Source organism: Nyctereutes procyonoides, unplaced genomic scaffold (genome assembly GCF_905146905.1).
Source record: "Nyctereutes procyonoides isolate TBG_1078 unplaced genomic scaffold, NYPRO_anot_genome, whole genome shotgun sequence".
In the NCBI taxonomy this organism is placed as follows: Eukaryota; Metazoa; Chordata; class Mammalia; order Carnivora; family Canidae; genus Nyctereutes; species Nyctereutes procyonoides.
The window spans coordinates 1,226,370-1,514,727 of record NW_026575035.1 but is presented as its reverse complement, the minus strand read 5'-3'; the positions used below and the strand labels follow the sequence as shown (position 1 = coordinate 1,514,727).

General features: G+C 41.2%; 1 protein-coding gene, 1 long non-coding RNA gene and 1 pseudogene across 3 annotated transcripts; 1 reads left to right on the top strand and 2 right to left on the bottom strand.

Annotated features, from left to right (window-relative positions):
- Nucleotides 1-47,388: 47,388 nt before the first annotated feature.
- Nucleotides 47,389-279,836, bottom strand: ZNF704 (zinc finger protein 704). Of its 2 annotated transcripts, none has more exons than XM_055318216.1 (9): nucleotides 279,253-279,836; nucleotides 230,407-230,648; nucleotides 98,109-98,212; nucleotides 91,514-91,797; nucleotides 76,050-76,150; nucleotides 71,152-71,419; nucleotides 68,781-68,885; nucleotides 60,910-61,007; nucleotides 47,389-59,993 (listed from the first exon to the last, which is right to left on the bottom strand). In XM_055318216.1, the coding sequence occupies exons 1-9, from the start codon at nucleotides 279,751-279,753 to the stop codon at nucleotides 59,882-59,884; spliced, it is 1,815 nt and encodes a 604-aa protein (XP_055174191.1). In that variant the 5' UTR covers nucleotides 279,754-279,836; the 3' UTR covers nucleotides 47,389-59,881. The 2 variants fall into 2 exon arrangements, with proteins under 2 accessions (XP_055174191.1, XP_055174192.1); XM_055318217.1 differs by lacking the exon at nucleotides 279,253-279,836 and adding an exon at nucleotides 278,946-279,047.
- Nucleotides 97,829-103,332, top strand: LOC129505266 (uncharacterized). Its single transcript, XR_008663501.1, has 3 exons — nucleotides 97,829-97,881; nucleotides 102,248-102,353; nucleotides 102,920-103,332. It is a non-coding gene; the product is annotated as an uncharacterized LOC129505266 (long non-coding RNA).
- Nucleotides 193,891-193,997, bottom strand: LOC129505449 (U2 spliceosomal RNA; annotated as a pseudogene).
- Nucleotides 279,837-288,358: the final 8,522 nt, after the last annotated feature.

The following is a 288,358-nucleotide window of genomic DNA, read 5'->3' as shown; positions in this document are numbered from 1 at the left end:
TGTTGGGACTCACAAAGTGGAGGCTGCCCCAGGGTCTGGCCCACCTCACAAATCTAAACCTAAGTCAGCTCCCACTCATGAGTAACACCTGTCAAGGAAACCTAAAATGCACCAATCACAATCCTAACCCTAGCCCTAACCTTATCCTAGAAAATGGGACCTGCTAGCCTTAGAAGGAAGTCCTCAGTCTCCTAGTCAATCTTGCCCTGTTTCTGATTTACTTCTTGTAATGTTTTATAAAACTTGCTTTTGGGGGTACCTGGTTGGCTCAGTTGGTTAAGCAGCTACCTTCACCTCAAGTCATGATCTCAGGGTCCTGGGATCAAACCCTGCTCAGGGGAGAATCTGCTTCTCCTTCTGCCCCTCTACTCAACTTGTCTTCTTGTTTGCGTTTTCTTTCACTCTCTCTGTCAAATAAATAAATAAAATCTTTAAAACTCATTTTGCCTGAATCTCTTAGAAGCAGCATGCCACTGCTTGGGAGGCACTGTATTCCCCCAATCCTTGGATTTTTTTCCTTTTTTTTTTTTAAAGATTTTATTTATTTATTCATGATAGACATAGAGATAGAGAGAGAGAGAGAGGAGGGAGACGCAGGCTCCATCCCGGGACTCCAGGATCACGCCCTGGGCCAAAGGCAGGCGCCGCTAAACCGCTGAGCCACCCAGGGATCCTGGATTGTTTTCCTTTGAATAAAGAACATCAAATTCGTTACTTAAAAATATATATATATAAGCAAAAATATAAAAAAATATGGTTTATTGTTGAATTCAGAATATGTATTTTTAAATATTGCCACAATCCTTAATACTTATGTGAAGCTACATTAACAATTTATACTTAGGGACGCCTGTGTGGCTCAGCAGTTGAGCGTCTGCCTTGGGCTCAGGGCCTGATCCCAGGATCCAAGGTCGAGTCCCATATCGGGCTCCCTGCATGGAGCCTGCTTCTCCCTTTGCCTATGTCTCTGCCTCTCTTTGTGTCTCTCTTGAATAAATAAATAAAATCTTAAAAAAACACCAAAACAATTTGTACTTAGTAGATTTAGCCCTGGACATTTGTTGCTTTCTATATTTCTGAGGTTTATAATAACATACACAAATTTAATAGAGGAACACTTTAAAAGTAAGAAAACAGGGGTGCCTGGCTGGCTCACTCAGTAGGGCACATGACCCTTGCTCTTGAGAGTTGTCAGTTCAAGCCCTAATTTGGGCGGGGAGCTTACTTAAAAAAAAAAAAAACAAACAAACAAACCAGAAAACAATGACTCATGAATTTATGTGATTCCCTAATGTCAGAAAAAGTGGATAAAATTGAAAAATTCAGTTGATCCATGAATATATTTGGTCCAAGGTTTTATTCAGTATAATTCTAAATAAGATGCAAGGAAAGCCCCATTCTTGTGGAGTGTGTAGTCAGGGGCAAATAAGCTGCTCAGTGATGACTAGTTTGGATCTTTGGCTCAATCCTGCGGATCTCTGCTGTGTGAATCTGGGCAGCTTTTATGACCTCTCTAAGGCTCAGTTTCTTTCTTTTTTCTTTTTCTTTTAAAAGATGTTATTTTTAGATAACCTGTCTACCCCCAACATGGGGCTGGAACTCACAATCCTGAGATCAAGCCGCATAAGTTCCATTGACTGAGTCAGCCAGGTGCCTCAGACCTCAGTTTTTTAATCTATAAAATGGTAGAGTATTAGTACTGCCTTCTTAGTTTAAGAAGATTAAATTAGATGCTAGTATCTAGAAATTGCTGAAAATAATACCTGGACTCCATTGAGCCCTCAAAAATGTTATATATCAACTGGATGGGAAGCAAAGACTAGAAGTCATTCATTGTATGTCAGAGTAAGTGAATATTTAGAGTTTTATAAATATAATTGGATGTTTGCCTACATTTTTCATCTCTTCTTTTTGGTCAAAGATAGAGTTGAACCCAGATGGGATATCACATAATCATAAACCTATAAATTTTTATGTTTCTTTTAGATTTGTACCTAATTTGGGATTATGTGGGTAGAAGAAAACAAAAAATATTCCTTGGAGTAATACCTGAAAACAGGAGTTACAGATGAAGGGTTTCAGAACAAACAACAAAACAAAAGCCCTGCCTATATATACCAAAACAGTGTTAAGGCTTGAGATGATTTTTTTTTTGAGCTTTGCTTTATGAAACATGGACAGTCTTAGATTTGATTGGAGAATTTTCTCCGAGTTTTTTTTTTTTAAACCATGTTCCTTGCCTGAAAGCTAAACCTATTTATGGTGAGCACTGTTTTTTCAATTAAGTTTATTTTCATTTTCCCATAGGCCATGTTAGCTGAGAACGTCCAAAAGTTTATTTTTCTTTCCTTTCCTTTTTATAAAGATTTTAAAATAAATTATACAGCACTTACAGCTATTGGTTTCTTTTGAAATACCGTGAATTTTGCTTTTCTCACACATTTAACGCCAGGTAATAAGAGCTATTCTAAAATGCTTTTCAGAGTAATAGTGATCCATTTTTTTGTGGTAAACTCTTGGAGAGCAAGGATCACAGCCATTTCGTCAACTTTGTGAGATGTTTCGTGCAAGCTGCGTGTTTGTTGACTTGGCTTTTCCCAAAAATTTTCAGTTGGGTATCAGAAAATACGATTCCAGTTCCCGAGCTCAATATTAGTAATAAGTTCCCTCCACGAGGTCCCTCCTGGTCGGGGGGAGCTGTGGAAGGGGGTGGACTCGAAACAAAACCTCCTATCACCTTTCTAGCAGTTTTGTAACAGAAAATATTCTCTGCTGGAAACCCCTGCAGAGGGCGAGTCTCAGCTAAGAACTCTCGGCGGCCGGAGCGCGTCCTCCCGGGAGCCTAGCTCGCAACCCCGGGGGAGGTGCGCACGTCCCGGGAGGACTGCGCGCTGCTCGGGGGCGGGGAGGGTCGGCGCAGCTGGAGCCAGGTCCTCCCGTCGAGGGGGAGGGGGAGGGAGGCTACGGCCGGCCCCCGGGGCGCCCCACCCGGGCCCGGGGGCGGGGAGCAGAGCGGCGCCCGGCCCGCCGGCTCCCCGCCGCCCCGCGCTCCCGCGGCTCCGCCCCGAGCGCGGTCTCCCACCCGCCAGCGCCGTCCCCGCCCGCGCTCGGCCGCCCTCCCCACCCCCCCCCCCCCCCCCCCCGAGCCGGGGCCGGAATTCGGCCGGAGAACCCCGGCCAAGGCACAGCGCCCGGGAGGGCTGGGCGGGGCGGCGGGGGGCCGCGCCCTCCTCCCCGGCTGCCGCCCTGCTCCCCTGCTCCCTCCCTTCCCCTCCCGGCCTCCCGAGCTGCCCGCCGCTCCTCGGGTTCTCCGCCTCCTGCACTCCTCCCTGCCCCCCGCCCCACTCCTGCTCGTTCCTCCGTTCCTCCGGGGCTCCACCCCTGCGCCCCTCCCTGCTCCCCGCTGCTCCGCTCTCCTGCACCCCTCATCCTCACCCCCGGTGCCCCTTCTCCTTGCTCTCCCTTGTCCCTACGCCCCCTTCCTCCCCCCCCCGACCTCCCCCCCGGCCCGCCCTTCCTCCTCTGCACCTCCTTTGCGCCCGTGCTCCCGGCTCCCACCACCTCTTTGGCTTTCCTCGCTCCTGCCGCCTCCGTTCCACCCCCGGACCCCTCCTCCTTCCTCTCCCCAGCCCCTCTCCGGCTCCCCTCCTGCCTTCCTCCCCTGCTCCTCTCCCGGGTCTGCGGAGCTCCCACGCGGTTGCTATGGAGGCGCCGGCGGCGGCTCGCGGCCGGGCGGGAGCTGCCCTGGGGCCCCGGGGACGGAGCGGTGACTCTGCCCGGGGCTCTGGCGCCTCGCCCCCGCCCGGGGCCCGGGAACAAAGAGCGCCCTCCCCCACCTCGGGAGTGCTCCGAGACCTCCAGGCGCCCCAGGCCCGGAGGCTTAAGACCACCGCGAGTCTGCTCTCCTCCAACCTCTGTAGGCCAGACCCCTGGGGTCGGAGTGACAGCTGTGCGCTACCGAGCTACCTTCCTGGTCCCCTGAAGATCCCGCCAGCTCTCCCCATCCCCACCCCCATGCTGGAGGTGTCAGTGGGGCTGGGGGACGGCCAGATGGCCCCATTTAACAGGACCGTCCCCTTTTGTTGGGGGCCGAAGCAGCGTCCAGGCCAATTTACATAGGAAAATGGGGTTTGTGTCCCCAATTCAGCGCAGTGCCCCGACAGCTGGTGGCTCTGTCATCATGTCAGGACCCCACAGCTTGATGTTTAAAGTGGCTTTATGTGTGCAGATGTGTGAGTGTGAATAGCGATTGATTGGGAACCGGTAGCTATTAGGTCTGGCTTGGAGAAACAGCGTTCACAGAAAAAATTTACCAGCCTGGTCGCTGCCTAAGATCATGGAACGGAAAAGTCTTGCGAAGACTTCTGATACTCTCTTATAGAGCGATGGCTTTTTTTTTTTTAATCTAGAAATCTAAAGAGCCAAATGGTTGGGATCCGGAGGGGCTTTTGAAATGGTTGTCATTTTTGCTGTCGTGCTTGTAAAAGTTTTAAGACTGAAAAGGCATACGAACAGCTAGGACTTCAAAAAAATTGATAAAAGATCTAATTCGTTTTATTAAACTACTTTAACTCTGTTAGCTTGTGTCCAGGGCTGTAACCTGTAGCAGGCTGAAAATTATCATTAAGTTGTAGTCAGTAGCTTAACCAGGTGTACTTTAGTGATAGAATGTTAGGGCAAGGAGGAACTTCAATTTTTATTTTACTAGTGAGGAATTAGAATCTACAGAGGTGTAGTGATTTTCCCAAGGTCATACAACTCTGGAATATGATGTCAATTGTTAGAACCCATAAAAGATGAAGGAAAGGGAAGATTTAAAACAGATTAGGGGCCCCTGAAAATACCTTAATCAAGAAGCTCTCAAACCGTTCCACCAGTCCGCTGGAGCCACCAACAGGTAACTCCCTAGAAGACAAGGGATTGAGAGGATTTTTTCCCCTAAGCCTTTATACATTCAGCTTGAGCTTCTCTTGGTACTAGAGCCAATTCTAGCCACTAGAATCTTCCAGAACTCTGAATTGGAACTCGTGACTTCATTTCCGTCAGTGCAACCATTTTATGACAAGATGAGAATTGCACGGTTAGCACTGGGATGAAGTAGGAAATCAAAGCTGGGCTGGAACCCTCTGGTCTTGGTCTCTTTTTCAAGTGGGTGGACAAAATGAATGCAATGGAACCTGCATTTACCTTGCTAAAAGGTAGGGTGGCTCCTTTGGAAAGGCTTTCATCCATACCAGCACTAGCTACTTTTATAACAATTGAAAAGAATCAAGAAAGAAAGAACCCCGAACCCTCTCCTTACTTCAGGACAGTGTTGGAAGAATTCTATTGGCAAAACTTAAACCAATAGCTTTCTATTCCCTACTTCTGCCTTTAACCCTAAGTGAATTTGGGATAAATGAGGAGAGTGCTTCTGGGCAAGATTTTAGTAGAGCCATAGTGAACCACAGGATGCCACGTTCAAAGACAATATGAAAACTGGAGTTCTTCCTAATACTATCTTCACCTCTAGAGGTTTCTGATCACCTGGAAGACAGACATCTGGACAGAGGAGCCATATTTCTGAACATTGTTGAAATTGGTGGCTCTGGATCTGAGTTTTAATCCCAGATCTGCCAGCTGATTCTTAGTTTGAGCTTTAGTTTCCTCCTCTGGGGACATGACAGTTCTGGCTATTTTTGTGAGGATTAGATGAGCCATTGCTTGTGAATGCTCAGAACAGCCCCTGGCACATAGTGAATGGGAGATAATGGTAGCTTCATGATATTTATTTATTTATTTATTTATTTATTTATTTATTTATTTATTTATTATAGTCACACAGAGAGAGAGAGGCAGAGACACAGGCAGAGGGAGAAACAGGCTCCATGCACCGGGAGCCCGATGTGGGATTCAATTCTGGGTCTCCAGGATTGCGCCCTGGGCCAAAGGCAGGCGTTAAACCGCTGCGCCACCCAGGGATCCCCATGATTATTATTTTTAATAACGATTTACTCTTAGTACCAATTCTAAGCATATTTTAAATATATTTTAAAGCATTTGTAGCTTGGGTTATCCAGGTCCCAGTGCCAAAAAAACAAAAACAAAACAAGAACTGAGTTTACACACTCCATTTGAAACTTGAGAAAGAGCAAGAATATATAGCTGGATTGGACCTGGAAATGGGGGTTAATTTCTGCTCTGGTTCTTATACCAGAGCAAGTTAGCACGTTTTTTTCTGTCTCCCATTTGCTTGGGCTCATGTAGTACTAGGATGAGAGTGCCAAATATATGATGAGGACGTTAGGTAATGAACAGAAGAACCTCTCAATTCTTGAAAAGACAATGTTTTTAGAATCACTAATAATGTGTTATATTAGAAAAATGACTGTATACAAGGAAATTATTTAAAATTGCCTCCCCCACCACTACCACACACATAATTCTTCTTTAATGCTTTATTTTGACTACTTTTTAGCACTTGCATTGATTAGCTATTGAGATATAACAAACAACCTCAAAACTCAAAACCAAAATAACAGTCATTTATTATTCTAGCTTATGCATCTCTGTGTCAGCAGGAGGTCACCTACTGGTCACAATAAGTAGCACTGCTGATGTTAGCTCAGTTTATACATATATCCAAGGGGCTCGAGGGGGCTCTACTTTAGACTGAATTTGGCTGGAGAAGCTTAGCTGGAACAGCTCTGCTTCACATCCTTTACCTTACCTTTTTCTGGTGACCAGCAGACTGGTTTGGGCATATTCTCATGGCAATGGCAGAGGAGCAAAATGAGCATTGGAATCATGAAGGCCTCTCCAGGTCTACGTTTTTCTGGATTCAGGAGCTGGCATGTTGTTGCTTCTACCTTATTATATTGGCCAAAGCAGGTCACAAGTTCAGGCTCAAAGTCAAGGAGAAGGGAAGAAGCCCAGCTCATCACAGAGCATATGACCAAAAATGGTCAATGTCCCCCCAAAATTGGGAATATTAATGCAATCAAATACAACATCTGTCAACCTGGCATATTTTACATTTTACTCCTATAGAATTTTGTTGCTCTTCCCACTAGAATGTATGGGCAGAGATTTTCGTCTGCCTTGTTTATTGCTACATTTTCAAGATCCAAAACAGTGGCACGTTATAGATGTTGATATATATGGGATGAATCAGTTAGGAGCATTGCATTAATTACTTTGGCTTTTGTATAAAACCCAAATTCCCTGAGATTGAATGTAATTTTGTTACTTTATTATTTGATTTAAAGATCATTGTTTATGTTTGCTGGCTATAGAAACTGCTTGCTGTTTAGAATAAACATTATTTCCTAAACTTAAAAAAACTTCTAAATTTCAAAATAGTAGAGCATTTCACTAGGACATGGAAACAGGTACTATGTGAAAGTAGATTATTGGGCAGAAAATTAGCAGTAGAGAGTGGGGGAATTTTATGTATATTTTGGCAGGGATTGTGTTGCTTCTTCCTGTATGGGAATCATGTAATGTAAATCTCCCACTTCCACAATTTGAATCTGAAAAATTCTCAATTCTCTTTGGATTTGCACTGTTGCCAAGAGGTGTGGGATACAGAATAGTACCCATGCTAATTACCTTTGTTGGGCTTTTAGGTTCACAGAAATTCAATCATTTCTCTCACCACCCTACTTTACCTAATCCAGAAGACATAGAGCAAAGGATTTTTTTTAAGGTTATGCTTTAAAGGGGAATTCCTGCGCAATATATTTTTTTTATTTCCCTGAAATTTGAATTTGTGCTGCCAGTTTTTGACTGTGACAGATGATGAGGTAGGAGATAAAGTAGGCGTTAATGCTTAGTTACATAAAAGGGAGCTTTGCATATGTCCATACTTAGCAGCAGGCTAATTTGGGACTCCCACAACAAACCCAGGTCTTGAACACTGGAGTGAGCATCTGAAGTTTCATAATACCGAGTGACTAGTTTCTCAAATGAGTGGCTTGTAGACCTGAAAACTTGATTCTAGGTGGATCTATCATTTGGGATAAGAGACGAACCTGCAAAGTTAGGAGCCTGGAAGCATCCTGAATTATAGTCATTTCTTTCTCTTTTCCTCTCTCTCTCCGCATGTCACTCTGTAGGGTTGCCGCACAATGACCATTACAAGTTACATATTTAAAATGTAGTAAACCTTTCTCAGAAAGGTTTCATTTATAAATTTATATGAATACGTTTGCTTTATCATTAGTGAGACCCTACAAGTGTTCAGCTGGTTTAGGTTAGGTCTTTTGGTTTGTGAGCTTTGAGGTTTAGAGGTTCATTCATTCAGCAAATGTTCATCTAGGGACAAAGCCCTTGGCCCCAGGGTGCTCACAGTCTTGGGGGAAGATCGAAGTGTCCATAGGCAATGTCAACACAGTGGGATGAAGGTTTTGACTGGGAAAGGGGTATGGTGGGATCTCTGAGGAGAGGTGCCCAGGGACTCAAGGGAAGACAAAGAAAGCAAACTAACATTGGTAATTGTGTAATGCTTCTGATTTGCGGTTCTTTTGCCTTCATTGTCTCTTCTCATTCTGGCAGTTTCCCTACCTGCAGGCTAGGGTAGGGTGTTATTCCAGTGATCTCCAGGGGAGCTGTTGGCTGAAGGGTGTGCAACCAATGGGTTATACACTTTGTAAGTGGTGGATCCTACATTCATACTTGGGTCTCCTAATGCTCTCTAGCAGGGCTGTTTCCTTGGTTCTACTACCACTCCCTCTCTTGGTTAGGCTAGGGTAATCCTGGTTTTCCTAGGCCACCCCTCACGTGTAAAATGACCACATTGTCCAGGATTATTTTAAGACCTTGTGCCTCTAAAAGGTCTATGATTCCAAGAACCCTTGCTTTCCTAGTCAATCTGAGAAACTCTGATGTGAAAGTAGTGTTAGTTTTTTATTTATGTTTTAAAGAACCGTTTGTGATTGGTTGATCTTAATTTAAAAAAAAAAAGTTTCAAGATGAAGACATTGAGGAACTAGGATCCTGCCACTTCTCCACGGTGCCAGAGGGTCCTGGCACGTTTAGCATTCATGCTTCTGGCTCCTGAGTTTCTGATCTCTTATTCCTCTGTGTGAAATGGCTTTCCTAGTACCCCTTAATTTTTATTTGACTTCCATTTCTAGTGGGTGATGCTCGAAACTGTGTTCTGTAATTAAATACCCCCTAAGCTATTTCTTGCTCTAGATGTTTTAAAGTATGTGTGTGCGCATGTGTGCATGCATGTGTTCCCTCATTCACTCATTGGAAGGAAGTTGCAGACTGAAAGGTGGAGGGCCAGATGTTTGTGAGCAGACATATTTTAAAACATTTAAAATTTATTTGGAACAGATAACACTTGAAAATGTGTGGCTGCTTCACTTCATGCTCTGTAAAGTAAAAAAACAAAAAAAAAAAAACAAAACAGAGTTTTTTTTTTTTTTTTTTTTTTTCTGGATAACATTCTACTTTTTGACAAGACATCTGTGGTCTTTGGGCATTGAAAATGAGTTTTTGAATATGACAGTGTTTTTCTTCCCAGTGACATGTGGGCCACCTGGTCCCAACAGTGGTTATGTAAGGCCTGCTAAAAGGATGCACCTACACAGCTCGGGTGCCGGCTTGCACTTCCAAAGTGACTTTACCATTTTCATAATCATAGCCAGTGTTCCAGCTAAGCCTCAACAGGGTTCAGAGTTTGGGGGTATGTGCCCCTGGCAGGGAGGTCAACATTTATCTGAATGGGTTTGTCTGATGTCATCAGGCTGTTAACAACTATCTTACTTCTCTCCCTTCCAAGGACGTGATAAAGTTGTGCTTTTCTGTGGCCCTCAGTTCAGGCATGCCCATGGGACTTTCTTTAGTTGAAGAAATGCATTGAGAGGCGATTTGTGTCACATTAAACAGCTGCCTGACCACAGGAGCCATAGGATCCTGTCAGGATACTCCATCAGCTTGGTTTCCTAGGTGACTCAGATGAGCAAAGCCCCCTTAACAACCTACAAAGAATATGCAGGAGACACGAAGAACAAAGTCGCTATATGCTACAGCACTGTTAGTTTCGTTTGTCACTGTTGCGTAACTTGGCCTATCCTGACTGATAAATACGGTATTTTAGAGGTTTGTTTTTGTTTTTGTTTTTTTCTTAGATTGGTATTTATTTATTCATGAGAGACACAGAGAGAGGCAGAAACATAGGCAGAGGGAGAAGCAGGCTTCTTGTGGGAAGCATCAGGCCAGACTCGATCCCAGGACCTGGGGATTAGGACCTGAGCCAAAGGCAGATGCTTACCAACTGAGCCACCCAGATGCCCCAAGTTTTTGTTTTGTTTTGTAATTGAAGGGGAGAGTTTTTGTTTGCTTCTCTTGCTTATCTTGTAGAACAAAGATGGGGAGATAGAAGGGGCAGTGACATTGGAAGGAGATGGTATGTATCTGATTTCTAGCTAGGCCCTTTGTCTGGTTGGAGGCCCCAGCAGAGAAAGAAGTTGAGCTGGAAGCTAAACAAACTCTTTTAATGGGTGATTCTCAGAGAGTCTTGCCATAAGTTTTCAGACCTAAGTGACAAAGTGGTGCCCTCCCACTTCCCCGCAGGACCTAGCAGTGCCATGACATCTTGGGGACTGGTGATCTGGGGAGGATCTTGACACAGCCTCTCCTTTTCAGACACCGTATTTCTACACTGGGGATGGGTGGACAGCAAAGGCAGGTATGGTGTCCTGAAGTGACAGTAGGAGAAGGTAAACATGGATAGATTTAGGAGTGGATATACCTGAGATACCATCCTGGAGATACCCAGAAACAACTGAGGGAGGTTTGGGAGGAGTGGCTCAGGGCCCGCTGTTGCCCTGTTGATGCTAAGAGCTGCTGTCATTTGGAATTAATGTCAGTGGAACCTCCTGTGTATATCCAGGCTCGGGAGGTGTGGAGATAGTAAGGCAGAGCATTAGTCAGCTGCTTTGGTACAGCAGGGCCTAAGGCATGGCTGTAAACTGGTGACAGTATGAACCTATTGATCTTTTTGACTGACTGTCAATTTTCACTTGTCCACTATCTGGCGGTATGGATCCATGTGTATTTTGTCCAGCAGTCAAAGTGAATATATGACCTATTCATTTCAGGAAGAAGAAAGCCAAAATGTTTACTATTATTTTATAAACCACCATAATTTCTAGATTTCATTCTAGAACCAATTTTCCTCTTTCTTTTTTCTTTCAACATGGAAAACAGCATTTATTCTCTTTATAATCACTGGCAATTTTTTTTGGCGGGGAAGAGGGCTTGGGAGGTGGCTAACCACACTACATTGACCTTGTCTGTGAAATGACTTTACAAAGCCACCATATACTCCCATATAGACAAAGTGCTATGGGAGCACAGGTATCTTTGTGAGTCCACATGATGAAAAAAAACAAAACAGAACTATTTTGTTATAATTACACTTAAATTGGGCTGAGGGAGTTCTATGTTAACACCCTTCACAAACTCACAACACAAATTCAGTCTTATCATTGCAGGGATGTTATTAACAGCTTACATTCATCTTAGGTTATCTGACCCAGAAGGCGACCTGAGAGGGCTGACTCCTCATCTCTCTTCTCTATTATATTATCTTTGTTTCTGTCTCCAGGCAGCAGTGTGGAATTTCCTGGTGGCACCTGCAGTTATGACCCTGGCTTTGAGAATCCATTAATTCCTCTCTATCTGCTTGGATCGATAGCATAGGCAACTCTGGGCACCATGGTTTTGTGCACAGCAGAGCCATCTTCTTATTGAAATGTACTATAAAAATCTGGGACAATGTCAACAAGGAAAGTACCACTTAATCTCTTTATAGTCAATGGAAAATTGTTGTATTTGTTAATAATGTCACATCTCCTTCAGATATCATAACATTTATAAAGATCTTTCCAATGGATGAACACAGTTTCTCACCCTAAAATTGTGAAGCCCTGATTCTTGCTCAAGGTGACCAATTAGTAGCAGAGAGATAGAATTCAAACTCAGGACTTCATGCTCCTTTACTATCCCCACCCCCCTTCACTTAAGGAGCATTGTAAAGTAATTAAAGAGTGACATTTTTCTACAATACTTTTAAGCTTCCACACTGTTATTTTGCTTCTACAGAAAGTATTACAGAAAAAAATCTTCTGCTTTGATGTAAGGTACGATGGTATGCTACTAATGCGTGAATGTTACGTTTCTCTAAAGAATTGCTCTCTTTCTTACATTGGCAAAGCAAGCCTGCATCTCTGTGGTCCACCCTACAAATTTGCCTCCAAATCTCGTTTCTGCAAAGATTCCATATACAAGCAGATATCTGGGATCTTACAACAAAGGATAAAAAATATTTTAAAAAATGTAAATAATTGCCTGGATATCACTTTATCCAAACCCTTCCTTATTAGTTCTAATGAGAATTATAATAATAGACTATTAGTAAAAACCACTTACTGAGTGACTGTCCTGTGGCTAAGCATGGCACTTAGCCTGGTATCTGTCTGCTGACATTTAATGCTCGCAATGACATCAGTACTAAGTTAGCCCCATTTTACTGATGAAGAACTGAGGCTTACAGAGCTTAGGTAATATAAGTTGTACAGTAAGCAAGTGGCTGAGTGGTATTCACAACCACACCATTGATTTTACTCATGTGTCTGAGGAACTCTCATTTCTGGGAAAAAAAATGATTTCCACAAATTAAAAAAAAATGAACCAACCCAGAAATGAATTGAAGAAGCCAGGAGACCTATGTAACAGATTTAAGCTTTGCTTTTTGGAAGCTGGCTTCAATGGAGACCTGTTAATCTTGTCAGTTTCCCTAGAAAATTAATTTGCTTTGCAGCAAAGCCTTAGGACTGCGTGTATTAAACATTTCAAACAAGCTAGACCCAGTCTGCCTTTAGGCAGGCACAAATTGTACACTTTAGAAGGGGAAAAAAAACAGTAAATTAAGACAAAGCAATGTGAAACATTTTTCATTTAGAGAGAAGCTAGCCACTTAATATATTTTCTAGCTACAGGGTCTTGACCCTTTGAGGATGTTGAAAGGGAAGGAATAACAGGATTGATTGAGGAAAGGGAAAAACATCAACTTTAGAAAGGTTGTGGTAGATTAGATGGCATTATGATGCCTGTCAGGACTTCCTCCTGCCAAAATGAGATTCATTAAAGAAAACTCTTCACTAAATTAAAACTCTCCTCACCAATCTCCTCCCCTCCAGATGTTAACAACCCACTGTTGTTTGACAACATGGCTATGGATAATCAGTAGAAATACTTCATCACATTCTAATAGGAGGGATTACATGAAGCACTGGGAAATATTTTATTTACTTTTAAGCCAGAATGATGGAAAATAGCTGATGGACTGATGACTTCTTCTATCAGGAACCCACAAGAAGATGATGCGATGCTCTCATTATGAGGGGGGCAATTGCTCACAAGTTCAGATGTGGTTGCTCTTGCTCCAACAAGATGTTGTTATTATTCCTTCCCTAACCAATGACAAGACGCCTCAGAGAGTGGCAGTGAGAAGGAGCACTTGGCTCAGATAGTGAAGGCCCTTTGGGGAACTGTAATCTTTCCTAGGTTGACCACCAGGATGGCTTGTGCTTTGGGACACAGCAATGACTCCTCCTGCGGGCATTTCAGTTTATGGGAAATGGTAGAAAACAGAACTCTCCATGTCAAACAAAAATAAACTTACAGTTCTGCTGGGTTGAGTGCTCTCTCAAAGGGCACATCTGCCTAGTGAGGTTACAAAATGACACAGCCCCTTCCCAGTGTGGCAGGCGGGGGCCTGTGGCTGGAAAAAGACAGTGTAGGTCACCAATCTTCTGTTCCATCTAATTCTGAGGGGGGGGCGATTGGAGTGCCCCCCCGTCCCCTAAATCTCAGAGAATAAGAATGTTGATATGAGTCAAAGTAGCATTTATTTGCTTGAATCTTTTTTAAGATTTTTTTTTCATGAGAGGAACAGAGAAAGGCAGAGACATAGGCAGAGGGAGAGAAGCAGGCTCCCTCCAGGGAGTCTGATGCAAGACTCAATCCCAGGACCCCAGGATCATGACCTGAGCCAAAGGCAGACACTCAACCACTGAGCCACCCAGGCGCCCCTATTTGCTTGAATCTTTCACTACATCATAAGGTTCTTAAAAACAGGGGCACAACTTGTTATTGTCCCAAATTCTAGTTTAGTTCTTGGCTCACAAAAGAACATAGTAAATATTTTGAATGAGTGAATGAATGAATGAATGAATGAGTTTGGGCCTGAATGGAAAATTGAGGAGCTTGCTTGCTTGCTTGCTTTCTGTCTCTCTTTCTTTTCTTCTTCCTTTCCGTACTTCAACACTGAGTTCTTTAGTGGAGCACAGTACAAGTTGACCTAAAGGTAAGGTTACCAAATGTCCCTCTTTCTGGGGGACAGTCTAGATTGTGCCTATAGGCCTGATATAATTAATAGCAGCTCCTTTCAGAGGTATGTGGGTGGCTCAGTCAGTTGAGCAGCCAACTCTTGATCTTAGTTGGGGTCTTGATCTCAGTGTCCTGAGTTTGAGCCCTGCATTGGGCTCCATGCTGAGTGTGGCACTTAATTAATTAATTAATTAATTATAATTTTATTTAAAGTCAATTAACATATAATGTATTATTAGTATCAGACGTAGAGATCAGTGATTCATCAGTCGTATATAACACTCAGTGCTCATTACATCATGTGACCTCCTTAATGTCCATCACCGAGTTACCCCACCCACCACCCCCCTCCAAGGAGGCCACTTTCTTCATTCTGTCTCTCTCTTTTTTTTTCTTCACTCTCTTTGAGAATGCTTTGGTCAGACAGGGTACAGGGGTGCCTCTTGCTAAGGTTGAGTCCTTACCCTTAGGAGTAGGTGTGTCCCATGTACAAGCGGGAAGGAGATGTGGTGTGGGCTGCTCTGCTCACTGTGCCCCAGGGCTTAGGGGAAAAGTAGTTTCAAGTTCACCTTGAAGCCCATCTGGGGCTGAAACTCCAATAGAGTTCTCAACCTTCACAGAATTAAGCTACTGGGACTATTTAAAACACCAGGATCCCACCCCCGACTAACTAAATCGGAACCTCGGCTGATGATACTAATGTGACTTTATAAGAATCTCTAGTGTGCAGCCAGAGTTGGGGACCACGGCTCCAGTTCAGTGGTTCTCAGCTTTGTGATGTGTTATAATCACTTGTGAATGTTCCAAGTGTGTAAATACTTGGAAACCTGTTTCCAAAGGTGGGAGTCAGGGGGTTTAGGTTGGGTTCACACTTCTGTATTGACACAGGGTTTTGAAAAACATCAAGGGAACTCTTTGGCTGGGGGTCCGCCTTTCAAAGAACAATCTGGGATGCTTGTTAAGAGCTCAGATTCCTGGGTCCTCCCTGTATTTACTGAACTAGACTCTTAACACAGGGGCATGGGAATTTGTAGTTTTGGAGTAGTGCTGCAGGTGATTCTCATGACTAGGAAAACATTATTCTAGATTGGTGTTTCTCAGAGTGTGGCCCTCAGACCGGTGGCATCAGTACACCCTGGGAACTTGTTAGAAATACAAATTCTGGGGCCCCAGTTTAGACCTACTGAATCAGAAACTCTGGGGGTGGGGCCTAGTATTGATTTTTTAAAAAGATTTTATTTATTTGTTCATGAGAGAAACAGAGAGAGGCACAGACATAGACAGAGGGAGACGCAGGCTCCTCACAGGGAACCCGACGCAGGACTTGATCCCAGGATTCTGGGATCACGACCTGAGCCAAAGGCAGATGCTCAACCACTGAGCCACCCAGATCCCCTCTGCAGATGATTCTGATGCCTACTGGAGCGCGAGAACTACTGCTCTAGTTCCCTACTTCTCAAAATGTGGAACCTAAACCAATGGCATTGGTGCTGCCTGGGAGTTTGCTGAAAATGCAGAATCTTGGGCCCAGATCTAATGAGGCAGAATTTATACTTTAAAGATTCCCTGGGTGATTCATATTGCACATTAAAGTTTGAGAGAGCTCTGCTTACTAACATAATGTATATCACTTTGCTGTGGAAATAGAAAAATGCAAACTTGTTTAAGGCAAAGCAGAATCCATAATGAGTATTATGTCTCCACTTAATTAAAGAGAAACTGAAACAGATCACTTGGAACTATACTAATATAATAAATAAATCCCAGTATTGTGTTATTAATTAGGCTTAAGTAAAGGATTCAAGTAAGATTAAATATGATCTTCTAACTCCTGTCCTGTATTACTTTTTCTTCCCACACAGTGTTACCTAATTCAATAGGGAGTCTATCAAATTATTTTACTGTATTATCTCATACATGTAAAGGTATTAGCTGGAGAGGGAGAGGGAAAGAAGGGGGAGGAGAAGGGTGAGGAGTGGGGAGAGAGGGAGAGATTGGATTGAGAGAGGTACTTTAAGGAGTCAGCTCACACGATGATCATTAGACTGGTGAGTCCAAAATCTGTAGGGCAACCTGGCAGCCTAAAAATTCTGGCAAGAGCGAATGTTGTGGTCTTGACTCCAAAGGCTGTCTGGAGCCGCAATTCCTTCCTTCTTGGAGGAGGTCAGTCATTTTCCTCTTAAGGCCTAAAACTGGATGAGACCCACCCGTATTAGGAAGGGTAATCTATTCAACAGTGTACTGATTTAAATCTGCATTAAATAAAAAGTTTCTGACAGTTGCAACTAAAAATACTCTTCATTTATCTTCCATTTTGCCCCATGGGGTTTCAGTAAACTCACCCTGAACCCCTGTTTCAAGGCCTGAGTGAGTCAGAAGTCCTTTTCATTCTCTTTTCAATTTGCCAGCCCTCCTTCATCATGGCTTCATCTGCCCCACTTCTGTCTCAGAGAGCCATTGAGTCGTGGCTCCTGTGATAGGGAAAGACAAAGTCAGATCAAGCAGAAGCAATGGAACAAGTGTCTTGAGGATTGATCCCTTTTAATTTTGAGGCGTTTCCCCTCAGGGCATTATTTTTAAAACAAGGTAAATAACCTCTGATGATAGTAGGGAGATAATTTTGCACAGACCAGATTCTGAAGATACAGTTTTGCATGGCTTAGAGAAGAGAGGGTTAATTTACGAGAGGATGTGTAAGTGTGGTCTTTGATGGCTCCCCAGATCTTGGCTTTGGCCTGTCTTAGTTGCTATACTTGTGTGTCACCTTCTACTACTGCCACTGGGGAGGAATGCAGAAAGTCATGCAAAAACACCTGTGGAAATGATAGTGATGCAGTTGGACCACCGATTGTTTGGGTGGGTGACACTTTTGGGTGGGCCTCTGTGCCAGAATCTTGAATACTACCATTAGGTTGACCCCCAATTGTTCCAGAATTGACTCCTTCAAGGGACTCTTGTGTCCTTTTGACATGGCTATGTCATTCATTCTTCAAGCATTTCCATGATTTCTGATCCAACAAGATGTTCTGGGTTCATCCTGTACTTTATCTGCTGCATTAGCCTTGCTATCAGCCATTTTTGCAAGGAATCCTAGGTTATTTCGAAGGAGAATGGTATTTAAAACAGGGTCTAGGTGCCAATATGCTCATCACTATTGGGCTGTGCTTATTGGGATATGCTTATTGCTCCCTGACCCTTTCAGCAGACAGAGCTAGGAAACGCGTATGAGCATACATACCATATATGTTTCTGTATCAAAGCATATCTATCTAACAGTCTATCAAAAACCACTGATATTCACAACATTTCAGAATTTGAGCTGGCTCCCATCATCCTTAATATAGTTATTTGTTTTTTTTTAAGTTCTATTTATTTATTTGAGAGAGAGCGAGCATAAGTGGGGGAGGGGCAGAGGGAGAAGCCGACTCCCCATTGAGCAGGGAGCCAGACGTGGGATTCAATTCCAAGACTCTGGGATCAGGACCTAAGCCGAAGGCAGATGCTTAACTGACTGAGCCACCCAGGTGCCCAGTACAGTAATATAAATAGTCACTTATTTGATCAATCCCCTCATGTATAACCCATCCCCCATCCCTTCTGCTGCCTCCTTCTCAGCATGAATACCTCCAGATCCATCCCATCATCCAACCCTCCGTGTCCCTGGTGGATACCTTCTTTACCTGCCTGAGCTCCAAAACCTCTTTGAAAGCTGCCCTTACCACCCTCATGCATGGGTGCCCTTTTCACCCTTTTCTTAGACCGTGACACTACTTGCCAAGAAATCCCTCTGCACGGATGGAAGGTTTCTTTTAAGGGAGACAATATCAGAAGTGGTTTTAGAAAGAATTGCTTCTTAGGCCTTTGTCTTAAGCAAAAATCATCATAAAGCACGGGCAATGCATAGCGGTCATTTGAAACTGTTGAAGTGGCATGCAGACGACTCTGCAGCTAGATTACTGTGCAACCACGAAAGGGCTAGAACTCCTCAGCGTTACATAATTTTCGATGTAAATGGGATTCTAGTGGGACAAAACAAGTGCCGAGCAGGCTGCTTATGCGTCATTTTTCCTTTGATCTTGTCCATAAAAGCCCAGACCTCTCTTCTGGAAAAGCGTTATTACTTCCTGCTGTGCCTGTCTTCTATTCCTAAAATTGTTTATATTGGTAAGTTGAGCCTTTCTCACCCTGGAATCCTAATGGAAACTGCTGATGAGAACCCCCTCTATCAATGCCTAGGTGCCTTGAGTAAACATAATCAGAGATGGCTGTTTGGCTGAGCATAGAAAGGCATCAAGAGGAAGCCCTGGACACACCTCCCCCCAGCAGATCCCAGGTAGCTTCTCTGACATTGCCAAGCTCACCCAAGTGTTGGAGGCATAGATAGAGCTAGCATTCTGGCTTCTGACCTCCAAGGCTGATATTCTTACATCAACATATCTGGTTGTGATGGTTAATTTTATGTGTCAGTCTAACTGGGTCATGCGGTGCCCAGATGACTCATTGACTATTATTCTGAGAGTATCTATCAGAGTGTGTCTAGAAGAAATCTTTGAATTGGTGGACTGGATAAAGCAGATGGCCTTCCCCAATGTGGGTAGGCATCCCCCAATCTGTTGAGAGCCTGAATAGGATGAAGAGGCAGAGGAAGGTTTAAGTCTCTCTGTCTGATTGCTTGTGCTGGGACACTGATATTCTCCTGCCTTCTGTGATCCTGGTTCTCAGGCCTTCAGACTCGGACAGGGGTCTACACCATTGGCTCCCAGGCTCCCAGACCTTCACACTACACCTTCAGCTTTCCAGGGTCTCTAGATGGCAGACAGTAGATTGTGGGACTCCTTAGCCTTCATAGTCACATGAGCCAGTATATTTTTTCCCCTAAAGATTTATTTATTTGAGAGAGAGAGAGAGAGAGAGAGAGAGAGAGAAAGAGAATGGGGGGAGGGGGCAGAGGGAGAGAGACAGAGTCCTAAGTAGGTTCCTCACTGAGTGCAGAGCCAGACATAGGGCTCGATCTCTTTACCCTGAGATTATGACCTGAACTGAAACCAAGAGTCAGATGCTCAGCTAACTGTGCCACCCAGGCACCCCCATGTGAACCAGTATCTTAGAGTAAATCTTAAAATAATAAAAAATATATGTGTATAATCTCATATTGGTTCTCTCTCTGGAAAACCCTAATACAACAGTCATTACAAGTTCAGGGTGAAGGTGGTATTCTATGAAGGAGTTTTTACTGAATTTGAGAATCCATGTGAGAAGTGAAAGAAAAATTAAATATTTTGAGGGAAAAAATCATACATGTCAAGAGAGCAAGAATGCAGCATAAATGTTTTAAGGGCTGTCTCTGAGGAGTATATGGCTGTGGGTGGAATTTATAGTCAAACAAGGATGGGGGCATCAGGTGAAATGTGGCAGGCCAAGAGATGAGGCTCTTTAGTCCTAAGGAAGATTTATGGTTCATAAGCCCAAGAGAGAATTCAGTGTCTAAAGAGAAAGCTCATTTTTTGGATATATAAAGTCAAAAAAAAAATCCATAAAACACTTTTTTTTTTTTTTTTTTTGCTGTTCAGAAACCAAAAGTAGTAAGTAAGTGCAGACCCTAATAGAAGTGAGGGCAGAGAATCAGGCAAAAGGGAGGCCTGGGGGCCTACACACTCTAGTAGCACTCAGTCATTTTGGAGGAGTCCAGAAGGAAACATAGCTGTGCTCTCTGCTGTGTAGAAAACAAACAGAACAAAGAAATTTAAATTAAATGATGGTAGCTTGTCAGTTTAAAGCCTACATAAAAGGCAATTAGAAGGAATGAGTATCAGGGGCCCCTGGCTGGCTCAGTTGATAGAACACCCAACTTTTAATCTCACGGTTGTGTGTTTGAGCCCCATGTTTTTAAGTAGAGATATCTTAAAAATCTTAAAAAGAAAAAAAAAAGGTATGACTATCAGACAGCCAGAAATTAGACTTTAACCTCTTCTTTAGTTTTACAATAGTTTTACTGCAAAAGCACATAGTAAACATTTTAATTACAGATCCCTATCACAATCCTTTAGTTGCAGTTCCCAAATCTTAAGTCTCTGAAAACTGAAAGAAGAAGAAATTTTTTTTTAAGCAAAACGGAAAATCTTCAAGCACATAGATTGTTTGGAATAGCTGACTAGCCTGCTAGGCTAATCGTGTGCTCAAAGACCACGAACTATGGAGACAGAGAATTTTAGATGTAGGTGGGTACTCTACATAGTACTTGGCAAACCTGGCCTGAACTAACATGAAGTTATTTTTGTTCTTGTTTTCCTATTTCATACAATTATTCTTTTCTGCTCTAGAAATAATGTGTTTGATGATGAGCTGCTTCTTGGCTCTCTTTTTCAGATATATTCTCTTGCCTATGAATGAAGAAACAGCCCTTTGAGATACTTCTTAACATTTTCTTTTCCTGAGCCTCAGTTTTGGCTTAAGCAGATATTTCCATTATCCCGGAACTGTGCCCCAGGATAGGATAGGAATGACCAAGTGCCTAGGTGGAAAGGAGCAAAGAAGCACAAGGAATAACTTGCCATTTTCTTGATCTTTTCCCACTTGCCTTCTTTTATGATTCTATTTCTTTAGTCTTCAGAGTTCACTTGAGAACTCCCAAGTGAGAAAAAGAATTCTTTCCCATCCAGAACTTTTTCCTATCCAGAAATAGTAAATCATTTTATGTATCTATTATTAATATAACTTCTGTGTCTCTTGCCACATGGGCTCCCTGCCCATGCTTTCTAGGACTCTTCCTTTCTGTACCTGGGAATTGTTACCTGCCTGAGCCTTGAAGTGTTCTTTCTTACATGATCTTCCTTGTGAGTTTTCTAGCACTGAATATGTTATGATATTAAAGTAATAGAATATATTACATAACATGAATATGAATGGATTTGTACATGATATATTGAATAAGATCGTGCAAATAACACGTGTAACAAATTTCTTGTTGTTCTATTAAGACTCTGTAACTATGTGTCATTATCATTATGATAACAATGATGGTGGTAGTTATTATTGTTTTAATATCCAGAATCCCTAGGCAGCCTTTTCTTTATTCCACGTTCATTTCCCTGGGCTCCCCTCATGCTTTCTGATGCTTGTTGCTTGAGCCAAAGCAAAAGGGGCTCCCTCATTCTCTTGGAACCTCATGAAGCAGGGTGATTTCCAACATCTCTAAGTCTTACTATAGATTGCATCCTCATCCAGGTAAGTGACACACCATCTCCCTAGAACTGACAGTTTTGTAGAGCACGCACTTAGAGGTAGAAAAGCCCCTCAGACTTATCCCAGAAAGAGGTCATGTTTCTTCTTCATAGATTAGCACTATTACTACCTCTTTTCCCTCTCTTCCAAGAAAACCCACATTTCCCATCCCACAAAAGAAAAATAAATCTTATCTCTGAGAACACCTCCACATGTTCCAAATTTGGCTGTCTTCTTGACTCTCCCAAAAGCAAATTTAAAAAATTATACCTTTATTCTCCCAGGAAAACTTATCTAACATGTATTATTTAGCCTTTAATCTCTATGAAGTCTTCATATATTTTATTTTATCATACTAATAACTAATGTTTATTGAAGGCAAATTAGAGAATATATGTGAATTAATGTAAATTAAAAAAGGAAGTAAAATTATGGATAGTTTTGACATCTAGGATTTGCTCTGTTAGCATATAAATGTGATTTCCATATTTTCTCATGTAATCCAGTTTTTGGAATGAGATTATTGTGCACATACCATTTTGAATCTGAATTTTATTTTATTTTATTTTTTGAAAAGAGTTTATGTATTTACTGGACAGAGAGAGAGAGAGACAGAGAGCACAAGCAGGGGGAGTGGCAGAGGGAGAGGGAGTAGCAGGCTCCATCCCAGGACCGGGAGATCATGACCTGAGCCGAAGGCAGACGCTTAACTGACTGAGCCATCCATGTGCCCCTGAATCTGAATTTTAAAATTATAATTTAACATGTTTTGGAAATCTTCGCTTGCTGATAATTAAAATCTGATGTAATCCCACATTGAGGTTCAGTCTGGAAGGGAGGGGAGATACCCTACTCTTGGATTTAGTAGCATCCATGTGGAATTCAGAAATAAACGTCACTATAGCAGAGAGGACATTACATCTCTTTTAGCTCCTTGGCCTTGTTGTTGTTGTTTTCAGAGATTTTGTTTATTTGAGAGAGAGAGAGAGAGAGAGAGAGAGAGAGAGAGAGAGAGAGAGAGAGAGAATACAAACAGGAGAGGAGGAAGCAGACTCCCTGCTGAGCAGGGTGCTCAATGCGGGACTCCATCCCGGGATCCAAGATCATGACCCTAGGCAAAGGCAGGCACTCAACTGATTGAGCCATCCAGGAACCCCCTGCCTTGTTTTTCTTCGTCATTCTTATCTCCACTTGACCATTTTTGTGTGTTGTCACTGGGTTGTCCATCCTTCCCACCAGAAAATAAGTTTTGTGAGAGCTGAGATTTTGTTTCATTATTGTTATAGCCCTGGCAGTAGAACTATATCTGGTACAAAACCAGCACTCAACCTAAATTTATTGAATTAATTAATGAAAAATTCACACTGCAATTTGAGATCGTCTACTTTATTCGTTTATTTGGTGTCTTATTCATTGTATAACATTCTCCACTAGGATGTAAGCACAACACCTGACATGTGGTAGGTCCTCAACAGATAGTTTTTGATGAATGAATGAGTGAATAAGTAAACTTGTATCTTCACTTGATGTGACAATAACCAAGTCAATTGTGTCAGAAATAGTGTTACAAAATGTCCATATTCTCTCCTACATTTCCCAGCATCCCTTGCAGAGAGGTTGTAGCCACATGACAAGTTCTGGCCAGTGGATTATGTGTAGAAATAACCCGTGTTATACTCTGGAGATGAGGCAATTAATGATCTAAGGTGCTTCTTACATCTCTTTCTTTCCCAAGCTCAGGATCTTAGAGGCCGGATGTTTTAACTGACATAGCTTAGGGTGGAAGAAAGACATCCAGGCCACATTAGATTTTAGGTAAGTGAGGAAAAACAAAGCTTTTCTTTTGGGTTTAGTCAAATATTTTGGAGTTTGCCTTTTTAGGGCTTACTGCAACATAGCCAAGACTGTCCTGACCAGTATGCATATAAAACCAGATATAATACAGATACAATGTAAAGTTAGAAATGTGCTTTTGGCCATGGAATTGAACAATTTTAATTGACATAAACTAGGATGTAGCCTATAATTTTGAACTCATGGTTTTATTTGCTTGCTTGTTTTTATGATGCCCATCCTAAGTGCTTGGCTGAAAGCAAAGGATAGGAAGCCGGAAAATGTTCTGAATATAAATTAGATTTCTTTAGATGTGTCAGGGGTTTGAAATAAAATATTTTAGTTTAGTATACTATCTAGATTGTTTCCATTGTAAATTCTAATTTCACCTAACCCATAGGTGATTTATAATTTCTGAATAGGAACAGTTCCCTTAGAGCTGTAGTAAGAAACAAATTCCTGTACTCCTGGGATATCATATTTTCAGGCTGACAGCTGCAAAGGTGGCAAATATGAGTTAGAGAGTGCTATTGGCTTGCAGGAGTCAGTCATTTACCTACTGCAGAGAGGTTCTCAAACTTTCTCAGCTCCTGGTTAGAGTCAACTCAGTAATTTATTCATGGGCCCTAGGCCAAAAAATATATAATAACATCTCAGCTTATTAAGTACTCAGGCCCAGATAAATGACTGGTAATAAAATTTGTGCCTGAGCGCATGTTGTCACGTTTCCCTCAAAAATTTAAAGCCTCCTGCAGGGCCCATCTGATTCACTGCAGTGACTTAGGGCAACTCAGCCCACATAGTTTGGGACTCTATTTCTTTGATTTAATATTTGTGAGGATTTGAGGAACCCTATCTTTTGATGAACTCATAGCTTTTTTTGAGCTTCTGTTTTTTGTTGGGAAATCTGAATATCTACTAACAACATATCAAAATGTAGTAACTTGAGCTTCAAGTGAAATTGGAGCATTTGTTGAATTTGTTGAAATTGTGGCATTGTTCTGTATATTTCACCTTTCACCGAAGGAAGTCACCAGAGTAGATGACAATAGGCCAGGTCGCTAGACAAGAGAATGAAGTGGGTGAGCTAGGCCTGGTGCTTCCAACCTCTGTTCTGTTGGCATCCAGGAGTCCATATTCTTGTGCATTTCCTGTGACGTCTCTGGATTAACCTTCACAGCTTCTTTGATCAGCTGATCCTTGCGTTGGAGCTTTTAATTGTTGACATTCTTCAAGTCCTGGTCTTAGATTTCAATGATAGTTTATGAGCAGATGGCTTGCCAAGCTTTTAATTTATTCCTTCATACTGTGTTTCCCTTTTAAAATCACTCTTTCAGGATCCCTGGATGGCTCAGCAGTTTAGCACCTGCCTTTGGCCCAGGGCGCTATCCTGGAGTCCCGGGATCGAGTCCTGTGTCTGGCTCCTGGCATAGAGCCTGCTTCTCCCTCTGCCTGTGTCTCTGCCTCTTTCTCTCTCTCTGTGTCTATCATGAACTTATAAATATATAATAAAATATAAATATAAATAAATAAACCTTTAAAAAAATAAAAAATAAAATCACTCTTTACTCTTTAGTAAAAGAAAGTCAACCTTGACAGCCATGTGTAGAGATCTTGGGGCGACAGAAAGGGAGGGTAGTCAAGGGGTGCCTTCTCAACCTTCCCTCCCTCAGGTTCTGTAGAGGGAAGCTAGATCCTGTGAAGGGAATGCCGGTGTTGTAGGTCCAGGTGGTGAGGAGCAGTGTCTCTGGGGAGACAACTCCAGAGGAACTCGAGAGGCAAAAGAAAGCTTCCACTTTTCACAGTATGCTAGATCAGGGGTTCTTCACTCTGGATGCACTCTGGGGAGATTGTTTTTTAAAATGCCAAAGTCCCACCCTGACCAATAAAGTCAGATTTAGGAAGAGAGGTTTAGGTATAATTTTAAAAGGCTCCTGAGGGAATTCCAGTGATGAGTCAGGGTTGAGAACTACTTTGCTAGAGGAAGCTAACCTTGAGAAACAAGTGGAGATGAAGGTGGGGAAGATTGATTTTGAACCTCTTCTGGGCTACCAGCAGGTTCAAGGGAGAAGGTTCTAGATCTTCAGGCAGACATCTTGTCACATGAAGCTTAGGAATAAACCCAACATGGAAGACTGTGGAACCGAGATACGGAAAAGTGTCAAATCTTGATAATGTCATTTGAGATATTCCTGAAGCTAGCAACATGTCTAAGAATTTCAATTGTATCCGTTCCTTCTCTCTTACTTTTGCAAGTATAGCTTGGATTTACTGCCTTTGTAAATGGAGACAGGAGAGGGCTGCTTGCATGGCTTTGACTCCCTATTTCCCCCTTCATTAAAGCCTTCAACTGGAGACATTCCTATTTTATGCCTTATTTAAAGGACTTTGTTTTTGCTTTGGTTCGCAGAGTCTACTCACTGTGTCCCAATATTTGTTCTTCCTTTCTTCCATGTAATAGCATTTCTAGTTGATCTGCCTAGAAAAATAAAGACAATTCTTAGTCTCCATTGCAGCTATGGCCAGAAGACTAAGTTTTGGCCAACAGGATCTAAGTGGACAGATAATGTGATAGCATCCAGATTCCTTAAAGACAGCAAGACATCGTTCCCTCATTTTGCTACCTGAAACATGGAGGTCACCATCTTTAACTTGAGGATGACACCATTCCTTAAGGAATGAGACAAATGGAGAGCTCAAATCCTGGCCATTCTAGGAAGCAGAGCCACCACATTGACTCTGGCCTGACACTTCCAGAGTTCATTTATATGAAAGAGAAATACCTTTCTCTCTTGTTAAGCCGATACTATTTTGGATTTTCTGTCACTCAAAGCTGAATCTAATCCCAGCTAATATGCCCTCTTAAGTTTCATCTTGATAGACGTGGACCATCACTTTGTGTCTTTGGGTACTGATGTCATCATTCAACATCTCTGCCCCCTCCAGCTCTCTGTCATCTGTTAATGAGATCAGTGTGCCATCTGTGCCGCCATCTGAGTCATTAATAAAAATAGGATCAGGAGAGGGCTAAGGACAGCAATCTCTAGCCTTCTGCAGAGAGCTCTCATTGGATGATCTATGCATCTGCATGTGGACACAGGTGTAGAGTGGTGCAGAGGGAAGCCAAGGAGTGTTGACCATAGATCCATGGATCTCAAGCTTTAGTGAGTCTCAGAACCCCCTAGAGGGCTTGTTAAAGCCCAGACTTCTGGGCAGCCAGGGTGGCTCATCGGTTTAGCGCCGCATTCAGCTCAGGGCGTGGTCCCGGGGAACCTGGATCAAGTCCCACGTCGGGCTCCCTGCATGGAGCTAGCTTCTCCCTCTGCCTATGTCTCTACCCCACCCCCCATCTGTCTCTTGTGAATAAATAAAATCTTTAAAAAAAAAAACACAAAAACCCAGACTTCTAGACCTCAGCCCTGGAGTTTCTGATTCAGTATGTCTAGGGCGAGGCTCAAGTAATTGGATTTCTAGTAAATGCCAGGTAATGCTGATACTGGTGGTTCAGCGACCACACTTTGAGACCCATGACTCCAGGGCTATGATTTTTAGTTGGAACGTGAACTAAAAAAGAGCAAGAATATTTAGAAGTGGTTTGGCTATGGAAGGGAAGTCTTTTGAGGAGTTGCAGAGTATCAGGGAAGGTTGGATGCTGATAGGACCGGGACACTGCATTGTGGCTTATAGGAAAGAGGCCAGCAAGGTTGGGCACAGATGAAGGTAGACTTGTCCCTGTACTTTGAGGAGGCTGTGGGAGTGAGCTCTTGTCCAATGGCTTCTCTTTTTCTCAGGGAAGATCTGCAAGAGCATTAACTGATATGAGGGACAGTAGTAGCTATATGAGGAGAAATGATGAAATAGTTTTAGTCCACACAATGTTCCAGGGGAGTGTAATACCCACTAGATGTAATCAATAGGTGTGATACATGCTAGGGAAAGATAGGAAGACTCAAGCAGTCCTTGAGTAACTCTTTAAGGAGTTGACTAATGTTCATATTTGTACATTACTATGAACATCTAGATATTCATCTTTCAGTACTTCCAGGGAGGGTATGTCACGATATCCATCAAGATGTCTGCAGGCCCAGCAAAGTGCTTGGTGAATGTTCAGTTCACAGTAGACGGGCATGTGAAGTTCAGTTTGTAGTTTAGATTGTCCCCCTGGAATAAATGGCAGTTTGTTAGCTTGTCCATGGGTATATTTTTTGTTATTGCGTGATTATCTTAGGAGAAATAATGCTTGATACATTGTTGGAGTATCACACCTTAAAAAAAAAAAACACTACAAGTGTACAACCACAAGATCCTGAAACACAGTGTGGAAACTTCATTCTTTCCAAAGTAGTCACAAGAAATCCCAACAGGTGCTGCCACATATATGCACATTTCAGTACATAGGAATATCCGGAGTCCTAGTTCGGCAGCCTTCTCTTTGGGCATATGAAAAAGAGGGGAATAAATCTGGGGGCATTTACAATGGCTTCCTGCCCCACCACAGAGGTAGGGATTGGCCTACGATCACTATTGGTTCTGAGAGGAAGAAATTAAAAACCCAGTAGAAGAGCAGAGGACAACTCTGTCACTAGCAGAACGGGTCCCCAGAGAATGAGGGAGTGTCCAGCTGTCCCCATGCGCTTGGGACTAAGGAGGTACCAGGGGTGTGGGACTTGTGGTGCTAAGCCTCTGATAGTCTAGGGCAAAGCAAGACAAGTTGATCACCCAAGCAGGGGCTGATCCTTGTGGGGGCAAAGCCCAAATAACAGCACAGCCAGAGTGCCCTTTTGATTGATGGGAGGAGAGAAGGCTGGCTTCAGGGGTGTGTGGCCTTAGTGTGGTGAAGTCACAGGCAGCCCTGCACTCTACTCTGAAGAGCCCTGTGCCGGGGCTAATGCTCTGCCCTCCTCACTTGAAATTCTTTTTTTTTTTTTTTTTTTTAGATTGTATTTATTCATGAGAGACACATAAAGAGAGAGAGACAGAGACATAGACTGAGGGAGAAGCAGGATCTCTGCAGGAAACCCAATCTCGTACTCAATCCCAGGACCCTAGGGTCATGACCTGAGCTGAAGGCAGAGGCTCAACCACTGAGCCACCCAGTTGCCCTCTCAGTTGGAAGTTTTAATCACTTTCACTTAAATCATTTTGAAGAAAGGGTCTTCATTTTCCTTTTGTACTAGGTCCCTCAAGATACATAGTCAGTCTGCAAGCTATGTAGGAAGGAAGCTGGGGTTTGCTTTTCTTTTATGTGGCCTGATGAAGAGATGAAGACAGATTCTCTCTCATCCTCTCCCTCTCTCCCCTCATCCCTCACCCCCTCTCTTCCTCTTCTTCTCTTCCTTTCCTCTCTCCCACTCCTTTCTCTCTCCCACTCTTTTCTGTCTCCTCTCTCTGGTTCAGTAAAACCTATGTGAGCTATTTCTTTATTTGTTAAGCTTTTAAAAGACCAACAGTGTCTTAGCACAAATGTTAGTGCCTAGAAAAATCGACTTAGCTCAAATGCAGCTTCCCTGCCCCCACCCGGATCCCTTTCTCCTGGCCAAGCAAAGAGAGCTGGAGAAGGAACAGATAAAGGATCTAGAAAAGTTGAAGAAAGTGTGGCAGAGGGGTGCTTGGGTGGCTCAGTGGTTGAGCGTCTGCCTTTGGCTCAGGTCCTGATCTCAGGACCCTGGGATCGAGTCCCATACAGGGATCCTCACAGGGAGCCTGCTTCTCCCTCTGCCTATGTCTCTGCTTCTTTCTCTGTGTGTGTCTTCCATGAATAGATAAATAAATAAACTCTTAAAAAAAAAAAAAGCTTTAAAGAAAGTGGCAGAAATGACAGCTCAGGGACCTCCAGAGGGGAAGCAGCCCCACGGAGCTCGCCGGGCATCAAATGGAAAACCCTCGGGCAGGACGCAAGGGGTGCTCGCTGTAAATTGAGTTTTATAACCGAGGTGATAAGAGCAGGCACTTAGCGGAAGGGAGGGAGAGTTACAGCTGCGGAGGGTGGGTGCGCGCGGCCGGAGGAGGGTCCCCCGAGGAATTTCTCCCATGCTAACTTCTATTCTTGCCCAGTTATTTCACTCCCCTTCTTGGATGTTCACATCCAGCGGTTCCAGCGACAGGGTGTTTTACTGTGGTGTTTCCGTGGGCTTTGGTCGTTTTTAGAGACGGGCCGCAGGGAGGGCAGGGAGGGCAGGGAGCGCTGGCTGGGCGGGCGGAGATCGGAGCGGAGATGGGAGTCTGAGCCTGTGCCGAGCTGCCTGGTGTTCGCGCCGCGGAGGTGACCTTCCAGAAGCGGCCGAGCTCCGCCGGGTTCTCCCCGGGCCGCGCCTCCCCGCGGGGCTGCGGGGCTGCGGGGACGCGGGGGTTGGGGATGCGGGGACGCGGCGTGGCAGGGATGCGGGGATGCGGGGTGGAGGGATGCGGGGTGGAGGGATGCGGGGACGCGGGGTGGCAGGGATGCGGGGATGCGGGGCGGCAGGGATGCGGGGTGGAGGGATGCGGGGACGCGGGGCTGCGGGGACGCGGGGGTTGGGGATGCGGGGTGGAGGGATGCGGGGTGGAGGGATGCGGGGGCGCGGGGCGGCGGAGATGCAGGGACGCGGGGCTACTCGCGGGGGTGGGGGCGCCTCCGGGTAGGTGCCGCCGGGCGGGCCGCGAACCACCGGGCTCTTTGAGGCTCTTTGAAATTTCCGCCGTCTCTGTCTTCCGGTCTTTTACCGAGAGCTGCCAAAGCCCTGAAGGACTAGGCCCCGGGACGGGAGTTGCTTGGGGGCCCCCCGCCCCCCCCCGCCAGGGCTGGGAGGATGCACAGGGCTCTGGCGCCTGCAGGTAATAGGGTTAAGAAAGGCCCGTGGAGGTCCAGGCTGAGCGCTCTGAACTTACTGGGGCTGCGGGGGGGGGGGGGGGGGGGGGCGGGGGCGGGGGGGGATACTGTAAATACAAAGCGTGATCTGGCTGGAAAAGAATAATTTTTAAAGCTTAGAGAATTTGGCAACCTGCGTGTGTTTGCGTCCCGAGTTATATTTAAGTGATGAATGACTTGCAGGCAATGAGGCAGAAAGGCAAGACAGGAGTTTCCCAGGGGCTGCCAATCCGTCCAAAGCAGGGACATCAAACTCAGGTGCCCTCCTGCTTTCTTGCTAAAACGTCCTCACATAGTAAAAGTTGCTCCCCCTTTGAGCTCTGCTTTAACAACACGAGCATTCAGAACAGGATCGCTGATACATGATTTTAAAATTATTGCGAATATCTAGACAGTTACAGAGGTCACTTTTATGAAGTACTAGGCATTTAAACATTTCGTTGGGGTGGTTGTGAAGTCAACTCAGGTCTGCTTTAGGAAACAGACCCTGTTTGTGTGGTAAGGCAAACGTTTCCCAAGCAAGGTAAATATTTAAAATAGTTAAGGAAACGATGACAATGTCAACATTTTATGAAGGGCAGAGTTAATTGAAATTATTGTTGGATGGTGAATATTTAATTTCGAAAGATGTGCATCTATCATTACTGTTCCCTTTTAGAACATCTTAAACCTTAATTAAAATCTATTTTTAGAAGGTTTTTACCGAATAGTCCACTAGAGGGCAGCATTTGATAAGGGTTTAATAGAAATATACATTGTAATTTACAGATATTGCAGAAGTTTAATTTGTTTTATTAACAATGATAACAGTAGAAAGTACCATCTTGCCTCCATCAGCACAAATGAAGTAAAGAAGCCACGCATGCTTGGTTAAATAGTTCTTAAAGCAGCAGATCCTAAGTTGGATAGGGTGTGTGTTTTACAGTTTTCAAGTTGAAAAAAGCAATCAAAGGAACTAAAAACAATTTAGGTAGTACTTTACAAGCCCTGGATTGATCCCATTGGCTTGCTAAAAAGGAGTTTGGTTGTTTTAACTCAATCTCCAACACACTATTTACCCTCCCTGGGAAACCATCCAAATTTGGCTGCATTCCATATGCTAGAAAAAGCTCAGAGTCAGAGCCAACTGTGGGTTTGACTGTGGTGGCGGAACAGCACCAGGAGAGGTTTCGGGCTGTTTTCCAGGGGCTAGAAACTTTGCAGCCACACCCGTTGGGCGGTAATGATTAGGAGGCGGCTGGGAGGTATGCCTGGCGCAGAGACGTTAGTCAATAAATGTTGGTTTTTCTTCTGCTCACTCCAATTGTTTCCTGACTTGTGATGTTGCTTAACTTCTGTTTGCTGTATTTATGATTTTTAAAAAATTAAACACATGCACATGGTAAACAAATAGTATAAGATGATACATGATTGAAAACATCTTCCTGACCCCACATGCCAGACCTCTCCAGAGGTAACCACCAGTCATGACTTTTTGTATATACCACTTAGAAAATTTCAATGCAAAAACTTGCCTATATAAGCATATGTATATACTGTACACATTTTTATACAAATAGGACCATATTCTATCAGTGTTAGTCTATATATCACTTTTTAAAATTCAGCAATGCATCTTAGAAGTCTCCTTATGCTATGGCTTAGCTTTTTCAATTTTATTTCTCAATGACTAGAATTCCCCCCTCCCCCCCGCCCTTTTGTCTCTCAGCATCAGAGAGCGTACTATCAACAGTTAAAGTGTTTACTAACCATTCTGGGATTGATTGGCTGAAATGTCAGTCTGCCCCTGATGAGGTAAGAAAGAAGAACTGTAGTCACATTGAGGAATTTGTTTTGTTCATTTCCAAAAATAAGTTAAAAAAAAAAAAAAACTCCTTCCCCCTAGAACTAGAAAAGGTACATTGGATAATCTTAGTATTTTTCTTAGCTTCTAACACTTGAAATTGACTGCAAAACCTTGCATTATTTTGGTCTGTGGGTTGTCCCAGCTCCTTTCTTTTCTTTTATTTGTCAGTTTGGCAGGTGTTCATAATCTCATTACTGTGACTGGGTGATGACAGGGTATGAAGGGGTCCTCAGGAGCCAAAGACAGCATTCATATGGGTTTAGTGGTTCCATGCAATGTTAACACTGATGATGGTCCTCCATTTTTTCCCCCCATGAGTCTCTATCATGCGCCTCTTGTCCCTCATTTTAAGGATCATGTATTGGGATAGATGAAATCACAAATAAAAATCTTAGTACTTTTTGGATGTATATCCTTTGTTTAGCTTTTAGCCTTGATTTGAGAACCCCCCCTTTTTTTTGTTTCTAAAAGATCTGTGTATTTTATCATTTAGAAATAATCATACCTAGAGACTTGATTGTGGCATAACCTCTTAATTTTTTAAAAATATTTTATTTATTTGACAGAGAGATAGAGAGAGCCAGAGAGCACAGTGGGGCAGGGATGGCAGAGGGAGAGGGAGAAGCAGACTCCCAGCTGACCGTGGAGCCTAATTAGGACTTGATCGCAGGATTCCAGGCACATGACCTGAGCTGAAGGCAGACACTTAACCAACTGAACCACCCAAGCGGCCCTTAATTTTTTTCAAGTCCTTGCATAGTTTTAACAGTGAGTCACAGCTATTTCCTACTGATTGTAGGCTAAGTCTCTAAGGCTGTAATAGGATCACAATGAATCTGAAATGTCCCTTTCCTTCCAAGGACCCATGTATCAGCAAAGTGGACTGTGTTTGCTCTCAACTCTTCTTGGTTCTGGTCCTTTTCTTCCTTGTTTGTTCTCAGAAGTTCTACTGGTTTCTTAAGGCACAGCTTCAATGTTACTGTTTGCATTCAAGCCAGTAGACTTTGAGGTACTCCATGTACAGAGATGTGTTCATGGCTCTGGAGAGACAACATGGATAAGGCTTGGTTTCTTCTTGCAGCAGCTCTGTAGGTGATGGAGACGACAGCCATGTGGGCAGTGCTGCAAGGGGGTCCTCCAGGGTGCTGCGGGAGAACACGGAGGGAATGGCAGGTTTGTACTGGGGATGCATTTGTGTCTTCTTAGGGGAGGGGGTTGGTTTTTCAAGAGTTAGAAGCTCTTGACTGACCAGTTGTTTGTCAGTAGAAGGCTAATCTAGGTTTGAACAAAGTCTATAGGTATTTTCTAATGATGGCAAATGGGAGAATGACAAATAGGCTTTGTCTACAGGGTGGGTGCTATGGAAGAGGTTGGACGCAGATGTATCTAGGTTCCAAAGAGCCCTAATTGTCATGCTCTAGACTTGGGAATGGAAAGCCAGGGAAGAATTCCATGCGGGGGGTGATTGGATGGTTGATGATTGTGTAAGTTAAACCAGGGAATGTGAAGTGTCCAGGCAAGGAGACAGGAGGAAATTGTGTGGGTTTTGTTCATACTGAGTTGAGGGTGCATCAGAGACCTCTCTCTCCCGGGTGATTTCTGATAAGATTTTGGGAGCTCAGAGGAGTCAAGAATAGAGATTTTGTGAGTGAAAGAGTAATAAAAATATTTTCCCCTTCTTTATAAAAAATAAAATAACCTTGGGTTAACTTTTTGGCTCTGTTTGCCTGGGAACCTGACAGAGGTGAATGCTGGCTACGTTATTTATTAGGCAACACTGCTTACGGTAAGAATGACCTTTGGTTGCCGAGCTGAGTATGGACCATAGAAGAATATCCGTGCCTGGTGAGAAGGCACAGCTTTGGGCTTCCTGAGCACGGTGGGTACTAGCTGGGCTCTCCCCTCACTGGGACCTGGAAGCTGTGGTTCTGGGACTGTTCCAATAGAAATAGTTCTTGAGGGATGGGAAACCAGTGCCTAGTTGACTGGGGACAACCCTACAGCTGCACTGCTTCCTCTGCATTACTGTGAAGCCAGTGCTAGGCAAGGTTCCTGGGTTCTGTAAGTCCTCTATGAGACGGAACTACAAAGAGTGGACATTGTGAGAAGTTGATACTGAATTTATTGGCAAAAGCCAATTTCTTCTCTTTCTGCTCATAAAAGAGAATGTTCTGGCTTTGTGTGATCAACTTCTTTCACCGAACCCTGATAGTGAGCAAAGTGTATGTCCTTAGCATCAAACACAGTCAGTGCTGCTCACACAGCAGATGCTCAAAAACTGTCGAGAAACTGATATCAAGAAATACTTATTGTGGTGCCTGGTGGCTCAGTCAGTTAGGCATCTGCCTTTGGCTCAGGTCATGATCCCACGGTCCTGGGATTAAGCCCTCCCTAGGGGTTTCTGCTTCTTCCTCTTCCACTGCTCCTTCCCCTGCTTGTGCTCCCTCCCTCTCTCAAATAAACAAATAAATAAAGTCTTTTAAAAAATAACTATTTATTGACTACCTTTCCTATTTCAAATACTCTTGTTGTCAAAATACAAATATGTGTCAAAATATCTCACGGACTTCATAGTTTATTAGAAAACACTTAGAAAAAATTTTGTCACAGTGTGTGGAAAGGAGAATGGTGGATAAATGACTTACAAGGCTGTTGTCATCTTAGAGCGGCAAAAGGGAACCCTCAGGACTCATTTAAAAAAAAATTTTTTTTTGAGAGGAGACGCAGAAGGAGAGAGAGAATCTCAACAGGCTCCACACTCAGTGTGGAGCCAGACATGGGTTTGATTTCAGGACCCTGAGATCATGACCTGAGCCCAGATCAAGAATCAGATGCTTAACTGACTGAGTCGCCCAGGTGCTCCAGGACTCATTTTAAAGTATTTCTTTGTAACTTGTTTTTAAGGTTATATTTAAATTCTCGAATTTTCCTATCTCTCTCTCTACCAATTTAATCACTAAATATCATCATCCTCTTCATTATCATTATTGTCACAATTAGCACTTAGTAAGCACATAGTATATTTGCCAGGAATTGGGCTAAATGCTTTATGTGGATTATCTAACTGAATCCTCATAACAGCTTCATTAGGTAATTACTAAAAGTATCTGCATTTTACAGATGAGAAAACTAAGTTGGTGGAACCAGGATTCAAACCTGAAGTCTGACTCTGGAATCCACCTTCTTAATGACTCCGCCATTCTGCTTCTTGCCGCTCAGTGATACTTAGGGGAAATATGCTCTAGGCATTTATCTACTTGGGTCATAAAAAGGACAAAAATACATCTGCGTAGGTCTAGAAGTAAAGGAGAGTGATTTATTCAAATGGATTACAGTGGATTTAGGACTGATGTAGTAAAAATGTCTAGTTCTTTTTTAAATTAAAAAAGGATTTTATTTATTTATTTGAGAAGGGGAGAGTGAGAAAGGGGGAGGGGCGGCGGTGGGGAGGAGTGGAGAGAAGCTGACTCTACTGGGCAGGGAGCCCAATGCTGGGCTTGATCCCAAGCCCTGGGCTCATGACATGAGCCGAAGGCAGACGCTTAACCAACTGAACCACTCAAGCACCCCAAAGATGTGTGTAGTTCTTATTTATAAATCTGCTAAGTGAGAAATCACTTAATCACTTAATGTTCTGTGTGAGACTTTAAAAGGACACATGAAGAAAAAAAAAAAAGGAATTTTAAAATTAGCAAGGACCTGGATAGACATTTTCCAAAGAAGATATATAAGTGACTAACAGGTAAATGTAAAGATGTTTAACATCACTAATTATTAGGGAAATGTAAATTAAACCACAGTGAGAAATCATCTCATACCTGTCAGGATGGCTATTATCAAAAAGATAAGAGATAACAAGGGATGGTAAGGACGTGTAGAAGGGGGAACCCTTGTTCACTGTTGGTAGGGGTGTAAATTGGTATAGCTACTATAGGAAACAATATGGAGTTCCTTAAAAAATTAAAAATAGGACTGCCATATGATTCAGTAATTTCACTTCTAAGTATTTATCCAAAGGAAATGAAATCACTATCTTGAAGAGATATTTGTATTCCCAGATTTATTGCAGCATTATTCACGGTAGCCAAGATATGGAAATAATCTAAGTTGTTTTTTAAAAAGGTCAAATTCATAGTAACAGAGTATATTGGTGGTTACCAGGGGCAGGTAGGTAGGGGAAATAGGGAGAAAACATTATATTATATACTTGAAATTTGCTAAGTGAGTAGATCTTCAGTATTCTGACCACACAAACACACACACACACACGGTAAAAACACACATGAACAAACAAAATGTTGGATCTCAAGTTACAAATTAATGCCAAATAGTATATTTTAGTTAAAGCTCAAGCTATAGGACTTTTGGGTTTTACTTTACCTTAGATGTGGTTGTTTGGTTGTACTGTATCCTTATAGAAAACTCAGATAATTTTATTTTAGACTTTAATTATGTCTTGAAAATTTGTGTTAATACAGGTTTAACTGCAATAGAGTGTTCTGCATGCTAATATTTGATTTTACCAAATACACAGAAGTGGAAAGAAATTTAATCTGTCCAGTATTTCTTAGTAATACTTGGGAATGTATCTGGGAATGCCAGAGAAACTGTATTTTTTTTCTCTCTCTCTCTCTCTCTCTTTTTTTTTTTTTTTTTTGTAATTGACTCTTCCCCTCCTCCCTCCCCCCACTTTCACCCTCCCCTCGTTTACATAGGAGAAGGATGGTTTGGTCTCTCTTCTGTCCTGCCAGCCCACTTGTGAGCTGGTCCGCCACATTGCTTGGCGCTTCTGCTGGCCCTGCGCCCCCTTCCCAAGCCCTTGCACAAGGCTTCTGGGGAGAGGTGATGGGGAAGTCTGAGCTTCTCTTCACATTTCTTTCCCCAAATCTCTACACTACCACCAATACAAGTTTATGTGTGTAAGTAGGGAGTTGACATGATCCATTGTCCAAGTGGGACACTTGAGAGTGAAGCAGGGACCGTTAGTAATTGCACCAGGGCATCAGACACTAAGTGGCAGTCCCAGGCAAGCTGAGATGCATGGTCACTTCAGCCTAGGAGATGTTTACTGAAGGTTTGTGGGCAACAGAAAGGAAACATAGAGCAAGCAGCAACTTAAAATTGACTATCACTCACTCACTCATCGCCTTCTTGAAAGTTCTTCAGAGTCCCTACCCTGGGGGATTCTTTCTGGAGCTTTCAGCCTTCTCCCTGCTCTTTTCGGCTCAGGTTTGGGGAGGGGGGGGTGATGTCAAGAGTCCTCTCTTCTGCAATATCCAGGAGGATAACCATTAGCCACATGTGGCAATTTAAATTTAAATTAAATAATTTTAAAAATTCAGATTTTCAGTCATAAGACCACATTTTAAATGCTCAATAGCCACATGTGGCAAGTGGCTACTGCGGTGGGGAGATGTAGAACATTTCCATCATCTTAGAAAGTTCTATTGGACAGCACTGTACTCTCCTCAAATCTCCCTGCTTCTTTGCCTAGTCCAAGGTCGTTTATCCTCTGTGCCCTCCACACATGCTGCCCAACTGTCCAAATTCCATTTGTGTATCATGCAGAAAAATTGGCCATTCAGGATTGCCCAAAGAGCCTGTTTGTTTGTTTTTTAAAGATTTTATTTATTCATGGGAGACACACAGAGAGAGGAAGAGACACAGGCAGAGGGAAGCAGGCTCCATGCAGGGAGACCGATGTGGGACTCCATCCTGGAACCGGGGGATCACACCCTGAGCCAAAGGCAGGTACTCAACCACTGAGCCACCCAGGCATCCCTAGCCTGTTTTCTTTCTACTAAAAGAACTGTCAAAGCTCTCTGAAGTGTTTCCCTCAAAAACCAAAGACCTGTCTACCTAGGGATGAATGATCCCTCAATCCCAGAAGGCAGAAGAATCTACACCCAATTCTGGTTTCTCTATCATCATGACACTGGTTTTCGAATGTGGCATTTGGAAGCAGTTTTGTTACGTTATCATCATATGGTGAATAAACATGTACAAGAAGTTCTAAGTCAAATCCGTTGTTTATGTGGCTATAAAAATCAAAGAGAAGAAAATGAAAAAAGAATTAGAGCTCAGCCGTAGGCACAATATCAACTTTTTTTTTCAACATTAACTTTTAAATAGAAAATATTTGACTTGTACTGAGGAAGAGTCTGCATTATGTTGAATCATCTTGCCAGATGGCCAACTAAACAAATGAACTGAAGCAAAACAGGCTAGATTTATGGTTTCATTGCAGTCAAAAATAACTTTTCTATTATTAAAAGTAAATAATTTAATGTTAAGGTGTTGTGGCTTACATAACAGTTTTGGACTGTGAGATTTGCTTGAAAATAGTGATACTGCAGAGGATGGCAAACACCGACTGGTCAGAGAAAAGAGAATGATTCATTTTGTCTAGACAAGACCAAGGGTGCATGCTTATAATCCTGTTTTTCCAGATTGTTGTCAGATTATAAAAGTTCTAGGACTTAAACCTCTGTTCAGAGGCGTTTATTGCTTGAGTTTTTTTTTTTTTTTTTTCAGAAAACCATCCTCTTTCCATTGCTACCACCTCACAAAAAACTTAGAGGGGGATGCTGCTCTTCATATTTTATTTTTCTGCTATATATATATATATTTTTTTTTTGGTAGAGGGTGTTGGAAGATCAGACTCTGTGTGACTGAAGTATCTTTGCAATTTTTTAAAAAAGTTTATTTATTTGAATAATCTCTACACCCAACATGGGGCTTGAACTCATAACCCTGAGACCGAGAGTCTCATGCTCTTTTGACTGAGCCAGTCAGGCACCCCAGCTTTGCAGTTTTTATTCTGTTTATTCATTTAATAAACTTTCAAGTACATTTTGATGTGTGTATCATTCCAGGCCTGATCACCCTCATTCCCTCCTAAGTCTATTTGGAATTTACTCTTTCATTTCTGCCTTCAGTAGAATAGGTAGACAGAGACTATGAAATTATGTACAAAGAAAGAAATATGTCCAATTTGCTACTGGAAATTTTGATCAACCACAAGCTAAGTGTCACAAGCTAAGGTGTGTGACTTGGGATAATAACATATAAGAAAGGATGATTGAGGGGATCCCTGGCTGGCTCAGCGGTTTGGTGCCTGCCTTCGACCCAGGGCGTGATGCTGGAGTCCTGGGATCGAGTCCCACGTTGGGGTCCCTGCATGGAGCTTGCTTCTCCCTCTGCCTGTGTCTCTGCCTCTCTCCATATATATGTCTATCATGAATAAATAAAATCTTTAAAAAAAAGAAAAGATGATTGATATTGAATAGAAACAAACACTTTGGGTACTTACGATTCAGTTCATGTTTCCTACCTGCATCTCCTGCATCCTTCCTTTATATTCATTCATTCAGTCAGTCATTTATGACCCATTTGTTTACGACACACCAGAGAAGTAGCAAGTAAGGTCAGCATAGTCCCTGCCCTCACAGAGCTCTTGGGCAGTGACTAAGAGAGATCTAACCTCTGGTGGAGTGGAAACCTTCCTCCAAAGAAGTGATGAGGAGTTAACCAGATGAAGGATGGGAGTGGAGGTGAATGCAGGGAAAGGGACAGTAAAACTTAGGGGGAGTTCCCAGGCAGAGGAAAGAACATGGGAGAAGGTGCTGGAATGGGAAAGAGGATGTGTGTGTAAGGGGCTATGGCCAGCAGATAGAGAGAGGGTTCCATTGGACATGGCCGAAGTGGTCAGGGACTCACATTTGCTGGCCTTGGCAGGAACTGGAGTTATATCCTGAGAGCAAAGGAAATTTGCCAAATTGGATAAAGTAAGAGTTGTGTAATCACATGTGTGTTTTTAAGAGCTCAGTGGCTTCTGCGAGAAGAGTGCAATATAAGGGTACAAAAGTACCTGAGGGAGACTGGCTAGGTGCCATTGAGGAAGGACAGGGAGTAAAGGATGGGGTCTTCTGCCTGGGGTGGGAGTGGAAACACAGATTGAGTATTTATTGAGATATTTAGTAGGTAAAATCCAATGGACTTGGTAATGGACTTGTCACAAGGAGTGAAGGAGAAGGTGTTGTCAAAGATGACACTGGGCTGGGAGGGGCATGTGATACCATAAGGTAGAGACTCATTGTGGGAGGGGAGGAGGGAAAAGAATTTGGAGAGGCAGAAAGGAGAGCAAAGCTCTGGTCTCACCAAAGATCCTGCGGGAGTGGGAAGTATGAACAATGCCAAATACATTTAGGGAGACTTCAAAGTTGAGTGGTTCTGTGCCCTGCTTTCCAGAGCTTGCTGCAGCAAGAGTCCATTGAGGCAGCAGAAAAGCCATGTAAGGGAGGTATTGTGGCATGTCAAGGTCTAGGATGGTTTGAAACAGCCTTTGAGTCTCCCAGGACCCCAGGAGAGAGGCAGAAGAGTCGAGACAAGGCCAGGGTGCTGGAAGGGTCCCAGAGGGAGTAACATGGGGTATTATCAGTAGATGTGCATGGACTATGCCAACTAGAAACCACGCAGGGTCACAGACATCAAGAGTGAATGATGGGATGATAGAAACAGAAGTCCAAAGACCAGATGGAAAGAACCTCTCAGCAGATGACAGCATATGACTTTCTGGAACCAGATTCTATCCACCTCACCATCCCTGTGACTGATCTTGTGCAAATGCCCAAAGAAAAGGAGACAGGAGATAACGTGAGTGGCCAACGTGAGTGGAGATAACGTGAGTGGCCAAGTGAACAAAAGAGCCTTGAGTAGATCCCAATATTATAACAATTCAGTAATAATGGTAGTGCAAATCTGGAAAATGGCTGGATTAATCATAAATGAGACTGAGACAATTGGCTATTTGGGATGAAAAAATACATTTTGATCTTTCTTTACCTATAACAAAATATTTTAGATAGAAAAAATCACCCCCCATAGTATAAAAAACCTGAAAGAAAATGTAACGCAATATTTTCTAATGCCTGAATATGCGGGGCCTATCTAAGCTATAAATAAGATGTGAAATTTTAAAGAAAAACATCAACAGATTTCATGACACAGTGATTTAAAAATTTGTATGAAGAAATGTCTCTATAAATTGAATATATATTAGAGCAAATAAGACAGAAGTTTACCTCCTAACAACATAAAGAACTCCTACTAATATATAAGGAAAAGTTAAGATCTCAAAGGATAAATAAGCTAAGGACATGAATTGATATTATATATATATATATATATATAATATCATATATATATATAGAGAGAGAGAGAGAGAGGGAGAGAGAGAGAGAGAGAGAGAGGCAGGGACACAGGAGGAGGGAGAAGTGGGCTCCATGCCGGGAGCCCGACATGGGACTCGATCTCGGGACTCCAGGATCGCGCCCTGGGCCAAAGGCAGGAGCTAAACCGCTGAGCCACCCAGGGATCCCGAATTGATATATTATAAATGAATACTTGAGATGGTTAACATGGAAAAAATGTATGTATGTATTTATTTATTTATTTATTTATTTTAAAGATTTTTAAAAATTTATTTATTCATCAGAGAGAGAGACAGAGACAGAGGGAGAAGCAGGCTCCATATAGGGAGCCTGACATGTGACTTGATCCTGGGTCTCCAGGATCACACCCTGGGCTGAAGGCAGCAGTAAACCGCTGAGCCACCTGGACTGCCCTGGAAAAATATTTAATATCATTAGCTGGTATTGAATAAGTATACATTAAAAGAAGAATGACATACCTTTTAAAACCTCTCAATTTAGGAAAGATTAAAAAAATTATAATGTTCATTTCAGTTGAGCATGCAGGAAGATACTCATTCACTTTGCTTTTGGGAGCATAAATTGAACCAAATAATTTGGATAGTAATTTGGTAATCTGTATTAAAGCTTAAAATCGTTTAAAATTGGAAGCAACAAGGGGCACCTGGTTGGCTCAGTGGGTAGACTATGCGACTCTCAATCTTGGGGTTATGAGTTCAAGCTCCACATTGGGTGTAGAGATTACTTAAAAATAAAATCTTAAAAAAATCGGAAGCAACCTATGTTTTCCATATAGGGGAATATATCAGGAAGTCAGTGCATAACTATATGTTGTACTATTACACAGCCATTGAAGTGGAGGTATTCGAAAATATTTAATGATATGGGAAAATGCGTATGTTATAATGTTAAGTGACTAAGAGCAACATGCTGAATTATATATACAGTATGATCACAACTATGCACATAAATATGCACCGAAATAGTTTGAAAAAATGCACCAATCTACAATCCTTTTTCTTTGAGTGTTGTAATTATCAGTGATTTTATTTTCTTTTTACTTTTTTGTTCTCCTGTAGTACGGAAGAATTCTAAGTTGGAAAAATTAGAAAATAATCTTTGTTGGGAATAAACATCTACCTGTAGCTTTACTGCAACTTAACATGGCTCCTGCTCTAATGGTTTGATGTGATTTTGTTGGCAAATGCATTTGCCTCAAGCTTTTTAAATGATGATGATGGTGTCGATGACTCACATAATACTTTTATAGCCTTCAATATGCATCAGGTACCATACTGCACACTTTACACATATTAACTCATTTACAATGCACAATACTCATAGGAGGTAGGTCATATTATTCTTTACATTTTATGGAGCAGGAAATTGAGGCACAGGGAGGTTAATTAACACCCCCCCACACACACACAAAGGTCCCACAGCCAGTATATGGTGGAGCTGGGATTTGAATTCAGCAAGTGTTGCTCCAGTAGTGTTGCTACTCTGTATGTGCTGCATGGTAATGTTGAAGAGAATAGATAACTTTGTTTTTCAGAAAACAAGCAAACAAGATCTTAGGAAAAACAAACATCAAACAACAGTAATAAATGCAAAATGACATTCTTGGGTCACGAATCTCATCTATGAAGTAGAAGAGTTAAGTTAGGTGATCTTTAATACACCCTTGGGTGTAAATTCTACAATTATACTGATTAGCTAGAAAAACTGAGTTTTAGATTCTATAGTAAGAATGCTAATTATTTCCTCCCTCCATCATTTCCTTCCCAACTTCACGCCTTTTTATTAGGGACCCTCCACCATGATTCCTAACACCACATCTGCCCCCATGCCCCGTTGATAGGAGCAGGGGATGATATTTCACCGAAGCTGGGCCAATGACTGACTCCTGAGCTTGGAGTTTGCACTCCAGGATGTTAGACTACTCTTGACAGGTGCTGGTGAGCCTCTGGTGGTCATTTTTCACCACTGCAGGGGATGGGACTGGAAAGGCAGGGGGGTATTGTTTTTGTGTTTCCCAATGGCTTTCTCAACGTTGCTTCTAGGCCTCCACAAGGCCTTGCCACATTATCCTTAGATCTTACAAGACACCCTGTGTCCTTTCAATATATTCCCCACTTGTGTTTGCTTAATCTAGTTTGAATGGGATTATTATTTTTTAAAGATTTTATTTATTTATTTATGAGAGAGAGAGAGGCAGAGACACAGGCAGAGGGAGAAGCAGGCAGGTAGCCGGACATGGGACTCTGATCCTGGGTCTGCAGGATCAAGCCTCGGGCTGAAGGTGGCGCTAAACCGCTGAGCCACCTGGGCTGCCCTTGAATGGGATTATTATGTGCTACCAACCATGTACTGGCTTGCAGCATGTGTGGTATAGCCTCAAGGCGAATAATGAAGAATTTGTGCATTGAGCCATTTTTCAAAATCTGACTTGAGATGTTTTCCTGTGATGATTCGGGCATTACAATGAAATCTGCTAATTAAGGAATGGTGAAAATGCTATTGAAAGAGATGGTGAGAGACCCACTAGCCAGCTGGTCGGCTGAAGGCTCTGGTCGGGAGTGGAGGTTAATTTACAGATATAACTTAGAGGTGAGGACACTTGACTGTTTTCAGGTCACCCAGGGGTTACTATACTTAGGGGAATTGATTGCAAACTCACGAGGGGCTCCTGGATCAACGTTTTGATGCCAGCAACATGCATGTGTTGCTCAGAACATTAGATCTCCACAGTGTACAGGAGCACCCTTGAAACGGAGGCACTCACCTGTGCCGGACGGACACATTGCCAGTCCTTGTGCGTCCCTCTGTAGCCTCCTGCTGGGCCATGTCTCTCTTGCTCTGGATACTGTGGATACCTCTGCCTGTGCTGGTCGTCCTGTTTGCCAGGCAATACTTGCATATAATTTAGAAAAAAATGGAGTCGAATATTAGAAGAAACAATTAAATGAGTTAGAAATAGCTGCTTGTAGGTGTATTATGAAGGGGCTCAAGGGGGCAGAGCAGCAGGGGTCTGCTTTCAATGTAAGCTTTTTACTGCTTCGATTTTTTATTTTTACTATCTACATATATTACTTAGATACAATCACTATGATACCCAGCTCCCCATTATGAATAAAATAGTGTCTGTTATGTCTTAGTCCCAGCCTAGATTCTCTCTCCTGTGTTATTGACTCAAATCCTAGTGGTCTCATTCCATTTACTCTGTGTGCTTTTAATAGTGCTGACTCATTTTGCAATTTATTTCATTTAGAAGCATTCTTCTTCTTTTTCTTCTTTACTTAGATACTTATTGAATTCTTGCTATGTGCAAGGATTTGTACATTAAAAACACTGGATGTTACTATACACTTTGTCCTGTGTTGGGTAATTATTAGGTAATCAATATGGTTATTGGGAATTGGCTGTTTATTTAGAAGGTACATATTTTATAATTTTTAGAATATATACATTCTAAAGAAACTAAAGAGTCTTCAAAATGCTCACTTACTTCCTCCCACTTTGCTTTGTTTGGGCAATGGTATATTGAAAGCAGAGAGCATATTCAAAGCCTGAAGAAATGCTCTGATCAGTTTGTTCATTTATTCATTAAAGAAATGTATTGCTCACCTAGTGTATACACCTGGTAGTATATTCTCGAAGGTGGATAAGAAAAATAAGACATAGTCTGCAACCTCAAGAAAGGTAAGGTCTTGGAGGATATTTTTTGAGGGAAAAGTAGCGTTCATTTTCCACATTAATTCATTACTTCATGCGCTTTTGCTATGCAGCATCCCTTTAGATAATAAGCATTTGATAAATACTTGTTTTGCAAACAGATGATTTACACATCACCTTGCAGGGGTATCTCTAGTCTAGATTCTCTCTCTCTCTCTCTTTTTTAAAGATTTTATTTATTTATTCATGAGAGACACAGAGAGAAAGAGAGGCAGAGACACAGGCAGAGGAGCTGGAGAAGCAGGCTCCATGCAGGGAGCCCGATGTGGGACTCGATCTCAGGTCAGGCCTCCAGGATCATGCACTGGGCTGAAGGCGGCGCTAAACTGCTGAGCCACCAGGGCTGCCCTCTAGTCCAGATTCTCAATATTTTCTCCTGCTTCCCACCCCTGAGGGCTACACAGCCTCTGAAAGTGGCTCTCAGAGGACAGCTTCCTGGAACCTTGCAGGGAGAGCCTGGGAGAAGCAAGAATGTGCATGCAGTTTGAGCACCATTCACGGAGATATGCTGTGTTCATCCTCTTTCATCGCAAGAAATGTAGGTGCTGGGAGTTAACTGTCTGGCAACCATTTCCGGGAGGCCGGAGGATATTAATGCAGTCGAAGGAGGGCTGGCATCCACGTGGTTGTGCCTGGCAGAGATGCCGTGGGCAGCACACGGAGAATCTAACTGTTGCATGGGAAGGCAGGGCCTGGCTGTCCCTGTGGTGCCTTCGGACCCTGGAGAGAGACCAGAGCCAGAAGAGAGGAGCGTAAACAGCAGCACAAAAGTGGATGACTGGGAGGAGATGGGAATCAGCAAGGGGGTGACTAGCAGCCCACACCGGCTTCCAGAGTAGAGGAAAGCCAATGGGCAGAGACAAGAGATGAGTTCAGCTTTAGAGAAGTCACAATGGACTCATGCTAAAAAGTCCCTAAAAACACAGATCATCCACTGGGCAGGGTCAGGGGTGGGGGAGGCCCGTGTCCACACCTGGGTTGTGTGGTCTTGGGCCAGTTACTTAACTTTTGGAAGGTGCTTCCTTCTGGATAAAACTAGAGTGACAGTTCCCACACATAGAGCTGTTGTGGGAATTAAGTGAGATGACCACACGAAAGCAAGCAGCATGCTGCCTGGCACACAGTAGGACTTCAGTAAGGCTACTTTTACTTCCTGTCCTACTGCATCTCCGGAAAGGGTGAAGGGCTCCGTGTGCTGTGTGCTGAATACAAGGAAATCACAGAATCAGTGACTGGGAGCTGAACTGGGAGTGGGGCTGGGGCTGGGGCTGGCACAGAAGAAAGCACTGGGCATCTGACTTCACAGCCCTTCAGTTCTGGAATAGGCTGAGCTACACAGCTCGGTCTCCGCTGCTCATTTTATTAATTGATGAAATAATGATGATTGGGGGTGACCAAGAAAACATTCGGGTGTGCCGTGTAAGCTATTTGCGAAGCCAAGATGTTTTTATTTTAGAAAGAATCTTTTTAAGAAACTGAAAAGGAAATTCCGGTATTTGAAAGTACTCATTCTGGATGTCTGAGGGTTCCAGGTTTTGATATTTTAGCTTCCATTTATGGGCCACTTTTCTGTGCCTGGTGACATGTTAATTCGGGTAATTCTAGTACTAGCCCCATAATGTGGGAACTTCTCTGAACCAGGCAGAAGGACAGAGGTCATAATCCTTCCCACCCCAGCTAAGGAGGATTGGACTAGGAGTAGGTAAGATATTGCCCAAGCCAGGCTAATTAGTTCTCTTTTTTATTATCATGTCCCATGACAATGGGACTTCTAAGGGTTAAATCACTTGTTCAGTTACTTATCTTGCAGGAAGCAAAACTTGGAATTGTACTCAAGTCTGTTGAACTCCAAAGCCTGCTTCCTCGCTGCATATACACATACACTTGGCTCTTGTAGGTGAATACATCAAGTTCTAGTGGACCCAGCCTTGGTCTGTGGGCAGGTCTCCAGGCTAGCTTGGCACAAGAATAGACATCACCTTTCCTCTCTTTGCCAGGTTGTGTCTACATGTGTGGTACAACAGGACTAGCAGCACAGGGTGAGCAGCTAACATACCTGGGCAGTCATGGCCTGGGGAGTGGGCTTGAGTTGTAGTTATTAGGGCTAAACTCTGGAAGAGAGATGTGTCTTCCACATTTCTAAAGATAGCTTTGATGATGAACATTGGTACGGGGAAGACATCCCTTTGGTTTTAAATTCTTTTTTACAACTGTAGGTAAAACCTCCAACCCTCTGTCCTTAATGAGCCTTTCTCGGGTATGAGTTAGTTATCCTTTACTTAAATAAACAGCCCTCCAATAGAAGCAGATACACAAAAACTTTTTATTAAGTGGAAGTTAGACTCCATGGTAATTAACCAGTTACAAGTGCATTTAAATTCATGTGTGTGGACACTGTAGAAGTCAGAATGGTCTTATTGAAAGTCCAGTGTTCCGGCTTGGCATGTGCCAGTGCAACCCAAGGTAGAACCATACACGCAATAAGTACAGGTCAACGATGATGTCAGACTACATTGGCAACACCATATTCATTGTTACAGCTAAGCATTACAGAACATGAAAGTCCAAAGACCAGAAGACTATTACTAAATTGATTCTTACTATAAGCCTTTACTTCTACTTAAATGCTTCCATAGGACCAATGTGGCAAATCCTCAACTCTGGGGGGACAGTGCCATCTTTATGTTCTACACTTAAATGGGCCACAGAAACTGTAAACATTCAGTGGTCCTACTGCTGCCCATTGCAGGTAGATACTAGCTGTCCCCTTGGGAAAGTGCAGTTTAGTTTAACTGGTGTGAACATTTTATATCGTAAGTCTTCAAATCTGAAATTTGTCTTCTATTTCAATTAGCACCAGTTTATTGTAAATCTTTTTCCTGGTGTTAAATATTTAGGAAACATTTATTTATTTATTTTAAACCAACACACAAAGTCCCAAACAATGGAAAGCAAAAAACATTCAAAAAGTTTTTAGAGAACAGCATTTAGAAAAACAACATCATTGAAACATTCAACAAATCTATGTACAATGTGCCAAAAGCTGGCAAGGAGCATGTCTGAGGAACAGTCACATAAAAGGTTTATTAACCTGAACCTCCACAGGCTGTATTTACAGTCAGATAGGTATTCAGAAATGTAGTATCAGAACATCTGAATTTGGCTAAAAATCATATAAAAAAGACACATCCCCACCCCCAGTAACTTCTAAATAGGTAGCAAACATATCCAGTATAACCGTAAGTACCAGGTTTAGAAGTGCGTTTTTCCTTATTTTTCATATTTCTACAAACAGTTGAGAAACTTTCTCAACGGACATAGACGAAAACTAGGATGGCAGAGAAATGAGTTCTTTATTTCAACATTGTCAGATGAAGGGAAAGAATATTTTTTCATGCTGAGTAACGTAGTAAAGCACTAATTAAGGAGCAAGGATAAATTATTCGGGGAAGGGTTTCATGGGAATAAAAAATCAGCAAGAGGGCTGAAGATATGTGTGTATATTCTATCTGGACGTTCCAGAAATGTAAGTCATTATCTCCATGTACTTTTGAAAAAAGCCGGATGATTTGCTTTGATGGACAGCATTTTTATATTTTGTTCTTTGAAATGGCTATAACCCAAACCCTTTGGAGAGTAGTTTTTGTTCTCAGATTGAAAATTCAACACAACAGACACAACCTCTGCTATTTTTTCTCCAATGCGACGCTCATTAACCTTATGCAGTTTCGTTTGCCTGTTAATCCAAGGTTACTAGAACATCCACCTTCAAAAAACTGTGCACGTTTTGTAACAACCAGCATTTCTCATTCCTGCTTAAGAAGTAAAATAGAAACCATTTCCTATTTATTTACCTTAATGGCTGGAGTTGTTTAGAGTTTGAAATTTCAATGTGCGATCTTTAAAAATATCAGCTGGAAGAGTATAGATGGGAGTCCCACATTCCCGTAATGTTATGTGTTCAAGTTTATTTTGAATAATTTGTGTTTGTGATAAGTCTATGAAAAAAATTTACTTGGATTTGATACAAAATACACGTTACTCTTTGAAAATGCATAGTTTGTAACTTTATACATTCATTCACTAATATTAAAAGACTTTTGTAAGCAAGTACTTACTTACCTCCAAATGGTGGTAAGATTGTATTCCAAAAGATCTCTAAAAATCGGATAGCATCGCCACATTGCTTTTGAATTCGTGCCCAATTACAAATTAACGCCTGTCATTTTACCACTGGCATCACACAGGAGGGACTGCTTCTTTCTCTTCAGTCTGGCTTTCCTCGATTAGCAGGCACTCAAAAAGCAATGCTTTCTACTGACAACATTTCCACTAAATACCCCATTTGAAATATTGTATAATTTCATGATCACATTTTAGATTTGGTGTAGAAAACAATTTAAAAGATGGCTTAATTTTGAGAAGTAGAGGTTTTTTCTTTGTTGTTATTTTTTTGTTTTGTTTTTGTTTTTAAAAAACCTTACCATGGACAAAGGGCAACGGAGGGTTTGTGATAACTTATTCTCTCGCTCCTCAGCCCCTTCATTTGAGAAAGATGACCGTAGGCCACTCGGTAGTTGCATTTGATGATGGTCATGAACCCTTTGGGACCTAGCGATTTTTTTCTTATCCTGAGTTCTTCTTCTAAGTATATAGATTTTGAGACATGAAACACTTTGGAAACTACACTAGTATCTGGTTATTCCAGAGAGCCTATGTTTAAATGGCTGACCATCGTCCAACCATTAATTACAAAAATAGGAATTCTAGGTCATGTTGTAGGAAAATATTGATTAATGGCATTTTTTTTAAAAACATATATAATCCACATTCCTGGGTTGTTTTACACCCAGAGCATTTTCAGTTATTGAAGTCATGGAACATTTTGGGGGTATTGAGTTCTTTCCTAAAAATCTAAGTCTATTCTAAAGCTTTCTACCAGTGATCACAGAGGTTCCTCAGACAGTTGGGATACTTTGGAAGAAGGGGCTTTGCTATCATCACAGGGCTTGGTCAAGTCACAGTCGTTGATTTCCAATTAGCAGAGAGTAGGATAAAAAGGCGTAAAAAGCAAAGCAAGGGTTTGTAATCTGCAAAGTGATGCATCCTTTTTTTTTTTTTGGAAGGGGGTTAGTTTATAATTACACTACACTGTAGATCCCTGAGGGGTAATTCCGACTCTGGTGCTGCTGGCCCCCAAAGCTCTACCTTTTTCTTTGCTCTCTTGGCCACGTGGGCCCAAAGCATGGGAAGAGGGCTCCACCAGGGTGAGGGACAAGTGCTTAACAGTGAGAGCAGATTGGAGTAGTCATCTCCTTGCATGAGCATCAAGTTAAAACAATTACACCTTGCAGGAGCCACTTTCTTTTCACACAATAAAGGCCAAGTCAATTTTCAAGCTGTATCATTATGGGCAGAGGTCAGGGCCCAGGGAAATTCAATATGAAGCTCTTTTCTTCTGTCCTTCCATGTTGGTTCTGATCACACAGTTGGCTTTCCCCATGGACAGGCCTGGTCGGAGGTGACTTGGGTGGAGAGCTTTGAGTCCAGGTGAAAGGATTAGATCTATGTCTTGTCTTTATCAGCGAGTCTGAATCTCTTGTGATGAGGACTGCAGGCTGCATGCTGACTGACCTGCTCTCTGAATGATCGCCCGGAACTGCTCAGACAGATGGAAATTTTTGTCAGAAGGAAGAGGGGAGCCTCACTGACTGAACCTCACATACAAGTTACAGTAATATTTCTCCCCTTGGACCTTAATTGGAGAGTGAGGAAGTCAGCAGCACAGAAGCAAAAGTGTTTAATTTGGAATTTTGGGAAAGGAATTTACATAATAACAGCATGGCCTCAGTAAGGTTATGCGAGTGGACAGGACGTGGTTGCCAAGCTGGGGTGGGTGGGGGTGGGTGTGTGAGACCAGTCACCAGAATGGGGACTGTTCTCTCTCTCTCTCTGTCTCTCTCTGCTCAATTTCTTCTCCAGAGTCCTGGTTTTCCTCTTGAGTCAGAGAGGTAGAAAGAATTCAGGAGAAAACAGACGAGCAACTTTTTTTTTTTTTTTTTTTAAGAAAATTTTCTTTCATGACAGCTCTCCTGCCTTTTTCAGGAGTTGCTGCTTTCTACTATGGTAAACTTTCTGAATTAAAAAAATCAGGCAATTGCCCTTAGTAAGGAAATGTAACACTTAGGCTCAAGAATTAACTTTCAACATTTTCATACTATAAATAAAAGGGATTTTTTTCCCTTTGGAAGCTGGCCATTAATAAGGACGTGAACAGCGCCCAATATGAAAGAACATTTTTAAAAAGCAAGGAATACAGTGTGAGGGTCAAATTCCCAATCTCCGCCTGCTTTCAGAATCTATAGTCATCTTCTACTGGAACCTCAGCTTCCTGCTCGTTTGCTAAGCCCTGCCGCTCCTGTGGCTTGGGTGTCACCATTGCAGAACTGGCTGCTTTGCCAGCACAGGAGGAAAGTGCCCGAGTGTTCCCTCCTCCAGCACTGTATCCTCAGACAGATGATAAACACATCATTTATCAGAGTGAAGCAGGTGGCAGGTCACCATGGTGTAGGCCCCTTCTAGCTCCACAGCCGCACTCCCTGTGAGTGGCTTCACCCTAAACTCGCCCTATGAAGCCTGGTAAACTAAAGGGAGAAAGGGCTCGTGTGACCTCTTTGTTGGTGGATGCAGCCTTTTAATAGTCACACGGACAGAAATCTCAGGTGCTGACAAGGTTGTTTAAACAGCATTCATGTTTTAAACGTGACTTAACCATCTCCCCAAGTGTTTCCAACTTTGAGTTGACAGTCCTTTCTGATTTGATCATTCAACATTGCCCATTTGAGTAGTTTTAAAATTTTCTGGCAGCGATTTACGTTTACAAGGACAACCAATGTTGAATGATAGCAGCAAAATAATTTTTTTTCCCCAAGAAGGCAAAGCTTTTACTCAGAACATCACGTTAGCTGAGAAACTCCTATAATTAACTGACCACTCAGCTGGCTGGAACTTTGGGAGTTGGGACACGGCAGCACCATAACGGGGGACAGCCAGGGATGATTCAGTTGGCATGTGACAACATGAATGAGCATGTGCTTCTTTTTTCTATGCTGAAGGGCCAGGGCTGAGAGGGCGGATTGAGAACCTGGTGGGGGCCTGGGTCTTTTCCGGTTTAGCTTCTGGAAGACTTAGGTCCAAGCCAAGTGCTTTTCCAAATTCTTCCCCTTCTCCCTTTGGGCAGCGATAAGGCTGACTCATAGACATAACACTACCCTGGGTTGGCCTTGGAGGTGATCCTAAATACTCCTACTCTACACTGGGTCCTTAGGAATGTCAAAGGAAATAATGTATTGGAAAGAGACATATCTTTTTGTATATGTGAAAGGGTTAGGGATTATCCCAATGCCATCAGGACTCTGGTGTAAGACACAGTCTAAAGTCAGTCCATCTGAGCAAAAGCAGCATCTTCTCATTTTTTTCCATGACACATTTATTCCCATTTTGTCTTTGCCCTCAGACAGAGACGCTAAGGTTTTCTATGTGGAAAAACTCTTTTTGGGGGGTTAGTGGACACTCTAAAATACCTACCAGTTCTGGAGCAAGGATGGTGCTATGTTGGAGATGCAACAATGGAAATTCTACGCTGGAATGAAAACTACTGGAAAACTACTGGAGCGGGAAGGGGTGTGGAGGGGCTGGCGGAGTGTGCGATCTCAAACTGCGGGGGCTCCTGGCTGCCTTCTCTGAAGGCACAAGGCTGCTCCTTGCCAGCCCCTCATCACAGTGGTCACGGTAGGTGAAAACTTAAGGTGGGGTGACGGTTCTTCAGTGCTTTGGGATGTGGCCTGGGCACGCCAGAGGGGGGCAGAGGGAGAGCTGGATAGTCCTTCAGCGTATTTGGATCCGAGGCAAGGCTGGTTTAAGGTTTTATATTCAAGTCTTCCATGAGAATGATTTCTTGGGAGAACTGACCTCCTTCCCTTCTTTGATTTTAGGTGCCCAGAGAGTACTAACAGGTGAGTTTGTGGGGGCTGAGGGAGGAATCTGACCCAGGGGACATGGGATGTGAGATGTGCTTTCCCCAACAGGTGAGACTGGTGGCCAGAGGCCGCCTCTGCCCGTAGACAGGTTCTCTTTGGTCTGCACAGTGTTGGCCAAGAATTTGAGTTAGTTGTCAACACTTAAATGTCAGGTAACATCATATTTCCAAGTCAGAAGATCTAGCAGCCCTGGGCCTGATTTCTGCATGGTTCTGATTGTCTAGAGCTGGTTGCTGCATGCAATGGGGTCATGGGCTCTCTAGTTCACAATGATCTCCACCATTCCGTAGTGTCCCTGTTTCGCCTGATCTGAATCGTTCATTTACAGATCCTGCCTGGCTTTTCTAAGGCTTCTGCTATTAACCCAGAGAAGCTTCCTAGCTGCCATTTTAAAAAGAAGCAAGACGGATTTGGTTCAAAACCATACAGCAATAAGCACTTCTTGGGGGATTTAATGCTAACAATGGAGACAGTCAAGGGAATGAAGTCAGAGATTTGCAGACTGCCTCATCTCAGAGACCAGGAGTCAAGGCTGTACACGGTTTTCCCCATCTCTATGCAATTCTAGTCCTCATGTGTGCAGATTCTAAAGCCTGTTGGAAAGCAAGGTCTGAGTGACCCTCTGACTACTTCATAGGAATTGCTCAATGGGTATACGGTCATTCTATCCCAGCTTTTCTTTTGATGTTTTCTGCATACTGCTAATTAGTCTAGCTTTTGAGTTACTGAAATCTTAGAAAGAAAAGATGCTTTCTTTCTTTCTTTCTTTCTTTCTTCTTTCTTTCTTTCTTTCTTTTCTTTCTTTTTCTCTCTCTTTCTTTCTTAAACAGCGAGTGGGCTAGAAAAAGCTGTACAGCATTATGAAATGGTTTTGGCAAAGCTCAAAATTATTTGTGCAGTTAATAAACTCTCCATGGCTCCCTCCCTAGTTTCCCGACCCTTGGGAACACAGTGACTTTGCGATGACAACCTCGCACGTCTGTTCAAATGTTCTCGTGAAAAGTCAAGCATTTGCTTTGATAAGGAAGTTAAGGTTATTTAGTTAGTGCTGAGGAAAAACTTATTTTAAACACCACCAATCACCTCAAAATTCTATCTTTGGGCTTCCATACCACGGTTTTAGAGATTACCACCCGATGATACTTGCTGGTTAGATGCAGGCGTGTGGTAAGCTTATCTTTGTGACAGAAACTCATTTTATACTAAGGAATTTCCAAAATTCCAAGAATTTTCTCCCATTGCCTACAAGCATATCTAGTAACATTTTTTTTTCTGACTTAAGATGCATAGGATGATTCCTAAAGTGTCTTTCTCTATCATACTTTGCAAACACACTGGCGATGATAAAAGGAGTAGCTGTTGCTCTCTTGACTCTCTTGTGATACTCTTTCCATTTGATCTGCATTTCTACCCTTGCTGCAGAGGGTTCATTGAAAAGATATGCATCAAAACACTTGCTTAAAAGAGGCATAGCCCTTTGTTTGGAGAGCAGGAATTGCTTATAATACTTACACTTCCTGTCTGGTAAATACTGTATTTTAAAAAATAGGCTACAATGTATAAAACCAAGGTCATTTCCCACAAAATGTTCATGTTCTTTGTGATTACAAAACACTGCATCTTGTAAAATAGTTCCAGTTCTGCTAACTTGAGAAGTTAAGTACTAATGCTTATTATAAAAGTGTCATGTCTCTCAGAATCGTAGAAGCCTAACGCGGTATAGTTCTTGTCTTATTTGGAAAATTAAGTTATAATCATTATCGCATTTAAGATTACATTTTGACACAGCACATTACCATTGTGACTCTCAGACCTACAAGAAAAGTTATAAAACATGAGATTGTCTTCAAAAAAAAAAAAAAAGCAACTATTTACAAAAACGGGACTGGAAGTACAATTCCCATTTTGATTTCCAGCCCTATGATAGGTACACCTTTTAAAGCATGGGTATCATTGGAGATGGGCCTTTTCAGTCAGTCCCCATAAACAAACCGGTTGGTCTTAAATACACTTTATACTTTCTTGCTCTACTGGTGTGCATTACTTACTGATACAATTGGTACCTAAAAGTGCTAATCTCGTTTTATTTACTGACTTCTGGTTTGACGAGTTACAATGCAAAAAGACACAACGCAACAGTTCCAGTACGGAGGAATCCCCACAGGTACGAGGAATAGGGAGAGTGTGCGTGCCGCTGGTAGGATTATTTTCTTAGAGAAATGAAATTTCCAGTTGACCCGTGGACCTAGTGCCTTCTCCAGAATGATCCACATCCTCATCCATATTCATGAATTCTGCTCTGTTTCCTCTCATTTGTATGCACAAATCCTTCCCTGTGTTCATACAGGTCAACGCTACAGTTGATGTGGTCGATGGAAATTCTATAGGGTCATGAGAAAAAGCAGCACCTTGTCCATACAAGTCCATGGAAGTTTGCTCCTTAACACGCTATTAAAGCAAAACACACGTCTTTAACAGCTTCCACCTATGGAATATCTGCGTGCAGTCGTCCAACCGGGTGATTATAAAGAGGAACACCAAGGCTTCGTATTCACAATTACATTCAGAAAAAGCCTTACACGAGCCTATGAATACCTGCCAGGGACTGTGCCTGTGGTTCAAGTGTCAGCCTCAGACTGCAGGTCAGCTACGAAGAAACACAGAACATTCCTCCACAACTCCAAAAGTTGACACTGTCCGGTTCATGTAAATTTGTCTTGAAATAATGATCATGTTCATTAGAAACAGAAACAGAACAAACCCCCCAAACACCAAGCTGTTCTGACTTGAAGAGACACTAGAGATAATAAAAGTCTTTCTACTCGTAGGATCTCCCAAATCTATCTTTCACATACCCTTTAATTTTCCCTGAGGAAATGAATATTATTTACAGTATTTTGCTACTATTCTCAAGGTATTCTCTCCTGTTTGTACAGTTCTTGCCACCTCTCTCTCCACATTCTCAAGTGGATGCTGCTCTTTCATTTGCCAGTGAAGTCTGATGAAGGAGGAAATGGGTTCAGCCACGCGGGCTAATTCAGAACCCAGGGCGGCTTTCAAAAGTGTGGTTTAGAGTGACACTGAAACTCAAGTGACCTTGAAATCTGATAGAGGGCATTTCAGCTCCAGAAATCTTTTGCAACACTCACGGAACTATTTCATGTAAAGATTTTGGAATGCCCGAGAACCATAACACCCATCCTGGTCTATTGAAAGTTTTCATCTGCAACACGGTTATGACTGGACAAGGATTCCTTGTCCAGTCACCTTGGGGCGTGGAGAAAGGGCACCTTGGGGCATGGAGCTGCTGACAGGCAACTCCACAGCTGAGCACCCACTTGGTCAGGAAACCCACTGCATTCTTGACACTGGCTTTTCCCAGCCAAGAGGGGAAACCTGCCAGCAGGTGAGGTGGGAAGTCCGCGCCCCCCCACAGATGTGCGCAGCGGCCCTATATCCCTGGTCAGAGCTGCCTCCCTTAAGGGAGATCTCTGCTTGCTCTGTCCCCTGGAGGGACAACATGATGGCTCCCTCGGAGGTGCCCAGGGACGACCAGCATTAAGAAGATGAGTGGGAGCCAGATGTCCATAGGCCTCTTACCTCCTCTCTGGTCCCCAATGCACCCCACTTGCTACCCTGGTGTTTTCTCCAACTTGTCACATTGCTTCCCATAAATGAGCACACATCCTCTGGGAAGGACTATAGCTTAAAACTATGGCCTGATGAATTCTCCTTGCCTTGTAGCTCCTATCTGAAGAATGCCTGTCCATTAGTATGAAATGCCTTCTTTAGACAGAGATGAGAGCTATTTTCTGAAGGAAGGTGTATCAAGGGAGAGAAAGGTCAAAAGGCTATAGCACGCCTTGTTTGAAAATACTTTGGGTCCAGAATCCTTTGTATTGCCATTCCTTTTGCACAGACAGGTGTCTGAGATCCCTGGGATGGACGGAACTCCAGTAAATCAGCCGGCATGTTGTGGGACTGACCACCCTTGCCACCTGTCCTCTGCCTCTCCTTCCCAAATGAAAACATTAAAAAAACGTGGTACAACAGAGATGGCATAAAATGAATGTCGGGCTCAATTTGGCACTTCATTTAATTCCAAAATATAACAAAATAGTCTATGACTTTTTTCTTTTTAATTTTAGCTTTTACAATCAGTGCTGTAGATTGCAGTTCATAGCTTTCTGGGTGGCTTGCAAGAAGTTAATCACTTTTTTTTTTTTCCCAAGGCCAGCCAGGTGAATTTTGATGGTTCTCTAGTTATTACATGTCTTGATACAAAGAAAGGATGTCTGTGTGTGCAGGAAGCTACTGAGGGTCTGTGCACACTTGGAAAGAAGGTACACAGGGATCAGGGCCAGTTGGCAGAAGGGAGTCCCTATGTGGGTAGGAGATGCAGAAGAGTACATGTAAAAAAGGCTTTAGAAAGAAGAAATCCCAGGGAAGCTGCATTCAGCTTTACACTTCTGCTTACCCCTTGTGTATTGGCTAAAAACCAAGGAAGGCCTGAGCTTGGTTCCTCCAGGCCAGCGCTCAGAACTCATCACGGGCTGCATCTCTGGGGGACAGCCACAAAACCTCACTCCAGGACTGACTGCTTCACAGAAAAGACCTCTTCCTCCTTGTGATCCAAAGTCCTGGGGGCTGGAGAGGATAGATTTAGCCCCCCATCACTTTGTTTTTGCTGGATGACTTAATCCAGAGATCTTGGGTCAGAGAGCTTCACCGAAGAGGAAAACCTCTGCTCTGGGATTGCATCTCAGCGAACCATCACTTCCGTACACAGTGAACCTGCTCAAATGATTCTTCAGCTCTGGGCTCGTTGTGGCCACTGGGCAGTCCACCTGCAGCTCAGGCCTCCTGGGCCAGGCCAGAGAGCATCATGCCACAGCAGAGGGTGTCTGTAGGCAGAGCAACAGGACTCCAGGAAGGAGAAAAGAAATGCTGGGGTTGAGGATGCAAATGCATTCCTGCACTTAAAGAAAAAAAGCCCTTTCCTGGCTGACCTTGTAAATACTAAAACATACATTATAGCTGGTGCTGTAGCTACTAGTGACTGGTAATCATGAAATTAAATGAAGCTCTTTTTCTGCTCTCTTGAAATCACTGTTCTTCAAATAAAAATAGAACGAAGGGGGGAGAACAGGATCCCTTCCAAGGAAGAATGTTTAAAAAGTCAAATGGAAGCCTAAAAAATAAATTGCCCAAATATATGAATGGACAGGTTGTGGATCTCACACTGCGGAACCTCCCCCTGTTTCCCTCGATCATAAGAGGAAAAGGATATTGGTTATTACTAGATGCCTTCTTTCAACTCTTTAAAACAAAAGTGTACGTACAGTCTCTAAACATATATTAAATTTTCCTCTGTGCAATTTCATCGAACATTCCTATGGCTGATCGTAGGCTCCCCGTCCTGACACAGTGCATCCTATAAGGTGCTTTTTAAAAAACTTCTTTGCATAGGTATAGGAGAAACAACTCGTTATGCAGGGCAGTCCAGAGTAGGATAGAGAGATGATGAACTTATAGAGAGAGCCTGACAACTGCTCCCCTCCCCCACACCACTACCCCTGAAACCAACCAACCAACCAACATAGGCGCCAGGGCGCCAGGTGCGGCCTGGTGCAAACCCTGGCCCTGCTAGACTGAGAGATTCCTATACCAACACGCATTTTCCTTTTGGTGTTCCCTCTGAGCAAATGCTTCGCGAACAGTTCCGACGTTTTTATAAGAAAAATAAAATTTGGGACCCTCCCACGTGCCCCTATCACGTTTATATGGTTCCTGAACCCATCCCCCAGACATGCTAAAGCATAAAACCTATGAAAGTGCACTGGGAACGGATGTTGGCTTGGTGAGCTCACACGTCTTTCTGGACGGATGGGGACGCGGGCCGCGCACCTGCGGGGACAGCCCGAGTTCTCTGTGGTTCCTGACCCGGGTCAGGGGTGGGGTTTTGAGGGCGGGCCCGATGCCCCGCAAGCCTGGCAGCGACGCCCCGGAACGCAGCATCGAGCTTACCCAGGTGGCCGGGCCGGCCTCACCGGTGGGCGGCGGGGTCAGCCGCCTGTCTGTGTCCGTACCCCGGGGCGCTCGGGCTCCGCTCCGCCTCCGCCGCTCCTCGACGCCAGAACAGACGAGCAGGACAGAGGAGCCAAACCTGCACCTGCCGCGGCCCAGCGTGGTGCGCGCTGCTGCGGGCGGGTGGGAAACAGGGAAGGTCCTATTCACAATGAAAGCGGGTATTGTTCTCTGTACAAATGCTACTGAATAACGTGTAGCCTTTTTTTTTAATGTCAAAAAAATCTCAGAGATGGCATGATTCAGAAAGCTTATCAAAATACGCCTCCTCTCTAGGCAAAATGGGCTTTGTTGGTTCAATTGCTACAGAAGTCCACAGTCGTTTGTTGTTGTTTTTTTTTTTTTCCAGACCTAGACGTACGGCAAAAACAAAACAAAACAAAAAAGCACAAAAAAACCCCAAAAAACAAAACAAAACAAAAAAAACCCCAAAAGCTGACTTTTCAAGGAAAAAAAAAAAAGAGCTGCCCCACGCTGGATTCTCAGCCAGAGCAGTGAGGGTGGTGACCTTATTTATTTATTTATTTTTTGCTGTCATTCCACCAAGTTTCCTGGAGGTGCTTTTTTTCCCGGGCTTCAAGTGTGTTTTGTTCAGAAGAAAAAGCGTTTTTTCCAGAACCTGCGGTGGAGGGCGAGGACAGTGGCCCCCAGGCTGCCGGCTGGGCGGACCTGTGTGTCAGTCGGTGAACCTCTGGCAGGCCTTCTTCCAGCGGCAAGCCGTGCACCACAGGTCCCGGTTCTCCATGCCGTACACCTTGCGGCACTTCTTGCCCTCTCCCCGGGGCTTTCTGCAAGACAGGGAAGGGACGTTTATGCCGTGGGCATTCTCTGGAGGGCTTGAAATCCCACGAAAGAGCATGAGACAAGATTAAGAAACCTAGTAGGGTTTTTTTCTTTATAGATTTATTATTATTATTATTATTTATTTGAGAGAGAGCATGAGAGAGAGAGAGAGAGCATGAGAGAGAGAGAGAGAGAGAGAGGTCACAAGCAGGGGGGAGAGCAGGGAGCCTATGTGGGGACTTGATCCCAGAACTCTGGGATCATGACCTGAGGACAGACACTTGACCCCCTGAGCCATCCAGGCGCCCCTAGTAGGGGTTCTTGCTAGGCCCAGGCTTTACCACCTGCTGGATGTTGTCATGGCCACTATGCTTAGCTATCATGCTTCATTGCTAGAACTCTGAAGACTCTATTGGTCCATTTGTGGGCATGTCCATCTTCATTGGATTGAATTAGACAAGTAAATACAAAAAATGCCAGGAGAGAGTTTTACTCTTCTCAGTTTTAAATATGTGCTTTCAAGTGCTATCTTGCTTCTCAAATTTCTAGCATTCTGGCTAAGGGAATCCTGAGGAGTTTCTCCTCGATCTGTATTAAAAACTATGCCTTAAAGTTCTTTTAATACAGAGGTTAATGCAGTATGACTTTGAAGAGACCCAGGGATCACCATTACCTATTCTGCAAGAAAACTCACTGCAAACTGTTACCATCCCCTGCCTCCTCCTCCCCAGCCCAACAACACATCTTCCTTGATAATTGATGGGTAGGCAACAATCATGGCAACAAAAAAAAAGGGTGTTTTGTCCATTCCAGGGAAATTTTATGGAAGATCGTATCTCTGGTTTCTCTTTTCCTTGCTATTCTTCGGTTTCTCAGTTAATTCCCACGAGATGAGGAGTGTGGGGTTTCAAGCACTCATACCTCAGGCTGACGGTCCCCCTGGGTGGGGAGGACAAGACCGTGTGAGTGTGCTGCCTCTGCTCTCCTGTGCCCACCGGATGGTTATGTGTTGGTGACACCTGGTAAGTACAGGGAACAAAAGTTGATGGGGCGGGTTCTCCTCATCATGCATTTAGTTAGCCTTTGCCACATGGGCAATGGTCAACATCAGACACGGAGAGGAAGTACCACCTTCACAAAGACGTAGGTTCACGCAGATAGGGTGATGCTCATGGCAGGATGTAAACACCCCTCGCCCCCACCCCTCCAAACAGAAAAGACTCAGCAACAATTAATACTTAAAAAATCTTCATGACTTCACGTGTGTATTCCAAGTTGTTTCCCACAGTGACATATTTTCACTCGAATAACATTCCAAACCTTAAAGTAGCATCTCACTTATTCTAAGCCTCATGATCTACCTTTTAAAAAAGACAAATACCTAGAGAGGTTAAGAGAGTCATCTAAAATTATATGGGCAGTCAATGCCAATGAAACAACATGGACCTTGGCCTTCTCTTTGCTCTACGAGATTATTGTCAGCCCCTGAATAAATGGCTTCTTGCATAAGACATCCACACAGCAGAGGGTCAGGTCCAAACAGAGATAAAGGCTACAAGCAAAGAGTCCAAGCAAATCAAGAACAGATGTCATCCACCCGCTATGTGCCAGGTTCACTGACAATAGCTTTAATTGTCACAACTCCCCCACGTGGTAAGTATCATTCTTGTTCCCACTTTTTTTTTTTTTTTACAGGTTTTATTCATTCATGAGAGGCACAGAGAGAGGGGCAGAGACATGGGGAGAGGGAGAAGCAGGCTCCCTGCAAGGAGCCCGATGTGCGACTCGATCCCAGACCCCAGGATCACGCCCTGAGCTGAAGGCAGATGCTCAACTGCTGAACCACCCAGGTGTCCCTTTTCCTCACTTTATAGATGAGGAAACCAAGGCATGGGGAGGTTAGATAACTTGGCCAAGGTCAGGGAACTTGTAACTGCAGAGCTAGCCCTGTAGTGAGCTCTTCTGGTGCCAGAGCATGTGCCTGACCACATTATACCTCTGTCTCTCAGTCATAATAACACGAGGGCACCTTGCTCTTGATTCCTCTTACATTTCTTACCAGTCCCTTCACATCACCTGCTCTCATAATACTAAATATCGTCCCAGCACCTGGAATTCTCAACAGCTAAAAAAACGAATTTTTATAAGAAGAAATTATATCTCAAGGAAATATATAGCATTGCCATATATAGAAGAACAGACATTTAATGAATTTAGCAACTTAATTATGTAGAAGCCAACATGGCCATGGAAGAACCATGACCAATTAAGAGTCATGGGAACATTCCTAAGGCATAGTTATAGAATTGAATTTCTCTAGGACAGGTGCTACCATTTTTTTCTTTTCTTTCAATTCAAAGAAATATATATCAGTGTTATCTTCCTAGATGTTAATTTAAAAACTTAGTAAAAACCTAGCATTTTAAACCACTGTTGCCATGATTCTGAATTATTCTGTACCATTGGTCTTTACTTTTTTGCTAAAGCTGGGTAGGCCTGAGGGCCAGGGGTGAGATAACATGTAACTTTTTTTAAAAATAAAAGCTTTGGAGTTCACTATATGCATTTGATGTGGATAGATATGTAGGTCTTTCTGGGAGCAGAATGTCCCCCTCCTCCCATCCCCCCACACCTACCCTGTGTCCCATCTCTGACCAGAGTGTGTAACAGCAAACCAGAGGGCGCAAATGCTCCAGGTGTTCACAGCCACTGTAGTTATCTAGAATGTGCTCATATGAATTGTTTTAAATGGTCAAGACAATTAAAAAAACACCTAAAAATTATTATAAAATTCCCAAATTCCCAAAAATACTGCCTTATTTAGTGAGAGAACCAGAAGTTTAGTTGACATGACAGTGACACTACTTCCATCAGCTGGGGATAATGTGGAAGGTTCTAAATTGTGCAAAATTGCCACACCTCTTTTATGTGGGGGGATATGAGATGATAGGGTGTTCTTCATTTGACAAATATTTACGAAGTTCTTACTATGCACCAGGTACTACTGTTCACACAGCTGTGAACAACACCAAGTCTCTGTTCTCATGGAGCAGACATTCGAGTGGGGAGACAGACAACAAATACAAACAAATAAGATCATTTTAGTGATAAGTGCCTGAAGAAAATAAAATAGGCCAATAGGCAAAGCCTCATTGAGGGAGAGGACACATTCATTTTGGCTGGTGAGAAGGCCCCCCTGCCCCGAGGGGTTGCCTTTTATCTTTAGGGTGCTCTGGAGAAGAGGGAAGCAATGACAGAGGCCTCTGAGGTACACAGTGCCAATGGGGCCAGAAGACGCTGTGGAGGTTGGGGTAGGAAGACAAGAGGTGATAGATTCAGATTATGCCTCCTGGTTGTGATGGGGAAATTGGACTTGACTGTTGTTCCAGGTGCCAGGGAAGCCATTGGAGAGTTTAAAGTGAGACATCTGATTAATGCTTTCAAAAGATCCCTTTGGGTCCTTAGAGAATGCACTGGAGACAGCCTGGAGAGGAGCCCTGCAGTCAGGTTAAGAGGCTCTTGCACTATTTTGGGGGGAAAAATGTGCCAGCCATCTAGACGGGGGTGTGGCGGCGGTGGTAGGAAGGGGCTGGGCCCATAGCAGAATCATGGAAGGGTCTGGGACACACGGAAGGATGGGAAAAAAACGAAGACACATCTTTAGAAGAATCAAGGATGGATCAAGGGGAGTCAAGGTTGAATCCTAGCTTCGGGCCTGAGCAGCTGGAGGGCTGGTGGTGCCATTTACTGAAATGGGAAAACTGGTAATGTGCTTGGTTCGAGGAAGGAGTGAGGATCAGGATTTTGAAGATTCCAAAAACACCGTTTGAGCCACAGGGGCTGACCACAAAAATAACCCCTGCCTCCAGGCTTTATTCCTGCTAATGGCCTTCTGAACTCAGGCGTTCAGGGGCTGCGTGCAGGGTCCTGTCCAATAGCAGCACCCCCCCTGCAACCCATCCCATTCCACTGCAGCCCCAGGTTTTGCTGGGTCCAACACAGCAGAAGCCAGGACCTACTTCCCACCTTGGCCTGGGGCTCAGTTCTGTGTGAGGACCAATCTGACCTAATTTGTGAGCTTTCCTGGAGACTTCTAATAGCAAGACAATCGCGGTTTAGCTTTTTATTTTAGTGGGGGCCGTGGGTGGGGGAGAGAAATGGGGAGCCAGGATAGGGAACGGACATTTATTTAGCACTTGCAAATGGGAAAGGCAGGCTGCCTGAGTTTATATATGATTTCATTTAATCCTCAAGAAACCCCTGCAAGTGAAGTGCTGTTATCTGCATTTTGTAGATAAGATAATTCAGACCTCGAGCCGGGAGGTGGCCTGTACAGCATCCCGGAGTTATAAGTAGCAGTAGTGGTAATTTACCGAGGGCTTGTTACACTAAGTGCCTTTGAGTGCTATCTACTTTCATCTTCACCACGACCCTAGGATAAGTAGTACTGCCATCACGTCCACTTTCTCGATAAGGGAGTGGAGAAGTTCGGTCAAGTTGCCACACAGTAAGTGGTGGGGCCAGTGCTTGAACACAGTCTGTCTCGTACCAGCTGACCTTGGAACTAGTTCGGAATGATGCAAGGCCCTGCTCTTTCCATTCTTCAATCGTGCCATGTAGCTGATGGAAATGCGGTGTGCCCTAAAATAAAGCCCTGTGCAGCATTATGTTGGCTATCTCTCCCGGTGGCCTCCACATTTCAATCTTTATCAGATTGGTTTTTTCTTTCCTTTTTTAAAATTTTTTATTAGTTTTATTTATTTATTAAGATTTTATTTATTCAAGAGAGTCACACAGAGAGAGGCAAAGACACAGGCAGAGGGAGAAGCAGGCTCCCTGCGGGGAGCCCGATGTGGCACTCGATCCCAGGACCCCGGGATCATGACCTGAACCGAAGGGAGATGCTCAACCACTGAGCCACCCAGGCATTCTGAGTTTAAAGAACTTTATTCTGCAAAGATCATGGCTGATTTCTCCCCCATGCTGAGTATATAGGTCATATACCAGTCAATCTTAAATAGAATACACTTTTTCTGAGCCCTGTATTACAGCAATGAGATGCATCACAGGCAGCAATAATGTTCTGTACTGTGAGCCAGTGCTAGGCACTGTGCTCAACAATACACCTCTCTGAGGTAGACTCAAGTGGAGGGCATTGCTTAAGAGAGGTCATGGGACTGGCTAGACGTCAAAGTTTGTTAAATGGCAGAGCCAGGATTTTGCATCTGAGCCTCATACCAAAGCAGTAAGAATGTTGTGTCCTTCTGTAAATATATCAGGGACATTTATTTTCTTTGTGATGTTCTATCTCTCAAGTGGAAAAAACAGATCCTTGTCTTGGTGGTAATCTCTTTTAATATACCATTCTGAATTTTCCTTTGAGGTTAAAAAAAAAAAAACATAAAAAGCAACCCAGCCAAACATTTCATCATTAAGGACTGCTATTTTAGGTTTGGAGACCCTCCCTCCAGCCTGGAGCCTCCTGGAATGGCCCTTGGATGGCAGGTCAGTTTGCTCTTGGTTGCATGGGCTCATTATAGACCACATGTTCGTGTTCTCCCCGATTCATACATTGACACGGTCATCCCTAATGTGGTTATACTTGGAAACAGGGTCTTTAAGGAAATAATTAAGGATAAATAATGTTAAAAGGCTGGGACTCTGATCCTATTGGATTAGTGTCCTTAAAAGAAGAGATACCAAAGGGCTCTCTCTCCATCCTCCCCCTACACCTCCCTCACCTCCACCAATAGAAAAGGCCATATAAAAACACAGTGAGAAGGTGGCTCTCTACCAGCCATGAAAAGAGCTCTCACCAGGACCTGAACTAGCCAGCACCCAGATCTGGGACTTCTAGCCTCCAGAACTGTGAGAAGATACATTTTGGTTGTTTAAAGCCATCCGGTCTATGGTATTATGCTATGGCAGTATGAGCAGACTCATACAAGGTGAAGAGCTCAGCTTTCTGTCAAGAAAAGACAGAGAAAAGAATGTAGATAATTAGAAGAAAAGATGGGGTCATCTGGGAAAAACAGCTCAAAGATTGCTGTAATTAATGAGGGTCTTCTCCCCACCCTTCTGTCCATGGCCTTCGGCTAGAAAAGACTGAGCGTCCAGTTACATTTGTAACTATGCAGAACAGCCTTCACCACTCTACACCTCTGGGAAGAGGTCTTACCCAGGGAACTTATTAAAGCCTGATGTTCAGGAAATCTTGTGCAGGCAAATGAATAAATAAAATCCTGCAAACCTTGGGATTTCTCAGAAGGAGATTATTTCCATTCTCTAGGAAGCATATAAAAGCATCCCCTCCTCAATACCAGGTCTCCAAGATGTGGGGGAAAAAAGCAAAACTTAAATGGGGTTGACAGCCTCAGGGTATTTGTTTTGGAATACAAAGAGAAACATGTTCTTTAAAGAGCATTTCATAAAATGGGAATTGCTTTGTTCTTCCGTTTGGATACAGTTGAGGCCATCACTAATACTAATTCATTATCATTGGAAATGTTTAGAGCTTCTGTCTGAAAGCCCTATTACACTGAGTTAGAAAGTAGGAATTCATATGCCTTTAGATTTGACCTGGCTCTCCGTCTCCTAGGGGCAGGGACTGCATTCCTGGAGAATTCAGGAACTGTTGCTGGCACCCAGTCAGTGGACGTGGGTCAGTCCTGTGCTTACGTGGTGTGGCGTTGTACCATCCCCCACCAGGAGGAGGCAAACAGTAAGCACCTACTTTTTTTTTTTTTTTTTTTAAAGCCTTGATAGTATAGCAACTTCAGAACATTTTTAATTGTGAGCCTTCTCTCTAGGGTGAAAACAAAGCCTGGGAAAATAGCATCCACTCCCCTTGTCTTTAGTTTGAAATAGGAATGGCTGCTAAAACAGTCTAAAGTGTTGGCGGAAACATTACACAACCAGATAGATTGAGGATTCTGTGGCGAACGACTACACTAGAAACTACATGAGGATTTTAGTGGGATACCTAATTAACCAGCCACTCTATACACGTGCTGTCAAAGCTCTTGTCTGGACTGTCCCTGGTAACTAATGAAATTAGGGACTTTGAAAAATCTGACGCACTGAGATGAGGGTAGAGATACAGTGTCCACAGCAGAGAAGAACATTAAAATCTTGCTGCTGGAAAACAAACAATAGAAGGTATCCTGGCTGGTCTCTTACTGTGTAAAACATTGAGAACTTTAGCTAGTCATAAACCACTCGGGGGTTTCTCTACACTTCAGAAGGAGGTGATTTAATTAATAAAGCAAAAGGGAAAGAAACTCCATTTTGGTTGGTCAGAGAGGTTACCTGAAAAGACGTCTAAAGTGGGCTGTTCCAGCCACTTGCTACACTTGTTTGTACCCCAGGTGAGCAATATGGTATATGCTCTTAAAAATTCTTCTCAAATCAAAGGAATTAACAGGATTCAGAATAGTGGGTCTTTATAATTCTGTAATTGTAGCTGTCTTTCTAGGTTAGAAGGGTTGTCTCAAATGTGATTATTGAAAGCCACTCTGGGTCTTTTTATGTCTACCCCTCAAAAAATAAAGAGAAGTCTCCCAAAGGACTGATTGTTAACCTCTGACACCTTCCTCAGTTGATCATTGTTCTTGCCAGAAGCAAAACTGATACCTGTGTGTTCTCTTCTAATATCTGCTAACAAGATCCCTCCCTGCATTCTTGCTCTTTCAGAGTAGCCAGCCATTATTACTATTTCGTGAAGTGGGTGACTTTCATAATTACTCCAGATCCTTGATAATTATTTAAAAAATCAAATTCCAAGAGTATTTTCTGGAAGCCACAAATTCCCCAAATTGCTGCCAGCAAGATACTTTTTATTGTTGGCTATTCTCCTAGGGAATTTAATAAATATTCATGGACAGGGCACAGCATAATTGATTGAGCCGCTTTCAGTTATATCAGTGTGGTAGGAGGGCTTAGTATTTTCTGGAAACCTCTAGAAGTTGCCAGTGGTTGACAATAAGAAGCTTTTGTGAGCTCCTTGGGGAGAGCGGTGGAGAGGAGAAAATAAGGTTAATGTCTGTTATCATAAGCCACTTTGTGAACCTTATCAGGAGTTATAAACCACTGTGGGCATCAATAGTGTTAGGTCTGTGGATATTCTGTGATAAGCTACAAAAGACCCCATATAATTTTAAATGAATGGTTAGGAATCAAGTTAATTCGTGGCGATTTATCAGACAGCAATCATTTACTATGTCAAATCAATTCTTATATACCACTTAAACCTGATTGCATAGTTCAGCACTCTTTATTTTCAGAGTACCCATCAGCATGGATTACTCAAGCTTTGGAAAAAAAACTTATTTCGTTTTTTTTTTTTTTTTGAACCTTTCAAAATGACATACCCACAAACAATAATTTCAAAGTCATAAATTTTATAAAGTTACTCATAACAATAAATATCGTGTGTACAGGATCTTTTTCTTTTACGTTCAGCGTCTGAATTCAGCCAGTAATTCTATAAAGCCTTTGGGAAGCATACAGATACACCACGGACACAAACACTCTTGACACATTTCTAACAAGTTGTTTATCAGCAGCTGCAACTCTCCTGGTTTTCTAAAATGCCAGTCGTAACACCTTTTACCACAGACAAGCTGGGAGGGGCTGGACCGTGAAATACATGCTGGGGAGTGTACAAGTATCACTTAAGGAATAGTACTTCTGGTATTCTGAGTTTTGCCTTTCTCTTGCATGTTTTTATAATTTGTTCTCTAAATTTATGTTTGGCTTTGACCAGATTTCTGGCTTTTTGTTTTTCTACTTACTGGAATGCCTGTGAAGGTAACTGGAGGAGACTGCCAAGAAATGCTGAAGCTGCTGCCGTTGGGGGTGAACTTGGCCGATCCTGGAATGGTCACGGGGGGTGTGGCCTGTCCCACAGAAAACAGAGAACATTGTTATGAAACAACATTTCTCCTCACAGTCCTAAGCTATCATTGCCAAAGTAGGGCCCCAAAATGGTTTCAGCTGTATTAATAACTTAGACTAATTCTCCAACAGGAGATTAAACATAGCTGAAGAGAATAGCTAGAAATAAGCTTTTTATAAATCTTAGTAATCTAATGAATAAGAGCAGGTTTTTTGCTGATTTCTGAAAAGAAATTTTATTATATGTACATGTACCTATTTTAGGACATAGGCCTATTTGGTGTGTAAAACACTATGCCTCACCATCAAATTGGGAAATAAACAACTTTACAGGGATGCTGGGTGTGTAAATTGGTACAACATTTGGGGAGGGTGATTTGGCAATATATATCAAAATTCTTAGTATTTTGTATATTAGCTATGCCACTTTTAGAATTCATTCTAAGGAAATGGATATAAAGATGTTCATTGCAGAACTATGTATTATGTAAAAAAAAAACCCTGGAAATGCAAGTGTCCAATTATAGGGATGTAGGTACGTAAGTCATGATATACCCACAGACTGATGCTGTTGAAGAATACTTGTTGGCATGGGAAAATGTTCATGATATATTAAGTGGCAAAAACAAAGCACAAGAAAAACAGTACTACAGTAAATTCCTTTTTAAAAAATGACTATATATACATCGAACAAAGTCTTGAAGGACATACAAAAAACATTAACCAAGGGGCTTTCTTGTTGTTGGGATTCGGGGATGAATTTTCTTCATTTGCTTGTGTTTTTAATACTTTTGATGCTGAACATTCATAATGTCTATAAATAGAATAATCCCAATATTATGAATACATGGTTTGGGAAGGACCTTTTAGATCACCTTGTGCATGTTCCAACTCTCATATAGATGAGCAAAATAGTTGAAATTGGTTCAGGCCCATGATTTCAAACCAATGTTCTGAATACAACACTGACAAACAAAAACAAAGAAATTAAGTATTCTTTTTGACCAACATAACAAGAGTCAGGAATGAAATTTATTGCATCAACTAATTTAATAATTAGCTCTATTCCATTGCTCTTGACTGTAAGCCTATTAATTCAGTGGCTGGGTACTTCTACAGGTTTAGTTTTTCTAATTATAGATGTAGCTGCTCGTGACAGTGGTTTTATAACTGGCACCACTGGAAAATATTTTGGCAATACATAGCAAGAGCCATAAGCTGTTCATGTTATATCCTGTGACTCAATAATTATTCTTCTGGGAATTCAAAGGGAAAAAAACAAAAGCTACTGGCATGGAGGTGTTCGTAGTAGAGTTATTAATGATAGTGGAAAAACTGGAAAGATTAAAGAGGAGAGAGCTAACGGTAAGAGAATGACTAAAACAACTTGGTGTTTCGATTTAACTGAAAACTAGTCAGTTATATGGAAAATGTTTATAAAACCAGGGTGGGAGAACACAATTACAAATGTGGACAGGAGTTTTTTTTTTTTTTTTTTCTTTTTAGGTTGTACAGAGTAGTTGAGAATTCTGGGAAAAAAGTTTTCTTAAAATTTGAATGTTTTGATATGTCATTAAAACAAATCAACATTTAAAAGAGTTAATAATTGCTGGGGGGACAGAAGAGCTTTAGCTGTGTCCTATTTGCAGGATTTGTCTGTAAGGTCTTTTGGGACTTTAGAGTGAAGCAGATCACCTGGAGGGTCTGTCACAGTGCAGACTGCTGGACCCCCACCCCTCCCTCCTGCCCAAAAGGTCTGGGGCTGCCCCAAGAGTTTACATTTCTGACAAGTTCCTAGGTGATGTTGACACTGCTAATTTGGGGAACACTGATCATCACTGCTCTGATCTGTGAGGGTTAGTTACCAATTCAGAAGACAGGGCATGAAGTCCCAGAGTTGGGAGACAGTGTGGTTATGTAATTGTGCCAAAGCTTTCGATGCTCACTTTTTCACTTATATTTTTTTATTTAACAGATACTTAGATCGTGGGCCAGGCACAATTGTGAGATCTTTACAATATTAAGGATTTTTAGTCCTATGACAACCTCTAAGGGGTTGGATCTTTAGTCAATATTGGGGAGTTCAAGAACCTCCAGAGCCCCATCTGTGTGAGGTCTGAACTTTAAAAGGAGAAAAAGAAAAGAAAGAACTCAGCTATTAGGCTACTCGTGTGATGCTGTTTTGCACCCTTTCCAGTGCAAAAGCAGAATACTATTGCTTTTGGTGGGGGGTCAGAGTGGTTACCCCCAAGGTCTTTTGCAAGTCACCTGGTAAGCATGGTCGGTGTGCACGAGGTAGAGGGTGGTGGGAGCTGAGCGGCTCAAGGGTGTCATCAATTTAGTCTCAGTTTTGGCACAAGGAGTTTCTGTTCGGCTTGAATCTGGGATGGGGAAAGTGGGAGGTGAAGCCAGGGACTGAGAAGGTGACACTGGTGCCAGGCTGCTCAGTCCATCTGCCACTGAGTCTGTGTTGAGCTTGATCTCAGTGTAGTAAAAGTCCTCTTCTCCATCACTGTAGTCGGAATCCCCAACACGCCTGGGGCAAAAGAGAGCAAAAAATGATGACACGAACCCAGTCTGCCTTCTTGCCCCGAAATCTTGCACTTTCTCTTCCCTCTGTCTGGAATGCTTTTCCCCTGTCTGGTCTGTCTGGCAAACTCTGACTTATCCTGCAACACTCAACTCCACTGTCCACTTGCAGGGAAGCCTTCCTTGACCTCTTAAAACAATTTATTTAACCAATCAGTTATTCAGCAACAAGTTACTGAGAGCCTATTACACCCAGGCACTTTTCTAGGGTCTCCTGATAGCATGATGAACAAAGCAGAGATTATAATGAATTTATATATTTATTTATACTTTACATTTTTACATACTTTATTTTTTTAAAAAAGATTTTATTTATTTATTCATGAGAGCACACACACACACACACACACACAGAGAGAGAGAGAGAGAGAGAGAGAGAGAGAGGCAGAGACACAGGCAGAGGGAGAAGCAGGCTCCATGCCGGGAACCCAACGTGAGACTTGATCCCAGGTTCTCCAGGATCACGTCCTGGACTGAAGGCGGGGCTAAACCGCTGAGCCACCCAGGCTGCCCTTATTTATATATTTAAATTGTGATGGAATTTACATCCTAGTGGGGGATGCAGACAGGAAACCCACAAAGAAATGCATATTTAATATGTCAAGTAGGGACATATCCCAGAAAGAAAAATTAAAACAGATTTAGCATCCTTTAGCAGGGTAACTGATGAAGGGTGGGCATTTATTTTAAAGAGAAATGTCCAGAGGAAGTCTCACTGAAGTGGTGACATTTGATCGGGGGCGTGAGTGACATGAAGGAAAAACCCGCACCAGCAGCACATAGCCCTAGGGAGGGCAGGTTTGGTGTTTTCCACGCAGGGCAGAGAGGCCGGTGGCTGGTGCTCAGGGCACCAGGCTGGTGAACAGAGGCAGATGCAAGATGGCACAGGGCCGTGTAGTCCACGGAATGGCTCTGCATGTCATTCTCAGTGTGATGGAAGCCAGGGGGCTTGTGAGGAATATAAGGTACTTTTTATTTTATTTAAAAAAAAAAAAAAGATTATTTATTTATTTATTTATTTGAGAGAGAGAGCACAGAGAGGAGGAGGAGGAAAGGCGGAGAAGCGGACTCCCCACCAAGCAAGGAGCCCAACATGGGACTCAATCCCAGGACCCCCGGAATCACGACCTGAGCCAAGGGCAGATGCTTGACCAACAGAACCACCCAGATGACCCTATAAGGTACTTTTTAGAAGGATCGCTCTGGCTAGTGTCTGGAGAAAAGGGGACAGAGGGCAAGAGCCAGAGGGGGAGGCTGGCAAGGAGGCCGTTGGCGCAGGTGAGCCGTAGCCACTGTCCGGGCGAGGGGGGCTGGTGATGGAAGTGCCCAGAAGTCAAATTTGGGATTGAAGGTTAGGAGTCAGGACTTGGCTCCTCACTGCTAGATCGTCTGAGCTCCCTTTGAAGAGTATTAATTCTTATTCACTTTATTTAATTATTTGGCACATTTCTGTAATTTTTTTTTAAAACCCTTGCCACCTCCCTAAGACTGTGCGCCTCTTGGGCTACATCTTGTTGGTTCTGTGTCACTCCACGCCCATCGATGTTTCTGGCACAAAGTGCCTGTTAAATGTTGAATGGATGAAGCTGACGTCCTTGAGCATTAATCCTGGAGTCAGATTTCCTTGGTTCAAATCCTGACACCTTCCAGCTGTGTGTGTGACTGTGGCAGCCGACAGGCCCAGTGCCTCGGGCTCTTCACTGATAAAATGGGGATAATCATAGTGCCTGCTTATTGTGAGGATTAAGCCAATAAATATAGAGGCTGTAGAGGCGTGCCTCATGCATAGTAAGCACCGAGTGCTTATCGAATTAAAATGAAGTTGGAGTTAGAAGGCCTCCATGTTTGCTACCGCTCAGAGCAATCTCTTCGTGGTGTTGAGTTCTCCATGAGACATGGGCAACTGTACTTTCCCACAGAAAGTTTTGAGTAAAATAAAATAACCATCCATCTCTTTAGAAAAGATGTGTTTGATTTAATTTCCAGAGACGTGGTGCACATCTAGCCACCTGCCTTTATAAGGTAGCCTCTGTACGTCTCCCTTCCGTGAGGTAGCCCCAGATTTCATGAACATATCCAGCAGTAGTAGATCACTCACTTGGAATAAACTTTTTTCCCCCCTACTCCCAAGCCCTATATAGAACCTAAAATAAAAAATCTCTCCGTCTCGTGGGCCTTTCTGTTTGGTCAAATCAGAGGCTTCTCCCAGCCTTGTCCCATGTCCCTGGAGCTCTCAGGCTGGGGTGTCTGGGGAGGTGTCTCTGCTCTCCCAGGTCTGGCAGGGCTTGGCTTTGTGACAAGCATACCATTAAAGACCCCAGAGAGTGGACCCAAGAATGTGCGCCTGTTCTATTCCTGTCCCCACTTCCTTTCCAGTAAAGGGCAGGCCGAGTGGCTACTGACTGCTGAGTGCTACTAATAGACACACAGGCCTAGGGGAAATTGTGTGTCCCACATGGGCATAAATTTGATTTTGTACAAGAGTAGAGTGAGATTTAAGAGAAAAACAGTCTTTTTTTCTTATACTCTTGGCGGGCACTGCAGCTATAGCAGATGTGATATACATATTTTTGGGGGCGGGGGCTCCCCTGCCTTCCCTGCCAGCCAACATGCATTGAAAATGTTCCATCATCCTACATCCCATAATCAAGCTCATGGATGAAAGCAAAGGTGATTTTCCTCTCCCAGTTCATGAGAGAGCTCAGGCCTCAGGCTTCATATGCACAGACTGGCCTTGGAGTTCTGCTAACCAAGGCCCATCCCTGTGCAGTGGCTGGCGAGGTTGTGAATTCTGATGCACCCAGACAATTTAAAAAGCACAGTGTAGGGGCACCTGGGTGGCTCAGTTGGTTAAGGGGCACCTTCAGCTCAGGTCGTGATCCCAGGGGCCTGAGATGGAGCCCTGTGTCTGGCTCCCTGCTCAGCGGAGAGCCTCCTTCTCCCCCTGCTTGTGCTCTCGCTCTTTCTCTCTCTCTGTGTCAAATAAATAAGTAAAATCTTTTTTTAAAAAAAATGCACAGTGTAAAAGGAATCCTAGGGAAGCAAACACTAATGGCTGCATTTTGAATTTTGCCCACCTTGAGAGCAGCCCGGAAGCTCAAAGAAAAATCGTGAGATGCCACTTATAGTCTATAAATACATATATGTGGCATGGACTTCTTCGAGGTACCGAATAGGATTCAGTTTTCTAGGCAGATGGACTTTAAAACAAATACCCTAGCTCCTGATTATAGCTTCAGGAAGTTTTTTCTAGACCTTTAAATAACTTGGAGCTATTTACATGATGAGTTGTCCTGACAATGAGGCTTGAGGGGAGACACTGGAGGATTTCCTTCCCTGGAGACTTCAGGAACAGGAGTGAGGGTGTTCTGCGGTGTTTCAGTGGGGTATTTCTTGGAGGGTAAAGGTAGACACGACCCCCCTGGTGAGGGGAGCAGAAGCCCAGACCTGCTGCACCACACCCACAGGGCTTGGTAACCTCCTGTGTGTTGTTCTCTGGAAGGGTCTGGCTGTGTCCCCAAACATCAGTAAGTGAGCTAGACTCCTGCTTCTCTCCACAGTCACTGAAGGAGCCCACCTGCACAGACCAGCAAAATCACTGTAGAGAGCCCACTATTATTTTCTTTTAATACCACTTTTTTTATGGATGATGCATTTCCTAAATTTGTCCCTTGCTTGGCCGAGTGACTGGAGTGTTTATTTCTCGACACTCATCTCATTGAAAGGACTCCTTTGTCCAAGTGTTTGGGGACTTGGTCATGCGTTTGGATTTGCCTTATACACACTGGCTATGGCTTACAGCCTCCCAAGCTCCTATGGAGTCCAATGTTCCTGGGCAGGAAAGACCCAGAGCCAACAGGACAAGACTGTGGAACCTTCACTGCCCCTGTAGTGTGACTCCTTATCACTGCTGCTGGAAACTGCGTGTTCGCTTTCCTTAAAACGGTTTTTAAATAACCCAAGGAAAAGCATAGATCGTACACATAAAGGGCTTATCTGAACAACAGAAAATGAAGGAGCCAAGTCATCAGGTGTCATAAGAGTAGAAACCACAGCGCCGATTGACACAGTGGTTCTTAAACCCTTTTCTGGCTATCTATGTGCTTTTAAGACTCAAAGTCATGAATATTCCCCATTGGGAAAAATGCACATCGAATTTGACAATTTCAGGGGGTCCAAGGAACCTACTCTACGCTAGTATTTTATATTTTACAAATCACGCTCACATCCATTTTATTTTTGACTCCTTACACATGACCTGGCTGGGCTGATATTACTATTAGCCTCATTTTCAGAGGGAACTGAGGCTCTGAGCAGTGACTTGCCTAAGGTTACTTGGTAAGTAAATTGAGGAGGCTTTGCAAGGTTACATCCATATTCTTTCCACTGTGCCATATTGGCCTATATTATCTGAGTGACCGTCTCCATAGGGGTTAGGAAGACCAAGCAAGCCCAGTCTCTATTCCTGTGTTCAGAACTTTTAAGGCATAGTGTGGTGTATAATATCTGAGTGCAGGTGACCCTAGATTGAACTCGTGGAGACTAAACATCAAGCCCTGAAGGGAGGGTTGCCTTACCCAAGATGAATGGTCCGTATGTGTTTCTGGATACCTGCTGCAGTGCTCAGCACCTTCCCGCAGTTTTTCCAGAGGCATTTGAACATCACCTTCATAGAATTCTGTAAACAGGAGAAAATTACATTGAAATGAAAATTAACCCATCAATATTTTCTGTCATCCCAACACATTTCTTCCCCTTTTGTTAGGAAAGTAACAAATTGGGCACCTGGGTGGCTCAGTCGGTTAAGCATCTGCCTTCAGCTCAGGTCATGATCCTGGGGTCCTGGGATGGAGCCCGCATCAGGCTTCCTGCTCATCGGGGAGCCTGCTTCTCCCTCCCCCTCTGTCCCCCTCTCCCACCCCGCTCATGCACGCTCTTTCTCCAATCAATCAATCAATCTTAAAAAAAAAAAGGGAAGGTAAGAAATTGGGGTGCCTGGGTAGCTCAGTCAGTTAAGCGTCTGACTGGATTTGGGCTCAGGTCATGATCTCGGGGTCATGGGATCAAGCCCCGTGTTGGACTCAGTGCTCAATAGGGACTCTGCTTCAGATTCTCTTCAGTTCCTTCTCCTTCTGCCACCCCCCGCCCTCTCTCTCCCTCCAAAATAAATAAGTCTTAAAAAAGAAGGGTGGCAACTTCCCATCATCTTGAGTATAATTCAGCATGCCATTCTAGGGAACAACCCCCTGCCCCCTCAGCTGGTGACGATCTTGCTGACCTCAGACATTTTCCTGCATCCTTCATGGATAGTAAGTCGCTCTGAATATTTAGTTCATTTTCATTAAGGTGGTCACAGTGCCATTAGTTAGGCATTAATGACGGTATCTAACATTAGTTGAGCACTTACCATATGCCAAGTGCTGTTAAAAAAGTTTATCTCATATATTCCAAGAGATAGATCCTATTATTGCCACCATTGTATAGATTCATAGAGTTTCAGTAAATGGTGTTCAGTGAATAAGCCAGCTTCTAGCAAAGCTGGGAATCCAGGCAGTTCGGCACCAGGAACTGCCCTTTCCTCTAGGACACAATGTCACCTTCTCTTACGAGGGTCTCAGTGTTTCCCCAAAACAGCACAGCGATTGAGAGCACTGATTTTGGACTTACTTTCTCAAGTACCTGTCTCATGGGGTTATTAATGGATTAAATGAGGTCATGAAAGTGAATCCTTCAGCACAACACCAACAGGAGTAATAATTATTCAACCAGTGGTAGTTGTCATGGTATTATTATGATTATACTTCCTGAAATGAATGTGCCAGGAGATTAGTTTTCTCCAGAGAGGGCCCTTGTCCTTGAGATGCCACCGCTTGGTTGATTCACCACAGGCCTGGTGATAGTCACTGCTGTGTGCTCACGAAGCCCCGTTTTCTCTTCCTCTGAGTACACAGCCAGACCCCATTTCCCAGCCTCCCTTGCAGTCAGGTGGGGTCAGGTGACTGAATTAGGATAATGGAATGGGGGCAGAAGCAATATATATTCCTTCTGAGACTTGTCCCTCAACTACCTGGCAACCAGTATGGCACTCAAGGACTTAAGGTACAGCAGAACCACTTAATGGGGGGGGGTGTTCTCAATCTTTTGCTTGCCCTGCACCCTTTTGGCAGTTTCACTAAACCTATGGAAAGGGATTTTTTTAACATTTAAAATAAAACACATAGAAATACAAAAAAGAGCAAGTGTACTGAAATACAGTTATCAAAGTATTACAAGTATTTTGTGATATGGTTCTCCATGCACTCTTTAATTAACATATTGAATAGCAAGATCTTGAAGTGAGTCTAATGACTAACCATAATTTCAAAGCATTGTTAAGCCTAAATGATATTTCATGATAGCTGCTAAAATTGTAATGTGATATGAAAATACCTATGCTTTCAATCGGTAGTAAAGTCACAGGTGGCACTAATATTATGGTTTGATGCTGTCAACCATTATTACAGGACACGTGGAATTATAGTTAAGAGCTTAATGATAATGAAAATATATACTTTTTCCCCGCTCCAAGTTCACAGACCCTCTGAATTCTGTATACCCTTTTGGGGACCTGTGGACTGCAGGTTAAGAACCCATGCAGTAGGAGGAAGGAGCCTGGGTCGCTGGAGGAGAGATACCCCCTTCACCATTCCCACTGACCTGATTGGATTGTGACATATGAAATAAATAAACCTTCACAGTGTTAAGCCACGTACATTTGGAAATAGGCTGGTCCAACAGTAAGCTTGCCCTTCCTTACCAATAAACACAGTAGCGGTGACACCTTCCCTGAACTGAGGGTATTGATGTCACTTTGTTTACAAGCCCAGTAGGATTTATTTCTGCCATCAAGCCCTTGTGGGGACCCAGCAGTATATGCCCTGTTCTGTGGAGCAATCATGTACACATTTAGAAAACGACTCACTCAGGTATTACCGATGGGATTAGTATTCTGATCCAGGCGGTCACCGCCCCCCCCCATCCCGAAGACTTTTTGTGCATTTCTCAATTGAAAAGACACCTGGGAACTTCAGGAACTGAGGATATCCTGTGTGTTGGGGAATGGACACTTTCAGCAAGGCGAGTGGAGGAAAAATCACAGCAGGGCACAGCTGCAGTCAGCAAGGTAAGTTGAGGCACAGCAGCAGGAGTCCGGTAGCCCGCTGTGTCCCTGAGGCCCTGCCTAGGTGGCTGGCACTCATGACCCAGCAACCTAGCCATCCCTGCCTCAGGCCTGGGCATCACGAGCCGCTGGGGACTGCTCGCCAGGGCAGTGGGCAGTACTGAGCTTCATAGAAGCTGCAGCTACGAGGAGCTGGGGCTGGAGCCCGAGAAGGGTGTGAAGGAAGCTGAGAAGCAAACACACGCTTAGGAGACTTTAAAGTACACGATCCTAATGAGTCTGTGTTTATTCTAAGGAGACCGTTCACAAATCTCAGGCTCCCTGATCTCCTTGGGCCATTGATGTAAACACACGGTCTGTAAGATGAACAAAAGGGGGAGAGTTTAAATCCTACCCCCTTGGCCCCAGAGGTTCACAGAAAGGAACTCTGTTTGGTATTTTTTATTCAAAGCACATAATGACTTAACAATATTAAGGAATAAACTCTCACACTAGGAGTGCTTTTTACCCATTTTTCAAACAATGAAACTATTAAAATATTTTCCACTTAAGGGAATTAATGACTCAAACCAAAATTACATGTATCTTGAGAGTCCAAATGTCTGTCTGGAAATAAAGTCATGAGAGATGAAAACACTTTTTTAAAAGATTTTATGTATTTGAGAGAGAGTGAGCGAGCACAAGTGTGGGGAGGGGGCGGCGGGTAAGACAATTGATGCAAGACTCGATTGCAGGACCCCAGGATCATGACCTGAGCTGAAGGCAGCTGCTTAACTAACCAAGCCACCCAGGTGCCCCTGAAAATAATTTTTGATTCATTCCAAACCTTTTTGCTGATGGTATTATTCGATTAAACTAAACAGCTACTTAGCAAGGAATATTATAGGTGCCAGGGAGAGAAAGAGAGAGAGAGAGAGAGAGAGAGAGAGAGAGAGAGAGAAACTGCTCTCCAAAAATTTACATGCTAGTGGGGGAGAGACAGAGGTGCTAATGAACAGTCACTGCTTCAGCTCTGGTAAGGTTGCTGGAGAGGGGAATGGAGCAGCTGTAGATCAGAGAAGACCTCTAGAAGGTAACTTTTGAGCTGGGACCTAAAGGTTGGAGCAGCAGGGAGTCATGCTAAGAGCTGGCGTTTTCCAGGGCAAAGAGGAAGAAGGCAGACTGGAGGGCCAGAGAGAGGAGTGAGTTTGGATGGTAATGAGGGAGGGGGGTGCCTGGATGGCCCAGTGGGTTAAGCGTCCATCTTCAGCTCAGGTCATGATCCCGGGGTCCTGGGATCTAGCCTGCTTCTCCTTCTCCCTCTGTATTCTCTCTCTCAAATAAATAAATACATTTAAAAAATAGAAGAAAATGAGGGAGTGGGTGGGGGGTGGTGGAGGGGAGAGAAAGAGAGAGAGAATGATCTGAGATAGATAGACAAGGAGGGCCAGATCTTGAGGGTCTTGTAGGTGAAAGTAAGGAATTTGGACTTTATTCTGAAATAAAAGAGAAGCTACTGAAGGGGTTTAAGCAGGGGGTTGATACTGTAGGATTTGGGTTTAAAAAAAACAGTTTTGGGGAGAGAGCAATAATTGCCCGTATTATGCTACGGGGGGTCAGAGAAAATGGTGGATGGAAGAAGACCGGCAGTGAGCATGGAGGAAAGCAGATACACTTAGGATGTATTCTGGAGGCAGATCCAACAGTACTTGCTCTGGGTTGAATACGACAAATGTTAACATGGATGGTGTTAAAGACGACTTACACCGCTAGGCAAGTTGTGGTTGTGTTTTGAATATGCTAATTTAGAGATACCTATTATAGGTCATGGAGAGGTGACATGTAGGACACTGGACATATGAGTCTGGAACTTAGGGAAGGTCAGGGTGAGAGGCAGAAATCTGGAGTCAGGACCTGAAGGATTACTGATAACTTCGTTCTGGATGAGCTCATGTGGGGAAAAATGCAACTAGAGATGAGTAGAAGGCCAAGGACTCTGCAGCATCCAGTATTTTCCATTGGAGAGGGAGCAGGAGCAGTCAGAGAGAGAGAGAGAGAGAGAGAGAGAGAGGAGATCAGGACAGTGTGGTATTACAGCACAGGTGGAAAAAGTGTTCAAGAAGGAAGATGTGGCCAACTGCGTGGAATGAGGACTGGGAAGAGTCCTACGGACCATACATGGAGGCCGTCGGTGGCCCATGTAGGGCAACCACAGGTTTCATGGGGTAGTGGGGTTGGAAGTCAGAGGTCCAGGGGTTGGTGGTGAGTAAGTGGGATTGAAAGGAGTGGAGTAAATGCCACCTTTTCCAGGAAAGGTGGCTGATATAAGTGAGTAGTAATGGGAGAGTTTGTAGAGATGAGTGATACTGAAGTGAGTTTTTAGGTTGATGGGAACAGTTGCAAAGGAAGAAGAGGGACAATGTAGTAGAGATATGGGGGAAGATGAGAGGGGGAGAGGCCTTGCAAAAGAAAGAGGCTTCGGCATTAGTGCCTCCAGCAGGGGGAGGAGGGGACGGCTACCCTGGATGGCAGTAGGGCAGTTCTCCCCTGGAAGAAAAGAAAACCAAGGGATGGATGCAGATTCAGGTAGTTTGCTGATTTAAAAAAAAAAAAAAAAAAAGGCATTCCTGTCTGAATGCTTCTAATTTTTCAGTGAGGTAGGAAGTGAGGTCAAAGCAAAGGGCAAAGTGGGGGTGCTGTGTGGGAGCTTTGAGGAGAGCACAGGAGGCTGAAATGGTTGCTTTAGAGACTGAGAAAGGGCCAGGCGAGGCATATGATACTATTTTCATATTCATGGGGGCAAGCGAGAACCCAAAAAGTTAGGAGGCTGATCCAGTGTCATTTGATGGTTCCTACCAATCAGTCAGTGAGATAGAGGCTTTCATAATTAATATAATAGTATTCCATAACACACAGAGCCAAATTCTTCCTACATCTTGGGAATTTTTTAAAAGTTCAAATTGCTGATTGTCTTAGGAAGTGACTATCAGATTGTCTCAGGAAGTGACTATCAGACTGGTATTTTTGTGCCACAACAAGTATTATTTATTAGATTGCTCTTCCTAGTCCTTGCAGGAATATGTCAACACTTTTTTTTTTAATTGATAAGCAGGAAAGCTCGGTACTGATTACACAAAAAGAAATATCATTGGTGTAACTCCTTTCCCTACTTAGGAGGAAATAGCTGATAAAGGACTCTCAAATCCAAAAGCTACAATGAAGCTGACCAAGATCCTCTTGAAATCCCTTGGAATTAGGGTAACTACCAATTGCCATTGTTTGAGTATCATCTCAATCACACCCTCACTTTTTTTGGCCCCTTGAAATCTGTTGCCCAAAGAAAACTAGGTAATGGATATAAAAAACCATAAACTTTGCTCCTTCCTTGCTTTTTTCTTTTGCTGGGTTTCCGAGAGACATGCCATGGTGGGGACAGACTAAATAGTTCTGATCATGGGAAGCTCTCTGAGAGGAGGACCTGTGACTTCTTGCCCAACATTCTGCTCTTGGGCCCGACATAACTTAGCAGTTAGTATTTGTTGTGTTGAATCTTGGGAAAGTTGTGTTTTGGGGCCCACAGCAATGAGCCATATTTGAGACATCTTAATTTACTCAAGCATTTTGGAATTTACTTAGTAAACAGTCGATGTTCAAAGAATGTTTGTCCAAAAGTTATTGTTCTGAGGAATTCAGGAAGATTTCCCAGTACGATTACCACTTGATTATCTTACCTGGCTATAAATTAACTTCTCAGTGTAGGCGTATGGCGGGCATGGTGAACATTGAATTATAGATGGGTTTCTTTTCCCTCCTTAAGTACTTACTTTTTCCAGCCTTCCACACCTTGCACTAGTAGGTATTTGAGGAAGGTCTAAGTTCACCAGAAGAAAATGACAAATGTGCAGCCAGAAAAATGATTGTCTAATTTATAATGATTTGGGTCATCAGCATAAGCAATTGGAAGGCCTTTTATGCAGTCCTACACTCCAGATGTAAAGAGAAAGTTCCTGCCGATTTGCAAGGTGGTTGCAAATGAGGACTCAGAAACATACTTCCGTATAATGGGGAGACCTTTAGCTGTGTTTGGGAAGGGGGCCCTCCCAAACCCCTTCAGAGAAGGAAAGCTCTGCTTTCTCTCCTTAACCACTTCTTGGCATTTCCTTTGACTAACATCTTTCATTTATTACCCCATTTTATCCCAAACTGCCAGAGCTTTGCCATAATTTATCCATGCACAGATATTTGCTATCTCTAAATCTAAGAGCGATACAGGTTAAGCTTTGGAAAACGCCTATCATTTTGACCCAGTTCAACTTGGGGGAATCTGTCCTAGGAAAATCATTTGAAATGTCTGCCAAGATGCTCATCACACTGTGTATAAAGATGCTTATTGTGAGTGAGAAATCAGAAATAATCTCACAGTTACTGTGGAGATTATAGAGGGGTTGGTTAAATTAATTCCATATAACTGGATATTAAGGAATCTTAAAAATGAAGTTGAAAGAAAAGCTTCTCTGACGTGAGAAAACAAATTCCCTGTGTTGTAAGGGAATTGTTGATACTTCCTCTTTGTCTATACAGGTTCTCACCACTCCCTTCTCCACCCTGCTCAGCGCCTGGAGGCCAAGCTTCATGCGTCAGTGGGTCTCCTTGCTCGCTGGCTTCTGGATGATTTGGCCAATGGGAGGCAGTGACAGCAGGTGGGGAGGCAGGAAGAGAGACTGGAAGGCAAGAGGGTATGGATTCCCTCAGCCTCCTGCCTGCCTGGCCACAGGTGGGCAGTGGCTAGATTTCTCCTCCAAAAACTAACATTTCTGGTGGTATTTTCAGAGTTTGGGTAACCTCCTTGGTTCTGGAAACCCCTCTGTTTCTTTGCCTCTAAAGCTTAGGTGTGGTAATGTTAGCTCATGGGGTAGATTCTTCTGATGTCCCCTATCCCTATCTACACCTTCGTCAAGAGCTTCTCCATTCTACTCTTCTCAGTTACTTCACTTGAGTACACCGCCTGCTTCCTGCTCAACCCTTGACTGATACAGGGGGAGAGTTGTAGGTTATAAAAATATGTGAACAGGTGTGCCTGGGTGGCTGTGTCGGTTAAGCATCTGCCTTTGGCTCAGGTCATGATCCTGGGGTCCTGGATGGAGCCCCGAGTCGGGCTCCCTGCTTGGCGGGGAGCTGGCTTCTCCCTCTCCCTCTCCTTCTGTTCTTCACCCTGCTTGTGCTCTCCTTCTCTTTCAAATAAATAATAAAATCTTAATAAGAAAAAAAAAGCATATGAGCATTATCTTTTTGTGACGGGAGGGTATGGAATGCAAAGCAAGATGTATTTTTGTGAGGTGGAAATATTGGAGAGGGATGTCTTATTTGTGCATTATCCTCAAATGTAAAAATTATCCTATTTTTAATTTTAAGAAATCATTTCCTTAAAAATGGAAGTCACCCTCTTAACACTTGGCTTGAATAATTTGGGAGAATAAAAGTACCCTGAAAGGATGATCTCAACTCAAATGAAACCAAGTGTCTTCTCTCTCCATATGTGAAGGATGTTCTTATGTCCAACCATGAGGCCCTTACCTGATGATTATGTACTCTGCAAACTCCCCTCACCACATCCAATGGAGACAAATCCTTTGTCTACAAACAGACTACTTGCTGTTACATTAAAAACAAAACAAGCCATGGGAGGAGGAGAACAGGAAAAAATAGCTGAATAAACACTGCCTGGGTTGCTACATGGGTCCTAGCTCACCCAAGGAGGCCAAAGCAAGCAGAGCTGCTGGCAGAGTCGCGGTGGCCAAGTCTGAACATGTCCACCTATGCTTCAGCCTTGGCTGTCCCTCATAGCTCTAAGAGAAGGAAGTTCACAGAGCTGGGATGTCCGAGGGAGACGAGGCCACCCTTGGTCGGGAACCACACTGTGCTAGGGTATTCCATACATTTGCTTCACTTAACCCTGACAACAACCCCAGGGAGTAGAGTTCCTGGCAGTTACAAGCAGACACCCATGCCTGGGATGAACTTCTCAGCAGCTTCCAGGCAAGCTCTTTAGTCACCTGCCTTGGGTGCGGTAGGCCCCGATGGCTGGAGACAGCCCCCTGGAGCTGCTGCACCTCTGCGGCAGTTTTCAGACGGTCTCGGACACCTGCCGCTTGGAGCTAGACGCTGAGATCTTTGGCCAGGGCTTCCCTCATCTTTTTCTCTGCTCGCCCTTTCCACAGCAAGGCTTAACCCTGGTTTTGAATCATTTCATACCTGGAATACATGGCGTAGCTTCTATCTTCCAGAAAGAACCCAGACTGGTCCGCAGGACTAACAAGATGACTGCAGGTCACCTTCAGTTCCAAGAGTGGAAACGTGGCTGAATTTTGAAGTATTCAATCACATGCCTAGGGATAAGTCCAATGAAAGCTACATTCCAGAAGGTACATGCACGTCACTTTACTGCCCAGCTTACCACACAGCGGCCTGGGGTCAATACCAAGTTGCTTTTTCGGAGGCAACTGTGAAGATCCTCAGGTATGTTTTATGTGGCGATTGAGGCGTACATGTATGTGTACCTGTGTGTACGTGTGTGTGTCTACTGGGGGTGGATGCTCATACACCCGAGCCTCCCCAGAGAGGACCAGGGCCCCTGAGGGAAGGGGAGCGTCCAATTATTCATCATAGAAGAGTTTGCTGCATTATACATGCTTCCTCAGGCTGCCTCACGTGGGAGGAACCCACACTACTTGGCAGAGGCTCCAATGTCTCTCTGAGGACCAAGAGGTCCCCTCAGGGCCTCAGCACGTTCCAAAAAGATTGAGAAGTGAACAGATGGTATTTAAAGATTCAGTAACTGCCTAGAAGCTGGTAGGGGTTCCAGTCCTTTCCTTTATTGGGAAATAGCCTTATACGTGTCATCTAAACTTTGGGGCCTTATTTCTTTACTTGAAAGACAGCAGAAGGGAACAAGCAGTCTCTGGGGTGTGTGAGGTTAGTGCAAAGTGATCGGTGAACTCAAATGTGTACCAAACATGGATTAAACATCTCCCATCTATATATACTGCTTGCAGCTGTTGTGATGATAAGTAAAATAAAAAAAAAACAAAAAGATTTCTACAAATGGAATAATACAGCATGTGTTCTTTTGTGTCTGGTGACTTTACCTCAGCATAATGTTTTTGAGATTCACCCACTGTTTCACTTCAGGATTTTTTTTTTTTTTAGGTTGAATTAATTTTATAAGGAATTTAGAAATCACCCACTGTTTCATGTGTGGGTAGTTTGTTTCCTTTTATTGCGGTGTGGTGTTCTGCTGAGTGAATATACTGCAATTTATTTATCTATTTACCTATTTATGGACATTTGGATTGTTTGCAGTTTGGAGTGATAATAAAACTGCTATGAACTACAAGCCTACAAGTCTTTTTGTGGACATATGTTTTCTTATCTCTTAGGTAAATATCTAGAAGTGGAATTGCTGGGTCATATGGTAAGCATATATTTAACTTTACAAGAAACTGCCAAACTGTTTTACAAAGTGGTTGTACCATTTTACATTCCCACCAGAAATGAATGAGAATTCCTGTTGCCAACACGTGGGATCCTGCACACCAAAAAGTACACACTGTAGGATCCCACTTACTTGAAATGCTACAATATGCAAAGTTGACCTACAGTGACGGAAGTCAGATAACTGGTTGTCAGTTTTTGTAGGGGCTGTGGGGGGGCATTTGGCTGCAGAAGGGCATGAGGAGTGCTGGCCTCGGTTAGGGTGGTGGTTGCTCAGGTGGAGAAATCAGTCAAACCCCACTGAACTGTATTCTGAAAATGGGCTCATTTTTTTGTGTGTGTGGAAATTATACCTAAATAAAGTTGATTTAAAATGATTTCTGTAACAAGGACAAAAGCATTCATGGATAATAAAAACCCCCTACTCATTATACATTTTCTCAATCAGTGGATTCTACAAGTGCAGCTCATCTTTGGGATAATCTGGACATTTCTGGACATGATCAAGTGGGTCCTGTAACTTGGAAAGGGGTGATTGCCGAAGTCCCCTGAGGTCCAAGACTCCAGATCTTATGTACTGCTTGGTCGAGAATTCTGAGGTCCTGTCACTCAAGAGCCTAGATCTCACTCTCCTGTATCCTGATCCTCCCTGAGGCCAATCCGCTCCCCTGATCTGGCTGGCGATGCTGTGTCATCACCATGAAATCCCTACAGTGTGACCCCGAGCTGCTTTTCTTAGCACCGCCCTCCCCAGCAGTTCTAACAGATGGATCTATTTCTGGAGCGGCAGTTCTTCTTGCAGAAGGCACTCTCTGCTCGGAATTAGTGGGTTAGGAATTAAGTCAGCGCAGAGACTGGCAACCACTTCTTCTTCTTCGGGAGGGCTTTACGGGTTTGTTTCTTTTTCATTCACAATTTAAAGTGACTCATTGCTTTTTTGGTTCTGAGAGATTGAAAATGCCGAGCGGAGCAAATGATGAATTCATTGTTTACTACTGCACAATCATCACTAAAGCACCTTATGTTAACTCAGCACTTTTCCCCTCTGACTTGACATTTTCCCCAGTCCACGGGTAAGAAGGGTTCATGGTCCAGAGGCCTGTAAAATAAATGAAAACGAAGGCCGGAATGTAGTGACCGGCTTTGAGTTGCTGCTGCTGTTCTGGAATGTCGAGTCCTGAGTCAGGTTCCCTTGTAGGCCGGCCCCTGATTTCTGCCCCTGTCACTGAGCCCTCACCCCTCACCTGGTGGGAGGCTGGCCTCTCCCCTTAACTCTCAATGGGCCCAAGCTGGCCGGAGTGGCCGAGGGATGCAAGTGTCTTGATACAGCCAAAGTGGGGACAGGATGCAGAAGCGAGGTGAGCACCCCCTTCTCTCTGCACTCATGCTTCTCAAATCTCTATTCAACAGGTTTCAAATGGGTAAAAAAAGGAAAGCAGAGTGTTAGCGGCCAGCATTCCCCAATGACGTGGTGCTATCATCATCCATATTTTGCAAACGAGGACCCCGGGACTCAGGGGAGTCAAGCCACTTGCTTACGGTCACCCAGGTGCTGGAGCCGGGGTGCGAATCCCAGAGTCTGAGCTGATTTATCCTGTTCCGGGAGGCCCGAACTCAGACTCTGACGGAATCAGGACTCTGCCACGGAAACGAAGAGTCCGTCATAGCGGTTAGCAGCATGTTTTCTGGAGGTCTCCCGGGGACAGGAGGCGAACCCCAGGCCTTCCCGGTAGGTTTCCTCCCGGGCTCCGGGGGGCGGCGGTGGTTAAGGCCGCCGCGCCACCTGGTGGTCGTGCCGGGAACTGCACGGCCCCAGCCCGCAGGGGCGTGGCCGTGGGTCGGTGCTGCTGGCGCCCGGCCTGCTCGCCCACGGGGCTGGCTGAGCTCCGCGCCCGGAGAAAGCAGCCTTTCATTTCCCGTTCTCGAATCGCCACTACCGGGGCTGCTTGGAAAGCCACGGGGGCTTCCCGCGGGCAGTGGGCCTGCTGCAGAGCGCCTGGAGTTCCCCGCTCTGCCCCCGGTGTCTCTCCGGGCCTCTGCACCCCGAGCCCACGCTGCCACGTGAGCTTGGCTGCCGCTGCCTCCGGTGACTTTCTCCCCGCGTTACTCCCCACTGCGGGCAGAGGGAGATGTGGATTCCTTGAGTTAATCCGCTTCAAGGGTTTCATCTTTGCTGTTTCGGCTGAGCTCTAACACATTATAAGCTACAGGACCTTGGGCGATTCCCGTGACCTTGGCGAGCGTCCTCTGCAGGAGGGGGCTATGAAGATGCCCAGGCTTTTTTGTGATGATGAAATGAAATGCTGCACTTAAAAGCATGTAAACTGTCACTAAATTTGCAAATGTAGTTGTTCTCAGCCAGTGTTCCCTCCTTACTGCTGGTAGTAGGAGATAGTGCCTGGCCTGGGCAATAGGGCTCAGACTATCCTCCTCTTTACATAAGAGGAGCATGGGTCACCCCACGAGGTGACAGTGAGGTGTCCATGTACAGGAGGGTGGTGAGAGGAGCGACGAGAGAGCTTCCATAAGGAGGAGGAGGGCCAGGGCCACTTCTTCATAATCCGATTTTGGGAATGCTGCTGTCACCTTTGCTTAGGGGTCTAAGAGGTCCGTTACAATATTGCTACATTCCCACACGTGGGGTTTTAGGGTCTGCACATCCCTTCTACTAATGGTCACATTTAACCTTCTCCATTATCTGAGAGAAGTTTGATAATACCTGTTTGCTGCGTTTAGAGATGAAGAAGCTGATAATCAAAGAGGTGAGATGGTTTTAAGTTCTCAGGGTAGCAAAGTTGAGGGTAGAATGTCCGTCTTTTGACTGTTCAGGGCTCCTTCATTTAACCACCCACCACGTTATCTCTTTCAAATATGGAACAGGGGCTTCCAAACTTCTTAAACCGTGAGCCACAGTACGAGATAATATTTTGTGCATTACACACGTTAAGTGTATAATCGAAACAAAAGCATCAGGAGACAGCACCGACCCTGGTTGAGTACAATGCATCCCGTTCTGTCCTATTCATTAAAGAAGCGCTATTCACAGCTCATTAAATTGACTCATAACCCGTTAGTGGAGTGAGACCTGCAGTTTGGAAAATACTGATCTGGAAGGTTCTCAGATAATCCCTATACAAGATGTAGCCACCACAATTGTTCATGGTCTCAAATATATAATGAATCAAGGGCATGAAGAGAAAAACAAGATGAACTCAAAGTGTCACTGACTAGGATGTATTGTTAGATGGATTAGGCAAATTAACTCTTAGAAATCTTTAGAAATAGGATTTTAAAAACTAAAATAACTGCACCACAGTTACTGGGTTTCTACCACATGGTCAGCACGGCATTTGTCAGTTCTGATCATTGCTGTCTCTTTACACATCTGAGTCTACCCACCCAACTTCCAACCTTAGAGGAAGTGGCTATCCTCAATCTCAGGGCATTGTGCCCTGTGTCTGATGGGCGCTCAATAAATATTGGCTCAATAAATAAAAAAAAATGAATAGCAACCAACCCACATTCCCATTACTCTCACTATTCAACAAAATTTTAAGTTAAAAAGGCAACAACCTGGTCTATATGAGGTCCATGATTTAAAAATTAGTGACTATGAGCACAGACAGTAGGGATATCACCCTGGGAAAATCCAGGGTCTGAATAGAGGGGGAAAAAGCATAAAGAAAGAAGGATGAACATGTTTCTAATTCATGCATTTATTCCTACTCTCTAGCATCCTGCAGAGTGGGTCTGTGCCCTTCAAATCAAGTCACTTTGTAAGGAAGCTTTTTTTCTCCCTTTTCCTTTGGTGACTGATTTAGTTGAAACCTATAGACTCTAAGTGCAAGTCTGACCAATGCAACTTAGTTGTGCAAGCGCTTGATTTTTGGCTCATGACTGCATTAGGAATGAAAGGCTGTGGCATGCTTTCAGGGGTGCACCTTACAAGCCATGGGGATGGAGGGGCTGAGAGTCCCTGCCACAGGGCCAGGACCTGCTTAACGAGAGCCGCACAACACACTCAGATGACCCCAGAAAGAAAGTCCGTGCAGCCCGACGCAAAAGGACAACGCTTCAGGTCCACACGGCTGTCTCGCCTGCAGGTTCCCACTGATACAAGTGCCAGCCTCTCTCCCTGAGTAGTCAAGCAAAGACACAGAATCCCTGGGGACCCAAAGGATGCTGGTACCACTCCAGCCCCCCTGCCCAATGGAGTGCTGTGTAAAACAGCAACTCTCCATGCTTACTTCCCCTGGCGAAAGAGCAGAGGCTATGTGAGTGCCCTGTTCTCTGAGTCGAGAGACTGCCTGTACCACCTCCACTGCTACCCACGCTGAATGATGCTAAGGGAGAGGCAGGGAGGGACAGCTGGATCGATGCCATCTCTTTGTTTTGCTCTTTGAAATGAATTGGGGGAGAAAGAAAGGTTGTCCGGCAACTGCAGTCCTCACGGTTTTGCTTTTGGACCTTGGTTGGTGGATAGTCATTAATAACGAAGCGACCAATAACAAGAGACCTATTATGTGAAAGAACAGTTTCATATTTATATGGAGATTTAAAAAATAATGTTAAGCTGTTCTCTGAGACATAGCAGCTTTGCTTTCTTCTATGAAATAGAAATACTTTTGGGGAATTGTGGGTGAACATAACGATTTAAGTGTATGTGAACAAAATGAAAAGAATATGAGCTAATTTAGGTCGAGCGGACCTGTGTTTGAGTGACAGCTCTGGCCCTTTCTCACCTGCATGATAGGGGTGAGGTGGGCGCAAGATCTCCTGGGTCTCAACCTCCTCCTGTCAGGATGGGAAAATAATACTCACCATGCAGGACTGCTGTGAGGGTCGCATAAAAATAGAACCAATTGATTTATTAAGTCGACGAATTCGATCTTTTTCACTTTTGATTGGGTAAATATGCACTTTTTAGTATCTGAGTGCACACCAATGGTTACATGTCAGCTCGCACGTATGTTCCAAGCCCGTGTTATAAAAATAAGACGCCGAACATGCTTCCCAACAACCCTTCAGGGCTTACTGAGGCAGAAAAGAGAAAAATTGAGTATGAGTTTTATTTTACAGGTGAAAAGACAAAGTCCCAACAAGAGGGTGAGTTCGCTGCCAGACCGAGCCTCCAGTACGCTCGCCTCGCGTAGCTTCCACCCACAGGTGAGCCGTACGCAGCTCCCCCGCCCGAGCCCTTCCCCCAGCGCCCGGGGCCGGGGCCGGGGCCGGGGCCGGGGCCGGGGCCGGGGCCGGGGCCGGGGCCGGGGGCGGGCACATGTGCGCGGAGCCTCGGACCGAGGAGGACTCGGCGGCTGCGGCACTGGGCCGGGGCCCTCACCGATCCGGGCACGACGAGCACCGGAGGCTCGCACCGGCCCGCACCCCAAGCGGTGTGGCCGACACACCAACCTTTCTCTTCCGGGGGATGGGCTCGTCAAAGAGCAGGTTGCTGGCCTCCGCCTCGTCGATGCCGTCGTCCGGGGGCGGGGGCGGGGGCGGCGGCGGCGGCGGCGGCGGCGGCGGGGGCGGCGCGGGGCTGCGGAGCGGCTTGAAGCTGTCGGCGGAGAGCGGCGGCGACGGCGTGGACGGGTTGGACTGGTCGCTGGGGGCGCTCCAGCTCCAGTAGCCGCTGCTGCTGCTGCTCGAGGGCACGCCGCCTCCCTCCTTCCAGGACCCGCTGAGGCCCTCGGGCCCTGCGCACAAACACAGCGTCAGCGCCCGCCGGGCTGCGCCCCGGGGTGGGGGGGTGGTGGGGGGGGCTGGGGGGGCACCGCGGGTGTGAGCGCGTGTGTGCTCGTGTGTGAGCGCGTGTGTGTGCTCGTGTGCGTGCTCGTGTGTGCGTGCGTTCACGTGTGCGTACGCGTGTATGTTCGTGTGTGCGCACGTATGCATATGTGCTCGTGTGCGTGCGTGTGCACATATGTGTGAGCGCGTGTGCGCTCATGTGTGCACGCCTGTGTGCTGCGTGTGTACTTGTGCGTGTGTGCACGTGTGCGTTGCGTATGTTCGTGTCTGCGCACGTGTGTGCACGTATGCGTGTGTGCTCGTGTGCGTGCGTGTGCACATGTGTGTGAGCGCGTGTGCGCGTGTGCGCTCATGTGTGCACGCCTGTGTGCTGCGTGTGTACTTGTGCGTGTGTGCACGTGTGCGTGCATGCGCACGTGTGTGAGCGCATGTGCATGGGAGCTGTGTGTGTGCACGTGCGTGCGTGCATGTGTGCACGTGTGTGAGCGCGTGTGCGCGTGTGCACTCGTGTGCACGCCTGTGTGCTGCGTGTGTACTTGTGCGTGTGCACGTGTGCGTATGTTCGTGTGTGCGCACATGTGTGCTCATGTGTGTGCACGTATGCGTGCGTGTGCGCATGTGTGTGAGCGCGTGTGCGCTGCGTATGTTCGTGTCTGCGCACGTGTGTGCACGTATGCGTGTGTGCTCGTGTGCGTGCGTGTGCACATGTGTGTGAGCGCGTGTGCGCTCATGTGTGCACGCCTGTGTGCTGCGTGTGTACTTGTGCGTGTGTGCACGTGTGCGTTGCGTATGTTCGTGTCTGCGCACGTGTGTGCACGTATGCGTGTGTGCTCGTGTGCGTGCGTGTGCACATGTGTGTGAGCGCGTGTGCGTGTGTGCGCTCATGTGTGCACGCCTGTGTGCTGCGTGTGTACTTGTGCGTGTGTGCACGTGTGCGTGCATGCGCACGTGTGTGAGCACATGTGCATGGGAGCTGTGTGTGTGCACGTGCGTGTGCACGTGTGCGTTGCGTATGTTCGTGTCTGCGCACGTGTGTGCACGTATGCATGTGTGCTCGTGTGCGTGCGTGTGCACGTGTGTGAGCGCGTGTGCACGTGTGCACTCGTGTGCACGCCTGTGTGCTGCGTGTGTACTTGTGCGTGTGCACGTGTGCGTATGTTCGTGTGTGCGCACATGTGTGCTCATGTGTGTGCACGTATGCGTGCGTGTGTGCGCGCATGTGTGCACATGTGTAAGCTCGTGTGTGCTCGTGAGTGTGTGTGTGAGCGCGTGTGTGAGCGCGTGTGTGCTCGTGTGTGAGCGCGTGTGTGTGCTCCTGTGCGTTCTCGTGTGCGTGCGTTCACGTGTGCGTACGCGTGTATGTTCGTGTGTGCGCACGCGTGTGCACGTATGCATGTGTGCTCGTGTGCGTGCATGTGCGCATGTGTGTGAGCGCGTGTGCGCTGCGTATGTTCGTGTCTGCGCACGTGTGTGCACGTATGCGTGTGCTCGTGTGCGTGCGTGTGCACATGTGTGTGAGCGCGTGTGCGCTCATGTGTGCACGCCTGTGTGCTGCGTGTGTACTTGTGCGTGTGTGCACGTGTGCGTGCATGCGCACGTGTGTGAGCGCATGTGCATGGGAGCTGTGTGTGTGCGCGTGCGTGTGCACGTGTGCGTTGCGTATGTTCGTGTCTGCGCACGTGTGTGCACGTATGCGTGTGTGCGCATGTGTGAGTGCGTGTGCACGCCTGTGTGCGTGCGCGTGTACTTGTGCGTGTGTGCACGTGTGCATATGTTCGTGTGTGCGCACATGTGTGCACGTATGCGTGCGTGTGTGCGCGCATGTGTGCACATGTGTAAGCTCGTGTGTGCTCGTGAGTGTGTGTGTGAGCGCGTGTGCGTGTGTGCACACGTGTGTGCTCGTGTGCGTGCATGTGTGAGCGTGTGCGTGTGTGTGCGCGCAGCGGGGGCGCGGGTCTCCGCTCAGGAAAGCGCTTGCCGCCCACCGGACAGTTTGCCACGGTTGGTAGGTAAGACTGACTCTGAACGTGGGGGGGATCGCGTTGCTCCATAGTTTGTAAACAGCTATTTCAATCACACAACAGGCTTTTCCTAACAGTTTTCTGATGCGTGCGGTTTTGTTCGACGCTAGTTTTGCAGGATGACAGTGGAGATTATGGGAAAATAAGAAAAAATAAGCTGTGCTTGCTTACGAAGTGTGGGAGCGCTTTGCCTTTCTAAGAAAAACATCTTGGGCAGTAGTCTCCCCCCTCTTCTGCCCTCATTCCCTATTTTAAAGAGAACTTTCTCAGAGGTCTGTGATCCTTGCATGACATTTATAGAAAAAGTCTCTGATGTAAGAGATTAATTTCCGGATAGTTACCTACAGATCTACCTTATTGTAACAGCTTACTCGAACGAGTAATAGTGCCCTACATTTGATGAGTGTCTTGCATCTCCCAGAGCTCACTCATACGATCTCACGCCATCTGTGTCTCCGAGGGAGGACCCTCATGCCTATTTTACAGATGGAAGTCCTGAGGCACCTGGAAGTTAAGTGACCCGCCACATGACTGGTATGTAAGTCAGACGGGTGCCGGGCCCAAAGCCTGGTCTACCGGTTGCTCTTCTCCTTCATGCATGTGGGCCTGTGTCGTGAGCAGCCTCCCTTGTCTTCAGCAAAGCTGAGATCAGAGGAGAATTTATTGGTAATTAGTACTGATGAGACTGGTGTGGGATTTTACCTTTCCTCTTGTGGGGAAACATTATGAAATGTTTGCTAATGTGGAGAGATCTTTGCCCAGCTAGAAGGTCTTGTCGCGGGAGAGGGGGCTCTTTTAATCACTAAGGATTTGCTTTCTTTCAAGATGCCCAATCTTAATGAGTGTTTGTATGAATTCTTTCTAAAGGATAATTTCTCCTTCATATTTATGTACATTCTGAATATATTAAAACTATATTCTAAGTACAAGGGGGGAAAAGTCTCAAAACGCCTCATTAAAAAAATGCTGCTAACATCTGTGTAATTAGTAATGAAGACAAATGGTAGACTTGGATTCAAGGGAAAAGTTCTTAACCGCCTTACGTAATTACGGATTGCTAGCGTATAGATTCAACTGTGTCAAACAAAAAGTTCACTGAGTGGACTGACGTTGAAACAGCAGGAGTAAGGCATCCATCTCATTCAAGCAAGGCTCTAACAGAATGCAGTGGTCATTTGTGAGGGCTCACACCCTGCCAGCCTCAACAAAACCCGACTTGGCCTCTCACCCCTGCGGTCTACACAGAGACTGAGGCACTGATGGGGCCCGAGTCACCTACTGTAAACAAGAAAGCTCCATTCACTACGACACGGTTTCAAGGGGAGCCTAATGTAGGGCCCTAGGTAATATTACCTGCAGTGACAATTACTTGGCATGGCCGGCTTAGGAGGCCTGTAAATCTACTGTGGCAAGCACCTGAAAAATAAAATAAGTTCACGGTGCTAGATGTGTAGTCATGCTAGGTATGAGTGACAGAATTTATTCTGAAAACCAACTACTATCACGGCGTGGCTACACTGCTTCATGTCAATGCCAAAAGTTACCTTGTTTACTTGTGAGCCACCTTTCCTTTAGAAACTATTTAAACAGAAGGACAATGTGATATAGAATTAAAGTTTTCAAAAAAGAAGTCAGAACCAGTTCAGAGTGTTTTTTTTTTTTTTTTTTTTAGAGAACAGCGTCTTCTTTCCTAAACAAATATTTGCCCCCAAATGCAGACACACACTGCTGGACTCTGTCTTTGCAGACCCACATCCGGACAAAATGATCCTTCTCAGGCCCAGAAAAGGAACACAACAGTTTTCAAAAACTCACCGACATACGGTAATTCTGGATATAATCTTGATTTCTAAAGAAATGAACAATTCCTTCATTTTCATAAACTGCTTTCTCTTTTAAAAAATTTGCTTCCTTCCAAAAAAAAATTTTTTTTGCTTTCTGTTGTAGACTAAACGGGAGATAATAGACAACTTGGGATTATTAATTGGGTAGTTATTTTTTTTAGATCATAACAAACACTGAATTACTTTCTTTATAACTGTGCTAACAAAAGTTTTCATTGAAGAAGTGAAAAGTTTCTTTTGATTCTAACTTTTTGATACAGAAGAACATTAAAGATGTTCTCAATTTAAAAAAGACTACAATGGTAAAAATGATGATTATAGCAAAAACATAATTTTTTTTTCCTCTGCAGTTCCTTTTTCCTCTGTTGGGTTTTGAAGATGCCTTCAGTTTGGGGTTTACTGTAATCTCTCTGTAGAGGCATTGCCTAGCTGAGAAAGGTAAGCCAGGATGCCTGTTTGCCAAGAAGCCCGGAGAAGGTCAGGTCATTCAACGGGGATGGTCAAGTTCATTTCCAGAGCACCTTACACCCCGGTTGGATTAGAGCAAGGGCTGGTGAAGACTCACTGGATGTTTAACATATATATTTTAACATCTCATGCTGAAAAGCAAATTATGTGGGAACCGTGGCTCAATCCCATAACCGACTAGGCTAGAGAAGGTTTTCCCTTGCTGGAAAGTTTCATCAAGTGCACTACATTCCAGTGAACTGCAGTCTGGCTTCCACCCATGGCTGGCCCACTGTGAAGGCTCTTGCCAAAGACACTGGTGACCTTCTACTTGGTACAGAATTCAGTCCTCATGATTGACCTTCGGTAGCACCAGAGGCTCTCCTTGAAACATGCTTTTCCCTTGACTTGCCTGGAACCACACTCTCCTGGTTCTCCTAGAGATCTCTGGGGAGCCTGCAGGCTCCCCTCAGGCTCTTTTCTCTCTGCTGGTCTCTTACATGATGATGGGTCTTACCATCGCCCTTAGCCACCTTCTCGTCACACTCTACCTCTACACAGCCCCCTTGAGGGGATCTCATCTCTTTCCCTGGCTTCACCATGATGCCTTCCAGTCCTGCATTATCAGCCCGGTCTCTCTCCTAGATTGTACCCAAATCCCCACCAGGCCCAGACCCTTGGAAGGTCCTCAAGGTCTTCCTACTGAACATGTTTCAGACTAGACCTTCATCTTGTTCAGCAGCCCCACTTCTTCCCCTAACAGTCGCCCAAAGATCTATGCCTCTGCTCTGCTCCCTATCTCAGGGAGGAGCCTCTTCCTGATGGCCTGGAAGTCACCCTTATGGCTGCCTCTCTTTCATCCTCTCCATCTCTCACCAAGTCTTGATACTGCCTGCTTCACTGTTCTCATTTATGTCCTATTCATCCCCACTGTGACCACCAAGGTCCAGGACACCTGTAGGGTTGTGTTTTTTGTTTTTGCCTGTAATCCCCCTCATAACTTTCCAGGGCCTACCACTTGATAGCTATCCTATTGCCTCAGATTAATGTCCAAACTCCTAGCCAGGAAAACATGGCTCCTCTTGATCTATTTGGGTCATGCTCTCCAACCTCATCTGCTGCCCTTCTGATTTAGCCTATGGAATTACGTGCGTCAATATTATATCCTAATTAAGATGGAAGATGTGGAATCAGAAAGATATCCACATATCTTTGGGGATTTTGGCTCTGATATTTACAAGGCAATTACCCCTCATTTGCCTCAGTGTAAAATAGCGATCGTAACATCTCATAGAGTCGTTGGGAGAATTATATGAGATGCAGTATGCTTAGTATTTGGCACACAACGAGTGCTTAATGAATGCTAGTCATCAATCTGATTGATAGGTTTTTTTCCCCCAAAGAAACTGTACAATATGAACGATTGAGTACGGACAGTTTTCAGTGATGTTTCCAAACCATCAAGTATGGTACCTAATCAATATATATTGAATGAGTGAATGCACTACATACTTATATTTGATTAATTTTATTATTCTGTTAGGATAATACTTTTTCAAAATGTTTAATATTCAGAGTTCTTTGATCCAACCGCCTGTCCAATGGACCAGAAATAATGCTGGTGAAAATAACTTCATTGGACCAATCTCCATTTACCTGGGAAAAAAGGAGCACAAGCATTGAAAGTTGTGTTCTGGAAAGGTGCTGGAGCTCAGTAAATGTGAGTTGAGTGGATGGAGGTATGAATGAGATGCTGTGAAGTCCCTGGGAAGATGAGGAGGAAGAGGATAGTTGTGATGTCTCCATTTCTCCCACATTTCCCCTTGCTTTCTGCTAATGGGTGACAGTTAACTGTTTATTGTGTTGGATAGAAATGAGGTCCCTCAAAGAGAGGCTCTGCTTTTGCTGTCAGGGGGCCCTTCCCTATGCCCCATATCCCAGGCTTACCATTCGGCCGCACAGGAGGGCTTCGAACCAACGGGCTGGTAGACAAACTGGTTAGTACCATTGCTGCTGTCACTTTGTCCATGTCCAGTTCCTCCGAAGATTTCCTGTAAAACAGGGAAGGGGGACACTGTTATCTGTGCTTGCTCTGTGCCTATTGTGGGCCATGTGCCCCAACATGTACCATGTACCACATGCTACTACACACATTTACACCTTTAACGTTATCCCCATAAAATCCAAACTTTTGTTAGTTTTATTGTACAGATCAGAAATTCTGCTGAGGTCCAGAGGTTAAGTGATCCAGTTGAAATCCTACAGTTTGAAAAAGAGAAGGGTTCATTCATTGGCTATTCATCTAATGAGTGTTTATTGAGAGTGCACTATGAGTTAGACCTTGTTCTAGGCATAGGTAATGCATGGTGAACTACAGACAAGGCTGGTGGGGAGAAACACAATTACCAGTAAACAAACAAAAAGGAATAGAATAATTTCTGATAGTGACAAGGGCTATGAAGTGTATAAGGAGGTTGACATGACGTTATTGAGGGTGGTTGCACTTAAGGTGGCCAGGGGTGGTTTCTCTGAGGAGGTGACATCTGAGGTGAAGTGTGAAGGGGGGGGCAATCAGTTTTAAGGAGGTAGGGAAGTGCCCTCCAAGCACAAGGGACAGCTGTGTAAAGGCTAGGTGGTGGGAATAAAAGGTGGGTAGTTGAAGAAGGATCTACTTTGGGGGAGAAGGGGAGAAGGGTGCAGAGCTGGTCATGTGGGGTCCTTTGGCCATGGGAGCTGTTTCAATTTTATTCTAAGTGGGATAGGAAGTCACTGGAAGGCTTTACACAAGCCTAGTGACATAATATGATTAAAAATAATGATCTGAGCTACTGTACGGAGAATGGATTTTAGGGAAAGCAGACTAGAAACAGGGAGGCCAGTTAGGAGACAATTGCTAGGAATCGGGATAAGAGGACATAGTGGCTTGAGCTAGGGTAGGGGCAGAGGCGCCTGATGGGGCAGGACCGGCTGGAGCACCGAGTGTGGGAGATGAGCAAAAGGGAGCACTCCAGGATGGCTCCCAGGTATTTGGCTTGAGCATTAACTAGCGCCATTTACTGAAATGGGAGGCAGTGGAGGAGAAATGCAATGAGAGGTATCTAAACTCCAGTGCTGTTTCACCACACTCTCCTACAGGAAGGACAGGTGATAGGAGTAGTTACCATGATATTCAAGTGAAGAGCCATCTTCACTGACATGAAGAGGTCACTCTGGTTCAGTACTTTTGGCCAGTTAACCCGAGTGAAGGTTCCTAAGATAATGATCATTGAGAACTGGAGCCAGCTTGCTGAAGCTGATTTCAATAAAGAAGTTAATATCGAGAGGCAAAAATTTATGTGGTACAGTGGCATCAGATAAATTGTACCACCTCCTGAGAGATGAACATTTTCAAATTAGGGAACAGTCAAAGACATACAACAGAGGATTAATAAACCATATTAACCAACGAATGCCACGTTTACCAACGTGGCTTACAGGGATGGTGTGCTGTATAATTTTTAAAGCAGTGAACTCTTAGAGATGGAAACTTTATAGCATCACTTCACAATACACAGGGAAAAGAGATTCCTAAATTGGAGAAAAATCAAATTGTTCCCCAATTTGGGAGGGCTGCTCGATTAACTTCATCATGAAATTTGATGTCATCAATCTGATTGATAGGTTTTTTCAAAAATTATTACAATAATTTTTAAAATTAAAATTATTACAATTTGGCTCTCCAATGTCCATGACGATGCTAATTACTGAACAAAGCTTACCCTTTTTAAAAAAAGATTTTATTTATTTATTCATGAGAGACAGAGAAGCAGAGACAGGCAGAGGGAGAAGCAGGCTCCTCACAGGGAGCCTGATGTGGGACTCGATCCTGGACCCTAGGATCACACCCTGAGCCAAAGGCAGATGCTCAACCACTGAGCCACCCAGGCATCCCCAAAGCTTACTCTTTCAATCCAAGGTACCAAAAGATGAGAATCTTTCAAATTTTTTCATATAGTTATTCTTAAAGCACCTTACCCTCTTTCTTGGCAAACTCTTCTATCAAAAGACACATTAATTTTTTTTTCAGAGAATGGTAATTAAATGCTTCTAGAAAGCAAGCTTGAGAGTACACAGTGAAATTCACTTTGCCAGAGTTTTCAAGACAATCTCATATACTTAGGGAAAAACCTGCTCATTCATTTGGCACACAATTAAAAGATTTTACAAAATCCATAATTGACTTGATCCTCATATTTGGGAGTAAAGGTGATGCCAGTTTCTTACAGAAACAAAGCCTCTTGAAACAGGAACTTAAAGTGCCTTAAGGTGATTTTGAGTATTTTGTTGTTTCATTCTCCCACGTAGTCATGGTCACGGGGGAAGGAGTAATGGGAGGCCTTGAGGGAGAAAGGTTTGCTCCACACTGAGCTCTGTAGACTGTGGGGCTCCTCTGACCGGCTGCCACCCACCCAGCCCAGCCGTAGGGATCACTCCACACCAGTGGGGGGCACACACGAACAGGCTGCTCTGACATCTCTTTCCACACTGAATTATGAGAGGCTAATTTCTGTTTCCAACTGTCAGTCTCTTCTTTTGCTTATTAACAAAAGGCTGGAGAATCAGGAGAAGCAGCCATGAGTTGGCACAGGGAAATGACACGCTTGTAGGGAGAAGGTGCCCCTGCCCTCTGCCCTGATTCTAAAGGGACTTGCTATGCAGGCATGCCTTTTTCCTCTCTTACAGCTCTGTTTCAGGAACATTCATTTTTCCTTCCTCAATCTGCTTTGTATCTTTTTGGATTTTTATTTTTTTATATCTAAGGCGAACATTCTGTTTTAGAGGTCTAAATGGCAGTTAACTCCAAAACTCATTTATGTGTTTTTTAAACATGAAGATCAACAGAGAAGGTATCATTAGAAAGTAACCACGAGAGACTCTTACCTATAGAAACAAACCAAGGACTGCTGGAGGGGTGTTGGGTGGGGGGGAACGGGGTAACTGGGTGATGGGCGTTAGGGAGGGCACGTGATGTGCTGAGCATTGGGTGTTATATATGCGACTGATGAATTACTGAACTCTGCATCTGAAACTAATGATGAGTATACTATATGTTGGCTAATTGAATTTAAATTAAAAAGAAGGAATTATAATTTTTTTTTGCATTGCCAAAATCTACAGTACATTTCAAAACAATTATTGAGTGTCATGAACTGGATTTCTGATGAAGAGTGAAAAGAGGAATAAACATTAATATAATCAGAACATTTTTTTTTTTTTTACTTGGATTACCCTTGACTTTCCCACTGGCCTTGGGAGATCATGAACAACAACAGTAACCAAAAATCAAAAGAATATATTGTTACTGATTCAATTAACCTATATGTCTCCTAGAGTATTTTTATTATGCTATGTGAAATGTTACCAGATGATATGGTCTTGTGCTGAGTTGTGTTTTTGTTTTTATCTTTGTTTAATTTCTTTTGGTACAGTACTATCTAATTACTGATTAATTGGTGCTGCAAATTCAAATCCTTATAATTAAACATGAAGAGATGATATACAAAGTAGAATTTGTTACACTTTGAGAAAACTGCTGCAAAGCCCTTCTGGTAGATTTAGATTTGTTGAGGGGGGAAAAAAAAACCCTCTAGAAGTGATGTTAAATAGTCTTTCCTAATTTGAAATTGAATCTGCTACTGAAAACCTTATCAATCATGTTTGCAAAAGGCCAGGAGCTTTCTCAATCTCTTTTTTTCCCCCAATTAATCTTTCCTCTCAGACTTAGTTGAGTATTATGGAACTTAATAATATTTAAATTAAAAAAATAATATTTAAATTCATTTAAAATAATAGTAATATTTGTTGTCATTCTATATATGATTTGTCCCTCAGATTGACCTGATTTGTATGGATGAATAGCATTTCAAGATGAGAGACACACATTTCAGGCAAGAAAAGAGTCCTATATGAAGGATGCAGTGGGTGATGAGAGAGGACAGAGCCTAGGTCAGTTCATGGGGTCCCATGTGCCATGCTAAGTGGTGTCACTAGCGAGGGACCCTTGCTTACAAGGCCAGCTATTGTTTATGTCGTATTCTTTTAAGCAGAGAGAAGCCACTGAACATTCCTGAACCTGAAAGAGAGAGAGATAATCAATCTGTATTTTAGAAATGGATCAAAATTGAAGATGTATGGAAGATGAAGAAACTAAAGGTGAGCTATTTAGCTATTTTCAGTGAAGTCTTAACCTAAACTCAAAGTATCAGATGAAGCAACAGCTATTCCTCTATGAAAAGAATATTTAGTCTAAGAGTACAGAACTCCCTTGATATCTGCTAAGGATGTGCCTGGACCTCTCTGGGAGAGGTGATGAAGGTAATGGTTAAGAGTGCAGGCTCTGGGGTTAGTTAGGTCATGGGGCTTCAACTCGACTCTCTGCCATTACTAGCTGTGTGACCTTGGATGAATCACGTGACATCTCTGAATCTCTGTTTCTTCATCTGAAAAAGGAGGATAAAAATAGATCTGTTGAGAAGATTAAGTGGGAAAACATACCCAAGCACCAGCACACAGCCTCATCCCTTGTCAGAGTTTCATAGACGTTAGCTATTATTAACCTTCAAATTCATGAATATGCCCATAGCATATATCCCCCGTGAAAGACGGCAGTATTACATTGCTTCACTTGCTCTTATTAGGCACCAGCACTAGCAGTTGTTGCCTTTTTTTTTTTTGGTGGTGGCGGTGTTATTTTTCATAAAGAACAAAACTGTTTTAAGTTCTTAGGAATTACTCTGTAAGAGGTGGCAACTGGCACATGGAGGAGCAGCTGCTGGGTCCCTTGCTAGAGCTTCACGTTGATGCCTTGGCAACGATCCAGCTCATGACGTCATGGCCCTTGAGGACTGTTCACAAATAGCCATAGCCTGGAAGGTGGTTTGGAGTTTATGTTTAAGAATTTCTGCCTCCCATTTCGACTCTTGGAGTGCTAGCTCTGCGCTAGGGGCTCTTCTAGAAACTGGAAGTACAGTCTGAAGGAAAAATCAGGCAGTTTCTGCCTTCCTGAGCTCTAGTCTATTGAAAAACCAGTTCTGGGACACCTGGGTGGCTCAGTGGTTGAGTGTCTGCCTTCGGCTCAGGGCGTGATCCTGGAGTCCCGGGATTGAGTCCCACATCGGGCTCCCTGCATGGAACCTGCTTCTCCTTCTGCCTGGGTATCTGCTTCTCTGTGTGTTTCATGAATAAATAAATAAAATCTTAAACAAAAAAAAGAAAAAGAAAAACCAGTCCTTAATCAAACATATGACAAATAAACATTAAACAGTAGATGGGACAAATGCCAGGAGAGTGGTGTGGATTTGATGAGGACCTACCTGAGACTGCCAGCTGAGGGGAGACCTCTTGGCTAGGGGGAGACCTTCCCACCGAGGGGGACTGGCAGTGAGCACTGGTGAGTTGTGAGTGAGCTGTGGGCTGGGTGGAACAAAAAGTATGGACAAGGCCACCTTTCAAAGGAATAGAAAGGCTGAGCATGGTGTGTTGTGCACTTGGAGAGGGGACGGCCCAGGTGGGGTCTCTGAAGTCCTGTTCAGGCTTTAATTCTTATCTTAAAGGCCCTGGGAATCACTCAAGTGTTTCAAGCAGAGTGGGGTTGGAGAGGTCAGGGAGGTTGGGGTGATGCTATCAGATTTATTTTCCAAAAGCTTGCTCTGGCTGCCGTGTGGAAAATGAGTTTCTTAGTTTGACAACCAGTCTTTTATCTGAGGACCTGACTGCCTGCTGACTATGGCAGCAGGTTGCAGAATGACATCATCTGCGACATGAAGAGGCAGTCAGGAGAGTGCGCAGCACCAGCGGCCTCAGCCCCAGGCCGTGGGTCTTATGCTGGCCTGGCCCTGGGCACTCGGCCGTGTCCTTGCTTACAAGGCCAGCTATTGTTTATGTCGCAAGAAGCCTTTTTTTCTTCTTTTGAGCCACTTCATGCCTGAATGCCATCTGTTTGGAGGGTGCATGCAAACATGGTCTCCCCTGGCTAACCCACCAGCTAACAGAGAAATGCTTTACATCCTGGAGACCCATAAAAGACATTTATCTGCAATTAAAGTACTGTAGTAACAAACGGAAATAAAAATGAATAATACATTCGTTAGATTAGCACTAATCCAGTTCCTTAGCAACTACCGAAATCTGCTGTCTAGACCAAGTTCAATTACTTTTAAAACTTGTGGTAATCCTAAAACGAGGAATAAAGTCTGAAAATAAAATCTCTTCAGGAAGGCCACAGTAACCATCGCCAATCTTAGAATTCTGGGAAAGCTTTTACTAAAAGTTTGGAAAACTGGGTTCAGTTAACTTTTAAATGTGATTAAAAAGCATGAGGCTTGGGACGCCGGGGTGGCTCAGTGGTGGAGCATCTATCTGCCTTTGGCTCAGGTCGTGATCCCAGGGTCCCGGGATCAAGTCCCACATCTGGCTCCCCATGGGAAGCCTGCTTCTCCCTCTGCCTGTCTCTGCCTCTCTCTCTCTCTCTCTGTGTCTCTCATGAATAAATAAATAAAATCTTAAAAAAAAAAAAAGCATGAAGCTTTGTTTCCTCTCTCAAGGTAGCCAGTAGCAAAAGTGGTCAATGTTAACTCCTCCAATTTATATTTAGCTGTTGTTTCTTTTAAGACTATAGGGAAGTACGGAAGCTGCCTATTGCAATGAAGTGTCCCATGGCCTTGATCAAACAAGATGGGAAAATTAGAGCAAACACATCATAATACATAGGCAATATAGACCAGTACTTCTAAAGCTGCCCGTGGTGAAGGATCGTTTTGATTTTTTTGATTTTTAAAAAAATTATTTAAATTCAATTAACATATAATGTATTATTGGTTTCAGAGGTAGAGATCAGTGATTCGTCAGTCTTATATAATATCCAGTGCTTGTTACAAGTGAAGGATTATTTTATTTTAATTTTTAAAGATTTTATTTATTTACTTGAGAGAGAGACCAGAGGCAGAGGCAGAGGGAGAGGGAGAAGCAGACTCGCCACTGAGCAGGGAGCCTGATGCAGGGTCACATCCCAGGACTCTGAGATCATGACCTGAACTGAAGGCAGAGGCTTAACTGACTGAGCCACCCAGGAGCCCTGTGAAGGGTCATTTTAAAGAAATCTCTAATCTGTCATGGATTGATACTTCTGTAAACTACAGAAAAGCCCTGGCCCATGGCAGTTGGGGTTCTATCATCCTGCTACACGAACCTGTAAACTATTGCTTCTCCTCAATTTCTGCACCTAGGTCATGGGGGACTGGTAGGAGAGTTTGTAGACTGTCACTGGCCCATGTTGAGTAGCATGGAACCAGGCAATTGCTTTGATATCCAATTCATTTTTTCCCGAAAAGACGATATTCAGTCCTGTTCCTTTCTTTCTCCCACCTGCTGCTCTCTCTTCTTGGATCCTCCCACTGTGACTTCTCTCCTGGCCCTTGTCACTCTGCCCACTGGGCTCCATATGCCATTATGAATAGCCACTCACTTACCCTCTCCCCTTTTACTGTACCTGGGCTTTCCACCAGGGTCACTCCTCCTTCTCATTGTAGTTACCCTGTCACCACCACTGTTGGCCTTTGACCTGCCTCCCCTAAACCATCCCTCCCCTTGAATGCAGAAACCCGGGTCCCCAGTGGCTCAGCTATGCAGCTGTTTTCTCTCTCTCCCTGTTTGAGCATTGACCAGATCGTCTATGAGCACCTCTTTCCCCTAAAAGTCACAAAATATTTTGGCACATAAATTATAGCCATTCTTGGGGTGCAGTTGGTTAAGCATCTGACTCTTGATCTTAGCTCAGATCTTGATCTCAGGGTCGTGAGTTTAAGCCCAGAGTTGGGCTCCTGGGTGGGTGTGGAGCCTACTTATTAAGAAATATTATAGGCATTATGTTTACATCATCTGGAATTATGATCCTGGGGATATAGTCAAAGCATCCCACATCCTAACTTTGTAGTTCCTGTTCCCTTCATACCAACAACATTCAGCAGAGTCCTGACCTTGATGGGAAGGATGCTACAGTCTGATGGACTAGGGTTTAATTCCCCAACAATTGCATTTACCAGCAGAGTGATGTCAGGCACATCATGTAGTTTTGTATAGCTTCATGTTCCTCATTTATGACATGTGAACGATAATAACAGCAACCTCATGAGGTTTTAGAAGAATTAAGTAGTATGTGTAAAATATCTGGCATATACTAAAGACTCAATTAATAGTCATTGTGTTCATTATCCCTTCCCCAAACTCTTATTTCAGTGAACTGTTCTCCAATTAAAAACCCAAATTTTATCTACTGAAGTATTTATAGGTGAAGTAGCATGAAAATTAGGATTTGTTCTAATACACTACAGCCTCCACTCTCCCGCCCCCAAAAATGTGAGTTGGAGGATGAGTAGATGAAATCGAATGGGTAAAATGCTGACAACTGTAGAAGCAAGGGGATGGGCACTGAGCGCTTCATTGGGTCATTCTCGCACTTCTGTGCTCACTTGAAGCTTCCATAGTCCAAATAAAAACGGAGAACACAAATCAGATTTTGGCCATCACCTGTTATTGCTCTACCCCAACCTCACGTTCCTCCTTTCCTTCTAGCTCACACTGTCTCACTATGTCTGCACTCCCATCTCCCAGGGACAGCCAGTCTCTGGCTTCCTCCATTTCCTTCCAGGTCACCACCTTGCCGCTGCCTACTTTCTTCTCTACCGTTTGGGGTTCACCAGTTGACCGCCTGGATGCATCTCTCACCAGCAACCTGCATCCCTGGCCTTTCCAGCCTTTTGCTTCACTGGTCCAGAACAATCAAACCCTGGCTGGGTTTCCCCTGGCTGTTCTTTCCTCTTCTGCCGTGGGGTGGCCAAGCGCTGATGGAGGACACCAAAGATTCTCAGTGGACCAGACCTCTGCACAGACCCTACCTGTGCTTCATCCCTCAGATCCTCCACCTGCCTTGGGTCAGCACCTATTCCCATTCACACTTGCAATTATTCTGTCTTCACCTCTCCAAGGTTCAACGCCTTACACACCCAAACAGCAGACACTCTTACCTCCTACCTTATTGGGAAAATTCAGGCCACTGATCCTGACTGAGCTTTTTACCTCCTTTCTTCAGTCTCAAAGGTAGGTGGAGGTGTTGCTTTTTCCTCTTTGCCTCCGCCTGTACTCTCCGCACCTGCCTCTGAGGCCTTGCTCCTCCCTCCCGTTCGCACTGGCTTTTCCCTGGGTCTATTTACGGCCCAGATGTCTTCCCAGCTGCACAAAGGGACATGAAGCAGGGATGCACAGAGCCGTAGAAAAGAAATGAGGGTGGTTAGAGCACAGAAGAGAGGAGAGACTCTCAAGGAGGGACAGGTTAGCAGCTTCAAATGTGGGAGACAGGCCAGCCCGGATCGGGATCCTCAGGGCTCCCCGGGACTAGCCGTGAAGAAGCAGGCAGCAACCTTAGCAGGAGCAGAAGGGGGATGGCTGTGGCTCGAGGGGTGGATGGGTACCAGGAGGTGAGAAACTGTGACTGTAGGTGACTACCTATCATCTATCTATCTATCTATCTATCTATCTATCTATCTATCTATCATCTATCTATCATCTATCCATAATCTATCTATCATCATCATCTATCTTTTATTTCTGTATGTATGTATGTAGGTGACTCTTTAAAGAAGCCTGGCCATGAAGGAAGAAGAGTGTGGTTCTTTGAGGGAGTTAAGACCCTTTGGGTTTTTTCTGCTTCAGAAGAATGGAACTCCAGCACATTCCAAGAAAGAGCCACAGCACTGGAGAAGTTGCAGATACAGGAGAGAAGGGCTTATAAAGGGACAAGGCTGCCTCGGAGTGGGGTCCCCGGCTTGGGTGGAGTTCTCTTTAGATGAAAGGAGGAGCAACTGGCCTTTGGAAGGGGAGCACGGAGAGCAGCCGTGGCCTGGGTGCGGGCACATTTGTAGGTGTGCGGCTCCGAAGCTGGTGATGTTCCTGGAGGCGGTGGCTCTGACCCCTCCTCGGAGGGCAGCACCGTCCCCTCAGGAGGCAGGGATGGGGGGGGGGCTCTGGTGTGCTAAGGGTTTCCGAGGAGACCCACACGCTCGCAAGCCTGTGGGGCCGCAGCGCCAGCTCCGCTGAGGATGCAGCCGTGGGGTCTGTCCCAGTGAAGTGACCGCGGCTCCAGGGGCTGAGCCCCGAGCCAGGGCGGGGTGCTGCAGGGGGCGGAGGGGGAGCAGCCCGAGATCCTACTGAGTCCCACATGGAGGTGTGCTGGAGGCTGGAGACAGAGGGGCTGCAAGCACGGGGAGGAGGGGGCGAGGGCGGCGGGCAGGGGTCCCCGGGGGGGCCCCCTGCAGGGGGTGACAGCCCCGAGCAGGAGGGGGAGCTATCCCCATGCAGGTGGTGGCAGACCTGAGCAGGAGGGGAAGCTGTGCCCATCCAGGGGGTGGCAGCCCCCAGCAGGAGGGGGAGCTGTCCCCGGGGAGCCTGCAGTAAGGAGCGAATGGGCAAGGCAGCGGCAGTGTCCCAGGGCACAAGGCGGAGGCCTCGCTGAGGCAGGAGGTTTGCACAAGTGAGGAGAGGAGAGGGCTGGTCCACGGCCGCGGACACGGAGAACCACATTCTTGGGAGGTTCCCCACAGCCTTCGGGGTGAGGTCCAGCGCTGGAGCAGGGATCGCTGGGCTCTCTCTAGCTGCGTCTCTGCAGCATCCCCCCGCCCCCCACAGGCGCCCTGCGGGGCAGCTCCACACTCCTGGCGGTTCTCCATAGCCTCCTCCTCTCCACACCTTTGCACAAGCTTCGCCCTCTGCTGGGAACAAGCGTTCTCGCCTTTGCACCTGGCCCACTCCACTTGCCTCCCGCACCAGGCTCAGTCCCACTCCCAGGAAGCCTGCTTGCACCTGCCAAGCGGTGCCAGGGGCCTCTGCTCCTGCGATATATCACCTGGCTTGCTGGTGCTCTCACCTCCTCCCACCTTCCAGACCAGGACTCAGTCTGGCATCTATTTCTAACATCTGGTACAAAACCTTGCCTAAGGTACATTCTTAATAAACTCCCCCCCCCCCCCCGACAAATTGGCACTAAGTAATGGTGGTTCAGAGTTGCTGAGGGATGGCAGGGAGGAGCACAGACACTTCTGTCGTTGTTCTGTGTTCATTCTCTCTTTCTCATCTTATTAGATCTGGTAATTTATTCATTTCCTCTGGTGGAAAACAATTCCTCAAAAATGCAGCTATTAAATTAATCATTTATATAAATTTTTTTACTGGGCCTAAAAGATGGTGGCCTATCTATGCAGAATTGATTTTGTTCCAGTGTCTGCGATAATTCTTCTATATTCACACAGGCTCACAGACCTATCAGTGAACTCTAGAACGGCAGCAATAACATTATTAAATAATAAGTTCTAAGTCCCCTGAAAACAATTCTGTGTGTAATCTGGACTTCTTGATGTGAGCAGGCTGCAAAGTGTAGTTCAGGGAAGCATTGTGAACATCCCCAGATGGCCTTTGCGCTTTGTAGGTTTGGCGCTTTTCATTGCAGCTGGCATGTTCTCTGGGAGTCACCAGGCCGGTCTCCATATCCATGAGGCTCTCTCTGAACACAAAGCCCTCTGTGCACTTGGGGTGCCCTTCTGGGGCTGCCATTTAGGCACCAGGGGACAGGAGACCAAAAGGAACATATCAGGTTCCCTTCCTGATAGTGTGTGTATGTCTCTCTCCACATCTCTATGTGGGGTGATGTCCTGTGTGGGTCTGTGTGCGAATGTTTCTGTGTGTCTGTATCTGTGTGCCTATCTGTGTGTCTGTGTCCTGTGTGTATCTGTGTGTTTGTGTGTGTGAATGTCTGGGTGTGTCTGTGTGTCTGTGTGTGCTTATCTGCGTGTCTAGGTCTGTGTGTGTATCTCTACGTGGACACCATGCTGTGTGCACAGGTGTGTTTTGTGTGTGGAGGTGGAGGTGATAGGAGAGGGAGGTGGCTGTGCCCTCAGGCCCTGTAACTCACCCATGGGTGGCCAGCTTCTTTCTCCCCAGCTCTTTGGGATGGGAAAATCTTTGCTGGCTTCTTTCTGCTGTACGAAACGTCTGCTGCTTCTCAGCAATGGCCAAAGCAAAGTTGTTAGACTCTTTGGAAGGAGCGTGTGGATGTCTGAGGAAGCACTTAGTCAGCTGAAGTCCTGGGGAGCACTTCATCATGAAGGGCTTCCATGTGAGCAGGGTCTACCATATGTACAGGGTCTTCATGTGAGCAGGGCCTCCAAGTGAGCAGGGCTTCCATGTGAGCAGGGTCTACCATATGTACAGGGTCTCCATGTGAGCAGGGCCTCCAAGTGAGCAGGGCCTCCATGTGAGCTGGGTCTACCATAGGTACAGGGCCTCCATGTGAACAGGGCCTCCATGTGAGCAGGGCCTCCATGTGAACGGGGCCTCCATGTGAGCAGGGCCTCCATGTGAGCTGGGTCTACCATAGGTACAGGGCCTCCATGTGAGCAGGGCCTCCATGTGACCTGGGTCTACCATAGGTACAGGGCCTCCATGTGAGCAGGGCCTCCATGTGTCCAGCGGTGGTGGGGCCCAGGCTAATGGGGAGAAAGTACACTGGGTCACTCAGGCCATCTGCGGGAACAATGCACCTGAGAAATGCCGTAGCCATCCTCAAGAAGACAACTATAATCAAAATTGCATCTCACTCTTACGTTCTTGTCTCAGCCGGGCCATTCCAGATACCGGTCGGGTTCATTATATTACTGCTTCGAGGCCTCAAATCTTTTTAGGCCTCAGTGATAGAAAGAACTCCCAGCTGTACTTTATGTTGACCATACTTCAGTTGGGAGAAAACAAATCCAGGGTTTTCTAGTTTGCCAATTAAAGAAAAATAAGGTAAGTTCTTCCCTCTAGACTTAAAAAAAAATAAGATTAAAAAAATACTGGATTTCTTATTTCTGCTGCTTCTCTTACCTGAAAATAGTAACATTATTACGTGGGCTAGAAGTGACGGTTGTAGCCATTTTATCTTAATTGTTTTTTCAAAGAGAGAGGACTCATATTATTTCCAACCAAGTCACCCACCAGGCTCCCTGGGAAAGCTCTCCTTCTGATATAGCAGGTGTGGAGTCATCTCTGCCCACATGTTGCAAAGGCACTGGGGTACGAGCTCTGAGGGAAAGCCCTTCCCATCCAGGAGCAGCCAGTCAAGCTGGGCGGGCACAGAACTGTCAGACATGGTCAAGCTCATACTCTAGGTTGAGGCTCATTTGCTCTCATACTCTAGGTTGAGGGTGAATTTGGACTTCTAAATATATTTTTGAATTTTGATTTATTTCATGTTTAACCTGTCTGGGACCTGCTTGTAGACTTTGTCCACCTCTGGCTACCCCATGGTAGGGCTGATGCCTCCACTGTCTGAGGCTATGCAGAGGGGAACAAACTGGTTAGGGAGGTAAGGGGAATTAATCCCTTGTAAACTGCTTAAGTTCCAGATTTGGCTTAAAAAGAGAAAAAAAATTATAATCTTTTTTTTTTCAAAACCCTCGTCTTCTTTCTAATAATAGCTAATATTTATTGAGCACTTCCAATGCTGGACACTTTATGTACACTATTTTAGATTGCCACCATGGGTTGCTATTATTTCCCCATTTTACAAATACAGAGACTGGTGTCTGCCTAAGGCCACTCGGCCAGTCAGCCAGGCCTGCCTTATTCCAGGGGCCAATGGAGTCTTCACGCCACACACTAATGCTGTTCTCACGATCATCTCCCTAATCTTGTTTTAAATTTGAGGCATACATGCCATCTTCTATAATTGAAACATATTTGTAAAGTAAATGCAATTCATTTTAGATTATGCAATTCTTTTCTCTATTACATTTAAAGTAATCTGGGGCGCCTGGCTGGCTTAGTTGGTTGAGCCTCAGAGTCTTGATCCCGGCTCAGGTCATGATCTCAGGGCCATGAGATTGAGCCTGGCGACAAGCTCCGACAAGCTCCGCACTCAGCAGGGAGTCTACCTGAGATTCTCTTTCTTCTCTCTCCTTCTGCCCCTCCCTTCAGGCATGTGTGTTCTCTCTCTCTAAAATAAGTAAATCTTTAAAAAATAAATACAATTCTCTTATAATAAAAAAGATTTCTTTTAGCCTGGGTGGCTCAGTGGTTGAGCGTCTGCCTTCAGCTCAGGGTGTGATCTCAGGTCTGGGGATCGAGTCCCACATGGGGCTTCCTGCAGGGGAGCCTGCTTCTCCCTCTGCCTATGTCTCTGCCTCTCTGTGTCTCTCATGAATAAATAAATAAAATCCTAAAAATATATATTTTTTATAGATGTGAATGATTCCAAATTGATGAAAACATTCCAAATTGATGAAAACTTTTAGCATGTAAAAGATCAAGTTGACAAAAAAAAGTAGATGAAATTATGGGTTTATCACTCATTAAAAAAGAGTGTTTTGCTTTGAAAAGGATTCTATATGGATTTCTTTAATGGGATTCTTATAATATGCTTAAAATGTTTTGAATGCTTAAACTTCAATTTAACTCACATAACCAAATCCTGACCCCTCCACCAATACCTCCTTCATACTGTTAGGTGGAACCGTGTGAAATTGCTGACATGCACTACTTTTTTTATCCACACAAGTAGCAGTTCCATCTGATATTTGCTCTTATTTAAACATTTATCTTTCATTTCACAGGCTAGAAGTGAGCCAATTTATCCTCATTTTAAATTGATTGTTTCAGATCAATGAGCCAGACAATAGTTCTCTTTCCTAAGGTGTCTACTGTAGGTGATTTTATTTCTAGAGCTGACTTTTATTGAAGGCAATCTATTCATATAGTTCGAGCAAGCCTCAATTCGATAATATCTACTGTGTGCAAGGTATTGCTTTAGGCAGATTCCTTTGCCCCATATTGGTCAATGTGCTACATAGGCACTCGGGATGTCCAGGTTTTGGGAACAAATGGAAGTATCTATGTTGCCCTTGGGAGAATTCCCATACACACAACAATACTAGCTCTATTTCCTGTGTTGTTTCATTTATTATTTACCCATGCTACCAATATATGTCCCAGTCAATCCATCCAACTCTTATTTGATGACAAATCAATTCACACTGTCTTGTCCCTAGAAAATGGTAATTCTATCATTCTTAAATTTGTTTGTAACAGTACAGTCCAAGGACTATGAAATCAAACCTATTTGTTGAAACACCCAAGGCCGAACAATCGCACATTTAGCTATGTCTACTCTATGCACAAGGAACATGACTTCCCCCAAAGGAATAAGCAGGAGAAACTGATATAGTGAGGAGCACAATGCAGAGGTTACTGCTGGGCATAACAGCAGATCAGTAACGTGGCTGCTTGGCTACTGGCCAGGGCATATCTAGTTTCCTGTAAGAAGAGGTGGATGCATACGGGTTAGTGATGCCAAAACGGGGCTTAGGCTAAAGCCGAGGGAGGTCCACAGTCTAGGGAAAGCATTGCAGCTACTGTTTCACATTTCTTCTGAAAACAATATAAATTGCTTATAAGCTTAGGATGCTGGAGTTAATATTTAATGTAAAAAGCATCACTAAAAACGCTTGTGTAGCTATCAGGTATAAATAATAATTTCCACCACTGCTGGTAATTTTTCACTCATTTAGGTTGTCATATTAGCGGAGCAGCAGTTTATAGGTGCACTTACTGTAACAGCATGTTGATTAAACCATGGTGGAATTACCAATTCAATATATCTTCAAATCTACGCTATTCTGAAGTTCTAAATATTTCAAATGCAAATAGGCCTCTATTAGTCAACAGCTCAGTGGTTACCTATCTGTCTTCTTTCCTTTTTTTTTTTTTTTTTTAAATCACTGGGAAGGCTTATAAATTTGCCTTTCTGCATTCTTGAACCCATGAGCTCATGATAAGGAATTAACAAGCATAGACTACAGAATCTGGATTCACATGAAATTTGATGAGAAAATGATCCAATTAAAAATGATTATAAAAATATGGAGGATAAAAGCCTTTTTTCAGTATTACATAGCATTAGCTTCATTAACTTTTTAAAAAAATATTATTTATTTATTTATTTGACAGAGAGAGAGAGAAGAGAGAACACAAGCAGGGGAAGCAGCAGGCAGAGGGAGAGGGAGAAGCAGGCTCCCTGTGGAGCAAGGAGCCCGACACGGGACTCCGGGATCATGACCTGAGCCAAAGGCAGATGCCCAACCGACTTAGCCACCTAGGTGTCCCTCCACTAACATTTCTTTTCTTACTTGATATGTTGTTTTTACAAAGGTTCATCCAGCATAGACAGAAATAAGCACCTGTTTTCATTTGTAGGCAGGTAAACTTCTAGAAGAAGTTCAGAGAGGGAGCAATTGTAAAGTCAGTTTGAGTCCGCTGTCCCCAAGACAGGATGAGTTCTGTAAGCAACTTCCTGGGGGAGAAGCATATGGTAGATCGGGTGGGTGGGGCCCGAGAAGGCCTCGGGCCCCCAGGCAGGGCTGACCCCTGTGAGAAAGAAGCCAGGAACAGGAAGATTGGGTAGCTACCAAGTACTTCAGAGCAGTTTTAAGGAAGTCTCAACTCGAGCTGATGAGGCATCTGAGCAAGGGTGGCCTGTGTCAGGATGGCCTGGCTCTAGCAGCCCGGCTGTGTGCTGGGTCGGCCTAGGGAAGCATGTTCTTGGTGGTTGCAGGGCATCCAAAAGAGCAGCAGCAGGAGGCTCCGCTTCTCTAGAAAGATCTGACTGGTACGCTTCCATGTCCCCCCAACAAGGGCTGTTTCTTTTTGATGATTATGCAATTTAATAAGGGGATGTTGTTTCTTTCAAAGCTCACCCTCGCCCCCACCACCCTGGTGAAGGTGTGAGAGACATTCCTTAAGGACCAGCTGCTGGCCACGTATTTTTCCTGACCTGGCAGGGGTGATGCTTGCTGTGATGGTACAGAGGAACAAGATGGTTGAGTTAAATAAAACATCAGGGAGGCCTTCTTGTCACCAGAACTTTTCAAAGTATTTGCCCAAGAGTTGCCTTTATGATAACTCCTCTGGATTATGGTCTTTCCTGGGTCAAACCCACGGTGTAATCTATCTCCTTAAATAAATCCTAACAGCTAACCTTTATGCAGCATCTGTGCTATATCAGCCGCTGCTCTGGCCTTTATTTTCGTGAACTCAGTGAATCCTCATTAACAAGTCTATGGGGCCAAGACTATTATTATCACCATTTTGGGGGGTGATGTTCCTGAGACACAGAGACGTAAGGCTGGTGGAGCTGTAGGCAGCTGAATGCATTTGCTATGGACTGAATGTTCGTGTCCTTTCAAAACTGCTATGTTGAGCTTCTAATCGCAGGGTGATGGCATTGAGAGGAACAGCTTTAGGGAAGTAATGGTTTAGATGAGGTCATGAGGGTGGAGCCCCGACGATGGGATCAGTGTCCCTATAAGAAGAGAAGGAGAAGAGGCAGCCTTTTAAGAAGAGTAAGAGTAAGAAGGGAGCCATCTGCAAGCCAGGAAGAGGGCCCTCACCAAGAACCGAATGGTTGGTTTCTTGATTTTGGATTTCCCAGCCTCCAGAACCCTGAGAAGTAAATGTGTGTTGTTTAAGTCACCCAGTCTATGGTATTTTGTTAAAGCAGTCTGAGCGGACCAAAACAGTGATTTTTGCCCAGAATGCCAGGGAAAGAGGTTGGCAAGGTTAGGGAAACAAATCGGGGGCCAGGCACATGAGTGCAGTTTGCCACGGGCCAGAGACCAGGGAGGCAGCCGCTGTCCAAGCGGGCCGGCTCGGCAGCAGAGGGGCAAGGGCTCACCTCGTGGGTGCACTGCAGCCCCGCCAGGCAGGCAGGCACCCAGGCCCAGGCCCACCCAGCTCTTCCTGATAGCTGGTGGCTCCTAGCGCACTTCTGGTGGCAATCAGAACTGCTCTGAGAGCTGCACGTGGTCTGGCCTGCAAGTGGCAGACATCAGAGACTATGACAAAGCTGTAGGTGGGAAGGTGGGAACTGACAGCGACCCTGATGACAGGTCACACAGAGGCGATGGGAGTGAATAGTCGTGAACAGTAGCAGCAACAGTCTCATGGACATTGGGACTAATGATGTTTGGATCACGTACCAGAGGATGGAGCGGCAGGTCAGGTGTAAAATCTGTGTCAGGAAAGAAAAAAATGTCCATACACATGCATACAAGATTTTGTATATTATTTCAGTAGGTTAATGGATTCCTTGAAATTGACCTATAACCTCCAGTAGGTTAAAAACTCACTGTATTAAAGAAACTTCAGGAAGGACCCGTGGAGCTTAAAATAAACTATCTAACTTTAAACGGTCTTGTATAATTGTTTATAAGAAGGGTTCCCAGGGGATAGTGGAAACCATCAACTATTGAGGCATGGACTTTTTTTTTTTGTTTTTGTTTTTGTTTTTTTTTACCTTTTATGCTGGTGAAATTAAAAAGGTGGGGCCACAGAACACTAAGCCCATGACATAACTTCTGCAAAAGCAAGTTATGCCTGAATCATCTACTACTATTCTTTGAGGAGATAAATATGCGTGTGGCTGAGGGGGAAGCAGTGCATGGAATGGCTCACTGGCCTCCATCTCTACTGATGTTTAGTTATAGCCCCTAGCAGGTTAGACCACGCATGCCTCCCAAACCAATTCAAATTGTGGCAAAAAGTACACCGAAGGCGATCCCTGTCCTCAAAAAACACCTGTAATAAGGTTCCTTTCTTATGTACTATTTGTTTACAATGAGGTTATCATGGAATCGAGGGAGATTTGTCATAATTAAAGAACCAGTTTAGAGATAGGAAAAAAAAAAAGGTAGAAACGAATGGGTACTGAGTTTCCATAAAACTGTCACTTAGGACCAGTTTACAGTGATCTGGACAAGGGTACAGAAAAACTTCTGGGCTGGCGGATGATCTTGATTTCTAGTGGATAAGGATGGATTTCAGAAGATATTTTAAGAGTGGATTAAATAGACAAAAACATTGGTGCATTTTAATGTGAGCAAGTGCAAAGTAAGAAATACATTAAGGGAAAAAAGTATCAGAGATTTTCAGGCACATGAGATCTGTGTGATCAGTTACAACCCAGAAGAGCTTCCTGGGATTAAGTGATGGAATCCGGTAATAGGAAAACTATCTCAGGGTCAGCTAGTCCAACCTGTCATCTGAAGCCACTGGTGGCTTTCATTGCCTCCTTAGCACATGGACACTGAGGCTTTGCTTCATGGCGAGGAACGCATCATTCCTAAAGGGAGCTCCTTCTTTTTCAGACAATATTCAATGTTTAGAAAGCTCTCCTCTGTGTGGAAGGACCTTTTTCTTAGGTACTTGAGTGTTCCAGGATGACAGAGGGCAATTCTCATCCCTCTTGCATACAAATGTCACTCAGATTTGAAGGACTAGAATGCTCCCTGTAAATCTTTTTCTTTTTAAAATCAGGTTAAACTTCCACATGTCTTCTATATGTCGTCCAGAACAATCTAAATGTCCTAATTATCCCAGCTGCTTTTCTACTGGAGCTAAGCTCGGATTTGCTTCTGTCCTATGCCTAGGACTGAATTTAGTACTTCATGTATGAGATGATCAGGGCTCTATGAGAGGGAACCTGGTTCTGGGGGACTCCTTTTTTTTAGTAACAGCCTTATTTAGGTATAATTTATACACCATAACATTTATGCTGTGAAAGGGTATGATTCAGTTTGTTTTAGTTTATCTACAGAGTTGTACAACCACTACCGCTTCTGGAACATTTGCATCATCCCCCAAAGAAATTCTGTAGCCATTAGCAGTCACTACCTTTTCCCGATCCTCTGGCAACCACTAATCTTTCCATCTCTATGAATTTGCCTATTCTGGACATTTCATATAAATGTGACCTTTTGTGACTGTTTTCTTTCACTTGGCATAATGTTTTCAAGGTTTGTTAAATGTTGTAGCATGTCTCAGAACTTCTTCTCTTTATTGATTGATGAATAATATCCCACAATATGGGTACATCACATTTTGTTTATCAGCTGATGGACATTTGGGTTGTTTCCACTTTTTTGGGCTACTGTGAATCATGTTTTCATGAATATTCATGAACAAGTTTTGTGTTGTCTTGTGTTTTAATTTCTCTTGGACAAATACTTGGGAGAGGAATTGCTGGGTCATATGGAAACTCCATGTTTTTAACCTTTCTGAGGAACTGAGAACTGTTTCCTGCCGAGTCTGCACCATTTTACAATTCTACCAGTTAGGTATAAAGGTTCCAATTCTTTCATGTCCACTCCAACACTTAGTGTTTTGATAACATCCATCTTTTTGACAATCATCATGATAGTGTGTGTGGAATCACTTTGATTTGCACTGTCCTACAGACTAATGATGTTGAGCATTTTATATGCTTGTTTTCCATTTGCAATCTTCTTTCAAAAAACGTCTATTCAAATCCGTTGTCCTTTTTAATTTTTTTTTTTCATTATTGTGTGTAAGCATTTTTAAAGATTCTGGATACTGGACCCTTATCAGATACCGGATTTGCAAATATTTCTCCCATTCTGTGAGCTGTCCTTACTTTCTTGATAGTGCTCTTTGCAGCACTAAAATTTTTTACTTTGATGAAGCCCAATTTATCTTTTTTCTTCTGTCAGTTGTGCTTTTGGTGTCATCTAAGAAATAGTTACCTAATCCAAGGTCATGAACTTTATGCTTATTTTTCCTTCTAAGAATTGTTTTTTATAGTTTTACCGCTGACATTTAGGTCCCTGATCCACTTTTTATATTGTTGACATAGTGGTCTAACTTCATTTTTGTGCATTTGAATATCCAATTGAGTACCATGTGTTGAAAAGACAATTCTTGAATTATCTTGGCCCCTTTGTTGAAAATCAATGGACTATAATGGGGACTCACTTCTAGTAATGATACTGGACATTTGCTCTTCAGACTGTTGACTCATACTGACTTTATGGTCAACCAAACCATCTAAGTGTTTCATACGTGTTGCCATGAAGCCAAATCTCCTCAGTCCTGCCCCTGTGTAGATGTTAATTGTGAACCAGATAATAGATTTCATCTTTATTGCTCTAATGCCACCATTTCAGTTCAGTTGGCCATTCCACTAAATTGAGAGCTTTAGGATGTAGAGTCTGATGTCCCTTCCAGGTTTGTATCATCTACATCAATTTTTCAGGTCATGGGATATTTAATAAACTTTATATAAGGCAACTGGTCTAGGTATTGGTGAATAAGATGAAGACCTGTCTTTTTGGAGCAGGCATAGATAAGACAGACATTACATAAGTAAGCTAATAAAATAATTTCAAATAGTGATGTTCTTCAATAGTCTTTTAGGAGAGTCCCTTTAATCTATAATTTCTTTTAATTGCAATTATGTCTTCACTGTCATCTTAGAAGCCAGTCGTGTTTCAATGTCATTGCTTAAGATTTATTTCAGTGAGTGCTGTACTTTGAGATGTGCCCTCTTTGTATCTGATGCTGACGTCGAAGAGAATACCCTCTTTGGTACCAAGGGAGCGTACACAGGGACAGCTGGGACTCATGCTTTACCCAATACAGTCTTACTTTGGGTTCTGGAAGAATGCACTGCAATCCTAAAACGACTCCTTCAACTTCTTATATTTGAAAGGGTCTGCTAACACTGCTGCCACTTTTTTTTCTAGATAAATACCAGCTGTCTGAGCAAAGTTTTGGTCCCAAATTCTTTCACCAGCAGCCACAGCATAATATGTACGTTCTTCCTCTTGATGAAAACTGCCATCTTGCAGGAAGTTTGAGAGTCAAAGAAAAACAATATTTCACTTAGGAGGAAGTTTTACTGAAGCTAATGAAAATTAAATGTACCACAGGGAAAACCTTTTCCTGAACCTCTATCACCTTTGAGGTGAAGTTCTATCAATATTGATGAAAAGCAGCCTTATCCCCAGTGCTAAAAACAATCCCTGACATGGCTTATACTTATTTGTTGAATGAATGAGTGAATCAAGGAAAAATTCTGCATGGTTCAAAACCTTGGCCTCTTCTGTAGGTTCTTCTGTCCATGAGACTTTTAAAATGTTCATCGGCATGTCTCAAACTTTCTGGGTTTTTGTTGTTATTGCTAAGTTTTGTTTTTTAATTCCTTTTTGGTCAATGAACCATTGACTGCTCCCAAGGAGGAGGAGGTATTAGTGACTGCCTGGAAGCTTCTGGTAGACAATCTCATCCCATAATATCACTGGACACAACTAACGATCTCCTCTGATCAATCTCCTCTGCATGCCTTTGATCTTTTCTTCCTGGCTTACATATTTACATCAGCAGTGTTCTTCGAGAAAAAAGAGCTCCAACCACTGGTTTCCATTTGATTGATAAGTCATCTCATAAGTGCAAATGTGAGTAACATACAGGTCCTGTTATAGGTCATATAAGGGGGGTGGTAGCAGGAAGCTGATAAGGCTGGACCGTGATATTTCAGTATAAATATTTTGTTTAACACAAAATCTCTCTATTGCCACTGATCTTTCTTGTCTGCCATTTTGCTTCCATGCACACAAGGAGAAGTCAGAGTTAATATTCATCATTTCAACTGATTCCATGGAAACAATAGTGATTTCTATGATGAAAAAGAATTATGGATGCATGCTGATCATATTTCTTGGCTGCCAAATCCCAAATTCTGACTCACCAAATGAAATTGCTCATTAAATTACAGGCCAAATACGTATACTCTGCATTCAGGTACTGATGTCTATCAGATGGAAAAGGAATGAGAAAATATTGCAAAAGAATAATTTACTCCCCTGTTCTAATGTGCAGAAATATAGGGTGTATTTCTAGGATCACTGTTAATTTATTAAGCCCGAACAAGATGTGAATTAAGTGGCTCTTGCCATTTATCTTCAGTAAGACCACTGAGGTGCATGTTTTTATGTTTAAAATGCTTAAAAAGTAAGCATTCCTTCTCTTGTAAAAGGGGCGCTGAGATCCAATTGGAGGGCCCTACAAACCTCAGAACAGGTTCCAGAGAGCACAGTACTTTGGGACAACATCCACTGGCAGCAACTCATTTATGACAGTGGTTTTGCCATGTGGACTAGAGTGGCAACTCCAAGACCCTCTGTTCTGTGGCTTCCAATTTCTGTTTTGGGGATCTGGGGTTATGGAGGAACAGGAGGCTCAAATGAGAGAGTGAGGCCAGAGATGCCTCCACTCTCACCTTCCAGAGACTTGGTAAGATTGGTCTAGCCCTGCATTCCTCAAACCTTCCTGCACACTGGGCTCCCTTGGAGAATTTTAAAAAGTAATATAGATGTCCAGCTCCACTCCAGACTAATTAAATAAGAATCTCTGGGGGTGGGCCTGGGGCAATGATATTTTTAAAACTTCCCAGGAGAGTCTAATAATAAATGGTCTGGGTTAAGAACTACTGAGGCTGTTTCAGAGGTTGACAGACGAGAAAGTCCTCATGACAAGAGACTGGGGCTTCTACTGATGCCTTTCAGAGGGTCTCTTTTGGTATCATCTACTTTCTTTTAAATTTCATTATAAACACTAGGAATAGGGGCATTAAACCAAGTCACATGACATATTGGAATTATGGGAGTTTAATTTCAAAGGCCATGGTGCAAACAGGTCAAGTAACTTTAGAATTCTCTCCAACACTTAAAAGACCTATATGCTTTTTTTTAAAAAAAGATTTTATTTATTTTAGAGAGAGAGAGAGCGAGCATGAGTAGGGGGAGAAGTAGTAGGGGAGGGAGAAAGAATCTGAGGCAGAGTCCATACTGAGTGCAGAGCCCAATGAGGGGCTTGATCTCATGACTCTGAGATCATGATATGAGCCGAAATCAAGAGTCAGATGCTTAACCAACTGAGCCACCCAGGTACCCCAAAAGATCCATATCCTTCTGCCCAGCCTATTTTCTAAAATATTTCTTTCCCTTTGTAGTGTGAAAGGAAATCAGATTGCCTAAAAAGAAATCAACAATTCACAGAAGGACTTAGTTCATATGAGACCCTCTATCCTTGAATCACCCAAAGACATCTTCCCTTAGTCTTCTAGCATCTGGAGCCCAAGCATTCAAGACGACATTTGCCATTCTTAAACAGTGTAACTGATACTGATTGCTCACAGGAAACTTATTATGTCAGGACCTCATCCACAGAAGGAGTTTTTGGACAGATGTCTAATTGCATGTCCAGAAAACTTCCACTAATTCATTTGAGTCATTTAAATTGTTTTTGTTCATAATAAAGCTATTTCAAGCAAAATAGTTACATTTTTGGCATGGGTCTCTGTTCTGTATCCTTGAGATTGCATGTCTGTTCCTAAAATCTGAACACAAGAACTCAAGAATCTATTCAAAGTGGGATTATAATATGCATCAGTTTTATCTACGAAAGGAGCTTTATATTAGATTCTACATGGAAGGCATGTGCCGTCAGGAACAATACCTAAGTGCCAGATCAGCAAGATTTGTTACTTGCTGTTACTCACTGTCAGCTTCCTCTGTGGGTTTGGTTTATCCGCCTCAGGGAAAATGAAGAAAGGCCAATTAAAGTACTGCTTAAACTTCATCACACTTCCATTTTTAAGTTGCAAAGGCATTCCATACTCTTTAAATAACTCCAGCAGTTAAAGCCTCTCTGCACACTTTTAGCTAATGTAAAAAAGCCTTCTCGACAGGGAAAGGTTTAAATAGAAAAATATGTGTGTGAAATGTCTTAAGTCCAACCATGGTTTTCCCATCATTCCATAAATCTTGGATTAACAGCAAGGCTATTACTCAGGGCTATTTTTTAAAAAGGTTTTATTTATTTACTTGACAGGGAGAGAGAATGAGAGAGCACAAACAGGGGCAGCAGCAGAGGGAGCGTGAGACGCAGGCTCCGCATTGAGCAGGGGAGCCTGATGATCAGGACCTCAGAGCCAAAGGCAGATACCCAACTGACTGAGCCACCCAGGTGCCCTACTCAGGGCTACTGTGAGAAGACGTTCAAGCATCCCATTGCTCTGTCACAGCACTGTTCATGAACACAGCACCACCACTTACTCATTGCATTATTTCTTGGGCAAATATTCATTGGTTCCTACTATGTGCAGCTCTGCAGGCACCGAGGACACAACAGAAAACCAGAGAGCTGAACTCATGAGACGTCGACGTTAGCGGGAGGATGATCGAAATAAAAAAGAGGCTTGGTGGCCTCTGTAACTGAACCTCATTCCTCTCTGTAACCGGGCCCTTGACCAAGTGAAGGAGGATGAAAGTCACGTGGAGCAAACCTGAACTTAAGCAGTTTGGAGCGCAGCCCTGCCAAAGCTAGCCAGCCAGGCTGCATGTGAATGAGTGAGAATATAAATGTTGTGTAAGCCCTTGACATTGGAATGGTTTGCTACTCAGCCTTGGTGTGCCAAGCAAACTAACCGTTTCTGTGTGGTTTTGTCTTTTAGTTTTCCATATACACAGGTCTGTTCCTTCCAGTGGCCAGCAGCCACACTGTCTCGGTCCTTGTGTCCTTTAGTGACTTAGTCCATTTCTTTTTGTTTTTGTTTTTTTTTAAAGGTTTTTAATTTATTTATTCATGAGAAAGAAAGAGAGAGAGAGAGAGAGAGGCAGAGGCACAGGCAGAGGGAGAAGCAGGCTCCTCACGGGGAGCCCTATGTGGGATTCGATCCTAGACCTTGGGATCATGCCCTGAGCCAAAGGCAGACGCTCAACCGCTGAGCCACCCAGGCGTCCAGGTCCATTTTTTGCACGGAGTAGGCACTCTGTATGTTTGTATTGGTTCCAACTGGGTAACAAACAATTTACCAAGGTTAACAATCAACAGAGGGAGCCCTTAGTTAGTGATGTCTTGATTATCATCAAAGACTACCTACTGTGCCCCCTGTGGCGGTACGGAAACAATCTGACCGGCTTCCAGGGCATGCTTCCAGGAAAGATCCGAGTAACAGTAACTACTGACTCGTCTACAAATAACTATTAGTTGCTAGGCCAGTAATGGCAGGGGGACTCTTTTCAAAATGTGACACAGGTCAATTATCACAGAGCTTTAAGGGACTAGGACAAAGGAGCTCCTACTTAGAAATGGCAGATTTGGGGATCTCTGACATACACTCAAAAGGTTTCTTGCTTCTGCAAATCTTCTTTGGAGGCATTTTTTTTTTTCCTTTTCACCGAGGATTTTGGCTAGTTCAAGGCTGTTTGACTTAACGGAGGCTTGTTTATCAGTCTATTCTTTAGGCAACGCGTTAGAAGCGGAGGACTGGGAGAAAGCAGGTCACGGTTGCAGCTCGCAGAAGTAGGTTACCGAGCACATGAGAAATGAGCAGGCTCCATATTGAGAAGCGGGTCCGCCATCCAGCCCAGACTGGCTTCCACTTAACCAATTGTGTGACCTCAGGAAATCAATTAGCCTACTTGACACGGAAGGAACTGATATTGATGGGATGTCGTCAGCCTATCCACATGGTCTCAGTTCATCCTAAGGCCAATACTCTGGGGAAAGTGAGGAGATTTAAAGGTGTTGATTTGTCCAAGGTCACACAGCTATTAAATGGCAAAGCCTGTGTTTGGATTCTTCTAAAATCCACGCTTCTCCTAGGACACCAGTGCCTCCTATTGATGACTCTGGCAGCTTTTCCCCATTACCCAGATGCCACTCCTTGAAGATCAGTTGTATCCCACGGTTGACCAGCCCCATGGACAAGGAGATTTATATTTCTGTGTCCCACGCCTCCATTTTAAGACAGCCTTTTAGCCCCATCTGCCAAGGCACTTCTGATTTTCATCCTCTTTCCTCCTTCTTGTTCTCCAAGTTTTACAGCCTAGGCCACGCAGGTTATAAGAGAACTTCCAAACTTTCTTTTTATAAATGTTTGCACATAGGAAATGCTAAAGACGAAGTGAATTTTCAAGACTGTTTTAGGGAGCAGTTCTGCATCGTAGCCACAAAAACTTCCAAAGTGAACTTCTTTCTGCACTAGCCCAGAATGTCCCATTTCTGGAACTCCGCATGGAGGAGGCTAAGTACCTGGGTAAGGAAGGGGGTGTATTCTCCTGCTGCCCATGGTCTTTCCTCCTTAATTGTGGCCGGGGCAGTAAGAGCTGCCCAAGCCAGAGGGAGGTGTGGGGGACCAAGAAAAAACTCCTTTCATTCCCCTCAGTGGTAAAGTAGAAATAGCAGGAAGAACAGTTTCCAGCGCCCCGCCTTCTCATCTACAAGGGAAAACTGAAAAGCTGGGACCAAAGCCCTGCCCTTAGCCACCGAAAAGGTTAACCAGCAACTGCCCTTTGGTTAGTCTCATCAATCTCAGTCATGCAGCCAGTCACCAAGGGAGTGGGTCATCAGTCAGCCAAACAGGCAGGTGGAGGTCAAGCACTGACAACACAAAGGCAGATTTCCAACGGCTCCTCTGCTGGGCCCTGCCTGGGCACCATTCACATAGTAGGCCCACCATCCCTCTTCTACACTGATCACGCTGTTACTGTGATTGCGGCTCAACTGCTCACACCTCTTCTAGACTGCAGGATCCGTGGGGGAGGAAGCACTTTCTCTTCTGCTCCTTGCTTCATATCCAGAGCCTAACACAGAGTCTGGCCTGAAGTAATGCTTAAACCGAGATTTGCAAATTAAGTGTCAAATCTTGAGAAAAGGAATTTTCATTTTGGAACGCTGTGCTAACTTTGAAGAAATGGAAGGAGGAAGAAGCTTGAGATTCCTTTGTAGCAAAAGGAAGGAAAATGAGGATGTCACAGTCTGAATATCTTAGACATGCGAAATGAAAGTAGGGAGTGGGGGAAGGCATGGAGGATTGGGTAGAAAGGGAGGGATAGAAGTGGTCACGGGTGCTTCATAACAGAAGTTGCACAGGGGTTTAATTGTCTGTTTAATTAAAATATATGGGTATTTACACTGTTAACCATATTCCATGATGTACCTAAAGGTATAATGACAATTTTTCTCCAAAGACCTACTAAAAGGAGAGACATAGTAGGTATGGGTTAAAAATTAGGAGAACTTGTTTAAAACTGCTTCTAACTTCTTAATATCCATTTTTACTATGTGCATAATGATTTTTTTTTTTTTGTTTTTTTGTAAGCAAACTGACTAAAAGCAGGTTTTGGACACTAGAGGATGCCCTGCATCATTCCTGACTTAGAGTTTCTAAAATTATCACTATTATTTAGCATTTACAGTCCAGTGGAAGACCCCTTAACATGCTTGCTTGATCAGTTAATCAGAAAGGCTTAACCAAGAGCAAAATCATAAGAAGGCTAAATATGGACCTTACTTGTTTTATTTTTATCTTATTTTTTTAAAGATTTATTTATTTATTTGAGAGAGAGCGAGTGTGAGGGGGGTAGGGAGAGAGCGAGAGAGAATCTCAAGCAAACTCTGCCCTGAGCCCAGAGCTCAATGTGGGGCTTCATCTTACGACCTTGAGATCACGACCTGAGCTGATATCAAGAGTCAGACGCTTCACTGACTGAGCCACCCAGTGCCCCTTTACATGTTTTGTTTTCAATCCAAAATCAAGATCTTAGGGGATCCCTGGGTGGCTCAGCGGTTTGGCGCCTGCCTTTGGTCCAGGGCGCGATCCTGGAGACCCGGGATCGAGTCCCACATCGGGCTCCCGGCATGGAGCCTGCTTCTCCCTCTGCCTGTGTCTCTGCCTCTCTCTCTCTCTCTCTCTCTCTCTCTGTGTCTATCATAAATACATAAATAAATCTTTAAAAAAACAAACAAAAAACAAAATCAAGATCTTAGAGTACAGGCTTACTTATTAGGAACATAGATTCTGGAGACAAACTGGCTGGTGTGTCACTTATTAGCTGTGTGATCTCAAGCATGTTACTTTCTCTCCAACTGAACTTCCTCATCTGTAAAATGGGAACGAAAAGTTATGTACTTTTCGGGGCTGTGGTTAGGGTTAGCTAGCAAATGAAAACAAATTAAAAACAAATTAGGACAGTCCTGACACATGGTGACTTTTTATTAAGCGTTCATTTTTGTTGCATAAGCCATGAACTGTATAAATTATTTAGTTGTGATTTAAAGTGAAACAAGAACTTAAAGACACTTACCAAGCAAGAGGAGTGCACAATTTAAAGATTTTTCCAGCTTTTTATAATGTTTTGTAGCACCTAGTGTGTCATCAATTGTTAAAGCAAATTGCCTTTTTCCAAGCAATTTTTTATGAAAATAATTCATTATGACTTTTCAACTTGTATGTACATTTTGTACAGTGTTCTCTCTTCTACAACTGATCTGGGAATATATTTGCTGTTGGAAGAGTGGATCCTTTTTGTCCACATCCCCAAACTACCCTCTCCCACTTTATGAGAAGGGCAACCTTTCATCCATGTTTCTATAAATTGCCCCAGTCTGGGAAAAGCTCCAGGATGGCAACTGAGGAGTGAATTAGAAAAATTAGTGTTTGTGTAACTAAAGAAAAAAAAAGTGAATGACCCTGAGTATTGGATTAAAAAAAATTTCTTTTGACATTCAAGTGATTTCTAATTCTTTGGTTTAAGAAAACTGAAGGAAGATTATATCATTAAAAATAGTTTTTTTTTTTTTTTTAAATTTTTATTTTATTTTTTTATGATAGTCACAGAGAGAGAGAGAGGCAGAGACACAGGCAGAGGGAGAAGCAGGCTCCATGCACTGGGAGCCCAATGTGGGATTCGATCCCGGGTCTCCAGGATTGCGCCCTGGGCCAAAGGCAGGCGCCAAACTGCTGCGCCACCCAGGGATCCCTAAAAATAGTTTTTGATGATATGGTACTATGTTATATTTGGAATTTCTCACTCTTGAAAATGGTTCAAATAACTGAGTGACGCTGATATTATACAGTTCTTTCCATTCCCATTTACCTGTCCGTATGTATAACTTATAACTTTTCAGTGCTCACATTAAAAATGAAAAATAGGAATAACATTAATAATGAATAGTGTCTTGTTCTAGTAATATGAATCTTCATCCACAGATAAATACATTTTAAAAAACCCTCCATCCTAACTGGGGGGGTATTATGCTAAGTGAGATAAGTCAATCAGAAAAAGACAATCATATGGTTTCACTCATATGTGGAATATAAGAAATAGTGAAAGGGACTATAAGGGAAAGGAGAGGAACTGAGTGGGAAAAATTAGAGAGGGAGGCAAACCATGAGAGACTCCTAACTCTGGGAAACAAACAAAGGGTTGCAGAAAAAGATATGGGTGGGGTGATGGAGTGACTGGGTGATGGGCACTGAGGAGGGTACTTGATTGGATGAGCACTGGCTGTTATACTGTATGTTGGCAACTGAAATTTAAATTAAAAAAAAATTAAAAAAGAAAAAATAAAATTGAGAATTAAAAAGAAAAAACAATAAACCCTCCGTGCCATTAAGAGATGTGTCTTTTTAAATGTAATTTATTATTTTTTTAATGTTCTAAGTTTTAATTTAAATTCTAGTTAATTAGCAGATAGTAGAATATTAGTCTCAGGAGAAGAATTTAGTAATTCATCACTTACATATAACATCAAGGGCTCAGCACAAGTGCCCTCTTTAATACTCATCACCCCTTTAATCCATCCCCTGCCCACCTCCCCTCCAGCAACCCTCAGTTTGTTCTCTATAGTTGAAGAGTCTCTTGTGATTTGCCTCCCTCTCTGGTTTTATCTTATTTTATTTTCCTTCCCTTCCCCTTATGATCTCTGCTTTGTTTCTTAATTCCACAAATGAGTGAAACCATATGGTATTGGTATTTGTCTTCCTCTAACGACCTACTTAGCTTGCCATTATACACCCTAGCTCCATCCACATCATTGCAAATGGCAATATTTCATTCTTTTTGATGGAAAAGTAATATTCCATAGTGTATGTATATATACACACCATATTTTCTTTATCCATTCATCAGTTGATGAATGGACACTTGGCTCTTTCCATAATTTAACTATTGTTGATAACGTTGCTACAAACATCAAGGGGCATGTGCTCCTTTGAATCAATATTTTTGTATCCTTTGGGTAACTATCGACTAGTGCAAATACTGGATTGTATGGTAGTTCTACTTTTAACGTTTTGAGGAACCTCCATACTATTTTTCAGAATGACCACACCAGTTTGTATTCCCGACAACAGTGGAAGATGGTTTTCCTTTCTCCACATCCTCACCAACATCCGTTGTTTCCTATGTTGTTAATTTTGGCTATTCTGACTGGTGTGAGATGATATCTCATTGTAATTTTGATTTGTATTTCCCTGATGATGAGTGATGTTGAGCATCTTTTCATGTGTCTGTTAGCCATCTGGAGGTCTTTTTTTTTTTTTAAGGTTTTATTTATTTATTCACGAGAGACACAGAGAGAGACAGAGACACAGGTAGAGGGAGAAGTAGGCTCCATGCAGGGAGCCTGACGCGGTACTTGATCCCAGGACTCCAGGATCACACCCTGGGCCAAAGGCAGCGCTAAACTGCTGAGCCACCCGGGCTGCCCCATCTGGATGTCTTCTTTGGGTAAATATCTATTCATGTATTCTGCCCATTTCTTAACTGGATTATTTGGTTTTTGAGTTTGGTTTGAGCTTGAGATTGGTTGACTTTGATGAGTTCTTTATAGATTTTGGATACTAACCCTTTATCAGACATGTCATTTGCAAATATCTCATTTGAAGGTTGCCTTTTAGTTTTGTTGATTGTTTCCTTCTCTGTGCAGAAGCTTTTTATTTTGATGAAATCCCAATAGTTCATTTTTGCTTCTGTTTCTCTTGCCTCTGGAGACTTGTTGAGTAGGATGCTGCTAAGGCTGATGTCAAAGAGTTTGCTACCCGTGTTCTGTAGGATTTTAATGGTCTCCTGTCTCACATTTAGGTCTTTCATCCCTTTTGAATATATTTTTTTGTGTATGGTGTAAGAAAGTGGTCCAGTTTCATCCTTCTGCATGTTGTTGTCCAGTTTTCTCAACACCGAGTTTTGAAGAGACTGTCTTTTTTCCCACTGGATGTTCTTCCTGCTTTGTTGAAGATTAGTTGACCATATAGTTGTGGGTCCAATTTTGGGTTTTCAATTTTGTTCTGTTGACCTATGTGTCTGTTTTTGTGCCAGTACCATACTCTCTTGATGACTCCAGTTTTGTAATATAGCTTGAAGTCTGGAATTGTGATGCCTCCAGGTTTGCTTTTCTTTTTCAAGATTGCTTTGGCTATTTGGGGTCTTTTGTGGTTCCATACAGATTTTAGGATTGTTTGTTTTACCTTTGTAAAAATGCTGGTGGTATTTGGATGGGGATTACATTACATGTATAGGTTGTTTTGGGTAGGATAGACATTTTAACAATATTTATTCTTCCAATTCATGAGCATGGACTGTCTATCCATTTCTTTGTGTCATCTTCAATTTCTTTCATAAGTGTCCTGTAGTTTTCAGAGTACTGATCTTTCACCTCTTCTGTTAGGTTTATTCCTAGGTAGCTTATGGTTTTTGGGGTACTCGTACATGGATCGATTCCTTGATTTCTCTTTTTGCTGCTTCATTATTGGTGTATAGAAATGTAACACACTTCTGTATGTGGATTTTGTATCCTGTGACTTTACTGAATTCACATAACAGTTCTAGCAATTTTGGAATGGAGTCTTTGGGCTTTCTACATAGAGTGTATTAATGAAAGAAAGGATAAGACTCATATGATCTTCTCAATATATGCAGAAAAAGCATTTGACAAAGTAGAGCATCCATTCATGATAAAAACCCTCAGTAAAGTAGGGATAGAGGAAACATAATTAAACATCATAAAGGCCATATACCTAAGACCCACAGCTAATATAATCCTCAATGGGGAAAAACTGAGAGCTTTTCCTCTCCAGTCAGGAACAAGACAGGGATGTCCACTCTTACCACTATTATTTAACATAATACTGGAAGTCCTAGCTTCAGCAATCAGACCACAAAAAGAAATAAAAGGCATCCAAATAGGCAAGAAAGAAGTTGCACTTTCACTATTTGCAGATGACATGGTACTCTATGTGGAAAATCTATGTGGAGTCCAAAAGACTCCACCAAAAAATTACTAGAACTGATACACAAATTAAGTAAAGTCACAAAATACAAAATCAATGTACAGAAATCTGTTGCATTTTTATACACCAATAAAGAGATGTGGCTTCAATACTTAAGATTTTTATATTCACTTGCATATCAAATTTTTAATGGAAACATGTATGTTAGTCCAATGCTGACTACTAGTAAGTATAACTTATACCTACTAGTAAAAAAGTACGGCCACAGGAAACAAAATATTTTAAATGAAATTTATAAGTGTATTTTTGTTGTAGGGAAATATGGTACGGTGATCAATAAAACCTTTAAAACCTAAATATAGAGATCCCTGGGTGGCGCAGCGGTTTGGCGCCTGCCTTTGACCCAGGGCGCGATCCTGGAGACCCGGGATCGAATCCCACATCGGGCTCCCGGTGCATGGAGCCTGCTTCTCCCTCTGCCTGTGTCTCTGCCTCTCTCTCTCTCTCTCTCTCTCTCTGTGACTATCATAAATAAATAAAAATTAAAAAAATTAAAAAAAAACATAAATATATTTCATTAGGATAAAGTTCTATGGAGAAAGTGGAGTGGAAACGGAGTTAAAAAGAAAAGGAACAATTAAATTTCTGCCAGTTAAAAAAAAATTCTATTTGTGTACTTAAAAAATGTATAAATATATGATGGTGACTATCAAATCTCTATGGTATTTAGATTCCACTGGTACTTTAAAAATGATGCTATGATTTTTATTAAAATATCAATATTATTATTTAAATTATCTAAATACAGTATTGCTATTTAAACCTATAATGTAAAATTGAAGATGCCAACCTTTACATGTATGAAAGGGTGCATAGGTTTCAAAATTCTTGTAGAGAATTCATGAATAAAAAGTTTTGAAGACACTTATCTAGAAAGTAGCCTGTCAGCTTTGAGCAGTCTCTGTTGAACACGAAGGATTTGATCCAACAACCCTGAGATCAGGACCTGAGCTAAAGTCAGATGCTTAACCAACAAGCCGCCCAGGCGCTCCAAGTGATATTTCTTTGGAGAGTCACGGATAGTGTCAATAATATATCAAATAAAATTGATGAGTTTTCTAATTTATAAAAATATTCTATATGTAGAATAGCAAAGCCATATTAATGATGCACTATTCGTTTTCCAAGCTGATGCTGGATTTGGGTTCATTCAACCACATGCATGTGTATATGTACACGACAAACACGTATCTGCAAAATGACAAATATAAACACGTATCTGCAAAATGGCATTTCCCAGGCCTCCCTCAAATTTAATTTTATACACTCTCCCTGAGTGGCTTCATCTGTCATCATGGCTCTATCTCTCAATATTACCAATGATTCCTCCAAATATCCCTCCTGTCCAGTCCTTCTACAACTGGCTTCCTGTGTGCCACACTGGAATCTTTGTCCAAATGTGAAAGCCAGAAAACTGGGAGTTGTCCAGGGCTTATTCCTCTTCTTGACCCCTTTACCCAACTGATTCAAAAGAGTATGGGTCTTACTTCAGAAATAACCTAAAATCCTTCTCCCATTCTGATTTTGTGCCACCACTGCCTAATGTAGACAGACACTTATTTCCTCTCTGCTGGGTTCACCCTCCTAAAACAATAGCCATTTACCCAATATCCCTGCCCTAATCTCCACTCTATTTAATCCATTCTCCACAACACCACTCAAGCAGTGTCTTCAGAAGTTAATTGAAATCATGTCATTCCAGGCTTGAAAACTTTTCAGTGGCTCTCCATTGTTTATAATTTAAATTCACATTTCTGGGACACCTGGGCGGCTCAGTCAGTTAAGCATCTGCCTTTGGCTCAGGTCATGATCCTGGAGTCCTGGGATTGAGCCAGGCTCCTCAGTCAGGGGGGAGTCTGCTTCTCCAGCTCTCTCAGTCCCTCTCCCTGTTCCTTCTTTCTCTTACTCATTCTCTCTCTCTCTCTCTCTCTAATAAATAAATAAATGAAATCTTTTTTAAAAAATATTTTATTTATTTATTCATGAGAATACACACAGAGAGAGAGGGACAGAGACAGAGACAGAGACACATGCAGAAGCAGGCTCCATGCAGGGAGCCCGACGTGGGACTCGATCCCGGGTCTCCAGGATCACGCCCTGAGCTGAAGGCGGCACTAAACCTCTGAGCCACCCGGGCTGCCCTAAATGAAATCTTTAAAAAAACAAATTCACATTTCTAAGTGTGGTTTATAAAACCCTTCCTGATTTTGCCCTCTGTCTACTTTTAGAGCAATGCCTCCTGCCCTTCTCCCTGGCCCTTCCAATCCTCTTGCCTTTCTCTGACTACATCATGCTTGCTTTCACTTACCCATTCAACTATTTACCAAGTGCTTCCTCTGTGCCAGACACTAGTTAATGCAGCAGCAGATGACCAAGTCTCTGCCCTTATAGAGGTTATATTCTGGGCTTTTTCATAGTCTGTTCCTTTGCATGGTCCAGTTTTCTTTCTGGAGGGCCAATTTCCCACCCCTCATCTGTCTAGCAAATCCTATTCTACTTCAGGACCTAACCTATTCATTAAGTATCTTGGAAGGTTACCTGGACTCTCACTCATATCTACCAGTCAGATATTCCTTCTTCGGGAAATGAACTCTAGGAGGGCATGGGCTTTCCTTGTGTACAGCCACACTGCCTAGGACAGGGCCTGACATATAGAGAGCTTTTAATGAGTATTTATTAAATAAATCATACCTACCAAAACCCCTGCCCAGTTACGTGTTTCTGTTCTGAGATCACAATCTGTGAGTTCCTAATGGACAGAAACTTATCTAATTCCCCTCTTTACCTCCACTGCTTATCATAGTGCCTGGTATACTGTTAAGCAACGAATAATAGTGGATATAGGCCATACAGATTTACATGAAAAAAAAACAAAAAAACAATTCACGGAAAGATTTTGTGATGGGTTAGTGTTATCTAATCCCTGGAGTAGAAAGGGGGAGTGGGTGAAAATGTTAAATCCAGAACTCTAGGAATAAGGAATGTTGTTTGTATTGAAAAGTGGTAGGGAGACACATATACATATGACTGCTTTAAAAATGTTAATGTACTTATGTATTTAATGAGAGGTTCCAGCAAAATGCTGTGGTAGCAGGATAGGAGGGTACTTGGGAAGGCTTCCTGGAAGAAAAGCCAGCCCTTGAAGTGTTTCCTTAGGTGAACATTGCCAGATAAAACACAGGCCTGCCAGTTAAATTTGAATTTCAGATAGAAAAACAAATATAAATTTTGTTTAAGTATGTCCTATGTGATATTTGGAATATACTTACACTGAAAACGTCTTCATTGCTAATCCAAAATTCAAATTTAACTGGGCCTCCTGGATTTTTATTTACTAAATTTGGCAACTCCCCCTCAGGTATATGGAATAGCTTGAGAACAAGAAGGGCAGGGACAGAAAAGCACAAAGAGAATGGCTAGTCGGCCAACACAGTTGCAGCCTCGTGTGTATGGAGGACAGATTAAAGAGGAAGTTATGAGAGATAGTGCCAGGGAAGTAATGGAGCCAGATTACAAAGCCTTTTGAATGACCTTGATTTGTCAAAGAAAAATATGATGTCATTCTGGGAACTTATGTTCAGCAATGAAACAGAAACTATCCTTTATGAAAAATAGAGTGTACACATAAATTTTTATGCACATAACTCATGCCTCCGTGGGGACTCACTGTTAACACTGATTATATGAATTCTAAACACATTGGGAGTCATACAGAGCTTGCCTTTGAATGGAAAGAGATATATTTTTGGGAAGTTAAATTAAATGTTTACATGTAACTGAGAACAGCTATTGGCAATACTGAACATTAAATGTTTTTCTAAACAAATTTCTAGTGTAGACAGTGATTTATATACATTAAATTAAGACGAAACAAGCAGGGAAAGGATCAATAAATTATGATCTTGTTCATACATTAAGTATTGGTTTAAGTAAGATTTTTAAATCATGTGTTTAGAAAATGAGCACATCAGAATATTGGCCCTGTAAATCACATAAAATTAATGATTAAAAAATTAACATATTTATTATTAGGTACCCTAATCAGTATAGAACCTCTTACTTCAAAACAAATCATTCAGATTAACAATTAATAAATTAGTAATTTGTCTTTTCTATGGTATAGATATCAATATTTGCATTTTTCAATGTTTGCAATTTAGCTCTGAAAAAGAATTCATATACCATATTTAGAAATCATTTAAAAAAATCTAAGCATTGAGAAATATTTTCTGCAATTTTTAAATAAAAGGTGTTAAAAGCCATTTTTGAGCAATTAGGGAAATTTAAATATGGACTGGACATTATTAGATGATAACAAGGAATGATTTTATTGTTGCGGTTAAGTTAAAAAAAATCCTTTTCTGTTAGAGGCACATACTCAAGTATTGTGGGTGCAATGACTCAATGTCAGAGATTTGCCCTTAAAATACCCCACCTTAAAAAAAAAAGCATGGGGAGCAGATGAAACAAAGCTCCTAAAATGCTTGATGATTGCTGAAGTGGGGTGATAGGTGCATGGGGGGCTCAGTATATGATTCTGTTTCTGTGTATGTTTGAAAATTTCCATAATAAAAGGTAAAACCCAAAACAGGTATTTTTTTTATGAGTGAATAATTTCCTTCAAAGTATATCCTTGAAAGTATATATACTTTTATAACCTTCCGATTCATATTTAAAAATATATTTATATATTATATATATTCTCTTGCTGTGGCTGTTTAATAAGGCAGTTGAGCATGTATATCTTATTAATGATCACTCACATTTACTGAGTATAATGGGCCAGGCATTGTGCTTAGTGATTACCACACAATATTCATTTAATGTTTGCAATAATCTTTTGATCTAGGCTTATTACCCCCATTTTATAGGTAGAGAAACCGAGGCTTGAGGTGGTGACACAATTGTCACCTGTGTCTGTGCTGGGATCTGGAGTCAGCCTGGCAGCTCTAAAAGTCTGTGTGTTTAACCATTACCTGTGCTGCCAGGTAGACTAGAAGGCGTATATACAGACCCTCGATACGTATTATAATGAGAAGAATGTGGGAAATCACCCACATGTTTCTTCCTTGAGCAGTCAGGTGGCCTGGGGCCAGCCGTTATCAGCTCCTTTCCTGCACAGGGTTTGGTCATAGATCAAGCTGCTGTTTGGAATAGAAAAAGGGAAAGATGCTGCTCTCAGACAAAGGAGGAGAAGCAAACAGAACCAACAGAAGTCTCCTCTCATTGACAACAGCAGTTCTGCAACTGTTTTGTTTTTTTTTTGTTTTTGTTTTTGTTTTTTGGCACACAAAACAACTAAAACGCACAATTTGCCCTTTTTTGTGCCTTCTGATGCCTGATTCTATTTTGCAGGACTTCATCTCGGTTTTCAATCATCCACCACGCAGTGCCTCCTGTTTGGCGCAGCAGCAGGGGGTGGGTTGAGGGGGTAGCAGGGAGAGGCTCACTAGGAGGACGCACATCCCACAAGTGAGGACCTGGCACAGCTGCAGCCCTGTGAGACCCCGCCCCATGAGCTCATCCCCTGGCAGCGCAAATGAGGATGACATAATGTTTCTGGAGAGCTCCATCCAGCCCACTGCAGAGGGAGCGCTCTTGCTTTTCCTGAGCTCGGGGAAAAATTAGCATCGGTATTTCTAGCTGTTCCTGAGGAAATGGCATTTTATTCAAAGGTGTCGTGGGAAACATAACACATCGCCTGCATTAGTATCAGCTCCTGCATCAAAGGAAAACAGAGCTTATCAGTAAATAAGTCATTAATTACTGCACTTCTCAGACTCCTGAAGGTAACCAGCATTCTTCAAAAACAGGGTCCAATTGCAATGTGAGAGATTGCAATTGGATCTTTAAGGTGTTTAGCCCAAGAGTATACAAAAAACTGCGGCAACAGTATTAAATAATAGTAATGATCATCACCATCATCACTTATTTAGCTCTTGTTGTATGCTGGGAACTATGCTAAATGTGTTACACGTACTATCTCATTTAATTCCAATTACAACCTTACTAAGTAGGCATAACCCTCTATCCCCCACCACCCCCACGCCCCCCACACACACGGAAACAGAGGCAGAGAAGTAGATAATTTACCAAGTTGCCAGCAGCAACTGGCAAAGCTAATTGAGGACTCCCGGTCCAAAACCCTGCACTGTGCTACATTGCTCTGTAGGTCACAACATGGCTCTGCTGGATGCATGGCGATGTTTAATAACAACTTAAAAACATATAGAAGAAAGTATTGTTTCTACCAAGAAATCATAGATGACTAAAGCTGGGATATCTTCCATGCCTGGCATTTCTCATTTCAGAAGACACATTAGATACCCAACTTGTAAAGGGAAAATGCAGGGAGAGTAATGTTTATTAAGAACATATTATGAAATAAAAAAAAAATTAGGTATTGGTCTTTGCCCCTGGTTCCTTGCACAGAGCTCATAAAATTGCAATCTCCTAAGCACTAGGAGCATCTTTTGTTCTCACTGGTCCTTGATCCTGGTTCATGACAAAGAGCTCCTAAACCCCCCTGGAATTTCCTGGATGATAGGATTGTTTTTTTGTTCTAGTGATGGGCTTCTGGATGGGGGCTGGTCACCAGAAAGACTAAGCAATGATAAGAAGCTTGAAATACTTAGTCCCACCCCCCAGTCTTCAGAGACGGGAGAGGGGTCAGAAATGGAGTTAACCAGTGATCATTCCTATGTGATTAAACCGCCATAAACATCCCCAAAGTATGGGGTTCAGAGAGTTTCCAGGTTCGTGAACACATGGCAATGCTGGGAGAATGGTGCATCCTGAAAGGTCATGGAATCTTTTGCCCCTGTCCATATACCTTGTTGCTACCCATCTCTTCCATCTGTGCCCTTTATAATAACATGCTAAACAGTAAGCAAACTGTTTTCTCAAGTTCTGTGAACTGTTTTAGCAAGTTAATCAAACCTGAGGAGAGGGCTGTGGGAACCTCCAATTTACAGCTAATCGGTCAGAAGGATAGGCAAGAACCTAGATTTATGATTCTTATTTGAAGTGGGGAGGGGGGGAGGTGTTGTGGGGCTTTGGATGCCGATGGAGAAGAGAAGGTGGGATGAAGACTACTAAAAGGAAAGGAAATGTAGCACAGTGGTTGTGGGAGGGAGGCTCTAGGGTCTTAAGGATTTAGATTTGGGTACAAACTCTACTATTGAGGCTAGGTGGCCTTGTACAATAGATATAAAGGCTTTGAGCCTCAGTTTCCCCGTCTATAAAATGAGGTGATAATAAACCTATCATAGTCATTGTCAGGCTCAAATAAGGTAGTGTACACTTCTGAACCCAGTTCCTGGCATGCAATAAGAGCTCAATGAAGGGTAGGGCGTGATAACTAAGGATAGGGACCTAGAATCCACCAATCCCCCCTCCCCCCCTGCCCATAATACCTGAAACCTGACATCCTCTTGGGTCCCCCTCACTGGATTAAGTAGGAGCCTATCACTTTTCTGTGAATTTGGTGGGGGAGGATTTTCTACCAAAACCCTTTTCATTTACAGTCCACCCCCTCGCAGGCATTTTTGTTCCAACACTGGTTGCAAACTGGGGAAGCACCATCTGGTTGGCAGGTAACTGAGCACTTCAGCTCAGCTGTAGCACTGATCTTTGATGGCAAATGCAATCATGGCTCTGGGGGATTCCCATTGAAGAGAGAATCTATCCTCTAAATATGAGATTTCTTTGAATCTAGGAAGATTAGGTATAATGAAATCTCATCCACGGAGAATTGATTTTGATTACTACTGGAGCGCCATCCCCCCACCAAGATCAAACTTCTGATCGATCTTACTGCAGAGAATCACCTGGATGGTGGCTTACCTGTGCCCAAGATAGCTATCCATAAAACTAAATGTCCAATTCTGACACCTATTAAACAAATTACGTAGTCTGATTTACCGGCACCAAAATCTGTGCCATAGGATGCCAGAAACAGAAGCTTCTGGGGAGATGTCATACTGGCACTAAGAAAGGAACTTGGCAAGGAAGTACCCTTAAAAATATAATTCCTATGAAAGCATTTCTTCTCTTACATTTCAAAGAGGAAATACATATGCTATCAGAAAATACTGTTTGTACACTTCATGACTATGTCTGAAACCATGCTGTATTAGTGTAGCAATCCTTTAACGACAGTTGTAGATTTAGCTAATTGTGGTTCCAGGTGATAGAGTATAGTAATTACCAACAGTAAAAAATATTTTTAATTTCTAAGAAAGAAATTAGATTTTTTTTTCTCTGTGGGAGCATCTAGTTTACCACCTTTTCAAACTGGATGTTTGCAAATAATATTACTTGAACTTTCCCCTGGCACAGTAAAGTGGGTGGTTTATACCAGGAAATTAATCTCTGTAATGAAATAGAAAACCACTTGAACAATACAAGTTGAATTTATTACAAATTGGTAAAAAGGTATCATATGAACGCCTCATAGGCCCAAGTTTTGATTTTTTATTATATGTACTGGTGAAGTGAGCTCAAATTTTGATTTTTTAATTGAGGTATACTTGACATATAACATTATATTAGTTTCAGGCATACAACATAATGATTTGATATTTGTATACACTGGGGAATGATCATCACAGTAAGTCTAGTTACCATAATTTCCATACAAAGTTACACAAACTTTTTTTTTCTTGTGATGAGAATTTTTAAGATTTATTTTCTTATCAACTTTCAACTATGCACTACAATATTATTGACTATAGTCACCATGCTACGCATTACATCCCATGACTTATTTACTTTATAACTCTAAGTTTGTAGCTCTAGATCCACCTATTTCATCTAGTCCTCTATCCCTCCTCCCCTCCGGCAAACCACCATTCTGTTCTCTGTATCTGAGTTTTGTTTTTTTTGTTCATTTGTTTTATTTTTTAGATTCTACATATGAGTGACATCGTATGGCATTTGTCTTTCTCTGTTTTATTTCACTTAGCATGATACCCTCTAGGTCTACCCATCTTGTCACAAATGTCTTTTTTTATGGTGAAGTAATATTCCATGGCATGTGGTGTGTGTGTGTGTGTGTGTGTGTGTGTGTGTGTGTGACATTTAAGCTGCTTCCATATTTTGGCTATCGTAAATAATGCTGCAATAAACACAGGGGTGCATATATCTTTCTGACTAGTGCTTTAGTTTTCTTCTGGTAAATACCCAGAAGTGGGATTACTGGATCGTATGGTTCTTCTATTTTTAATTTTTTAAGGAACTTCCATACTGTTTTCCATAGTGGCTATGCCAATTTCTATTCCCTCTGACAGGCATGAGGGTTCCCTTTTCTTCACATCTTCACTAACACTTGTTTCTTCTCTTTTTGGTAAGAGCCATTCTAACAGCGATGAGGTGGTATCTCATTGTGGTTTCAATTTGCATTTCCCTGATGATTAGTGATGCTGAACATCTTTTCATGTACCTGTTGGCCATCTGTGTCTTCTGTGGGAATAGGTCTTTGCAGATCCTCTCCCAATTTTTAATTCAGATTGGGTGTTTTTTGGTTTTGTTTTGTTTTGGTTTGCTCTTGAGTTGTGTTGTGTAAGTTCCTTAAATATTGTAGATATTAACTCTTTAGTGGATATATGCTTGCAAATATTTTCTTCCATTCAGAAAGTTGTCTTGTCATTTTGTTGATGGTTTCCTTCTCTGGGTAGAAAGAAACTTTTCAGTTTGAAGCAGCCCTGTTTGTTTATTTTTTGCTTTTGTTGCCTTGGCTTTCGGAGGCAGAGCCAAGAAATCATTACCAAGACCTATTAGAGGAGCTTACTGCCTGTGTTTTCTTCTAGGAGTTTTGTGATTTTGGGTCTTACATTCAAGTCCCTAGTCCATTTTGAGTTAATTTTTGTGTATGGTGGACACAGCAGTCTAGTTTCATTCTTTTGCATGTGAGTGTCCAGTTTTCCTAACACCATTTATTGAAGAGACAGTCCTTTCTTCATTGACTATTCTTGCCTCCTTTGAAATAAATTAATTGATCATATATACATGGGTTTATTTTTGGGGTATTTTATTCTATTGACTTATGTATCTGTTTTTATGTCAATATCATACTGTTTTTTTTTCTGTTTTGATTTCTTTTTTTAAAAAAAAAGATTTTATTTATTTATTCATGAGAGACAGACAAATTGAGAGAGAGAGAGAGAGAGAGAGAGAGAGAGGCAGAGACACAGGCAGAGGGAGAAGCAGGCTCCATGCAGGGAGCCTGACGTGGGACTCAATCCTAGGTCTCCAGGATCACGCCTGGGCTGAAGGCGGCACTAAACCACTGAGCCACCCGGGCTGCCCTCTGTTTTGATTTCTATAGCTTTATAATATAGTTTGAAATCAGGGAGTGTGATGCCTGCAGGTTTGTTCTTCTTTCTCAAGATTGGCTTGGCTATGTGGGGTCCTTTGTAGTTCTATACAAAATTTAGGATTGCTCTATTTCTGTGAAAAATGCCATTGGAATTTTGATAGGGATTACATTGAATATGTAACTCCTTTGGGTAGTATGGACACTTTAACAATGTTAATTCTTCTAATCCATGAGCATGGACTATTTTTCCATTTATTTATGTTTTCACCCATTTCTTTCACCAATGTCTCAATTTTTCAGTGTACAGGACTTTCACTTCTTTGAAGGTATTTCATTCTTTTTAATAAGGCTGTAAATGAAATTATTTTCTTAATTTCTTTTGCTGAGAGTTCATTATTATTGTATAAAAATGCAATAGATTTTTGTGTAATGATTTTTTTATCCTGCAGCTTTACAGAATTTGTTTATCAGTTCTAATAGCTTGTTGGTGGAGTCTTTAGGGCTTTCTTTTTTGTTAGGGTTTTCTATATATAAAATCATGTTGTCTGCAAATAGTAACAGTTTGACTTCTTCCTTTCCAAATTGGATGCCTTTTCTTTCTTTTTCTTGCCTAATTGCTCTGGCTAGGATTTTCAACACTTTTAAATAAAAGTCATAACTTCCTATAGTATTATTCCTTTCTCATTATCTTTTGTGTATCTCCTCTAGGTTTTTCTGCTATGAGGTTACCATGAGGCTCAAATATAACAACCTATGTGTATTATAGTCTATTGCATAGAGATAGCAAGTTAAGTTTGAATGCATTCTAAAACGCTACATTTTTACTACCTTCTCCTCTGTATTTTATGTTTCTGATATCATATTTTACCTATTTTTATTTAGTGAATCTTTTATTTATTTTTTAAAAAGATTTAATTTATTTATTCATGAGAGACACACACACAGACAGAGGCAGAGACACAGGCAGAGAGAGAAGCAGGCTCCATGCAGGGAGCGCGATGTGGTTCTCAATCCCAGGACTCTGGGATCATGCCCTGGGCCAAAGGCAGGCGCTCAACTGCTGAGCCACCCAGGCGTCCCTATTTAGTCAATCTTTAATTAATTATTATGGTAATAGTTAATTTACTACTTCTGTCTTTTAATCTCCATACTAACTTTATAAGTGCTAATCCACTACCTGTACTAGAGAGATTTATACTTTCATATGTGTTCTTGTAATTAGTGCCTTTTCTTTTCAGTTTAAAGAAGGCCTTTTGACATTTCTTGTAAGGCTGGTTTGCAAAACTTATCTATCTTTCAATTCTGAATGATAACCTTGTCAGGTAAGTATTCTTTGTGGAAGTTTTTTTCCTTCAAAACTTTTAATATATCATACCACTCCCTTCTGGCTTGCAATGTTTTAGCTGAGAAATTGGCTGATAGGTTGATGGAGGTTCTCTTGCTGCTTTAAAGATTCTCTCTTTATGTTTAACTTCTGACATCTAAATACAATGTGTCTTGGGTGGATATCATTGGCCTCATCTTATTTAGAATTCAATGGGTTCCTGGATAATGATGTCTGTTTCCAAGGGTGGGCAATTTTCAGTCATTATTTCTTCAAATAAGTTTTCTTCTCCTTTCTTTCTCTCTTCTACTTCTGGGACTCATATAATGTGAATGTTATTCCTTTTGATGTTGTCCCATAGGTCCCTCAAACTATATTCACTTGTTAAAAATTCTTTTTTCTTTTTGCTGCTCTATTTGAGAAGACTGCCCTGTCTTCTAGGTTATAGATCCTTTCTTCTACTTCATCTAGTCTGTTTTTGAACCCTTCTACTGTATTTTCAGTTCAGTTATTGTATTCTTCAGCTGTGACTTCTCTTTGATACTTTCTTATATTTTCTTTTGCTCTGTTGAAGTTATCACTGTATTCATCCATTACCCTCTTAAGTTCAGCGACATATTTATGAACCTTGCTTTAAATTCTTTATCACATAAAATACTTGTCTATCTCATTAAGGTTTTTTTTCCTGAGATTTTATCTCATTCTTTCACTTGGAATATATTCCTCTGTTTCCTAGTTTTGCTTGATTCTTACTGATAGTTACTTGATAGTACTTGATAGTCTTACTTGATAGTTACTTCTCTCAGTATTTTTTTAAAAAAGGTTTTATTTATTTATTCATTAGAGACACAGAGAGAGGGGGGCAAAGACAAGGCAGAGGGAGAAGAAGGCTCCATGCAGGGAGCCTGACATGGGACTCAATCCAGGGACTCCAGGATGAAGCCCCTGGGCTGAAGGCAGGCGCTAAACTGCTGAGCCACCCAGGGATCCCACTTCTCTCAGTATTAAAGGAGTGGTTTTGTGTAGGAAGTGGGACATATAATTTAATCTTGCCCTAGCTCTTGGTCATCTCTTAAACCTTTGTGATTGTCTGAACAGCCAGATTTATTCTCGATAGGTCTCAGTTATTGACAGTTTGTCAAAACCTGACAATGTTCCAAAAAAAGGAATCTCAGCCAGCACCTAGTTTTAGGCTGGTTGGAAGCCAGACCCTCAGGCAGCAGCTTTTAAAGTATGCCGTCACAAACCCTGGTCTGGAGACCAAGTGATCTGGAGGTGTCTTCTGGGTGACAGTTGCTCCAGATGAGTGGATACACTCCCTTCTGAAAGATACCAGAGAGTCATGTTGAGGCTGGGGAAGAACACAAAGATGATGTCCCATGGGTTACTTTCCCAGACAGCACCTCAGTAGCCTCTAAATGTGTAAAAAACATGAAGTCTGCCCTTTAGGCTAAAGCTACAGGAGAAGTAAATTCACTTTAAAAAAAATAGCAAAATGGGAGATGTGTTTCAGTCTACTGTCTGTGCAGTGCCTTGGGGTGGTAGCCTGCCAAGAACTGTCTCTCCAGTTGTTATAGTCACATGGGACCCAGGGATGCAAGAGCCCCTAGCCACCAGAGCCAGGTGTAAAGGAGTGTCCCCTATGTAGACTGTGCATGCCTGAGCCAAGGAATTAGAGGCCAGAGTACACCACCAGTTTCAGCAAGACAGTGGGAAAGTTCTGGGGCATGCTCACTGGCTTTAGGATGGCAGTGAGAGTGCAGGGGCTGTGCATGACTTCTAGGGCCAGCAAGTAAGGGAGAATGCAAAAATGATGCTTGCCAGTGCTCCATCCCTGGAGAGTCTCAATAGGGCCCAGCTCCTCTAGCAGATGCTTAAATCTAACAATTGAATCTCCTTCACATAAAGTCTAGGCACTGCTACTTTTGTGCTGGGTCCTCAGACAAGTGAGTTTGTGTGTGAGTCCTTTCAGAGCAGCATCTTGGTTTCCTACAGCCTTTGTTTTTCTTTTTCCTTTTTAAAGATATTTATTCATGAGACACACACAGAGAGAGGCAGAGACACAGGCAGAGGGAGAAGCAGGCTCCCTGTAGGGAGCCCAGTGTGGGACACGATCCCAGGGCCCCAGGATCACGACCTGAGCTAAAGGCAGATGCTCAACCACTGAGTCACCCAGGTGCGCCAGACCTTTGATTTTCAAAGAAAAACATTGTGAGGTCTTGTCTCCCTGATGCAAGCTCCAAGTGTTGGGGTACCTGAGGCAAAACTTCTTGCTCCTCAGGGCGAAGCTCTGGATTTGTGAGCTTCATCCTGATTGTGGGTTGTGATGCCAGAGGTAGAGTTTCTGGTGAGATCACATCTCTGCCTTTCCTACCTGTCTTGATATGGCCCTTTTATCATTTGCTGTGATAGCACTACTCAGCTAATTTTCAGGTCTTTTTTCAATTGTTCCACATGTAGATGTAGATTTAGTTTGTTCATGTGAGGAGGTAAGTTTAGGTTCTTCCTATGCTACCATCTTGGACTCCCTCAAGTTTGTGTTAAACTTTGAAGAAATGAATAGAATCAAATCATATAATTTGATAACTGGACCCTGCTTTTGAATGCTTACATTTGGAGAAAAACAATTTCATTTGAGTATTTTTTTTAAATGAAAGAAGCCAATCTGAGAGATAGTGGGTTAAACCCAATCTGCTTTAAGGTAGTTGTTTCCTTATGACAGCTAACAAATCTCTATTTGAAGCTGGAATGGCCATCTGTCCCCACCTGTTGTGAACAGATTCCATCTCTAGATGGACAGAATTCACTGTTTTACAATCCATACCAACATTTTGGGAGCTTAATGTCAATAAACATTTCTCTTGTTAAATGCTTGCCGTTATTTAAAATGCTTGCCATTTAAAAACAACTAGTAGAAGTAAAAATGGTGGTTTTTCTAAACAAGAGTCAGGTATTGTCAAATTAACTCCTGCTCATATAGCATGGTCAATAAATGGTGTGTGTGGTTATTCAGAGACTCAATTAACAATGCTTTATGCACAAGGTCAATTTTTAAAGAACTGGATTATATAATGACATACTTAACCCCCAAATACAGTAGATACTGAACATTGAAAGAAAGATTCTGATGGGATTTCAAACTTCAGAATCATTTCTACAAATTTGAACTATAATTGCTTTTTAGATGTATGTAAGTGTGAAGTATGTAAGAAAGTTAGGAATAGTTGAATGCTAGACAGTTGGATAACATCAAGTTTATAGGAGTTGTGTTTTCTCCCACAAAGCACATTTTCCCTTTGTATAGTGCTTCAGGCTTGCCCAAAAGCTAGTAACCAGGGACTAGAAACAATTAAGAATAAAACACAAACAGTAGCAAAATCTCCTGTCACATTAAGGCAGGAATTCTCCAAAATTACAAAAATGAATAACTTCATTCGAACAAGCAATTATGTCTTCAAACACAGGCTAAAAATATTAAGTAAAGATCAATTATATGTGCATACAACGTGGGAGAGTCTACAGTTTTGCACTTTTTATCCTGTTTGGAATTCATAGTGCTTATTGAATTTGTGCCCTTGTATCTTTCATTGGGTTTGGAAGACTCACAGTTGTTATCTCTTCAAATACTGCTTCTGCCTTAATTTCTCTCTTCTGGTCTCTGAAAATTTAATTACATATTATATCCACACCCCCTCTTCTGCATTTTCCATCCCTTTGTCTCGTTGTGTTCTATTGTGTTTGCCAATTCCCTTTTCCTATTAATTCTTCTGCTGTGCCTACTTGTGGTACCCAGCTATCAAGTAGCTCCCTACCTCCTTCACCAATAATTCTCACCTAATCACATCCTTAGGTAGTTTCCTCTTACGTTGGATCAGGGCTGATCCATATGATGAAAAGAGTATGATAGTAGGGGTGTGTGTGACTTTTGAGGCTAGGTCATCAAAAGCATTATAGCTTCTGCCTTGCTCTCTTGGATTTCTAGTTCTGAGGAAAACCAGCCATCATGTCATGAACACACTCAAGCAGCTCCCTGGAGAAGCCCATATTGAAAGGAATCAAATTCCCATCCATATGAATAAGTTCTGTTCAGATGGCATCAGTCCCAGTTAAATCTTTAGATTGCCCCTAGTCAGTATCTGATGGCAAACTCATGATAGACCTCAAGCAAGAACCAGCCAAATTAACTACTCCTGAATTCCTGACTCATAGGAACTATGAAAAAGTTTAAATAATTATTGTTGCTTTAAGTCATTAAGTCTTAGGATGATTTGTTACATAGCAATAAATTGCTAATTCACCCACCTGTAAAACTTTTAATTTCAGCTCTTGGATTTTTTCAGTTAGTTTATTTTTATAATTTCCAATTCTCTTCTAAAACTTCCAGCCTTGGGGTACCTAGGTGGTTCAGTCAGTTAAGTGTCTACCTTTGGTTCAGGTCATGTTCCCAAGGTCTTGGGATCAAGGCCTGCATTAGGCTCCCTAGTCTGCTTCTCTCTCTCTGCCCCTCCCTCATGCTCTGCTTTCTCTCTCAAATAAATAAATAAAATCCTTAAAAAATAAAATTTCCAGCCATTAAAAAAACTCACTGAACATATTCAAAATACTGTATATAGAAAACCTGAAATACTCCACCAAAAACTGCTAGAATTGATAAATAATTCAGTAAAGTTAAGGATACAAAATGAATGTAAAGAAATCTGTTGCGTTTCTTTTTTTTTAAGATTTTATTTATTTATTCATGAGAGACAGAGAGAGAGAGAGAGAGAGAGAGAGAGAGAGAGAGGCAGAGACACAGGCAGAGGGAGAAGCAGGTTTCATGCAGGGAGCCTGATGTGGGACTCAATCCTGGGACTCCAGGATCATGCCCTGGGCCGAAGGCAGGCGCTAAACTGCTGAGACACCCAGGGATCCCGAAATCTGTTGCATTTCTACACACTAATAATAAAGCAGCATAAAGAGAAATCAGGGAACCAATCCCATTTATAATTGCACCAAAAATAATAAGATAGCTAGGAATAAACTTAACCAAAGAGGTGAGAGACCTGTACTCTCTGATGAAGACACTGAAGATGACACAAAGAAATGAAAAGACACTCCATGCTCATGGACTGGAAGAACAAATATTGTTAAAATGTCTATACTACCCAAAGCAAACTATATATCTAATGCATTCCTATCAAAATATTAACAGGATTTTTCACAGAACTAGAATAATCCTAAAATTTGTATAGAACCACAAAGATCATGAATAGACAAAGCAAGTGCTTGAAAAAGCAAAGCAATGCTGGAGGCATCACAATTCTGGACTTCAAGTTATATTACAAAGTTATAGTGTTCAAAAGCGTATGGTACTGGCATAAACATAGACACATAGATCAATGGAACAGAATAGAAAACTCAAATGAACCCACAATTATATGGTCGATTAATCTTTGACAAAACAGGAAAGAATATCCAATGGGAAAAAGACTGTCTCTTCAACAAATGATGCTGGGAAAACTGGACCACTTTCTTATATCACACCCAAAAATAAACTCAAAATGGATTAAAGACCTAAATGTGACCTAAAACCATAAAAGTCCTTGAAGGAAATACAGACTGTTATTTTTCCTGACATTGGCTGTGGAAACTTTTTTCTAGATAGGTCTCCTGAGGCAAGGAAAAAAAAAAACCAAAAATACACTTTCAGGATTAGAGCAAAAATAAAAAGCTTCTGCACAGTGGTGGAAATTATCAACAAAACTAAAAGACAACCTATGGAATGGAAGAAGATATCTCAAATGACATATCCGATAAAGGATTAGTATCCAAAATATATAAAGAACTAATACAACTGCACAATTAAAAATGAATAATCTAATTAAAAATGGGCAGAAGGCATGAACAGACATTTTTCCAAAAAAAAAAAAACACATATAGATGGCCAACAGACATGAAAAGATGCTTGACATCACTCATCATCAGGGAAATGCAAAACAAAATCACAATGACATATCACCTCATGCCTATCAAAATGGCTAAAATCAACAATACAAGAAACAACAGGTGTTAGTGACGATGTGAAGAAAGGGGGACCTCCTGCACTGTTAGTAACAAATGCAAACTGTTGTAGCCACTGTGAAAAACAGTATGGAAGTTCTTCAAAAAGTTAAAAATAGAACTCCCCTATGGTTCAGCAATTGTACCCAGGGAATACAAAAATACTAATTCAAAGGGATACAGGCATCCCTATGTTTACTGTGGCATCATTTACAACAGCCACATTAAGGAAGCAGCCCAAGTGTTCATCAATTGGTGAAAGGATAAAGAAGATGTGGTATATATATTCAGTGGAATATTATTCAGCCATGGAAAAGAATGGCATCTTGCCATTTGCAATGACATGGATGGAGCTAGAGAGTATTATGCTAAATGAACTAAGTCAGTTGGAGAAAGACAAATACCCTGTGATTTCACTCACATGTGTAATTTAAGAAACAAAACAAATAAGCAAAGAGAAATGAGAGAGGCAAACAAGGAATCCAACTCTAAACTATAAAGAACAAACTGATGGCTACTAGAAGGGTGGTGTGTGTGGGGGGACTAGGTTAAATAGGAGATGGGGATTAAGGAGTACACTTGTGATGAGGACAAGGTGTTGTATGGAAATGTTGAATCACTATACTATACCCCTGAAACTCATTACACTGTATGTTAATTGATTGGGATTTAAATACAAACTTAAAAAGACATTTTTAAGTCCCCGTGTGTGCTAAATTTATTATGTAGAGTCCCATGTGTCCATCACCTGTTGTTTTTCTTGTTTTTTTTCTCATCCATACTGTTTTATCTCCTCTTGCATCTGATTATTATTAGTTGAGTAGTAGACACAGTATGTGAAAATCTGTAGAAATAATTTGAGACTTGATGACGTTCTCTTCCTTGAGAGATGCTTTCCTTTGCTCTTGGCAGGTTTAAAACCCAGCAATCTGGGATCATCTTGATTCAGTTTCAAGGATTAAAAATCACTTGAAGTTGAACTTCAGGCTGGAGAGGACAGTCTACTTACATTTCATTCGTATTCCTAGTAGGAGACATTCAGTGATTTAATTGAGAGCCTGAGGTATTTACAAGCCTCATTTCCAGCTTCTGTGGGTTCTAGATTCTGAGTTTTATTCTTCTGTTTACAGGGCTGTCAGAAGCCCTGTTCAATTTCTCAGCCTCTCAGTTATAGCTTCCAGGACCAACATATATCTGAGTGGAAAACTGGCCTCTCATGGTAGACTCATCTCTCTAGAATTTCCTCATTTCCCCATCTTTCCAATAATTGTGACTTGTTAGGTCTCTGGTGCCTCCAAGTGATTCCTTGTAGCATATTTTGTCCAGATTTTATTATTCTCAGTAGGTGATCTGGCCTAAATTTTGACCTTTACAGAAATGGAAGTCCTTGCATGATTTTATTATTGAATCTAGAATTACAGCTACCTCAGAAAACAAAAACTATACAATACATATAATCATATAAATATATATACATTATTTTAATTTATTTGGCTAAGGGTCTAACAGCGTCACTTCTTCAAACTACTCTCATACTATAGGAACCAGTATTCTTTAAATTAAGTTGTGAACAACTGCCAATCCACTCATTTGTGACAAGTCAGCTAGTCATAGCAGAATGTGAAGAAACCCTATTGATAGAAATAAATAGTTTTTAGGGAATGTCAAGCAAATTCTTCCAAGGCCAAATCACTAAACAAGCAGGCCATTTCTCTTCACATTTAGCCTTCAGAAAAGGGCGCAGGCTATAGTTCTATGGAGAACTAGTAGCCATGTTGTAAGGACACTTAATCAGCACTGTGGAGAGGCCTAAAGGCCACTGAGAATAATCCCCACTGTTTTCTGGATTGTTTGATATCATCATTATTTTAGAAAGCTTACCTTGAAGATAGGTACTGAACAAAAGACAGTAAGAAATGTTTCAAATACATAAGGAAATCTTATTTTTGAAGTGATATGATTATTAGTAACAGGAATTAGATATCTAGCACATGCTTGAACATGATATACTACAACTTAAAATGTTAGGTACTACTGATCAGAAATGGAGAAAACAAATTCCTAGATGTAAAAATTTCATTTTAAAAGAAACATGTTAAGTATATATTACAGACAAAACTTTATTTTCTACAGAAATGCTGTTTTAGTTTACCTAAAATAGAAAGATGAACATTTAAAAAAAATACCTTTGTAAGTTTTACCATGTGTTCAAATTTTACAGGAATTATAGAATCACACTCCTGATTTATAGATTTGGGGTTCAAATATTCAAAGTAGGTTATTTGTTGATTATATGGCTACTACCATCACTATCTATTGATGGCTATCTGCCACCTAAAGCTGGTCCTCAGCCCAAGACATATTTGCTAAAAGGAGACTATGAATCTAATAAATCAAGTTCAAGTTTTTCAATTCATCTCTACCATGTCTTGGATTTGTCTATCTCTCTTATTTCCTACTCTTTTCAAATCATCCTGAATTGCTGACTTCTTCCCTCTCTTTGGTACATAACCATCCATACAATTTCAGTGAGCTCAAGAATCTTCAATGATTTTTGGGTACTCAGTCTGACCTTCAAGGCTTCAACATCTTCTGCTCTTGGTCTGCCTATTCAAAATCACTTCCCATTACTTTTCAAATAAACCTCCACTTTATGTAAGTCAATTGTTTCACTATTCCCTACATGATGCGTATTTTTGCTTTTGTGATTCTCTTCCAGCTTAGGTGCTCTCCATTCTCCCTGTTTGTCCAAATGATATCCAAATATCAAGGACCTAGAACTCTTTTTATAAGGACCAAATACTACCTTTTCCTACACATCTTCTCTGTCAAAACTGATTTATGGTTGTCATTCTTTTTTTTTTTTAAAGATCTTTTGTATATTTATTTGAGAGAGAGAGCACAAGAGCAGAGCGTGCAGGCAGGGAGGTGGGGAGAGAAGAGCAGAGGGAGAGGAAGAAACAAACTCCCTGTTGAGAAGGGAGCCCAACATGTGTCTCTATCCCAGGACCTGGAGATCATGACCTGAGCCAAAGGCAGACACTTAACTGACTGAGCCACACAGGTGCTCCACTGTCATTCTTTTTGAAATTATATTTTATTCATGGTTTAAAGTACAAAAAGTTGGAGTACCTTCTATAATAGCTTTCATTTTATCAATGGTGTTACAAACTTACTGAGTCAGGGGTGGAATCTCTGTAATCTTCTGAAATGCCACTCAAAATCTATGCTAAACAAATGCCTTTAAAATATATTTAACCTAGTGTCCAAACCTAAGTAACAAAGTTTCATTGGACCATAATGGGTCTGCTTATCCCCAAAATTACCATTTTCTTCATTCCTTTACCAATGAGCTATCCAGATGACAAAATAGAAAGGTCAAAACTCATTTTGATAGAGACCTCATTCCTGGTAGATTATTTTCTTCCTTGGGTTATACAAGAGATGAAATGACAAACTCGTCTACATTAATTATATGTTCTCTGCTTCATGGCTTCATGTTTTCAGTATAAAATATGAAGACTTCATTCGGAGAAAGACAAGTACCATATGATTTAACTCATTTGTGGAATTTAAGAAACAAAAGAGCAAAGAAAAATAAAAGAGAGAGAAAGACAAACCAAGAAACAGTCTTAACTGTAGAGAACAAACTAATGATTATTAGAGGGGAAGTGGGCAGGGGGGTGGGTGAAATAGGTGATAGGGATTAAAGAGTACACCTAACATGATGAGCACTAAATAATGTATAGAATTATTGAATCACTATATTGTACCCCCGAAACTAATATAATACTGGATATTAACTATGTTGGAATTAAAATTAAAAGCTTAAAAAATAAATATGAAGCCTTTTTTTTAAAGGGGGATCAAATAAAGAATATTTAAACAAATTGGTAATTTATTTTTTCCTAAATGCCTTACACAGATAATTCTCTTAGACTCATACCCAGCAAATGTTGCTTTCGTAGTTATGCTTGACAGAAAGAAAATGTAAACAGGAAAGAAGAAATTCCAGTTCAGTACATTAACCAAGGAAAACATTAACTGTCCTTTGGAATACAGTTCACAAATAATCTGTTTTGCTGCTGTAAGGTCAACAGAATTATCCTGTGGTTTCTCTGCCTAGTTGATAAACTCCTTTAGTTAAAGATTGTTTCAGTCCTTTCAAGGGTAGCTATATAATCACATGCTATTTCAGTGGACAGTTTCTGATTCTTTTTTTTTTTTGGCAACACATTTTTCCCAATGCATAAAGCCTATTTTGATGTACTTACAAGAAATACAACTTTATGAGCCTAGCTTCAGAAGTCTTAGAAATCTGGTGGCTCCTATTTAAATGCTGCTGTTTCTATAGGCATGTCCTTTACCTGGGTTTGTATGAAAATTACTAAGGAAATTTTAAAACAATACTGATGGGGCGCATCCTAGAATTTTTTATTTAATTAATCTGGTCTATGGCTTTGGGCCCTAGTATTTTTATAAAAGCTCACTAGCTGATTTTGATGTGTAGTTACAGTTAAGAATCACTGTTTCAAGTGGACAGGAAATGGGAGGTCTAAAATAATACAGGAAAAAAAAATAATTGTTTCTGAACAACAATAATAGAAACTATAATTTATTGAATACTTATATATAATAGCCAGTATGCTAACCATGTTTCATACTGTATTTGTTATCTATTGCTGCATAACAAATTACCCTAAAGCTTAGTGGCTTAAAACAACAGTTTTTGTGGTCAGGAATTTGGGAGCCACTTCCTTCAGTATTCTGGTTCAAGGTTCCTCTTGACACTGTAGGCAAGATACCAGGCAGAGCTGCAGTCCTCTGAAGGCTTGATTGGGGCTTGATGATCCTTTTATAAAAAAGCTCAGTGGCAAGGCTGTTGGCAGAAAAACTTAGTTTCTTCTTGGCTGTTGGTAGAAGTCACCAGTTTCTTAGCACGTGAGGCCTCCACTTAGAGCTACTTGAGGAACTTCATGATATGGCTGTAAGCTTCCCCTAGAACAAATGATCCCATAGAAAACAAGGAGGAAGTCACTTGCCTTTTGTGACTTGGTCTTGAAATTACATGTCATTATTTATACCACATTTTATCATTAGAAGTGAATCACAAAATACAGTCCACTCAAGGGAAGGGCAATCAAGCTCCATCTTTTGAAGGTAGGAGTATCAAAGAATTTGATGCATTTCAGAATGAGCTTTTTGTTTGGAAGAATTTTTTTGAATAGGTTTATAGAAAAATTACAAAAATAATACAGTTATTTCCTATATACCCCACAATGAGTTTCACTGTCCTCTAATGTCATTATCTCATGATACTTTGGTACATTTGTCAAAGCTAAGGAAACTGATGTTAGTATGTTACTATTAATGAAATTCCAGGCTTCCTTTAGATAGCACTGCTTTCCTTTACTAATGTCCTTTTTTCTCTTCTAAGGTCCATCTAAGATACTAACTTGCATTTGGCTACCACGTCCACTCTGGTCTGTAACAATTTCTTAATTTTTCCATACTTTTCATGACCTTGACAGTTTTAAGGAGCATTGGTCATTTGTTTTTCAAAATGTCCCTCAATTTGGGTTTGTGTGATATATTTTCTCTGATTAGACTGCGGTTGTGAGTTTTTAGAAAGATTACCACAGAAGCGAAGTGCTCTTCTCCTGAGAACACTTCAGGAGATACATCACATTAACATGACTTCTCTCTCATCATGTTAACCTTGATCATTTGGTTAAAGGGGTACCCACCAGGTTTCTCCATATATTTAGTAATTTTTTCCTTTGGATGCTCTCTTCTTTGGAAGTGAGTCACAAGTCTAGCCCATACTCAAGGTGAAGGAGATAACTTTTACCTATTGGAGGAGTAGCTACTTAAATTATCTGGGCTTCTTTTGTATGATTTATTTGGACATGTTTTATTTCTTTTTAAAGATTTTATTTATTTATTTGAGAGAGAGAGAACACAAGTGGGGAGGAGGTGCAGAGGCAGAAGGAGAAGATCCCCCCACTGATCAGGGAGCCCGATGTGGGGGTCCATCCCAGGACCCAGGGATCATAACCTGAGCTGAAGGCAGATGCTTAACCGACTAAGCCACCCAGGCACCATATTTGGACATGTTTTAAAGCTGCACACATATATTCTCTCTTTTAGTTTTTAAAAAAGATTTTATTTATTTATTTATTCATGAGAGAGAGAGAGAGAGAGATCGAGAGAGAGAGAGAGAATGAATGAGGCAGAGATACAGGCAGAGGGAGAAGTAGGCTCCATGCAGGGAGCCAGATGCGGGACTTGATCCTGGGTCTTCAGGATCACGCCCTGGGGTGAAGGCAGACACTCAACTGCTGAGCCACCTGGGCTGCCCAGTTTTTATAACAATCCTCTAAGGACTATTGCTATTCCTTCATGTGACACAGCTAGTAAGGTCTTGCATTCGACACAAGGTTGGTTTGATTCCAGAGTCTATATTCTTGTCACTGAGCCCCCTAGACTTTGCAATAATAAGAACCTGTTTTTAGTCCCATTCAAATATATTCTTAATATTATACAAAATTCCTAAGAACATGTTAAAAAGGGCAATGCAAGGCTTGCTTGATTATGTCTTGTTGCATATTGTTTCCCAGATGCATACCTACTTCTCTAATCTGACTTTGAAAGCAGTGACATAATTTTATATACATTGTCTCCTCTGAGCACCTAGTATTCAGTGAATAATTACTGGCTGGAAAGAAAAAGATTCTTCTTCACAGTGTCCCACAACGTCCTGAATGTCTGCCATGGGATGCCAGAACTTGTAATGGTTGATCTCTTAATCCTCAGATTAAGAGTTGAGAAACAATAGGGCTCAGACCAGAATGACTGAAAAGAACCTGAGGATCAGGCTAGAACTGTAGGGTAAATAGGAGATGTTAGTTTACTTTTTCCTTGCTCCTACTTTGATGGACAATTATGACTAAAGACAGATGCCAATTCGGGTAACCTAGCAAATATTCAGCCCAGAAATCCACTCAAGCAAAATGAGTGTAATTTTTGGCTTTCTAAGGTAATGGGTTGTTTTCATCCCATCAAAAATTAAAAATCATATTTTTGGGTCATATTTAATAACTAATTTTCTCCAAATCTTTATTTGGAACTCTAGATTCCAGGAAAACAAACAATGTTTCAGCTGATCCTTTCCTCTAGATACCCAGATGGCTCAGGTAGATGGCCCACATGTTGGTTTAATTGAAATGCTGTCTCTCTGAGATACAAGGGCAAAGCTATGGAGAAAAAGGCAGCAAACCTCCAATCCTCTCTCCCCATCCTTCCTGACCTTGTCCTATTTGCTGTGTAGATGGACACATGGATGTGATCCAAAGGAAAGGCCAGCTTTGGTCAAATGGTCAAAATGCTAACAACTTAGGCTTGGCAAAGCCCTCCACAGCTCATCAGATCAACTACACTGCAAAACATTTTCCTTCTCTTCAGCCTTTTAGCTAGAAAATATCTTCAGAAGCCACATCTGCTTTCCTTCTTCTCCATTTGAAGCATTGTTTATTTGCTGGAGCAGCAGAGAAGGAAGGGTAGGTTGCTTCCTCACCTATATTCACAGTTAGGAGACAACCAGGTCCAGATTGAGATTCCAGGGAAAAAGAAAAAGCCTCTTCCTCATCAAATAATACAGGGTGTAAGGACTCAGCAGAATTTATAAATACACTTAAAGATATGTCTCTATGATGTTAGTAAGTAAATATCCTCATGTGTCCCGCTAAATAAATATGAGCTAAAGTGTGGTCTGAGAAGAGAGAAGCACCTGAGGATGTTCAGGAAAGCAGGTAGGTTTCAGAGCTGATCTAGCAGCTTTCTCAGCTGCCACTGCCATTCTGCACCATCTCCATTCTGGCTCATCTCTGAGGGCTCCTGGCAGCCCAGTCAACCGTGAGCTTCAGACCACTGTGGTCAGCACAGTTAGCTAGGGGGGAGGGTCTGCAAACTGGGATCCAAATCTTCACTCTGCCACCTACTACCCACGTGACTTTAAATAGGTGGATCAATCTCTCTGCTCAAGTGTAACACGAAGATATTGATGCCTAACTGCCTAGGGTCATGTGAGAATTAAATGAGAAAATATCTACAATATCTCATCAATAATAAAAAATAGTGATTACATGCTGAAATGCCATTTTGGACACACTGGGTGAAATAAAATACATTATTAAAGTTAGTTTCAACTGCTTCCTTTCACTTTTTAAAATGTGGCTACTAGAAAACATAAAACTACACGTGTCTTGCAATTTATCTTTTTGGACCGTGCTAAAACACGGAAGTAGCACTGAGAGAAGTACTCCACTGAATTGCATCCTAGGGCCATGAAAGAGTTAATACATCTCCCCAAGGCACTGCTTGAAAGTAACTCAATCACAAGGGAAAAATGAAGCCAAATATGTCACAAACTGCTAATCACATCATTAAATATTGTCTCCTCCGTTGTAGAATGTAATCACTTATGAGAGCAAAGAGCTCAGGGACTTTCAAATCATGGAAAATTTCAAATATCCATTCAAGAAATCTTCTTGTCATCCCTGCTACATTTGCCATGATCTAATCTGGCTGCAATTTAGTGCATGACAGTTTTATCACAATCCACAAATGCACTCAACTGGCACAAATATACTTATTTATGCACAGAGCCAAGGAAAGGGTGGTCTTTGTTTAAACTAATGTGCTTAACTAATGGAATGCCCCCTTTACTGTTGGAAAGGCCAGAGGAAATGGAAAAAACAGACACAAACTTAGGAATATTAAATATTCAATTAGATAATTACATGGTTTATTTAAACTAGAGGATAAACAGATGTATTTTCATTTTTGATTGTTCCTCAAAGCTCACTGGCTCCTAAACTTTTAACTTATTCCCTTGTAGTAGTAAATAGCTATAAAAGGAAATCAAAACAATACAAAACAAACAAAACTTGGATTGATGGATTCTACTTTTAAAAAAATCTATGGCCAGTTATTTAGAAAAAAATATTTACAATTCAGACAATCAACTTCTTTAATGTATAAGTTTAGAATGAAAAAAAAAATTTTTTAATGAGAAGACCCATATCATTGTGTAGCATTCCATTTCTGTTTTTTCCTAAAATTTTCTATAGTTTAAGTATAGGTATCATCAGCTCAATATACTTGATATAAAAATTTTGAAATTCCCAAGCTCATAATTATGAAACTAAGTAATTTTACTTCTTTTTCAGTCCCCTTGCAATTTTGCTTTAGAGTTGTATTATATTTTTGATGGCAGCCCCTACTTCTGTCATGTTATTATCCACTGTTAAGTTTAAAAGATAGTCAAAAGAAAAAGAGAAATTTCAATTCAAGGAATTCCCCAAGCACAGAGGGAAATTCCTTAGCTTTGGTTGCTCCGGCTGTGGCAATTATGCAGCTAAATTCTAGCACTAGAAAAATGCTCTCAAGGGTAATTTTACCATAAGCAGGAATGATTTCTCCCAGGAGAAATAAAACCTTATGTTGATAATGTTCAGCATCCTAACAGACTGGCCACCTACCTCAACCAGATCCCTTATCATTTTAATAAATAGAATACTCTAGAAAATTTGCAACATTGCCATAAAACATATATATCACAACAGGAGGTATCCCTATGCATGAGTGTGTTTATTAAAAAAAACAAAAAAGCTTTGCAACTCTTCTTTCTGTAATTTTGGAAGTGTTTTCACATCGCAGAACACCAGTAAATGTACAGAAGCAAGGCCACATTCCACGTATCAGATTACAGTTGAAAAATCAGAGCATTTTGAAATGATGTGGAACATGAGCTCAGAACCAGCGATTCTAAAGACAATACAGAAACAAGTGGCCCTTTGGAAAGATAAGAAAAACATCAGCATTGTCTCAAGTACTCTTAGCTGATTAAATATATTTCTGTCAAGGGAGGGTAGATTTAATTTCCCAGTATAACACACTTTCTCAGGACAGCAAAAATGATGGAATCACTTTGGAGAACTGTTTGACGGGTTCTTACAAAGTGAAACAAGCATCTCTTCTGTTCTTCTGGGTATTCATTCAAGAGAAATGTAACCTCACACCAATGTAACCCCAGGCCTGTCATGAAGATTAAAGGAGATCATGTATGTCACAGCACAGAGCTGTGTGCGTGGTAGGAGCTTCTATTATTTAATAATAATATTTTTGATCTCCTTTCATGTTTTTGGAGATGTTAGGAAGAGTATAGGGTTTCAATAGTGTAGACTTGTGTTTATGTCCTTGCTCAACTAGTCACCTATTACCTTCATTCATTCAACATTTTTGAGTGCCCACCAAGCACTCTTTCTAGATGTTAGGGATATTGTATTGAATGTGATGGTCCAAGTCTTTACTCTTATGGCCTTCACATTCTAGGGCCTCGGGAGAGATGTTTAAGTTTTCCGAGTTTTAGTTTCCACCTGTGTAATTCAATTCAGTGCATTCAGCATGCTGGGTGTTGTACTAGGTTATGGAGCACAAAAATCAACTAGATAGAACTACATAGACAGGACCATGCTCTCCAGTACTTTATAGGTCTAATGTGGGGCAGCAGATGGTGGAGGTAAATTCAGTGGAGAGTAGGGAGGTGCTGAGGGGGGTAAGGACTCAGTGCTGTGGAGTATGTGGAACCCAGCCCTTGGTGATACGGATATTGGTTGCGGGAATAGGCCACAGAAGGCTTCCTGGAGGAATTTGCAGAGTAAACCAGCTACCATGTACACACACATTCATCATATTATTAGGAAGATGAAATGAAAACATAGTTGTGAAGGCACTAATCATTCCCTAAGTCCTTTATCATATAAAGCAGTACTATTTCCATTTAAAGGGCAATAAGTGTTAAAATAGAAAATCCGTTGGGTGGTCCTGAATCCGGTTTATTGTCTCTTTGACAATATGTTGTTTTCCTAATGCACGTGGTTAATCTGGGCTTTCCACATCTGTTTCCTAGATCCCAGCACTTCTAGCTTTCTGCCTGAAGGAATCAAGTAATTGAATAAATTGCTTTTAATCATACGGGGCCAATTGCGACTTCCAGTTAAGTTTCTGGGTTTGTCAAATTTGCAGTCTGTGGTGTGGTTCGGTGGTAGGCTGTACTGGCCTCTAAGCATGAAATAGGCTTTCGAAACAAATAAGGTTTTTGCTCTTCTGGAACCCATTGAGCACTTAATAATTTTTTTCAATTTAATTGAAAGGTTCTGTTTATGGGACTTGAATACAGTTTATTTTTTTTAAAGATTTTATTTATTTATTCCTGGGAGATACAGAGAGAGAGAGAGAGAGAGAGAGAGAGAGAGGCAGAAACACAGGCAGAGGGAGAAGCAGGCTCCCCGAGGGGACTCTGATGCAGGGCTCATCCCAGGACCCCAGAACCATGACCTGAGTTGAAGGCAGATGTTCAACCATTGAGCCACCCAGGTGCCCCTTAAATACAGTTTACACCATAAATAAGCAGAACTATAAAGGTGTACAGAAAACACTAACTCTGCTGCAAAACTTCTGATCTTCACTTGCTGCTTTGTTGCATGTGCTACATAAGCCTCTGAATAAAAACCTGAGTAGGAAGTGGGACTGGGGAAGGGGCTCAGAAAATGATTCTTTCCAAAAACTGTGGCATCAAAATGAACTTGGATAAAGAATGTCATTAGATGGGGATCCCTGGGTGGCTCAGCGGTTTGGCGCCTGCCTTCGGCCCAGGGCATGATCCTGGAGTCCCGGGATCGAGTCCCACATTGGGCTCCCTGCATGGAGCCTGCTTCTCCCTCTGCCTGTGTCTCTGCCTCTCTCTCTCTCTCTCTGTGTGTGTGTGTCTCTCATGAATGAGTAAATAAAAATCTTAAAAAAAAAAGATATTAAGAATGTCATTAGAGAAACACAGACTATATTCAGCCATCCTCATTCCATGGCGTGAACTTAGGCAGACTGAAGGCCTTTACTATTGCATCAGTAATTATGAGTCACTCCGGCCCCATGAATCTTAGCCTATTTACATAGATTTTGAAAAAAAAAAATGTTTAAAGTACGACATTTTCCTCTGGGAGTCTACAAAAGCTGTTACACAGAGCAATGCTCCTATTAATGGCAAGGGTGTACGTGAACGTTATACTCCATCTTCAGAAACAGATTTACCCAGACACAAAATCACTGGTATGTCTAACAAAAGGCAGCCCCATGCAAAGTGTAATGGAGCCCTCTCCCCACCCTGGGTACACTCAAGAGTCCTCCCCTGTGAACAGGGAAAGTGTGTATGATGAAATAAGAACCAGAGGTGTCTTTATGTCTTTGGAAAGGACAAGCTTACCAACAATAGATTGTGCCTACATATCTGGGTTAAGGCCATCATTGAGCCTCCCAGCCCTGGCATCAATGCCTTATATTTGTAGGCAATCAGACTTCTGAGCTTAGACGCCTATCTCTACCCTGGGAAGATCTCACGGGATCCTCTCATTGCCTTTGGGCTCAAATCACAGTATAAAATCCACATCTTAGATTTGGCAATGACCATGGGAAACAGCAAGAGAAAAAGCAACTTGTTTTTGGGTGGGAAGAAGAGAGGGGTAGGAAAAAGTTCTGGAAAGAGAAAGACTGATTGAGGCCAGAACAACTTGGCCTAGAATCAGGAAAGACATTAAATCTTAGAAGAAAGTTTAGGAAGGAAAGGAAAAGAAAAAAAAAAAAAAAGAGAGAGGGAGGGAAGAAGAGAGGCATCTAGTTTAATGATGTCTTCCCCACTTCTAGGGCTTCAAGAACCATATTGGGCCTATTTTTTGGAGAGAATCGGAGTGTGCAGGAATTTCATCCAAACCCTGGTTCATTTAACAAATATTTATTCAGCACTTAGCAGTTCCAATCATTGTTTTTGGTGCTGGAGATTCAGCAGTCAACAAACAGAGAGAAAAATCCTTGCTCTCATGGAACTCAGATTCTGTGGGAAGGTCTAAAGCAGCCAGATATCTAGGGCCATTGCCCAACAGTGAGGTGTGCATTCAGCCCCTTTGCCCAGGGACAGAAGAATGTCCCTCGCTACTTCTAAGGAGTGTACCTTACAATCTTCAAATGACAAATGGCCTTTACCTGCCGAGTACATTATAATCCCTTTGAGGTCAAAGACTGTATCGTATTTTTTTATTTCAGCATTTAATGCCCAGAAAGAAACCTAGTTTCTAGCCTGTAGTTAGCATTTAATAAATGTGTACAGTTGACTTTTGAACAACGTGGCAATTAGGGGACTGATGCCCCTTACACGGTTGAAAATCTGGTGTCTAGCTTTGCCGCCCTCACAACTTACCTACTAATAGTCTACTGTTGACAGGAAGCCTTACTGAGAACATAAACAGTCGATTGACACATATTTTATATGTTATACATTGTGTATACTGTATTTTTTCCAATAAAGTAAGCTAGAGAAAAGAAAATATTATTAAGGAACTCATGAGGAAATGAAAATACATTTACAGTACTATACTGTATTTACTGAAAAAAAAATCCGCATATAAGTGGACCCATGCCGTTCAGTGCAGTGTTGTTTAAGGGCCTACTGTGGCCAACATTCAGTAACTACTGCTGGGGAACACTGTCCTTGTGAAGCATAGCAACGAATGGGCACCTGTGACCCCACCCCTGTGGCATCTGTGGCTGGGCAGGGGATGGGCCCTCCCTTCCCCACTCCACACTTTCTTCCCTCTTTACCAAAGGTGGTCAACCAGGTATTCAGACTTTCCCTTCCCAGCCCCATGTCAACTCCTTCAACTTCTAACACAAGCAAGCACCTTAACTTTGGCTTAAACTTAGTCTGGTGCCTTAGAAGCTTCTGCTCCACTGTCCTGTAACTGAATCAAGAATTCCTCCTGGGTGGACCAACAAAGTTCAGACCATGAGTTCTGGGCACTGCTTTCCACTCAGCCAGGGGATGGCCTCTGTTCCTTCTCAGTACATATCCCTCAGGCAGCTGCAACACGAGTTAGGGTTGGCCTCAAGGCCACTCAGATCAATCTAATCTACTCCTAGAAGGGGCAGTGAGTACCAACTGGTACCAACTGGTACCAACTGGTGTGGAGTTCAGGGCCTGTATTATTTCTCATTCACTGACTCAAAGGAATGGGATCTTCTCATAGTCTCAGGAGAAGCTCTGCTTAACAGAATTACAGTGCAAACCCCATGCATCAATTTGAATTTTCTAGTGGCCACATAAAAAAAAGAGAGTAGAAATTAATTTTAACAATGTATTTTATTTAGTACGACATATACAAATATTATCGTTTAAAAATATCATCAATATGAAAAATTATTAAGGAGCTATTTTACATCCTTTTCCCCATACAAGGTCTTTAAAATCCACTGTATATTTCAAACTTAGAACACACCTCACTTCTGACTGGCCACATCTCAATGGTTGAGCAGCCACAGGGAGACTATACTGGACAGCACAGATCTAAGGAGTTTAGTGAAATCTATGAGGACATCTTGGGGTGGTTGTTCCAAGACATATCTTTTTGCATAGAGATCAGTTAAGGAAAAATTAAAAATGTCTATAAGATAGTAGATCTAATAAGTTCTGTGTGGTAAAATGTTTATTCTTGCAGCGTAGACTACTAACTTTGCTTTTTTATACATATATTTTATTTGAATTCAATTTGCCAATATATAGTATAACACCCAGTACTCATCTCACCTACGAACTTTGTTTTAACAGAAGAATGTTAATAAGAAAAGTTTTGCTTCTTTTTAGCAATCTTAATATCTGGACACACTGAGAAGTGGCAAAGCTGAGGAAGTCTTTCAACTTGCAGCTGGCTGTGGTGTCTGGGTGGCTCAGTTGCTTAAGCGCCTGCCTTTGGCTGGGATCATGATGCCAGGGTCCTGGGATCGAGTCCTGCATTGGGCTCCCTGCTCCACGGGGAGCCTGTTTTTCCCTCTACTCCTCCCTCCTGCTTGTGCACTCTCTTGTTCTCTCAAATAAACAAATAAAAATCTTTAAACTTCCAGTGGGTAATCACATTAATGATCACAGTGTGACATGAAGTGGGCAGTAAGGTGCTTTTCACCACTGGGGCGCTCTGCTGTGACCCATGAATGACACCTTGGTCACCCCGCTGCTTCTTTCCTGGTCTTCGTTAACAGGGGCAAGACAAGAGTCCTATAAAGAGGCACAGAAACAGATTGCATTTTGGTTTCCAAACAACGGGTCTTAAAGTTTTTGTTGGTTGGCATGGACATGAACAATCCACCAAATAATGTTTAATTCTCCGTTGAAACTATTTACGGCTGCTGATTATGGGGCAAACACTGTTTCAGGGGCTTCAAATTGTCTACCATACAGTTGTACTATTTTCCAAATGTCCATAGGAGATACTATAATGAATAAAATACAAATTCATAGCAAAACCTTATCTCTGCCTTGCATTTTCCCAATCAGTGGAATCTGTCTTCCGTGAGTGGTAGGGCACTCTGTCAGTCAGGATCCCCCTGAGAGGAGATCCTCCTCCTGCTTCTTTGTTTATTGAGTTAATGGTCTCTGGTGAAGAAACACTGGGTTTTAGAACCAACCGAGTGCTCAGTTTAATTGCTCCATGTTAATACATTCGACATAGATGATTTCATTACATAACATGCACTGGCTACTTTCCAGTATTTCCTTAGGCATAACAAGCTTTTACCATAAAACCCAAATCAATGTTAATCTGCAAAGCTGTCATTTTATGGCCACTGCCAAGAAAAAAGAAAAAAAAAAAAAGAAAGTGAGATAAAGTAAACCCTTATCAAGAAACTGGACTCAAATAATCATCAAACCGGCTCTCTGCAACCCCTCAGAGCAATCTGATTTGTAAGCTGCAGTTTCCAAGTATATTTTATTTAATTGCTGAGGGCAAGAGAATAGTAGGCATTTTTGGGCTAAGCTCCTTTCGGGTGGCGGCCTGCTTTGCTTTTGGGAAAATGAAAAAACAATGTTTAAGTTAGTGCTTCCAAGCAGGTCTAGTAATCCTACTAGCTCTATTTCCTTTCAATTGCAGCAAGAGTAAACAGATAGGAAGGAGCAAAAAACCGCCCTGGTGAACAAGCAAAAAGTGGTCAACTTTCAAAGCTGGCTGGTAGACAGTAGCCAGCAACATCCTCCTGGTTTCCAAGCAAACAGGGGCAAAGCAAAGGTTTTTTTTTTTTTTTTTTTTCTACCTCTTATAAACAATCTGTGTTTAAACAAGACATACACAATGCCTTCTTCCCAGTCTCTAAAAGCTGACCATTGTTATGTGTTTAATTGCACTTTTAAATCCGAAAGAGTAAAACCAGCCAGCTAGGTAGTGATTGTTTGATCTACATACCTTGGCTGGAGATGTGAGTGCAAAGCAAACCTGTCCAGGCTCATGTTTCTATAGTGTTCCCGTCAGAAGGAGAGCCTGCGGTTTGAGGGTTAGCAGAGCCAAACTCGCCCCTTCCCGTGGAGGACGGCGAGAAGTACTCAGCACACACCAGTTGCATTCATGAGGAAACAATCTTCCTGCCCACCCAGCACTATATTTAGAGCCATCTCTTGGCATGCAAACTTATATTTCTGGGCTTTCTGCCACTCAGACCAAAAAAAAAAAAAAAAAAAAAAAGGGACAAGAAAAACTGGTTTGGTTCCAGTGCTGAACCCAAACAACAAACATTAAATGTGGCCTTTCTCATTGATGCATTTCTGTGTCAAATATCACTCCTTCTTCAAAAGCAGTAAGGACTGGCTGTAGCTCTGAGGAATGCTTTTTTCTCCTAATTCTAATGAGTAAAATGTGTCCTCCTCTCTGAGGGGATATATTCTGTAAAGCAGAAAGCAGTGGAGCAAATTTCTATGAAGAGGACAGCATGTTTTGAAATTTTTAAAGTAATATCATCCACACTGGAGCTGTGGACTTTCCCCAACATGTGGCAGCCCTTGAGGAAAGTTAAATCCCAAAGCAAGCTGCAGAGGCGATGGAGGAAGAATATGTGGTGTGAAGTTGCCAAGCCTCTCTGACCCACTGAAAAACACTTCCTAGCTTTTTTGCTGTTTTGTCCCAAGAACACCTGGCATTGGGAATATCAGATGGAGATGAAGTGGCATGGGCAGAGACCTTGACACAGACACCCAGAGCAAGTGGCTGCAGGTCTTACTCACATGAGTTCCAAACCACGGAATGTCATGCCATATTAGAACTGAGCAAAACAAAACTCTCTCCTGTCTGCTCCTAAGCCTAAAGAGCACTTCCCTACTCTTTGCTTCCAGTGTATTTTTTCTTACAATCATATTTTCTGAATTAATTTCAACATTTCTTTTGGCTCAATATTCTATCATGGCACTGACTGCTTGGACACGTAGTGGCCAAGACAGCAAGACCTCTCATCAATGGGCCACCAAGCTGGACAGCCATTTAGTGGTTTGGATGAATATTTCTTCCAAGCTCGCACATGTAGCCACGTCTAACTAGTATAACAAATACATAAAACAAAACAATAAAAAATATCTGCGGCCAAGCAGCTATTTTCCCATGCTGTCATTAATACAACAAAAATTAAAACAAGTATTAAATTTAAAAAAGCTCCACAAGATTTCTTAAAAATACCAAAATGATATGGGCCATAAAGTAATTTCACTGGATGTGAGATACAAACACTTCCGAAAGTTGTAGAATTGTTTGGGATTTCATAAATGGATAAGTGCAAAGGAAACTGACTTGCTACTAAACAACAACAAAATTTTTAGTGTTTGGGTTTTTGGGACTATTCCTTGTTCTCCTCCTTCCAGGTCTATGGTGGAACTGTGGGCTCTGCTCCCTTGAAGGTTGGTAGAATGTGAGAGGAAGTGACACGCATCACCTTCCTGATGCTTGGGGCCCAGGCCTCTGCTCTCTTCCTCATCATATGTCCCTGAATCCTAGATGAAGCACAAGTCAGAAACAAACTTTTGCTGTTGCAATGTTTAAATCCAGTGAGATTTGGGAATTGCTTGTTACTAAAGCAAACTGAGCCTAATGTGACTCATAAGAAAATTAGTCAACAATTAATAATAATCATCAGAAGATCATTGTGTGAAAGTCCCTCACAAGTCTTGGTAACCACAAGGCACTCAGATTGATCCTTACTTAGTGATCTGATCCCACCACAGCTTAAGATTCATATCTTGTCAACTCCTGTGACATCTTCTGGTAGCTCTATTGAAACCAAAAGTAAAAAAAAAATTACTTAAGAAAAAGAAAAAGAAAAACAGAATGGATCCAGCTAAGGAAAGCAGATATGACTGCTGAGAAACAAAGTGACTTCCAGAATCTCTATATGTGTGGTTCTTAATATGGAGTGGTCATCTGAGCCCAGCCCCAAATATTCAGATTTACTTGGTTCCAGGTGGATCCAGGGATCTGAACTGCTTCCCAGTCCTCCCTAAGCACCCCCTCCCTTCCCTCCACCACCCTCATGATTTTAGTGTGCACCGAGGCTTGAGAACCATGATTTCGCATTACTGGACGCTTCTATTTTCCAAAACTCAATCCTGGGACATTAAATATTATGGGAAAAAGTGAAATCTACAAATAATACGGAAGCCATAGCTCTACTACCCATACTTTAGTACTTGTCAGCCCAATAGTCAGAGAGTCAGCTGTCCTATAGGACTCTGCACATGAAGTCAGTATGAATTCAGGCTCAGGGCAGTAAGTCAACTGGACTTACAGAACACTATAGACATATGGAGTCTGTTAGCAGAGAAAATGTAGTTGAAGAGCTATGGTATCATTGGGGTCCCTCAAAGAACATGTTTTGCTGCATCAGAAACCCAAGGTTTTTGGATGCCAGCAGGGAAATATTCAAGAACACTCCTATAAGCTCATTTCCCCTAAGAGCTCCATAGTCTCTTTGCACCCAGATATAATGAACACAAGGGTTTCCACCATGATGACCAAATGTTGTTTACCATTCCTTCACTACTTACAATGCATCAGGAATAGTATTAGGTATTTTAATGATACAGTTTCCTCTTATCCTCATATCAACCCCATGAGGAGGTATAATCATTTCCATGTTATAGGCTAGGCAATTGAGTCTACAAGTACAAGTGACATGCCCACTGTCACATGGCTTTGAACATGACCGAAGAATAAGGGCGTTCCATACTGCCCTATAATTTGGAGTAAAACTGAGAGAGGGGTGGTTTATAGCAGTTTCTCTATTACTCTTCTAGCTGTCATATTACCTATTTCTTGGGAACTTGGTTCAATCGAAAGAACATGTCTTATTAATGGGAGACCATAAAGCATAATTCTGACAAATACATACTGAATAATCATTCCTACTCAAATTCAAATGTATTTATTTTATTTAAATTTTGCTAAAGTTTGGCATCATTATACATAAACCACTTCTGTGCCTAAGATTACACAGTATCCACAAAATTGTCCAGTGAAGATTTTAGAACCTTCTGAGTGCTAGTTACTGCAGATATAATGGGAAGCAGGATAGACACACTCACCATCCCCTCAGAGCTTATAGTTCAGCCTGGCACACAGGCAATTAAATAGCAAGAGTAGTGTGCTAAGGGTGATGATGAGACAAGTATTAAGAAGTCTTTCAAGGTGTCCAAGGAGACAAACAGTGGTCAGCTTTTCTTCCATATACTTGAAATGCGTTGGATTTTCCTTCTTAGACGTGTAGCCAATTTAACAGATACCCTTTCTGTCTAGACTCTGTCCTTCTCTGGTGCTGTCTTCTAGCTGTTCCTTTAGAGCAACTGCTATCAATATCATGTTGCTTCAAATAGACCTTCATTGTCATTTTGAAGTACTGCTGGCTTCACGCATAAAGGCCTTCCTTCAGTTCACTGTGGAGCAATTGCTCAGCTAGTCACCAAATTATCATCTATCACAGGAACAGGCAAGCAGAGCAGAGCTGCTTTAAAAACTGGCTTTCGACCTGTTGAATTACTAAGTATAATTTGGGCCTTTATTCTACCTTCGTTTAAGAGATGAAATGTGGCAAGTGCTCTCTCCACCAAAAGGCTTTCGTGAAGTGCCACACTTACTAAGCTTTTTGGACAGAATGACAGGTCGGAGACAGTCATTTTGCTAATACCTCACTCCTTCTGTGCAGAAGTCAACACTGGCTGTGTAGTTCTGTTCTGCAACCCGATTTCAGGTATTAAAAAAAAAGCAAAATATAATGATTTGTTTTAGGGTCTGTAAGATGACCAAATAGCTCATGATGATTAAATAGCTGATACTAAGCTCTTACAATATGAAAACTACTGTTTGCTAAGTGTCTTATGCATGCTGTCTCATTGAAACCTTATTTAAAAAGGAGGTAGGCCCTGGCATGATACAACAATTTTAAAGTTACACACTTTTTTCCCACATTCCAGTATGTTTGAAATCAGAGTACACCTTATAACCAATCAAATCATATCATGGTTTAATTGGCAGCCATTTTTCTTTATGAATTACACATAAATTAATGATGCATCCTAAAACCCATGGTGCCTCAGATGCTATTCAATATGGCCTTATTATCCCCATTTCACACATGAAGAAAACTGAGGCTTGGAGAATTTCAGTAACTTGCCCAAGGTCACATGGCAATTTACTTCTACTTAGCAGAGAAAAGGATGTAATCCCAGGGTTTTTTTTGGCTTCAAAGTCCATGTTCTGAACTGGTACACTACATGGCTTCCTACCATATGGAAATGGTAGGTTTTAAAAAAAAACATTCATCATTCAGCACTTAGCATCTATTATGAGTTAGCTACCAAGCTGGGAATTCTGGTGGTAAAATATGAATAAAAGAGTTTTTCATACAACTAATTAGAGACTATGGGTATCTGAGCAGTTAACTAGAATGTTCTTAGCTTTTTATATACTTTTTTTGGACTCTAGAGTAACACCAGATCTAAGGCTGGGCTTTCTTTACAGGACTTTTCTTTATTTTTTTTTTCTAAAAGCTGCTTTTTCACTAGCTAAATATCTCACTCCTACACATCAGCCTTACACTGGGTGAATACTATTTAAATCAATATTTTGGTGTGATAGACAGGCCCTAAGATACTATTCACACTCTTGTGTAATGCCCTTCCCACGAGTGGGTGGCAACAGTGACTTGCTTGTAACCAATAAAATATGGCAAAGTTGATGGGATGTCACCTTCATGATTAGGCTACGTAGGATTATGACTTCCATCTTGTAGCAGACTCCCCATCTCACTTCCTTTGATGAAGCAAGTCATCATTTTGGGAAGGTCCACATAGCAAGAAATTGAGGGCTGCTTTGGGCCAACAGCCAGCTAGGAATTGAGGCCCTCAGTCTAACAACCCAAAAGGAGGTGTGACTCCTGCCAACAACTTCAAAAGTGAGCTGGAGAGAGGATCCCTACCCAATTAAGCTTCCGGATGAGACCTCATCCCTGGCTGACACCTTACATAGAGCCTCAGGAGAGAGAACCTGGGTAGTCAACCTAGGTTGACTAGCTATGCTGTGCCCAGATTTCTGACCCATAGAAACTATGAGATAATAAATCTGTGTTGTCTTATACTGCCGATTTGTAGTAATTTGTTATGTGGTGATACATAACTACTACATTTGGTTAAAAGGTAAGTTTCTTTGTGTTGTGGATCTTTATGCTACTTTCAAAGAGTTGATATCACAATGTCTAATTGTGATTTTAATCTCTTGGTTAGGTCATAAAAATAATAGGTATCGGGGATCCCTGGGTGGCGCAGCGGTTTGGCGCCTGCCTTTGGCTCAGGGCACGATCCTGGAGACCCGGGATCGAATCCCATATCGGGTTCCCAGTGCATGGAGCCTGCTTCTCCCTCTGACTATGTCTCTGCCTCTCTCTCTCTCTCTCTCTCTCTCTCTCTTTCTCTCTCTGTGACTATCATAAATAAATAAATTAAAAAAAATAATAGGTATCTATTTAGCACCCGCTGGAGCCAGGTAAATTCTAGTATAGTATCATTGAAACTGTGGGCACATTTACTAAGCAATAATAGTTCACTAGTGTAGTTACAACATATACAAGAAGTATTAAATATTCATTTCATTTAACAATTTTTGAAAAAAGGTAGTGGACTTTACCATCTTATTGTCCAGTTTCTACCTCTTCCCTTCTATTGGTAAATGTAACCTTCCATTCTAGAAAATGCTACCTCTCCTAATCTCAGTCGTATTATTCTAGTCTCTTTTCTAGTTGTTCTTTATATTATACGACTCACTTCCCTGCTCACCGCAGCTTATCTAAGGTTGGGCACCTCGTCTCAATTGGGCCAACGAGTACTTTTCTCCAGAATTTTGTTTTAATGTGGGGCAGGAGAGACTAGTGAAGAGTCCCTGAGTTATATATTTGTCAGAATCAAACATGGATGCTCCATAGCCATGCTCCCTGCTGTATGCAGGAAGACATTCTGTAGGAGGAGAGAATGGCATGGACACTCTGGAAGAAGCAGAGACAGACAGGGAGAGCCTGGTTCCTTCCAGTCCTTGCTGCTGTAGTTCCCAAAGTCCAATTGCACCCCTGTTCTTTCTTTGGGTCACAGAGGCCTAGCCAGAAACTTACTTTGAGATCCCAGCAAATTTAAGTTGAGATTCACTCATCCCCATCGAAAGAGACTTAGCTGATACATGGATCAAGATTTTTCACTATTCTGAATTGCCCTTCCCCAATTTATGTTATTGATGTCTTGAAATATCCAGGTCCCTTGTATTTGCTTATAAATGATTGTTCTGTTACTAAATTACAACACATCCAGCTGATTGTTGTGCCATAGAATAGAAAAGTGAGAGAGAGAGACATTAGGAGGTATCCAATCTGACTCTCATTTATAAGTGAGAAAACTGCACCATAGGGAGGTGAATCTACTTTCCAATATAAAAATTAGTCCATGCCAGAATTTCCTGAAACGTGACGTTCTACACCCATTTCAGTGAGTGCTATTTATCCTCTGGCATTACTCCAAGGAATTTATAGAGGCTTAATTTAAAGAGTTTGAGCTTTGTTATAGAGATCTCTCACAAATCTGTCATCTTTCAAAGACTTGAAATTAGCTTGGTTAATTAATAAAAAACTTACAAAAATTAAAAACAGTTTATTTAATTTCACCCATAGAAGTGTTCATTTCTGATTCTAACCACATGGAGAAACACATGGTCACCAGTGTTCAAATTATTTTAATAAAAGGAACTCTGTTTACTAATCTAACTCTGGCTCAGTTTAACTATTTCACTTCTAGACTGTATAATATTTGATACACATATAATAATTAGCAATAATATTGATATTGCTTCATTTTCTAATAACGTATGATTTTAATAATAAAATAATGCATATTAAAGAAAATATGGAAATATAGAAAAGCAGAAAGAAAACACTCATGTCTTATGTCTGAAATTGGTCTAAGCAATGACCTTGAATCACATAATTCTTAGGTTAGTTTGTATAAACCTTAATACTGAACAGCTAACATTCAATGTCCCAAAGAAATAGACCTTAATATGTTAATCAATACCCTAGGTGTTCTCTTATAACCATGTTTACAAAGAAATTCTCCCACTTCTTGCTATTCAGCCTTTTTGCTTTCAAAATTACTTCCTCAAGCCAGGGGCGTGAAACCATCTTCCCTGGGGGTTCCTTTGCTTACAGCACAAATTTTGAAAATATTTGGGTCTTACTAATTACTGTGAGCTTCAGAGGATACTAAACTGGCTTCTCTGAGGTTTTCTCGGACAGTTTAGCTCACTTGAAATCTCTATAGCAACCCAAATGCACTGATATCTTTGGAACAAATAAACCATGCCAAAGCAAGCAGAGATTATGGCCCAAGGGCATGTGTGTTGCAACACAAACTTTGAGTGTAGATTATGTAGCAGCTGCAGGATAGAGTGAGGAGAAAATATTGTCTTTGAGACAGTTTTCAGAAATATTCAACAAGACTGAAAACAAGCTGAGGGTATGTGTGATTACTCAGATGTTAGAAACAAGGCTCTAATCCCAAAAACAAGCCCATTTCACAAAGCCAAGTGGAGATTTCTCCTTTCAGACCCCTTAAAAAAATAAAGCTTTATTTTGTATGTCCTTTTAAGTACATCTCCTATAAGTAATTACCCTCAGGAAGAAATAAAAAGGCTAATCAGGAAAAATTAGCCTGCTTCTATCACGAGCTGGACCCCGAATCACTGTAATTCACACCTTTCCTAGCTCCCTACAAGAGTGTCGTATTCATCACAAAAAATGTTTGTATTCACTAACAATAAGCCAAGTTCCTTTTTATTTTTCATTTCTAGGGGGAGATCATGAATTTGCTTTGAAATAATTACTTGCTGATTTTCGATGGATCTCTTAAACCAATATATGACATCTTAACAGTACATGTGAAAGAGGCCTGGTTTCCTTTATAATTTTAATTGGAGTATGTAAGGCTGGCATCAGAAAATAAGGGCACTCAGCATCACACACTAACACTACCCAACTCGCTTCCAGCCAGTGGTGTGCTGGTATCAGCTCATGCTGGCTCATGAAGGGCGACTGCTAATATCTCTTCCTGAGCATTTAGAGCATCACTGTGGTTGAAATTGGCTAAATAGGAGTATTTATACCAGAGAAATCCAGAAATGATACAAATCAGAGCTTCTATTTTTTTTTTTTTTTTCTGGAGAGCTAAGTGTTAAACATTCACCAGGGAAACACTGTTTTCATCCATTCATCCAACCATCTAACAAATGTTTATTGAAATCTAATGTGTGCTAGCTAGACCTTGGAAATATTGAGGGTACAAAGACAAGCCTATAGTCTGTGCCATTAAGCAGCTGACAGTTTAGTGTAATAAAATGTATGAACCAGTTAAAGTCCTAATATATGACCATCCTTCCCAGTTGAATCAGATGGTCCATGATGGTGCGAGCATTTTGAGAGATACTAAAAATTCTATTAGACAATGAATGACATGGAACCTTAAGAAAACTGCACTCCCCCCCTTTTTTGAGAGAATAAAGACTTATTGTTGAAATACTTGATTTGGTGATTCTGAAGGGACCCATTTACGCAGCTATATTTAATTAAACTTTTTATTTTGAGATAGTTACTTATTCACATGAAGTTGTAAGAAATGATAGAGACCACTTCCCTTTACCACTTCATAGTCTTGGCGAAACTACAGCACAATATCACAACGAGGATATTGCCATGAGTATAGTCAAGATAGAGAACATTTCCATCACCTCAAGGATCCCTCATGTTATCCCATTACAGCCACACTCACTCACCTCCTACGCTGACAGTCTCCTTGACCTCCAGTAACCATTCATCTGTTTACTACTTCTATAGTTTTGTCCTCTCAAAAATGTTAAATAAATGGAATCATACAGTATATGATACTAGAGGATTGGCCTTTTTTTCACTCAGCATAATTCACTGGTAATTCCTATTGACTGCTTAGAGTTCCATTATATGGATGGGTGCACCACCATTTGTTTAATCATTCGTTCACTGACGTCATTTGGCTTGCTTCCAGCTTAGGGTCTATTACGAATAAAACTGCTATAAATCATTCATGTACAGGTTTTTGTGTGAACATAAGTCTTCATTTCTGTGCAATAAATGCCCTGGTATGCAATTTGTTGTGTAATATGGTAGTTACGCAGATTTTCAAGAAAATTTTTCCACAGTGGCTGCAGCATTTTACATTTCCACTGGCAATACATGAGTGATCCAGTTTCTCTGTATCCTTGCCAGTGTTCAGTGTTGTCACAACTTTAAAATTTTTAGCTGTTTTGATAGATGTATAGTAATATCTCATTATAGTTTTAATTTGCATTTCCCTGATGGCTAATGATGTTGAACATCTTTCCATGTGCTGATTTGCTACCTGTATATCCTCCTCAATGAAATGTCTGTTCAAGTCCTTTGCCCATGTTCTACTTGGATCATTTGTTGTTTTTTTGTTGAGTTTTGAGAAATTTTATATATCCTAGGTCTTTTGTTGGATATATGGTTTGCAAATATTTTCTCCCACTCTGTAGCTTACTTCTATATCCTCTTCACAGGGTCTTTTGCAAAATAAAAGTTTTTAATTTTGATAAAGTCCAATTTATCCAATTGAATAAGTCCAATTACAGTTTATGAACTATAATTTTGGTGTCAATCCTGAGATTTCTTTGCTTAGCCCCACATTCCAAAGATTTTTTTCCTATTTTTTCTAAGAGTTTTATAATTGTACATTTTACATTTAAATTCACGAGACATTTTGAGTTGATTTTTGTATAAGGTATGAGACTTAGCTCAAGGTTCTTTTTTTTTTCTTTGCCTTTGGATGTCCAATTCTTGTTTTTCTTGGAGTTTTACCATGATGAATATTGAATTTTGTCAAATTCTTTTTCTGCATTGATATGATCATATAATTTTTCTTCTTTAGCCTGTCAGTGTTGTGGATGACATGGACTGATTTTCAAATATTGAATCATCCTTATATCCCTAAAATAAACCCCACTTAGCCATAATATACAACTTGTTGTATATGCTGCTAAATTTTATTTGATAATATTTTGTTAAGGATTTTTGACTTTATATTCATGAGAGATATTGCTCTATAGTTTCTTTTACTGTATTTGGTTATGGTATCAGGGTAATATTAACTGCAAGAGGAGAAGAAAAGCCTATTGTATTTATACATATTTTTGCTTACCATGTTCATTCTTCTTTCCTGATGTTTCAAGGTTTTTCTTCTACCCAAGAATATACCTTGATTCCCAATTCATTACTGAAGCATATTTTTGCCAAGTATGGATGCTGAGTTGATAGTCCTTTTAGTACATGAAAAATCTGCTGTTTTTATCGCCCCTATAGGTGTCATTTTTCTCTGGGTGCTTCCAAGATTTTTGTCTCAGGCAAAAAAATAAAATAAAAACCTTCAGAAGTTTAATTCTTGGTATGATGATTAATTGTATCCGTAAAGTTGCCTAGGGCATGTTACCCAGATATTTGGTTAAATATGATTCTAGATATTTCTGAAGTTTTATTCAGATGAGATTAAAATCAGTAGTTTTTGAGGAAACTAGGTTAGCCTCTATAATGTGGATGCACCTTATCCAATAAGTTGAAGGCCTTAAGAGAAAAGAAAATGGACTTCACCTGAGGAAGAGGAAACTCTGCCAGTAGCCTCCTTTCAGACTTGGAACTACAACAACACTTCTCCAGGTCTACAGCCTACTGGACTCCCTTGCCAGTTTTGGACTTGCCAGCCTCCACGAACATGAGAGCTAATTCCTGAAGATAAATCTTTCTCTTTCAGAGAGACAGAACCAACAGGATGTGTGTGTATGTGTGTGTGTGTGTGTATTCTATGCACATATATACATGTGTATGTGTTTATTTTATATACACACATATAGGAACGTGTATTTATATATGTGCATGTGTATTACATATACAATACACATATACGTTTGTGTGTGCATATATGTATACATAACACACACGTATATATGTTAGATATGTGTTATATGTATGTTTTATATATTTACGCACACAAACACACACATATAACACATATATCCTATTAGTTCTGTCTTTCTGAGGGAGAGAGAGAGATTTATTTTAAAAAGTTGGCCTACAATTTTGTAGAAACTGGCAAGTCCAAAATCTGCAAGGTAACAAAATCAATAGATGTGTGTGTGTGTGTGTGTGTGTGTGTGTGTGCGCGCGCGCATATCTGAAGAACCCTGACTAATACATTTGGCATGAATTTCTTTACATTCATTCTGTTTAGGTTCAATGAGTTTCCTGAATTTATAGGTCTAAGCCTCTTGCCAAATTTGTGACATTTTCAGCCATTATTTCTTCAAGTACTTTATTTAGCCTCTCTCTCTCCTCTCCTTCCAGGGATCTCGTGACATGAATGCTAGATCTTTTGTTATATTCCCAAGGGTGCCTATTTCCTCCCTGTGTTCAGACTCAGTAATATCTGTTGTTCTCTCTTCCAGTTCACTAATTCTTTCCTCTGTCCCCTCCATTCTGCAATTTTGTTCATACACTGAACTATTTATTTAGGTTATTGTATTTTCAGTTCTGAAATTTCCATTCAGTTCTTTTTTTATATCTTCTATTTTCTGGTGGAGATTTTCTATTTTTTCTTTTGTTTCAGGCATGTTCATAATTTTTCACTGAAGCATTTTTATCACAACTGATTTAAAGTAATTGTCAGATGATCCTAACATCTCTGTCAGCTTGGTGTTGGCCTCTAATGACTGCCTTTTTAATTCCAGTTTGAGATCTTCCTAGTTTTTGTGTATGAGAAGTGATTTCCAACTGGAACCTGGACATTGTGTAGTATGTGATGAAACCTTAGATGCCATTTAAACCTGTTCTAACCGTTTTTCTTAGATATGCTTCTGGCAAGGGAAATGGGGAGGTCCGGTCTTGTTCCTGCAAAGCGGGGGTAGAAGTCGAGTTTTCCCACTTGGGTCTGTTGGTATCTGAGGTTACGGGGATCCTGTTGGGGGGGGTGGGAGTTCTGATTCACCGCATGCTCTCCACTGAAGGGGTCATTACTGCCCAGTGGGGATGAGAGTCTAGGCTTCCTACTTTGTCTTCTCTGAAGCCACCCCAGCAGGAGTGTTGGGGCCTTCCTGATAGCTTGACAAGGGTGGAAGTCTAGGTTCCTCACTGTACCTTTGCTGGTATGGGTGGGGTTGGATCCATATTTGTTTCTGAGATGTTTGGCTGAAAGAGAGGGGTTACTGTCTAAAAGTTTTCTGTCTTGCTAGGCTGCCCCTTGCCTATCTTTGGTTAGGAGGGAACAGGCATTTTTGTTGTTGGAGCTTTTTCTGTGTAATTGGCATTTCTGGTTTGCCTGCTTCTTTTCTTTTTTTTTTGAAGATTTTATTTATTTATTTGAGAGAGAGACAGAGCTAGCGACAAAGATAGTAAGAGAGCACAAGCAAGGAGGAGAGGGAGAAGCAGGCTCTCTGCTGAGCAGGGAGCCTGACTCCGGGCTTCACCCCAGGACACCGGGATCATGACCTGAGCTGAAGGTGGATGCTTAAATGACTGACTCACCCAGGTGCTCCATGGTTTGCCAACTTCTTCAACAAGTTCTGGATATATGAAACAAGAAAACCCAAGGAATTCACCACCCTGTTGTTCCTCTGGTCCTGAGGTCTCTAATTAGTCTGCCTACTTCTCTTCACTGTTCATCTTTATGTTTGTTTAATATAAAATGTCTAGAGTTTTTAGTTCTTATGGGAAAGAATAGATAAAAGTATGTTTACTCAATCTTCTGGAAAGTTGCAGTCTCCCACTCAGCTATTTTTTAAGAGACTTTTATTTTTTTTATGTGTTTGAGGGAGAGAGAGAGAGAGAGAAAGAGACGGGGTGGGGAAGAGGAACAAGCAGACTGCTCGGAGTACAGAGCCCAACACGGAGTTGGATCCCACAACCTTAAGGTCATGACCTGAGCTGAAATCAAGAGTCAGAAGTTAACCTACTGAGTCACCCAGGTGCCCCCCGGCTATTTTTTTTAAAACTACTTTGTTACCTTAGGGATAAAAAAAAAAAAAACCCAAAACAAAACACCATTAGATTCTCAACAAATTAGTTGATATTCTTGCCATGATTATGAAGCATCAAATATCTCGCTTATAAAACCACAATTGTGGGGATCCCTGGGTGGCTCAGCGGTTGGTGCCTGGCTTCGGCCTAGGGTGTGATCCTGGGGTTCTGGGATTGAGTCCCGCATCGGGCTCCCTGCATGGAGCCTGCTTCTCCCTCTGCCTATGTCTATGGCTCTCTCTCTCTCTCATGAATAAATAAAATCTTTAAAAACAAAAACAAAAAAACCCCACAATTGTGCTTCGATAACCTGCAAAGAATTTACTGATAATGTTTGCAGAAGATAATGGGTTTGTGATCTTTGTTTCATTTTCTATTTACATAACATGGGATAATTTTTAAGTTAGAATATCAACTTTTCTACTTACATTTGAATAAAAGCATGGATGCTATTGATTGATTGTCCTATAGGTCTGCCTTTTTGGTATTTTTAATAGTGGCACCTGAGAAGACATACAAAATGCTTAAAGGTAAAATACATTACAAAGTTGTTTCCAACAAATTATTTTTCAGTGTTTATTGAGTAGATTGGTACAAACTGTACTCAGCTGTGTGGGTAGACCTGCGTGGTCTGTACATAGATGGGGCAAATCTATCGCAGATAAATATTTTAGAATAGTAACCATTATTTAAATACAGATTTCCCCTGCTATCAGAAAGCAGAGTGTTTTTATACTTTAATAAGAAGTATTCCTATTAAATCTTTTTTGAGCTGAAATGGTGTAAAACAAAGAAACAATTACCATTAATTTATATAGGAACTTAAATTTTTTTTTTTTATTTATCTATTTGACAGAGCACAAGTAGGGGGAGCAGCAGGCAGAGGGAGAGGGAGAAGCAGGTTCCCCCCTGAGCAGAGTCTGATGAGGGGCTCAATCCCAGGACCCTGGGATTATGACCCAAACTGAAGGCAGATGCTTAACCACTTAACCCACTGAGCCAACCAGGTGCCTCCCAAACTCCCCAAATAACCTCTTCTAGACTTTTCTGATACCTTAGCACCCATCTTGCTAATGAAGTACAGAATAAATCGTGATAAAGCACAGAAGCTCAAAGTTATGGCAGGGAAAGAGCTTGGCGGGGCCACCCTTGCTGGTTGGGGTTTGTACTGCTTCTATAACAGTTTGCTGCAAAAACAAACATGGGATGCTGTTTTCACTTTTGTCTTTTTTTGTAAAAGCAAAAATCCACTTTGAATTTCTTTTGGTTAGAAAAACCAGGCACTAACATAGGTCTTTTGTAAAAGCAAAGTGGTGTACTTTCAGAAAGCCAGGGGTACCCATATCTCAAATACATCATTCTCTGAGAATATTTTCCCTCAATCTGCTTTCTTGATTTACTCAGTGTGGTAAAAATGAGAGGGTGGGCAAAACAGAAAAAATATACAGCAAGAACAACAATAAAATATAGTTGTTTGAATACCTATCTTTCTGGAAAATTCCAGAAAATTGTCTTTAATACCCAGATAAGTTGCTGCCTTGCACAGGAGACTTCACTGAATTATTTTCCCTCCTTGATTGGGAAAAAAGATATACTATAAAGGCTTAAAAACTTTGGGACGCCTGGGTGGCTGGCTTAGGGGTTAAGCGTCTGTCTTTGGCTCAGGGTGTGATGCTGGAGTCCCGGGATCGAGCCCCATATCGGGCTTCCTGCAGGGAGCCTGCTTCTCCCTCTGCCTGTGTTTCTGCCTCTCTCTGTGTCTCTCATGAATAAATAAAATCCTTAAGAAAAAAAAAAGGATAAAAACTTCAGTAAGATGAATAAGTGTTTATCATAATGATAAAGAGTAGCTCATAAAGTTGGCATTTGTATTATGCATGTAAGTTTTCAACATTTCTAAACTTCACATTTCAAAGTAATTTTTTCACGCAATCTCCATAATCATTATTTTAATAGCTGCACAATATTCCTTTGGGTACTATATCATAATTCACTAAATAGTCCATTATTGTTAAACATTTAATGCACTTGCAACTTTTCATTTGAATAAATAATAATATGAGTGACAAGTTTTTGTGTATAGTTTTCACTGTACCCACTATTTTAGTTTGCTTAAGCTAGAGCTTGTGAAATAGAATTATCGAATCAATGGTATAATGATTTTTATGCCTCATAATAAGAGTTGATAAATTATTTCCCAACAGAATTGTATGGCTTTATAATGCCACCAACGACGTATGAAAGTAGGAGCTTATCTCCACCCTCTTCTGCAAGTCACTGTTATTTAACAAAAAAGTGATTTTTAGAGCTGAAATATTGTTTAATTTGCAATGATTTAGTTAGCTGTGGTTTACTAGTTTCATTTCTTTTATGAAGTATCTGTGGGTGACCTTTGCCATTTATTTTCTTGGTTTGGGGGATTTAAAAAAATCAATTTGAATGAATTCTTTACAATAATAAAAAATGTCAACCTGGGGATCCCTGGGTGGCTCAGCAGTTTAGCGCCTGCCTTTGGCCCAGGGCGTGATCCTGGAGTCCCGGGATTGAGTCCCACGTAGGGCTCCTGGCATGGAGCCTGCTTCTCCCTCTGCCTGTGTTTCTGCCTCTCTCTCTATGTCTATCATGAATAAATAAATAAAATATTTTAAAAAATGTCAACCTGCACATTGTTTTCCAAATCAGTTTTTTTAACTTTTTTTTTAAAATGTGACAAGGTTTTTTTTTTGTTTTTTTTTTTGTTTTGTTTTGGTTTTTTTTAGGAGATAGAAGTCTATTGGATACATTAAACATTAAAGGAGTGGCAGGCAGGACAGCAGAGGAGAGGCTGTCAAGCCAAGGTTTTAACTTTTATGTAGTTAAAATTTCTGACTCGTCTTTGTGACTTGTTCTGTTTACGCATGTAATGTTATTCACTTCATTCTTTCTATTTCTTTTGATGTTTATTTATTTATAAGTTTGACTTTCTATCCAACATAATTTAGCTCAGTGTCTGTTTTGAAAGGAAGGGCAAAGTTGATTTTTTAAAAAATTGCTAAGAATTTGCCTCATTATGATTTCATGCATAATCTTGCCCTTCCTCAATGATTTACCATGTGAGAAATGCTCAGTGATGCCAGGTCCTTTGGCTGTCTGGTCAGTTCACTGATTCCTGGTTAACTTTGTGCCATTACTGTAGCAACACAGACCATAATACACAGTTTAAAAACTGCTTGTTTAATGAATACAGAATCTGGCAGGGCTAGCAGCTCTTGTTACTAATTTTTTAGAATTTTCCTTAATACTCCCTCTCGTTTGCTATACCCCGCCTCCCCTTCCACTGCCAACATCTTAATTGGAACAATTTCACATCTACAGAGAAGCTGAAGGAAAGAGCGAACTCCTATAGAGCCTTCACCTTGATTCACCAATTACTATAATTTTGTCACAGTTTATTTTTCTGCATTTGTATACATGCAACACATACACACGTACTTTCTTTACTGAACTATTTGAGAGTAACCCAGAGACATCATGACATCTCATCTCTAAATATTTCAGTATATATCTTTTCAGAACAAGAGCATTCTCCTTTATAAAAATAGCATTATTGCATTTGAACTATTATCCAATACACAATCAATATTTAAAATTTCTCAATGCTTCCAAAATTTATAGCTTAAAAAAAGAGAGATCTGATCAAGAAACACCCATTACATTTAGTTGTTGTCCTGTCTCTTTAGTGTGTTTTATTTTTTTTTAAGATTTTATTTATTTATTCATGACAGACAAAGAGAGAGGGGCAGAAACACAGGCAGAGGGAGAAGCAGGCCCCATGCAGGGAGCCCGACGTGGGGACTCAATCCCGGGTCCCCAAGATCACACCCTGGGCTGAAGGCGGTGCTAAACGGCTGGGCCACAGGGGCTGCCCTCTTTAATGTGTTTTAATCTAGACCCTTTGACCTGTCTTTCTTCTCTGTCTTGATCACTCCCTTCCTCCCTCCCTCTCTCCCTTTCCTTCCTTCCTTCCTTCCTTCCTTCCTTCCTTCCTTCCTTCCTTCCTTCCTTCCTTCCCTCTGTATCCTCCACCTCCTTCTCTCTCTCTCCATCTCTCTCTCCCTTTTTTGTCTTTCATGACATGACATTTAAAAAAAAAAAAGTCCAGGCCAGCTGCTTTATAGCATGCTTTTTTTCTTGAAGATTATTTATTTATTTATTTATTTATTTATTTATTTATTTGAGAGAGTGAGTGTGCTCAAGCGGGGGTGGGGGGTGCAGAGGGAGCCCGACAAGGGGTTCCATGCCGGGACTATGGGATCATGACCTGAGCCAAAGGCAGACACTTAACCAACTGAGCTGCCCAGGCACCCCTATAGCATTCTTTTAATTTAGATTTCTCTGACCATTTCCTCACTTGTGTGTGATTCTTAACAGATATTAGAATCCTTTTAAGTCCCAGTCTTACCTTTTCCTCTCCTCACTTGTAGTTCTAAACCCAAAATCCTATTGGAATTTTGATCAGTACTATAATTATATAAATAAAAATTTGTAACATTTACAAAAAAAACCTACAGTTAACCTTAAAATCAATTTATGAAGAACAGACTTTTTTTTAAAAGATCTCATCTGAGAGAGAGCACATGTGCATGCCAGTGTGGGGAGGGGCAGAGGGAGAGAGAATCTTAAGCAGATTGCCTTACTTGGGGCTGTATCCCACAACCTTGAGATCATGACCTGACCTGAAATCAAGAGTCAGTTGTTTAACTGACTGAGCCACTCAGGCTCCCCCATCTTTTTATTATATAAAAGAGTATATATTTCTTTAAGTCACCTTTTGTATAGCAAAATTAAAAAAAAAAACTTTGTATAGATCATACACTTTTCATGAAGAGTATTCTTACAGGGGATCCCTGGGTGGCTCAGGGGTTTAGCCCCTGCCTGAAGCCCAGGGAGTGATCCTGGGGACCCAGGATCGAATGCCACGTCGGGCTTCCTACACGGGAGCCTGTTTCTCCCTCTGCCTGTGTCTCTGCCCCTCTCTGTGTGTCTCTCATGAATAAATAAAACAAAATTTAAAAAGAGTATTCTTACATTACTCTGCTGTTGAGAATTTTTTAAAGTTATGTTTTCTTACTGGTTATAAACTGGAATCACCCTCTAACTAGAGGCAACTGCTTTCTTTTTTTATTGGTTTTACTTGCAGTCACTTCACTGAACTCAAGAATTACTTTTCAAAATGTCTCATTATTTTAATTTTTCTAGGTAGGTGATCAATACTTATAGACAATGCACTTGTAGAGGAAATGTGATTAGTGTACTTCTAGACAAGGCCCAGGGTATAGTCACTTAAAAAATGATATGCTAACAACGACCCTGCACATTGCCCTTTTTTACCCCATCCCCACTCCACCCCCACCTGCTTCTCTGGTCAGCAATCCCCTCCCATCATCGCACAGAAACCACCTCACCTCTCTCCCTACATGAGCATTTTCCCTCCATACAAAGAGCATGCACAAGCTGTGTTTTTCTTTTCACCAATCACAACTCATCAGTCATCACAGGTAACTGCTGTTCACGGCACAGGTGCCTTCACACGGGTTCTCTTTCCACAGTCGGACACTCTTTTTTAGATATCTCAGGAAAATCATTCCTCACTTCACTACATCTGCAAATTGAAAGGCAAGACAGGTGCCGATAAGACTGTACTATAAGAAGCGAAGTGAAATGAGACTTAACATAGATTCAGGTCCTTGAATCTTTAACGTTACTGAAAAACCTTAAGTTTCCTGTAGACTGTCACAAATCTCCATCTACATTCTTACCATTCCTATTCCTCTGATTAGACTCATTTTTCTTTTCCTGTCAGCATTAAGAGTACGATCATTGTGTTGGTTTTTCGTTTTGCTTTGCTTTAGTGAGTGGTATCATATTGGTTTCAGCTTTAGCTATCCAGAAAGTTAGTGGACACCACTACCTGTATGGGGTCGGCCAGGATGAGGGGAAAATGCAAGTAGAAAAGGGACAAATGGGGAAAGCTGGCCTGAAGAAACATCAACATTCACCAATGGAGTCTAAACACAGGCCAGGGTCACACAAAGGCCAAAGGCAGATCTGGATAGTGCAGTGGTGGGCAGTGGGGCATTCCCTGGGTAGGTGATGTGTGACCTCATTTCCTTGAGGTCATAACAGACTGTTATATACATCTTAGATGCTAGAAAAATGCATCTAAGATTGCACAGGGAGGAATTGGTGGTGGTCGTACAGTATCCACAGCTTGGACGCTGAGGATAGACTGCCTGATTTGGCATCTTGGGTCTTGTTTCCTTAGCCGTTTGATCTTAGCATCTTCTTCAACCTGTGTCATGCTTTGGTTTCCTTTGTGTGGAAAATGGTGAGAACCAATCTCAGAAGGTTTTTGTAAAGATTAAATGAATTAACGTATATAAAGCATTTGGAACCATGCATGGTATATGGTAAGTGTGCATTAGTTGTTATTTCTAAAATCACTATAATTATTATTCTTTAGGCACCAGAGGTCCCACATGGGTTGAATGAAAAATCCCATATGCCAAGCCTGGACACAAACTTGGCCTCTTCCAAAGGAACTCCCATCTGATACTGTCCCTCGAATCCAGAGAGCTTCAGTTTTAATCTCCATACAAGGAGAGACTTGGAGGGAAAGATAAAAAGTCGTTACCCAGCTCTGGTTTTTTGAGGGGTAGGATGCCTACCAGGTATGGATAGCTGGGAAGGGGCAAAGACTGTCAAAAGGTACATTCTTAAGAATATATATTATTGCCCATATACTACATTTTGGCTACATAAGGGGTTAAATTTGCTTTGCTTTTTAAATTTTTCCTTTGAAGTAAACCTAGTAACTGTGTTTCTATGGAAAAAAATATACATTTAATTCCAGAGTATATACCCCTAAATAAGTAAAATCCATTTTAGGGGGGGGAATTTATGTCTGGAAGAAGTTTAATAATATCTAAAAGCTACTTCTGCATGGGATTGCTTAGTACATTCCCAGGGAAGTCTCAAAGAGCAAAATTCTTTAAGAGAGACCGGAAAGTCCAACCCCAGAATACAAGATCAGATTAATCAGGTCCCTACTTTATAAAACTGCAGGCTTTCTATTGGGGAAGATTAATCTGGCATTGCAACCCAACTGTGTTGCCAAGTTCTATAATTACAGCAACTCCTCTGAAGTTTATTCAAAATCTGGTTCCAAGCCAGAGCTCTGCCCACATTCCTTTACTACTTCCTACCATGATACCCAGACCTCACGTTTTGAAAAACACATTTTAAATCCTCTTTAGAACCATGTCCACCACCTGGACTAAGAGGCTGAGAGACTGGCTACCTGTAAGCCAGTCCAGTCTCAAGGCCTGCCAGTGCTGGGCACCTCTGCAGCCACCCAGAGTGTTCTCTGCCTGGAGCCCCCATGCCCACAGCAGTGTGTCAGATCACGAATCACGAAGCAAATGCAGTCTTCAAGGGCCATTTTTAATGATACTTGCCACGGGGGTGCTATTCCTTATGAGCATCACCATAGTCTGAGGAGAAATCTATAAATGTACCAGTTACTGACAGGCATCACAGGCCCACGGCTGCTTTCCTTTTCCCAGGCGCTTGCTCCTTTCCATGGACTTCATAACAACAGAAGTGTCTACGCTTTGGTTACTTCAGGCTAGTTAGTGTCTGGCTACAAACTAGGTTGTATGATAGAAACCACTAAAAAAAAATTAAAACCATAGTTAAACACCCAACTATTTGTTTGATGGAAAGAAACAGTATTGAAAAGAACACCATCACAGAATTTCTTTTCTTTTTTTTTTTTTTATTTATGATAGTCATACACACAGAGAGAGAGAGGCAGAGACACAGGCAGAGGGAGAAGCAGGCTCCAGGCACCGGGAGCCCGACGTGGGATTCGATCCCGGGTCTCCAGGATCGCGCCCTGGGCCAAAGGCAGGCGCCAAACCGCTGCGCCACCCAGGGATCCCCATCACAGAATTTCTAACGATACTCACATCCAGCAAAAGATAGAAAGTTGGTTTATTTATGTTGGTTCTTGCAAATGACACGTCATATCTAGAGTTGATAAACATGGGGTCTGAACAGAGAAGCTCAGGTCACCTGTTTCTGGTTTCGGGTTCGAATCTCATGATTTAAACACTAGAGGTATTTATTTCGTACCTACTTCTAGAAGTCCTTGTCTTAGCCACCAGGAGACAGGAGACAGACAATAACAAAAAGCTAATGTTGCACGTTTATAATATTCTAGGCACTTTACGTGCATCACTGCATGTGATCCTCACAACAGCTCCAGGAAGGAGTTATTATTCTCCCATTTACAATGAAGACTATAATGGGGAGATTTTAAATAACCTGCCTAAGGATCCATGGCTGGTAAGTGACTGGAGCTGACCAGGCAGTCTGATGCAGAGCCCCAGCTCTTAACCACTCAGTATACAGTCTCACCATCCCTGGCCTGAAGAAGTTTACGTGTAGAGTAATGGCAATGCCAATATAGACATTATAACATGAGGTAGAATAAGGTCAATGCCATACCAGGTGTCAAAGTCTCAGAGATTCACATCCAGGGGGAAGAAACAGCAAAGCTCTCTTGAGGAGGTAGGACAAGTGAGCTCTGAACGATGTTTGGGTCATAGATAATACAAGGGCAGGATTAGTGGTGGATGGAGGAAAATCCAGTCTTTCAGAAGGAAGGAACAGCGTGAATGAATTCAGAGAGAAGATACAAGCAGGAACAGTAATAGCAAATAGTACAGTGTGGCTGGAAGGTAAAGGACACAAGCCAGGAAGGAGAGGGAGAAGGAAACAATATACCACTGGCAATATTACTCTAGAAAGCCCCTATTTCCAGGCTCAGAAACATGTTCTAAATTTTTCAAAGAACAGGACCCCACCATATGTTCCTAAGTAAGAGATTCTTGTGGACAGAATGGAATAAAAATGGTACCAGTAGGATTGGAGAGGGAGGGAGGGATCCTCAAGACTTGTAAGCCGAATGGTCACTGGAGCAAGAGGAGAACGGTGGCATCTCTGCCGGGTGGATACATGTATGCCCTACTCCCTGGAGCCTGGAAATGTGACTTTGTTTGGAAAAAAGTTCTTTGTAGATGCAATTAAGTTAAGACTCTTGAGATGTGATCATCTTGGATTATTTGTGCGGGTGCTGGATTCGATGACAAGTGTCCTTATAAGAGAAAGGCAGAGGAAGATCTGAGACAGAAAAGAAGACTTGGGGAAGAAGAGGCAATGTGGCCATGAAGGCAGAGGCTGGAGTGATGAGACCATGAATCAAGGAATGCTGTCACCAGACACTACAAGAGGCAGAGAATGGACTCTTGTTCAGGTCTCCCAGGAGGAATAATGCCCTGCTGGATGTTAGACTTCTGGCATCCAGAACTGTGAGAGACAAAATTTCTGTTAAGTCAACCAATTCATGGGAATTTGTTATGGCAGCTCTAGAAAACTAATATAGCATTCTTTTTCTTTTTTAAAAAAATATTTTATTATTTATTCATGAGAGACACAGAAAGAGGCAGAGACACAGGCAGAGGGAGAAGCAGGCTCCACGCAGGGAGCCCGACGTGGGACTCGATCCCGGGTCTCCAGGATCACGCCCTGGGCCGAAGGCAGGCACTAAACCGCTGAGCCACCCAGGCTTCCCCCTAATATAGCATTCTTACTACAGAATAGAAAAGTTTGTCAGAGAGCTGATTTGGAGAAGTGTTTAGAAATTGACCAATATAATTTATACAGTTTGTAGAAAAATTACATCACATGGGATAAAAAGACAGTAGGTTGGGCCGAGAAAGCAGGGTAGACTCTTTTCCTTTCCCACACACTCAGCTCATTATCATTAGTTTTGTCTTAGCATTTGTCAAGATGTGAACCACATGAGCTAGCTGAAAATGCACATTCTTGGGGCCTATCTTCAAATTCTGATGCCTTTCTTTTTTTAAAAAAAGAATTATTTATTTATTCATGAGAGACACAGAGACACAGGCAGAGGGAGAAGCATGCTCCCTGTGGGGAGCCTGATGCGGGGCTTGGTCCCAGGACCCTGGGATCACGACCTGAGACAAAGGCAGATATTCAACCACTGAGCCACCCCGGTGCCCCTTCTGATGCCTTTCATATGGGGTAGAGCTCAGGAATCTAGTTTCGAAAGCATCCCTGGTGAGTTTGATGCAAGTGATCCTTTAACACAGAATGGACAAGTTTTTCTGTCAAGGGGCAAGTGATATATTTCTATTTAGGCTTTGTGACCATTAAATCTCTGTCCCAAGACCTGAATCTGCTAAAGTAGCACAAAAGCAACTGTTGACAATATATAAACAAACGAGAGTGTCTGTACTCCAGTACAACTTTATCAAATTTTATTATGCACCTTATTACATGAGACTGAATTTCATATAATTTTCTTGTGTAAGGAAATATTCTTTTTTAAAAAAACTTTTTTGCCCCTCATCCATTTAACAATGTACAATAACAGGTGGTGAGCCAGATTTGGTCCACAGGCCATAGTTTGCCAACCCCAGCTTTAACATGCTGCAGTTTGCAAATCACTGCTTTAAATGTTAGAGCTGAGATTTTTTTCAAGTCAGGGGCATGCCATGAAGCAGCAGGAGAGAGAGGAGTAGGGGAAACATCTGATGCACTAGAATAACCCCCAGCATGCAGGCAGCCTCTGCTAAAGCAGCAGCGCATAACGCGCAACCACACTTGTGAAAGGGTGTCACTCGTGGGAACATGATCCTTCAGGCATGCTATAGACTTAAAAATAGACCGAGGGCCGTTGTCCTGAGTAGTGCTGGGCAGACCTAATGTATAGACTGCAGCCTACAGGAAAAAGCCAGGTTTTCACTAGTTCAGTTCTGCCCCCTATTCCCCCGTTGAAGAATGTCTCAGAGAATGCAGAGCCGTGGAGGGGAGGATACAGCCTCAAATTCCTTCTAATTTGTCAGTCCTTCATAAACTCCAGTATGCTAAATGCAATGAGTAACACAAGACTTTCAATGTATTTTATGATGTTGGATTGTGACCTGCCACCAAAGCCTCAGGGAACTGCTACTTGGTGAGAAAAGGCAACTTGCCTTCTCCATTCCTGGGCAATCACCGCTGCTGTCTCCTCTCCATACCTCCAGCTTTGAGTTAGCCCAGCTAGGCTAGAACCGTCTGCAAGCTTCTTCTACCTGGGTCACAGACAAAAACAAGTACACATAACAGAGATCCACGACAGAACCAAGATGCTATAAGATTTCAATAAGCGGGAACTCTGGGCTCAAAATAAGATGAAATTTAACTAGGACAAATGTAATTGTCTGCATTTACATTTAAAGAGATTCAATTATAAAAGCACAAGTTGGAGGAGAGACTTTATGAGCAGCTGCGTGATGCACCAGTTCACAGGATGAAGGCCTCAGGGATGTTTTTAACTACAGTCTCAACAAAGCTAGTGAGATGGGGCTGCTAAAGTACTTAATACAATTTTTGGCTACATTAATGTAATTACAATGTCCAGATGAATACAAGAGTTCACTGGACTCTGAGATAATCAGATGACACGTAAGAGCCCTTCAGCAGTTCTGGGCATTCGGTTTTAAAATGAATGTTAAAATAAAATAGTAGGAAAGTCATTCAGTAATGGGACTGTAATCAGAGGAGGGCAGGGGAAGAGACAGCCTGAAAATGTATTTTATTGAGAATATTTGAAGGAGCTGGAATTGTCAGCAGTGCTTTTGAGGGAGTACTTGGAAATATTTGGAAATGAAGTAAGTGTCACATTTTTCAAAGTTAAGCTACACAATCAAGGAAAAATGGGTCAAAGCCATAAAAGTGTAAAGTCTACATATTTGGATTTCCGGAAAGCAGACCTGAAGGAATGCAGAGAAAATGTGATGTGTGCTTCGGCAGAGGGGTGTATATGTACCAGGAAGCAGGATCCAAAGTGGGAATCACAGAAGCAAACATTCATCTTGCCCATCCTGCACTGCACACGGAGAGAAGGCCTATCCGTCTGAGAAGGATGAGAGCATTCTATTATCAGAGTTTGGAGCCATCCAACATTTATATTATAGAATTTAAGTCTCTCCTTGTTCTGATGCCACATTCTAGCAACTTGCTGAATTCTAGCAACTCTATATAAATAGATAAACTTTAGAAATCTGACTTCCATTCAGCTTGACTACTAGGAAAGGATGTAATAGATTTCTTAAGGGCATTTAAAAAATTAATAAACAATAGTTTAGAATAGTTTTAGGTTTGCAGCAATGGTGAATGGCAAGTACAGAGAGTATGCATATACTCTCTGCCCACCACCCCCCGCTCCCTGCCCTATGGACAAATTATCCCATCATTGACATTCTGCACCACAGTGGTACATTTGTTACAATGGATGAACCTATATTATTAACACATTATCACCCAAAGTTCACATATTATATTAGGACTCACTTTTGGTGGTGTATCATAGAGTTTTACTGTCCTAAAAACACTCTGTGCATTGCCTATTCATTTCTCCTTATCTTGAGCCCTTGGCAACCACTGATATTTTTGCTGTTCCCATAATTTTGCCTTTTCTAGAATGTCATATAATTGGAATTCTTCAGTGTGGAGCCTTTTCAGATTGGCTTCTTTCACTTAGTAATATGCATTTAAGTTTCTTTCATATCTTTTCATGGCTTGATAGCTCACTTCATTTTAGGGAATAATATTCCATTGTCTGGATGTACTGTAATTTATCCATTCACCTACTAAAGGACATCTTGGTTGCTTCTAAGTTTTGGCAATTATGAATAAAGCTGCTATAAACATCTGTGTGCAGGCTTTTGTGTGAACATAAGTTTTTAACTTCTCAAACCATGGAGCGTGATTGCTGGATCATATGGTAAGAACATATTTACTTTTGCAAGAAACTGCCAAACTGTCTTCCAGAGTAGCTGGAGCAAATACCATGGAGCATGGGTAAATACCAAGGGTAAATACCATGGAGTGTGATCACTGGATCTTATGGTAAAATTATGTTTACTTTTGTAAGAAACTGCCAAATTGTCCTCCGGGGTAGCTGTACCATCTTGCATTCCCACCAGCAGTGAATGAGAGTTCCTGTTGCTATTCCTCCAGCATTTGGTATTGACAATGTTCCAGATTTTGGCCATTCTAATAGGTGGGTAGCAGTATCCCTTTGTTGTTTTCATTTGCAATTCCCTCATGACATGTAATGTTGAACATCTTTACACATGCCTATCTGACATCTGTATATCTTCTTTAGTGAGACGTCTATTAAGATCTTCTGCCCATTTTTAAACTGGGTTGTTTGTTTTCTTATTATTGAGTTTTAAGAGTTCTTTGTATATTTCGGATACAAGTCTTTTGTCAGATGTGTCTTTTGCAAATATTTTCTCCCAGTCTGTGGCTTGTCTTCTCATTCTCTTGACACGGTCTTTCATAGAGCAGATGTTTTTAACTTTAAGAGGTCCAGCTTATCTATTGGTTCTTTCATTGGTTTTGCCTTTGGTGTTGTATCTAAATAGGTATCACCATACACAAGGTCTTCCAGGTTTTCTCCTAGGCATCTTTTTTTTTAACTTTTTAATTTTTATTTAATTTTATTTTTTAAAGATTCATTTATTTACTCATGAGACACACACACACACACACACAGAGAGAGAGAGAGAGAGAGAGAGAGAGGCAGAGACATAGGCAGAGAGAGAAGCAGGCTCCCCACAGGGCCTGACGTGGGACTTGATCCCAGGACTTGATCATGACCTGAGCCAAAGGCAGATGCTCAACCACTGAGCCACCCAAGTGTCCCTCCTAGACATCTGTAAAAATTTTTTTTTAAAAATAAACATTATCTTTTAGAAGTTTAGATATACAGATAAATTGAAAAGATAGTACAGAGCTCCCCTAAACCTCCTCATCCAGTTTCTCCAATTATTAGCAACTTATATTAATATGGTACATTTGTCACAATTTAAAAAACTAGTATTCATATATTGTTATTTACTAAAGTCCTTAATTTATTCAGATTTCCTTAATTTTTCTAATGTCCTTTCATTGTTCTGGTATCCTATCCAGAATACCTATACTACATTTAATTGTAATGTCTCCTTAGGCTCCACTTGGCTGTGATAGTTTCGCAGACTTCCCTTGTTTTTGGTGACTTTGCAGTTTTGAGGAGTGCAGTCAAGTATTTTATAGAACATCCCTCAACTGGGATTTGAATCAATCTTTTGTGTGATTAGAATGGAGTTACTAGTTTGGAAGAAGATCACACAAGTAAAATGTCACTTTCATCACATTGTATCAAGGGTATATAATAGTAACATGACTTATCACTGCAGATAACCTGGCTGAAGTAATATTTGTTAGGTTTCTCTACTGTAAAGTTACTTTTCTTCCTTAATACTGTACTCATTGGAAGGAGTCACTAAGAGCAACCAACACTGAAGGAGTGGATTTATGCCCTATGCTCTTGAAGTGGAAATATTTATGTAAATTATTTGGAATTCTTTTGCACAAGAGATTTTCTCCTCTATAATTTATTTCTCAGATTGTTCATTTATATCTATATGAGCTCATGGATACTTATTCTATGCTTTGAGTTATAATCCAATACTATTTTATTTTGTTGTTTAGAACAGTCTCAGCTTTGGACATTAGAAGCTCTTTCCGTTGGATCCTGTGGTCTCTGACATGCACCCAGCAATGTGCTTTTTTAAATTCTTTACTTCCTGGCCTGACAAGATTCTTTAGGCTCATCTTGTATATTTCTTTCCTTGGTTCTAGAATCAGTCATTTTTTCAACGTTGACCCGGTTCCTTTCACTGGAGGATGGTATTGAAAACCACCATCTGGGTGTGAGGTATGCTTGTTGCTACCAGAGTGTTGTTACTTCTAGGTTATCTCAGCTGAGGGAGGAACTATTATACAGTCCTTGTTTATACACACACATCTATAAATGTGGTGTTGCATTTAAACCCCCTTCTTATGTGAGCTGCCTAGGTGCTGAGTTGCATTCACCTATCTGGTCAACTCTTAAGACATACAACTTCTGTATCTGTCAGGGGCCCACTGGCCTTTACTTGAAAAATGCCCTGCCACACCTCCATACACTACTGTTCCCCTGCTTTGAACTTTTATGGAGATTTTTGGTCTGGAGAAGAAAATATTTAGAAAGCATATAATAGTTACATTCAAATATTAGAGTAACTTACATAGAAGAGGGGTAATTTGGGGTCGCTCCATAGAGCAGAACCAGAACCAACCATTGAAGTTACATGGAAGACAATTTGAAGTTAACATGAAGAAAAATCTATAAAAATCGGAACTTTGTCTTAAAAAGGAATGAGCTGGTCTTGAAAAGTCATAAACTCTGAATAAATAGATAAGCTCAGAGACTGAGTGACCATTAGCTTGCCCTGAATGTTATGATGGAGATTCTTATACTGGGTCACAGACTGGACTCACTGAGAGCCATGTCTCCCAAGTTGATAAGAACAGATGCTACACTTGATCTTAGCCAAAAGGCTGAGCAGCGATGCCATGTCTCCTAAGGCAAAAAATCTTAACCCTATAATAAGAGCTGCTTTTACAAAAATGGTCTTATAATATAAACGCATACACTTATGGCGCAAAAGATTAAGATTTTTTAATCAATAAATGAATAGGTAAGACTCCGGATTATTATTATACAAAAAGAACACATTTTTAATAAGTTCCCTTTAGTTCTTAAATACAGAAGTAAAATATACTAAAGAACAGAAGAGACTTGTTTTTATTGAATAAATGTGACTGAAGTAGAGGTGGATAGTATACACTTTAATTGCAAAGATTACAGCAAATATTTGAACCACTGCAATAACCTCACGTAGAGAAAAGATTTTGAGCTCTATTTTATATCTGTTGTGTGCTGTGTGCTAGTTCATCTGATGAGAAGCTTCTGGGATAGCATCCAAGGAAATCAGGCAATTCTGAACACCTTTTTCAGATATGTTGCCAGATTCTTTTGCTCTTTACCTCCCCTTTTCCTTAAAAATTATGCACATGGGAGCATGTGTGTACATGCACATTTGCACACGTGCACGCACACTCAGATACCTTCACTCTCTGTAAATAATGCTAAAGGTCTAATCATGTCACCAACATGTCATCAGCACCCCAGATGTTCCTACTCAGAGAAAGAATAACACACACCCCACAACCGTCAGAAGATGAAAGAGCTTCCTAAGCTAAACTTTCAATAAACACAGCCGTGGCATCACGTGGAGGGTAACTGCATTTTACACATGCACCTATATTCTTATAAACTGTGCAGAATGAGATCAGCAGAAATTAAATGAATAAAAATGTATTTCTGCTGACTCAATGAGAATGGCTGATTCATCTAATTTTAGTTTTTTTTTCCTTTTCTTTTCCTTCCTTCCTTCCTTCCTTCCTTCCTTCCTTCCTTCCTTCCCTCCCTCCCTCCCTCCCTCCCTCTTTTCCCCTTCCCTTCTCTTCCCTTCCCTTCTATTTTCTTTCTTTTAAATGTTAAGACAAATTTTTACTGCCTTGTGTTCACTCCTTCCCAGTATATTTTCTGCTGACAACAATCACAGCTCAGTTTCGCCTTCCCTCCCTCCAATTTCTGAGGTCTGTGCTTCACAATGGAGTTTGTGACAGAGAATGACCAACGAGTACCACCAGGATGTTGTGAAGAAAGAAGAAAAAAACTTATAAAGGAATTAATATCTTTTATAAAATTATCTTAATTATAATAAACTTTTCATCTAAAAATGCCCACTCTGATGGGAGTGTGGGGGGAGGGGGATACACAGTTTCTCTGCCATATTGAAGCTATAATGATTCAGCAGGTTCCTATTTTCCCATATTAGCAGGATTTCAAGTATATTTGCAAATTTCAAAATCAAAACACCAGGCAGCATGAATTTATGACACATTTTATTTTTATTAATAAAATTCCGTGCATGACAATAATCAGTATTTCGTACAGATGCAGTGACAAGATATTTAAAAAGTGTTGGAACAATTAAAATAGCTGACTACTACTATAAACATAAAAAAGGAAAACCAATAGAGTAAAACTGCTCAGTTGAACCCAACTTGTTTATAATTTATAAAAATCTCACATATGCTGGTCTTGAGTTAATAGCCCTTCTTGTCTTTTAAGACCATTAAATTCATAACTTTTAACAACAAATTATGAAAAAGAATTAAAATAATCATTGAAATAGAATGGCAGACACTGCCAATTCTATAACCAGTTTCTCCTTCTTTCTTACTATCAGAATGTTTGGCATATTTGGGATGGTGATGTTCCCAGTTCAGAAAGTACAGTTCCCAGGCTGTAGGAGTGGCTGAGTGACAATTCTGTCCTATGAGATATGATTGGAAGGCACAAGGTGGCCTTCAGTGAAGGCCTTTAAAAAAGCAAACTCAGAGCACCTAGATGGCTCAGTCAGTTAATCAACTGCCTTCGGCTCCGGTTATGATCCAGGGGTCCTGGGATCAAGTCCAGAGCTGGGCTCCCTGCTCAGTGGCGTGTCTGCATCTGCCTTTGCTCCTCCCTCCTTGCTCATACGCTCTCTCTCTCTTAAAAAAATAAATAGAATCTTTGAAAAAAATCAAAAAATAAAAATAAAAAAGCAAATAACTCTTTCCTTTCTGCTCGGCCTTTTCTCTAGCCTCTGTCAGGAAACAAGCGCAATGTCAGAAACTACAGAAAGAATGTTAGGTCTAGGAGGATGACAGCCACCTATGGGGGAAGGTGGAGGGTAAAATCACAAGGAGCACGGGCCTATTCTGACATCCTGAGTTACTCTATAAGCTATGAAGTGGTTTCTTTAAGACTTCTTATTACACAGAGGAGAAAAAAATGAATTTGCTTAAGCCACTGTTACTGAAGTTTCTACTACTTGTTGCTAAAACAATTTTAACTGATAAAAATAATGTCAAGCACCCTTAAGTAATTTAAAAATACCCACTTAAAAACAACTAAGATACTCACCGCTGCCCATTTTTATTCTTAAAGCAGATCTCCTAAGGACCCCTACTCTGAAATACTGCTGGCTGACTTTGAATAAATATGAATTTCTGAAAGTAAGTTTTCATTAAGAATTGTTTAAAATTAAAATTGCCGTTGTTTGGAGGATGATGTACTTCAAAGCATTACAAAGTGTTAAAGTAAAATAATATTCTGTGCCCCCCTGGCTTCAGTTACTGAGCTTTCCCATATAATGACACCATGCTAAACCCAAGGGAAACCATAAGTAAACACACTCCAAAAACACTCATTAGGATGAAACCCGAGTGATTCTGTGAAAGAGTAAAAAGGCATTTTGTTGATAATTGTAAAGTGAAGAGATGATTAAAAACTGGCCTACTGTGAGGAGCTACACAGCATGGACACCAAGGCATACTTCTGAGAGGGTCTCAGAGTCCCTGGGTCAGGCTCTGGTGGCAGAGCAACTGGCTCTTGATCATCATGTCTAATTTTAGCTACCATATTTAGATAGGTAGAGTATATTGTAAATTTAGACAAAATATTGTCATTGGCTAAATAAAAATGGATTGTTAAAGATGGTAAATACCAAGAATACTGCAAAGATCAGAAATAATAACCTCCCCACCCCCAAACCCATGTGGTTTGGCTTCAACGATTAAACACTGGGTGAATATAACAAAGTAAGTGTCTCCAAAGCTTCTGCCATTATCCCAAGGCTGGCTTCTGTCTCTGGTGAGGATATAGATTATCAGACTCAACAAAGGCTGCCAAGAAGAAACAGACGAAGGATAAATTTTTATGAATGTGCTATTTGTATGTTAAAATCATGTGACTTGTCAGTCAACAGATATTCACCGATGAGCACACGTATCAGCTTCTGGTCAGAGAATAAAAGCAAACGAGGTGGGAAAGAGGATGAAACTGTATGGGGCTGGTTCTAAGAGCCACAGCGTTGCCCATGGATTGTATTCAGCTAGCAGTTGCCATTCTCATTGGTTCGTGTACATTAGTATCACATGGGGGGAATACATAAAAAAGAAAGCTGCTTGAGTCTCACCCAAGAGTTCAGTCTTCAATTGTTTCAGGATCAGGCCCAGGTTAAGTATTATTTGAGAAATACTGCAGGTGACTCTATCATGTGGTTAGGGTGAAGGATCCCTGGGCTGGAGTGAGAGCAGATGGGCCTTGAGCTGAACTTCGGGGATGGGTGGGACATTAGATCAATTAGGGGGAAGGAAGATTTGAAAGGGATGAGGGAAGGAAGAACCAGGGGCAAAAGGCAGTGATGAACAGTGATGACAGTGTGTCAGAAAGTTACAGGAAATAAAAATCACATACATGCATACATACATAAGATGGGGTCCATTTATAGACTTAAAAAAAAACAATGGTGGGAAATGGGAAACTATGGGTGAGGAACTAACCAGGTGACAAGGACCCTAAAGAAATATCGGTGTGGCAGGAGCCTCCTGGATGAATGCCAGCACGGAGAAGCAGGAAGAACAGCTAATGGCAGGTGCCAAAATCCCAGGTGAGAGGATGAGGTGCAGGCTTCAGTGAGGAGCACATTGGGCATACTGGGCAAGTTCTGAGGGCGTGGAAGTTAAGACTACTGGAGGATGCTGTGGGATCCTCAAAGGAAAGGGGAAGGACTAAGATAGGAGGAAACACAGAAGGTGCTGCAGACAACGAAGGAAGGATGAACTAAAAATCCAGGTTGAGAGACCCTTGTGAAGAGGGAAAAAGAAGATGTACATCACAAGGCCCATGTGTCAAGGTGGAGGGAAATGAATGAAGAGAAGAGCTCACATAGTATTTTAAGATGCAGCATGAGGTTGGGGGTGAGGCGGGAAAAGTGGGCGCCAGAGCAGAGCATTGCAAGTTGAAGTGGAGCTGGTTTAGTACATGCATGAGATCTTTCAGCCCATTGGGAGATAAAGGTATTGCTCTGTCCAATATATTCAGGTGAAATAGAATTAAAATGGGATGCCTGGGTGGCTCAGTGGTTGAGCGTCGGCTTTCGCTCAGGGCATGCTCCTGGGGTCCAGGATCGAGTCCTGCATCGGGCTTCCTGTGAGGGGCCTGCTTCTCCTCCCTCTGCCTGTGTCTCTGCCTCTCTCTGTGTGTCTCTCTTGAATAAACAAAATCTTAAAGAAAAGAAACAATTAAAATGAGAGTGAGGAATATAAGAGTATTTTCCATGTGTAAGCCTCCTTGCACTTTTGGGTAAAAGAGAATAGCAAAGAAAGACCTTGGCTCCCACTCCACCTTTGTGACAGAAGAATATATGTAGAGGTGAAGTGGAATAATAGTGTGTCTGTAGCTAGAGCAGTCCCTGTCCCTGGAGATCCCTAAGCAAAAACAAACAGCAAAATCTTCCCAAGAGGAGGAAAGAGATTTCCATCACCAATCAGAGCAGGGGAGAAATGCAGGGCCCAGAATTATATATTATCAAAGGAGCAGACTATCCCAGGCACAGGAAATGTCTAGAACCTTCATGGCTCAGTGTTAGTAGAGAGATGACTACTGAATCTAGGTTGTGGGAACCATAGTCCTATTAGCAGACTGATTCATTGGAGAATGTGGATCACTGAACTCCCCTACTCCCAAAGTGACTACTGCCTATACCTCCAAAACTCTTCCTTACTCTGTGCTGGCTCCCAGGGATGAGTTTTTTGTGTATAGTCAGTCATCTGGACTGAAAGAATGGTGGCAGTACTGTCAGGAAGGCAGCAAGGAACAGCTAGGAAGGGAAGCACATGTGGGGAGTAAAGAGCCAAGGCAAAGATGTGATCAGGTGGACAGGTTAAGTCAGAGGTATGTCTGGCACATCCACGTAGGTACATCTGCAGGTGGTTGGAACGTGGGAACAAAATCCAGGGGAAGGGCCAAGTTGGACTTTTGCTTGACAATCAGCTCACAGTAGGGGTGCCTGACCTTGGAGTAGGTGACCTCACCGAAGGTATGGGGCATTGTCAGCCCTTGAACATTTGCTGAATGACTGAGAAAAGAAAAACTAGGCTGATGAGCAGACCCCTTGGGCACCATCTTATATGGGGTTAGAAAGAAGAGTAGAGAAAAGAGACAGAAAAGGCCAGTGAGCAGGAATGCTGGAAAGTTCAACATCATGAAAGTCAAAGGAAAGGGATTCAAAGTGGTACCTCTTTCACCTATTAGACTGTTTAAGATTTTAAACAGAACTGCTCAGATTTTCTGGAAGCGCAGGTGCTGTTGGGAATGCAAACTCGAACAACTTCTGCAAAGCAATTTGGCAACAGACATCACCGCCCACGCCCCGGCCCCCCGCATATCAGGAATATTTTTTTCTCAGGTTTATCAGCTAGAAATATGTAAGAGTGTGCACAAGGCTTAGCTACAGGACAGTTAACCCTGGTGGTGTACTCTAAAATTACTCCCAGTGATCCCTACCTCCTGGTATTCATGCCCTTGTATAACCTCCTCCCCTTGAAGTGGGCTGGCCTAGTGATTTGCTTCGGAAAAACAGAACACAGCAAAGTTGATGGTGCATCGCTTCTTTGATTAGGCTACCTAAGGTCCTGACTTTTGTCTTGCTGGCAGACCCTCTCTCTGGCAAAGTAAGTGCATGATATTCTTTTAACACATCAGGAGTGAAGAAGGAGTCTTCTTGGCTTTGCTGAAGCAAGTTGGCACGCTGGGAAGACCCACATGGTAAGGCCCTGAGAGTCACTTCCAGCTAACAGTCAGCTAGGAACAGAGGCCTTCAGTCCAATGGCCTTTGAGGAAGTGAATTCTGCAACAGTCACATGAGCTTAAAGTACAAGTAACCCTGGTCAAGCATTTAGATGAGATCCCACCTTGGCCAATACCTTAACTGAAGATTTGTGAAAGCTCCTGAAGCAGAGGACTCAGCCAAGCCATACCCAGATTCCTGACCTACAGAAACTGATTTGTATTGTTTTAAACCAGTAGGAATTTGGGATAACTTGTTATACTGCAGTCAATAACCAGTTCAGTAAATTATAATTCTGTTTGTGATAATACATAAATGGAAACATCCAAAATGGCCACTAGGGTATTGGGTAAATAAAAATAGTATATACATATGATATAATTAAAATTAAATTTATGTCCTAGATGAATGCAGATATTCATAAAATTTGTCTGCAATGTATTAATTACAATACGTATCTTAAAAGTTCAAAAATTACAAGTCATATAAAACTATTACTTGGAGTAAGTATGCTTTGTATACGTAAGTCTAAAGGAATGAACAGAAAAATGCACATCAAGGTGTTAATAGTAGTTACCATCTAATGACTGGTTTATGGGCACATTTTGTTTTGTTTCTTCTGCTTATCTATACAAATTGTTTAAAATGACTGTATTCTGCATTATAATAAAAAGAACAATTAAATGCATAAAATAAAAGAAAAGAACAATAAGCAAAAAAGGATGATGAGCAATATAGGCCACCACAGTAAATTAAGGAGGTCTCGTTCATTCTTTTTATTGATTGCTTTCTATGTGCCAGGATGAAAACTGAGAAGAGTTACTTGTTTCGATTTGGCAGGGAAAAGGGAACTGGTTATCTGAGACAACGCAGTGTCATCTCTTAATCAGTGAAAGAAGGGTGATTTGTTCCTACGTGCTAAGTGCATTGGATAATATCCAATATAAACAAGAAAGTGGAAGAATTTCAAATAATGTGGCAAAGCCATCATAATGAGTGTCGCAACTGGGTAGGAATCATTACATAGACAGCATCTGAAAGCTATACTGGAAGCAAATAGTAAGAAAATTGACATCACTTGGACAAAACTGAGCAGTAACACACTTACAAAACTGAGGGGGTTTAAGCAGTGCAAACACAAATAGACAAGATGTATGCACACCGCAGAGGAAGACAAACGTATTACTGCTAAGGAATTCTTAATACTGTTTTGGTGTGTTTGGACTTTTGTGCTTGGATGACCTGTTTCTTTCCAATACAAGTACTTTTAGGGCAGGAGCTTGAGTTTCTTCAATTCTCTTAGCCTTCTGAAGAAATATACCCGTATAGTAATAATTCAGAGTTTGATTCTGATGTAATTAAGCAAGAAAACCATCAGAGCAAGTTGATTGTCAAAGAAAACTGCTGTTCATAGTATAGTTACGTGTTTCAAAAATCTTTCTTGGAAACAGCCCAGAAAGAGCCAACCACCCAATATAAATATATTCTTCAGAAGAAAAAAACTCTTTAGGGCAGCAAGATATCACACTGAAAGAACAGAAAAGTTATTTTAATTTCCTAACATGCTCACCTTCTCCCGGAGAGAAAGCTATACAACATAAAACCAAAGCGCCTAGATAAAGGCGGTCAAACAGCAAAACTGCCAAGGTCCTTGCAAACAAGTACAGTTAATTATGGATTCTGCTTCTGTTTGGACACACACAAAGCTGTGCCTGGGTACAAACCGACAAGTGGATGTGTAATTACCATTCTGAATAAGTGAAGCAGTGATGGTAGATATGTAAAATGATGCAAGTGCGGCATGACTCAAGGCTTAGGATTGGAGGAAGAACTAGCACTGTTTTCCCTCTCTGGTCCCTATGGTCCAATAAGTGGAATTCCAAGGAACTTTTGCATGTAAGTTTATGAAAACAAAAGCGAAGAGCCACAGAATACATGCACGGAGCATGAAGCCTTGCATGGCGATGGAAGTATACAGGGTGAACACAGGGTGAGTGAGTCTGTGTTCAAAACCAGGAGATGAGGTGCCGTATCTTATTTCCAGGTTGCAGAGAGAATCCAGACTTGGGGGAACCGCTCCTCTTCCCCGGCCCACCCCCCATCTCAACACACAGAACTTCTATGAATAGCATGAGAGACTCTCAGCAGGGACAGACGGGAAAGCACCAGCACCTAAAAATGTGGAGACAATGCAAATGAATAACCCTTGGGTTTCTGAATGGAACTTGCCTTTTCCTTTTTAAAAAATGCTGTTCGCTCTGTTTAAATGGCACAGTATAAAAATGGGACTGTAACTTGTAATTTTGAGATATAAAATGTGAAACATAAAACAAGGGGTTATAAATCAGCCAGAGACCAATTAAAATACTTAGACTGTCATTCAAAAACATTCCACTGAACGTAATAAAATGAGTGGGTGGTTGGTTCTATTTTAATAACTGAAGGCTGCAGGAAGATTTTATTTCTTCAAACTATCAGCCAAATATACCCAGGACTGACTGGAACATGGAAAATACGCTTTCGCATTATGTTAAGCTATAAAATGAAATAAAATCCCTCAAAAGACTGCATCGGAACAGTGTTCTGACTCACAGTAAGGCTCGTTTGAGGTTAAAAAATATTTTATCTTCAGTATTTTACAATGATATTGGTGTACAGTATTTGTGTAGTTAATGTAATAATCGTGTTATGTCCAATATTATTCCACCATTGTATCATAAATCTGAAACCAGCCAGCGTCTCTCATTGGCATTTGGGCAGGAGAGTTATTCACTCTGCTGAACTATTTTGCACAACCAAAACTGCCTCCTAGATATTTCCAAATACCTCTTGTGGGAAGAAAGGCACTTGGGTTTTGGTGATGATACTAATAATCCATTGAAGGAAATTGATTTTGACTGCTCCAAAATCTGTGTTAAGTGGCATAACCATTTGCTTCTTTGAAAAAAAAATTGATTCTTATTTAAAAAAAAAATAAAATAAAACCTGGAAGTTACTATTAACATTCCAAGTTGTAGGATGTTGTTCAATAATACATATTAAAAGTCACAAGTAAATACTTATAATAATGTGTTACACGTGCTTAACACATTAACCTAAATTGCTTTAGGTTTAATTGGATTTATCTTTCCATTGTAGACCTGAACTCTAAGATAAATGCTGATTTCTCCTGAGACAAGGCAATATTTGATAATGAATCCCAATGTTTCTTGATTATCCATTCTGGAAGAGAGTTTAAGAGCTCAATTGGTCCAAGTGTCTAAAATATTTATGAAAACAGATGTCAAAATGGAGATTTTTGTTTACCAACAGTATGCAGTCAATAGAGTATACGAATCCAAGTCTCTTGACTTTTAGGGAACAGTTCTTTCCTCTAGTTTACAGACTTTGGAATTTCAAGACCTCAAAATCTTTAAAAAAAATTGGGACCTAACATGAAATTGTTAATGTGTTAAGTTGCCCACAATCTAAATATTAAGAACAACCTTCTATCTATCACCATGATTCCATAAAAGGAAAGCCATTTTAACACCAAAGATATAGGTACTACACAAAACAAAAGGCTGTCCATTAGGGTAAAAACTTCATCATGGACCAATGTATATAGGCTGTAATATACCCCTTGATTTTTTGTGTTTTTGTAACTTTTGCTTTGTTTTGTTTTGTTTTACTAATTCTTTTAATTTAATTTAATTTAATTTTTACATATTTTTTAATTGGTGTTCCATTTGCCAACATATAGCCTAACACCCAGTGCTCATCCCATCAAGTGTCCCCCTCAGTGCCTGTCACCCAGTCACCCCCACCCCCCGCCCACCTCCCTTTCCACCACCCCTTGTTCGTCTCCCAGAGTTAGGGGTCTCTCATGTTCTGTCTCCCTTTCTGACATTTTCCACTCATTTTTTCTCCTTTCCCCTTTATTCCCTTTCACTATTTTTACATTCCCCAAAAGAATGAGACCATATAATGTGAAATAAGTCAATCGGAGAAGGACAAACTTTTTTTACTAATTCTTATTTCTGATCACCATTGCAGGCATCCAGCTAGTGACCACTAAGGTTTATGATTTTTCCTGTTAAAATGCTACAGGGATGTAACTGTAAGTAACATGATCAAGCTGTAAAAATCAAAGGCTTCCCATTGGGGAAGGCAAAGGCTAGGTGTATAAGACCCCACCCTTCAACAATAGACCAGTTGCCTGCTGTGGGAGTTTCAAGCTTGAGGATCCACCTTGTCATTTAACGGAATTATCAATGCCTTTAAAGCTGACATCCATGCTGTTCCCCAGCACTACTGGCTTGTGATGCTACAGCTCTGGGGAGCACAGTAAACAAAGAGGAACAAGAAACTCAGACAAGACACAACATTGCATTCTCAAGTCCACAACCTCCAACCAACACCAGCTCAACTGCAGAGTCTTTAGTGCAATCATGGGGGACCCAGCCTTGATCTTATATGTACCCTTAGATAACACAGAACATTGCTTGGGAGTAATTTCAGTCAACTAAGAGAAATAAAGCTCTCAAGGGTCAAGGAAAGAATATTATAATTAGATACCATCGTTCTCATTGTAGGATTGCTATTTTTTTTCTTTCTCACTAAATTTGCTTAAAATATGTTCATTTGTTTTTCGTGTCCAAAGGTACAGGAATAAGAAAACAAAGATGAGTTGTTCCATCCATTGAATTAAGCGTCCTTGATCTTAATTCTGACTATAGTAACAATGGCCTCCCCTCCTTCACCTAGAATGGCCAGATTTATATGAAACTATGACTGCCTTGGATTTTTAATTTTTTCCCTAACTCTAGGGTTTTCACTGGGTTCCTATGCTTCTGCACACAGCCATGCACCACACTAGTTGCACTGATCATCCCTTAAGCTGCCACCTGCTATCACTTTCCACCTTTGATCTTTTGCTATCATCAGTGTAGTCTTTAAACACCACTGCCACATTCTAACTGCAAAAACAAGTGCACTCCTTGGTGGAAAAATACCACATTCCAGCTTGGTGAAGCAGGTGGTGTGTTTCATAGGATGGAGCAGAAAGTAGCATCTCTTCCTCTTGAACAAGAAGGAAGACTATTAGCACATCAGCAAATAAAGTAGGGCTCGATGAATTTTAAGTGCTGCCTTACAAATGAAAATGTGGCAAAATTTGAAAAATCAGCTTTTAAAAAGTGTTTAAGTCCATTATTCAAACTCAGACTCTCAGCTTTAAAGAAAACCTTATTTCCCCAACTTTTAAAGAATGTGGATGACCAGATGATTTTTAAGATGCTCATAATTCTTTCTGCTCTGTGAGATATAAAACATGGCTTTCGTATAACACAATGACAATCATACTCAGCACTACCACAGCTGGACAAAATATCCTGTTTTACTTCTAGCCCAGGTAAGCTGAAGAAAAGACCTGCGTTTTTCCTTTACGTGGATAATGAGAATCAATATAATTAAATTACTCAGGGTCTGGGAAATAAAGAAGCAACAAATATATTTGGACTTCAAGTTTCAGCCATAGGCTCAGAAAAACTCATTGTTTTAAAATTTCTAGTCTGGGAGGTTTCCCCCTGCCCCTCATTAAGATTGGTTCTTCTGAAACCAAATAGGACATCTGGAGATTTGATAACATGGAGACAAGACCTAATGAAGAGTAAAAGCCATCCTCAAGCCACCAACTGATTTTTGCAAATGGAGGGACTTCTGTCTGATTTTGACCAGGGTCAATAAAGAATAAGACCGACAACCAAACAGAGCAACATCCTTTATGGCAGATATGTTTGTCACTGGGTCACTTCTAGATGTGACATCTGCTATTCAGGGCCAGGTTGTCCTCAGGTTGATACCATGTATACACAAAGAAATCGTTTCTCGTTTGTATAGTTTCACCACACGCTGGAGGAATGACTGAAGCAGAAGCTCTCCGTCTTGGGTGTGGATACTGGAGCACACTTGCAAACTGGTGTGGTTTCACTTTTGAGATCAAAGGAAGCCAACAGCAGACTCGGTGAGCTCAGCTGGGCATAATTCCAAAGGAAATGCAAGTAGCATAATTCCAACATAATAATGTCTCCCTGTATTTACAAGGGTGGCAACAGAAGGAGTGACTCAATATAGAAAATTCTGAGCCCAGAAACATCACACATATCAATGAAAAGCTGTGAAAACCTGTTTCTTAGTAGGTGTGTTGACCTGGCCACTTGCTTGTCCAGAGGCGAGGTGATAACCTTGCCTCTGGGTACCACATTCAGGCGAGTCCAAGGGCTGCAGCTCTTCATCACTGCTAAATGGAGTTTGCCATGATCTGATGAGTGAGGCAGGAAGGCCCCACAGTCACTAGTAATAGCTAAGAACTCATTTCATCAGATTCCTATTCTCCATCAGAGCACCTATCCAGTGAAGAAAAGTGTGTTTCTTAAATAATGAAAAAGAAAGCTTACTGAATGCTATATAGGATAGGTCTTGGGACAGCATATCACAACTGTCACTTCTAAGTGGACATCCAATAGACTTCTAAGTGGTTATCCAATAACTGACCCCCCTCCCCAGAAAAAGTTAGCCAATAGACAATGAACCAACATTCTTAGAGTAGCAAATGTGGGCAATACATATGCCAGCCTAGCTTATTTATGACTGTATCAGCTCTGCTTCATGTATTTTTTCATTTGTTTGCATAGAGAATAGTTGAAATATGAAAATATAAATGTAAAAATATAGTACATCATCATCTGATCCCTTGGTGAGAGGAATGACCTAATGTTTTCACATCCATTACTGTGGTTAGAAAAATATTGAAATTTAATATAGTAACAATAAGCATTTTGTAAACATGAGTTGAATATTTCAAAAGCAAAAAATGGGCTTTTATTTCCTTTTAACCTCACAGATTATTGGGCCTTCCTAGTTGGGAAGAAGGCAATACAGTTCTACATCTTCTTGGTTTTCTCCATCCAACCTGGTCATATGAAAGGGAAGTCCAGGTTACTGAATTCTCTTTGGACATATTGCGAGAAGGGAAACTCTCCACCAGGGGGAGAGAGATAGGATATGGCCAGAAAGCCAGGCTCCCACCGCCACACCTGGCCCTGGACATATGGGAGGAGGTCAAAGAACCTCCTGTGATCAGCGAGCAGCACAACACCCAAGCTCCTCCCTCCTAACTACCAGTTCTGTTTTCCAAGCTATTTTATCTTCAATATAGGAACACACTCTTTAAGAACTCCTATTGATTGAAATCACATGCTTCCCAAAGTGATCTGCAACAGACAGCAGACTTTTTTTTTTTAAGTTGAGAATTTTATTTTGTTTAGATTGCCTACAGAGCAAGGGTCAATTAGAAATTGAGTGAGAGGGGATCCCTGGGTGGTGCAGCGGTTTGGCGCCTGCCTTTGGCCCAGGGCGCGATCCTGGAGACCTGGGATCGAATCCCACGTCGGGCTCCCGGGGAATGGAGCCTGCTTCTCCCTCTGCCTGTGTCTCTGCCTCTCTCTCTCTCTCTCTGTGACTATCATAAATAAATAAAAAAAATTAAAAAAAAAAAAAAGAAATTGAGTGAGAATACAGACTGCAGGAGACAAAGTGCGACTCCTTCAGATTTGTAGCCATGTTTCCCTACAACTGCAAATGTTAATTTTCAAGTTGTTTCATTTTCTGTGGATGTGAGGGACATATGACTGCACCGTTTATGGTTAGGAATGGGTCAAAAGGGACACTTGAAAGAAAAATATGCAGGAGAACCCAATTCTTGAAAAATATTTAGCTTTTGGTGCGGGGGTGGGGGGGGTAATGCCTTCTGGAAAGGTTGAGAGGCTCAATAGGAGCCGAATGCCCCTCCTTGTCAACGGGCAGCTGTCTGGCACTTTGAACGGTCATAGTTCTGTATGATCCTCAATGCTACCTGCTTAATATTCGTGACATTACATCACATGTGCAAAAAACTGAGGTGATATTTTGAAAACCATATGAGTAATGCATTTACCGCCCGTGCTTCGAGAGCACAGTCTCTCCCAAAACAGGTCCTGCTTTCCAGTATTTAAGATTCAGAGCTGTGTTTTACTGAGTGGACTTTAAAGGACTTGATGAAGTCTGGTCACATCCAAGCAACATTAAAGATTAGAGCTATCCTGGTGTAATCAATCTCAAGGAATAAAAATGTATGTTTCTACTGTGATTTGATGAAATCTCACACTCCGTAGATGAAAGCCCCACTTTATGCCCTTTTTAGTACATGGTGGCAAATGGGTGGTAGACAATAGCAGATGACCTTATGAGATGTTATTCTTGGAAAGGGGTAGCAAAATTAGGCAAATCTATTACATGGCTGTGTACTATCTTTGGGGCTGATTTCTGAGTTTATGCAGTCCATTGAAGAAGTGAATGTTTGCCACATCCAGTCAAAACAAATCCTGAGTGAGGAAGAGCAATCAGAATCTTTTCATCATTTAGGGATTAAGCTGTGCAAGTAAAGCTTGCCTTAAGAAAAGCCGATATGAAATGAAAATCAAGATGTAGAGAAGCGATATTTACTTTACAACAAAATATCTTAAAATAGAAAGCACTTGTGGTACATTTATTTACATTATGATCATGATTTGACTCTAAGTTGATCTATAAACCATCCTTCATGAATACATGCATTGTGCCCTGGAGGTGTTCAAAGTCTGCAGGCCTTTGCTACTGTTTAATTGTAAAGGCAACTTAGAGTCAACATGTCTACAACCCAAACCCCTTATTTCCCTCCACCGACACCTGTTTTCTTTTGCATTACTTCTGAATTTTTTTTTCTTTTTTGTTATAGCATCACCAACCACTTTCTCCCTGAAGATGCCCAAGCCAGAATTTCCTAGTACCTTTTCATTTTTATTCAGCTCCCCATCTGCTTTACTCTCACCTCAAATTCTGTGGCATCTACACCTCATAACCCCTTGAACATAGCAGCTCTCTTACCAGATGCTCTGTCCTGCGTAAAAGTTTGATGATGATCTCTCTCAGATTCTACACCTGCCTCCTAATTATTCTTTCCTTTCTTTTTTTTTTTTTAAAGATTTTATTTATTTATTCATGAGAGACACACACAGAGAGGCAGAGACAAGGGCAGAGGGAGAAGCAGGACCCCTGCTGGGAGCCCAATGCAGGACTTGATCCCAGGACCCTGGGATCACGACCTGAGCCAAAGGCAGACACTTAACCACTGAGCCACCCAGGCGCTCCCTAATTATTCTTTCTGCCCCCCACCCCCCGTGTGTCAAAACATGTATGTAATTCCTCCCTGCCGCCTCATCCCCACAGCATACCAGGTGGCTGCTCTGAAATGTCAGTCTAGCACTTGATGGAATGAGCACTGGGTGTTATGTTATATGTTGGCAAATTGAACTCCAATAAAAAAATAAAATAAAATAGTATTAAAAAGAAAAAAAAGAAAAGAAATGAAAAAAAATGAAATGCCAGTCTAAGGCATCACTGGAATAGACCTCCATCACCTACCTGATAAAAATCAAATTTCAAAAGCATTTCAAGTTAAGCCTAACTCTCCAGGCTTATCCCTTAACACTTCTCCACCCAGAGCTCTGTTTGTAGGAGGAAAAAAACAAGTTAATATTTAAAAAGAGAATCAGTTATAGTTTAAGCCAAAGTAAACGGTTTGTACTTAGGAGTTTTTAAGAATTTTTGATATATTTTTTGCATTTCCTAGTTTACAGGTGGCATGTATTAACTACTTTATTACTATATCAAAAAGTATAAGCAAATGCACTGAGGGCAGTAGCCCAGGTCCAAGCCTCAAGTACCTTGACCTGACATGTCTGTACTGTCCTAACGGTTGCTGCCTTAGGGAGTGTCAGGGTCCATCTGGTAACAACTGAAGAGGAGCTCTTAAACTTTGGAAATGCAGCAGCCTTTATGTTTTTAAAGAGCCAGGACTGTGAAAATACCAATTTAACCTTTCTTTGACTTAGCTAGAACTTAAACATCTTCATCTTCATAATAGTAATTGTAAAAACATCAGTGATTCACAACTGGGAGACATTCTCCCTTTAGAAGACATTCTGGAATCATGATGAAGATTTTTCACAACTATATGTTCCCTGACCCCAAAGACGCTGACTGTCCCCTCCTTACTGGGATGCTCCTTCCTCCTCCATGACCCTTAAGAAATACTGCCATAGGAGGCCACCGTTCCACTTTACTGGTGTGAGTGAGGAATTCTCTTCATGTGTGTTTGGGTAAAAAAAAAAAAAAAAAGAGAAAGCACTGTCTCAGAGAAAAACGATCAGCAGTTTTTTATTGAAATGTATAATTTTTTAAAATGTATAATTAACAGATGCTTTAATCTAAGCTGTACTGTCTGATGCAGGTGTCATTAGCCATATGAGGCTATTGGTCACTCAAAATGTGCCCAGTCCAAACTGAGAGTAGCTGTAAGAGTAAAATATACACTGGACTTGGAAGTCTTAGTATGTGAAAAAAGAATGTGAAATATCTCACTATTAACTTTTTATATTCATTACATGAAATAATGGTATTTAGGATATGCTGAGTTAAATAATATAGTATTAAAATTATTTTCTTTTTGTTTTTAATGTAGCTCTATATAATTATATATATAATATATATATATATATATATATACATATATATAAAATTCAGCTCATGAGAAATTTCTATTGGACAGTGCTGCTCAAACCTAATTCTTTTTATTTTATTTTTAATCATTTTGTTATTAGGTTTTAATTTTAATTCCAGCACAGCTAACATATGATGTTATATTGGTTTTAGGTAGATAATATATTGATTCAACAATTTATACATCACCCAATTTTTTTTGTTTTATTTATTTATTTTTTAATAAATTAATTTTTATTGGTGTTCAATTTACCAACATACAGAATAACACCCAGTGCTCCTCCTGTCAAGTGTCCCCCTCAGTGCCCATCACCCAGTCACCCCCACCCCCCGCCCTCCTCCCCTTCCACCACCCCTAGTTCACTTCCCAGAGTTAGAAGTCTTTATGTTCTGTCTCCCTCTCTGATATTTCCCACACACCTCTTCTCCCTTCCCTTATATTCCCTTTCACTAATATTCGTATTCACCAAATGAATGAGAACATACACTGTCCTTCTCCAATTGACTTACTTCACTCAGCATAATACCCTCCAGTTCCATCCACGTTGAAGCAAATGGTTCACCCAATGTTTTATCACGACAACTGAACTCCTTAATCCCCATCACCTATTTTACCCATTCCCCACCTACTGCCCCTCTGGTAACTATCAGTTTGTTCTTTATAGTTAAGAGTCTGTTTCTTGGTTTGCCCATCTCTCTTTTTACCTTTGGTCCTTTGTTTTGTTTCTTAAATTCTACATATGAGTGAAATCATATGGTATTTGTCTTTCTTTGACTGAATTATTCTGCTTGGCACTATACTCTCTAGCTTCATCATTGTCATTGCAAATGGCAAGATTGCATTCTTTTTTATGGCTGAGTAATATTCCATTATATCTATATCTATCTATCTATCTATCTCACCTCTTCTTATCCATTCATCTGTTGATAGACACTTGGGTTGTTTCCATAATTTGGCTATTGTAAATAATGTTGCAATAAACATAAAGATTTATGTATCCCTTTGGATTAGTGTTTTTGTATTCTTTTGGTAAATACCCAGTGGTGCAACTACTAGATTGTAGGGTGGTTCTATTTTTAACTTTTTAAGGAAACTGGTTGCATCAGTTTGCATTCCCACCAACAGTGCAAGAGGGTTCCTTTTTCTCCACATCCTGGCCAACATTTGTTGTTTCTTGCATTTTTTTTTATTTTAGCCATTCTGACAGGTGTGGGGTGATAGCTCACTGTAGTTTTGATGTGTATTTCCCTAATGATAAGTGATGTTGAGCATCTTTACACATGTCTATTGGCCATCTGCATGTCTTCTTTGGAGAAATGTGTCTTCATGTCTTCTGCCCATTTTTAAATTGGATTACTTATTTTTTGGGTGTTTTCTTGGTTGAGTTACATTAGTTGTTTATATATTTTGGGTACTAATAGCCTTTTATAAAATAAGTCATTTGCAAAAATCTTCTCCCATTCAGTAGGTTGCTTTTTAGTTTTATTTACTGTTTCCTTCACTGTGCAGAAGATTTTGATGTAGTCTCAATAGTTTATTTTTGCTTTTATTTCCCCTGCCTCAGGAGACCCTATCTAGAAAAATGTTGCTATGGCCGATGTCACAGACATTTCTGCTTCTGCTCTCTTCTAGGATTTGTATGGTTTCAGGTCTTACATTTAGGCCTTTAATCCATTTTGAGTTTATTTTTGTGTATGGTGTAAAAAAAAGTGATCCAGTTTCATCCTTTTGCAGGTAGCTGTCCAGTTTTCCCAACACCATTTGTTGAAGAGACCCTCTTTTTCCCATTGGATATTCTTTCCTGTTTTGTCAAAGACTAGTTGACCATATAATTATGGTTTATCTGGGTTTTTTATGATGTTCCATTGATCTATGGCTCTATTTTTGTGCCAATACTACACTGTTTTTTATATATGTTTTTAAAAGTCTTAAATTCCAGTTAGTTAATGTACAGTGTAAGATCAGTTTCAGATGTACAATATAGTGATTCAGCACTTCCGTACATCACCGTATACTCATCACAAGTGCCTTCCTTGTTTTTAAATCTCTCATCACTTATTTAACCCATCCCCCCCGCCATCTCCCCTGTAGTAACCATCAGTTTGTTCTCTATATATTTAAGAATCTGTTTCTTGGTTTGCCTCTCTCACTCTCTCTTTTTTGCCTTTGCTTGTTTTGTTTCTTAGATTCCACATATGAGTCAAATCACACACTAACAAGCTGTTTTGATTACTACTGCTTTCTAATATAACTTGAAGTCCAGAATTGTGATGCCTCCAGCTTTGCTTTTCTTTTTCAAAATTGCTTTGGCTATTTGGGGGCTTTTGTGGTTCCATATAAATTTTACGATTGTTCTAGTTCTATGAAAAATAACTATTGGTATTTTGATAGGGATTACATTAAATCTGTACATTGCTTTGGGTAGCATGGACATTTTAGCATTTCTTCTTCGAATCCATGAGCATGGAATGTCTTTCCATTTCTTTGTGTCATCTTCAATTTATTATTTTTTTATTGAAGTTTGATTTGCCAACATATAGTATAACACCCAGTGCTCATTCCATCAAGTGCCTTCCCTCAGTTTCTTTCATCAAAGTTTTCTAGTTTTTCAGAGTACAAGTCTTCCACCTCTTAGGTTAGGTTTATTCCTAGGTATCCTCTTTTTTTTTTTTTTTTGGTGCAATTGTAAATGGGATTGTTTTCTTAATGTCTCTTTCTGCTGCTTCATTATTAGTGTATAGAAATGCGACCGATTTCTGCACATTAATTTTGTACCCTGATACTTCACTGAACTCATTTATCAGTTCTGTAGTTTTTTAGTGGGGTATTTTGGGTTTTCTATATATAGTATTATGTCATCTGCAAATAGTGTAAGTTTTACTTCCTCCTTACCAGTTTGGATGCCTTTTATTTTTTGTGGTCTGATTGCTGTGGCTAGGACTTGCATGCAGTATTATGTTGAATAAAAGTGGTGAGAGTGGACATCCTTGTTTTCTTGTTCCTGACCTTAGGGGAAAAGCTCTCAGTTTTCCCATATTTAGTATGATATATGCTACAGGTTTTTCATATCAGCCTTTATTATGTTGAGGTATGTTCCCTCTAAACCTACTTTGCTGAGGATGTTGTACATGGATGGATGTTGTACTTTCTTAAGTGCTTTTTCTGCATCTACTGAAATGATCATATAATTTTTATCCTTTCTCTTACTGATCTGATGTATCGCGTTGATTGATTTAAGCATATTGAACCACCCTTGCCTCCAGGGAATAAGTCCTACTTGATCATGGTGAATGACTTTTTTTCTGTTGGATTCAGTTTGCCAGTATTTTCAAACGTGTTTATTTTTAAATAATGATCAACATCCTGTTCCATTATTGTTTGTCTTTCTGTGAAAGAAAGCAGAATACAGAATCTATATTGGCAGGAGGAGGTAGAGAGCAGGAGCCAATAGGAATCCAATGATTTCTACTACATGTATAAGTTTTGAACAGGGATAGGTATATGAAAGCAGAATAATGGCACACCTGAGCATTTTGGAACATTTCCATATACCCAGCCTGTGCAACAAAGCCAGTAGTCCTAGAACAATAGGTGCTCCTGGTCCTCTGATATCTCAGTTGTCAAATCTTATCCATTTTGTTGCCAGAAATGGTATACATTTATTAATTGCCCAAGAACTCTTTGGAAGTAATGTCTGCAAATGCCTGAACATCATACTTGTAGTATTTTACATAATACCTACATAATGAATCTAGAGAATATATCCTTCATTAATAGCAAGGTGACATGAATTGTTAATTTTTAAAATTAATAACACACAATTGATATGACACAATTTGACACTAACATGTGCTTATAATGAAGGGATATAACATACAATTAACAATTCAAAAATTGATTAATTTTAAATGTCATATTTAAAGTTAGCACAAATATGGGTATAAAGTTTTCTTTCATACACACACACACACACAACCTGAGCCAAATTTATATCACAACACAGAAGTTTTCCTAAGTTATAACTAAGAAAATAAAGATAACAGCAATCAGTGTCATCAGTGTTAATACAAGAAAGAGGACTGCTAGTTTAGAAAGGTTTTCAGTATTACCTCTCTAATTTCCTTCAGATTTTAGTAGGATATCTGGAGAGTGGAGTTGCAACATATGTGCATTTAAATTACAGAAATTCAACTTCAACTATAGGCACTTGGCAGGAAGAGAGAGTTACTTTAAAAATTAACAACAGAAATTCCTCTGATTCCATTCAATGAAATTTTGTCCCAGAATACGAAGAGTGAGAATTGTCTCTTTTTCATTTTGTTTTAAACCCCAAGTCTTTCGTGGTGGGTCCTGGTCTCACAGGTGTTTGAAGACATTGTAAGGAATAATTTTTTCTCTATTTAATCTTGACTTATTTGTTGACTTTAGAATCTAAATACCTGGCAAGATTGTGTACTGATGGCATAATGTGTTTCACTAAATCATAATATCGATTATATTGGCTCCTGGCATTTTTTGATCTCCATTCCTCTACCTGCATGATTATATTTATGTTTTAGAAAGATCATTTTGGCTGCTGTATGACAAACAGACTGTGTCAAGAAAACTGGAATAACAGTGACTTGCTCACCCAAATTACAAAGATGAGCAGGGACAGAAATGGATAAATATTTCCTGTAAAAGATAATCATTATAGTTATGGGGATTGCTTCTGTTCTTAACAAGAGCCCACAAATTATATATTATTAGTATTTCTCTATCATAGGTAGGTATCTATACGGTCCCCTGCCAATATATTTTTTAAGTATTTAAGTTCCAGTTAGTTAACATATAGGAATATTAGTTTCAGGTGTACAATATAGTGATTCAGCACTTCCATACAACACCCGGTGCTCATCACAAGAGCCCTCCTTAATCCCTATCACCTATTTCATCTATCCTCCCACCCAACTCTTCTGTCAACACATTTTTTTTGAAAAAATGTTCAAGAAGCTTAAACTGAACTTTTAATCCTTTCTCTTTTTTCAGTTGTTTCATATTAGCTGCTGAGTTTGTGACCTGAAGTTTTTAATGCATTTAATTAAACATTTGCTCCAGGAATTGCTATGTTTCTAGAGATTCAGAAATAATGTTTGCAATCTTGCCTTATGTCTCACTTAGTTCCAAATCTGACACACAAGAATTTTCTATAAATGGTATACAGTACATAAAACACAAAGCAGAAGCTATAGACACCACCACTGAAAATATTAGTCAAATTAATTCACAATTTTCCATTGTACAGGTAGGATATTGCTTTTAGCTCAGGTCATTTCCCAGTTGTGAACTCAAAGGTTAATGCATTTCTGAACTTCCTTCTAGACTAGACAATTCCCAGAATGGCATCTTACAAGGAGAAGATGATTTTATCTTATCCAGCATGTGACAAATACGACATCATTGTATTTTAAAAACCTTGCAAAACAAACAGTACCTTATAGTTCATTTTTTTCCAACAGCAAACTAACAATCTGGAGTATTCTGATAAACTACTATTAGTTCTAGGAATATTTTTGGCCAAATTTCTCTTTTTTTCTTTGTTACAATTGGTTTGCTAATAGATTTCTTTAGCTTTAGAGTTATAATTAGAAGACAGTTACTACTTTGCATAATCAAATTGTAATTGCTGTTTGGGTGAAATCCAACCAATTTAAGCATCAGCACTTCTAAAAAAAACAATGTCTGGCAAAAAGAGAATAACAAATGCCATGCTCTAATAATCTAGGTTATCTAATAATGTTTCCTAACTGTTGAGTTTTTTTTAAGAGGCTAGATAACAAGTGATATTAGAATAATCAATGTATTTTAAGGCATCACATTTGCAAGTGACAGTAAATGAATATTCACTGATAAACACTAATAGTGGTAATAGGGAAAAAAAGTTCACCAGTGGTTGGAAACCAAGCTTAGTCTTAGGTCTGTCATTTGTTAAATGTGCATCTTAGGTAATCACTTAACATTTCCGAGTCTATCTACTCATTTGTAAAATGGAATTTATGATACTTTACTATGATAGACATCTGTCAATTTTTGTGGGTGTCCAGTGCCTTCCTGTGTCTAAGGAATTTCCAAGCACAAAGAGCTCTCACTTTATTTTTTAAAAAATTTTTAAAGATTTTTAATTTATTCATTCATGACAGACACAGAGAGAGAGGCAGAGACACAGGCAGAGGGAGAAGCAGGCGCCATGCAGGGAGCCAGATGTGGGACTCCCTCCCCCGTCTCCAGGATCGCACCCCGGGCTGAAGGTGGCGCTAAACCGCTGGGCCACTGGGGCTGCCCGAGCTCTCACTTTAGAAGTCAAAGAGCCCAGTTTGCAATCCTGCTTCTATAGAAGGAATGAACATAACCGTGCTTCTGGCTGTCTACCTTCTTATCCACTTTGTAACCTGGTTCTCCAGCCTTCCCAGAAACTCTGTTAGCCTTTCAAAAAAATTGATCCTTTATTAAATCAGCCATTCATTTTCTGTTGGTTACAACCATGAAACCTCACTTTGACCTCAAAAATATACCTCATATCTGTCCACTTCTCTTCATCTGAACTGTCAGCACACTGGTCCAAATTTCCATGATATCTTTTCTGCACTAATGCAGTAGCTTCCTGACTGGCTTCCCTGCATCCATTATTGCTACCTTCCCAAGCTGATCTATGTGTAACAGTTAGAGTGATCATTCCTAAAGACAACAGGAATCATATCATTCTTCTCCACAAACTCCTTCTCATGATCTAAATATATAATTTAAAGATCTGTAGCACAACTCAATATAGCTCAACATCGTTCTGCTTCCTCAGATTCTGTCTATCTCTCCAACCTCATCTCTTGCCACTCTCCCCCATGCTTTGCTCCAGCCACATCAGCCTTCTTTCTCATCTTGGGGACTTTCCTGCATGCTCTCCTCTACCTGGAATATTTTCCTCCAAACTCAGCCTGGCTCTTTCTTATCCTTCAGGTGTTAGCTAAAGTGATCCCAAAGAGACCTTTCTTTATGCCTCAGCCTACAATAAGTGTTTCTATTTATGGCTCTCATAATATCCTGTGCATTCCATTTATTATTATGTATTTATATGTGTATTATTTATTTAGAATCTCTCCTCAATTTTATGAGGGTGGGAAATATGTCTAACTTATTTTACCCTGTATTCTGGTATCTGGTACATAAAATCCATTTAGTTAAGAAATATGTTGAATAAATTAAAGAATGAAATGGACTTCTCACCAGACTTAGCACTAACAGACATTTTACCAGGTCACTCATATTCATATCATCTTCTTGGTTTTATTGGAGTTGAATAACATGGCAGTATTTCTTCTCACCAGAAGTATACATATACTTTTACATTCTTGTTAATAAATCCACAAACTATTAGCAAGGTATACAACTAGCTTGTTGTTGGTTATAAGCCAATTAATAGAGTCAGAAAAACGTGGTTAAACTTTTAGTGCGTCTATAATGAGAACTCTTTATCTGTGAGTATTCTAACAATAGTAAGCACAAAAATTTTTTTCCAAATAGTCACGGTGAGCTCCTTAGGGACAGGAAGGAGAAAAAGAAAACAGGCTACCATTCATCCTATTTTTTTTTTATTCTATCCTAAATGAATCCACAATTGTTAATGGTGGGCTAACAACCTTGGAAACCTACAAGCGACTAATAAAAATTATTTTTAAAGCAGTGGGGTGGCAGCAATGTTTTTGACTGTTCCAACAATTTCCTCCCTTTCTTCATGAGAACAGGGATAGGCACATGGCCCAGGCTGGTCCCAGACTCTATTGCCTGGCCATAGTGATGGCTTTGGGAATGGCACTGACACAAGCTGGGATAATCAGGGTCCTTACTAGAGAAAAAAAAAAATTGTGAACCTAAAGGGTAAGATACTCTCTTGCTTCTGGACCACAGTGAACCTTTTGCCTCTGGGCAAGTGCTGGAAGGAAAAAACCTTTTTTTTTTTTCTATTCATCTTCTGTACCAGGTGGTGAAAACCATTGGTAATGCAGAGAAAATAGGAGGCAGGCAAAGTGAGAGATTCAACTATATCAGTATGTAGACAAACATAATTTTTGTTTAAAGAGTTTTTAAAGGATAATCGATTATGCTACCAAACGTTAAAGAATTAATATCAGTGATTTATAAGTTCTTCAAAAAATATAAGAGAAGGGAACACTTCGCCATTCATTCTCCAAGGCCAATATTATTCTGATAACAAAATCCGATAAGGACATCACAAGAAAGAAAACTACAGATCAATATTGCCTATGAATATAGATGTACAATGCTCAACAAAATACTAGCAAAGCAAGTCAGGCAATATACAGGAAGGATTACACCCCATAATGACACTTAACTTAAGAATGCAAGATTGGTTTAATGTCTGAAAATCATTACTATAACATGAAGAATATATTAAAGGACAAAAATCGTGTGATCATTTCAATAGATACAGAAAAAGCATTTGACAAAATCCAATACATTTGTTAGAAAATATTCAACAAACTGGGACTGGTAGGGAGCTTTTTCAACCTGATAAAAGGCATCCACCAAAAACTCACAGCTAAAATCATTCTTGATACAAAAGACTGAATGCTTCTCTCTAAGATCAAGAACAAGATGAGATGTCCACTTTTATTCAACACTATAGTGGAGGTTCTACTGAGGACAATTAGGCAAGAAAAAGAAAAAAAAGGCATCCAGATTTAAAAGGAAGTAAAACTATCTATATTTACAGATGACATGATCTTCTATATATAAAATCCTAAGGAATCCACAAGAACTGTTCCAACTAATAAATGAATTTAGCAAGGTTGTAGGATACAAGATTAATATGCAAAAACAAGTTTTATTTCTATTTACTAGCCATAAACAATTTCAAAATAAAATTAAGAAAATCATTTCATTTATAAGTGCAACAAAAAATAAAATACTTAAGAATAAGTTTTTAAAATAAGTATAAAACTTGCACACTGAATCAGACTATAAATCACTGTTGAGAGAAATTAAAGACTTTTAATAAGTAGAAACAAATTCTGTGCTCATGAATTAGATAACTTAATCTTACTAAAATGGGAATACTTTCCAAATTGATCTATAGATTTAATGCAATTTATATCAAAATTCCAGCTGATTTTACACGGAAATTGACAAGCCGATTCTAAAATTTACATGGAAATGCACAGGACTCAGAAATAATATTGAAAAATAACATTTCCTGACTTCAAACCTTACCACAAAGTTACGGTGATCAATAAATACACGGTGGTACTGGCATAAAGACAGACATATGGCTCAATGAAACAGAACTGAGAGTTGAGAAATAATATTCTATTATGGTCAACTGATTTTCAACAAAGATGTCAATATAATTCAGTGAGGAGTGAGTAGTCTTTTCAACAAATGGTCTTAAACAACTAGATGTCCATATGCAAAAGAATAAATTTAGACTTCTTTCTAATACCATAAGCCAAATGGATTATAGACCTAAATATAGCAGTTAAAACTGTAAAACAATTTAGAAGAAAATATAGATAATATAGATCTTGGCCTTGGACTAGACAATGGATTTTTAGATATGTCACCAAAAGCATAAGCAACTAAACAAACAAAGAAACCAGATATACCGGATCTCATCAAAATTAAAAGCCTTTGTTATCAAAGGATGCTACTGAGAAAGAAAAAGACAATCCATAATTGGAAGAAAATACTTGAAAATCATGTGTCTGATAAGGTACTTGTGTTCAGAATATATAAAGAAATCTTACAACTTGTGGTGCCTGGGTGGCTCAGTCTGTTAAGTGTCTGCCTTCGGCTCAGGTCAAGCTCTACATAGGGCTCCCTGCTCAGTGAGGAATCTGCTTCTCCTCTCTCTGCCCCTCCCTTTGCTCCTGCTCTCTCTCTCTCGAATAAATATTTTTTTTTAAAAAAAAGAAATCTTACAACTCAATAATCAAGTAAAAATAAATGATAAAGTAAAAAACATAGGCAGTAGATCTGAATAGATATTTTTCCAAAAATAACATCGAAATGGCTAATAAGAAAATAAGTCCAACATCATTAGCTATTAATGCAAATCGAAATTACAATAAGGTATCATTTCACACCCACTAAAATGACTATAGTAAAAAAAAGGTTGATAATAACAAGTGCTGGTAAGAGTATGAAAAAATTAGAACACTCATACATTGCTAGAGGGAATGTAAAATAGTGGAATTGCTTTGAAAAACACTTTGGCAGTTTCTCAAATAGTTAAATACAGAGTTACCATATGATCCAGCTATTTTACTCCTAGATATACACCTATGAAAACTAAAAACGTTTGTCCACACAAAAACTTGAAATGTTCACACAGCATTATTTATTATAGCCAAAAATTGGAAATAACCCAAATATCTATCAACTGATGAATGGATCAATAAAATGTGATAAATCCATAACATGCAATACTATTTGGCAATAAAAATGAAGGAAGTATTGATAATGCTAAAACATGAACGTTACTGACTGAATGTATCTCCCTCTAACGTGGCTTATATGTTGAAACTCTACTCCCCCATAGGAGGTGGGGCCTTTGTGAATTAATTAAGATCAGCTGAGGTCATAAGACTAGAACCTGCATGAATGGGATTAGTGCCCTATCCAGAGTTTTGAGAGCTTGCTTCCACTGCTCTGGTCTCCCCTATTTGAGGATACAACATGAAGTCAGCAATCTGCAACTCAGAAGAGGGGCCTCACCAGAACCTGACTATGATCTTCCACTCTTCAGAACCATTAAAAATAAATTTCTGTTGATAAGCCACCCAGTCAATGTATTACTTTGTAATAGCAGTCTAAACAGCAAAGACAATTATTAAAACTTGAGAACATGCTAAGTGAAAGGAGTCAGACACAAAAGACCACATATTATATGATTCCATTTATATGAAATGTCTATAATAGCCAAATGTATAGAGACAGCAAGTAGGTTAGTGGTTGTCTAGGGTTCAGAGGTTGGAGAATAATGGAGAGTGACTTCTAATGGGCAAGGGTTTTGGGGGGGAGGGGGTGATGAAAATGTCCTCAAATTAATTATGGTGATGGTTGCACAGGTCTATACTAAAACCACTTTAAATAGGTGAATTGTACTGTACATGAATTATATCTCAGTAAAACTATTTTTAAAAGAGATAACTAAAGACAAATCAATAAATGTAATTTGAGGATTGTAACATTTAGTGAAATAAAATGTATAACTAAAATAATACAAAGAACAAAAGGGGAAATGGAAAAATACTGTTGTAAGTTTTTTTTTTTTTTAAGATTTTACTTATTTATGAGAGAGAGAGGCAGAGACAGGCAGAGGGAGAAGGAGGCTCCATGCAGGGAGCCCGACGTGGGACCCAATCCTGGGTCTCCAGGATCACGCCCTGGGCTGAAGGTGGTGCTAAACCACTGAGTCACCCGGGCTGCCCTGTTGTAGGGTTCTTGTATCAGATGTGAACTGGTATAATATTAAGATAGTTAATGTAGCTATATTAATAACAGACAAAGTAGATTTCAGAATGAAGTATCTTATCAAGGATAAATAGAAACATCTTGTAATAAGAAGGTCAATTCATCAAGAATACATATTGATTTTAAAACTCATGAAACAAATTCTGATAAATTGAAAAGAGAAAGAAGTAGACAAAATCAGTAAAGAAGTAGACAAAAAAAATCAATAACATACAGAACCAGTAGATACAAGTAGATAAAAAAAAAGTCAGTAACTATGCAGAATTCTTGAATAACACTATGAAAGAGAATAGTAAAGCATGGTTTTAAAAGAAATGATGGCAAAAAATTGTAAACATGTCAGTTTAATTATAATGAATGCAATGAGTTAAATATCTCATTTCAAGAATATCCTATATATTTCTAGATTGTCTTCTCAATTATTAATAAGAAAAATGTATTGTACCCCTTAGTTTTTACAATAAAAGCTAATTCTACTCATCTAATTTTAAGAAGAAACAAAATTTGAGAGGGACACATAAAGAAGTGCTTCAAAGAAGTTATTATTGCTAAAAGTAGACGAGTATTAAATGCTAACAATAGAAAAGAAGAAAGATCTATAGTTAATGATAAAATTCTACTTTAAGAAGCTAGCAAAACAGGGAACTTAAAGTCAAAATAATCAGAGAGAAGGAAATAACAAAGACGAACAAAGAAATCAATGAAATAGAAAATGGTTAGAAAAATAGAAAATAGAAAAAGTTAGACAACACACTGACAGTATCAGAAATGAGAGAGGGAACATTACTACACAATCCTCAGATATTAGAAAAAATAAGGCAATATTATGAATAACTATATTTGACATCTAAATTAACATAATGGGTAAATATATATTGAAAGACACAGATTACAAAACCGAATAAAAAGAAACACAGATGCTAAACAGCATTATCAATTTTAAAAACTGAATCTTTAATTAAAAGCATGTCCATAAAGAAAACTCCAGGTCAAGATGGCCTCATTGGTGGATCTATCCTTTAAGACAAAGTAATACCAGGCCTAAAACAAACCGAAAAATAGGGGAGGAGGGAACACTTCCTAACTCATTTTATGAGGCTATCATTAAACTTATATTAAAATCAGACAAAGAGATCCAAGTAAATAAAGTGACAGGTCAATGGATGGAAATGAATGAATCTTAACAGAATTTTAGCAAAAATGGTTCCTTCGGTATGTACAGGGCTGCAAAGTTCACTCAAAGGTCAAAGACCAATCAATGTAATTCAACATAAGGATTTTAAAAAGTATTCTCATGTAAATAGATGTAAAATTTTTTGTTACTATATTCAACATTTATTGGAGGAAAAAACTCTCAGGAAATTAGGAAGAGTCTTACTTTCATAAAAAAATTAAGTATACTGACAATACTATGTGTTGAATACATAAAGCCACTGCAACTCTCATACATTACCGGTGGGAACATAAAATGGTACAACTACTTTGAAAAACTCGGGCAGTTTCTTAAGTTTAATATGCAATGATCCACTAATTCAATTCTTGGGTATTTAAAAGTGAAAACATACTCCTTCATAGCAGCTTTATTCCTACTAACCCTAAACTGGATACAACCCAAATGTCCATCAGAAGTGAACAGATAATCAGATTATCATATAATCACACAATGGAATACTCTTTAGCAATAAAAAGTGATACATTACCGATAAACACAAAAGAAAAATATAGTAAATCTTTTTAAAAAATCATGATGAGTGAATGAAGATTCCTGAAAATACAGTGTGTATGATTCCATTTATATGAATTCTAGAAAAGACAAAACTAATCCATAGAATATTGGCTGCCTAGTACTGAAGGTGAGAGGACAGGCTGACTGGGAAGGGGTACAATGAAACTTTTTTGGGGGGATGAACATTTTCTGTGTCTTGATCATGGCATTAATTACATGGGTACATATATCTGTTACAACTCATTAAAATATATATTTAAAGTGGGTGCATTTTCCTACATGAATTATACCTCAATAAACCTGATTTAAAGACAAACTGAACAAATATCCACAAATTGAATAGTTATAGGAAAAGCAAAATTCTACCTAATGATGTATTAGAGGAGGTAAGTTACAATAAGTTACTGTCCTAATGCAAATGCTATTATGAAAAGATCGAATAAGAGTTTCTTTCATTTCTGTCTCTCATGAATGAATGGATAAAATTTTTTTTAAAAGTTTCTTTTATAACAAGAAATAATAGAAAATGCGATGACAGTGTCTCTCCCTGAGAGGCATAGATAACTAATAATGTTATTAAGTCTTAATTAATGAATATGAATGATTACTCTATTCAAAGTAAATTTATAAGGCAATCTAGAGACGCATTTCATCAGTACTAGCAACCTAAATTAACTAACCTAGAGCGGCTGTAACAAATTACCACAAACTCTGTTGGCTTAAAACATTAGAATGTTATTGTCTCATAACTTTGGAGGCTAGAGGATGAAATCAAGATGTCAGGGAGTCATATTTTTTTTAGTCTTTTAGTGCTGCTATAACAAAACGCCATAGACCAGGTAGCTTACAAACAACAGAAATTTATTTGTCACTGTTCTGGAGGCTGGGAGTCTGAGATCAGGGTGCCATATGGTTGGCTGAGGGCCATCTTCTTGTCTTCTGGGTTGCATACTTCCTGTATCCTCACTTGGTAGATGGGGTAAGGGAGCTCTCTGAGTCTTTGTATAAGGGCACTAATCCCATCCATGATCGCTCCACCCTCATGACCTGTTCTACCTCCTAATACCTTCACCTTGGGGATTAGGTTTCACAAATGAACCTGGAAGAGGACACATTCACACCACAGCACTTTCTCTGAAGGCTCTTGGGGGGAGAATCTATTCCATGCCTTTCTCTTAGCTTCTGGTGTTGCTGCTGATCCTCTGTGTTCTCTGATTTGTGAACAAATCAATCCAATCTCTGCTTCCATTGGCATTCTTCCTGTGTATCTTTTGTCTCCCCCTTCTTTTCTTATATGGATACCAGTCATATTGTTTTATAGCCCACCCTAAAGACCTCATCTTAATTGGATTACATCTGCAAAGACCTTATTTCCAAATAAGATCTCATTCACAGGTACTGGGGAATAAGGACTTTGTCATATTTTGGGGGCACCCAATTCAATCCAAGCTTGCTCCAGGTATCTGGCACACAGAGAACAAAAACCTTCATTTTTATTACTATCGTTTATACTCTCTCATAGTTTACAACTCTTTTACAATTTCTTAATTCTGGCATGATGTTATCGAACTTGTTGTCCAGCAGTTGTTTCTCTTTTGGTGAGTACCTACACTGTTTACTAAAAATCAGATTTTATAAAATTTTATACTTTAAAAGCAGCAGATTTCAATTAACATATGCCAAAAAATCCTACATACAATCTTTAAAACATATAGAAATACTAGAGCTGTCTTCATGAACCATATAAGGGAGTCAGCCCAAGTGCATCCCCAGCGACTCTCCAGAACAGGCAGAGTTAACATGAGTGGAAGTTTCTCCTCTAAAATGGACTCTCCTGAGTCCTTCATGTTCTCTTTTCTGATACTCAAAGATTTTACCACCATGCCCAGTTACCCTTTCAGTTCAAACACTCCAACACTTTTTGGACTGTGAAAGAATTTGGTGTGAGCAACTCTGTTCAAGCAAGCCAATCCACAAGGAGTCTCATGTTACTCCAACAGCTTGGCACACACTCCAAGAACTGAAAAATGCCTTCCAACTACTTTTATGCCTCATATTCCTGGCTAATCTGTAAATTCCCTATGCTGGATTTAAAATCTTTCTTTCTCCCCAGATTTCCACCACTAATCTGGGCATGATTCATTTATTCTCTGGGCCCTGGTTCATTTTTTTCAAATCAGGCTAAAATCACTGTCTTCTCTAATGAATCCCTGAACTCTGCCCACAGGAAACCTCTGACTGGCATTTGTCTTACTTACTGACCTTTGGCCTCTTATTCATTCCTTGAGCCAAACTACAGTATTGGAATTGCATTCTAGATGGACTCTTCAAGAATTCACACCCTTGTCTCTTTTACACTCTTATAGTTCATTTTTCTCAACTCTCCATAGAGATCAAGACAGCTAGTATTTTCTCCTAGAGATTAAAAAATACTTAAGATGACATAACTATAATTAGTAATTCTTCATTCCCCAATCACAATCTCATTTGGAGGGGGCTGTTGTCTTTTATAACCAGACATTAACAAGTGAATAAGTGATGAAAACTTCAAAAAGAGATGTATCACTTGGAGACTCTTGTCTCCACTATTAGTTCTGACACTCCCAGTAACCCTCAACCCCAAACTATTGCTCTCCAACAGTCTTTCAAGTTGCAAAGAATTTTTTTTTCTGTTAATAACAGATCTTTAATTCCAGAGAAACACTGTTTTGTTCACATGCTCTCTCATACACTCTGCTCTCTCTGCCTAGTTTTCTCCACTGAAGAACTTGGAATACTCTGAGCACCTCAACTCTATAATGCACTCACTCCAACCCCTATGCCCCCACAAAGACTGTTTCTTCCTAAAATTGATCAAGCAATATCCCACAGATAAGTGGGCTCTACTGTGTTTATGTAATGCAGGACTCCTGACGGCCTTACAAGGCAGTCTAGGACACTTCTATCCAAAATTCCCTGGCTCTCTCCCTCACTGGGCTCAGACCTACAACTGAGGTAGGTCTCACATGCATCTCCCTCCTTCCCTGCCCCTGGCCCCACCTATTTTCTCCCACAGGTATCTGTCCCAATAAAACTCTTGCATTTAATCCTGCCTTGGCATTTGCTTCTTGGAAGACCCAGCCTAACACATCAAGATTAATGACTCATAAAAATTCATATTTCCCCAAAACAAGCAACTTTCAAATGGGGCCTCAGAAAGTAGATAAACAAACAGGGGTTTTGTAAAGTAGATCTCAGATACAGAGTTCCTCCTTCTCTGCTCCATTGATTCCCCACCTTGAAAAAGATACTAACAAAAAAAAATTGGCTTTTAAATAGTTGTATCAAATTAATATCTTTCCTAATAGTAAAAGGTTCTTCTTTATGTACAAATTCATCCAGTTCTAATAAGAAGGGATCAACATAGGAACTGTTACTTGAAATTAGCTACTTTGGCACTTAGATGTCTATTTCTTGATTTAACTGTGAGTTTCTAGAGGGTTGGCATTCCATTCCATTTCTTTTCTTTTCTTTCTTTCTTTTCTTTTCTTTTTTTTTTACTGAGTTCTGGGTTTGTAGTAGATACTCAGTAAATAATCCACTGAATAGAAGCAGGAAATGCTCAATCACGGTGAAGTATAAAGATGGGGGAGGGGGGTAGTACCTAGCCCCTTCTAGGGATTTGAAAAAAAAAAAACATAAAACATATCTATGATCTTCATTATATAAACCATAGAAAATAAACTTCAAGTTCTATTTCACAAAATATAGAAAGCAAACATCAACAAAAATCTTTTTAGCTATAGTAGGAATAAGCAAAAGATAAAGCAAGGAAGATGATAAAGAATTGATTTTAAACTGTTGAGAAACTGTAACAGTGATACTGTATTGGTCAAAAATGGTTATCCTGTCTTTCTAAGAACTATCCAATATATAACTTCTGGATTTAAGATAATAAGTTTCAATAATCATGTGGCTAGAGCTATATATATATAATATATATAATATATGTATGTAATGCATTGCTATATATAATGCATTTGTATACTATATATTGTATAAGATATAGATTTCCTTCCACCAATAAACTTCACCATCCTGTAGACTTACTCAAACTTCATTATTTATACATTGCCAATAGACAGAATTATATTCTCCTTTTAAACAAAAAGAAAAGTCCTGTATCTTCCTACCATGTCAGGTAAAGGACTTTCTTTGAAACAAAATATTGGTCCACTTAGATGGTAGTGGAAAGTTGACATTACAAAATAATTCCATGACAGTCAATGGAAATAGGACCAAAAGAATTGAGAGTTAGATAACTAGATCTCATGATTTCTGATTCCTTCATTGTCATTAAGAAGAAGAACAATTTATTTAACCAACGGTTGGCATATTTATGATGATTAAATTCTTACTATAGCAATGAAAACAAGTGTATAAGTGGAAATCTCAAACAATGAAGCTTTTAACTAGTATTTCCCATAATAGATGAATACCTCTAAATTATACCTTGTCATTGGGGAATTTTTGCTGTATATTAATGGATTTAAAATCTAATTAACTTTCCTATACTGTTTAACAACACTACAGTAACACTGTCTTAACTCATAACTTTTAAGTACACTTAGTGAACTGGAGAAAGCAGAAAAAATATTCCACATATCAGAGTCAAAAAACGAAGAAAACATTTTTCTTCCTTTCCTTTTCATTATTTTCCCCAGAACCTACTGCAAGTGGGATGAAATTAAAGAAGAAAGATATATCTAAAACAATCTATGGTAATTTAAAATGATTAATCCCAGGTCTTTTAACATATAAAATGCTCTAGTGGAAATTTTAGGTAGAGTAAATCTTGTAGAACTGCAGGTTGTCACTAAAGGATCTGACACCAGGAAGTCTAATTTTTGCACTACAAGCTCAGGAAGAAAGTAAAACCATAGCTCTTCACATTTCAAATTAACATGTCACTTCTCCTATGAGTCAACCAAATAACAGATACGAATTGAAGTACCTACCAGATTTTGGGCATGATAAAACATTTTATAATGAGCCCCCAGTTAACGGAACTAATCCTGAAGAATTTAATATGTGTTTGATATGAAAAAATTAGAAAAACAAATAATTCCAAGTAGTTAAATGGAAGTAATGAATATAAAAACATTTTCAACAGAAGGTTAAGGAAAACAAAAAGACCTATAATTTCAGAAAGTATGACAAATTTGGTAGCAGAATGGAAAAATACATATTTTCTAGAGGAGATATTTTTGACTTAATATAGAAAGCAATGAAATTCTAATTATAATAAGTGAATAGGTAGAAAAGAAACATTTATTCCTTTTCCAAGGATACTATTTTCCTAGTTAGCTGTCTGAAACCTTTCAAACAAATAGAGGACATCTCAAAAAATTGCTTACAAAGCTTCATTATAAACAGTTTATGGTAACAAAATATGGCGTACATATATTAAGCTTTCATGCTACAGCATTTTCTTTCTTTTCTTCATCCAACAAAGATTTTTGGAGCCCCTAGCACATAATTAAGCATCATTCTAGTGCTATAGATACAGCATGAACAAGATGGACTAAAATCCTGGCCAATATGGAACTTATTTTCTACGTGAAATAAATAACAAGTGCAAAAATAAGTAAAAGATCTAGTATGTTCCATCCTACTACTGTTCCATTGTCATTCTGCCATAATATTGTCCTTTGATTTAATGCTACTGGATGTAGCATAAGTAAAATTATAATGTGATAAAAGCCTTTTGATATTTCCATAAACCTTGTTGGCCCAGTTCTAAGGTTGATCTGTCATAAAAGGATTACCATGATATAAACCAGGGATCACCAAACTTTTTCTGTAATGAGTCACACATAAATATTTTAGGCTTTGCAGGCCACCTATGATCTGTGTCACATTTTCTTCATTTTTTTGAACCCTTAAAAATTGTAAAACCACTCTTACCTCATAGGCTATACAAAAACATGCCTGGGACTGAATCTGGACTGCGGTCATCACTCTCCAACCTTTGCCCCAAATCTGAGTATCTGAGTATCCCTGCTTTTTAGGTGGCTATGCTTAGTACTACATTTCATGGCTTTTTATTTTTTTTACATTTAATCTTTTACTCTTTATTATTCATTTTCCAAAATCGAATAAAACATTCTTTTCTAAACCTACAATATTACCAACCAGTGCAGCCTCAAAGTCGGTTGTGAAGAGCAGGGCTACAAACTCTATTTGACACAAGCAACATGAAAACATTCTTGGCAGAAAACCCTTCCAAAGTCTAAATGCTTTAGAGAGATAGTGTGGTGGAGATTGTATACACACTCTCCATTGGCTTTCTGGGGCAGACACATAGAAAGACTAATGTTCCCTTACCTTGCTGGAGGAACATCAATATTAGAAGAAACAACTTTTCGTTTTTGCTCAAGGAGACAGATGGAGCGAGTGTTCTCTTTTTCATGGTCAAGGGCTCGGTTGGCTTTTTTGGTGTCTGCTGTTTTCACATCTTCCTCCATGGCCAAGGAAAACAAGTGTTGATGAGACATTTTTTTACTAGAGTCACGTTTTAAGTCCTCTGGTTGAAATGTGAAGGTCATTTCCCGTTTAATGCTCCCCACCTGTGAAATGAAACACAAAAATCCTTACTCACCCAGAACATCAAGCTTTGCATGACCATGTACAGATGACCCTAAAAAAGACCATAGACCAGAGACCTCCTTGCTGAAGATTTTATAGTTTAAAAGAGAAAAATGTAACAGAGAAATAAAATAACTGACATTATAAAATATGATTGATGCATCATCTGTCATAATGCAAACAAGCAGCATCACGAACATAAGAGGAACCTTTCAGTCATACAAAAACTTTGAAGACTTGAAAGTATAATACTTCTAAAACAAATCTAAAAATTTAATACATCACTGTTTTCTACAACTGAGAAACTCAAATAAATCCTTAAATATTTCACACTCATTATGTTGAACAGAAGAGTGCTATAAACATAAAATGAGCTTTATCTTGGACTATGAATAATGATCTTAACCATACTCTTTAGTTCAGGAAGAACTGGTTTTATCTTTTATCTACAACAGTTAAGATCTTAATGAAATCCCTCATTAATATGATGATTAAAAAGTCATTAATTTTATCATTTTTTACTAAATCCAACAATGCTTAAGGCTTAAGACATACAAAAAGTTAAGCCTCAGGGCATTGACTCTGGTTATTTCAGAATTTGTGATAACTAAAAACAAAGCCTGAAATTAAAGAAATATTTTTGTAAAGGTGGTTGGCTGGTATTGTGAGTGAGGTTTGGAGTGAACTTGTTAAAGTCACGAGTGTACAAAGAAGAGGCAGAGGGGGGACCTGGGTGGCTCAGCCAGTTAAGTGTCCACCTTTGTCTAAGGTCATGATCTCGGGCTCCTGGGATTGAGCACCACGTCGGGCTCCCTGCTCAGCAGGGACTCTGTTTCTCCCTCTCCCTCAGCTCCTACCCTGCTCATGCTTTCTCTTACTATCTCTCTTTCTCTGAATAAATAAAATCTTTTTTTTTAAAAGTGAAAAAAAAAACCAGAAAAGGAATCATTACTCTATTGATAAGTGGAGTGTGTTTCAAAATTATGCACACCTGTAAGACATATCACTGGCCCATATGACAGCTCATCCCTTGTGTGGACTTCGTCTATAAAATCAATAAATCTTCACTTACCAACTTAAATGGAGGATATGCTTTTCTTTCTTTTTAACTTTAGATAGGAGGAAAAGCACACAAAATTTGATCAAATAGATTTAGAATTACAGAAGCTAAAGCCACAAACAAGGCATTTTCAGAATAAAATGAGAACATATGTGTTCGATAATAGCAGACTGGCAAAGTATGATATTAAAGACCAGAAATTCCCAGACTAAAGGGAAACTCTGAGGTATGCACGTTAGAGTCACAGGACTTGCTCACATATGAGAATTTCCAGAACCCAGAGATGACTTATGCCTTGGAATCCACTTGGCTGGAATGTATTTTTCCTATGAACACAGAGCTTTAAACTGAGCTCTCTTCTCTCCTTGGCCTGTACTTGTCAAGGCAAAATGATCTTCTTCCTGTGGTGTTCCTGTCAGATCTAGCTGCAGGAAAATGGTCAGCCACTTTTGGTCTTCTTGCAACTCATTAAAAAGTTACCATATTTCTTGAAACGAGTGCTTTTAAGAGCTGTTTTAATGACATCAATATACAATAGAAAAAGATAAAATATTTCAAAATTCAAAAAATGCAGAATGTCCAATAAAAATGTAGCTTGGAAAACTGACAAATGTAATTATGAGTATTTCACATATCCACCACAAGTCACTTTCTATGTAATTTTTTCTGCCTGGAGGTAGGAAAGGGAAGTGTTTTTTCATTTCCATAGCACCTCATTCCAAACCTGTGTTACAACACGGATACGCTAAACACCAGGTATAGCACATGAAAACAAAGGCCTGGTTTTGATGATTATAAATAGTTTCCCTCTAGGTGTCAAGTATTACATTAATTAATATTTAAGTAGTCATTAGTATTAAGTTGTGGCAATAATTGACATCTATACCTCCCTTGGGGCTAACTGTACTGGTTAAATGAATTCAATTCAAAGACAGGGTTAGTGGAGAAAATTATAGGAAGCTAAGCTTTTAGCTTCAAAATTTTAGGTAAAAAAAATCCAGCATTCTAAGGCAAATTAATAGAAAATAGAATAAATTTCCTATAGAAATTATATATGTCATGTTTTTACCCAAGACCTCATAAAGATATAGTTAATATTCAACAATGTAAGCTATAAATTTTCCATAATACATCCTAAGCAAAAAATTAATCTCTCAATAGTAATCAGGGAATTTTAGCAATGTAATGGATTTCAGAGTCTATTTAGCCCAAACTCCTTGTATTAAAAGTGGAATTAAAAGGAGTCAGAGACAGACCAAAGAGGACAAAAAAATATAGTGATGAGTAAGAGATTTTAGGTACTTTGAGTCATGGATTCCACTATGTGTAAAGTTGGTGGAAGGAGTGGGTGACAGGTGTAGGTCTTCATTATGTTACTATGCTTTAAAATTTACATATAGAGATTATATGTTTTTAACATTCTTTTATTAGATATTAATATTAAAAAGATTTTTTTGAAGGAGCGTTCACAGGAAAGTAGAGAGTGGGAAGAGTACATGAAGTCAAGTCTTGAGAAGCTGGGCTCTGAAATGGCTCAGAGGAATAGGGTGTTGGCTGGAGAGAATGCTGGACAGGGAGACTTTTCTAAGATGAGAGGTAATAAAGCATGTTTGAAAGCTGAGTCAGAATGGAGAGAAAGAGATGAGTAAGGATAGTAGTAGCAGTAGAAGGGGATAGGACTAACATCCAGTTGTTGCACCTCTAGCAGATTAGCAAAGAATACAGCAAAGGGAACATATGAACCCTGATTAAATTTGGATCCCTATTAGATTAGCAGAACAAAGAAGCTAAAGGAAGATATGATTCCATTTATATGAGATTTCCAGAAAAGGCAAATCTATAAAGACAGAAAACAGATCAGTGATTGCCTGAGGCTGGGAGTAGGAGCAAGAATTGACAGCAAATGCATGCCAGAGAACGTTCTATGGTGGGGGAAATATTCTAGAACTGGACTATAACAACATTTGCATAATGCTATAAATTTTATTAAAAATAATTGAACTGTATTTTTTAAAGATTTATTTATTTATTCATGAGAAACACACACACACAGAGGCAGAGACATAGGCAGAGGGAAAAGCAGGCTTCCTACGGGGAGCCTGATATGGGACTCAGTCTCAGAACCCTGGGATCACGACCTGAGCCGAAGACAGACACTCAGGCTCTGAGCCACCCAGGTGCCCTGAACTCTTAAAATGAGATGACTATTATGGTATGTAGATTTTACCTCAACAGTACTGTTAATTTAAAAAAAAAAGAAGAAGAACTAAACCAGGAGTAACTGATGTGGAAAGTATATTTACAAGGACCTTGAGATCAGATATTGGGAAACTGTGCTTGTAAACAGGCTTCCATAAAGTCTATAAATCTTTTCTTCTTTTCTTTTCTCTTTTTTTTTTTTGAAATACAGGTGGTAATATGCCACAAGCAACTGTATGGTTATATCCTGCATACTGGTAAGATGTGGCTAAAATCCAGCCCCACTCAAGCTATGTCTTCTGGCTTTGTCACCCATGGAAGAGGGACACTTTCCAATTCTTCCAACCCGAAAGGAATTTTTGTACTTCATCTGCCCAAAGAGGGCACTCTTATTCATTTTTTCCCCAATTTGCACAATGCCCTGGTGATCAAAGGAAAGTCTTCCGATGACCTACGTGGCCTGGGCCAAGTTAGCTTCCTTCCTGGAAGCAGATATCAATTCATTAGGTGACTCATATAAGCTGGATAGTTTTGATAGTAAAAATGTTGAGGGTATCAGAAGCAGCAGCACTCTATGCTACAGTTTATAAGGCGGCAAAGGGTTCAACACAGAAGACAGCCAGAAAACAAACACAATCTAGAAGCCCCAGTGACAAACAACGAAGAAAAACAGCAAGATCACTGACTAGTAATCTCTAGGAGAAAATACAAGGCTAAAGTTTGTGACTAATCCTAGCCTAGATTAAAAAAAAAAAGTGTCTCCTGCCCAGGAAAGGATTAATCTGTCTCACCGTAATGAGACTGTAAATTGGAAGGTAGTGTATTTGATTTTGGTTGTCACATTTCAAGACAGTCACTCACAAATTGGGACAAACACAAGAATGATCAGCATGGCAAAGGATCTTATTGGGAGGAACTGGGAATATTTTGTCTAGAAAACAGATGGGTTATGCCCCACACAGCTGCTCTTAGATGAATGGAGAACTCTCTTGGAAGAAGAGGAATTTGAGTCCTTCTGTATTCCTTTAGAAACAGGATCAATGGCACCCACCTCTGCTTCTAGCTAACCCCTTCTGACCTTATGGTACTGTCTCTTCCTCTTTTCTTCTTCTTACTTTACCACATTGTAAAATAAATACTTTGTAAGAAATACTACTTTCTACTTAACTGTATCTTCATGGAGTCATAAACTGGTAAGTAGGTAGATTCTCAGAAGTTACCTTGTCTCACTTAAACATTTAATTTTTCACTCTTTCCAGAGTTTAAATGGATCTTTCATTTTTTAAAATGTTTATTACAAAATATATGCTTGTTATTAAATTTTTAATAAAAATGTGTATGAAATAAATGGGGGAAAGCTTTCTATTCCTCCCCACTCTTTTTCCCAGCCCTGCCTGGTCAAATCGAACCCCTAGACAGAATAGCTTTTAACAACGTACTGCAACACTTTAAATTACTTAAAATGCATTAAATACCTATCCATGTACATATACTGTTTGAAGTGTCTAAACATGAATGTGATTGTACTACATTATTTTTCTTCTCCTTTAAAATAGATTTTATTTATTTATTCATGAGAGACACACAGAGAGAGACAGAGACACAGGCAGAGGGAGATGCAGATCCCAGGACCCCAGGATCATGACCTGAACCAAAGGCAGACACTCAACCACTCAGTCACCCAAGTGCCCCTACATATATTTTTCTGCAACTTATTTTCTCACTTCACAATAAATCATAGGCAACTTTTCATTATAATAGTAGATAGGCCAATTTTTTAAAACACTGAAAATTATAACATTTCATGAGATCAGATTTTTAAATCTCTTCTTGGCAGACACTGAGGTTCTTTTTAATTTTTCATTATGAAAAATAATTCTACAATGAACATCCTTGTGTCTGAATGCATATTGCTTTATGCACTTATGCAAGCATTTTTGTAGGAAAAATTCCAGGAGGTTGAAATTTCTGAATCAAACAATCAAAATTTTCTTCATGGGGGAACAAAGCATGGAACACCCACACAATGGACATACCATGAAGTCACTAAAAGAAGGTCATCAGAATATATCCTTGATATATTAAGAGGAAAACATTTGTCCATGATCAATTAAGAGAAATAGACAAGTTGCAGACTAATATGTTAGACATAATTGCACTGCATTTAAAAAACAGAGTAGTTGGCTAAAAAGCTATACACCCTGAGGAACAGAAGACTGAATGGGTCAAAAGGGCACTTTGACTTCTTTTCCTATATAATTAGAAATACCTATGGATGGACACACACACACACACACATTTTTAGGTGGTGAGATTATGGAAGACCTTTATGTTTTTAAGGTTCTCAAATTAAAAAAAATAAAATAAAGACAATTTAAAAACTAAGAATCACAAAAATAATGAGGAATAATGCTCTGCTAGATGACATAAAGGAAACTGGGATTCTCAAGTACTGTCGGAGGGAAAACACATGTTGTAGGAGGCAGATCTGGTGAAAGGTAGCAAATTTAATTGTGCATCAATTCTACATCTAAGGGGGGGAAGAAAAGCACACAAAGATATTTATCTCAGAACTTTTTTTTTTTACAGAACTTCTTATAACATTAAACAAATGCAAAATCAATAAATTTGGGGTTAAGTATGTATAAACAAAATGTATGGCTAAAAACTGAGACATATCTTTGTATTTATTAAAATGGAAAGACATTTAATGTATTGACTGAAAACAAAGGAAATCCAAATGAGTATATGTAATATGATCTCTGGGATGAGGGATGTGTCCACATAAAGAAGGGAAAATTCTGAAAGGATATTCCAAAATATTAGGAATCATTTTCCTTGGGAGCGGACTTATAGGTCAATTTTGGTTTCTGTTTTGTTTGCATATAGTTTGGTATTTTAAAAACAATGAAATCTTGCCATTTGCAACAACATGGAGGAACTAGAGTGTATTATGCTAAGCGAAATAAATGAATCAGAGAAAGACAATTATCATATGATCTCACTCATATGTAGAATTTAAAATACAAAACAGAGGATCCTAAGATTCTAAGGGAAGAGAGGGAAAAATAAAACCAGACAAAATCAGAGAGGGAGACAAACCATAAGAGGCTCTTAATCATAGAAAACAAACTGAGGGTCGCTGGAGGGGAAGGGCAGGGGAGGATGGAGTAACTGAGTGATGGACATTAAGGAGGGATCATGATGTAATGAGCACTGGGTATTATATAAGACTAATGAATCACTGATCTGCACCTCTGAAACCAATTAATACGTTATATGTTAATTAACTGAATTTAAATTAAAAAATAAATAAACCAACCTATGCAGTTATTCTATGATGAGAAAATACACACATCATTTTTATATAATTGTTTCTCAAGAATCTGGCATTTATATAGAGAATACTTTTTCTTCTACTAACTTGCAATTATTAGTATATATGCATACATTAAAGGGGAAAAATGAATTACCTAAAATAATACATTCGCTTGCACTAATACTTTCATTGATTATCAGTACCTCTCAGTCATATTGTACTACAATAACTACCATTTAATTCCTTCCTTCTACCCAACACAGAAGCCCTTCATACAGCACATCACAGATACATGCATTATCCAGTATAATTTCTTGCATGGGAACAAAGCTTCAGTGTTTAATTATATGAGAATACTACCAATTACTGAGTTAATGAACAAATAAAACTCAAAATTTTTCTTCCAATGAACAGCTTTTGTTTTCCTAAAAGAAGATAAACAGCATAACTATAAATATGATATACTTGGGAAAATTGCAATATCTTAAACAAGAAGTTAACAGTATCTATTTAAATCTTGAATTTCTCTAAATGGTGTCCTTTGTAAATTGGATGCCACTTTCTAAGACAGGGACTGAAGCTCATCAGCTTTTCTCAATACAAAAACATCTGGTTTTCATAGGAGGATTCTAACAGCTCATCAGAAAAGAGGATGGCTTCTAACATCAGCCCACTTAACTTGATCAGTCCTTTCTTCTGTCTATACTCAAGTGCATTCCAGGCCACCTTGATCCTAACACCCTCCCTATGGATTTATAGTAGTAAGATGCCAAAAAGCATGTGTCAACACTCACCCTTGGAAACTGTCCTTGCTTACTCATCTCAAACCAATAAAATTTGAGGAGTTGGCTCTGGAGATTAACTGGATTTCCAGGAACAATCTGCAGAAAGCCAACCCTTTTGCCTTTTGGGGCTTTCTGCAGAGTAAGAAAGTAGAATCAAAATTTTGGAAAAGAGAATGAAATTCATGCCACAGCAAAACCACTCTTGGAGAGCAAGCCTTAGGAAGCAAGTGAATGGTCTACTTGGCCAAGCAACTCTTTAAGACTTTTGCAATTCACCAGGAAACCACACAGTCACACCTGAAAGGCTCTGTAAGAGAATTTTTCCTATTTCAGATAGTATTTTCCTACATTAGGATTTATTTTTAAAGCTTGCTTTCAAAACATACAAATATACACTACATATTTAGTGACTGATGACAATGGCACATCAACCACAGTGTGGAATAGTAGTCAGACCCAAAGATTTTCAAATGTGTCACCAAAAAAGGAAAGGTTACATTAATAATAGGAAAAACTGACTCTAAATTAACTTAAAATATTACCACTAAGGGTCATGCTCAAAGAAAGATCGGACTCTTGAGTCCGTTGTTAAGAAGTATGTCCGAAAATAGTCAACAGAACTCTACTTGTCACTTCACATTAAATTCTTCAAATTTCATGCTAGCTACACAGAAAAATAAGTCATGTGTCAAATCTATCCAGTCCTAACAAATAGGTGTAATAGAAACACTTTAAAGACAATTGCTTCCAATTACTAGGCCCTTGGTTATATCCCTTAGCCCTCTAAACCAACAAAGTATTTGACTGCTTCATCCTCAAGTACATTATTTCTCTGTACCAAGACCGTAAAATGGCAGATGAAAGTCAGAATAGTTTGGTGGTGTGAAGATGGGGCAAGAAGTAAAACTCATCACAACAGAGGTGAAACCCTTGTTAAGTTCTGGCATCGTGCATTCTAGCCATACAAGTCCACTATCTCAGCAGTCAGGGTTGTTAATCCTGGGTTTACTATAGCAAATTTTAACTTTAATATCGTGATGACTTAATATTCAACAAAGCATGACTTGGCTTGCCTGATGGCAATTAGTCAGCTGCACATTTAGGAAAGTTATTGCAAAAATATTTGGTGGATGACTTCTTGGCTGAGGTTTCAAGTCTTCTTTTAAAATTATGCAAGTGGAAACAAATTATGCAAGTGAGAACACACAACTTAAGTATTTTTAAAAATGTTTTCTGAAAAGCACCCCCCAAAATGGAAATATATATTTCTTTAAAGTCCAGTATAGACTCAGGCTCAGTTAAAGTTGCCTGCATATCTTTTCAAACCAGATGTAAGGAGAGAAGGGCAATCAATATCAACATGGGTTGGCCTTATTGGATTTAACTTTAGTATACAGAATTTGTAACTTATCACATCAATTAGGTATTCCATTTGTTTTACATAAACTAAAGTTTAACTCAACCAATTATATTCAGTCCATGGGAAAATGCTCTGGCCTTTACCTTCTGAATACATCCAGAATCCAATCATTTCCCACCACCTTCCACAGCCAAGCCACCATCACCTCTTGCCAGGATTTGTACAATAGTTTCCTTCCTGGATTCCTGTTTGCATCCTTGCCCTACCATCCACATGCCCCAGTTCCTTCTCAGTAACAGTAGCTAGTCTTATCTCTGAAAAACAAGAGTCAGATCATGCCCTTCCTCATTTCAGAACCTCCCAATGGCTCCCCATTTTGCACAGAAGAAAAGCCAAAGTCCTTGCAGTGGCCTCCAGAGCCTCACTTGAGCTGGCTCCCCTCTATCCTTCCTTCTCCCTCTCCTGCTCCCTCCCTCCATTCTCCTCTCTCCCACATCCATGATGGCCTTGAACATGCCAGACACACCCCTGTCTTGGGGCCTTTCCACTGGCCACCCCATCTTTCCGGAATGTTCTTCCTTCATATACCCACACTGCTTGCTTTCTCACCGTTTCATTCTTTGTGCAAATGTCTCCACCCTCTTTAAAGTTGCAGCACATCTTTCTTCCTCTCCACACCTGCCATATTCCATTTAGCATTGTTCTTTAGCACTTACCATTTCACAACAAACCATATAATTGATTATTTATTATACTTATGGTCCGGGCTGCTCCACCAGAATGTTAGCCCTATGAGGGGAGACATTTTTTTATTTTGTGTACTGATGGTTTCCCAGCACCTATAAGAATGTTTGAAACACAGTGGGTGGGCCTAAGTATTTGTGGAATAAATGAATGAATTTTGGGTGATTATACATGGTAGCACCTACTAATAAAGTTTAAGGAGGATGGACGCCAGGTTCCTGAGGCTGCAAAGCATGGGGTTCCTCGGTCTAAAAGAAATTTCCTAAGCTACCAGAAGGAAATAGTGGATTGTGCTATATTTGGGGAAGAAATAAGTGAAGCGCAGAACGGTCACCATCTTAATCCTTTCCTTATCAAAGTATTCAACTTTATTCCTTGGAGGATTTTATCTCTGGGAGTGTAATCCTTGTTTTAAAATAAAATCTACAGAAAATATAGGATTTATTTTACTTTCTAAATTAAGGGACTCTGGACCTTCCTTCTACAAATATCACCAGGTTAAACCAGGATAGAGAGAAAATAAGGCATAATTTCAGAAGCAAGTCACAGCTAAAGTTTTGTGATTTTCAAAACTCCTGGGGAGTGAAGATTCCTGGAGAGCAAAGTGTTAGGGGCAGGTCATCAAGCAACCTGATCCCCAGGGATGCCGAGGGACACTTCACACCTGCCTGTGGCTCCCAGCAGATCCAGCCCCCTTGCTCTCCCAATGAATTCTAACATTTATAGTCAAGAACAATGATAATCAATGTCATCTTCTATTTCTTCCACATTTGGTCTACAGTGACTACTTGGGCCCCACCTGAAGTTTTTTCTTAGAAGCTTCGTTCTGAAGGAGTACAGGCAGCTGTTTTACTGAGAGGCAGCTGACCTATAGAAGACTGTCCATACCAACTGCTCTGTCACACGCAGAGAGCCTCAATGATTGCCACTGCCACTGCCATTGCCAAGAGGAGCTGGGGCACAGAACAGACCTTCATTGTCTCTGACCTTTCCTCTTTGGAGCCTCTCACCGGACCCCTGTCACTGGAACTTTACCCTGTCTCATCACGCTGAAGCGAGGGGCTACTCTATAGACCACAAACTTCACAGGGCCTTTCCCAATTCCCTATAGGAGATATGATATAGAAAGATATCGGAGAGAGGCCCCTATAGAAAGATATGGGAGAGAGGCCCCTATCTCCCCAAGGGCCTCTCTGCTCCCCTGCTGAGCATCTCTGAGCTCCCTGGTCCCCACCTGGCCTGAATCCTAAGCACAAACACATAGCAAGAAAAAGGAGATTCATGGGAACTCAAGCAGTATGTGAAAGCTAATTTTTTTAAAAATGGGTTAAATAGTTATTTGCCACTGACCTGGGAATCAAATCAGACTTTAAAACAGAGTTTCTCTGATGAAACCACACATTTCCCAAACGTGGTTGGAACAGACCTTTATGGAAAGTTGCTGAATGTACTTCTGATATGTATAAATAAAAAGGCAAATCAGTTCTTGAAGAGCATATGACACAATTTCTCTGGGCACAGACAGGGCCAAGAGAATCTTTCCTTTCAGGAGTCTGATAGGAAAGAGCAATTTTAACAGATGAGGAGTTGCTTCTTATGAATGAGCAAAGAAAGTGGTTTCTTGAGATGGAACCCATTCTTGATGAAGATGCTGGGAAAACTGCTGACATGACAACAAAGGATTTATAATATTACATAAAGTTAGATGATAAAGCATTTGAGCAGATTGATTACAATTCTGAAAGAAGTTCTACTGTGGGTAAAATGCCATCAAACAGCATCATGGGAACAGCATCTACAAAGAAACAAACAGCATCTACAGAGAAAATGTTCATGAAAGGAAGACTCAATTGATACAGCAAACTTCACTGTTGTCTTATTTAAAGAAGTTGCCACAGCCACCCCAACCTTCAACAACCATCACCAGATCAGTCAGCAGCCAACAACATTGAAGCAAACCTTCCACCAGCAAAAAGATTAAAATTCTCTGAAAGCTCAGATGATGGTTAGCACTTTTTAGTAATAAAGTATTTTTAAAATTTGAAAAAATAAAAATAAAAATTGATGTCAATTGGTGGTGATGGCTGGAAATGACAGCTCAGGTGACGACAAGGCCAGGCCACATGCACCTGAGAAACTAGAGAAAAATAGGGAAGAGTGAAGAGGAGGGATACACAGACTCTGGAGGGAAACAGGAGCAGAGGATAGAAGGATCCTCAGACACACGGGGTCTGAGAGCTGCCTCACTCTCCACACCCCCAGTCCTCTACCCGTCCACACCTGAGTACTGGCAGCAGCTGTCTCCTGCTACAGGCCTTGATCAATAGTCCCCTCACACACATCACCCCCATCCATCCACCTCACCCCACTTTTCTTCTCTGTAAAACCTGCATGGGTTTCAATGTCTTGCAATGAAAAACAAAAGTGTTAGACTAACCCAATACCTTTAATTCCTTTGGCAAGAGAACTATAAAAATAGCTTTTCAAACTCAAAAGCGGTTGCCACAGCCTGACACAACTCGTTTTGCAGACAGATTAAGATGCACATTTTCAGTAGAAAAACAAAAAACAAAGCTGGTTGCTAAAGTTTCTTCTCTGAATATACATTTCACTTAAAATACAATTTATTATTCCTTGGAGCAGTAAACAGCAGGTGAAATTAAAAACTAAAGTTGAAAACTAATGAATTCACATTTTAGCTTGGGTTGTGCTCTTAAGTTCACAGCCAGCCAATCACTTTAACTAGCTGCACAGATGACTAAATAAAATCTGTTAATAAATGCAGCTAGAGTGTATTCAAAAAATTAAGCAGTGCATATTAGAATAAATTTGTGTATCTGCTGATCATAAATTTAATCCTTTAAAATAAAGGTCCAACTGGTATATATGGGAGAAGATAGGAATAAGAAGGAGAAATATCTCCCACTTCAGTACAGTCTTTCATAAGGAGGCAAATGGGTCAACAGAAGAAATGGGCTAACCCATGATAAATGACTGCAGGCAGGCCTTAAGATAAAAAAGGTGTGCTTATGGCATTTCAGCCTGTTCCTGATCCTTCCTTCCTGCTTTGATGCTTCAAGTTTGCTTAGCCAGCTATAATAAATGGGCAAATGTGTGTGTGTGTGTGTGTGAGAAAGTGTGGATGTATGTGTAAATGAATAAATACACACATACATATGTCTTAGCACTTCTGCTCCTGCTGAACCAGACTCACATAATATAAGACTTAGTATAAAGTATTTATGTTTTGTCCATCTCTCTCCTCCAGTGGTCTAGAAGATCTTTGGAGGCAGAGAACAAGTTTTGCTTAGCTTTGTATCTGATATATATATACCAGATTTATTTGACACCTGTTATATGCATTCTTGGAACACACTGGGTGCTTGATAAATGTTTACTTAAAGAAATTAAGTGATGATAATATGGCATTGGGCCAGTCTGCAAGAGCTGAAAGGAAGGTATGTAAAATCAGAGGACAGAGTGATCACTCTTCCATATTCGCAATATTCTGAAGACAATAATAAGAATAATAGTAGCAATGATAATAGTGACTACATCTATTAAGCCCTTACTAAATACAAGAAATTGCATTAAAATTTCTTCATACACATTATTTCACTCCAATTCCCCCCTCCAAAATCCTGAGAATGATCCTGTTATCCAAATTTTACAGGTAAAGAAACTAAGGCACAGAGAAAGTACATAACTGACTCAAGGTCTCACAGATCTTTCCCCTCACCGGCTTTCTCCTGTACCTACTTCTCTACTGGCTACTTCCCAACAGTAATCAAATATGCCCAATAGCTCTATTTTGACCTCTGACCCCGCTCAACTACTACAGCTCTGCTGTGGTCCCTGTCACAGTCAAGTTACCAATAAGATGTCCACATGAGCTGTCTTCACTTCCCTACCTTCTATTGCCCTAGTTCTTTGACTTACTGTACTTGATTTCTACTTCCACCAAAAGAAAAGATGCTTGTGCTAGAGTCGCAATGAACTCTAGATCACTAAATTTAATAAATGCACACTTTGCAATTTCCATTCTCCATAGCACTAGGCACCATTAGACTCCTTGAAGCCTCATCTTTTCTTGGCTTTATGATAGCAGGATGAGTCCCAAATCTTATCTGCAGGATAACACAACAGAATTCCCTAGTTAGTGTAAACAGAAAGAGGGTTATTGGCTCAGAAACCTCCAAGAAACCTGGAGGGTCAGACCGGGATGTTCAAAAGGGCAGCTACACAAACCATGGGGAAAGATGAGCAGGAAACTCAGAGCCAGGAGGAAAGTTCCACCATATCACAAGTCTGGGCCAGCAAAAGGACCACAGCACTGCTCCCACCACTCAAATCCCACAACAACAGGGACCGACAACTGGAGCTTCCATGACAGATGCCCTGGCAGCACCAGGAGACTCCACCAGAAGATCTCTTCGGCACGTGGCTACCCCTCAGCCTTGCTTGTGCCTCAGGTGGAGGCACGGTATTGGCAGAACTTAAGTTACACACAGTTCTGGCCGCAAGGTATTCATTCTGGGAAACCCTGGCCACGGCAGCATAAGAGAAGAACACAGAAAGGGATGGCAGGGGGACTGAAGGAACCAATCAACAGTTTCTATCACACCACCATAGAGCTAGGATCTACCAAATTCTAGATTTCCAAATTTTTGGTCTTTGCAGACTCTTCTGTATGCTACCCCCAACACATACACACACACACACACACACACACACACACACACACACACACACACATATATATATATATATTTTAATATTTTATTTACTTATTCATGAGTGACAGGGAGGCAGACTCCATGCAAGGAGCCCGATATGGGACTCAGTCCCGGGACTCTGAGATTATGCCCTGGGCTGAAGGCTGAAGCCCAACCACTGAGCCGCCCAGGCATCCCCCCAACACATATTTTTAGTCTACATACTTCTTTTTCTAATGCTTCCATCATTTTTGACATAGACTACCACAATGCCTTCCAGTCTAAACTACCAACTTCCATTCTTAATCCCCAAGAACTCACATGGTATTGAGAGAATCAAATGAGAAAGATCTTATAACTGTAACATCCCATATAAAAACGATGGCTAATAAACTATTGTTCTTAGTTATAACGTTTACACTTTTACTTTTTAAAAAGATTTTATTTATTTATTCATGAGAGACAGAGAGAGAGGCAGAGACATAGGCAGAGGGAGAAGCAGGTTCCCCATGGGGAGCCTGATGAGGGACTCGATCCCAGGACCCCGGGATCACGACCTGAGCTGAAGGCAGACACTCAATCACTGAGCCACCCAGGTGCCCCTAACTTTTAAACTTTTAAAAACATCATTAGAGTAAGCAGCTACATATGTATCACGACCTGAAGTTGGTAGAAAGATCCCTGGTGGGGATCTATATCCCAGTGGCTAAGAATAATGTCAGAAATTCCAACAATAGGGTTAAGTCGTATTTATATCATGAATCCAGCACCTCTGGCTAAACTATATATATATCCCAGGAAAAGGAGTCTATATTTGTTGTGAAATTACATAAAACCAGGACCAAATCCTAGCTCTTTCTGCACTTTAAGATCTGGTCCTCTTCTTTAAAGAGTGATAACAGGTGGGTAGAAAGGATTAAATGGAAATATCTAACAAAGTGACTGATCCATGGTAACCAAGCAATGAACTCTAGCCCTTTCTCTCTCTCATTACCTTACTGAGAATTAGTTTGTGAGAGTGATTAATATTCATTGTGATGGCTAATGAAAGGCAGAGGGTTGTAGCAATCTGATATAGGCTTCGTGTGTAAAAGGGACTAGAAACACATAGAAAAGGAGGCCCCAGTGGAGGACAATGAGGCTCTGCTCAGAGAGAACAGTATGGGCCACTGTAGAGTGGGACGTGGGTCATAAGAAAAATAGGGACAACAATAAGACCAGGAAGAGATCATGAAACCCATATCCCTGGCTTAAAAGTTGGTGCCCGGAGTGAGCCCAGTGGGATGCCCTCAGTGTTTCTGACCACTGTCTCCATCATTCTACTTGCTGAGCTCTAACCTGCCTCAGAAAAGCCTGAGAAATAGAAACCACAGTGAAAGATGGGCAGGAAGAGAAAGTGCTCAGCAAGGGCACACCATCCCTCGCTTTCCTTGTTGTCCAAGAGCTTGATTCAACAAGGGCAGCAATCTTCCTCAAATCAGTGGAAGAGTCTCCTTAACAGAGAGGGCAGTCCTGCAAGCTGGGCAACATGCCAAAAGGAGGCTTACCTTCTCGCCTGCCCATGTGCACTTTCGTCTTCAACTCAGGGAATGAGCCAAAAGATCACCCTACTTTGGTTGTTGCTAAAGTGTACTGGTGACTATTTATCACTGCAAATCATGTAGAAGAAACTATTTTCCACCAATATATCTTATATATTTGGCCTATGGACTAACTCCATATATAGCGTTTTGTTTTGTTTTGTTTAAAAAAAAAAAAACAGGAACTATCAGTATAAACTTCACCAATTTAGCAAAGTAGGACCTGTGTATTCATTTGTATATCCTAGAATGGTGCTATTTAATTTAGTGCTTTCAAAGACGGAATTTGTAGGAGAAGGGATTTTGTCAGTCGTTTACAGGCTTCATATACTAATATTCTCCTTACAAACACACCATGTGGCCTTGACACCCCTGGTATAAGAAATGAAACTTGGCTGGCAGCCAAGCAGTGCTTATCCCAGGAACTTACACAGTGCAAAGACTTGTGTTTATGAATGTCAAAGGTCACATATTCTGTTTTTTTAAAAGTTGAAACTTTTTGCTCATGTGTTAGCTATTTGAAGGATATTCTATAAAAAGAAGGTAAAATATGAATAAGCCACAATTTATTCTCTAGCTTCGAAAGGCAAATAAGTTGTTTACAGCCAAAAACATGTACATTCTTCCAGGAAAACAGCAGACAAGTGATAGACACTATATAAACACCTTCTGTATCTCCGTATAACACACAATTTTTAAGTATATGTTAATACATTAATTCCCAACTAAAACACCTCTTAGTTTTCTTATTTAAAGATCATTCTCCTGGGACTTTTTATAAAAGAGGTTTGTATAAAAGCTTTAAAGAAGATAAAAATTCTAAAGCTTGAATATTTATTCCAACCCACACATACACACACACACCAGTCCCCTTTTCCCCAATGATAATAAGAAAGATATCTTAGTAGATCTTTGAAAAGAATGTTTGCTTGAAAAAGTAGTCATTCATTCAATAAATATTTTTACCGGGATCCCTGGGTGGCGCAGCGGTTTGGCGCCTGCCTTTGGCCCAGCGGTTTGGCGCCTGCCTTTGGCCCTGGAGACCCGGGATCAAATCCCACATCGGGCTCCCAGTGCATGGAGCCTGCTTCTCCCTCTGCCTGTGTCTCTGCCTCTCTCTCTCTCTCTGTGAGTATCATTAAAAAAATAAAAATAAAAATAAATAAATAAATATTTTTACTAGGTATTATATGTAGGCAAAGGAGATAATAATGGTATGTGTGTGTGTGTATGAACTAAAAAGGTATAAAGGTGCCTACACTCATGGAACTTGAAGATTAGTGGGAGTGAGGGGCCTAAATAAATGAATTACACAAATGTAAACAATATTACAGCTGTATGAAATACTCTGATAGTGAGGTATATAGAAAAGCTATGAACACAAAGGAGGGGACAAATTAGTCTGGGAAGGCGACTATGAGAAAGTGTCTTTGTTGGTTTGGACTGCTATAACAAAAATACCATAGACTAGGTGGCTTAAATGAATATTTGACCCTCACAATTTTAGAGGCCAAGAAGTCCAAGATCAAGGTGTGGTAGATTCGGTATCTGGCGAAGACCAGTTTCCTGGTTTACAAGATAGAAAGTGAGAGCTCTCAGACTCTTTATCTCTTTATGGGGACATGAATTCTGTCATGGGTGTCCACCTTACCTAAATCTAATTATCTCCCAAGGGTCCCATCTCCAAATATCATCAGTCCATATCAGGAAGTGATGGCTGGATTGAGGTCTGATGAGAGGTGGACCTATTTAGATGAAGGGCAGTTGTGACAGGAAGGCATGGCAAGTTTAAGAACTCGAAAAAAAAATTCACCAAAGCTAACAACCAGAATTAGGGATGGTACAGGGCATGAGATGAAGCCAAAGTGACAGAGGGGTCCATACCACATATTATGAACTGAACTGTGTCCTCCTAAAATTCACATGGTGAGATCCTAACCCCCAATACCTCAGAATGTGACTATGTTTGGATATAGGATCTTTAAAGAGGTATTTAAGGTACAATAAGGTCATATGGGTAGACTCCAATCCAATACAACTGGTGTCCTTATAAGAAAATTAGGACATAGATAACACACAGACCAAGAGATGACAACATGCAGCAAGAAAGTGGCCATCTGCAAGCCAAGGAGAGACGTGAGAAGAAACCAAGGTTCTCAGCAATGTGCCTTGAGCCTCCAGAACCTTGAGAATATAATTTTTTGTTGCTTAAGCAACAGAGTCTATGTTATTTTGTCATGACAGCCTTGGCAAACTAAGGCCATACAGGGAGTAATAAAAAATGTGGTCTTGATCCTAAGACGAAGGAATCCATGGATGGGTTTAAACTGGGGGTGGAAGGGGTTCCTCTGACTGTGGTGTCAGGGTGAACTGCAGAGACCGAGTGTGGCAGGGTGTGGTAAGCTGAATAAAGTCTCCCAAAGACATCTACATTCTAATCCCAGGAACCTGTGAATTTTACCTTATATAACAAAAGTAACTCTGCAGATGTGATTAAGTTAGAAGTCTTGCAATAGGGAGATTATCCTGAATTATCCAGGTGGGCTCTAACTGTAATCATAAGGGAGATTTCACAGAGGGGAAGGGCATGTAATGATGGAGGCAGAGAGCAGAGCAATGTGCTTCGAAGATGGAGGACAGGCCTACAAAACAAAGGATGTAGGTGGCCACTGGAAGCTAGAAAAGCTGGGAGAACGGAATCACTGCTAGAGTCCTCTTGAAGGGATGAACCAACCCTGCCCACACCTTGACTTGAACCCAGTGAGCACCATTTGGACCTTTGCCCTCCAAAACAGAGAGAGAATAAAACTGTGTTGTTTTCAGTCCTTAAATTTGTGGTAATTTGCTATAATGGCAACAGGACCCTAATATATGGGGAGATCAACTATGGGGCATTCAGTATCAGCCTAGTGGACAGATGCTCACTGTCTGTCTGCGATGGTGGCTGCAATGGTGAAGATACTTGAGAAATACTTAGGAAGTAAAGTCAATAGGAACAGATGCTGGATTTGAGCTAGAGGGGAGGTGAAGGGGGCGGAGCCAGAGAGAAGATTTTTGTTTTCTTCACCAGCCTTCCACAATGACAATCAGACACTGTCCGAGCAGTCAGTTTGCCATCTCATGTTGGGAGGAAGGGGTCTGATAAGTCATTTAAAGATTTGAAGGACAGGAAAACAAAAGCTGTCTTTCTCATTTTAGTTCATCTTGTAGTTTTTAAATTTTAAAGCTTGACTTCCAAACTAAATATGCTATTACAATTTTATGTGGAAACGGTCAAAATTCTTTAGTTCTAAAAAATGTTTCTGAATGTGAAATATTTCTTGACTTTGATTTCAAAAAAACCTGGAGCCTTTGAGGTACTTAACTGGGAAGATATGTGAATGGAAGTTACAGAGGACTATTCCATTTTCTTATTATATATTTATGCTCCCCTCCATAAAGATTTACCTTCTCAAGACCACCAAAAACGAATATTCATAGATGTTATATTTTTTAGTATATATAGCCCTACAGCACCTATGCCACACCCTTCCTCACTTTTACAGCGATTCTAGTCCCACAGAGCTCCATGCAAAAACAGTCATCAGTAGGGCCCCGTTCAATGCCAAATCTAATGCAGAACGTTTCCTGCACTTGCACTTTAATTTCCTCACACCGGAGGCTGACCCTGCTGATAAGAAGAGTCTTGGCTACATTTAGGAAGTTCAAGCATTTGATTAAAAGTGCTGCTGTGTGACTTGTGCTATTTACCTTTCTCACACTAATCGCCTGGCTTATATCAGAACAAAAAAGAGCTAGTATGCTCCAATACTCTGCATTCCTCTTTAAGGGATGAGATATTCCACACATCTAAACTTCTGCAAATATTGCTGAGGAGTTAGAAGGTCTTTCAGCACTGATGAAGGAACTGTCTTGGAGATTTGGGATTTAATATTAATAAAATGGTAAGGAACTATCCTCAAAACCAAGAATTCAGACTTGATTATAGGGTAAGATTTCAAGCAGAAGAGTCACACCCGAATATCCCAAAACAGAGGAAGAACGCAAAAAAAAATCTGAAAAATCATAGCAGCCTGCGGTCAATTTACTCAGGTGTTAATGCCCTGAATGACATAAGAGTCTCCATATTAAAACCTCAGTATCTGATGCTCCCAAATTACTATGTTCACCCTTGACTGGGGGAGGGAAGTGCATGCTTTAATTTTAGGAGATTTTGATAAAAATTGCTAAAGTAAAATGATGAAGCTCCTAACCTCTGCTGTGACACTATCCACATTTAGCACTACTAAATAAATAATATAAAGCATGTATTTTTGCTTTCTATACTGTTGAGTGTTGTGCTGTATGTTCAAAATTTTGAAGGATGGACCACAAAGCTACCTTATTCCATTAATCTTATCAGGAAATGCTGCTCATGAATCATGCATGACTAAATCAGCCTTTTGGTTTGCAGAGATTTGCATCCCTACCTAGGTAGTCCAGGGCCATATCAATATCACTGATCTGTTCAATTCATTGACTAATGATTTGCATGCTTTTCACTAGTGTGTTTTAGCAGTTGCTCTTAAGTGAGACTAACATGTAGCTTCTAGCAGCTATTCATTTCGTAAGCAAATATTTTAAAATATTTTGTCTTGAAGGACATGTACTAAAAGGCATTCCAATTTATTAACTCGGCTTTTAAAATACAGAGACTTTAACACATACACACACACATCTTAAATCCTCTACTTTGAGAATACTGTTACTGGTACATTTTTAAATGAATCAAGAGATCTTTGGGATTTACTGGGGGACTAAATAGATTATCTAAAGTCAAGAAGCATGTCTTCCATAAAAAGCTAATTATAGCACTGTCAGAGCTCTCAAAGAAGGAGGTATTTTCTAGGTAGTCTATTGATGTAGTCATGTTTTTGGTTGGACTTAACCTGGTTTCCACTCCTGAAAAATTAAACTGGCTTCCACTCATTCAATCCTCATTGGAGATAAAGAATAATTGGTCAATATTCTTTTAGAATTTCAGAGCTAAATGGACTTCTAAAGATACCTGGCTCCATAAGATCACAGAATACAAGACAAATGAGGCAAAAACAAAATGCACTTCTGCATACTTATAACAAACATATGGACACTGAAATTTAAAACATAATTACAAAAAGTAAAATAAAACAGAATTACAATCATTCCAAATAAAATAAAATAAAATAAAATAAAATAAAATACTTAGGTATAAGTCTAGCAGAAGCATGTACAGGATCTGTTTCCTGAAAATATGAAAATGCTGCTGAAGAAACAAGGGAAGTCCTAAATAAATGGAGAGACATATCATGGCAATGGGTCAGAAGCTTCAATATGGTAAAAGTGTCAACTCACACAAAATTGATCTGTAAGTTCATCAGTCCTAGCGAGGCTCTTACATACACACAGACATGTTCATTCTAAGATGTGTATGGAAAGGCACAGGTACATGGAACAAGTACAACTTAAAAAAAAAGATTTATTTGAGAGAATAAATAATAACTTGCATGAGTTAGAGGGCAGAGGGAGAGGGAATCTCTAGCAGGCTCCCTGCTGAACACGGAGCCTACCCAGGGCTTGATCCTATGACCCTGAGATCATGACCTGAGCTGAAATCAAGAGTAGGGGTGCTGGAACAACTGAGCCACCCAGGTGCCCCAAAACATTTTTGATAAAAAAGGAATAAAGTGAGAGGAGTCACTTTATCCTATATAAAGGCTTGTCATACAGCTACCATACTCAAGACAGAGTGACACTGGCAAAGGGAGAGACACATAGACCAATGGAGCAGAGCAGAGAGCCCAAACACGGACCCACATAAATGTGTCCAAATGATTTCTATCAAAGGTGGAAACACAATGTAATGAAGGAAAGATGATTTTTTAAAACAAATGGTGCTGAAGCATTGGTAATCCATAGGCAAACATGAATCTCAACCTACACCTCATACGTTCTATAAAAAGTAACTCAAAGTACACTGCTGGTATGAATGTTTCATTTTTTTTAAGATTTTATTTATTTATTTGAGGGAGAGAGAGAGAGCAAGAGAGAGCGAGCGAGCACGCACAGCACAAGGAGCAGTGGGCAGAGGGAAAAGCAGGCTCCCCGCTGAGCAGAGAGCCCAATGCAGGGCTCCATCCCAGGACCCCAGGATCATGACCTGAGCCGAAGGCAGATGCTTAATGGACTGAGCCACCAAGGCGCCCACTATAGCAGTTTCTTATAAAACTAAACATGCACTTAACCATAATTATCTAGCAATTGTACTCTTAGGTATTTATCTAAGAGAAATAAAGACTTACGTGAATGTCTACAGTGTTTTTTTTCATAATAGCCAAAACCAGAAACAACCCAAATGTCCTTCACTTAGTGAAACTATGGTACATCCACACCATGGAATACTGTCCAGTAATAAAAAGGAATACACTACTGATACACGCAACAACTTGGTGTTGGTCCAAAACCTTAGGAGCTTTCAAGACGAAATCTGAAACTGGCCCTCATGTATGGAGGGCAAGGAAAGACTGAAGAAAGAGGCAGAATTCCAGATAGGTAGGGGGCAGGTTTCATAGGCAAGAGAACTAACATTCCAGGCTTGTCTTAGATAGCCACAAGACAAGTAGATCTCCACGCCTGCCCAGCAGAATCTTAAAAGTTTATATAGAGGCCTTAGTTGGGTTCAGTCATATATGCCATTCAGATGGTCTCAATACACCTTAGTCTCTCAAGCCTACAACCTTAAAATAGCTCCTAGTGTGGGAACAGTGAGCAGAATGTACATTCCAAGAGCAAGGGAGGGGTGAGGAGCCTCTGATTGCCTGGGTCCCACTCTCAGGTCAGCTGGCAGTCACATCCTCTCAATTACCTTCGCCAACCCTTGGATGGAACTCAAGGGAACTATGTTGTGTGAAAAAAATCTGATCTCAAACGGTTACACACTGTGTGATTCCATTTATATAACATTCTTGAAGGACAAAATTAAAGATGTGGAAAACAGATTGGTGGTTGCTAGGGATTAGGGATGTAGCGGTGGGAAAGAGGTACCTATCCCTATAAAAGGGTAACAGGAGAGATTCTGGTGATAGGGCTGTTCCCTATCTTCACAGTCGTATTGGTCACATAACCCTAACCTAACACGTGATAATATTGCATGCACACACACACACACACACACACAGGTGCATTAAAACTGATGAAATCTGAATAAGGTCAGTGGATTGTATCAATATCAATTGTCCTGGGTGTGATATTATTTTGTAGTTAAGTAAGATGTTACCATTGGAGAAAACTGGATGAAAGTTATACAGGACCTCTCTGTGTTATTTCTTATAGTTGTGGGTGAATTCATAATTATCTTTTGAATTTTTTTAAGCTAAAAAAAGATAAAGAAAGATGCAGAGTCTACCTCTGTTTTACAGGTGAAAAAAAGGAACAAACACTAGAGGAATTTACTCAATTTGCACTGCTAGTTAAGAGCTAAATAAAAAATAAGACTTAGGCCTCTGAACCTTCCACAGAATCCAGTTAAGGATTCTGTGTCATAAACCTTAACACAAATAATAAACTAAGCAACCATTACTGTTCCATCCCATACTGGGGGATTAAAATAATAAAGACAGGGGCACGTGGCTGGCTCAGTCAGTAGAGCATGCTACTTGTGATCTTATGGTCATGAGTTCAAGCCCCACAGTGGGTGTAGAGCTTACTTAAAAAAAATAGATATTCAACAATTAGACAAATAACCCATTTTAAAAAAAGAGGAAAATAATAAAGATAACATCAAGCAGCTAAAAATCTAGTTAAGGATACATGGAATAATGTCAAGGCAATAAGTGGGTAATAAATTTAAGTATTACATGGTTCTAACTTAGATATAATAAGAACTCCGAGAAAAAAGGCACAATCATGTCTGTCATACAATTCTACTACAAATCCAAACAAATCCAAGGCAAATAATCTCATTGACGAACAAAGACCTAGAAGAAAAGGATTTATCTTTTTCTTATCCAGATGCACAGACTTATCCTTAAATATATTTTAAGCTTAGGATACCACATTCTGGGTGGAAGGAGGACCACCACAGGAAATGGGCACGTCGTGGGTACCAGACTGGTGTCTGCTCCCTGGCCCCCCACCCTCCTCAATGGGAAGCCTAGCAACACAAAGCATCCTGAGGAAGACACAGGTCCTCTTCCTCACAGAAGTAAGCCAGGTGTCACAAATAAATCTGGATTATCTGAGGTGGACTTTCTTATTTACCTCAGAGTCTAGTTTTAAATTTATTATAATTGTAATCTGTGGGTCAAAGTGATAAAAGTATTACTTAATATTCAGTTCCATCTTAATAGTTATCAACCGTGTGACAGGACACCCCAAAAGGACTGGAAAGCGGTGTTCTGCACACAGGGCGGACTCAATCTGCACTGCAGTGAGTTCTGGTAATGAAGAGTATCGTTGGGGTTCTGGCAATGGTGATGGATTCTCAGGTTCTGTTTACCTGGCCCTGAGGATAGTGGATTTTTAAGGTGTGGGTGAAGATGAAAACCTTTATGATAGTCTTGGAAATTTTGGACACTTGTTATGTAACCTTAATGTTCACTGAAATACGTTTATATTTGCTTTTATTTTCTTACTTTTTAAAGATTTTATTTAACAGAGAGAGCAACAAACCAGGGGTAGGGAGTAGCAGAGGGAGAGGGAGAAGCAGGATCGCTGAACAGGGAACTGGACATCGGGCTCAATCCCAGGACCTTGGGATCATGACCTGAGCCAAAGTCAGATGCTCAACCAACCGAGTCACCTAGCTGCCCCCAAATATGTTTATTTTTTTAGAATTCTATTTTTCTTGCTCCCAATAAAATATTTGTTTTTTTTTTACATTATCAGCTTAGTACTGGGATTCAGTTGTTTGTTATGTTTTGTATCAGTTTTTGTTGAAGTATTATTTTGCACTAATCAGCAATGAAAACTTTCTAGAATTTTACTCAAATTTATTTTGATTTTGCTGATTTTGTACCCTTATTCATATTTGCTTTTTAATCATGTCCTAGATGGAACTTCTTTCCTAACTGTGGTTAATACTGTGGCTTGCTTTTTAATTATAGCCCCATAATATGCTTTACGTCACATGCATGCTAGGATATTAAATTCACCAGAAACTGGCCTTTTGTTTGTTGTTAGGATTCTTTAACATAGAAACTAAGCTGTGTGCACATTTTTCACACAGGGGATGGGTGGGATATCATGATCTTTCTGTAGCTTGTTATTCCTGTATTTATAAGAACACGACTTCAAAATCATACATAATACCTGCATGGAATAAAGAGTTCTTAATTGCCTCCCTCCCCCCGAAAAAAAACCCAATGAAATTGAAATCCTTCCTATATGATGGGATGACAGTGGCATGGTGTGTCTCTAGCAAAGTCAGCAAAGCTGATGCCACCCCAATCTCCCTGCCCTCCACCAGGCTCCTTCCTATCCACTGGTCTCCTCACTTACTATGTGCCTTTCATTGTTTTGCTTTGTTTTCTGCCTAGAGAACCATTCAGCTCATTCTCCACTTTACAATCTCTTTTTCAGCTTTTAGAATTAGTTTTAATATCATTTATTCCAAAGCTTTCATGGACTCCTGTAAGTAGTTAACTTTCCCTTTCCTGTACTCTCAGGATACGTTTGAGTTCATTTACTACCAAACTCAAGAGGCTGTATTATAAATATCTGCAATTATGTTTGTTTCCCCTGTTTGACAGGAACACCTCAGGTGTGGACCATGGGTAAGTGCCTGACCAAAGCAGGTGACAAGTAAAGCAGGCTCACTTCCTGATTGTCCCCAGCCATCAGCCTGCTAGGTTGGGCTATTGTTTTGTTTTTGGAAAGCAGCAGCAGCAAGTTTATTCTCATGATCTAAGGAAAATGCATGCGCCAACTACAAGGCAGGGACATAATTATTTTTTCCAGCTGACTTTGGCAGGGATCCCTCAGGATCCCTATTTAAAGAGCAAAGGCTGAGAGAGAAAATGTATGCTTGTTCAGGACCCTGTATGTTAGAAGGCACACGAGGGGTGGGACTCACTTTTCTATGGGGCAATCTGACTTCGAGGGCAATGCTAAGAAAGGACTCCAGTGCCTTCAGTTAGGAGGGACCTCCTGAAAAACATACTCTACGGTATATGTCCAACATATTTTGGACCCTGAGGTTAGAATATCATCTCTTGGACCTTTAAGATCTGCACCTAGAAAGCCAAGAAAGGAAAGCAATATGCAGCTTTGCTGACAAGAACCCTCAGACAGCTGTTGGGAATGGATAAAACCATTTGGGAATGTATTTCCATATGGTCATACTCATGATAAAGATAATAATCCCATCAATGTTAGTGGATCCATGCCACATAAATCAGCTTTTAATAAAACAAGCTTCTACCCCTTTGACTGATAAACGTTAATAATTTTTGTTGCAAATTTCTCTGAAATGTATTAGTTGCCTTCTTGTCTCTCTATCGAACATTGCAAACTTTTCTTAATGGTATAAGAAATATACCATTGGAAATATTAAATAGTAATACAGAGTGATATGGCCTCAGGAGCTCCTTGCCACCACATTAAATGGATCCAGAGTGTTAACATTTCTTATTTCATATGCTCAACTTGCACAGTATTTTAAATATAGATTCCGTATCCTCTATCAACATCAGTTGATGCTTGCTGCCCTTCGGACACTGACTGCTAGTAGGGAGATGTACTTTCTTCCTGTTAATTCCCAACTTTTAATTTGCTGCAATCCAAGAAACCACATACCACATTTGTGGGGACTGTATTGAGAGTGAATAAGGTAATGGGTGTGTGTTTCTCACTAGACTGAAAACTTCTAGAAAGTAAGAAATAACTATTGCTATTTTTGAGCCCTTGAAGAGCCTGTCATGGTATTTTGTATACCACAGCACTAAGTAGATGTTTTCTGATTTGACTTAAGCAATATGAGCTGTATTTTTATGTGTTTTTCAGCTACTCAAGCAGTTAGCTTACATTTTTTGTTTTAAGGTAGGTCACCAAGAATAGTTTGCTAGGTAAGTGATCTCCCTATAAGTGATATCACACTCTTGTGGTCTGGAAGGATATACACAAGGTGACTGAATGGTGGTTACCTGTGAAAGATGATTTTAGGTGATTATTAGTTCCTTTTTTCTTTTTAAAGATTTTATTTATTTATTTATTTATTTATTTATTTATTTATTTATTTATTTATGAGAGAGAGAGAGAGCACACAAGCAGGGTGGAGGAACAGAGGGACACGGAGAAGCAGACTCCCCACTGAGCGGGGAGCCCAATGTGGGGCTCGATCCCAGGACCCTGAGATCATAACTTCAATAGAAGGCAGACGCTTAACCAACTGATCCGCTTACCTGCCCCAGTTCTTTCTTTCTTCTTATTAGCACTTCAAAATATTCTACAAGTATTGCTTCTATCATGTAAAAATTATGTCAAACCTAGATTGTTTTAGATGGAAATACCAATTTTCCAATTTCCAGTTTCCAAATATCAAATTCCAATTCTGTGAAAAACAGACTTAAATGAGGAAGAAATGCAAGCAAAAAGTAAGCAGTGAGGATACCACAGGAAATGAAGAGAATAATTACTGGGGAAGAAAAGAACATGACAGAAAAAACAAACAGAACGTAGTAAAAGATGAGATACAGAATGAAAGGTGATAGAGGAAAATCGTCAAGAGTATTTGTACGATGGCTTGCTTGCTCTTTCATTTCCTATTCATTTGAGTGTTTACTGAGCACCCAATCCCACACAGGTATTTTTATTGGATACTGCTACCACTAAGAATGGAGAAAATGGGAATCAATAGGTCGTTCTGGGAGAAGGAGAGGCAATGATGATGGCCTGGAAGTTGCTGAGAGACAAGATGAGTATCACTAGTTTGACATGAGTAAACAGAAGACTAATGCAAGAATGAGTCTGAATGGAACATATCAACAGAAAATCTAGAAACATACGGCAGATGAAGCCAAAGCAGTGAGGAAGATCAGAAGGAAAGGATTCAGAGTCATTTATTACATCATCTAGAAGGAACCATTTAACCTTTTGCCATGGTTACCTGATTTCATGATTAAACTGAAATAATAATGACTGTCAAGGATTAAGTATGAGGTACTATATACGAAACGACTTTAAAGAGTATAAAGCATGACAAGAACTTAAGACATAATCAATGCTTTGCTGTCACAAATTGAAGGGTGGAAAGAAGGACAAAAACATTCATTTCCCATTACATATTTAAAAAGTAGAGACTTCTTTCTCAAGTGATAAACTCCAAGTCCTATATTTTTCCTATTTCTACTCCCCAGCGCCTTCCTGTCAACTTTGCCAACTTTTTAAAAAGGATACACCAAAAATACTTAGCAAAGATTAGAGGGACTGCCTGAGCAGAGCTCTCCTTTCCAACTCACTGGGCATTACATTACAAGAAAATATAATTAGAGAAACTTGCCTAACTTTGGTGGTGGTATCAGAGTCTGAAAAACTAATTTTAAAACAAGGCTGTTAAGACAGCAACATTAAAATGGAATTTCTTTAAATAGCTACAATTCTATTTCTTTTTGTAGTAAACTAAAAACATGAATACCGTTTTCTACTTGATCCTAGTCAGTAAGCCTAAGTTTTGAATTCCACTCTTTTTTGCTTAAAACAGCAGGAAAAAAAGGTGGGGGGAGGAGAACAGGAGTCAGCAAAAATGAGCTTAGACTGGCTTTCCCACTTAGCAAATTATTAACCACTGCCAGGTTTCTACATTTGTAAGATGAAAACTGTAATAGGAGTCCTATGCTTTCACTATTCTTGCAGTTGTCATTTCATATTATTTATTAGTTTGTTCTCCCACCAAACTGAATATTCCGTGAGGACCACGTCCTTCTTCTTGTTCAGTAGTATGTTCTCTGCATCCAGTAAAGTGGATGGTACAAAGCAGGGACTAACTGAATCTAATGTTTGGATGTCCCAAGATGAAAGTGACAGCAGAGGAAATTTACTTAATTATTGATCTATTTTCTTGTATCCTTCTGAGCAAATGTCTTCAATTTTGATTGTCTAATTTAGCAATATTTTTCCTTTATATTGGTGCTTTCTGGTTCTTGTTTGAAAAATCTTTGCCTATCCTAAAGTAACGAAGATTCTTCTGTTTTCTTCAAGAAGCTTATAAGCTATTATATTTGTATCTCATTCATTTTGAGTTAATTTGTATATATGGTACAAGGTAAGGGTACCGGGGCTTGTTGTTGTTGTTGCTGTTCTTTTCATATGGGTAGGCTTTCTAGGATTACTAGTTGAAAAGACTTCACTGAATTTCTTTGGTGCCTTAGTTGAACCATTTTTGTGTGGGTCAATTTGGGAGCTCTTTATTCTGCTGCATAAACCTGTCTATCCTGTAGTACCAGTAGCACACTGTCTGGATTACTTTCACTTTATAGCAAGTCCCAAAATCAAATACAGCAAGTCCTCCAATTTCGCTCTTATTTTTTAAAAATTGTTTTGCTATTACAGTTATTTTGCATTTTCCACACATTTTATGTTAGCTTTTCGATTTCCACAAACATTCCTGCTGAGATTTTGTTTGGGACTATGTTGAATCTATAAATCAATTTGTAGAGAACTGACATCTTAACCATATTAAGTCTCACTGAACATGGCATATTGATTCATTTATTTAGGTCTTTTTAAATTACTCTCATCCATGTTTTATAGATCTCACACATCTTTTTTATATTTTTATTGAATTTTATTCACAAATGTTTAGTTTTTGATGGTCACTGTAATTTTTTTTAAATTTGATTTTCCAAATGCAGTACATGCAATTGATTTTTTAAAGAAGATTTATTTATTTGAGAGACAGAGAGTGTGATGGGGAGGGGCAGAAGAATCCCAAGCAGACTTGGCACTGAGTATGGAATCCAATGTGGGCTTGATCTCATGACCCTTGACCTGAGCCAAAACCAAGAGTTGGCTGCTCAACCAACTGTACCACACAGATACCTCCTGCCCCCTGCAATGGATTTTTATAAAATGGCCTTGTATACTATGACTTTGCTAAGTTCACTCATTAGTTCTAGTAGTTTAGTCAATCTCAGAATTTTCTCTATGGTCATATCGTCTGCAAATAAAGACAGTTTTATTTTTTTTCTTTATAAATTTATTTTTTTTATTGGTGTTCAATTTGCCAACATATAGAATAACACCCAGTGCTCATCCCATCAAGTGCCCCCCTCAGTGCCCGTCACCCAGTCACCCCCACCCCCCGCCCACCTCCCCTTCCACCACCCCTAGTTCGTTTCTCAGAGTTAGGAGTCTCTTATGTTCTGTCTCCCTTTCTGATATTTCCCACTCATTTTTTCTCCTTTCCCCTTTATTCCCTTTCACTATTTTTATATTCCCCAAATGAATGAGATCATATAATGTATGTCCTTCTCTGATTGACTTATTTCACTCAGCGTAATACCCTCCAGTTCCATCCACGTCGAAGCAAATGGTGGGTATTTGTCATTACTTTCTTTTTTTCTAATCTTTATATCTTTCATGTATTTTTCCTACCAAACTGGCTAAACTTCCAACACAATGTTGACTGAAGGGGTTAGAGCACATATCCTTGCCTTGTTCCTTATACTGGTGGACTGATTTTGCTATTAAGTGTGATGTTAGTTATAGATTTTGTGTATGTGATCTTTACCAGTTTGAGGAATTTCTCTATTTCTAATTTCTCGAGATTTTTAAAAATCATGAATGGGTTTTGAACTTTGTTTTCTCTGCATATATTGATATGATCATGTGGCTTTTCCCTTTTGATCTACTAATATAGTTAATTACACCAACTGATTGTCAAGTATTTCACCAAAAGTACATTCCTAGGAAGGGAAAACTTTGATCATGATATATTATCCATTTTTATATGTCTAGATTTGGTTTGCTAATATTTTGTTTAGTATTTTTGTGTCTATGTACATAAAAGTCTGTAATGTTCTTTATTTGTAAGGTCATTGTGTATTTTGAGTTATCAGGATTATGTTGGCCTCATAAAATGTATTTGGAAGATTCCATCTTCTTTTTTGGTAAAAGTTTTTGTGAGATTGGTAATATTTCTTCCTTAAGTATTTGATAGATTTCCCTAGTAAAGCCACTCTGGCCTAGAGTTTTCTATATTCAAAGTCCTTAATTATAAATCCCATTTATTTAACAGATGGCGGGTTATTGAAATATCCTCTTACTTCTTGTAGTCAGTTTTGTTAATTTATGTTTTTCAAGGAATTTTCCCATTTCCTCCAAGCCATCAAAGGTACTGGCATAATTATACTCCTCTACTAACATATAGTAATATGTCCTAATTCTCCTTTTAAAGTCTGTAGGATCATGGCAGCCCAGGTAGCTCAGCGGTTTAGTGCTGCTTTCAGCCCAGGGTGTGATCCTGGAGACCCGGGATCTAGTCCCAAGTTGGGCTCCCTGCATGGAGCCTGCTTCTCCCTCTGCCTGTGTCTCTGCCTCCCTGTCTCTCTGTGTTTCTCATGAATGAATAAATAAAATCTTAAAAAAAAAAAGAAAAGTCTGTAGGATCTGCAGTGACATCTTCTTTCATTCTTGATATTAGTAATTTGTGTTCTCTCTCTTTTTGAAATCAGTATAGCTTAGGGGCTTATCAATTATATAATATATATGACATACATATTTCTTCCTCCATGCATTCCTATCTCAGTAACATACCACTGTGTACAAAGTATACTGTCTCCCCAAGTAAAGTGTGAATGGGAACTCTTTCTCAGTCTTGTTCTTGCCTGTATCCTTGCAGCTGGCAAAGAGGAGGAGGTCAGTGAATATTTGTTGAACGAAATAACCACAAAATTGAATAAAATAACAAAAAAATATGTTTAAACAATAAAACCATCAATTTAGGGACGCCTGGGTGGCTCAGCAGTTGAGCGTCTGCCTTCGGCTCAGCTCAGGGCGTGATCCCGGAGTCCTGGATCAAGTGCCACATTGGGCTCCTTGCAGGGAGCCTACTTCTCCCTCTGTCTATAACTTTGTGTCAGTCATGAATAAATAAATCAAATCTTTAAAAAAATAAAACCATCAACTTATCACTGAATTTAAACAAGGTCTTTAAGGTATCTCAATTTTAACATAAAAACACAGGCATCATTTGCAAACAATGAAAACAACATAATTTCTATGAAAAGTTTTAAAGTAAAAATAGTTTCTCCTAGTAACCTCTATGCTAGATTGCAAGAAAAATTCGAGTGACCAAAATCAATATAGGGAGTTGAGAGAACGACCTATTTGAACAGAAATTTCTTTTAGAATAAGAATAAAGAGCTAAAAAAATTGCTGTCACCCAACAGATGGCTAAAAGCACATTTTCAGAACCTCTTAACCACCCACCAAGCACTCATGTAACAAGAAATGCAAATAGCACTCCCTGCTCTCTTTCTGTGAACCCTACCTTGGGTCATTTCAAACCTTCAAGCAGCTCCTCTCTCACTGCCAACCAGTACTTTCCCACTTTGATGCCACTAGGTCAGGGCTTCCATGGAGTCAGGTGCCCATCTTCCTTCCTTTTTGAGATACTGCAACTAATATTTGATGACACAAGATTATTTTTCTTTCACATGCTCTTCACATATTTAGTTTTATAAGTTCTAAGATCCTTATTCTAACATTTACACTATTTTTCTAATATTTTGTTAAACTGACTTTCAGTTGTGTGTGAACCTGCTAACTGAAAACATTTTCTAAATTTTACTTTTTTAAATTGAAATATAGTTGACATACATTATATTAGTTTCAGATGTACCTTATAATGATTTGACACTTGTATACATTGATAAATGATTACCACAATAAGTCTATTTTCCATCTGTCACTGTACAAAATTGCAAAATTTCTTTTTTTCTTGTGATGAGAACTTTTAAGATATACTTTCTTAGTAAATTTCAAATTTGAACTATAATAGTATTGACTACAGTGCCCACACTGTACATTACATCTCCATGACTTATTTATTTTATAATTGGGAGCTTCTATCTCTTGATCCCTTCCACCCATTTCACCTTCCCTTCAAACCTGTCCCCTCTGGCAACCATCAATCTGTTCTCTGTATCCATGAGTTTTGTTTTGCTTTGTTCATTTGTTGTTTTTAGATTCCACATAGAAGTGAAATCATATGGTTTTTGTCTTTCTCTAACTTATTTCACTTAGCATAAGAAGTTCATCTATGTTGTCACAAATGGCAAAATTTCATTATTTTTGTGGTTTAGTAGTACTCCATTGTGTACAGGTGTGTGTGTGTGTATATATATATATATATATATATATATATATATATATATATATTTCACATCTTTATCTATAGATTAACTGATGGGCACTTCAGTTGTTTCCATATCTTGCTATTGTAAATAATACTGCAATAAACATAAAGCTGCATATACCTTTTTGAATTAGTGTTTTCATTTTCTTTAAATACGTACCCAGAAGTGGAATTGCTGGACCATATGGTAGTTCTATTTTTCATTTTTTAGCATCTTCCATACTGCTTTCCATGGTGCCTATATCAATTTACATCCCACCCCAATAGCACATGAGGTTCCCTTTTCTCCACATTCTTCCCAATTTGTTATTTCTTCTCTTTTTGATAATAGCCATTCTGACAGGTGTGAGGTGATATCTCATTGTGGTTTTGATTTGCATTTCTTTGATGATGAGTGACGTTGGGCATCTTTTCTTATACTTTTTGGCTAACATTTTTCTTTGGAAAAATATCTATTCAGATCCTCTGCCCATTTTTTAATTGGATTGCTGTTGTTGTTGAATTGTAAGAGTTCTTTACATATTTTAGATATTAATCCCTTATTTGATATATGATTTGCCATATCTTCTTCCATTCAGTACATCGCCTTTTCATTCTGTTGATAGTTTCCTTCACTGTGGAGAAACTTTTTAATTTGACATAGTACTATTTGTTTATTTTTACTTTTGCTGTTCTTGCTTTGGGGATAAGTCCAAAAAAACATCACCAAGACCAATGTCAAGGAGCTGACCTCTTATGTTTTCTTCAGGAGGTTTATGGTTTCAGGCCTTAGATACAAGTATTTAATTCATTTTGAATTAATTTTTGTGTATGGTGTAAGACAGTGGTCCAGTTTCACTCTTTTGCATGTAGCTGTCCAGTGTTCCCAGAACCATTTGTGGGAGAGAATTCCCTTTCCTCATTGTATATTATTGTCTCCATTGTCATAAATTAAATGATCATATATGCATGGGTTTATTTCTGGGCTTTCTAATCTGTTCCATTGATATTTAATGGTAATATATTGTTTTGATTACTATAGTTTTGTAAAGCTTGAAATCAGGAAGTGTGATGCTTTCAGCTTGTTCTTTCCCAAGATTGCTTTAGCTATTCAGGATCTATTGTGGTTCCATACGAATTCTAAAAAGTTTGTTTTATTCCTGTGAAAAATGCCTTTTCAATTTTAATAGGAATTTTGGTATATTAAATGTCCATTTGCTCTGGGAATGTCGACCTCTTAAGCAATATTAATTCTCCCAGTCCATGAATATGTAATCTTTCCATTTATTTGTGTCTTCTTCAGTGTTATAGTTTCAGTGTACAGGTCTTTCAACTCCTTGGCTAAATTTATTCCTAGGCATTTTATTATTTTTAATGCAATTGCAAATGGGTTTATTTTTCTTAATTTCTCTTTTTGATAGTTCACTGTTAGTATATAAAATGCAACAAATTTTTGCAGATTGATTTTGTACTCTGCAACTTTCCTGAATTCACATATTAGTTTTAACAGGTTTTTGGTGGAGTCTTTAGGGTTTTCTAAACATAAAATCATGTCATCTGCAAATAGTGACAGTTTCACATCTTCCTTTCCAATTTGGATGCCTTTATTTCTTACTGCTTAAAAGCTATGGCTAAGATTTCTAATACTATGTTGAGTAAAAGTGGTGAGAGTGGGCATCCTTGTCTTCTTTCTAATCTTAAAGGAAAAGCTTTCAGATTTTTGCCATTGAGTATAATGTGTCACAGTTAACTGTGAGCTTGTCCTATATGGCCTTTATTATGCTGAGGTATGTTCCATCTATACCCACTTTGTTCAGTTTTTTAAAATCATAAATGGATGTTAAATATTGTCAAATGTTTTGTGCATCTATTCAGATGATATGATTTTTACTCTTCATTTTTTAAGGTGTTTGTGTCACATTAATTAGTTTATGGATGTTCAAACATCCTTCTTTTTTTTAAGATTTATTTATTTAATCATTCAGAGAGAGCAAGAGAGAGGCAGAGGGAGAAGCAGGCCCCATGCAGGAAGCCCCATGTGGGACTCGATCCCAGGTCTCCAGGATCACACCCCAGGCTGCAGGCGGCACTAAACTGCTGCGCCACCAGGGCTGCCCCAAACATCCTTCTATATCTGTAATAAATCCTACTTGTTCATGGTTTATGATTCTTTTAATGGGTTGTTGAATTCAGTTTGCTAATATTTTGTTGAAGATTTTGCATCTATGTTCAACAGTGATATCGGCCTGTAATTTTCTTTTTTTGTGATGTCCTTGTCTGATTTTGGTATCATAGTAATACTGACTTCTAAACATGAATTTAGAAGCATTCCTTCTTCTTCAATTTTTAAAAAAAGTTTGAAAAAGATAATATTAAATCTTTGAGCATTTGGTAGGAATCACCGATGAAGCTAGTCTTAAACTTTTGTTTGTTTTGTTTTTAGATTTGTATTTTATTTATTCATGAGAGATATATAGAGAGGCAGAGACATAAACAGAGGGAGAAGCAGACTCATCGCAGGGAGACCAATGTGGGACTTGATCCTGGATCCCGAGATCATGCCCTGAGCCGAAGGCAGATGCTCAACCACCGAGCCACCCAGGGTCCCTTAAACGTTTGTTTGTTGAGAGTTTTTGATTATTGATTCAATTTCTTTACTAGTAATCTATTCAGGTTTTCTACTTCTTCATGATTTGGTCTTAGAGGATTGTATGTTTCTAGAAATTCATCCATTTCTTCTAGAATATCCAATTTTTTTGGCATATAATCATTCATAATAGTCTCTTATGATCCTTTCTATTTCCTTGGTATCAGTTGTAACTTCTCTTTCATTTCTGATTTTATTTGAGCCCTCTCTCATTTTTTTCTTAGGTAAAGGTTTGCAAATTTTGTTTATCTTTTCAAGAAACCAAGTTTTAATTTCATTGATCTTTTCCATTGCGTTTTTAGTCTTTATTTCTGTTCTATTATTTCCTTCCTTTTACCAATGTTTTTCTAGTTCCTTTAGGGAATAGATTGTTTATTTGAGGTTCTTTTGTTTCTTGAGGTAGACCTGTATTGCTATAAACTTCCCTCTTAGAACTAGCTGCTTTTGCTACATCTCATAGATTTTGGTGTATTAAATGTTCATTTTCATTTGTCTTAAGGTATTTTTTTATATCTCTCACTGACCCACTGGTTGTTCAGTAGCATGTCTTTTAATCTCCACACATTTGTGATTTTTCCAGTTTTCTACTTGTAATTAATTTCTAGTGTCATACCATTGTGGTTAGAAAAGATGCTTGACATGATTTCAACCTTCTTGAATTTACCGGGTCTTGTTTTTCAGCCTAACATATGTCTACCCTGGACAATATGTACACTTAGGTTCCATGTGCACTGAAGAAGAATGTGTATACTGCAGCTGTTGGTGGAATGTTCTAATAGAACTCTATGAGTTCTATTAAGCTCATCTGACCAATTGGTCATCTAGTGCTGTTGTTTCTTTATTGATCTTCGGCCTGGATGATCTATCCATTGATATAAATAGGATATTAAAGTCCCCTAACATTATTGTATTGTTGTCATTTTCTCCTTTAAATTTATTAATATTTGTTTTTTTAAAGATTTTATTTTATTCATGAGAGACACAGAGAGAGAGAGAGAGAGAGAGAGAGAGGCAGAGACACAGACAGGGGAAAAAGCAGGCTCCATGCAGGGAGCCTAATATGGGACTCGATCCTGGGACTCCAGGATCATGCCCTGGGCTGAAGGCAGGTGCTAAACCGCTGAGCCACCCAGGCATCTCCTTAGTATTTGTTTTATATATTTAGGTGCTCCTATGTTGGGTGCATAAATATTTACAAATGTTATATCTTCTTGCTGAAGTGACCCCCTTATCATTATGTAATACCCATCTTTGTCTTTTATTACAACTTTTGCTTTAAAGTCTATTTTGTCTGATATAAGTATAGCTACCCCATATTTCTTTTGGTTCCCATTTGCATTAAACATCTTTTTCCATCCCTTCATTTTCAGTATGTGTGCGTCCTTACATCCGAATAAGTGCCTATACTCTTATAGGCAGTATATAGATGGGTCTTGTTTTTTAATCCATTAGCTACTCTGTCTTCTGATTGGAGAATTTAGTCCATTTACATTTAAAGTAATTATTGATAGGTAGTAATTATTGCCATTTTGTTCATTATTTTTTGGCTGCTTAATATTTCTCTCTGTTCCTTTGTTGTCTTGTTTTTTTCCCTCGTGGTTTAATAATTTTCTGTAGCGTTATGCTTAGGTTCCTTTTTCATTTTATTTTCTGTGGATGTACTATAGGCTTTTTGCTTTGTGGTTATACCAGGAGGCTCACAAATAACAACCTATGTATATAACAGTCTATTTTATAACAAGCTAAGAGCACGTTAATTTTGGGACACATTCTAAAACTTTGCCATTTCACTTATCTTCCCCAAGTTTTATGTTTTTGAGGTCACATTTTACATCTTTTTATTTTGTGTGTACCTTAATTAGTATAGGTATAGTTGTTTTTACTACTTTTGTCTTTTAACTTTTACATTAGCTTTATAAGTGATTAATTCACTACATTTACCTTTAATGGTGAAAATTTTACTTTCACATGTTCTATTGTTACTAATTAGTCCTCTTTCTTTTCAGCTCAAAGAAGCCCCTTTAACATTTCTTGTAAGGCTGGTTTAGTGGCGCCGGATTCCTTTGGCTTTTGTTTCTCTAGACAGCTCTTTATCTCTTCTTCAATTCTGAATGACAACCTTTCTTGGTAAAGTAGTCTTGGTTGGAAGCTTTTTCCTTTTAGCATTTTAAATATATTATGCTACTCCCATCTGGCCTATTAATGTTTTTGCTGAGAAATCTGATAGTCTTATGGAGGTTCCCTTTTATGTAACAAGTTGTTTTTCTCTTAATGCTTCAAAATTTTATTTTTTAAAAAAATTGTTACTTAAATAAACTTTGGGTCCTAACCCAAATTAATAGAAATTAGTCAGGTTTGGTCTTTACTAAGCACTTGTAGTTGGTCTGTAAAGCACACACAACCTATATAGAAAGTGTTTATGAAAATTGCATTTCATATGGTTTTTATAATTTACCCTATAATAAAGTCTTGTTGCTCTTTAAATTACCACTGTTGCTTAAGTACCAATTTCAATTATTTTAAAAATCTGTTGATCCCCATTGTTTTCTGCAGTATTTGACAAATATCTATGTCATTTGATACAAAATTATGACAGAAAGAAAGAAAGAAAGAAAGAAAGAAAGAAAGAAAGAAAACAAACAACTGTCCCATCTTCTCTGGGACTTATTTTCCACACCTATAAATGGGGATAATCGGTCTTCTAGATTACAAAGAGAGTCAAACGATGTTAACTATGAGAGCCCTCTATAAATTAGAATACGTTAAATGTTGGGTAATGCTGATATAAATATTAAACAGTATCCAATAAAGAGTCCTTATACAAGGTATTCAGTGTTAACAAATGCCTTTTTGCAACAGTCATACCATTGTTGACAGAAAATGTGTTAATCCCAATATCCTAGTGATTTCATATGTTCTTTTCATTTGGACTATTCTGATATTTTAGATTTTTCCTTTAGAATGTGGAAAACATATTGAATACCTTTTCCTGGGTGTAAACACCTTGTGATTTTCTGTTCCCTCAGCACTTAATTCTGTTATGATAGCACCTCTCACAACTCCTGTCTCCACTAGACCCATAGTAGAGCCTAATTTACCAAAAAAGGTAATGTTCTCTACCAGTTTTTAAATTTCACACACAAAAACGGTATTCACAGATACACAAGTGAAATTTTACCACATGAAATACTCTGGGTTTTTTTTAGAAATGATATTGAAAAAATTATCAGCTTTATGACGGAAAATATTTTGAAGGTTGCATGACCCACAAACAACTTTTTTTTTTTTTCAGAGAGAGCACGAATGGGGAAGAAGGGCAGAGGGAGGAGGAGACAAGGAATCTAAGCAGGCTCCATGCTCAGTGCAGAGTCTGATGCAGGGCTCAATCTCATGATCCTGGGATCATGATCTGACCCAAAATCAATCAGTTGGAGGCTTAACTGCCTGAGCCACCCAGGTGCCCCCTAATAAACAACATTTTAATCTTTGCACATGTGACAATTTATTTCTTTAATAATGCAGTTTTAGTTATTTGTCTGAAGTATAATATACTTATCCATGGATTTATCATTTATAAAAATAATTATAAACCATTATTTCCTAAAATGTACACCAAGGAGAAGATGCTCCAGAAAAAAAGATGCTGTAATCTAATAAATATATAAATGTCACAACCTATATTCATCTTCTTAGAAACAAAATGGCCCTTGGTATCCATGACCAATAACTTCTTTATACATATATGAGTTTGGACTACTCTCCCAATTTCCTCTATGTTTAAAATATTCTGGAACCTAAAAAAAAAAATCTGTGCCTCTTTTTTAATTGGAATTTCCCCAGGCTGTTTAGCCATAGTGTCCTTTTCTTCTCCTTGTAGATATCTCTCCAGGAGTAGAAGCAAGTAGATACAAGAGTTTAAAGGTACACTTTAGGCTACACATCCCCATCTACTGAAAAAGCAAAGAATGACTTCACCAAAGTACAAGAGGTCCTAGACACAAATGCAGAGGAGGATGGGAAGGGCAAACCCACACCTGAGAGATTCTTAGCCATATACAAGTTAGAGGTGGTGGAAGGTGACATCACTGTATTTCTACCACAGTTTTTAACAACACACATTGAATGTATGTGGTAAGCCTCCTCTTGCCCCTTTGGACAGTAGCCAAGTTTATTTCAATATGAGAGCTATAGAGCTAACAAACTGATGAACCTAATAGATAGAATATCGCTGTCCTCTTTGCACAAGTTGATAAATGACTCATAGCTTCCTGAGATGAAAAGGAAGATTCAAGCTCACCACATACACGAGGGAACACCAGAGAGTTCAGATGAATGAAGTCACTTCAGGAAGTAGCTTTCTTAAATACCTCGGTAGCATGGAACAAAGAGAGGTTGTAATAGTCAAAATAACTGTGGGATTTTGGATCCTTGAGCAAAATTTTACAAAAGATTCCTTTTTGAGAGCATAAAGGAAACAAACTGCCATCCTATCACATTTCAGGAGGTCTTTGGGCCATATCCGATAATAATAGGCAATGACAAGACACTGTTATCCTAATTTTATAGATGCTCACACTGAAGCAACCTGTTAAAGCTGTGAAACTAGCAGGAGGGGATGTCAGAATTTGAAACCAGAGCCTGTCACCTCACTTCTTGATCTACAGAGAGGTAACAGTGGAGTGACGAGTAGCTAACAGATCACCTGCTTTGACTCAAGCCTGTTCTCTCCCATCTCACCAACGAGCCCACAATGAAGGTCACACTAATGGACTAAAATTATTCTGTCTGCAGGTTTTATAAAATCGTATTTCAAGGCACACAACCTCTTTAAAAATTGGATTTAATTTAAAGTGTTGGAGCACTTTTGACATTCACTGATTTTGACGAGCCATCCCCAATTAGTCTGAATCAGGGAGATTTTACTTTCACTTAACCTTCCATTATGACAAGAACATAAGGAAAGCAAGTGTGTCACTGGTAACGGTCGGGCATAGCGTCAAGACAACGCACTCTAAGCACTCAGTCCTCATGGAGCAACATACAGGCAGGATCCTTTTATTTCTTTGCACCGCAAGGCCCCATAGTGTTCCGCAGGACAAACGTACCCCTCTTACCCTGAAATTACAGACCCGCCTTCAAAATTCTAGAGTTGAGCCTATTTTCCCTACATATACATCATAACACTGGATTTTAAAACAGTATCTTCAAAAAAAAAACAGTATCTTCAATCAAGTGTAAAAATCTAATCGCTCTAATCATACTACATATATCTTAGAGTTATATTCTGCTCCATTTCATCCAGTAAGTGAGCATAACCAAGGTTATTTGCCAAATTCAGTGATTTAAACTCATGCTTAAACTAGCTACTCAGAAATTACCTCCTGGCCAAACCAAAACATCTTTTTTTTTTTCATATAGATTTGCAAAATTATTTGGCTACATTTGTTTTAGGGTATATTTAGTATATAATATAATATACTAAAATTACACCCCAAATTGTGGTAGCCAAGTAAGGTCTCTCAGCAGATCTAATCTTGGTCTCAGCGATAAGGAGGGAAAGGGGCTTAGAACTTCATAGGCATTTAGCAGGAATTTGTTAGACTGCGGGCTCCCTGAAAATAGGTCCTATTCACTGTTCTTTCCCACATGTGTATTAGGAACACGATAAACAATAGCCTACAGTAAATGTTTACTGAGGAAGTGGACAGGAACATGAATAGCAAACCCAAAGAAAAGCATCCTTATTTCAATGATATAGATTTAGCTAGGCCAGGAGGCAAAGGTTCTCTCTGGTTATGAGAACCTCCGAATATTCTCAACCATTTCAGAAAGCCTAATGGAAACCACGCATTTACTTTAACATGAGATTGCACAGGGCAACTGAAAGGTCAAATTTCTTTTGCTTTAGCATACTTTATATCAAGTCACTGTAATAAGACTAGTTGTTCTGTGTAGGTACGAAGCTGGGGAGGAAAATGCTCCTGAGTTTCTCTCTGAGCCTTTCTTAGGTGGAAGACACAGCAATCTGACTGGGACAGATTTACAAATGAATAGGGTCTCTGTGTTTTCAGAAACTAGCACACACAGGGCTGTAGCTCGCGCTCTCTCTCTCTGACTCCTCACTCAGAGGCAGGGGTAAGAAGATTTGGGCTTGGGCTTGACTTCTCACTTTTCTTCCTCTTTTTTCTAATGCTTCCACAGTCAAATATAGTAGTAAAATTTTGGCGAAGGAGGCCTGGTCCTAGTTGAGGGCTGAATACACATATACATATATATCCCTTGGAAACTGCACAGGGATGGAGGACTGTGCCAGGCAGGATTCCCAGGGGAGGCCTACCCATCCTATCACACACTACCACAGCCACAGTGAGGTCACGGCTACCTAAGGTGCTTTATCTAGGAAGAACATTCCAAAAATAGAAGTTGATAGGCAGTGACAGATCACTTCGGACAGTTGTGATTTCTCCAGCCACAAGTCTAAGGGAGTGAACTGCACAACATTCCCAGGTGTGAGAAACTAACCCAGAGAGGAGGGCCATAACTTGGGGTTGGCAGACCAGGGTGCTAATCCCGGCCCCACCAAACCTGCTTAGCAGCTGTATCTGCACAAGGCATTTCCCCTTTCATGGTCTCCATGTTCTCAATGGCCAAATGAGGGTATTGGATTACTAGATAATCTCTGTTTCCCTTCCAGCTCCAGCAGTCTACGATTCAGTGAATGACAACTTTGTCTGGTATCTTAAGCACATGTCTTTCACTGGAGCCAACACAGACCATTTGCAAGACACATGCTTGTTAGCAAATCCGAATTCAGTGTTTACGGCACAGACCTGCCAAAGGATTCTTCAAGTCATCTGATATTCAAGATATAATCTAATAGATGTGTTCACCATCCCTGGAGAGCTGGCACATAGGAAGCAGATTCCACTCAATTAATATTTACTGAGCACCTGCAGTGGGGATTTTGACATATATTATCTCATTTAAAAGCCTTTCCTCAGTTTTTCTATCTTGACAGAAGCATTAGCAGTCTCTCATGTCCAGTGTTTTCCTAAACTTATGCCAATAAAATATCAATCCCTTCAGATGCTTCCATTCTAATCTTTACACTAATACACAGCCAGCATCCAGAGCACAATCCTAGGCCTTGTCATCTCCACTCCTAATGTTTTGCATCATTAAATAACCACTTATTAAGGAATCCTTCCTCCACTTGACAGTGTTCTTGTATTTTTTTTAAATTAAACTCTGGGTAAAGATATTGCTTACTGTACTACTTAGTATTCCTCATATAGGAGCCCAGGAGGTTCATGATTTTGGGGGGAGTGGAAGGTGGAATCTTATCACCATGGGTAAATATGTCAGCTTCCTTTAATCAGAAATTGAAAACTGTATTACAAAATGTCTCTTGTTATCTCATTTAAAGCCTAAATTAGTGTCCATTATAATAATCACAGAACACATCTCAGATACTTCATGGCATCTAGTCCTCAACCTTCTTAGCCATCCCAAGTCCTCCTGGAAGTAAATGAGCAAATAAATTCTGGGAGATTCCAGTTCTGTGACTAAAACACAGGCCATGGATGTGAACCATGCTCCCACTTGTGGCTACACTATGTCAGGTGTAGTATTTCATTTCTGAGTCAGTGTCCTCAACTGTGGAGAAGGGGCCACACTGATTCCCAAATCATCATTTCTAATGTGATCCTCCTTCATATAGAGTATTTAGTACACTTCTTGCCTCATAAATATTTGGCAAATATGCATTTATACTAATGATATTTTGGAATCCAAACTGTCCTGCATTTCATTCCCATTCTCTTACTGATTTTATTGGTTAACTCTTTGTTTTCTCCTATCTACTGACTTATGTACAGCCTTTACACCATCTCTCAGTCCTTCCTGTCCTTACTTTTTCTTAAATCCCACAGCCTATCATTACTGTCACAGCCGTGCCAACTTCCTCCACAGTATGTTCCTCTCTTTGTTTCCATTGCTCACCCACCTGGCTAAACCCTATCCTTGTTGAATCCTACTCTCTGCTTTGTCTACCAAGAGACAGTATGGTTTAAGGTATAAGGGTGGCAGCTCTGGAGTTCATCTTCCTAGAGCTCAAACACTGCCACCTAATAATACCTGTGGATCTTTAAGTTGCTTATCACTTCTGTAAAATGAGGATGATAATAATAATGCCTGACTCATGGATATGTAATGAAATTGAAATGAGACTATATACTTAGACTTGCACCGACCATAGTAGGCACCCAGTAAGCATTGTTTATTATTATTATTCCACATATGAGTCAGTGGAATGAATTTAGGAAAATCACATACCTAGACAGACTGCTTAACCATAAATGGAAAACCACAGACATCAGATGGGCCCTTGATACTATCTAGAAACTCTATTCACTTTCTCCCTATGTTTGTTATCCTACTCTCCCAAAATACTGCACCATGCCTTCAACTCTCACTTCAACTCTCCTCCACGCTCAGCTGATGAATCCCCCTCCTGCTGCATGGGGAAGATAGAGGCCGTTAGACAAATACTACTTCATCCGACCATCATCCAAAATACAGTGACCTGCATCTGGATCCATTTTCTCCACTTTCTCTTTAATTCAGCGTGAGAAAGTTTCCTCATTTCTGGCAAAGGCCAACCCCTGTGCTTGGGTTATTGGTCCCTTCACTGTGGCTTTCCCAGGAATGTTCTTCACCCTGCTCCAAGGGCAGTATATATGCCCTTCTATAATACCTCCTTCCATTAAATGTGGTTGGAACTCATGACCCACTACTAATCAATAGAATATGGCAAAAATGATGGAGTATTGTTCTTGTGATTACAGTGAATTATATGAGACTTTACCTTACTAAGACAGGCAGGCGTGAAGATTCCCCTTGCTGGCCTGATGAAGTAAGAGGCCATGCTGAAGAAGCCCAAGTAACAAAGCACTGTGAGGAGTAGGCGTGGGGGAAAGGGGATCTAGGAGCTGAGGGCAGCTTCCAGGCAAGAGCCAGCAAGAAGCTGGGACCCTCAGACCTAGATGCAAGGGAATGCATTCTGCTCACACCCTGAAGAGAACTGTAAGTCCATTCCTCCCCAGTTAGGCCTCCTGATGAAAACACAGCCCTCTCAACACCTTGATTGCAGCTCTGAGACTTAGCAGCTGATCTAACTGAGTAGAACCTGGACTCCTAACCCACAGATACTGTGAGAACTGTTGTAAGTCAAAAGTTAGTGGTAATTTGTTACACATCAATAGAAAATGAAGGCATCCCCCTCACACACCAGAAAATTCCCATAATGCTGTAGTACTTACTCTATTTGCCTTCGAGGTAGTCCCCCTTTTCTCTGCTCTTTTTTCCAACAAGACTTGTTGAAAGAGTTTTTTAAATTTCTCACTATGCCCTCATCTCCCATTCACTGCTCTGCCCACTGTATTCACATCACTGCCTTCAGATTTGTCAAGAATGCCAATAAGTTCCACATTACTTAACCTAAATGGATATGTCTCTATGCTTATCTTACTCGGTACCCCAAGAGTATTCAACACAACTCACCACAGTTCACCTTTAGCATTATCTCTTCTCTTGGCTTACAGGACTTACATGCTCTAGTTTCCTTTGACTTGTCTGGCTGCTGCTTCTCATTCACCTTTGCTGTCTTCTCCTCCTACACCCAAACCTGAACAGTGCTGTGCCCAAGTCTGGCCTAACGCTATCCTCTCTTGATCTACTACACTCCCTTTCTAGTCCCTAGCTTTCAATGACATCAGTATGCTGTTGACTCCCCAATTTTTTTCTCTAGCCCTGACCTCTCCCCTCAGCTCCACAACCTATAGCCAGCTGTCTAACTGCATTTCCATTTACATGTCTTATGGTCATCTCAGACCTAACATGTCCAAAATGAACACTTGATTTTTCTTTCACAAAAAGCTGTTGTTCCCCTAGTTTTCTCACTCTCAGCAAACCGCACATGTAACAAACCTTCATATTGGAGCTTCTCATTCCTTCACCCTCCTCCCCTAATCCATCAGCAAGTCCTTGCAGGTCAATCATCACAACAGATCTGCAATTTGTCCACTCCTCTCTAACTCCACTCCTGTTAATCTAGTCCAAACTGCTCTCACATCTCACCTAGACTGCAGCAATAGCCACCTAACTGGTCTCCCTGCTTCTCCCTGCAGTCCTCTATAATCCATACAGCAGGAATTAATTAAAAAAAAAAGCACCTTGTATGCCTTTACTGCCTAAGACTTTTCAAAGACTTCACACTCTAAGATGTCCACCAAAGGGCTATGTTGCTGGCTCCTATCTGCCTCCCTGACATATTTCATACCTACCAAGTTCTAGCCATACTCACTTTTTTCTCCTTCCCACCCCAGGACTTTTGCAATTGTTATTCCCTCTGCTGGACAGATCTTCCCAAGCTACATGTCTCAGGTCTCAGATTGAATGTCTCCTCCTAAGGGAGGTCTACCTCACAGTATTTTTCTCTTCCCTCCTAGACTCTGTGATATCATGAGTTCCCTCATAGCATGCATCACAATCTCCAGCGCTACACCTGTTTGTTTGTTTGTTTGTTTGATCGTTGCTATGACTCCTTTCACTAGATGTTAGCATCTGGAAGGTGTACACTGCTATGCTCCGGAATAGCACTTGGCACCTAGGAGATGCTCAACAAATATCTGAATAAATGAATGCATATACATTATATGCATTAGAATACAGTGATCTTGTTATATAGTCCATTGGAAAATCTCTTGATACAGTGTCAAGATGTCATAAAAACAGCAAAAAATGGGAAGAATCATACCTCAAACTATTCAATATATACATTACTGAAAAGCTGTGGCCACAAAAAATGTTATAAAATGAAGCCTATTTTTTAAAAAATTTGATAAATCTGTTCGGAGATGTGAACAATCTTTTTTTTTTTTTAAGATTTTATTTACTTATTCAGGAGAGACACAGAAATAGGGAGAGAGAGAGAGAGAGAGACAGACAGACAGACAGACAGACAGGAGAATTAGGCTCCATGCAGAGAGCCAGATATGGAGCCTCGATCCCAGGACTCCGGGATCATGCTCTGAGCAGAAGGCAGACGCTCAACCGCTGAGCCATCCAGGCGTCCCAATCTTTTTTGATCATGTGAATTATATCACACCCCAGTTACTCTGTTTCTATAGGTTTGATTTTTTCCTACATTGGGTTTACTTTGATCACAGAGCATAAATTATAATGAATTTTTCTGTCACAAACTACAAGCCTTATTTTCAGTATTGCTGAACAAAAACCGCTAAGGAATCACCGCTACTCTTGTTAATGTCACTGATGCCATGTGACTTAATTCCCAACCCAGTTATATCCTTTAGCCTATACAATGCAGGCTTTTTAGCAGGCCATGGTAATGAGTGTGCTCATGGTCTGGATTCCAACAAGCAACTGTCAAAAACTATCATCCCGAAAGACTACTTGCTGAGAATTTCTCACTCCTAGAGCTGGTACTTCCAGGGTGGTCTAGCAAAGAAATGTGTGCCTATGTCTATTCTGGGGATATTCTAAATGCTGATGTTTAGCATTTCTTTGGAATTGCAATTTCATGCTTTGAGCAGCTTTCCCCCCCCCAAGCCCCACAAGATAAATAGTCTCTATTAAGTTCACTTGTTTATGTATTTTTTTTTCTTCCTGATATACCACGATCCTCTGAAAACTCCAGTAAATAGTTACTCAGTTGATTTTCAGAACCACTCTTGAGGAAAAGCACTAACTTCATCGCCTACCACTTGCTGCCCTCAAAACTTCTTAGCAACATACACTGTGCATGAACCTCAACGTGGTTTGCTTTGTCCAATCGCAGGCCTGAAAGCCCAGCCAGTCAGTTGTGTAATAATAAACCCCTTATCTCCTGAAGATACACAAACGGAACGATCTCTCCGTGCTTCCCTGCACCGGAGAGACTTCACTACAATTCTCAGCAGAAACTCACATCCATTTTTAAATGCCAAATGATCCCCACTTTTCCCGATTTCCTCTTTCTTTCCCTATGTGCAATTCTGAGCAAGGAGGGGAACATTTAAAAAAAAAAAGCCCCAAGTGCTAAAACAATGTTTAAAGAGGGGAAGGGAAGGGAAGGGAAGGGAAGGGAAGGGAAGGGAAGGGAAGGGAAGGGAAGGGAAGGGAAGGGAAGGGAAGGGAAGGGAAGGGTAGGGTGGCGGGCACTGCCAAAAGCCTGCAAAATGCATGCAGAAAGCAAGGGCTGGGGGTTCACTTTGGGGTCACCGGGTCCCTCACAAACATCCGTGATGGAAACTCATCAACAATTGCTCTGGGATGAAGGCGGGCTCGGGGAAGGCTGGCAGGAGAAGCCCCTGCTAGTTTCATTAAGCCTGAGTAGCCCGCAAAGCAGGGAGGACAGCGCTGCTCGCTGGGCGAAGAATAAAGCCCCCCACCCCCACCCCCACCCCCACCCCCCGGCGCCAACCCGCGCCCACCGGGTCCCGTCTCCAAGTTCCCTACCTCGCCGGGGAGAAGCGTCCTCTTCCTGCGCCCACACGGCACCACCAGCCCGCCCGGTCCCGGAGCCGCGCGGGAGCGGCCGCCCCGGGAGGTGCGGGGGGCCCGGGGCGTGAGCTCCGCAGCCCCCCCCCCCCGCGCCGCCGCCGCCACACCCCCCGGCCCCCGGCCCCCGGCTCCCGGCCCGCGCCTCTCCCCTCCCCTCCCCCGGCCCGGCCCGGCCCGGGCCCGTCTCCGCCCCCCGCGGCCGCGGGTCCCGCGCGCCCTGCCCTGCCCTGCCCTGCCCTGCCCTGCACCGCCCCGCACGCACCTTCAGGGCGCCCCGCGCCGGGGCCCGGGGGACCGCACGGCCCGCGCCCAGCGGCGGGAAGCGCTCCTCGCCGTCCTCGTCGTCGTCGTCCACCTCGACGACCACCTCCTCGTCCTCGTCCTCGTCGTCGTCATCCTCCTCCTCCGCGCCCCCTCGGGGCTTCTGCTCCACCCGCCCGAGCCCCCTCCGCCGCCTGCTCCCGCCTTCCTCGTCCTCGTCTTCCTCCCCGAGCAGCAGCAGCACGGGCGACGAGGCGGCGGCGGCGGCGGCGGCGGCGGCCCGAGGGGGGCCGGTCCCGGCGCTGCGCGGCGGCGGCGGCGGCCTCCAGCTCTCCGGAGCCGGGGCCGGGGCCGGGGCCGGGGCCGGGTGCGCGCCCGGGCCGAGGGGCGGGAGGCCGGGCACGGTGCCTTCCCCGGCAGGCGCGGGGCCGGGCGCCTGCAACGCGGCGCCCCCCCGGCGGCTGCCCAGGCTGGAGCGCTTGGCTAGACGCCGCGCCTGCATGCCTGACCGCGGGCTGCCCGCCGCGGCGCGGAGCCGGAGAGTTTGTCCCCCTCCGCCGCCGCCGCCGCCGCCGCCGCCGCCGCCGCCGCCGCCTCCTCTTCCTCCCCGGGCGGCCGCTGCGGTCGCAGGCGCCCCGGGCGCGCGGGGCTGCAGGGGGGCCGCGGGAGCCGCCTCCCCGGGCTTGCAGCTGCCACTGGCTGCAGAGGCGCGGGCGCCGCCTTCGCTGGACCGGCCCGCGGGGACGCCGGCGGCCGGCGGCTACGGCGGGGCGGCGCGGCGGCCGCGGGCGGGGGTGGGTGTGAGCGAGCGGCGCGCTGCCGCCTCCGCCGCCGCCGCCGCCGCCGCCGCCGCCGCCGCCCCGGGGCCGCGGGCCGCGCTGCGCTCCATGCGGCCGGCGGCCGGGCCCGCGCGCGCCTCTCCCGGGCCGCTGCGCCGCGCGTCCTGGCCTACCGCGGCCGGCCCTCGGCGCGAGCTGTTTGTGTTGTGTGTGCGCCACCCCCGCCCCCCGCCTCGCGAGCCCTTCCTCGCCGCTCTCCGGTCCCCCCCGTTCAGACAAAACCCGGACTGGATTTATTTCCCCTGCCCTCAGCCTCCGCAGACGCGGCGCCTCCAAGCAGGCGGCCCGGGCGCCGCGGCCAAGGCTGCCCCTTGCGCAGGGCGGACGCCGGATTGGCGGGAACGGGCCGCTGGGTCAGACGCGGACTTGGCGGGAAGAGCTTGGCCGCAGGTCGTTCTCCTGGCTCTGCGGCGCACGGCGCGACGACCCTCGGCCTCGGGCGAAGGCCCAGAAGGTCTGTCAGTCTGAGACGTGGGGCCCGGTCCTAACGCGGACCGTCAGACTCCTTTGGGTTTCCGAGATGCCGGTTCCTGACACCGCCGGCCACCGTCTCAGCCCCTTTGACCGCCCCGTCCCTAGGCCCTGCCCATTGAGCTCCCCGGGGGGACGGGCGACGTGCTAGGTCCGTAAGGGCGACCTGCTAGGTCTGTAAGGGCGACCCGCTAGGTCTGTAAGGGCGACCCGCTGAGTCTGTAAGGGCGACCTGCTAAGTCTGTAAGGGCGACCTGCTAAGTCTGTAAGGGTGACCTGCTAGGTCTGTAAGGGAGACGTGCTAGGTCCGTAAGGGCGACGTGCTAGGTCTGTAAGGGCGACCTGCTAGGTCTGTGAGGGCGACCTGCTAGGTCTGTGAGGGCGACCTGCTAGGTCTGTGAGGGCGACCCGCTGAGTCTGTAAGGGCGACCTGCTAGGTCTGTAAGGGAGACGTGCTAGGTCTGTAAGGGCGACGTGCTAGGTCTGTAAGGGCGACGTGCTAGGTCTGTAAGGGCGACCTGCTAAGTCTGTAAGGGCGACCTGCTAAGTCTGTAAGGGCGACCTGCTAGGTCTGTAAGGGAGACGTGCTAGGTCCGTAAGGGCAACGTGCTAGGTCTGTAAGGGCGACGTGCTAGGTCTGTAAGGGCGACCTGCTAGGTCTGTAAGGGCCACCCGCTAGGTCTGTAAGGGCGACCGGCTAGGTCTGTGAGGGCGACCTGCTAGGTCTGTAAGGGCCACCCGCTAGGTCTGTAAGGGCGACCGGCTAGGTCTGTGAGGGCGACCTGCTAGGTCTGTAAGGGCGACCCGCTAGGTCTGTAAGGGCGACCTGCTAAGTCTGTAAGGGCGACCTGCTAAGTCTGTAAGGGCGACCTGCTAGGTCTGTAAGGGAGACGTGCTAGGTCCGTAAGGGCAACGTGCTAGGTCTGTAAGGGCGACGTGCTAGGTCTGTAAGGGCGACCCGCTAGGTCTGTAAGGGCGACCTGCTAAGTCTGTAAGGGCGACCTGCTAAGTCTGTAAGGGCGACCTGCTAGGTCTGTAAGGGAGACGTGCTAGGTCCGTAAGGGCAACGTGCTAGGTCTGTAAGGGCGACGTGCTAGGTCTGTAAGGGCGACCTGCTAGGTCTGTAAGGGCCACCCGCTAGGTCTGTAAGGGCGACCGGCTAGGTCTGTGAGGGCGACCTGCTAGGTCTGTGAGGGCGACCTGCTAGGTCTGTAAGGGCGACCCGCTAGGTCTGTAAGGGCGACCTGCTAAGTCTGTAAGGGCGACCTGCTAAGTCTGTAAGGGTGACCTGCTAGGTCCGTAAGGGAGACGTGCTAGGTCCGTAAGGGCGACGTGCTAGGTCTGTAAGGGCGACGTGCTAGGTCTGTAAGGGCGACGTGCTAGGTCTGTGAGGGCGACCTGCTAGGTCTGTAAGGGCGACCCGCTAGGTCTGTAAGGGCGACCCGCTGAGTCTGTAAGGGCGACCCGCTGAGTCTGTAAGGGCGACGTGCTAGGTCTGTAAGGGCGACGTGCTAGGTCTGTAAGGGCGACCCGCTAGGTCTGTAAGGGCGACGTGCTAGGTCTGTGAGGGCGACCTGCTAGGTCTGTAAGGGCGACCCGCTAGGTCTGTAAGGGCGACGTGCTAGGTCTGTGAGGGCGACCTGCTAGGTCTGTGAGGGCGACCCGCTAGGTCTGTAAGGGCGATGTGCTAGGTCTGTGAGGGCGACCTGCTAGGTCTGTAAGGGCGACCCGCTAGGTCTGTAAGGGCGACCCGCTGAGTCTGTAAGGGCGACCCGCTGAGTCTGTAAGGGCGACGTGCTAGGTCTGTAAGGGCGACGTGCTAGGTCTGTAAGGGCGACCCGCTAGGTCTGTAAGGGCCACCCGCTAGGTCTGTAAGGGCGACCTGCTAGGTCTGTGAGGGCGACCGGCTAAGTCTGTGAGGGCGACCTGCTAAGTCTGTAAGGGTGACCTGCTAGGTCTGTAAGGGCGACCCACTGAGTCTGTAGGGGCGACCTGCTAAGTCTGTAAGGGCAACATGCTAGGTCTGTAAGGGCCACCCTCTAGGTCTGTAAGGGCGACCTGCTAAGTCTGTAAGTCTTTCAGGGCCTGATGGTAAAGGCGACATTCCTAGAAGCTTTCAGCTCTCACCGTTCAGTCCGTAGGCCACTGGTACCCTCGAGGCCTTTGGAGAGACAAACTGAGGCAAGAGTTCAAGCCTGCCTGGGTTGCTTATTTTCTAAAACTGATATCAAGTTATCAGTAAAACTGAAAACCAAGCCCATAACCATCTAACCAATGACACTGTCGCTTTCTGGGGATCTCTACGTGGGATAAAGTAAAGCGCGCTATCGTTTGGGATTAGGATATACAGCAAGTCGTTGTCTTTACATCCAAACCCTCCGCCCAATTCCATCTTCGTAGCTGAGGGCTGAGGAGGATCTAACTCGCCAAATACTCTGGCAGGTGCCTCCATGAGGCCAGTGTGGAAGGTGTCCTCGCCTCAGCTTCCTTCCACCGTAATTACTGTAGGAGATTTAACATCATGTGCCCTGCTAGACACTTGAAGGGAGCTCATTAAATGCTCACTTATGGTGTCTTCCAACTGTTGAACATTTCCACTGGGATGATGACAGAGACTCTAAAATGAACTTTTTGTTCTCCCTGAATCAGATTAGCTTCCTGATATGCCTATTTCAGGTAATGACACTCTCTGTAATCAGTCAGGCCCAGAATAGCGGTAACATTTTAACTCCCTTCTCTACCTTATCCCTAGAGGCAGGTGCCCACAAGTCCAACCCATTGTTCTTTCTGAAATGCCTGTCGCATCCAACGCTTCCTTTCCATGTCCAAAGTTCCTATGGTATTTCGTGGCTTCAAAAGTGAAAGTTTCTAACAGGGCTCACTACACCCAGTTTCTCAAGGGACACACCCTCTCCTAAACCCCCTCCAGATAACGCCACCAGATTCTTCTTCCCCCAAAATCCATTTAGAGTGACGCCTGGGTGGCTCAGCGGTTGAGCGTCTGCCTTCAGCCCCCTGGGGTGATCCTGGAGTCCTGGGATCGAGTCCCACATCAGGCTCCCTGCATGGGGTCTGCTTCTCCCTCTGCCTGTGTCTCTGCCTCTCTCTCTCTCTCTGTGGGTGTGTGTCTCTCATGAATAAATAAATAATTTTTTTAAAAAATCCATTTAGATCACAGTGTATCCTGGTTGAACTTTTCATTTGTAATTATTCCATTCAAGAATTCAGAGGGAGAAGATAGTTTGAGCATTTTAACAGACGGGTGTGTTTGATCAAAAGCATGAGGCCAGCCAAAGCATGGCTGATTAGTATCAGGCAAGCCTGATACTAATCAGTATCAGTGAGTGTTTCCAAAGAATAAAGAAGGGTGACTGAAATGGTTTCATCCCAAATGCAAGAAATTTTCCTTGGTAGATCTGGGAGATGAGTTTAGAGAGAGGCAGCAGGATCTTTCTCTGACCAGGAAGAATGAAGATCCAGGACAAGGAGTTGGCTGACAGATACGGACAGGGTGATAGTAGGGGACAAAGCTGTGAGACAAGTGGGCTAGTGGTTAGGTATGTGGTCTCAGGAGCCAGAGTGTCTGGGTTTGAACCCTGGCTCTCGAACTTACCAACAATATATATACCTTTACTCACCACCTCACTGTGCGTTAGTTCGCTCATCTGTAAAATGGAGATAATAGTAGCACCTACCTAATAGTAAAGTTCTTTTGTAGGATAATGAGTTAATATGTGCAGTCATCTTAGGAGAGGGCCTAACCTAAGGAAGGTCTATATAAAAGCTCATTATGTTAAATATTTTGATGGCATTATATAAACGCAGTGACTTGGGTTACTCTCAAAGAATAATGAGGTAGCTCTCTTTTTAGTAAACTCAGAACTGTCAATAACTAGCAAGAACATGCTTTTAAAGCCTGACTACATCTTATCAAGGAGCTATGGTCAGGCCAAGGATAAGGCTTTTTACATCTGAAATTGGCATAGATGAGAGAGAGTAAATGTTTTCCTGAGAACTGAGCAGAAACAGAGTTAAGTGAGTCTGTGATTATATTTGTGGATTAGTAGGAGAGGTACTAATTTACACCATTGTACTTTCTTTCAAAATTGCTATATATGCTTCGAAATCAGCTTGTTCTTTTTCTTAGGTCACCTCAACAGAGCTCATACATACCCCCACTGGGCCTGAGAGACTGCCCTCTGATTGGGAGAAAAAGATTGGCCTTAATATCGGGACCGTTAAGTTCAGGCTAATGTCACAAAAGCAGTTTGGCTCAATCTAGGCTTTGAGGGCTGAGAAGGATCTAGATGGGCAGGGAAAGCAGCATTGTGCAGGCCACTGAAGACCAACCTCATGAAATGAGAGTACATTTGGCAGGAAGTAAAATCAAATTACCTGATTCATCAGGAATCAAGAAGTATCTCATGATATGAGCTCATGACACACTGTGCTCGTGGGCTCAGAAGTCAATAAGTAGCTCATGATGCCAAGCAAATGGGGAGGATTCATTGATGCTTTGTCCCCCATGTTCCCTAAACATAGCAGTTTTACTTCCAAAACTAGGAACGCTTCCCGCCAAGGATGAGGCGTGCCCCTAAGTCATAGGCTAGGGAAGACAAATCTTCCAGAGAGTCTGATTTAACACATCATCATCTGAAACATTCCATCATTCATTCAATATGTATTTAGTGAGCCCCACTGAGTGCCAGGCTTTGTTCTGGGCACTGGTATGCAGCAGTGAACAAAATAACCGTCAGTGGGGAGGGAAGTAGACAATAACCAAAGAAAATAAATGAATTATATGGTTTCGCAGATCCAATAAGTGCTATAGAGAGAAACAAAGCAGAGGAAGGGGGTAAAACAAGGTGCCAGAAGGTTAACACAAATAAATAATAATGTTTAATTTCTTAGTCATTATTAAATGATAATTGTGTATTAAAATTATATTTATATTTATTACACGGTATTGCTATTTGTATTTGATATGTATGATATTTCATATATACTTAACATAAATAAATGTATTAAAACAAACATAAGGATCATATGGAGAATAATGTAAAATCTGAATGAAAATTTGCAGCAGTGGCCGTGTCAAGCGTCACACTGAACTCCAGTTTCTCAACCTTGGATGGGATCCATTCTCCCCTGTATCCCAGGGTGCTTTGGCCAAACAGTGTGAGAAGCACTGAGGAAGACCAAGAGTGGGCTTTGCAGTAAGCACCACTCCATAACCCCAGGACAACTGGCTGCCTTGTGCCTGATTTCTTATAATCCTAAATTATACTTAAACTTTTGAGTTCCTAGCCCCTAAGGTACCCAGAGCATTAAACAACAACAACAACAACAACAACAACATATATCTGAAAAACTATAGCAAAAAAAAAAGTCAGGCTCAGTTTGACATACTGTTCAATTTTTTAAAATTCAGTCTTCAGAAAAACAATAATCATGTTCCCCAAATCAAATCTGGCTATCAAATGAGGCATAGCCATAACCAGGGCAGAAATACAACAGACTTTTACTCACCAGCAGTAGCTCCTCCATGTCTTTGTGAACTTTAAATTGTTGGATTCCTTGAGAATGGTAGCTCCTTTTAGAAGTTATTTTAAAACTAAAAGTAAAAATTTGTCCTTTAAACAGTTTATAAAAGTAAGATTAGGTTAGTTTTTCCACACTTCTGGGAAACTTCAAAATGATTTCAGATGATGACTGTCATCCCACCATATGAAAAATAGATTAAGGCTAAGAGAATCACTCATTTATTACAACCTTCAGGCTGAAAGCCTGTGTAAGTCAAGCATAAACCTCCACCCAGATAAATGTTTCTTCCATAAGCAATTAAGTTATGCCCTCTTTAACAACACAATGTACTTTCAACTTTAAAATACCTCCCAGAGTCTTGAATTCTTTTTGAGCATAAAAATGATAGAATAACTGTCTTTTTAAGTGTAACACATATTTGCTATTTAGGGGTGTATGTGGAGCGTGTGTGTGTGTGTGTGTGTGTGTGTGATCTTATATTGTCATCTCATGTTGACACTTGAAAGCAATGGAAGGAACGCTGACTGGTATGTATCCGAGAGGCTTGGGTCCAAATCCTGTTCTGGGGATTTCTAGCCATGGGACACTAGTTAAGTCCCCTAATCTCTGCAGGGTACATAATAACTCTAAGATTAATGAATTGTATTCTTTCAGGCCTTCCGACTCCTGAGTTCCATGATGTAAGAAGACATTGACCTGATTTTATGATGAAACCAAATGCCCATTATTAAAATCCACAAATGGGGGATCCCTGGGTGGCTCAGCGGTTTGGCGCCTGCCTTCGGCCCAGGGTGTGATCCTGGAGACCCGGGATCGAGTCCCACGTCAGGCTCCCTGCACGGAGCCTGCTTCTCTTTCTGCCTATGTCTCTGTCTCTCTCTATCATGAATAAATTAAAAATCTTTAAAAAAATAAAATAAAATCCACAAATGGAGTCTAATATATATGCCTACAAAGGTATGTACATATGTCTATTTATAGGTATCTCTTCAAAGCTAGTTTGAGGTGCTATATCTTAGGACCACAATCTCTGTTTCTGTCAACATCACTCTTAATTCGAGGGGCCGTCCTTGCTTTTCTGGGAATGCAAAAATTATGAAATTACCACCTTATTTTACTAGCTATCTCTCTGGTGATAAGATGCCCTAATGGCTGTAAACCAAGTAGTTGCAATTTTATATTATTTGTATTAGTGCCCCCTTCTACAGAGTGAGGATTGCTTTAGTCTAGATGTATATTTACTTCCTTCTAATGATATTTTCATATCTCTGAAGCTTTTTTTTCTCACCTTATTTTTTCCATAGTTTTTTTTTTCCCCTTTTTTTCATCCAGGCCACTCTGGTACAAGTAACTGAAATCCTAGCCACCCTAAAGAAAAAAATGGGGGGAATGGATTTATCAGCCCAGGTAACTCAACGACAGATAAGCCTGAGCTTGGGGAAAAAATTAGATCACAGGCTTACATGATGTGTGGTCCTCTCTTTCTGTCTCTATCTCTCTCTGAGTGTCGGTCACTCGTGTCATGATCTGGTCAACTAGAACCAGGTCTGTTGGCAGCTCGGGCCACATACCCATCAGCCTTGTGACCATGAGCAGGGAAGCTCTTCACCATCTGCAGCAGTTAGGGAAATCCCAGCGAAGGACTCTGTGGTGAGCCCACATCTGTGGCCAGGGTGGAGTGTTGTGATTAGAAGTCTTCACCAAACCACAAGGTGAAAGGGAAAAAGAACGGTTACTGTACTCGGCAGAAAAAGAACATAGAAGGCCATCATGCGTTAATAAATACAACCAATACTATCTAAAATCTGAAACATAGAAACAATTAGAAGGAAAAAAAATCACATCTAATCTCCCTACCTGAAGACAACTCTGTTACTGCTTTGATATATTTATTTTAATTTCTTTTCTACCATTGTGTTTTGTTTCATATTATTTTTCCACCTGCTTTTATAATGTGAGCTTTTCTCTTATACATTGCAGTACAGCTTGTAGATGGATTATGAGCTAGTAGGAAAAAAAATAAATCATGAAAATATCACAAGAAAATGTGCATAAATATTTTTATGATCTCTGGGGAATGATAGCCATTTTGTTTTTTAAAAGACTTTTTATTTATTTGACACACAGAGAGAGAATACAAGCAAGAGTAGTGTCAGGCAGAAAGAGAGGGAGAGGCAGACTCCCCACGGAGCAGGGAGCCCAACATGGGACGTGATCTTGATCCCAGGACTCTGGGATCACGACCTGAGCAGA

What these genes read in the sequence shown, in the direction of transcription:
- ZNF704 (XM_055318216.1), bottom strand. Translation starts at nt 279,753, where the DNA reads ATGCAGGCGCGGCGTCTAGCCAAGCGCTCCAGCCTGGGCAGCCGCCGG. An exon ending in CCATCCCCCGGAAGAGAAAG is followed by an intron (nt 76,151 to 91,513) that starts GTTGGTGTGTCG and finishes TCCTGTTTACAG; the next exon opens with AATTCTATGAAGGTGATGTT. An exon ending in AGGGGGACCGTCAGCCTGAG is followed by an intron (nt 59,994 to 60,909) that starts GTATGAGTGCTT and finishes CCTGTCTTGCAG; the next exon opens with AAAGCCCCGGGGAGAGGGCA.